This window comes from Sturnira hondurensis, unplaced genomic scaffold, assembly GCF_014824575.4.
Source record: "Sturnira hondurensis isolate 20B ecotype Veracruz unplaced genomic scaffold, ASM1482457v3 Scaffold0014384, whole genome shotgun sequence".
NCBI classification, from domain to species: Eukaryota; Metazoa; Chordata; class Mammalia; order Chiroptera; family Phyllostomidae; genus Sturnira; species Sturnira hondurensis.
This window is the reverse complement of record NW_028087015.1, coordinates 41,775,114-42,063,471: the sequence shown is the minus strand read 5'-3', so window position 1 is coordinate 42,063,471 and position 288,358 is coordinate 41,775,114. Positions and strand designations below refer to the sequence as shown.

Sequence of the window (288,358 nt, the reverse complement as noted above, 5' to 3'; positions counted from 1 at the left end):
AAAAAATTAAAAAGTTTTTGCACAGCAAAGAAAACCATCAACAAAATGAAAAGACAACCCACTAAATGGGAGAACATACTCACCAATGATGTATCTCATAAGGGATTACTATCCAAAATTTATAAAGAACTTATAAAACTTAACACCAAAAAAAAAAAACAGTTTAAAAATAGGCAAAGGACCTGCAGAAACACTCTTCAAAGAGGACATACAGGTGACCAATACACATATGAAAAGATGCTCAGTGGTACTAATCAGATAAATGCAAATTAAAACCACAGTGAGATATCATTTTACATCATCAGAATGGCCATCATCAATAAATCAACAAACAAGTGCTGGCAAAGATGTGGTAAAAAGGGAAGACTAGTGCACTGTTGGTGGGAATGCAGACTGGTGCAGCCACTGTGGAAAGCAGTATGGAGTTTCCTCAAAAACATTAAAAATAGAACTGCATCATAACCCAGCAATTCCACTTCTGGGACCCAATCCCCCAAAACTCAAAACTGATTTGAAAGATTCTATGCCCCTCCATATTCATTTCTGCATTATTCACTATAGCCAAAATCTGAAAGCAGCCCAGTGTCCATCCGTAGATGAGTAGATAAAAAAAAGCTGTGGTACATTTACACAATGGAATATTACTCAGCTGTAAAAAAGAAGAAAATCTTACCTTTTGTGCCAGCATGGGTGGACCTGGAGAACATTACGCTAAGTGAAATAAGCCTGTCAGAAAAAGACAAATGCCATATGTTTTCACTAATATGTAGAATCTAATGAACAAAATAAACAACAAGCAAAATAGGAACAGATACATAGATATAGAGAACAAGCTGAGCTATCAGAGGGGAAGGGAATTGGGGATGCTGAGTGAAAAAGGTTAAGGGATTAAGAGGAAAAAAACCTCTTAGACACAGACAACAGTATAGTGATGACCAATGGGAAAGGGCAGTGGGGAGAAGAGGGTAAAGGGGAGATAAATGGTGATGGAAAGAGACTTGACTTTGGCTGGTGAACAGAGAAGACAATATATAGATGATGTATTGTAGAACTGAACTCCTGACATCAAAATCATTTTATTAACTAATGTTACCCCCAATAAAGTCAATAAAATTTAAAACAAAAAATGAAATAAAAACAGTAGACTCCTGGCCTTAATATGCCCAAAAGTCATTTTGTAAGCTGAATTAAGTCACAAAATCCAATTATTTTTATATATTTACAGTATTAAATGATTTATTTAGTTGCTTTTTACTCTTTAACTGGCTGTTCACATACTATAACTTTATAGTTTTTCATGAACTATTTCCTGGGGATTTTTACCATTTATTGGAGATATATTCCACTTTAAACCAAACCAAGATTTAGTTCAGAGCAACTAGAGATTTTCTATTTGATTTAGAAAGGATTGGTCAGAATTTTTATCTAAATACTAATTCTGAATACCATTCATTCTTATTCTGAATATTACTTGGTTAATATTTGACTTATATGCAATTTTCAGGTATGCATCTACTACATAAAATAGCCACTGTTAAGAGGCTTTCAAATTTTTCTTGGCAACTACCAACCAGGCTTCACATTTTCAAATTCACATGGACTCTGACCTCTAAGCTCACTGACAGCTACAAAGCTGTTACTGGGACTTCTCTTAAATGACATCTGTCTGGAAACCCAAATCTGATTCTGCCTGGTTAGCGTTCTCTCAGCCTCTGAAGCGAGGGGAATGCTGTGCCTCGTTTGGGATGGAATTACTCACTTATCGCGCCCTGGTATTCTGCTCTCAGGATCTAATAGTGCCAAGGAAACCAATGAATAAAGTGTTAAAATTAAAATGGGGGAAAAGTCTGAAGGAGGAGAGTTTGTTTAAAAGAGCCTTTCAAATTCTCAGCCCAGCTTGGAAAAGAGCTTCTTTATGAAGCTCTGAAGCTATGCAGTTCTACTTACTGGTTGATTTACATCCTCTAATTGCATTGCCAAGGCCCGGCATACACTTGGGTGCTGTGTGGTGTGCAGAGTGAAAATGCACACTTAATCAAAGAGAGATAAAATCCTTTTCGAAATGGTGGCTTCTTTAAAGTTATGAAATATTGGAAGACCTGTACTACCATTTTAAAAGTTCTTTACATTCAAGAATTTCCATTTTGTTGTTTAACCAGAAAAGAATTAGCTAGAGTCTTTAGTAAAGGAAGTTCCTTCCAATATTTGACTGAAAGAGAAAATGACCAATCAGAAGAAATGAAGCCAATAGCCAGAAACTGGCTGAAATAATGCTTCAGTTTTTGTCCTTCAGTCAGTTGTCATTTGCGTCATCACCTCGCATCTCTCCACCTACACGGTCGTCCGATGTGAATAATCCAGAAGCCATTCCGGATTTCAGATTAGCAAAGGAAAACTTACATGTAAAATTAGTTTCTTTCCTGAGAATGTAAAGTGAAGCAATATGCCTTAGAAGAATTTATAATAAATGTTAAGCACCATGTCTTATCACACTTACCTTTATAAAGAAGGCATAGGTCTTATCTACAACCATCACCAACAAGCCTACTTATAATTTCTACCTTCGAAACCAATTCCAAGTCTGACCACTTCTCCCCACCTCCATACCCTCCACCCCAGACAAAGGGTGACAGTCAGGATGTACAGGCACTGCTGTGCTGGTCATTAAAACACTGCACCGCTTCCACCCTGGCCAGTGTGGCTAAGTTGGTGGGAGCATCCTCCCAGTTACACTGAAAGGTCATGAACTTGATTCCTAGTTGGGCACATACATGCCTGGGTTGTGGGTTCGGTGCTGGGTCAGGGCACCTAGAGGAGGCAACTCATCGATGTTTTTCTCCCTCCCTGCCTTCCCCTCTCTCTAAAAATCAATAAGCATGTCCTTAGGTGAGGATCAAAGCAAACCAACAAAAAAACATGGCACTGCTTCTGACTGCCACGGCCTCTTAGCTGCTGCACTGAGCATTGTACGGAGCTGGCCGAGGGCCCCTCCTGCCACTCCGAGCCCTCCTTGGAGCCCGTCAGCCCTCCTGCGACAGCCCTGGATGTGGAGACCAAATGGTTAGCACCATCACAGCAGGGACTCTACCAGGTATGATCCTCGTGACCGGCCAGTGCCTGTGACATGAGGAAGCTGGATGGACGCAGCCCCGCCTCTTGGAGCCGTCTCCTCCCTACCATTCTTTCCCCCTGCTGTTGGCTCCACCCAAGGGCAAGGTGGTTTTTACCAGGATTACTAATGAAAGGTCACATGCCTTTGCTCTTCAAATCTTCCGCAGTTTCCCGTTACACTCAGAATACAATCCGCACTCCTACCTAAGGCTCCCCTGGCGCTGGAGAATCCAGATCCCGCCTCCCTCACTAACCTCACCTCTGACCTCACTTCTCCTCTGCTGTGTCCCTGACCACAGGTATTCCTGCTTTCCTCCTGTCAAACCTTTCACACTTGCTCTTCCCTCTAACTGCAAAGTCCAGTGCTTCCACTTCCATCCCTTCAGGTCTTTTCTCACATGTCACCTCCCCAGAGAGGCTGAAGTGCTGGCTACCTTATGGAAAACTTCCACCTCCGCCCAGCTGGACGTGTCCCCAGTCGTCATCCTACTCATCACTCTGCTGTCTTTACATCACACCCCTCATTCTATGGACATGTTTAGCTGTCCTCTTGCTTATTTCTGGCCTTTGCTTCTGAGAGGTTAATCTCGCCGAGAGGGTTGCTCACGTCTGGATCGTGACCCTGTCTGTTCCCGATCTCCCGTGCAGTAACTGTCCCACTAATTCCTTCCCCGCGCCCGCTCTGCCTTTCCCTCTGTGGCAAACGCACCTCCTCCCAGTGCTACCTGTCCCAAACCAGCTTGTCCAATAGTGACGAGTCCTGTCTACCGCCATCCCACCCTGAACACACCTGCTTTCGTCCAGTAATGACAAGTTTAAATGGATCTCCTTAGGACCTTCTTTGATGGTCCCATAGTAGGTAATTTCTTCTTCTCGAAGCATAGCTGCCAATATTCCCCTATTTTCTCTTAAGACCTTAACTGTTCCATTTTTGTTATTTCTGAGTTGCCTTCTCTCATTGAACTATAAACACTTGGAAAGATAAATTTTTACCCCGGGTAAGAGCCTTCATTTCAGTCACCAGGGAGTTCTCATCTAGAATGAACTTGCCTTTCTATTTATTAGCTGACTTCTTTCTTTAGGCTAAACCTTCATTTTAGGTCATGGGACAAAGAGAGTCTTCATGAATTTGCAGGTCATGGGGAGTTAACTTTGGCTGATGGGGAAGGGAGCTGACAATTCCCCTCAGGACACACAGCTGCTTGCTTAAGAAAACTTAAATATAGTTTATGAACTTGAAGGAAAATAAGGTAGAACAACTCCCCGAAGAGATTCTTTCCAGGTGTTTTTAAAGTAAAGCTAAATCCTTATAATCACTCAATGTTCACTAGTCTCCTTGCTCAAGAGTTCATCCAACTCACAAGTCCTGTTTCTTTTCTAATAAAAACACGTTGAAGCCAATGAAAGTATTTGCTCGCATTGGTTCACCTCTATGAGGAGTGAACATTTTTTAATATTTTTAAGTAGAAGATGATCTAACTGCAGACCTAAATTGTTTGTAATTCTTGTAAATTCTATCTTTTATCATCAAACACTTATTTATGGAATGAGAGCATTTTAATGCCAAAGGGTGCCTTAGCATGGGGACGATCACGGCATGTGCCTGGTACAGTTTTAAGTGCTTTCTGGGTGACAATTCGCTTCATCACGACAGTCACCCTCTGGAGCAGACGTTACTAATACCATCACCCTCATTTAGAGGTGGAGACACTGAGCCACAGAGAGGCTCAGTAACCTGCCCAGCATGACAACGCTAATCAGTGACAAAGTGAGCATCTGATCCCCGCCGAGTCGAGCTCGGATCTGCGCGGCAGCCGTCCACTGGAGCCAACCCCCTTCTTTCTCGGCTTTCATTAGTATAGAGGGTCAGCGTGAAGTATTTGAACCTTCAGCTTTCCTGATGTGTAGACGTGGCCATGTAACCCTTCTCTGGTCAATAAGAGCAGCCAAGAGTTCTTGGAAAACATTTCCCTTCCTGAGTTAAAAGGAAAGCTTTATAAAGAAAGGTATTTGTCTCTTTGTCTTATTAACAATGTTGCTTTCATATCTTAGTTAACCTCTGATTATTACTAATTTTTGAACAAAAGTTAGTCTTTCTATTCAAAATGGTGTTAGGGAGAATGGTAGAGTGAGACAGGAGACCAGGAAGCTTAAACTGGGGTAAATTGCTCAACCCCACCCCCCCTCCTCCGGTGTTGTTCAGGACTGGCCGGGACACCGCTGCACTCTGTGTCCCCAGCAGTCAACATGAGATGCGCGGACTCACGTGCCCCTTCAGGGTGGGCCGGAGGTTTGGTCGGCTTACCATGGAGGCCTGTATGTCACAGAATTTTCTTTTTATTTCTTTGGGGAAGAAGGGCCGTTGTAGCGACGTAACTTACTTATTTCACTTCAGCTGACTGTTGTCAGGCTGAGCATATCCCTGTCTCCTCTCCGTCATGCCCTTGGCACCCTGCCTGTCTGGACACCGAGTTGTTTGCATGGCTTCTCTGTCTGGCCACCTGTGTCCAACTACGGTGTGGAGACCAGCCCAGGGGCTCCAACGCAGCCCTGCCCAGCCACAGACTCTAGTGTCCCGAACAGGAGCTATGGGGTTCAGCTCTTTGAAGCTGGACACCCCACTTTCCCCTTGCAGGTACCATAGGATCGGAAGAGGAATGGTCTGTGATCCGGGCCCTCCCGCCCTCAGTTTCAGCTCAGGTTCTTCAACGGTCTGGACTCGGAGTTGCTTTAAGCCCCAGTTTCACTCACAGTGAGGAGTCTTTTCTCCCCATTGGTCCATCCTCATGTCATGTCACTGCTTGTAAGGGATAAAATGTGTTTAAAACACTTTCCTCCCCCATCTCCAAATCTTAGCAGAAGAAGGTTCTAAGGTTCCAAAGTCACATAAGTAATGTGCTCAGGGATTTGATGTGTCTCGTTACTTTCGGACCAGTTCTTTTTCTGGTTTACTTTGATTAGCTTCTAGGAAGTGCCCACGTGTACTACGATAGTAAACTTTCTTGCCAGCCAAGTATGCTTCGACCACATGGCACCCGTGATACCATAAACAAAAATCCCAGCTACGGAGGGCGCAGGAATGGCTGCAGTCCCCGGAGACAAGTGGGCTTACTTTTGCCTCTAAGACGCTGAGACTTGAGAGCTCACTGGGCAAGGCTGACAGAACCACACCTGCGGAGGTAAGCCAGGTTGCTCACCTTCCCTGCTGAAGATACTTGGAGACAATGACTCTTTGGTGTGAGGAATGTCTGTGCACGGTAGGGAGTGTGGCAGTGGCTTCAGAAAGAAGTGACACGTGGCACAGTTAGAACAGAGGTCTCGTTGAATCCTTGGGGAGCTCTGGAGCTGCAGCAGCCCCCACAGAATCGCTCCACTTGAGGCCTTTGTAGCTCTGCTTTGATGAATCGGTGGACACTTCCAGGAAGGGGACACGACTTTGGGCGAGGCACCTCCCCTCAGCCAGCCTGACAGGGAATCAGCAATAACCCGTCAGCAGCCAACAACCCTGCAGCTGGGGGAATGGGTGCCTCAGTCCCAGGTGGGAGCTTGGTGGCCCACAGTGGCGTCCTCTGCACCCCTCGGGCAGGATTCCTAGGCTTGCAGAATACTTTTTGAATGTAAAATAGCTGGGAAGGTGTTGATCTGGGATCTGACTTTCAAAATAAAGTGAGGGTTAAATAAAATAGTGTATGCATGGCTTCTGGCATATGTGGTATGCTAATTAACTTGTAGCCATAATTACTTTGTTCATATGTGTCATTTCCTAGGCATCATTAAAAGAAACTCAAGCAGGTTTATACCATATTCTTCAGGTCACCTAATCAGTTTCTTTGGTTGCTTAGCAATAAAGGACAAAGGAACAAAGCTACCAGTGTGACCAAATACCTAATTTACATGATTGGAATTTTAGCCCCAAGAAGTCTTTCAACGGTGGACATTGTCCTGATGTGAAAATGACAATAAACACTCCACATCTGAACTTGCACTCGTATTGAAATATATTCCCAGACATAAAGCTACACTTCTCTCTTGCAGTGATAATTTACATTTGAAAAACATTTCCATTGAGTAAGAGTTTTGCTTATTATTTAATAAATTCAGATTTTGACCTGCCATGAAACAACAAAAGCAACAGAATAACACATTAGCTTAATTATCTCGGCTCAGTGGGTAAAGAACAGAGGCAAACTTCCTGTATTAATGAGTATTTAACAAGTGAAATGACAAATGGAAAAACAATGTTTTCAGAGTATTCCAAACAGGGATGAGCAGAATGCAGCAAGAAGCAGCGGCACCGAGTGTCAGAACAGCACACAGTAGGACAAGCAAGCTCCACCGAAAGGGGCCGACCTCGCCACAGTCAACCCCACATGCACGGACTGGGCGTGGATACACTGCGCCGACTCTTTGTAGGCGCCCACTCACAACATTCCTTAGCAGTGAGTGTAGCAGTCAGAATATGAAGGATATTTTGTTAGTAGATTGTTAAACCTCTTCAGTGTGATAATTTTGAGCACAACCATTGAATTCACTGATTCATTAAAATAATCTAACAGCAGTTTAAAAAGTTTAGTTTTTAAAAAATATCAAGGGTGTAAATAACAATGACTAAGACAATGTTTCACCACAAGCGAAATGTAAGTAGTCACGTTAACTGTGAGTAAAATAGAATATGTCCAAGCACATTTTTACACCATCAAACTCAATTTTAGAAATTAATTAAAACATCCTTTGGTGGATTGAGCGCGGGCCTGCGAACCAGACGATCGCGGTTCAATTCCCAGTCAGGGCACATGCCTGGGTTGCAGGGCAGTTCCCGGCAGGGGACACACCAGAGGCAACCATACATTGATATTTATCTCCCTCTCCCCTTCCCTTCCCCTCTAAAGATAAATAAATAAAATATTTAAAAAAAAACAAAAAAACAAAAAACATCCTTTGTCACATCCAATGAATTTGGGTATTTTTTGGTGTTTCCTGTGGTAAATTTGGGTATTTTGGCAAAGACTTTTAGTAAAAATACATGTAAACTTAATGAGAACATAGAATATGATTATTTCTTGCATCTTAATGAACTCACAGAGAACCTTACAAATTTGTCTGGAATTTAAAAAAAAATTTTATTAAAGTATGGCGTGCTATAAATTTGCTTTGATTTTAAGCAGCAAAAGAACTATAACCATAGTAATTTATTATAAATTTTCAACATGTACTTTAGTCCTATTAACAGTTAAAATAATTCAAAAGTTCCTCAAGAATAATTTCCTTAAAAAGTTTATATCTCACTCAACTTTCAGAATTTGAGAATACTGTCAATTTGAGAATTTTAAGAAATTAAGTTGTGATGGAAGCCAGTGCTGATTCCTGCATCAAACTTCGTGCTTGTCTTCCTGACAAACTGCTCGTAAGTTCAAGGCTTCGTTAAAAACCACCGCCTCCGTGAAACTTTTCCTGCGCTCTGTACCAGCACAGGGAGCGACGGGCGAGCTAACTACTCCCTCCACAAATGGCTTCACAACTCTTCGTGCAGTCTCCCGTCCTCCGTCCCCTCCTGGTCTCTCTCCCCAGAGAGTGAGGTTCTTGAGGACACGTCTGGAATCCATTCATCAGTGAAACCGCACTTCCAGGCTCGGTGCCTGGCAGGTGGAAAGCATCCCATAAACATCTAGCGATCAAACGGACTAATCAATTATTTAATTAATGAATGGAGAGGCTGAAGCCGTTGCTCTCATCAATGACACAGCCGAAAAGTCTGCAACGTGCAATCCCCTTCCCGAAGGCCAGTGCTGCGCCGTTGCAGAGGGGTGCGCGGCAGCCAGCCAGGTCTCTGCCGGCTGCCGCAGGGAAGCGAGGGAGCCCACTGAGGCCTCGGAGACGGTGTCCTTCAGTCCCCAGGCCGCCTTCTCAACCTCTCCTCTAGTGGGGGCGGCTTTTTAGGGTGAGCGAGAGGAGCGTATCAGAGCACAGTGCTGAACGAAGAACCAGTGCCGGAATATCACTGGGCTTTCAGTACAGTGGTTGCCGTCCAGGCACCTGCTGTCTGCTTAGGAACGATATGAAAAGCAACAGGAGAGATAGAGACCTCTTTGTGGGTTGTCGGTAGGCCCAAGACCACATCTGAGGCTTTTATCAGCCAGGAACGCAAGTGCCATTCCTACCCAAGTTTGCCTTCTCCCCCTGGGAATCTGTCAGCACAGACTGTTACGCTTCAATAACAAAGAACCAAATTCCAGCAGCTTTAAACAACAAAGGTTTCTTTCTTTCTCACAGGAATGTCCACCAGCCGCTGGTTTTGCTCGGCATCATCCTCGCTCAAGACCCTGGTTAGTGAAGCGTTGTCTGCCTGGGACGTGCCACCACCCTGGCAACAGGAGTGAGAAAGTTCTACAGCGTCAGGCAGGAGCAACCAAGGGTCCAGTGACCCGCAGCTCCTGACAACTCGTCCCAAGTTCCCATTCAATTCCCACAGAGGCATGAAAAAAATTGTAAAGGCCAATTATCTATTTTACAGTTAGGGAAGGATTTTTATGGATAGTGCTAAACTGAAAAAACCGGAAACTCAGAGGCTCCTAACCACATACAGATCATCCCTCTTGACCTAGAAGGAAAGAAGACTCCCTGCTCACACCTGCCAGTGACCCAGAGCCCTTTCCCAGTGAGAAAACGGGGACTTCCCCTCCTCCCAAGGCAGGGGGGGTTTTCTGGGGCCAGCAGAGTGCCATTCTAACGCTGCATAGAATAAAGAGGGAAAATGGCATGCCATTTCCACACACAACACAAATTTCCCCAAACTAGTGGGTGGTCTCCCCCAAACTACAAGGCTGCGGGCAGCACCCTCCTACCCTGAGCCCAGAAGCAGGGAGTGGGCTGCACAAAGTATCACGTCCTCTGGGAGTGAGGCCTGGACGGATGAGCAGTGTGGTCAAGGGCATGATCTTCCTTCAATTGGGAAAGAAAAGGCAGCAGCAGTAGCAACCAGGAAACCTTGGTTTTCAATCTTTTCTCATGTTAATTTATTAGCTTTGTGCTTGCCTTTAGAGAGATGAACTGCCCTGTGTACAGCCAGTAGGTAGGGGAAAAAGAAAGACACAAAGACAGCATAGTCCATGATCACTTTAAAAAATCAAGGGCAAATACACCGAGTCAATGGCTATAGAATGGAGAGAGGTGGTTGCCTACAGGTGCGATGCTGACTGGGAAGCAAGCCTTTGAGGAGCCACGGAAGCTCTTTCTCCGCACACGAGCGCTCACATGGAAAAGTTGGTCAAGCTACACCGTGAAGGCCGTGCCTTTAAATGTGTTACACCTGAAAAAACCCCAGATTCCCATGTGCAGAAATCGGGCCTTAACAGAAGCTGGGGAGAAATGAAAGATTCACGCAAATCCATCTCTTACCTAACACACTGTTGTTGTTGTTATTTTAAACTGCCCTTGTTACTCAAATAACAAAATTATTCACCCAGCACTCATGAGAAAGTGAAAACTGGAACACTTGGGATGTTCCCAGAAATTCTATAAGCAAGTCGTTTCTTAAGCAACTTCCAATCATCCCTATCTTCAACGCGAAGCTGTGTGTAGCTAACACGTTCAGTCTGCTGTGGACGGGTAGTCTGACGTAGCAGAAAACGGGGTGCTTCCTGGGAAGGCTGATGCTAACGGGCAGCTTGTCAGGAAGCCCCGTCAACAGACAGGAAGTTTTCAACAAAACTATTGATTCACAGGCAGAACTGAAAAGCACGTGCTTGGGGGAAATAATGTAATATGGTTCTGCTTTTTCACTAATGAGTGGAAATTATGTCTAATAAATGTTTATTGTTGTAGCAACCTTTATTCCATATAATGCTATTTAATAAGGTCCTTGAGAATCTCAAGTTTCATCATGAGTGGTCTTTGAATTTATTTAATAAAATAAATATCATGTTTGGACATTAAATCCTCTTGGTGAAATTCAATTTATTGTACAATAACTTTTTAAAAAATGTATGTTGTTTTAAATTAAGTTTATTGTGCATGTAGACAAAAAGCCTAGCCATTTCGACACCATGAATAAAACTAGCTGTTTTCTTCAGAGTGTTTAATAATTTACAAACGACAATCCATTTGAATGGTTCTCAAATTTGCTCAAATGGTCGAGGTCTCATGGGGATCCTTTCAGAATGCTATTCTTTGTGCCACACTTTGAAATCTCGATATTTAACTCCTTCACACAAATCATACACTATTGGGTTGGCCAGAAAATCTGTTTAGTTTTTTCCATAAACTAAAAGAAACATTTTTCATTTCACCAATAACTTTCTTGATTTGGATATTTTGAATATGTCAGCTATCTCCCACTATTGGCTTCTAGTGGGTAGAGGCCAGGGCTGTTGCTAAACATCTTCTGATGCATAAGACAGCCCCACCGCAAAGAATTATTTGGCCAAAATGTCAATAGTACCAAGAAACTCCACAAACCACTTTTGACACGTTCAATCACTCTCAGCACCTTCTCCATACACTGTACAAATCTTTGTGTTTCAGATGTGTTTTTACCTTTCTTGAAGTTATTACTTCAAGGTGCTGAGAGTGATTGCCCCTTTGTGTCTTTCTTGAAGTTATTACTTCAAGAAAGGTAAAAACACATCTGAAACACAAAGATTTGTGTTTAGCATAATGCACCAAATATGTATATCTTCTTCTACCTTCAATATTAAAAGGGCTACACAAAAATCACCAATTTTGATGTTTTTTTTAAATGCACACTGATATGACAGCTGTCACAACACAATCTAACAAAATTGTTTTGAATGAAGTTAAAACCAATTAAGCACTACTAAAGCCATCCTATGGAAAAAAACTAAACGAACTTTTTGGCCAACCCAATAAATACTTTCAGAGCCACACACACAAGCACACACATGTACACACATGTACACTTAATATAAAGTCACAAACATTAGTGCACAAACTTTGAAAAGAAAATGAATTATCGAATCAAATATAATCAACTGTTTTCAAGGTTTTCTATTTTCATTTGCTACTTTGAACTCAGTAATAATAAACAAATAATAAGTAACATTTACATTTATTATAATATAATAAATAATGCTAAATCAGGCAATTCAATAGCTAAAAGTCACAAATAGACAAGAACTAGCTATCTCTGAAGCTTTTAACAAAATTTTAGGAGGCCAACTCAACACCAAACAACACCAAAACCCAAACAATCCAACTGAAAAATAGGCAGAGGACCTAGACCCTTCTCCAGTGAGGACATGCAGATGGCCAACAGACATATGAAAAGATGCGAATCACTAATCATCAGAGAGATGCAAATTAAAATCACAATGAAATGTCATCTCATACCTGTCAGAATGGGTATTACCAATGAACGAGCAAACAAATGTTGGAGAGGATGAGGATGTGTTGGAAGGAAACTCTCATCTACTGATGCTGGGAATGCAGACTGGTGCAGCCACTATAGAGAACTTGGAGTTTCATCCAAAAATTTAAAAAGTAGGGGACTGCCTTGCCCTAGTGGGTATGGCTCAGTGGATTGAGCACTGGCCTGTGAACTAAAAGGTCCCTGGTTTGATTCCTGGCCAGGGCACAGGCCTAGGCTGCTGGCCACGTCCCCAGCTGGGAGCTTGTGAGAGGCAACTGATCCATGTTCCTCTCACGCATCAGTGTTCCTTTCCATCTCTTTCTCTCTCCCTTTCCCTCTCTCTAAAAATAAATAAATAAAACCTTTTATTTATTTTTTTAAAGATTTTATTTATTTATCTTTAGAAAGGAAAGGAAGGAGAGAAGGAGAGAAACATCAATGTATGGTTGCCTCTCGTGAGTCCCCTGCTGGGAAGTGGCCCGCAACCCAGGCATGTGCCCTGCCTGGGAATCGAACCGCAGTCATGTGGTTCACAGGCCCGTGGTTAATCCACTGAGCTACACCAGCCAGGGCTAAATAAAACCTTTTAAAAAAGGAAAAAATAAAATAAATAAAAACCGAAACTGCCTTATCACCCAGCTATTTCACTTCTGAAGAAACCCAAAACACTAATTTAGAAAAACAATTGTGTGCACTGCTGTGTTCATTGCGGTGTTCTTTACAATAGCCAAGACTGGGAAGCACCCCAAGTGCCCATCAACAGACATGAGTAGATTTAAAAATTGTAACATACAGTGATCTACACACACACACACAATGGAATACTACTTGGCATAAAAAAAGAATGAAATCTTACCACTTGTGATGACATGGGTGGATCTAGAGGGTATTATGCTAAGTGAAGTAAGTCAGACAAAGACAAATGCCATATAATTTCAGTTATATGTGGAATCTAAAGAAAATAAAGAAACAAAACAGAAACAGACTCACAGAAACAGACAAAAGACTGATGGTTGTCAGAGGGAGGGGCCTGGGAGGCTGGGAAGCTCCAGTTGGTGGGTACAGAATGGTAAACAGGGATGTGAAGTCCAGCATGGCAGACGTAGTTCATAAAACTGTCATAGCTACGTGTGGTGCCCAGGTGGGCGCTGGAAATATCGGGAGGGTCCCCATAGAGCATGAGATTGTCTAACAACTATGCTATATACCTGAAACCAATAAAATAATATCAAACATCAACTGTAATTGAGAAATAAAACTAACAAATAGAAGAGCTTATCTAGGTTTAAAAATTAAAAAATAAAATTTTCGGAGGGGAGAATTAAAAATAGAAAGCATTTATTATATTTTTTTCTAAAAAGTGAGGAAATAGATCTCACTCAGTTTTAGCCTTAGAACATTATATTTCAACCTAAAGAAGTGCTGGGGTTTCAGTGCGTATAGCCCGCTTGACTTCATTGTCAATGATAAAAAATGAAAATCCTTCTTGGTTTTCTTATAACTCCTGGCATCTTCCTTAAGATTTCATTTTACTTCAGCCTCTTTACTGCGACAGAGCCAGGAGAAAACTAGAACGTGTTCACGTAGGAGAGCTGAGGGGAGAACTACCCCAGAACAACGCCCTCCGCTGGTTTTCTTTACTGTTCTACCACTGGGAAGAATTTGGGCAAACTGTGCACCTTTTTGCACATTTCTGACAACAACTATAATTTTTCATCATAAGCTTAAATCATTGCAAACAGTATAATTTCTGTTATATTTAAAAATTGGCATATACATAAAACTCATATCTTTCTTCTAAATATATCCAAAACAAACAAGCAAGCAAAACATAACCAAAGACACTGAAATACAGAACAGGCAGACAGGGACCAGAGGGGAGAGGGGAGGGAATTTCAGGGGAAAAGGGGAAGGGTTTACAGGAACTAGTATAAAGGACACATGGACAAAAAATTAAGGGGGGGGGATGGGAGGGAGGTGGGGAGCACTGGGGGCGGGTGGGCTGGGATGGGAGTAAAAGACAGAAAACTGTACTTGAACGAGAATTAAATAAAAAATATATATATCCAAAAGGAATAACCATCATTGTCCATTTTAATTAAATATTTGTATTAGCTCTTGTTTAAAAGTCAGAATGTTTACATTGCTTCCTTTTCTGCTTGAATTTTACCCGAGTCCAGAGTGTTTTTATATCTGAAATCCCTTTGTTAATCAATCACTCACTTCTCCGGCACAAAAAAATCTATATATAAATTAAAATGCCATTTCTACATTTATTGAAACCATAAAGCTGTGTTAAAATATTTCTTCTAGTTCCAATTATCATTTCAATTATTAGCAAACAATTAATATGATATACATTTTATGACTATTGATAATCAATTATTAGACATAAAAAAGAAATTTTATTTGAAAACTGAGTTAATGGGTATGAAATCTTTGCAGTTGGTTCACTTCAAATAAATATTACTTACTTCTAGGATGAGACAGGGTCTAGTGGATATTTCATTCCTATTATTCATTTTGTGTAAATATAATTGTTGAGAAATTATACCAACAGAATTGGAAGGAGTTCTGTCTACTGATGTCATTCAATTCTTTGACCTCCTTCCAAGTTTTATGATAAAAACCACACATGGATATATGCATAAACCATTATACTGATCAATCATCAAAAATTATTTCCAATGCTTACTCTGCCATCTGACAACTCAGTATGTGCCCCTTCAGTATGGCCAAAAGAGAAGAACTGACTTGCACAGGAATGCACTGTGCGGTCATGGAGCCGTGTATTTTCCCAGCTTCTGGGGGTACATCTGGATGGACTTACCAAGACTCCAATGTGACTGTAATTATATCTTCTATTCTGCCTAGAAGCAGTTTATTCAAACTGATACACTCAAAAGGAGTTAGAAAAAATTCAAAATATTGCTGACCTCAATATGCCTTAGCCAATATACTGTTTATGTCATTTATTTTTTATCATGTGTTTGACATACATTTTTTTTCAAAACATTTATACCACAGGTTGAACTCAAGCTATGGAAAACATCTGTCATGTAACCTAATCAGCACAGCCACCCGCTGCCTGTTTCCTCAACTGTTCAAAGTTTTTATAATTTTTTTATAATTTTCTATCAACACGTGTCCTCTTTGATGAACAAGTATAGGGATGGAGTGTGAGAGGAAGAGAAAAATTTATGGAACCGTTACTGTGCTGAGAGTTTGAGCTAGTCCTTAGATCTCAGCTCCGCCACCTCCTTCTGGTTCACTGTGTTCCCACTTCCAAGTCCTCTTTACTGCCCCTCGCATATGCCGGGCAGACAACCCCCTTCCTGTGACGCTCCCTCCCTGGATCAAGATGTCTGCTCGGAGAGACCTTATCCGATGGAGTACCCTACCACTCAGTGTCTCCTTACTCTGCTTTACTTTTTTCTTTGCATTTAGGTCCACTTGCTATCTCCTGGATTTGTTTGTTTATAGCTTGGCTCCACCCTCACCAGCATGACGACCCAGGAGATCAGATTCTTCTGTCATTCCCTGTCATCTCACCAGCACCTGGGCCAGTGCTGGACGCCCATGGGATTCAGTTACTGGTGCACAAGTAAGTGAATGAGTGGGAGTCTCTCTAACCTCAATGGCCAGGGAAATATCCAAAGAAATAAAGTCCAATTAGCATAGAATTAATAGAAGCTGCTTATTTTGACAAGTATGGACACTTTAAAATCTCCTGCCCAGGAGTAACTCATTTTCTAAAACAAAGGAACCTTTAACACCAAAACCCATTAAGAATCCATCACCTGGGAAAGAATGAGTATATTACACTGTTCTAGAAATTCACTGTACTTTTCTTATTTTCTTATTTTATATGAGTGAAAACTTCAGTAAGGAAATCAACAGTGTGGTGATTGGGGCGGTATAAGAGGACTAAATGGTAATGGAAAAAATTACAATAAAAATGTTTTGCAAAATAGGAAATCACTGCTTTAAATACTGTCTGTCAGCACTTGCCTGGGCCATGCCAGGATGCTATCTTGTGTTCCCCACTTCACCTTGACAAATGACCTGATAAACTGCCTCAGCCTGGGCACTGGTAGGGGGTCAAAACATATGAAAGCAAAGAAAAAGTTGGATGGACGATTTAAGGTGAAATTGGAAAGTGTTAAAGGCTTTTTACGTTAACCTAAAGGGAAACGGGAGCATATGTTGGTGGAACTTGGGGGTTTAGAAACTGAACAGCGAGAAGAAAATTATTTTTCAGAGCATCCTTCAAATGACCTTTACAGAAGAATACGCGCACACAAATGACTGAAGAAACCTGTGCTATTTCACGGATGCAGTACCTGAGATTTGGGGCCACCCTGAAGCAGGATTTGCCTCTTCCCCGTTCTCCCTCACGGGAGGTCCCTGCTGCCGTGCAGTATCACAGACATGCCACTTCATGTTTGCCTGCTTGCTGTTTGTCTGTTTGTTTGTTTGTTTTCAGTCATTTGATATACGGTCCATATATTTGTTGATATGTTTTAGCTCTAGTAACTTGAAAGATACATATGCTGTTTTTCCTGGAAGTCTTAAAATCAAACCACTGGTAATCAATATCAAGAGGGAAATAGTCATTATTTGCTCCTTCAATAAGATGAAATAATTAGCACATTTGTACCTTCATCAGCACACATATCCTCCCTTCAGGGTTGTTTTGCTTTTTGGTTATAACCTGAAATGTTTGTTATTATAATCTAAGATTATTTTAAGTGCATTCCCCCTTTAAAAATTGTTTCATTTTATAAACACACAGCAGTTGTTTATACTTTGTGTAAAGGGTGTCGGGACTCAACGTTGCTCCTTCCCATCGAGTCGTAGAGGACGCTTTTCAATGTCCGTGCACCTCTTTGGCTCTGTTTGTTCTCAAGGGACGCTCATGTTTAGGGACTCCTGGAGGAAGGGGCCCTGTCTTGCCCCTGCTCATCGTGGCCACCAGCTAACTCTAACCTGTCCAGATCAGGTGCTCTTAACCAGGTGGGCCAGCATTTCCTTATTTCCTGCAAAGGCTGTTAACACCTCACTACTTCCTTAACAAATGCAGGAGTCTTTGGTGTTTCCTTCAATCTGGCCTTATCTGTGCTCTACCTGCTAGAAAGTAATTGATTTTATATATGCATCATATCACTGTTAATACTTCCTATTCATTACTCCTCATCATTTCATTTGGAACTCCTTGTGTATAGAGTAATGTTGACACTCAAAGAAGAAAGACCCTTCATGCCCCCATCCGGCCCACCTAAATTCTGTGCCTGTCTCACCCACCTCACCCTCGTCTTTGCCCTGCTCCCGTGTAGAGATAAAACAGAGCAAGACTCTGTCCTTATGCTGGTTGAGTCAGAGTCCAAAATTAAACCATCACTTATTTTACTTACTTTATTTTGGTTTCGGTAGTGTTTTTAGTACTAAAAGTGTAAATAAAAAAAATCAACTCAGAGCAAGAAAACACATCAACAGCAGCCAAACATGGAAACTGGTAAAGTAAACAAACACAGGATGCTGTCTTTGCATTTTGACAAATAATGAGAGAACTCGCATCATAAGCAAGGCCATCCATATACAAGCCAACCAACACCTTGGAAAAAATTTACCAGTGCTTTGAGCTATGGATGTTACTTCTCAAACGTTAACAAACACGGAGAACTATCCAAGGCAACCAAGAATATCATTCATCAGCAATCAGGAATCTCTCAGCCACTCTTCCGTCATTCATGCCTGTTTGGCTATGTTGACTGCCAGGTCAAATATTTTTCTAACTCTAAAGCCAAATGAAGAACGCTCTTTTTTATAGTTTATTTTTAATTCTCCTCTGGATGTTGCTTATTACACAGTCTTATGAGTTCCTGTGACAGTTATACATAGAATAATTGTTAAAACTAAGGTGAATTTCTCAAAACGCAGTACCGTGTTTGATGAGGCCAGCTTCCCCGCTCTGCGCTAGGTCTTCTTTCAGCCCAACCCAAATTGCGGTCCACCTCTAGGTGCATTAGATCATGAAACGCTTCACAGCAAACATAGGAAATGCGCTTATTTGGACTAACGAAGTAGAGTAAAAGGGTTGGCTTTAAAGTACCTTGAGATATTTGCCATAGATTTTTTAGAATATGTATTAGAATTGTTCTATACAAAAAAAAAATCTGTTTGATTGAAGGAATCTGTGGGCTCCTTAAAATGTGGACAAATACATGAAAAAACCTGACATAATATTTCCTCTTTTGAACAAATGGTAAATTAAGATAATTTTTATTATTTAGTTTACGCTAATCATTTAAAATAGCTCTTCTTAGAAGGGAGTTGAATGCTTCTATCTGTAATTAATCTGAGCTTTTGATACTTGGTGCAATAAAATAATTAGATGTCTACTTACACACACCTCATCCCTTTTCACGTCAAGGGCAAGTAAATACAAAGCATTAACCACTTGTGCCAATAGCTGAAAGTAAATTATCATGAATTTTATGTGCACATTTCTGTCCATCCTAAAAGAGGTGGTCAGCCTTCAGGCCTGGCTATTTTACCACAGTCACTAAGTGACAGATGCCTTTTTGCATCAGTTTGAGAATTCAAAAAATAAATTAGCCACCAGAGCCCTGTTATTACTAAAAGTATAAGAATCGGATTGCCACTTTAAAAATAATAAAAATGGGTCTTTTGGATAAAAAGCTCTGTTGACAATATCCCTAGCATTATAATAAACAGTATTTTAAATGCCTAGGTGTGTTTAAGACATGTTCTTTCTTTGGTCAAAGCTTATGTTTCATTGGCCAGAACTGAGTAGCAGGGCCTCCCTCAGCTTAAAGGCAGCTGAGAAATAAAGTCTTTATCTTCCCAACACCTACCTGGGAAAGAAAGGGGCGAAGAGGCTGGACTGGGTTAGCCAGGGTCGCTCCTTCGGGAAGTCACATTCAAACCAAAACCTCAAGGACGGGCGGGAGGAAGCCACACAGAAACCAGGAAGCTGGCATTCCAGGCAGAACGGGAGAATTGCAAACAGAGGAGCGATAGGACCTGACATTTTAAATACTTATTTGCCTGCCGTATAGGAAACTGGATTGAAATGGACAAGGCTTGAAGCAAAGGGACCAGTTAATACCGTTAAGAAACAATGGTAGCTTGAAGCAGGAGAATCAGAGACGTATAGAAGGGGAAAGATTCAAAATATATTTTGGTCAGAGAGCATGGTGTCGGGAAAATTGGACAGATGCATACAAAAGAAGTGAAATGACCACCTTCTTACATCGCATACAAGAATAAACTCAAAATGGATTGAAGGTTTAAGTATAAGACTTGATGCCAAAAATTCCTGGAATAAAAACAGGCAGTAAAATATCAGACAGTTCTCTCAGAAATATTGTCAGTGATATATCTCCTCAGGCTTGGAAAACAAAAGAAAAAATAAACAAATGGGACGACATTAAACTAAATGTTTTTGTACAGCAAAGGAAACCATCAGCAAAATGAAATCACAACCCACTGAATGGGAGAACATATTTGTCAGTGATATATCTGGGAAGGGGTTAATATCCAAAATTTATACAGACCTCAAACTACTCGATACCCAAAAAAACAAGCAATCCAATTTTAAAAATAGGCAAAATGCCTGAATAGGCACTTCTTCAATAGACATATAAAAAGATGCTTGATGTTATTAATCACCAGAGAAATGCAAATTAATACCACAGTGAGATATCACCTCACACCTGTCAGGCTGGCTACCATCCATAAATCAACTGACAAATGTTGGTGAAGATGTGGAGAAAAAGGGATTCTTGTGCACTCTTAGTGGGAAGGCAGACTGGTGCAGCCACTGCGGAAAGCAGTATGGAGGTTTCTCGGAAAATTAAATGTGGAACTGCCTTATGACCCAGGGATTCTACTTCTGGGTATATATCCAAAGAAATGAAAACACTAACTCAAAAGAACACATGTACCCCTATATTCATAACAGCATCATTTACAAAAGCCAAGCTATGGAAGCAACCCAAGTACCTATAAATAGAAGAGTGGATTTTAAAAAGTGGTAGATCTATATAATAGAATATTACTCAGCCATAAAAAGAACAAAATCTAATCATTTGTACAGCATGAATGGACCTAGAGGGTATTATGGCAAGTGAAATAAACCAGTCAGAAAAACACAAACACCGTGTGTTCACTGACATGTGGAACCTAAAGAACGATATAAACGCACAAACAAAACTGAAACGGACTCACAGGTGCAGAGAACAGGTTGCCAGAGGGGAGGGAGGATGGGGTTGGGTGGTAAAGGGGGAGGGACAGAGGACGATGGGCAGTTACAGAAAAAATCACGGGGACGTAAAACACAGGGTAAGAAATGCAGTCAATACTATCACAGTAACAGCGTATGGTGTCAGGTCCTGGAAATACCAGGGGAGCACCGTGTGAAGTATATGATTATCTGACCACCACGCTGTACACCTGAAACTAATACAAAATAATACTGAATGCCAACTGTAATTGAAAAAACATGACATTTTTTATGAAAGACTTTTATTTCCACAAGAGAAAGGTTGGATAAATAAAGAAAAAATTTGCAGCACTGGGGGACAGAATTAATAAATGAGTATCATGACATAGTAACCAGAGCCAAGCACACATATCTCCAATTGTTAACTGTTTCAAATACAACAGCCATTACAACAAAATATTTAAGTGATCTGACTGTACAACCAGATCATTAAATTTTGTACCATAAAATGCTTAAAAAGAATTTCAAAGAAATTGCACATTCGATTTTCACTTCCTAACATATTATGTATTAAAGGCTCTTTAACATACTAGTGAGGACATAAGGTTTGTGTATCACTAACAAATAACCACTAATAAAATAAACATACTGTTTATTTGCATGATAAAAACAGAAGTCCCTGCACAGGCGACTGTGAGGTTGGTCTGTGGTTTGATTACGCCAGGAAGGATCCAGGCGTTTGTAGTTCTCCACTCTGCTACCCTCAGGGATTCCGCTCTGTCTCATCTCACGGTTGCAGAACTGTTGAAGTTTCAAGCATCGTGAAATCCTACAAAGCACCCCAGGGAGAAAAGACAAAGAGGGGGAAATAGAGCTTCTCCCCTGGATCTCTCCCCTCTCAGCAGAGGGAATTATCTTCTGCAGAATTCCCGACAGATTTCTCTTTGTATGTCGTTGCTCAGGACCGGGGTATGTGCCGCCACCTGCTGAGACGGAGGTCGAGAACACGGGTGTCTCTTTTTCAGCCTCTGTAGCTGCAGGTGGGCATGGAGAGGGGTGCTGGGAAGGGCTACGACATGGGGGACCGACACTTCCTTAGCTCACTGCTCTGTTTTTCTTTCAATTAATATATTTGCCTGTTCAATCTTTCCTTTGTGCACACCCAAGTTGAGAACGAAGGATCCGTTCTGCCTTCACGGGACATAGCATATCTACCCCAACACACTTGCAGGGTTTTTTCCCAACTCACTGCCTGCCTCTAAGTGATTCCCTTTTAGTTTACTTGGCCTCTTTCATGCTGTCGCTTTGAGGGCAAGTTTCAGTCTCTGTTTCTAATATAAACACTAGGTGGTCACCACATTCCAAATGGTTTATCACACTTGAGATGTTTTCAGTCACTTGCTTCAAAACAGAATCTCATGAGATCAGACTCTCCATTTTCCTGTTATTTCCAAAAACACACTTTAGTGCTCATGTTTCCATGGCACACTTTCCCCCCTGGCAATATCGGACTAATCCCATTCCCTCTGACCATTCCCCCGGCAGACCAGAAAGAGTAGCGTGATCCAAGGACCAAATCTTCTTTCCAGCCTCTGACTGCAGAAGAATTGACATTGGGACAGTATCCCGTTAGCACATCCCTGCTTAGATATAAAGGAGTCTTCTAGAATCTGAGGCTGGAGAAATGGGGAATATCATCAGCCTAAAGGAACGGGCTGGTGTGAGCGTGGCGAGGGAGGCAGGGGCTACCCCATTACAAAATCACTCTCAAAATGCACGGTTGTCACATTGTCTGTCTGTGCCAAGGGCCAGCTCTGCTCTGAATTAACTTCCACGTAGAACAATTTTTAAGAAGAAAAAGTACTAAAAATATGCCAGTCTGAAGTCCACACACACACACACACACACACACACACAATCAATGTCCACAGTATTCTCAACAATTGTTTAGAATTCAGGCCAACAAATGACTTTTTCAGAGAGGACTGTTTATTGCTGACTTCGGGACATTGTTTCATGTTGCTTTGCTTGTTGACAATAAAAATAAGACCACAGTCCATCGGTTTTACTCCTATTTCTCAATTCTCTCCAGATAACGCCCCACCACTGCTGCTCCCTAAAGCACACCATGCCTGCTGCCCCGTCCTTGGCCTGCCGCTGTGGAAAACTAAGACTTTTTGTATGTTCCGATATATCTCAGAGGCGTGTATTTTTATCCCTGATTTGTTGTTTTAAAAAAAACTAAGACTGACAAAACTTAAACAAAGTTTGGGAGGAAGTCAGAGAAATCCAGCATTAAGCTCGGACCCATCGGGTCCCCGATCCCAGGATTTCTCGCGTCCACACACCAGCTTCTGAGGAGCCATGAGAGCTGGATTCTAGTCCCAGGTCTCCAGTTCCTGGTCTGGGAAGGAGCAGGCGGGGGTACACCGATACCTAAGATCCTTTTTAGCTAAAAAATTGAGCTTTCTTTTTTGGGTACTATGTATGGGCCAAGCCTCGAGTTAAGCTTTTGCATATATTATTTGTTTAAAAACAAACCCAGAAAACTCTAGTGGAGCAGCGGTACAAACAGAGATGCAGAGGAGCTCAACCACGTGCTGAAGGAACTCGAGCTGGAAAACGGAAAAGCTGGAATTTAAATTCAGACGTGTCTGGCTCAGGAAGGCAAATACTTAACCCAAAATTCTTATATGCTTTAATGAAATTGATCTCTGTCAGCTATGCCTGTTAGAATATGCAAAGTCAAACAGTGGACTTTTCAAAAGCATAAACAATTCTAAACAAATACACTTGTTTTATAGGACAAATTGATACATGATTCTCAACTGTTATACCCACAGACAGACGAGGGGAACATCCATGTGTGTAGCCAGAAGCTGGAGACAGACAAGTTTAATTCTCTAGAATTTTGGAAAATCACAATGAACAAATCCAAAGCTCCAGGCCCTCGCCGCAAGAGGAGAGGGTGCAGAAGCAGGGTGGGCTGTTGGCGGGAAACCTCTGCACAAAATGGCCCCTGGGGACAGAAGCCACGCTTGCCTCCACTAAGTCAGTCAACCCTCTTGGTCAGTCTTTCTAAAGATATAGGTGGTCTCAAGGTTCTGGCAGTTCTTCTCATTCCAGTGGTTATCCTCTCAAATGTAGGGCACAGCAGGGTACCTGCATGCCCTGTCTGCATAGAGTCCCCGGTTTGCAGGCAGGCTTGGAAACCAACCTGACATTCTGGCCCTCTGTCTGCAGCTGAGAGGGAAGGCGTTGGCCAGCAGTGAATTCACAGAGAACTTCCCTGCTCGTGTGCAGTTCTGGGCAGGAGCCGCGCCAGCTCCTTTCACCTCTGGGAAAGGCTGGCACAGAGCGAGGTGCCGAAGGCAAACTTCACCTCCTCCGAGTCTGCCAAGGTACAGCCCTGTTTGCTTCCAACTCAACACAAGCTCGTAAAACCTATTTCTGTCCTGTGCCACTTGAGCATATGCAGCTTATTGGAAACCTGTCTGAACTAGCTGGACAAGTAAAGATGAGAATGGAGAGGAAAGGGTGGATTCAAGAATGATTATAAAGGAAAAACTGAGTGTTTGGTGACTGATTGCATGGGGATGCTAAGAAAGGAAAAGGACTCGAAGGAGGAAGCTGATTTTTCAGCCGGTGGAGCATGGGTGTGGTCTTCACTTGGTAGAAATATCAGCCAAAGAGAAAGTTTAAAGAGAAGCACTTTGGATAAACTGATAAGGATAACTACATGTAAATATGAAAAGAAATATGTTCGATTTCACCAAAGTAGACTACAAAGTGGCATTTACCCTCCTCTTAGTATTTAAATGGAGTGACTACTACGTCCTCTCTCCCTGACAGTCTTGAATCTCATAACAACCACTAAGCCTTGGATGTGATTCTAGACATCCATGTAGAAAAGTGAAAATATAATCAATTCCCTCTAATGTTTCCGTTCTTCACTTCCACCTGACAGTCCCCAGCACCGCTCTGTAACAGGCCCCTCTGTGGGCCTTTCACCTGTGTTAGTGTGTCCAGCTTCCCCCCAGACCTATGAGAGTGACCTACCACTGTACTTGATTTACTCCTGAGGACCCTAAAGCCAGGAGCCAGGAGTTGCACACAGGTTTAGAGATCTTGTCCTTCCACACCCCTTGCACCCTGCTGACTCTGTCCTCATGGGCAACTCTGGCACCTGGTGACTCTTCTGGGAACAAGCAGTGCAGCGGCCTGATGCAATCCTTGTTCCTTCTGGAAGTTCACTGGAGACCTGACACCTGCCTGCCTGTCAACACAGCACTATAGAAACGCAACACAGCCCTGGCTTGCCACCAACGTCTGGGTACCCGACGCCTATGTGAGTCCCAAATCACTGGAGACAACATCTGATAACAGATACCCCTCTCCACTCTCACTGGAAAAGCACAGGTTTCTCAGGGTATGTCTCTGCATCAAGACTGGACATCCCATGTGACAGCTCTGTAGTAGCACTGATCTTTCAGCACATGCACACACACACACACACACACTACACATATATACACATACTGTCTGTAAAAATTCCAGCATTGTTAATATAAGGAGAATGATTTGCATGAAATTGCTGTAACCTGGCAGCCGAGGACAGTGGGCTGGAATGCACATTCACGAACAGTGACGACTTCACTGTACTCGTCAGTAAGGGCAGTGAGTGCCGTTGAGTGAGCATGTGTATCACGTGGTGCACATTCAAAAGGACTAGTAAATAGAGCAATGAATCGACATTAACTTTTGCATTAAGCTTTAACATTCCTCCACAGAAATTATTCGGATGATTCAGAAGGCTTTCAGGGATGATGCCATGAGTTCAGCGAAAATAAGTGTGATGCAAACACTTTGAAGACAGCTGAGAATCTCCTGAAAGTGACCCACATTCTGGAAGGCCTGCAACAAGCAGAACACCTAGGCACATTGAACGTGTGTGGACTGCAATCAACAGAGATTGGCAACAGACAGTGTAAGAACCGGAAACTGATCTGGGGATTCCAAACACTACTGTGTCTGAGATTTTGACACAGGATCTTGGCGTGAAACATGTCATTGCAAAATTCATAGAGTGGCTTCTGCTACCAGAGCAGAACAAACATCGTGCTGCAGTTGCTAACGACTTGATTCGAACCGTACCAATGAGCCACATTTTCTCAAGAAGGTTGTAGCCAGAGATGAATGGTGGGTCTATGGCTGTGATCCGGAAATGAAGGCCCACTCATCTCAGTGGAAGTCACCTGCTTCTCCATACCCGAAGAAGGCACAACAAATCGCAGCAAGATCAAGACCGTGTTAACTGTGCTTTTCGATCGAGAAGGCCTTGTCCATCACAAGTATGCCCCTCCAGGCCAAACAATTAATAAGGAGCACAAACTAGCTCAATGTTCTTTGTTGGCTGAGAGATAGAAGACAACGAAAATGGACAGCGTCTCTGAGAGGTGCACATCCCTGCCCCGAAGCACTGCCTTACGTGTCCTTCTCATCCACAGGAGACAGCAGCTTAGGGACTGAGAGTGGAGCTGGGGTGATGCCTGTGCACTTTCAAAGCTCCCTCAACCCCCACTCACCACCCTGTAGAGAATAATCTCCTCTCACTGGCTTAGGACCCATCCATCTCCCTGGACAAGAAGGCAGGCCCTGGGCCGCTGGCAGCGGCGTGGGAGGACAGCAAGCTCCTGCCTGGGCCAGGACTGGACCAGTAGGAGCTGCTCAAACTCTCCTGTGCACCGGGCAGTGCTGGAACAGAGGTCTGCTTCGTTCTAAAGCCATTCTGATAACGTAACTAGTAATCAGAGGGGCTAAAAGCAAAAAGTCTGTATCACATTAGAAATCTGAATAGAAATTCCGTGGAGAATATTTTAGAAAAGATGTTTAAATAATAGAATCCATGCCATGGCTTCTTCGAACAAGGGGACTAAGAGAGACTCCGTACAGCACAGCGGCATCAGCAGGGCCACGCCGTGCCTCCTATGAGACTTGCACTCGGTTAGACATGTCTGTAGAGACAAAGCACAAAGGCCCAGGCCACAGAGGAATGGGAGTCACAGGCAGAAGCATGGAGGGGCTGGGAGAGATTCGGACATGTTACGGGACCCAGAGTCTGGAAGGGGATCCAGCCCTGACCATGCTGCATATCAAAACTAATCCCCAGAAAAGATTTTCGATCAGTCTGCCCACATTTATCTTAGTAGCTCTGGTTACACACTCGCCTCTTCTGAGATCAGGAGGGAAAACAGGAAGAAATCGAGCTGGTGTGTCTAATCCCTAAAAACTCCAAACAACGGTCAGTCTTCCATGCACCCTTGAGAGGCCTATGTTAATACTTCGCTCTTCATCAAAAAGTCAGCTGAAACTCCCGTGACCTAATGACTTTGTTGCATTGTTTACTGACATTATCCCTAAGCCAATGTGTGACCAATTTCTTTCCTATTATTCAAACATTACCCAATAGATTCCAGCTTCTTAGAATTCTAAATCTCTTAGCAATAACTTGACAGTAACCACAATGTCTCATTGTTCTGCGGTGAGAGGCATCGCCACATGATTCTTCCGAGGTCCATTATTCATTCTTTTCCGTTCCTCTGGCTGTTCTTTCCTTCTCAATGGCTACTCCAAATTATTCCGTTTCTCACGGTACCAAATTCAGGCCAATGTCTAGAAACAAACAACTGTCTTACATGGATCTTGTTTTTATGTGTAAATATTCACCAAAGAGCACCCCTATTACCATCCCATTCTCAAAATACTTGAAATCAGTCCACTGTGTGTTGAGTCCACTCAACTAATGAACTGGACTTGCTGTTTACATGTAAAAAGATATCAAGTTTTGCAATAATGTGTAAGTTGATTATTAAGTATACTTGTAAGTCTATTAATGTCTAATCAATTAGACCACCCAAGAATCATGTTCTTTAAGTCTAGGTGAAATGAATGTTGCAATAAAACGAACTGCGTTGCCCACCTATGAAAGCTTGATGGATAAAGCTTTTGTCCATGGACTCACTGCAGGCATGCTCTCAATACAGAAGTTGTGTCTCAGGTGTAGCACATGTACATGGATGACAGTTAGTAAACAGTTATTAAATGCTACATCTGAAAAATAAAAGAATAAATGTAAAATAATTTCTGTCCCTGAGGAATTTGCAAATTTATAATCTTGGAGCGGGGATAATCCTTTTTAAGTAATATTAACACAAGTCAGTTACAGCTCTTCACAGCTCACAAGATATTAAAATTTTTAAGTCAATCCCTAGGCAGTAAAAAAAAGTGTAATCAAAATATACCTGAAAAATTTCTCAAATTATCTGTTAGGTACAATGGACATAATTTAAATTATAGTGCTTTTAAATGTATAATGTAATTATTAAGATATGGAATATAGTAAAACAACCACAAATAAAGCCCTTTTATAACAATTTCCTATAAAAATTTTTACTGTAAAACCATTGTTAAGCTATGCCCATTGCTTCATTTTTGTACATTAAATGAAATAATGCTACTCCAGAAAATGAGTGTCATAAATAGGTACAAGATATAGTAATTCATAGGAAAAAGGACTTGCCCTCAAATCATATCTTAGTGTTTTCCTGGTAAAATATCTGTTAATTTTTTTAATTTATTTTATTGATTATACTATTACAGTTGGCCCATTTTTTTCTCCCCTTTACTCCCCTCTGCCTTCTACCCTACCTCCCACCAGCATTCCCCCACCTTAGTTCATGTCCATGGGTAACTTCTTTGGCCTCTCAGTTTCTGATACTGTTCTTAACCTCCCCCTGTCTATTTTGTACCTATAATTTATGCTTCTTATTTCCTGTACCTTTTTCCCCATTCTACCCCCTGTACCTCCCCACTGATAACCCTCCCTGTAATCTCCATTTCTGTGATTCTGTTCCTGTTCTATTTGCTCAGTTTTTGTTTTTTAGCTTCAGTTGTTGATAGTTGTGAGTTTGTTGTCATTTTACTGTCCATAGTTTTTGATCATCTTCTGTTCCTTAGATAAGTCCCTTTATCATTTCATTTAATAAAGGCTTGGTGACCATGAACTCCTTTAACTTGACCTTATCTGGGAATCACTTTATCTGCCCTTCCATTCTAAAGGATAGCTTTGCTGGACAGAGGAATCTTGCTGGACACCTTGCCTTTCATGACTTGGAATACTTCTTTCCAGCCCCTTCTTGCCTGTAAGGTTTCTTTTGAGAAATCAGCTGATAGTCTTATGGGAACTCCTTTGTAGGTGACTGTTCCCTTTTCTCTTGCTGCTTTTAAGATTCTCTCCTATTCTTTCATCTCGGGTAATGTAATTACAATGTGCCCTGGTGGGTGCTTCCTTGTGTCCAACTTCTTTGGGACTCTCTGAGTTTCCTAGAAGTCTATTTCCTTTGCCAGATTAGGGAAGTTCTCCTTCATTAAGTTTTCAATTTCTTGCTCTTCCCTTTCTCCTTCTGGCACCCCTATGATTTGGATGTTGGAGCACTTAAAGTTGTTCTGGAGGTTCCTAAGCCTCTATTCATTTTTTTTTTGAATTCTTGTTTTTTCATTCTATTCTGGTTGAATGTTTAGTTCTTCCATCTGCTGCAAACCATTGATTGATTTGAGTCCTGGTTTCCTTTCTGTCACTGTTGGTTCCCTGTACATTTTCCTTTATTTCACTTTTCATAGCCTTCACTTTTTCCTTTATTTTGTGACAATACTCAACCATTTCTGTGAGCATCCTGATTACCAGTGTTTTGAACTGTGCATCTGATAGGTTGGCTATCTCTCCATTGCTTAGCTGTATTTTTTTGAGCTTCGATCTCTTTTATTTGGGCCATATTTTTTGTCTTGTCATGCCTGTTACATGGTAAGGGCTGGAGCCTTAGGTATTCACCAGGGTGGGGCAACCCACATCACTGTACTGTCTTACTTTTTAAGACTAAATGGAATAGTCAGGGTTCTCCAGAGACACAGAACCAACAAAACCTGAGGGGCAGGCCAGCAGACTGGAGACCCAAGGAAGAGTTAGAGTTCAAGTGCGAAGGCTGTCTGCTGGCAGAACTCCCTCTTCCTCAGGAGAGGTCAGCCTGTTTTTGCTCAGGCCTTCTGCTGATTGGATGCGGCCCACCCACATTATGGAAGCAAACCCACGTCAGTCAAAGTCTGCTGATTTCGGTGCAGTGTCATCTAGAAAATCCTTTCCCAGAACAGCTCGAATAATATTTGTCCAAACACCTGGGGACCATGGCCTAGCCAAGTTGACACAGAAGATTAACCAACACACCAAACTTCACAGAAGGTTTTTATAAAAGGCAGTCAAACGAGAGCCCGCAGGCCAAATTCAGCCTGTCATATGTTTTTGTATGACTCACAAGTGAAAAATGGTTTTTACATTTTTAAATAAATGGGGGAAAATTAAAAGAACACATAAAAAGTATATAAAATTCAAATTTCAGAGTCCATAAATAAAGATCTATAGGAACCCATTGATTTATGTGGCGGCTGTGGCTGCCTTCGAACTAGAATGGCGGTGGTGAGTCGCTGCATTGAAGACCTTACGACCACAGAGCCTAACATATGTATTATCCAGCCCTTTGTGGGGCCAGTTTGCCAACTTCTGTTACTGTTTTTATAAGAGAAAGTTTACTCAGAAAGTCACCGAGGTAGAAGAAGTGAGCTGTAGAAGACATGGGCCGAGGAAACCAGTTACAGAGGCAGAAGGAGGGCCCCTGGAGCTTGGGAGAAAGAGAGAGGCGAGGAAAACGTGCCTGGGGAAGGGTTGGGGAAAGGCGTGGACGTGCTCCCAAGAGAGAGCCACTGACAACTTCTAAAAAATATATGTATGTTTATACAGAAAAAAATTATATTTACATCCCCAAAACTCAGTAGTACATTTTCAGCAAAAGAGTATGCAGAACAAATCTCAAGGACGTGGAAGTACAGCAGTTAGGGAATCAGAATCATGTTTACATAAGGTGCCCAAGAGACACCACTGCGCCACATTTGATGTTACAAGATGATAAGAAGCCTTTCTATTCTAGACTCACCTGAAGTCTCTTAGAGCACTGTGTGAGTTTTCCAGAGGTATTATGCTAAAAACTGTGTGGTTTAAACAACAGGAGTGTACTGTCTTACAATTATGAAGGCTAGAAGTCCAAGGTCAAGTTACACCAGGGTTTTGTCCTTCTGATGGCTGTAAGAGAGGGATCCGCTACAGTCCTGTCTCCTTGGCTTGCAGACAGCTGTCTCTTCCCTGTGTCTCTTCACATCATCTTGCCTTTATGCATTATTTTGTTGTGTGTGCAAATTTTCCCTTTTATGAGGACACCAGTCTTGCTGGATTAGGGCCCATCCTCATGACCTCACTCTAACTTGAGTACCTCTGCAAAGATGCTATCTCCAAATAAGGTCACATCTGAGAAGAGGTACTGAGGGTTTAGAGTTCAGCATACGCATGAGGAGGGAAATATTTTAACTCACAACACACCGAACAAATGATTGACAGGAACTGCAAGAGTGTAAGCAAAGCTCCACTTTGTAAATGTTTTACCAAAAAGTCTTGGCCAGTTTCTCTGCGTATTTACCAAAGCATTCCTTTGTGTATCTCCAGCAAAACTAAGGTAAGAGGCAGTCAATTCACTTTTCTGAGATGGATGGTGTCTGAAAATTTTCCATCGTTGCCCAATATGTCAGCACTCACCCTCACAACCAGGGCCGAGGGGTTGCTGGTACAAGCCTTCTTTTTCCTTCTCTATTTTCTTCACGCTTTGCATTTATACATCCTTGGTGAACATTAATTCACACAGGAAGTTGAGTTTTTGTGCATTTTTTGTCTATATTTTTATAAGAAATTATTTATTGCTGTATGCTATTTGCCACTCCACATTGTAAAGGTGTTCAGCACATAGGATGTTACACAGGTTATTTCTTATAAAGTAACTGCTATTTGATTTAAGTTCTTCATACCCTAGTATAGTTTCTTGCTTAGACAGAGGAATTGCTATTATAACAACATTTTAGAAACTTGATTGGGGGTTTTGGGCATGATAGAAAACATGTTATAATTTTTCTCCTTTAACATGATGGGAAATAAATGCCCGATTAGCATTTTAATACACAGCTTCTGAATTTTAGGAACTGTTTACTGACATTAATTACAGATGCCAGGATTTCTCAGTGGAGAGAGGATAGAAAGGTAGCAATTGAGCTGTGATTTCTTGAACTTGACTTTGTGAATGCTAAAGCAGAGTTTGGGGGCTAAAGTAAAAGACGTTGAGGTGCGAAAACACGAAAGGGCCGAACGTTCCAAACCCTGGTTACATGATAGCACTTGACATGCACACAAAGGCAGAGAAGCAGGGCTTCACCAGGAAATGTTGGGCCACGGGGTCTTTGGGTCTGGGCTAGGGGGTTGGGAATTTAACAATAGGCAACTAGATACAACTTGGCCAATGAGGTTTCTTTGGAATCAAAACGGATGAAAAAGCTTGGTTAAAATCCTCAGGTGCCCCCTACTGGTGAGGGGGAGAAGACAGTGCAGAGAGCTCTGGATCAATTTCCATGCGGCTGGAACGACCATGAAGGGAATACCCTGCCTTAGGATGAGATCATAGCGAAAATCTCCTAAAGCAAACTCTCCAACAGTTGGGAGCATTACTTTCTGAAAAGTAGCCCATAATCCATATAAATTCTGACGGAGCGCTGAGGGCAAGAGGAAAGATTTCTTTCGTGGTGTTTGCAGAATGTCAGCCCAGAGATCCAGTCACTTGTGAAGAGAGGAAAAGTAGAACGCTTCATTTCACACAAGTGCGAAGGTCTGAAAACGGCTTGGAAATGGATTTATAGTCTATCTCGCCAATCAGCTCTCAAGGTAAGCCAAACTGAAAGCCCTAGAGGACAGTGTGGCTCAGCATATCTCCAAAGAGCTGTTTATCTAGTACCATCAGAAAGTATACTTAGGAGACAAACAAAGTTATAATTTGACTCTTAGACAAGGGAGCAAGATAAGATGGTTGCAGTTCCTTGGAAGGCCTCTCCCTGTGATGTCACGCCAGAGGACCAGCCCCGCCCTGCCCCCCCTGCGCACTCCCGCCGGGTCCTTTCTCAGCCACGTTACCCTCCTCCTTTGCACTCCGTGTCTTGGCCCTACAAGCGGTAAGGGACATAAATGGTCAGACCTATAGGGCAGGAGAGGTAACAAAGAAGAATTTTTCGCTCCCCTTTTGCTTCAAGTTTTCATCGGTTGTTTGTCGCAGTTTTTCTGAACAGCTTTGAAAATGACCATCTATGTGAGGGAGAACCCCTCAAAACCAGATTATCTTCTGGAGGACCAACCCCTTGTAATACAAGCTTCCCCCACCTGGTGAGTGTTCTAAGAACCCATCTGGCCCCGGCTGGTGTAGCTCAGTGGATGGAGCACGGGCCTGCGAACCACACGATCGCGGTTCGAATTCCAGTCAGGGCACATGCCTGGGTTGCAGGCCAGTTCCCCGCAGGGGAACTCACGAGAGGCAACCATACATTGATATTTGTCTCCTTCTCTCCTTCCCTTCCCCTCTAAAGATAAATAAATAAAATCTTTTAAAAAAGGAACACATCTGCATCAGTGTACCAGCTGGCGTTGTTGTTAGAGGCTGCATTCTGCTTCAGTGAATTTTTTTTGAAGACTCTTTCAATGCATTTGCCCATTTCATGATGTGTGATTTACGAGCACGTCTGCCCACACCTCACTGAGTGTTCAGTAGTTTTTGACCAAAAAAACAATATGATCCCCAAGGCCCCACCCTTGCTATTCACCCAATCTTGCCCCAAGTAATTTTTCTTGTTTCCCCAAATGAAAAGTCCGTAAAGGGGAACATTTTTCCAATGTAGAAGAGGTGAAACAAAAAACTGCAGAAGCACTAAATGGCATTAAAATCAGTGAGGTCAAAAACTGTTTCAAGCAGTGGTGAAAAAGTCTCGGTATATTGGCCTATTGCATCAAATGGAGAGTACTTTGAAGGTGACTGAAGTTTACACATGTAAGAATAAACACACAAAATACACATTTTTAAATAAATAAATTCCTTTTGGGGCCCCCCTCATATGCTCACTCAGATAAATCAATTCATGCTTCTGTGTCTCAATTTCTACACCTATAAGATAAAGAAAATGAACAGGCAGTCTTTACACCCTTCCCACTGTAACTTCAAAAGCACTATTCAGACTGTGAGGTCAGAGAGAGCTGACTCCGCCCCACCCTGCCCATGTGAAGCCCAGATACCTTCCACAGTTTTTCAAGGAGTCAGAACTTGAACTTGAATCTGGACTTCAGACTGCTCCTCTTCTACTCCATTTACACTCCATCCTAATTTCTTCTTATTTGAGGGAGAAAAGGCAGCCTACATTCTGGAGAAATGGATGGGACTTTGAACCCACACAAGTGACCAGTATCACAAAACTAAATAATTTTTTGTTCCAAATAATTTTTAGATGTATATGTGTGATTTGTATGGTCATGTATATCCGAGCATTTCTGCTATTTTTATATACAATCCAGTATTACACATATTATTTTAGAATGTTTAGCTCTCTTGAACAAACTTGGAATCCTCTTTGTCTCTCAAAGATCCCGCCCCTGTTCTTCCACAGCAGTTTCCTTTAAAAACGTACCCATTTGCACTCACATGCCCTATTTTGTGTGTTTGTTTCTTCACTGAAAAACAGGAAATTTTGCTCTCTATCTGTGAGTCTGTCTCTGTTTTGCTTTTAGTTCAGTTTGTTCATTAGGTTCCACATATTGGTGAAATCATATGGTATTTGACTTTCTCTGACTGGCTCATTTCACTTAGCATAATGTCCTCCAGGCCCATCCGTGCTGTGGCAAATGGTAAAGTTTTCTTCTCTTTTTTATAGCTGAGTAGTTTTCTTTTGTGAATATGGACAATGGTGAAGGGATGGAGCAGAAAGGAAAAAGACTCATGGACATGGGCAACCGTGTGGCAATTGTGGGGGATAAGGAGGTAGAGGGAGATAAATGGTCATTTAAAAAGCACAAAAAAATTAAAAAAGAAAAACAACAAACTTACTGGTTGAGAAATTTAAATTTGCCAAAGATATTAAAATAAAACTTTTAAGTTAAAGAAAAGGCTTCAGCAACACTGACCACCCCAATCTATAAGATGTTCCGTAGGGTGTGGGTGTGGTCTGCCAGGGCATTGGAGGAGAGGAACTGGTCATCGGACAACTGGGAACCGGTCATTTTACAAACAGGTGTTTAGAGAAATGCAGAAAATCGAACCACAAGCAAGACGGGTAAAACGCTGGGTTCATGGCACAGTGCTCAGGCGTTGTTTGGTCCAACCCAGCATTCAGTCCGTCTTCTGAAAAGAGTGCAGTGTTTTCATTTGAAGAACTCTCTCTCTCCTTCACTCCGTCCCCACAGTTGGAAATCTCCTTGGCCGTCCTCTGTGGCAGATCTGACCAAACGCAACACTGCCTCCTTCAGGCCACAAAGGTTGGTGTTGGGAATGTCACCCAAGACGAGGTGAAGCGTTACATCTCTACGCTTGTCTCAACTCCACAACTAGTCTGTCTACTTCTATGATTGTTCAGGTTCCTTTAAGTTCTGCAATCCTTGTCTTTTCCTTTGTGCCTGTCTGATCTACCTCATAAAATGGTTCTGAGGACAAAATGAGGTAATAAAAAACTTATGGAAATGTTTCTAAGTGAGATGCACTACAAATGCAAATGCAGTTATGACATGTGTAACTAGAACATGAAATCTGTGTTTTCCATATATGATGTTATTGTAAAAATGGCATAAATGTGCTTTGGAGAGCAAAATGCAATATGTAAACAAAAGATGATGGTGATCACGGCCAGTTTGCTGCTAAGCATCAGGGCATAATCTCCCCGAAACAGGAGATGTACTCACATTATCTGTGCCCACTCATTCATTAGTTCTTCAAGGATTTATTGAATATCACTATGGGCCAGGCACATTCAAGGGGGTACACAGGAATGCTACACTGAAGATTTTACACATACGTAGTATTTATTTATTTATTATATATAAATCGTGTGTCAAGGAAGATCTATTTTTTTATCTTTATATATTTTTAAAGATTTTATTTATTTACCTTTAGAGGGGAAGGAAAGAAGAGAAGGAGAGAAATAACAATGTATGGTTGCTTCTTGTGCATCTCCTGCTAGGAACTGGCCTGCAACCCACGCATCTGCCCCGAGTGGGAATTGAACCACAATTCTTTGGTTCTCAGGCCTGTGCTCAATCCACTGAGCTATACCAGCCAGGGCTTATCTTTATATCTTTAAGAAGGATTTAGACCTGGCTGGTGTGGCTCAGTGGATTGAGTGCCGGCCTGTGAAGCAAAGGGTCCCTGGTTCAATTTCCAGTCAGGGCACATGCCTGGGTTGTGGGCCAGGTCCTCAGTTGGGGTTGTGAGAGAGGCAACCCACCAATATATCTCCTGCATATTGATGTTTCTCTCCCTCCCTCTTTCCCTCCATCCCTTTTCTCTAAAAATAAATAAATATTTTTTTAAGGAGAAGGATTTAATAAATACTGGCTAGGTAGCTGTTGGTTAGAGCATAATCCTGGTATGCCAAGGTTGAGGGTTTGATCCTTGGTCAGGGCACACGCAAGAAGCAATCAATGAATACATCAGTAAGCAGAACAACAAACCAATGTCCCTCTCTCTTTCTCAAACCAATGAATAATTTTTTTATTTTTAAAAAATGCATACATACTCACATCATATGTACAAAAAAAGCGAACAATATCCTTAAGACTGTTTCTGCCTCCTACAGGAATTAATTGTATCAGGGAAAGAAATCCTTGAGTAAAAATCTGATCTGGGCCATCATAAAAGGCAATGTTTGTCCTTCACGGTTTCTATCCGTGTTTTCTGTCACTTCCAGGGCCTCGAGGGAGGGCTCTTCGATGGTCAGCAGGCTTTACTGGGTTTGCAGACAGGACAAGCAGGGCCACGGTTTCGGTTAGGGTCAGGGTCACCACAGTGAGGGCTGCTGTGAAACAGCGCCGCCACGCGGCAGGCTCTGCTCTAAGCCCCGGGCTGTAGTGACTCACGGATGCGCACACCCATGACCCCACGGAGGAGTTACTCCTACCACCCCACCAGGAGCCTCGGCGTCACACAGCTTCAGAGTGACAAACCCAGCCTCCAGCACCCTTGCTCTGAACCCTGGCAAGCCTGCTTTGGAGCTGAGGAAGTGAAATCCTTCCACATAATCAAGTCAGAAGGGCTGGCTGTTTGAGAGACGGCAGAGAGCGAGGGGAAGAGAAGAAGAAAAGCGTTAATACGGCCAGACAGCTGAGCCCCACGCGAAAAGATGTCCAGCGAGCAGCCTTTGGTGGCTGGTTGACTAATGGGCTTTTTAAAAAACAGCTTTATTGAGATTTAATTTATGTATCATTCAGTGCATCCTCTTAAAGTGGCGATGCAGCGGTTTTGTGACATTGACGGAGCTGCCCGGCGAGGACCGAGGCCGGGAGAAGCCCTTTCCGAGTGACGAGTGACGGGATTGCAGCCAAGCACCTGAGCTCCTTCCCCAGTTCTAGGTCGTGGAGAAGCACAGGGCATGAGCCTCCGTAAGGAACACAGTCGAATTTTATATTTGTAATTTGCTTCACACTGTAAAATATGTTCATGTGTATGACTTCATTTGGCCCATCTGATGCAAATCTGTACTGTAACCAGGGGAATATTGTTTATATTTTCTAAGTGGGAAAACTAAAATTCAGACGTATTAAAGGAGGGCATTGTTGCATCGCAGAGGGGAGACTAAAATGCAGGTCTCCTGATTCCGAACCCCATAAATCCCTCATTTTTAACTGAACATGTTGGGGTAACACTGGTTAATGATATGATGTCGTTTTCAGCTGTGTGCTCCCCACCCATCAGCCAGTTTCCTCCCATTACCCTGCATTTGACCCCTTTACCCACTCCGCCCTCCCCCACCCCCTTCCCCTCTGGGGAACACCATTCCGTGTCTGTACGTATGAGTTTGGTTTTCTTCGCTTTGTTAGTTCCTCTGTTATTTTGTGTTTTATATTCCATATATGAGTGAAGTCATATGGCTTTGCCCTTTTCCATCTGACTTATTTCACTTAGCATGATTCTCTCAAACCCATCCATGTTCCTGTGTCATTTTTATTACACAAAATTTTACGGATTGTAGATAAGCCAAAGCATCCCCTTCTCTGAAATCCAGTGACTTCACCAACATTTCCATGGCTCAAAAAGCAGTCATTTCGACATGTTTTTATCCGAGCCCTCTGTTATTTTTGATCACCACTAACCACCAAGACGTCACTGTACAAATGAAAAACTTTTTCAGCACTTTGCCACTTATTAAGTGTCATTTTAAAAGTCTGGTGTTTGTGATTGTTACCATGGCAACGAAGTGCAATATCAAACTATTCATACATCATCCCTGAGTAAATCAAACAAGAGAATACAACTAGATAAACACTAAGAGTTTCTTCCATTTAAAATGGAACCTTCGTTTAAGAATGATAACATGTGAAAAAAAATTAAATCCAACATTTCTTGCGTGGCTACAATGTACCAGGCCTTGTACCAGTTTTTGGTGATAGAAAACCAAAAAATATATACCAGTTTTTAAACACTGACACAAATTGCTCTCTCAGCAGTTTGCTCTTCCAGCTGAGGCTACGGTTGGGTTCACCACTGTCGTGTTGTGATGTATAAGCCAGAAAACTAAAGCCACAGGCTCCAACCACACAGTCCTTCATTTGATAGGAGCCAAGAAATAAAGCGTGTTTGCTTTAATTAACAAAGCAACAAAAGGTAACTCTAAGTGATAACAACCAGGGGTAAGAATTTGAGAAGACCTGGCTCTTCTAGAAAGAGATGGGAAATCAATGTAAAGCTACCTTTACAACAGCTACTGCTCAGATCTGCTCCTTTCACTTCCAAAGAACGTAGCTTCATGAAATAACCGTGATACGCACAAAGCTACAACTAAAGAATGTTCAGTGAAACATGAAACAAATAATTTATAATAACAAATATAGAGTCTCATAGAGCACAAAGAGGTGACAGATTAAGACAGCTGTAATACAGCTGTATAAAGACATCTCATGTTAGCTTCGTGAAGACGAGAAGTTTCATCTGTTTCGTTCACTGCCTTATTGCCATTAACTGACACAGCGGCTGTTTGATAGATGTCTTTGAATGAATTCATGAAGAAGGAGAGGTATTAGTGTGGCTATTAAAAATGATGCTATTAATGGCCCAAGTCTGGACATGAGGAAAGACTGGATGGACCCAAGATGAAGAACATGCTACAAAATGAAAGGCCAGGGGATCTGTCACAGAAGAGAGCTGTCCCAGGTTGAAGAGGACTGAAGAGACATGCCTACTAAATGCAGCATGTCAGCCTGGGTTGGATCTGGGATCAGGAAAGAGGCGAGACGTTGTTGGGACGGTCAGCAGACTTTGCAGGGAACTTAAAGACAGCATTGTCATTGTTGATGGCCTGAAGGAGGTGGGGAGACAGGAGAGCAGCCTTGTCTTTTGAGAAACACAAACAGGAGGATTATGAGTGACAGAATGTCAGGTCTCCAACTTCCTCTCCGACGGTTCAAAACCAGATTCATGGGGATGGATGGGGAGCAATGAGGCAACTGTGGTGAAGTGTCAAGAATTGGAACATCTCGGCGAGGAGGATATGGGAGTTCTTTACACTGCTGTTCTGGCAACTTCTCCCTAAATTTGAAAAAAGTGAAGGGTGTTCACACATGTGAGCATGCTTTCATTTTTTTTTTCAGGGAGAGGAGAAGGGGAGAGAAAGAGAAACATCAATGCGTCGATGCTTCTCATGCGCCCCCTACTGGGGACCTGTCCTGCAACCCAAGCATATGTCCTGACTGGGAATCAAACCAGCGACCCTCTATTTTGTAGCCCACACTCAATCCACTGAGCTACACCAGCCAGGGCACATGCTTGCACTTTTAATATCTGCTGGGTATTTTTTAAAGTGTTTCTTTAAAAATATTGTTAAAATGATGTCATTGCTCCACTTAGACTAATCATAAAGAAGAGAAAAGTATTCACATGCTCATTCAAAATAATGATAACAAAGACTGAGATCACAGGAGTTTTAAGGAATTGGTGCTGTTCCTGGAGAACCAGTCAAGTGTCGAGGGGGTTCCCTGGTTAGCTGCTACTTTTCGGATCTCAGGTCAAACATCCTTGTCTCAGAGGAGCCTCTTCTGAACTTCCAGTGCCAGGACGTCATCATAGGAGCCATCAGTGTGCCCGCACGTCTGTCTGGACTGTGGTCATTACCCCCNAGCATTATGAGTGACAGAATGTCAGGTCTCCAACTTCCTCTCTGACGGTTCAAAACCAGATTCATGGGGACGGATGGGGAGCAATGAGGCAACTGTGGTGAAGTGTCAAGAATTGGAACATCTCGGCGAGGAGGATACGGGAGTTCTTTACACTGCTGTTCTGGCAATTTCTCCCTAAGTTTGAAAAAAGTGAAGGGTGTTCACACATGTGAGCATGCTTTCATTTTTTTTTTCAGGGAGAGGAGAAGGGGAGAGAAAGAGAAACATCAATGTGTCGATGCCTCTCATGCGCCCCCTACTGGGGACCTGTCCTGCAACCCAAGCATATGTCCTGACTGGGAATCAAACCAGCGACCCTCTGTTTTGTAGCCCACACTCAATCCACTGAGCTACACCAGCCAGGGCGCATGTTTGCACTTTTAATATCTGCTGGGTATTTTTTAAAGTGTTTCTTTAAAAATATTGTTAAAATGATGTCATTGCTCCATTTAGACTAATCATAAAGAAGAGAAAACTATTCACATGCTCATTCAAAATAATGATAACAAAAACTGCGATCACAGGAGTTTTAAGGAATTGGTGCTGTTCCTGGAGAACCAGTCAAGTGTTGAGGGGGTTCCCTGGTTAGCTGCTACTTTTCGGATCTCAGGTCAAACATCCTTGTCTCAGAGGAGCCTCTTCTGAACTTCCAGTGCCAGGACGTCATCATAGGAGCCATCAGTGTGCCTGCACGTCTGTCTGGACTGTGGTCATTACCCCTCGTGCCATACAGGCAGTTCTGTAAAGCAGAGATTTTTTAATTCTTTCTTTTATGTATCCCCAAGGTCTGTCAAATTACCCACCACGCTGAAATATTTTGGAGGAATTGATGAATGGCGCACGTCTAGTTCCCTTGGACCCTAAAACAAGCATGATGATTCCAAAGTTATCACATTGGGATTTGGACACAGAGTCTAAAATATGCAAAAATAGAAGGAGTGCAAAGATTAAGAGAAGATCATTGCCATCGGCCACTAACTGCCTAGTATTTAAAACTATTTAGTGATACTGTGAACGTACAGATGCCTTTTTATGATAATGACATTATGGCCCCAAGGGAAGGAGGGAATCAAGATGCCAACCCAGGTCGAAATCCCACAGGACACGTAACTGCTATCGCCTCCGGGTCCCTCTGGAGCCAGCGCGCAGCCCCCTGGAGGCCACATTCTGTCCCTGCCACATTCCCCCTCCCCAGTCTCGGAGAGATAAATGCTAGAGCCTCGGTTGACGGGATCCAGGAGTCACAGAGCTACCAGATATGTCCCTGGGTACGAGCATCTGAGTAGGAATCTACGGCCTGGATCGAAGGTGGAACGGTAAAGCTGGGAGGGATGAAGACGGGGTGCTGAAGCAGGAGGCGGGGGGAGGTACTTTGGAAGGATGCTTCTCCCATTAAACCATCCCCCCAGCAGGCATCTCTGACTCGAGCAATTCAACAAAAACAATAAAGAAACTGCGCAGGGCACATAGAGCACCTTATTCCTGCTGCTCTTTCAATTGGCTGTGCAGTTTCGCTTTCAAATTGTTTAACTGAGACAGGTTGTAATTAGACCCCAAGGTAAATATATTTTAACATACTCAAAGAGAGCTTTAAAGAAAGTTATCTAAATTACAGTAATCGCTTAGTAACCTAATGCCTTTCTACCTGTCTCAACAACAACTTGCTAAGATCTTAAGGGAATTTTGGCAATTAAGTTCTGAGCTAAGTTCTGGATTAATAGTTATTTTGGCTTTAAAATATCTCTCCAAACTTAATTACATCATTCACATCTAATGTATTTATTTACACAGAAATCAGTTGGCCTCTTGACCTATTTCCTGGCTGCTGACTTTGGAATCCAGTCTCTCATAAGCATTTCTTACTGAGGGTCGTCAAAGATGGCACCTAAGTAAGTCACGGACCCCCTGCTGATGCAAACTGAAAATTCTTTAGCACGAATGAAATCCATCAGGTTTACGGGTATTCTGCTCAGTGTTGGCACCACAGATGTGACTTCATTTTCCTCTTTCTTAAATTGTTTCCCTTAATTCCACAGTGGTCAGAGCACACACTCTGAAAGACTTCAATTCTTGGAAATTCTGTTCACCTTTCTCTGGGACCCGTCCTGCAGCCCGTTGTGTTAAATACCCGTGCGCCTTAGGAGAAAGGGAAATCCCTTCACTGGTGGTTCCACACACCTTGGTTACGTCAAGCTGTGAACTTTGTTTTTCAGACCTTTGATATCTTTTCTTGGTCTTGTGTAGAAACATATTTTTAAAACAGCCCACTGACTTCTAAAAAAATCAGGAGAGTGTGAAAAGAGAGTATTCAAGGTTGTCTCCAAGACTTTTGGCCCGAGCAACAGGAAGCATAAGCCCTAATTAAACGAGAGGGGGAAGACGGAAGGAAAAGGGGCACTTGCCCCCTCCCCCACACCTGTGGTCACTGTCCCTCTATCCCCCCTCCCCACACTCACACCGGAAGGACCAGGTGCCCAATGAGCGTGTGGAGACAACATTTAGCTGTATTACGTGATAAGCTAACACACAAAACCTTCCCTCATTTTCCTTCTCCCCTTCTTGCTGTGTTTTCCCACGACACAGCCTATGGAAGGGCTGGTCTTCCGTCAGCCCAGGACAGGTGAGGAGGAGCTGAATGAAGACTCACGAAGATCCTGACGGAAACGTGATCCATCTTACGACATGGAGATGGTAGGATCGCACATAGCAAATCTTTCATTGGTTTATGTGGACACTGCATAACCCTGTCATATACCAACCTTTCGATCCACACATGCCTTACAGTGAAACGTCACTCAGGCTCACAAATGTCAGAGAGCTTCCAAGTTGTCTCTCTCCAATAACAGCCCTCAGAAAGGGCTTACTCGCACCATGCAAAGTTTCTCGTCTCTATAGTATTACAGTGTCCAAACTAAACTCGGAAATGGGAGGCCCCTTCGACAGAAAACATGAACGTACAGGGGATGGCAAAAGTAGGTTTACAATCGTTCATAGGGAAAACACAACAATTAATAAACGATAATACAAAAAGAAACTGTGTCTCACATACTCACAACTGTAAATCTACTCTTGCCAACCCCTGTATGTAAGCCTTCATGGACAGATATTTGATAAAATCCTTTGAAGAAACCATCCAACTGCCCAGCTGTGGAGAGGTCAGGTCGGCATCGGTAATTCAGAGAATCTGTGATGAGCCAGCATGCGGAGAAGTGCGGTGGGGAGCAGCGACAATGCTTTATTTTAAAATGGAGCTAACACTTATGATTTACCTATTCTTTTACAAAATGGTTTCTAACCTAACATGATGTACTAATTTCTAATAAAAACAAGTCGAAGTGCCTCCTATTCAAACTGCAATACAAGAGTCGGGTTTTTCTATAAAAATATTGCTCATTCTTAGCTTGCAGTGTATTCATAAACAATCTCCTGTAGGTCATTTGTTGCAACACTTTTCCAGTTAGAGAGAAGGGGGCATTTCCTTTCATGACACTGAACTTGAGCATGAAAGCTGAGTGGCATTACGCGGGAGGACGTTTTGTTCTTTCTAAACAGCAGGAAGACTGTAGCACCCCCATATTAAGCAAAGGGAAGTAAAAATAAAAAACAAATCACAACTCCAATACATGTTAGAATTGTATTGTTTCGTCTATCCAAAAGCTGTGTTATTTTCTTGCATGACAAAAATCAGTAACAAAACTCACAAACTTGGCCTTGTATTTAGAACAGATTTGCATTTTTGTGGTCTGTGCCTTCTGAGAGCTAACGATAACATTACAATTTGGGATCTGTGGGCTAGCTTGCCCAGGGTTAGTGTCTGAATAAAAAAATATAAAGTTCAAAATCCACACAAACATCCTCCCCCGAAACCACAGTTCTGAGAAAGGGGCCACGCTCCTGCAGTGCCTGCTCGCTCAACACGTGAGGGCGGACGGGAGCATCACAACCTGTTTCCCGGGCTTAAGTTCATCAAAGTTCAATTTTGTTTTGGAAAGGAAGAAAATAAATAGTAGGCTATGTTTGTCCTGCTATAACTCCAGTAAATTCTGTGAAAGTGACTCAGTCCTTCCTTGTGTCTCTGTCTTCCTTCCCTGTCCCCTGTCCCCTGTGCCAGGCACGTCCCCTCCAATGGAAGCCATCTCACAGGCTGTAGCATTTCTTCTGCTTTTAGTCAAAAACAGAGTAAAGCCTGCTTTGGGTGCCTATGCCAGACAATGAAGCCAGCAGGTAAGAGAAATAGGGAATAGAAAACAGAGGCAAGAAAATCATTTCAACTTAGACAAGGGCCTTCATATCACAATTTAACCTGAACAGGCTCTAAAATCCTCTCTAAAATATCTCAGGTTCGGGGACTGCTCTCATCCAATCTTATGCAATACTTTGAAAATTTACAAAAAAAATTAGTTACCGCCTCAAGGATCATTTCTACCATGACCGAATGCTGAGTTTGAAATATATGTTGTGAGTCAAGTGTGTAGCCTTTTACTCTTAAAGGACAGAAGACAAGAGCCCAAATTTTAAATAGAATATTCGAAATAACTGAGTGTGGGATGGGGGACAAAAACAGTTCTACCTTTTAAAATAAGAATCAGGTGGCAACATTATTTTTCTTATTTGTATTTTAAAGTTGGATGTTTCCTCTAAACTAGGAAGCAACTAATGGCTTATGTCATCTCACTCTGATACCAAGTTAGCAAAAGGTTATTTTCTCTTTTGAACAAATAAGGTTAATAAGAATAACAGCTAAGTTTTATAGAATGCCTACTACGTCAAGATCCTTACTTGAATCGATTAATCAATTAAAGAACTTGTTGAGTTCCTTCAACAAGCTTGTAAGGAGTACGTACACTAGTGCTACTCGTTTGGCCAAAGAAGCCCAGTCTCAGGGAAGTCAGGCAACTCTCCCGTTAGGGAGCAGACAAGCCAGGGCTGCAGCCCAGGCTGCCTCCCTCTGGAGCGCCCCCCCCACACACACAGCCCATAGCATCTGCCCCAAGACTTTCCTTCACACTGCCCACCAGGCCTGGGATTCTCCTCTTGCAATTTTTCAAACTTTATTTTAAATGTGCATCATCCTGCAGGAATCACAAAAATTCCAGTAACTAAATTGGAGAATAGTTCCTTGTGGGGGCAACTTTGCCCTCAAGTCCCCCTGTCCACCATGGATGAAAGTAACACTACCAAGACATGATCTTCTCGGGGAGGAGAGGTCGCCAGTTTCTCAGAGGAAAAAGGCCAGGAGCCCCTTTCTCCAGGGGCTTCTATTGGGTTGTAATACACAGGAATACAGGTGGTAAGGATCAAACAGTAGATAACATTTCAAAGAAATCTGAGGGCTTAGTCTGAGTCAGAGTCTGTCAGGAAGGGGGTTTTGCAGAAATTTTAGGCGACATACGCATTTCCTGCTCGGACCCTTAACATATGAATGAAAGCACTCATAGCAAAGCAGGTTTCACAGGACATTTAGGAATTCTTTCTTATGCCAGATTTCCCAGGATCCGCTCTAGCAAAGCAAGGAGCTCCCCATCAGGCACTCAGGCTTAAGGGGATTAGAGCCAGGAAACACTTCTCCCAGAGGACATGGGGACTCAGGCTATGTCACATAGCCAGGGGACAAGGGTCTATTGCTTGCTCTTTGTTGCAGCCCCCCGCCCGAGTCCTTCCATGATAGCCTCCCAAGTGATCAAGTCTGGCTTAGGTTGCCCCTTGCTGTGAGGAGTCTTACCCGTCTCTGACTTCCGATCATGCTTTGGGGGCAGGGAGAGGAAACTGAGGCAGTGTTTGCTACCAAAGACAAGCTTTCATCTCCTGTGGCTCGCATTCTGGGGGTGGCTCGCTGAGTCTTAGCCATGCAGGGGAGTTACAATTCCTGAAACCAGGCAGAGCGGTCCCCAACTGTTCCTGATGTTGCTGCTTTCCTATCGCTTGCTTTGCCTGCCTTTGCTTCCCAGTATTATTTCTTTCAATGGTGCACCAACCCTCATCATTGGCCACAACTAGAGACTTACTCCTACTGTTTGAAAATGTTCATGTAGGAAATACAGTGTTCTAGGCTCTGTAGAGTAAGTGAATAGATAAATAAAGAGATGGGTGAGTACTAGACTGTGAGAGAATCGAGTCTTGCTAAACTATCTCTTCAAAGGCAATGGAAATCATTTAGAACACTTAGGTGGGTAAAATCATACTCTGATTCGATGATAAAAATTATCAGAAGGGTTTGTGAACAAGTTTGAAGAAGTGTGAGACTGGATGCAGAGAAACTAGTTAAAAGGATTTTGTTGTCCAGTCTAAGCAAGAAATGATAAAGGTTGGATGTGCAGCATGGTCAAAGGAATTGGAAAGTAGGGTCGCTAGAAAATATACTTAAGAGAACCCAACTTGGAGAGACTCAGACTGAGACAGTAGTGAAAATGAAGAGAAAAGATGCAAAACACATCTCAAGAACAGAAGTCATTTCACCCAGCTCAGGGTCTCACAACAGTCGGGAACATGGGGTTTTTGTGCTTGGGGGAGAAGGTTGGGCGAGAAAGATGAGCATAGTCACCCAGAGCTAACTCGTCCTCCCTTGAACAGACTGGAAGAGCAGAGTGAAAACAAGGGGCACTGAGTCACCTGTACTTCAGCTTCTGAGTCACCTGTACTTCAGCTTCTGAGTCACCTGTGCTTCAGCTTCTCAGCACAGGTTTCACGTACCTTCACACGGCCCCTGGCCAGGCAAGGACTAGGAGCTCCTGCTCTACAGCAGAGGAAGAACAGGGGGAGAAAAACCTGGATGGGGATAACTGTCTCTGTCCTTCAGGAAGTTCCCGTGACACCCCCCCAGAAAAGATGGTCCCAGGGCCAAGAGAGTAACACCTGATGTCCTCCTAATGCAGGATGAAGCACCTGTCCACCTACTGCAAATGACCACAAGCCTCGCTCAGCTACCCCGCAAATCTTGCAACATTTAACACATTCTGTGAGCACTAGAGAGCTCATTTAAAGCAATTGAGGTGATTAATTTATTCTGCGTAACAATTAATTTAAAAAGTTCCACTTTTTGTCTGCATGACATTATCAGTCTGCCTAAATCATTTTAAATTTTAAAACATGTCTTCCTTCTTCCAAGTAAAATGCTTACAAAAACACAAAAATATAAAATCATAACAACACTGAAAACTAAAATTGGTGGGCTATTCATTGTTAAAACCCCATGGATAACATTTGAGAATCACAATGGGTGGCAATCCCATGTTATCCATCTTTTGTTTGTTTACTATCGCTTTTCTGCTAGGCTACGGTATGAAAGTAATATATTAAATTATACTAACAATAATAGAGAGAGGCTTAATAGTGAAAAAGTAAAGAAAGTGTGTAAGTTATAGAACTTAAATCAGGGAGACTCAACTGTTTAAATATTGAGTCTGATAATTAGTTACAAATTAAAACATTTTAATTTAAATACAATACTAGTAAAACTTTAAAGTAAGGCATTCACCCTCTGTAATACTAGAAAATCTTATGAAATTTAAAAAGACATAAAAATAGAAATATCAAAGAATTAACAAAAGAATCAGAGAAATACAACAGAACAGATATACCAATTATAACAATAAACCTAAATGGCTTAAATTCTGCAACATAAAAACAGACTAGCTAAAGAAAGTTAAACAAAGTGGCAGAAATAAGTTAAAAAGGAAAATTATAGGCCAAGATATATAGAAAAGGGAAAACATAAAGAAAGAAAGCTGATAATAATAAAATAGGACAAAGGAAAAATCAAGGTAAATAATTAAAGTATATAAGAAGGACCATTTTATAAAAACAAATATTTTAAGTCATAATAAAATGTAGGTGTCATTAAGATGATTCCTGTACTGGACAATGTTCTCATAATATCAAATGTGAAGCATAGAATACACTAGAGAAATTGAAAGAAATGGTACTGTTAGACATCTCTAATGCTCTCTCCTTTGGATTTTGGCAAATTAATTGACAAAAATCAAGTTACAGGGGTTATTAATTATATATTAATTTAGGATAATGCGTGATACAGACAATACAAAAGTATGTTGTTTACTAAAAGTATCACTCTTTTAAAAATAAAATACATAATTGCTAAATCAATAAATTTGACTATATATAACAAACAAAATGAATTAGAAAATTAGAATAATGTTTGGCATGAATAATATAAAAATGGAATTAAATTTTTAAATAAATAAATTATTAAGAAATCCACTAGCAGGAAAATAGGAAAATTTTCCATTAATAGGAAAATGAGAGAAGGACCAATTACACACAAAAGTAATACAATTTATCTTTACAAATGTTGAATATAAAGACTATACTTTCAGGGATCATTTTTATAGTTTGTTAAAAATACTAAATAAATACAATTTTGAATTACTAAGCCAAGTGAAGACACCCCAGGCTGAGCCACCTTAAACATTCCTGGGGTAAAGCTTTAAAGGATATCGCTAAAAAATTGGAGATGTAATAATTCTGACATATCTTTTTTATTTTGTAAAGGGTACCTTCATGGAAAGGCCACACAAAAGATATAAACACATGCGTGCTCATTGCAATATTATTAATGAAAACAAAAAATATCTAAAACACATCCATAATCTCTGATCTGAAACCCCTGGACGGGAATTTTTTGAGTTCATCATTTTGGGGGCTGTAGAATGCAGAGCCTAGACCGAGGGTTTGGGAGAACACCCTACAATCCGTCAACACTGGTAAAGTTTATGAAGCAACCTCGTGATGGGCTGCGACTCAGCAAGCAATGACTAGAGAGCCCAAATGTTTACAGGACAGGAAGAGACTTTTCTGTGTACACGGTAGCAGTGTTAGCACTGGGAACTGTATGTGCAGGATAATTCCAACTTTAAAAAATGTTTATATCATGAAAAGATGCAGAAAATACTATGAATGTTGACAGTACTTCTCTCTGAGTGGTGGAGTCATGATTAATTTTTCTTTTCTATTTAGGTCTTACTAAATTTTCTAATTTTATTTAACCATCTCAACCATCTTTAAATGTACAGTTTAGTGGTATTAAATACATTTCTAATACATGCCACCACCCACCTCCACAACCCTTTTGCTTGTAAAACTGAAGCTCTATGGCCATTCAACACTGACTGCCCAGTGCCTCTGCCCCTGGCACCCACCATTCTACTTCTGTCTCTGTGAACATTTTCACTGCTCTAGACACAGCTGTCATCTTTTTGTGACTGTTTTTTAAAATGAGTATCTAGTTCCTTTTATCTCTAAAAAAATACATGGCTTAAAAGAAATAAAATGGGAAGTAACTAGTGTAGCTTACAATGGTTCTTCCATATTTAAGGTGTTGTTATTAGGATAAATCTAAGTAAGTATGCTTTAACTTGAAGAAAAAGAAAAGTGTAGACTTCCGCCAAGATGGAGGCATAGGTGGAAACACTGTGTCTTCTCCCACAACCAAGTTTGGATACAACAAAAGTTTTGGAGAACTAAGACACACCCAGAGACCAGAAAACCGAATTATACAGAAGTCCGACAGCTACGAACCGTTCAACGGGGACGGTAAGAGAGGCAGAGCAAGCAGCGGAGCAGGGTCGGGAAGGACAGACCTAGGAGCGCAGGCAGCCCGGACCTAGTCGGGGTGCGGGGCAGACTGACCAAGGTCGCACATTCACGTGCAGTGAGACAGACCACGCAGGCCCCAGGGGGTGAACCCAGTGGTGGAGGGCTGACAGCGGTGGCACACTCGCGTGCAGTGGAGCGGGGCCCGTGGCCCTGGTGACGGTGGTGGCTGCGGTGCTGGTGGAGGTCGTGGCTACGGGCACCGGAGGGAAGCCATTGCCCCTCTTTGACCCTGCCCCCACATACAACGTCACAACCCAACAAATGAGTTGCCCTTCGGCACCGGTGAGGGCCGGGGTGGCAGGCGGCAGACGGAACGCCAGAGTCCCTCCTTGACCCCGCCCCCACATACAGTGTCACAACCCAGCGACTTAGTTGCCCTGTTCTAGTGAACACTTTAGGGCTCTGATCCTGCTATGAAACAGGCACGAACAACCCAAAAGATGGCGCAAGAAGAACTCAAAGTCCCAGAGCCAATAACTCTAAGCGACCAAGAAATTGCCAGCCTCTCAGAAGCACAATTCAAGACACTATTTATCAGGATGCTCACAGAACTGGTAGATTATAGTCACAAATTAGAGGAACAAAGTCACAAATTAGAGGAACATATGAAGGCTAAACTAATTGAAATGAAGGGAGATGCACAGGAAACCAATAGTGATGGAAAGGAAACTGGGACTCAAATCAATGGAATGGACCAGAAGGAAGAACAAAACATCCCACCAGAAAGGAATGAAGAAATGAGAATTCAAAAAAATGAGGAGAGGCTTAGGAACCTCCAGGACATCTTTAAACGTTCCAACATCCGAATTATAGGGGTACCAGAAGGGGGAAAGAAACAGCCACGAGTGGAAAACATATTTGAACAAATAATAAAGGAGAACTTCCCCAGTCTGGCAAAGGAAATAGACTTCCAGGAAATCCAGGAAGCTCAGAGAGTGCCAAAGAAGTTGGACCCAAGAAGGAACACACCAAGGCACATCATAATTACATTAGCCAAGACCAAAATGAAGGAGAGAATCCTAGAAGCATCAAGGGATAAGGGGACAGTCACCTACAAAGGAATACCCATCAGACTGTCAGCGGATTTCTCAAAAGAGACCTTACAGGCAAGAAGGGGCTGGAAAGAAGTATTCCAAGTTATGAAATCCAAAGACCTACAGCCAAGATTGCTTTATCCAGCAAAACTTTCATTTAGAATGGAAGGACAGATAAAGTGCTTCTCAGATAAGGTCAAGTTCAAGGAGTTCATCATCACCAAGCCCTTATATGAAATGCTAAAGGGACTTATATAAGAAAGAGATGATGAAAAATATCAACAGTGAAAGGACAGCAAACACACAGTTATTAACAACCACGCCTAAAACAAAAGCAAACCAAGAGGACAGCTAGATCAGGAGTGGAACCATAGAAATGAAGAATACATGGAGGGTTAGAAACAGGGGGGTGGGAGGAGGAGAAGGGGGGAGAAGGCACAGAAAATAGCATAAACAGTAGGTAGAAAATAGGGGGGAGGGCGAGAATAGCGGGGGAAATATAGAATCTAAAGAAGTTGAGACACGTGGATATAAACTAAGGGGGGAGAAGGGTGGGGGAGGGAGTGTGTGGGTGGAGGGGAATGAAGGGGGGAATAGAACAACTGTAATGGTATAATCAATAAAATATATTTTTTAAAAAAGTGTATATTAAGGGGAGAAAAAAGGCCTGAATTTCTTAGCTATAAAGGTGATTAATAGTGACATTAGTTCACTAAGGAGTGTTTTGGAATCGCCATCCGTACGGAAATTTAAGTGATTTACAACTCCAGCTTACATACTTTTATTTATCATAAAGATGTGTTTTATGGTCCAATTCCCCTCTAGAAGAATGCTGATAAATTGGTGGCAGTGTGCTAGACGAAGACTTTAAAAAAGGGAGTAAGGAATGAGAAATGAGCTCTAAGAGCCTTTCAATTCCCTTTTTACTGTCTTCATCCTCGAATGTGGAGAAAAGATAACACCAGAAAGTACTAACCTATGTGTTTGCTCAGTCAAGGTTACCATTATTCAAAATGTTATCGTCAATGTACACTGTAGCCTCTTTAGAGCCCTTCCTTGTCACAACATGCGCGTCCTCAGTCCTGAGAGCGGAGCGTTGGCTTCTGTAATTTTTCTATTCCACACACACCTCACAAAAAATTCCTGTCGAAGTCATGGAGAAGTTACCATGAGTGACTCGACCTCTCCATCCCACAGAGAGAAATCGGAATTGAACTACTCTTCGTCGCTGTCTCAAAACAGAGTCTTCCAGAAAGTACTGCGTGTTCCGTGTTGTTCTCTTTCCCCAGTCCCGTTGTAAATAACAGCTCAGGATCTCATCCTGGGAGGCCACAGTCACCACTTGGCCCACACTGGGGCCGCTGGTGACTGTTTGGAAGTGAGCAGCAACAAGGCAGCTATTTTTAGATCCTTCAAACACAGACCTCTGGCTAACCTACACCCACCCAGTGATTCACGTTCTCCTGGTAAGAAAACATGCACGAGCTGCTCTCTAATCCCCACAGATTGTTTCCCCAAACTGAATCTGCTCTAAGCCCCAAGGGCAGGGCAGCCAGCTCCTGCTGGCTGTCACCAAGAACTTCAAAATGCAGAACTGGTACACGTCCTTGCGGTGTGTTGTCCAGCATGGCTCCAGGCACAGTTCACACAAAGTGCTGTGTGAGAGCCTCTAGCGATATTTTTTGAAGGCGGAAAGAGATCCTAGGAAGAGTCTATGCTCATTTTTAATGACTTTGAAGTCTTTAGCAGTAAGAGAAGATAACTTTGCAAAGGGGTGAGCCATGGAGTTGCAGACCCCTTGGATACTGGAAAGCTTGAGAATTAAAAGCTATAGGTCCCAGAAATATAAACAGTGCCCAAAAACCAAAGACAGATCTTATCGACACTAGGGGGCAGTCTGGGCGGGACAAGCGCACTCACACCATGGAGATTGTCAAATGCACTAATAAGGGCTCTCCCTCCTCCCCACCCTGCCCTATTAGGCAGTTGTTAAGGATTTGCTAGACACAGTCCAAGGTTATAGGGTTCAGAATTTTAAATAATGTAACTAGTGGTAGATATGATGGTACCCTCTTTTAAAGTCGGTGCTATATCATGAAAAGACAAATTCTACACATGAAGTGAATAGTATTTGAATATATACCCAGATTAACTGAAAATATACATTGTAAACCCCAAGGCAATACTAAAAATTTTTAAAGAAATATAAATAATAAGTTAGTAGCAAGGATAAAATGCCAGCATAAGGAAAATGCTCAATTAACCAAACAGAAGACAGAAAAGAAGTGAACAGATGGAACAAATAGCAAGATGGTAGATTTTTTTAGTGTTTTTATTTTTTTAATCCTTACTTGAGGATATTTTTTAAAAAAATATTGACTTGAGAGAGAGAAAGAGAAACATTGATGTGAGAGAGAAACATCAATCACTTGCCTCCAGTATGCTCCCCAACCAGTGATAGAACCTGAAAGTTAAGTATGTGCCCTGACCAGGAATCGAACCCACAACCTTTTGGTGTACACGAGGATGCTCCAACCAACTGAGCCACCCAGCCAGGGAAAGACTACAGATTTTAATACAACCATATCAATAATGACAAAACGTGAATGATCCAAACATACCAATACAAACAGATTCTCAGGTTGGATTTTTAAAAAATGCTATCTATCTATAATACGTCCCCTTAATATAAAAGCATATATAGGTTAAAAGTAAAATGACAAGTAAAGATATACCATGCAAACATCAATGAAAGAAAGCTGGAGTGGCTATAATAGTATCACACAAACTTACTTCAGAACAAGAATTCGATCAGTGTTTAAGAGGGAAATTAGATATTAACAACAATAAGAATAATAATGGGTCAGCTCTCCAATGTGCACATCCCTAACTGCAAACCTCAACATACACAAAGCAAGAACTGATCGTTCTGGAAGGACAAACAGATAAATCCACAAGCACCATCTGACACTTCAACACTCCTCTCAGTAACCGCTACAACAAGTGGGCAGATCATCAGTAAAGACGGAGGGACATAAGCAACCCTGTCGACCAATCTGCCCATATAACACCGCTCCATTACAGGGCGCTCCATCTAACATCTGAATAAGCATTTCTTTCCAGTACAAATGCAACGTTCAACAAGGTTGGCTGTACTCGGGGCCATGAAACAGACTTTGTCCAGTTTAAAAGAATACAAATCGTACGAAGTATGTCTTCAGACCATAACAAAATTAAACTAGAAATCAGTAAGAGAAATACGTCTGGAAAATCCTCCACAATTTAGAAATTAAAGCAGTAATGATAGCCTCATACATTCATCATTGCAACTGAGTTCTGTAATGTTACTAAACATGTGAATTTTAAAAACAGGATGACCGACTACAGGGCAAGTGAATTTCTGTCGGCCCAGCCAGTCTTTTGTGTTGTGACCTGACTATTCTCCCATGGGACTGATTAAACCACTTCTACAGATGATTCTCGGCAGAGTCGCTGACCTCAGTTTGAAATAAAATTCAAGAACTTCTTTGGCCTCACCCCAGACATCCCTGTGTTCACATGACAACCTCCTGATCTTCCTTTTAGACTTAGCTCGAGCATCCCTGAGAAGCCTTCCCCGACAATGGTCTGTGGCTGCCCCTCCTCATTGTCCCCCCCAAATTGGACTTTTCCCTCGATGTTCCCAGAGCACACACCTCCAATAACACAGCCGGCTCCTCTGCCTGCTTAACTCCATCTCCATCTTCAGCTCCTGGTTCCCAGCAAGGGTTCCATGACCCCGGCCCATACTCACCTCCAGTGGGTTAGACACCCGCCTTAGATAAACCCAACTGCACTCAACAATTAGCATACGTTTTCTCAGCAGCAGGACTATGGAACGGTCTACGAGGGACTAGTAAACAGAAAAACAGACTAACACCATCAGCATCCTTAATAGTACTGACTGAGTGGGTCTCCTATGGCACGTATTCTGCCCCTTGGAGGGCCATTGGCATTGTCTGGAGGCTCTTTTGATTGTCACGGCTGAGGTGTGTGTGCCACTGGTTCTGCTAAACACCTTGCGATGCATGGGATAGCTCTGCACAGCAGAGAGTTGTCGGGTCACGGCTGTCAGTAGGCTGCTGTCCACGTGTTCGGTTGACTCACGCACCAAAATTATCTGATCCTCGACTTGTGATTAAATCAACCAGCAATAGAGCTTCTGATGGGGACATGCAAGAAAACTGACTGTTTATACTCCAGGCTTTCAAGGTACAGGATGGGAAAGAAGAGGTGCATGTTTTTGAAAATACATATAAATAAAATGAAGTGACTGGAGCATAAAAACTATTCATAATTATAGATTGCCATCAATACACAAACTCTTCACAATTTATCTTGATCAATTTATTTCTGCTTTAATAAACTGAATATAACAGAAATAAAACTAGGGGACCAACACTACAAAATGTTAGAAGAATAAAGAAAAACACGGTCAACCCATTATAGGAACTATATTAAAATACACGCAATCAAGATGGAAGAAAACTCTAGATTAACTGTGGTCCTCTGTAGTGGTTTTCTTAATATCAATCAAGGTAACAATTATTTCCAATGAGATTATCTATTATATGATAGTCACGCATGAATTATTATTTGGCAGAAAATAGTTGTCTTTTATACCTTAATTTTTATCAGAAAATATACTCCATTAAAAATTAATCAATTATAGAAACCGGTCCATGAATTTTTTATCTAGTGTGTGATCTTTAAGAATCATTACAAAAGTAGCACATGCACATTGTGGAAAATCATAAAAATGTAACTAATTCAATCCCTCACCAGAGCCTCCACAACCGATGACCCTAAGACCTGCATTTCCAGGTCTTAATACTATGTTCAAAATTCCCCACTTCATCAAAAAAATATCCTTACAGCTGTTTGTCCCCCTAAATATCAAATATAGGATCAAACTTATATCTGGATTTTATGTCCCTCAAGTTTATTCTAAGCAATCACAACCTCTTTTTTACAATGATGACTTTTATTTTATTTTATTTTTATTTTAATTGTTCAAGTACAGTTTTCTGATGACTTTGAAAAAAAACCCAGCCCAGTGGTCTCCTGCAGAATAGCCAGGACTTGCCTGGTTTCTTTTCTTTTTTTTTTTAAGATTTTATTTAATTATCTTTAGAGGGGAAGGAAAGGAGAGAAAGAGAGAAATATCAATGTATGGTTGTCTCTGGTTCATCCCCTGCCGGGAACTGGCCTATAACCCAGGTATGTTCCCTGACTGGGAATCGAACCGCGATCCTTTGGTTCTCAGGCCCGTGTGCGTGGTTTCTTTGCTACACTGCGATTGAACTTCTTAGTCTGCCCTGTATTTCTTATAAATTGTACATTATATTATAATGTCAGCCTTAATAAATCTAATTTAAATATCTTTGCCTATAATAAATCGTAGGCAATGACATTTACGTTATATATCACTGTGGCATTGTATACCAAAAGGCACATAATACCTGATTAACAGCCACAGTGACGTGACAATTGGTTGACCTTAGACTAAGTGATTCTCTTTTCCCTCCCATGTGCAGGTGAGCGTGTCCCCTTGTGATTAAAGAATAATGCATGAGGTTTCCCTTTAGCAATGAACCAAAGGCCAGTTCCCCATCCACCATTCACTTCAGGATTTTGACACCATTTTAAAATCCCTCCCTTAATCTATTATCATTCAGATCTGTGAAATGATTTCTTCCCCATTCTACAATCCTTCTATGTTCTGTAACTGGCATTTTCTTTTGAAAGTACACTTTTCCTCAAAAGTTGGGATATTTGGTTCCCCCTGTCAGTGAGGATGCTGGCAACAGAATTCCCAGAGACGCCTGGTGGGACCAGTGTACCACACCTTTGGAAATCAAGCTGGCACTAGCTAGCCAAGTCTAGAATACCCACAGTCTGCTACCCGGCATTTCCATTTTAGGTATAGCATTGTCCACATTACATATTCTCCACTTAAAAACAGAAATCTATTTGTGAAATTAGACATTTTAAAGATAAATGCTAATTTACAGCATATTGCTCAATATTTTAAATAAGAAAAATTATATTGTTTTATATATCAACTCACAGCCTCAACCAACTTCCTAAAACTTAACTAATTCACATCAAAGTGCCTATATATACAAGTAATGAGCTGTTATATTAAGATGTAAAATGACTGAAATGTTCTTTAAATGATTAATATGGTTCTTTCAAACAGTTGCTTCATATAGCAGAAACATTCTCTATTAGTCTGGCTTTTCCAGAGAAACAGCCACATAGATATATATAAAATATCCAATTGTTCTACTATGTATTATAATATATGATTTATTGCATGGGACTGACTTACGTGATTAAGGAGACTGAGTAGTCCAAAAATCTGTAGTCAAGACCCAGGAATTTGCTGCAGACCTAGGGAAGCCAATGGCATAGTTCCAGCCCAAGTCCAAGTCCGAAGGCCGTAGAAGACCAGGCTCTATCTGGAAGAGAGACAGAGAGAGCAAATCTCTTTTGCTCAGCCTGTTGCTTGGTGCAGGCTCCAGTGAAGTGGGTGAGGCTCACGCACAGTGGAGAAGGCGACCTATTTAACACAGTCTATCTAGTCACCTGTGACTCTCATCCAGAATCATCCTCACTGATATACCCAGAATGATGTCTAACCAAGCATCAGGACACCCTCAGTCAAGCTGACACAGGTAATTAACCATCACACGTGCCCCTTGTGGATTCTGGCTGCACCTTTCAAAGCATTAATATTTACCAATTCTATTTGGGATATAATTCAAGACTTCCTCTCACCTGTCTCCCCCAAGCCCCAACACACTGTCTTGCTTAAAATCTAGTGTTGAGGTTGGGGACAGGAATACAAATTTTTCACATAAAATGTCAGCTGATAAGTGTGTTGCACAGACACCTACATTCTAAAGTTTGAGTATCTCAATTCAAGAGGTGTTTCGCTAAAGAGATGTTCAAGTATGCCAGTACCAACTTGAAACCATGTAAAGACATGCACCAGTGTACACGTGTAAGAATCCTTGTAGCAGCATTATTTATAGTAACCCAAAACTGCAAACAACCTGAACATCCACTCACAGGAGAACCACTGAGTTGTGAAGTGTTTAGACAATGAGCAGTGTAGCATATCACTACCAAAAGGACAGAGCCAAATGCTGTATGGTATAGATGACATCACAAACACAATAGTGAACAGAGGAAGATAGATACAAATCATTGCAACAGAGTAATTCCATTCATGTGAAGTTCAAAGCAGGCATACCAGACCATTGTCTTGGGATACATGCATAGGTTATAAAAACATAAAGAAAAAGGTATGATTCTCGTTTTGACAAAAGCATCTGTAGAGGAGCCTGCACCTAGAAAATGCTCAAAATTATTACAAAGTTAGACCTGGGGATACTCTAGGTGAAGGGATAGGATTACAATGGGGAGGAAGCCACAAACTAGGTGAGCGTTCTTGGATGCTGCCAAAGTTCTATTTTTTCTTTTTGAATGGGGTTACACAAGTGTTTGTTTTGTAAGTATTCATTAAATAGTACAGGTATATTTTATAGACAGTTCTGTAAGTACACATATATTCATGATAAGAAAAGGCAAAGAAGTAAACGGCATTAGCATAGGAGCTATGACTGTGGGGGGCTGCTGTCGGGCACCCACCTCCGTGTGCTGAGTCTGATGGAGGGACACACACGCAGACACACACGCAGGCACCACTGAGCTGCAGGGGGCCAAGAAGGGCAGCTGAGCTCAGCCGGGGACCAGAGTTTGCAAAGGGGCTTGCACTTAGAAAATGCTAAAAAATACTACATTTGTTGGGTCTGAGCTGCACAGATGAAAAAAAAAAGGTTTAAAATGAATAATAAACTAAAAAAAAAAAAACAGTCTAGGAAGGTAACACCCAAAAGCCTTAATGGGGACATAACAGGCATCCCAAGTATCAGGAAATGTAAGAACACTCTAACAGGGATTGGTGCAATAAGTCCTGAAATTTTCAAAACGTGAGGCTCTTTCGAGAACATTTAAAAGAAGTTGTTTTCAACAATTTAAAGAAATTGCATCTTACACAGAAGGCAGAAACTGTGCAGTATGTCATTATTATTACATATCCTTACATTTTGGGATGCTACCACTTAGTCAAGATACTCAGCCTCAAAAGAAACTATTGCATCATTTCATAACTGTGTAAGGTTCAGTGAAAAGAAATGTTTCTCACTTTAGCCAGGCCCTGGCACGTGAGGCAGGCGTTCAGAAGCCTCCTCCCAGGGCCCTCCGATTTCCCACACAGTGCTGCCCTCTGCTGGGGGAGCTGGGCCACATCCGATTCCGTAAAGAGCACTTTTCCGAGGCACTGGATTTTTTGCAAAAATTTCTACTTTCATTTTCGTGAATGAAACGTATCTCTCTGTCTCCTCAAGGATTTCATTGGAAACAAGGTGAGAATGACTATGGTACATTTTCAAATATACTAAGAAAAAAGTCAGTCTACTTTTACATTTACAAAAAAACACAAACCCACGAAGTGGCAGATTACATAGTACATTATTTATCTGCAAGCACTAAAATCTGAAATATTTTCGAGTAATTTTAAAGCCAGGTGTTCAAGGCTAGAATGTGAGTAGTAACATGTTCCATGTTACTACTCACATTTGCATGTTGCTCTGGATTGGGTTTAGATGCCCAGCCTGTGATTGGGCAGCCACCACCGGACGCATCTTTCTTGTCTCGGTGATGCCGCCATCACCCACAACCAGTGTGAAGCGGTTGTATGAAACTGCCTTTAAAAGATGCTTCAAAGAAGTATAAGAAAAGCAGCCCAATTATTTTATAATTAATTTTTTTCTAAAAATGTTTCTGAATTGCATCATCAGCATTATTCATAAACTTAATTTTAAATGTTATTCTTATTTTAAAGCAGATAGGATTTTTAGAAGAAGACTTTCTACCACTGAGAGTATGCAAAATAATATGATGAATGGTTTTAAGAATTCTGAAAGAGGAACTCCAAAAGAGTGTTTTTGTCAATAACTATAACTTTTGCCCATAATTATATTTTGATAAAAATAACTTTGTCAAAAACTATAACTTTCGTCAATAGTTTTTATCAATAACTGTAACTATTGCCAATAACATTATATATATATATATATATATATATATATATATATATATATAAAAATGTTGGAAGGGAAAGTAAACATTCATATCTAAACAGTCAGGTGACAGTTTCTGCTTAAAATGCAGAAAGTTACAAGAGAATGTCATTCCTACCGTAACAGTAACAAGCCAGATAACCCATTAATCATGGTTTATTAAAAATTCATCAGAGAGCCAATAAGAAGGAAACGTCTAGTGAATTCAAACCCAGAATGCTACAAACCTCTCTCCGGAGTGAAGAAGCCTCAGCATTTCTTTCTTCCCGTTTGGTAGAGCAGTGAGAAACGAGAAAACTGTCAGGTAAGCGGGTAAGAAGAAAACTGAACTTGTTTCTTCTGTAGACCGAGTATGGGCTGGCCTGACAGTGCAGGATCCTTAGAGCGCCAGCCTGCCCCCTACCAGCGTGCCCCTACCAGCGTGCCCCCTACCAGCGTGCCCCCCACCAGCACCTTCACAGAGGCCCTGAGGTGCGGTGGGCCCGGCTCAGCTGCAGAAGGAAACCTGCCAGTACCAACTGCGTTTTATTTACAAGGCAGCGGGCACCCTCCTGGGGTGCAGCGGGGCAGGAGTGCTGAGAGCATGCGCTCCACCAAGGCACGATGTGCAGGGAGGGCCTTACGAACTCTGAGGGCCGAAAAGGAAAACTGAGGCAAGGTCTGTAGGTTCTCTGGGCCACACGCGAGTGGAGAGCCGTGGGGGCCTATGACCGGAGGAGGGGCAGGGAGCTGAGAAAGACCACACCCTGGGTGTAAGCACAGGGTGCCCGCAGTTTGAAGGCAGCACAGAGGTAAACGGCATCCATGGGGTACCTGCGGTTCCCGGTGGGTAAAACCAGCGGCCGGCTTTGGCTGGGGCAGAAGCAAGAGAGATGAAAACTGTGCCTCTGAGATGCAGACAAGCAGACCTGCGGGAGGCCGACCGCAGCGCAGGGGAATGGAAACCAGCCCTACAGGGACCCGAGTCTGGCCAAAAAGACCTTTCTGGTCCCTTGCACAAAGTGTGTGAAGCCTGAGGTGAAATGAATTTATCTAAAGAAACAGCCAGCCTGTTCCCTGATGAACTAGAACTCGTGAACTAGGTGGCTCAGCTCTTCACATTAGTGGCCAGACAGTAGGTACATCCCTGTTTCTGGGGATAAATATTATTTGCCTTTGTTTCTGTTGTTCTATTATCGGTATCGGACTGCCAGTCAAAAATACAAGACATGGGAAAAAAATATCTGACTTATTCTCAGGAGAGGAACCCATTTGATCCGAATATTCCAAGTGTCAACAAAGAAGACTTAATCATAACAATAAGAAATATGTGAAAGAATCTCACGGAAGAGGTGGATGGCATGTGTGAACAGAGGGGAAGTTTTAGCATAAAGATAAAAGCTATCGGCATAAAAAGGTATCAGATGGCAACCCTAAAAATGAAAATTAAAAGATAAAAAATTATTATGATGAACTCATCAGATGAAAGACTCTGTGAATTGAAATTATCCAAATTAGAACATTAAGAGAAAACCTTTTTAAAGATGAGAAGGATCAGACCATCCACTAAGCGAAACAGTATCTGTGCAGCTGGAGTCCCTGAACAAGGGCAAAGATCAGAGCAGAAGAGATATCGGAAGAGATAATAACTGACAATTTTTCAAAACGGGTGAAAGAAAGATAGCAACCCAGAGACCTGAGAAGTCCAGGGAAACCCAAGGAGAGGAAATACAAAGAAAACCACACTTGCGCATATCATAGTTATAGAGCTGAAATCTAAAGAGTAAAGATAAAATCTTTAAACCAAAGAAAGAAGAAATATTACATACCACGTACAACAATAGGAAAAATGGCTGATTTCTTCTCAGAAAAATAATGAATGGGGCGAGCAATGGAATAGCATCTTTAAAGTACTTACAAAAAAACTATTAACCTAGAATTCTATAACCAGGAAAAATAACCTTTAAAAATAAAGTCAAAGTAAAGACATTTGGAAGCAGGCAAAACCTGAAAGGATTCATCGCCTCTCCAGTAAGTCTGTACTATGAAGAAACATTGAGTACTCGCTGGTTCTCTTGGGATTGTTTTTAGTTATCTTTTTCTCTGTGATTCGGTTTCTACAGTGTTGATTGCTATGTAGTAAAGTTAGTTCAACAACCATTCATTCTGAAATGTCTAATCTATCATCAGTCCCACCCAGTATATTTTTCACTTCACACATTGTAGTTTTCAGTCTAATTCAGATCTTTTTAAACATCTGTCTTTATTTACTCCAGCTGCTTTTTATTTGCAGATAAAAGCATTTTTATTGTTGTTCAGTTACAGCGGTCCCCTCCCCCCCATTACTCTCCCCTGCCCTACCCATGCCCCACCTCCCACATTCAGTCCTCCTCCTGTTGTCCTTGACCATGGGTCCTTTACACATGTCCCTTGACTTGACCCTTCCCCTTCTTTCCCCCGTTACTTGAACATAGGTAATATAGTTATATTAATTGTTTATTGTTTTGGTTTACTTATTCTATCTTGTGTCCCATTTGGATTAATTTGAACTAATTGATCATTTTTTCCTCCTAATGGATCATAGTACCTTGCTCCTTTGTGTGCTGATAAATTTCCATCGAATGCTAGACTTTGTGGATTTTATCTTGTTGGATGCTGTATATTTTTGCAGCCCTATAAATATCTTGAACTTTATTCTGGGATGCTGTTGAGTTACTACAGAATAGTTTGATCCACTCTGGTCTCACTTCCCGGCGTTAGGGGGACCCAGAAGAGCATTTAGTTTAGGGTTGATTTCACTACCAGTGAGGCAAAACGTCTCTGCATCCTCTACCCGACATGCCCCTCCCCCGTCGGCTGGCGCCTTCTGAAAGCCACATTCTTCCTCCAGCCTCAAGTAGTTTCCCCCCCGCCCCCCCCCCCCCCGAGTATGCACTGATCAGCACTCTTCATGGAGGACACTGCAAGTCTCCAGAGCCCTCCCTGCCCCCCCGCCCCCCCTCCCCCCCGCCACAGCTCTCTCCTCCAGGATATGCTCTGCCCTGTGAATGTCCACTCCCTTGGCCTCCCCGGAGCCCCAGGTTTATCTTCTCAACTCAGGGAGACCCCCACGTTTTATCTGGGTTCCCTCCCTTGCGGACTGGGAAATCCACAGGCAATAAGCCGGGGCAACTGTAGGTTTCATCCTATTTGTTCACATAGTGAAGAAAACCACTACCCTTTACTGCCCAATATTCAAGTCTCTGGTTCAAACTGTGGTTTTGTGTATTTTATTCATTTTTGTTGTTGTTGTTTAGATAGGAGAGTGAATCTCGTCCCTCTGAATCGACCTTCCATCTTGGCTAGGAACATAAATCTTTGCATCATGGTGTTTTTTTTTTACTATTCTCAATCCATGTGGTCTGTACATTACGAATAAAACGCTGATTTTTCCTTTCAGAACCATTCGAGTAGGAACCCTTTTATGCCCCGCCTAACATCAAATTTAGAACACAATATAAACGGTAAGCGTGGACTTCTGAGTGAGCAAAACCATCCGTAAGCAGAGCACGCGCGCAAAGAAAAGGCGTAGCGAAGGACTCTGACCCTGCAAGACGCACCCTTTCACCTGCTGTTTTAAATTCTTCCCCGACACCCCGCCTTCCAGACCAGACGCGCTGTGTCCCTGCGATGACCGGCTACTCTGGCAGGGCGGAGCACAGCGGGCCCCAAGGGCCTCCCAGGCGCCGAGCGTTTGCTAGTGTGCGAACTCTTTCTTGTCGAAACAATGTAGCCTCTCCTGTTTTCTCTAGAATTTCTAGAATTTCTCTAGAAGAGAAGAAACACAAACACACACCTGCACATATCTATCCATTTCTTACTCAGTTAATGTCTATGTCTTAGCTTTCAGCTGGAAATGTAATTAAGAATTTAGTTAGCTAAAACTAATCTCTGATGCCTCTCTTTTGGACATCCCTCCTTCACTCCTGACAAAAATATTCATCACAACCCATGATGATGGAGTGATTAAAGTAAAGGTAACAGCCTGTCTTTTTAAGTGCACAGAAAAAGGGCAACATGAGTAGTTTGCAAATGTTTCTATTATTTGCAGTATTGCCAACAGGCCACCAGCTGGCTTTCAAATAACCAATCCTTCACTGGAAGTTCAGGGTGGAGGGGCTGACTAGAGGTGAAGGGTGCATTGATGACACGAGTCAGTGCTGGGCTCAGGACCTGGGGTTCAAGGAGAGTAGGTGGACAGCGCCAATGACTGAGCATCTTAATTTAAAATTCATATATATATTGCATGTCAACGAAATAGAAAAAGGTGTTCTACGATATCCACAATAGACTATTTCTCCATTGTTTCCACTTGTCATATTAAAAATAGATTAATAGCATTTCATGAAGATTTACTCTCCAAAATATTTCTAAATTCACTATTCTAAAGTAAAAATAACTAACATTTTAAGGACTTAAATACAAGATCCAGCACAAATAATGTTTTTTTTTATTACACAATCTTTTATTACAAAATCGTAAGCATATAACATAGAAATGTCACACTCAAGCATACCATAATGATGTTTTAGGTGAAATGTTCAAATGGACACTATAAATTATCACACCCATATTATGACCCTACCAACCACACTCAAGCAGGCATTACTCCTGCTAGACCCATCTATTTGAAAAGTCAAGCGGTTTAATTTTGTCTCCCTCAACTATATTTGACTCTATTAAAGCAAAACAAAGTTTAAAAATGAGAAGCTTATTTGGACCAAGCCAGGCAACTCTTTCCCCTGTAGCATTTGAAGAAAAAAAAAAAAAAACAGGAATCCAATAATCTCTGAAGAACTCGAGTGAATGTTGGAACTCTGGAACCCTCCACTCACTCCCTTCGGCCACGCTCCGTAACTGACCTCTGCAGTGGGGGNAGCTGGGGGTGTTGGAGCGCGGCCTGGCCCGTTGGCAAAGTGCCAGGCTGGAATTTAGGGCCCTTGGGCCTGGAATGCGAGTTTGCGAGTTCAGAGGCTTCCGCTTTTGGGCAGCATTGACACTGGAAGGCTGAGGCCCCCGTGCCGACAGGAGGCCCTGGCCTCACCCAGACGCGCCTTCCGTGACTCCACTTCTCTTTATGGAAATGCTGGGAGGCAAGTGAAATAAAGTGACTCTATTGTGGGACTGAGTTTCAATCTTATCAACTATGTTTTGGAGTAAACTGTCATCTGGTGGGAAGTGACCTGACATACAGTGGTCTCCACGTGCGCGCTCCACCAGGCAGGCGCTCCCAGAGGCCAACAAGGGAGCTCACAGACCAAGTCGAGAGCATCGAGTTATATGGTTATTGGAATCAACTAAAAAAACACAGCACGAGATTAATACCTAGGAAGTCAAGCAGGATGGAGGTACCATGTTCCCTGAATCCTGTGTCACGTAGTGTTGATGTTTTCTCCTTCTCTCCTTCTTCTCCTTTCCCCATGCTCCCTCTCCCGAATCCTCTCTCTCCCTGCAACGGCAGTCTTCTCTACTTACACTGTCGTTATAACGGCCAGAGTTCAGGGTGGGAAACAGTGCTCAGCAGATGGAAGGCACCCGGAGCCAGCACACACTTGCTCTATTAGAGAGATGCTGGAGCAAGAGGGCCTGGTCAGTAGTTTGCCAACAACCTCCAGGGCAGTCCCAGCAAAGGGCCCATGGCCAGAGTGGATGTCAACAATGGGTAGTCAACTTAAGGACATCGTAACTGTCTTGACTATTTCATGCCTTACGAATGGCGAACCCGGCCTTCTTCCTTCCTTCCCTGGCCATGTGCATTCAGCACCCATTCACACTACTTACTGTATCTGTGCCTAACATGTCCCACAAGCTACACACTTACTGCGTGTTATCTAAGAAAGACTATATATAATGCAGCAAACACATAATGTCATTTGCAAAATAACTATAATTATTATAATTATTAAATGATCCAATGGATCATTCTTGTACTTAAAAAATGTTAATTGATCACCGATCCTGTACCACAGACTCTCCTGGGTGTTGGAGATTTGCCAGTGAAAAAAAGAAAACCGCATCCTTCCACCTTCAGAGGTTACATTTCAGTGGGAGCAGCATGGTTAAGGGATACTCCTTCAGCTTGCATGTGCATGGCAGTGCATACCTGCACCTGTGTTCACACATGTGCACCTGTGGGTGGCTGCACATGTGGGTTTCTGTGTGTTTGTGTCTGTGGCACATACTTAAATTTCTGATTCCCCTCATTCAGCTCCTGCAAGGCTGCAGTCTGAAGTCTAGGAGTATTTGAGTACAGAGACTAACGAACTGCACTGCATTTCCCGGCGTGCCGAGTCACCGGCCCCGTCACGTGCCGTCTGGATGTCTATGGGCAAGTCACTTAATCTGGGTCAGTCTCACTAGTATGTAGTTTCTCTAAAAACCTAAGGAGATAATAGGAGGAATGGGGTAGAAAAGCTAGAAAAGTATGCCAATATATTAGGAAGTTTTCACATTATCATCCCAATTTTGTCATTATTTTGTTCCCAGAGTCCCAACCTGGTACGTTAGTCAACGTTTCTTTTGTTGCTTATACTTTATCCCCCAGGCTTCACTTTGTATTTCCTTCTGTACCCGAATCCTCTGCCCCTTCACAAAGGGATGAGGTCACATGGAGGTCGAGCTGGGGAGCCGCATGAGGAAAATGCGTCATCTCGCTTCTGCCTTCAGTCCCTTTTTGGTTTTCATCCACGGCCACCACCACGGTCGGTGAGTCTTCCCAGTCACGTGCTCGCTCTACCTTCTCACCTTCACTGCCCCATCCAATTCCCCCACAGTCTTCTACCATCATCCCAGTCGAATCACCGAAGCATGCTGTGCTTTGTGTTGAAATTCTCTGGCAACCCTAGGGTTTGCCTGCATCGTTACATAAAAAGACACAACTCTGGCAGTGCCACAGAAACGAGAACCATCGAGGCAGGACTCTGTTAAATCACTAGCGACCACGCTGCAGCACTAGGCTCTTAATCAGGAAAGTCAGAAGGAATCACGCTTATTCAGGCTACTCTACATTTCATTTGCTACATTTGGTTAGAGACATTTAGACACATCAACTGTTCTCCCAGTCAGAACACCTGCTCTGTTTGTGGATAAGCCCAACTGGCGACTGTCCTTTGCTGAAAGCAAAACATAAAAACATGCACTGTTCCCATTTCCAGTTTTATTTTATTTCTTTCCGTAAGTCATTGTATTTGAACAAAGGAAAGTACGATTACTTTCATACTTTTCGTTGTAAGAGTGAACTTTTGAATTACTATTGTTAGCTCTTCCAGTAGTAACGAGGTCAGGATACATTGGGAAATACAGCACAGAAACCTATGAGGCTGCTTAGTTAGCATCTTTGATAAAGAGCGATCAGATGGAGGGAGGGGTGACTTGAAGCTCTACCCCCTGAGCAATGGTTGAAGGACGACTAAATGATTATTCCAGAGAAATGACTGTATGTGTGGGGGAAAGCTTTTGTTAGAACACAGAAATCTGATGTACTCTATGTTGTCGCAGAAGACACAACTAGGATTGATGTGTAGAAATTATAAGGAAGAAAGTTGTAGATCAAAAGAGAAAGATCTGCCCTGGCTGGTGTGGCTCAGTTTGTTGGGCATTGTTTCCCAAAGCAAAAGGTCACTGGTTCGATTCCTGGTCAGGGAGCATGCCTGGGTTGTGGGTTAGGTCCCCAATCAGGGTAAGTATGAGAGGCAACCAATCAATGTTTCTCTCCCTCTCTTTCTCCTTCTCTTCCCCTTTCTCTCCAAATAAGTAAAATCTTTTCAAGAGAGAGAAGAGAGAAAGATCTACTTAATGCTTATATATTTTTTCAAAAATAAAATGATCTGATTTGGGCATCTCACAAAATAATGGGGCCACCTAAACTAGAATCTCCGTGTGTCTTCTGAATACCATACAGATCAGAGAAACTGAATAAAACCACCGAATGGCCTACGCCAACAGCATGGCTAGAGCAGAATGGTACTTCAGTTTGCGTGTGACCGGGACAGTAACACTCAGAGACCAGCAGAGCCACCTCTGGAACCTGCTGCAGAGCGGCCAGTGGGCCCTTGAGGTGTGGAACACAAATGCAATCATTTCCCAAAGACTGGGTCCCACTCTGAAGGCAGAAAGGCGGAGAACAAGTCTTCTCTCTGGCTGTTCAGAGCTCTGTCTGGGCAGTTGGGAGGGAGGGCCTTGAAGGTGTCTGCAGTCAGCGATGTGCCTCGTACGCCTTCTCTGGGAATGTGATCCCTTTTTGGGAAAGGGAATGGTTCAAAGAGGGATTCCCATGGGCTTGGAGGTGAGAAAGAAGAAGAACAAAGGGGTAGAAATTACAGGTTCTATAGACACAAAAGGAGATGGAAACATCGTAGGTCAGTACTATCCTCTCTCTCTGCACTCCCAAACAATGCGGACACCATTTAAAGAGCCTGCCCTTTACCGTTCCAATGGAAGAGGCCACTTGGGAGCTAAGAAATCTAACAAGCCATCCAACATCTTTTCTACATACAGCTGTTATTGCTGGCCTAGGAATATATAAGATATTCCAAAATTAACAGAAAATAAAATGTAACATTCACACTAAAGGTACTGTAATATAAAACAAAAAGTGAAAAGCAAAACATTTCCAATGATGAAAATTATTCCCAAAAAACAACCACAAGGCAGAGAAAAACTGTTAATAAAATATGCCAATCTAAATTAAATAAACTTAATTAAATTAAATGTCTAAATTAAATACCCCCCCCCCTTCTTTACTATACTGAACGGTGGCTTTATATGACTTAAAATTATCCTGACCCTCAGCGGTGTCACAGTCTCTGACTCTACGGGACCTCAAGGTCAGCGTCACTGTATCATTGAAAATGCAGTTGACATTCCAAGGGGACTTATGTCTAAACACTTCTACCTTCATGTTAGTGGGGCAAACCACATACAATGGTGTTAAAGGCAAAGATTCAACACACCATTCTAAACTAAAAAAGTGAGCACATGAAATGCCATGCACAGTATACACCTTCCTTTTTTTTACATATTTATAATTTTATATACTTACTTATCAGTATATCTTCTACCTTTACAATTATAAAATTATTTAAAACCATACAATAGCAGCACCAAAACAAGCATTTTCAGGTATGTCTGAAAAAATCTCAAAGAATATATTTAAAAACTCAAAATAAAAATGAACATAAAAACAGGGAGATATAAAATGAGAGTTGACTGAACTCAGGAACAAAACTGAAGAAGCAGAACAAATAATCTTTCAAATAAGGACTAAATTTGATGACATCCAAGGACTAAGAGCTTAGACATCCAAGGGATAACGGCTTAGAATACAATAAGGCACATATACAAAAGTTCAAACTGACAAACTAATGAAAATGAAATAGAGAGAGAGGTAAACGTGAGCAGCAAGAAAGAGACAGAGAAGGTAAAATCTTCTTACTTAAAGATGGGCATCAATAAAGATATCAGCACAAATATAACAACATGCACAAAAATGTAAACAGAAACCATAACACATACATTTGATATTAATATGTATTAAGTATGTATAATGAATATTCAAATATGAAGATAGAGAATATATAAAATGTAAACAGGCAACATAAAAGGAAATTCAATATATAATACGTAGGAAAATTTAAAATGATATGTAATAATCATATCAATAAATAAAAGAGACTTAACTAAAACCCATTAAATAAAAAACATTTTCAAACTGGCTCGTGTAGTAAAACCCAACTGCCCACCCAACCCAACCGTTCAGTGACCAGACCCACTTACACTGGTTCAGAAAAGCTGTGCAGGGAAATGCAAGTAACTACCAAGTCCTGATATGCCACAGGGGAGACTTTAGGCTTCAAACATTAAATGAGACAAAGAGTTTACTTCATAAGGCTAAAAGAGCCACCTCATGGTGAAGAAGTACAGCTATGAATATACATTCATCAAATAATGCAGTAGCTTCCTTAATACAGCGTAAATTACCAAAAAATGCAAGGAGAAATAAAAATACAGTAATAACAGGGGACTTTAATACTTTCATTCAGAAACAAATTTAAAAAACAAAAAAAGATGCCTAAATAATGTAAACAATAAGGTATATATTATGGACACATATAAGAAAGAACGTACTTTTCTGTACAAGAAACATTCAATAAATTTGACCATTTATGTGGTCACCACAAAACTGTAGTGAAGTTTCATAAAGTAAAATTAGTAAAACATTCTGATTATAAAAACAATAACAAAAATTCATTAAAAACAGAAAACAAAAAGACCCTTCAATGAAAAATTGAAAACCTTCTATTAGACAATTCTTTGGGAAAAAAGGAACGAAAATTTCAGAATTTCTAGAGAAATATGATTTAAAAACCCACTATATGAAGGAATCCATGGAGTACAATAAAAGCAGAGATCAGAAGAAAATTCATAGCCTTAAATAATACTTATATGAGTAAAATGAGAGAATGAAAACAAATTCCCAACAGAGAAAATTACAGAAAGTACAATAAAACAAACCTAAATAAAATGGAAGAACAAAGGCAGCTTCCAGTCAAGAGGGCGGCGTGGGTGAATGCGGCCATCATATCCTCCCACAACCACATCAAAATCACAACTAAGCCGCAGGACAGCCGTCATCAGAACACCTGAAACCCAGCTGAGTGGCAGGCCTGCAGCTAGGGGTTATGAAGAAGCCACATGGAGACTGGGAGGAGGAAAGGAGACTCGAAACCAGCTGGTCCCCCACACAAACGTGGTGGTCAAAAATCAGGAAGGATATCCAGGCTGCAGAGGTTCCACCTAAGGAGTCAGGGGTCCCAGCCCGAGACCAGCCCTCTTGTCCCCCACCAAGAGTTCTAGTGCCAAGAAGAGAAGCCCCCAAACTTCTGGCTGTAAAGACCAGTGGAGACTGTGGCTGAGACGGAGGGCCACTGGAGTCCCAGGCAGCTCCTCTTAAAGGGTCTGTACACAGACTTACTCAGACTCACTGCCTCTGACATCCAGTGTAGGCGCAGCAATTGCAGAAGGCACCAGGCACGTGGGAAGGACCTGGATTATCTGGCTTCAGGATGAAGGCCAAAGGGGCCGCTTTTACTCAGGGAGAAGTGCTAGCCAACACGGTTGTTCCTTTGCAGGCTCCCCTGCCCCTGATCGCTCTGCTCTGCAGGCACAGGTGTGAGCCATATCTGAGTCTCATCAACCTGGCTCACTCCGTTCCTCGTGATTCCCTGAAACCTGACCCCATCCAACTTGCAGGCCCACCCAAGAGATTACCAGTGGCTTTTCCATACAAACCACCTGTCTTGTCTCGTGCTACAGACTTCCTAACACCTCTCAAAGATTCACAAACTGCAAATAAGCAGCATCTGGCTTGGGCATGCTCTGCAACTCTTGCTAAGTGGCCCCAAACCAGGACTGGCTGCAGCTGGCCTTGGTTCATAACTTGGCCTCTCCTGGGCACCTCCACACCCAGCACAAATAGTAGTCATCTACAGATCACTCTGTAGCTCATAATGGGTGGCCCCTGGCAGGGGACAGGTGGCAGCTGATCTTGGCCTGCACCTCCTGAGAGGCCCCAGAGTCAGCATGCCAGGTGGAAGGCTTCAGACTGTGCCAAAGCACCAGCCAACCACCTCCACAATCAGCACACTCAGGGAGCGGACTCAGCAGGCACCAGAGCCCCACTGAAGTGAGTCCTGCTCTGTAGGGTCGGCCTCTGCACAGCAGATCTTCTGCTGTGATCGCTGCCATTCCTCACGGATGACTGGCCCAGGGGCAATTCTCTTTCACTGACAGCAATCGAGCCTCAACTAACACAGGAGGGCACACGGTCCGCTGGGTTGGGGAGGGTGGACCTGGAGCACCTAGCTCAGGTGATCTGGGAGGCTGTGCCACTGGATGACAAGGGACATTTACTACATAAGACAGAAGCTGTACCTAATACATAGAAACAAACACAGGGAGGCAGCCAAAATGAAGAGGCAAAGAAACATGTCTCAAATAAAAGGACAGAACAAAACTCCAAAAAAGAAATGAACAAAATGGAGACAAGCAATCTACCAGATGCAAAGTCCAAAACACTAGTTATAAGGATGTTCAGTAATCTCAGTGAGAATGTAAATCATGAGACAGGAAACAAAAATGGAGATAGAAAACATAAAAAAGCAGCATGTACAAATGAAAAATAAGCTAATAGAAATTAAGAAAACATTATAGGGAATCAGCAGTTGAGTAAATGAAGTAGAGATCAAACAAGCAATTTGGAAAATAAGGATGCAGAAATTGCCCAATCAGAATAGCAAATAATAATCATTTAAAAACGAGGGTAGTTTAAGGAGCCTCTGGGACAACGGCAAGCATAGTAACATTGGCATCATGGGGATGTCAGAAGGAGAAGAGGGCACGCGACTGAAAGCAATGTGAAAAATAATGACAGAAAACTTCTCTAACCTGTGAAGGAAATAGATATACAAGTTTAGGAAGCACAGAGAGCCCTAAACAAAATGAACCCAAAGAGGCCCACACCAAGACACATCATAGTTCAAATGCAAAAGATAAAGACAAAGAGAAAACATTAAAAGCAGCAAGAGAAAAGCAGTTAGTTACCTGCAGGGGAGGTCTGTAAGACTGTCAGCTGATTTCTCAACAGAAACTTTTCATGCCAGGATAAAAGATGTCTGCAGAATGGCTGGAAGTTCCATGAACTTGCTCCCCTTACTCCCAGACCCAGACTGGTCTTGGAGCTAAACCACAGAGCAATCAACTCGAAAACTCATCAGGGAGTGAGAGCATGTGTGAGTGTGTATGCAGACAAAAGTGTGGAGACTGTGTGAGCGGGCAAGAGCCTGCCTCCTGCACGGCACTAGTGAGCTGGCGGTCCAGGCTCTCCTAGCAGAGCAACGCCTGCCACCACTGCCCAACCCGACACTTCCGGATGTGCAGATTTGAAGCAGCTGTGGTTGGCTCAGGAGCCATGAACTCCAGGGGCAGAAATAGAAGGGCGGGGAGGTGCTGGCTGCAGAAACAGTGCAGCAGGAACATACCTGCCCAAGGCTGAGAATCACTGGAAGGAGCAGCGAGAGCACCATGCCACTGCCCTGGGTCACAGTATCACTGTGGACTCTTCCCAGTGCCATCTGGGAGAGATTCAGAGAGAAATTTTATCTAAAACTGTCGGAGGTTGTGACAGGCTATAGCCAGCCATAACCGAGAGAGGCTTTGTGATTTTAGGGGAGGAAGAGAACGAGGTGCTGCAGTGTGGGGGCCACACAGAAACTCTTTTAAAAGAGGACCTGAGGTGACACTCAAGACTTAGCAGAGACCTGGTACTGGCTTGTGTGTGCTCATGCATACAGTGGTTCTGACAACAAAGAACTCAGAGGGATAGTCATGCTGAAGGGAGTGTGGGACCCAACCCAGCACAGCTGGCATGCAGGGGAGTAGACAGAGTGGGGAGTTCAGGCCCAAGTACCCTGTGAGAGGGCAGCAGGCTGGGGACTGGACAGCCAGGAGCTGAATGCCTGAGATTTGCTGCAGCCACGCAGGTCCCCTCACAGACAGGTGAGCCCAACCCCCACGTGTGGGATTACAGGCTCTGCAGATCAATGAAGCCAGGCTCAGGAACCCTCAGCTGGGCGCATTTCCCCAGGGGAAGAACAAAAAAGTTCCAAAAGGGCCCTTTTTACCAGATACTATGAGCTACACCAGTCCTCAGGCCCTTATCACTGCAACCAGCACAGCTGGAGAGAGATTAGAGACAGTTGCAACAAGGGGCATTTGCGGTCCTGCACAGCCTGGGCACTTAGACAGAGCTGCTCTCTGTGCCAACTGGGAAAGAGCAGCCCCCTTTACATAGACTGTCCCCTCACAGGAAATGGACAGCTAATTCACCAGAAACCACACATTATGGGAAAGAATGTGGGACAGACCAAGATGAGTTGCCAGAGGGGAAACACTCCCACCATTTTCCCTGAAGATGGAGCTGTGTTCCCCAGGCATGACCCAGAAGTCCACTCTGGAGGCAGGTAGAGAAGGTACTGGCAGTCCTCTCAGGTAATTAAATGAACCACACCTGGGCCCTGGGCTGATCCAGGAGGGCAGAACAGTGGGGAACAGCCAAATCTGAAGAAGTCAGCCACAGATTGTGGATCAATTATAGTCTGGAAGAGGTGACCTAGGGCCAGACTAAAACACCATCTGATATTACCAGAGGCAGATCAAGAAAGAGAAGGCAACGGTAAACACTGGATTCTACTGAGACGAATTCCACCATCGTCTTCTTCGCTATTTTTGTTATTTTCTCTCCTGTATAGCTTTTTAACATTCTTCTCCCTCAAGTTTGTGCCTATTATTTCACTAATTTTTATATCTTGATTTATTTCGTCTCGTACTTTGCTCCTCCTTTCTCTTCATTTTACCTTCTTCCTTCCTCTTCTTATGTTCATTACGGTTTTTTTCTCTTGCTACTTGTCTCCATTCTGCACTCACCTTCTCCCCCACCCAGCCTCTCAAAACTGTTGTTCTTGTCACTAGTGATCTCACGTCCTTTTCCCACTCTTAAAATACCGTTATTCTCTCTCCATCTTTACCAGCCTCTGCTCATTGGTTGTTGCTACGGCAGTTGTTGCATGTCTTCCATTTTATTTCCGTATCTTTACTACTTTTGTGTTTCAAAGCTCAGATTTTCCTGTTCCCTCCATTTCCCCTTCCTCCTACCCTTTCATTTTAAATGAATTTTTACATCTTAGCCTCGTTTTCACTCCTCACTCTTAATATTTCATCTCCCTCTGTCCTTGCAGAATGACTTTTCTTTCCTCCATACATCTCTTAAGCTTTTCTCTTTTTTCCCTTATTCCCATTCTGCCTATATTAGTCTTTGCTCATTGGACACTGATATTGCAGTGGTGGATCTTTTTCTCCAACTTGGTTCCTATTTTTTTCACTGTATTTTTTAAATTTTAAACCTCATACTATACACTTCCCTTTCCTTATTCCACATTGCCTTCTTCCCTCCCTTTTTTAGTTATGATGTAAATTTTTTTCTTTCTTATCACCTTGTTTCTATTCCATACTCTTATTTCTCCTCCCTCTACCCTCTCAAAATCATTTTTGTGAGTCATCTCATATATATTTTTACTTTCTTATAATAATCGTAACCTCTTTACACCTTTATTGATATTTGCTCATTTGCTGTTGATAGTGAGGGTGGGTGTTATTTTTGTGGGTGTGGGTTTGTTTCCTGGGTTGTTCTTCTGCTGGCAGCACCTCTACAACAGCCTGCAAGATGTGGTGGGTGGAGTGACTCTCAGCCAGCCACATCTCAGCCAGAGGAACGTGTGCACCAAAGAATGTCCCAACAACAACCAAAACCCAATTCAACTAGAGAGCCCACATAAACGCCATAAAGGTCATTCTAATAGCAGCTGGCTCCAGAAATCAAGGAGAATGCACCACTGAGTCCCACAGGTCTCCTACCATAGAAGGTCACACCATGAAGACTGGGAGTCAAAGCAGATCAATCTAAGAAGCAGAAACAAACATGAAGAGTAACTAAAATGGGGAGACAAAGAAACAACCTCAATCTAAAGGAAAGGGAGAAACCCCAGAAAGATTGCTAAATGAAATGGAAGCAAGCAAACCATCAGACATTGAATTCAAAATAATGGTTATAAGGATGCTCAATGAGCTCAGTGAGAACTACATAGAACTCCAAGGAAGCTACAAGGAACTTACTGTGAACTACACTGGCAAGAAACAGGACATAGATACTATCAATAAGAGCCAGGAGAAAGCGAAGAACACAGTAGAAGAAATTAAAAGCAGGCTAGATAAAGTAGAGGATCAAATCAGTGAGCTGGATGACAAGGTAGAAAAAAAATTCCCAGATGGAGCAACAAAATGAAAAAAGACTCAAAAAGAACAAAGACGGTTTAAGGGAGCTGCAGGACAACATGCAATGTAATAATATCCATATCATAGGAACACAAGAAAGAGAAGAGGAGGAGCAAAGGATAGAAAAACCTGTTTGAAAAGTAGTAACAGAAAGCTTAATTTGATGAGGGAAAAAGTCATGCAAGTCCAGGAAGAACAGAGGGTCCCTACAAGGTGAACCCAAAGAGGCCAACCCCAAGACACATGATAATTAAAATGGCAAAACTTAAAGACAAAGAAAGCATCTTAAAGGCAGCAATGGAGAAACAGCTAGTAACATACAAGGGAGCCCCAATAAGGCTACCAGCTAATTTCTCAACAGAAATATTATACGGAGAAGGGAATGGCAAGAAGTATTCGAAGTAATGAAAAACAAAGGCCTGAAATCAAGACTACACTACCCTGCAAGGCTCCCATTTTAAATGGAAGGTGAAATAAGGACTTCACAGACAAAAGAAGGCTAAAAGAATACATCTCCAGCAAACCAGCACTGCAAGAGATGCTAAAGGGTCTGCTTTAAGAAGATGAAGAAAAAGAGAAAGACAGGAACACAAGTACAAAAGGAAAAGATGACAATAAATAAGTACCAATCAATAATAAATCAATGTCAATGTAAATGGATTAAATGCTACAATCAAAAGACATAGGGTAGCTGAATGGATAAGAAACCATGACCCGTATATATGCTGTCTACAACAGACCCACCACAGAACAAAAGATCTACACAGACTGAAAGTGAAAGGATGGGAAAAAAAATGTTCCGAGCAAACAGACATGCAAAAACAAACAAACAAAAAAACTAGGATAGAAATACTTATGTCAGACAAAATAGATTTCAAAATGAAGGCTATAAAAAGAGACAAAGAAGAATACTATGTAATACTTAAGGAAATAATCCATCAAGAAGATATAGCCCTTATAAACATATATGAGCACCTAAATATAGAAGGAAACACTTGGAGGATTTCAAGAAACAACCTACAACAACCTACTGACAGCAACCTACTCTCTGGAGAAGATTTTAACACCCCATTGTCAACAACAGATTTATCTTCCAAGCAAACAATCAACCAGAATATTGTGGCACTGAACAACGCTCTAGATCATATGGAATTAGTTGATATATACAGAACCTTTCCATTCCAAAGAAGCAAAATATATATTCTTTTCAATAGTACATTTTCAAAGAGTGACCACATAGTAGGACACAAAACAAGCCTTAACAAATCAAGAAAACTTAAATCATATCAATCTTCTCAGATCACAGCAGCTTGAAATTAGAAACCAACCTCAAGGAAAAAACTGAAAACGTTCAAATACATGGAGACTGAATAACATGCTATTAAATAATGAATGGGTTAACAATGAGATCAAGCAAGAAATCAAAAATTTTCTGAAAACAAATGAAAATGAACACAAAACAGCCCCAAATGTATGAGACACAGCGAAGGCAGTCCTGAGAAGGAAGTTCAAAGCAATACAGGCCTACCTAAAGAAGACAGAAAAATCTCAAACAAATGACCTAATCCTCCATCTACAAGAAATGGAGGAACAACAACAAACAAAGCTCAGAGTGAGTAAAAGTAAGGAAATAATCAAAATCCCAGCAGAATTAAATGACATAGAGACAAAAAAATTCAAAGGATCAGTAAATGCAGAAGCTGGTTCCTTGAACACATAAACGATATTGACAAGCCTTTAACCAGACTCATCAAGAAAAAACAGAAAGGACCCAGATAAATAAAATCAGAAATAAAAGAGAAGTTACAACTAAAACCACAGAAATACAAAGGATTTTAAGGAATTACTGCAACCAACTCTATGCCTAGAAACTAGACAACCTGGGTGAATTGGACAAATTTCTAGAAACATACAATCTTACCAAAATGATCAAGAAGAAAAAGAAAGCCTGAGTAGACCGATAACAACTAGCAAGCCTGAAGCAGTAATCAAACAACTCACAGCACATGAAGTGCCGGACCAGATGGCTTCACAAGCAAATTTTACCAAACATTTAAAGAGCTAGCTCCTGTCCTTCTTAAACTATTCCAAAAAATTCAAAAAGAGGGAAGATTTCCACACTCTTTTTACAAGGCCAGTATTATCCTAAGTCCAAAGCAAGGTAAAGACACAACAAAGAAAAGAAAACTACAGGCCTGGTAGCTCAGTGGGTTGAGCGCAGGCCTGCGAACCAGACGATCGCGGTTCGATTCCCAGTCAGGGCACATGCCTGAGTTGCAGGCCAGTTCCCAGCAGGGGACTCACAAGAGGCAACCATACATTGATATTTCTCTCCCTCTCTCCTTCCCTTCCCATCTAAGATAAATAAATAAAATATTTTAAAAAAAGAAAGAAAACTACAGGCCCTAAAATCCTCAACAAAATATTGGCAAAGTAGATCTAGCAATACATTAAGTAGATCATACATCATGATCAGGTGGGATTCATCCTGGGGATGCAAGGATGGCACCATGTTTGCAAATGGAGAGACATAATACACCACATAAACAAAATGAAAGACAAAAATCACGTGATAATATCAATAGATGCTGAAAAAGAATTTGATAAAGTCCAGCACCCATTTATGATAAAATACTCAGCAAAGTGGGAATACAGGGTTCATACCTCAACATAATGGAGACCATATACAAGAAACCTACAGCCAACAGCATACTCAAAGGGCAAAAACTAAAATGGAATACTACGCAGCAGAAAGAAGGAATTCCTACCCTTCACGACAGCATGGCTGGAACTGGAAAGTATTATGCTAAGTAAAATAAACAAGGCGGTGAAAGACAAATAAGTGTAACACCTATAAGCAGAACCTAATTAACAAAAGAAAATGAGTAAAATGCCTTCAGAGGCATGGAAACAAGGAACACACTGACAGCAACCAGAGGGAGAGAGGGGAATAAAGGTGGACAGAAGGGGATGGGACTAGCCAAGGAACATGTACAAATCACCAAGTACACTGGCGAGAGGGTGGGGATTGACCATGGGAACAGGGGGTGGGGTGGGCGGAGAAGGAGAGCAAAGGGGGAAAATTGGGACAACTGTAATCGAACTACAATAAGATATTTAATAAAAAAAGAATGTATCTGGCTGGTGTAGCTCAGTGGATTGAGAGTGGGCCTGTGAACCAGAGTATCACGGTTCAATTCCCAGTCAGAGCACATACCTGGGTTGCAGGCCATGTCCCCAGTAGGGGACGCACGAGAGGCAACCATACATTGATATTTCTCTCCTTCTCTCCTTCCCCTCCCCTCTAAAGAAAAATAAATAAAAATAAAAATTATTTTTAAAAAACATGTAAGAATACAGGATTTTTAAAAAAGAAAGTAAAACTATTTAAAGGAGAAAAAATAAAATAAAAAATAAAAAGAAACTTTTCAGGCCAGCAAGGACTGGCATAAAATATTCAGTGATGAGAAGGATCTACAACCAAGATTACTCTACCCAGCAAAGCTATCATTTAGAATTGAAGGACAGATAAAGAGCTTCCCAAACAAGAAAAAGCTAAAGGAATTCATCATGGCCAAACCAGTACGACGTGAAATGTTAAAGGGTCTTCTTTAAGAAGAAAAGATCAAAAATAGAAATAATAAAATAGCAATACATACCTATCATTCATATGTTCATTGCAGAATTATTTACAATAGCCAAGCTACAGAAGTAATCTAAGCATCCGTTAATGGATAAGGAAGTGGTACATATGTACAATAGAATACGAAATAGCCATAAAAAAATGAATGCCATCTGCAACAACATGGGTGGACATAGAGGGTGCTGTGCTAAGTGAAATAAGTCAGACAGAAGGAGAAATACCATGTGATTTCACTTCAATATGGAACCTAAAACACAAGATAAATGAACTGGCATCATAGAAACAGAGATACAGAGAATATTTTGGAGGTTGCTAGATGGGGAGATTGGGGGATGGGTAAAAAAATTAGGGGATTAAGTACAGATTGGTAGTATCAAAATATTCATGGGGAAGTAATGTACAGCAAAGAGAATACAGTCAATATTATTTTTATTTATTTATTAATTTTTAGATTGAGGGGAAGGGAAGGAGAGAGGGAAATATCAATGTGTGGTTGCCTTTCACACACCCCCTACTGGGGATCTAGCCTGCAACCCAGGTATGTGCTCCGACTGGGAATTGAACCAGCGACTCTTTGGTTCCCAGACCACATTCAATCCACTGAGCTACACTAGCCAGGGCACCATCAATATTATTGTAATAATTATGTATGGTGTCAGATAGGTACTAGATTTATCAGGGCGATCACCTAAAACTAGTATAATATTATACATCAACTATAATTGAAAAATTAAAAATTATTAAAAACAGAAAAATAACAGCAGACATTAAGAGGTATAAAAAAGCAAAATACTAACTAAATAAAACAAGTTATAAAAAATATGCAATAATATAGTCAAAGCACTAGCTAACCTGGTGAAGAGGGAAAAAAGGAGAAAACATACAAATGCAAAGTAAGACATGATAAAGAGGAATTTATCATTCATTGAAAAAGTATATGATAGTCACGATAGTAATTATAAATATCTACGCAAGTAAACTATAAAACCTAAATTAAGTCATTTCTTTCTTAGGATTATATATATCCTTAAATATAATATGTGAAAAGGGGATTAAGTATTAAATAAGTAAAATAAGTATAAGAAGTACCCCACAGTAAATGAATCTTTAATTCATGTTACATCAGCATATTGAAGGTTCTGAGAAGTCCTGTGATATTGACTCAGTTATGAATTAATACCTAAAAATTACAAACTACCTTGACCTAAAGATGGCTATAAAATATTCAACCTAATGACTACAGGACATAAACTCTTTCCAAATGTATGTGGTACATTCACCAGAACAGAGTATAAATTGGTCCATAAAGAAAGTCTCAATAAATTTAAAAAGACTAAAATTTCAGAGTATGTTCTCAGATAAATAGAGAATAGAATTAGGTATCAGTAACAATAAAATATCTAGGAAATAAAGATTAAAAAGCACCAAAATAATAATATTATACTACATAATCCATGGGTTGAAAAAGTAATCACAAGAGATTATAAAATATTTTAACTGAATAATAATAAATATACAATACATCAAAATGTGTGGATGCAGCTAAAGAGGGCTTAGGGAAAATGTACAGCTTTAAATGCCTGTGTTTTTAAAAAAGCACAAGGATCAATGACCTAAATTTCTGCCTTAATAAACTAGAAAAGAATGAAATAATTTTTAATCTAAAATATAGATATATAACCAATGATACTGAATAGAACATAAACCAATGATATCAAATATAGAATAAATCATTAAACCCAAAGCTGGTTCTTTTCAAATGCATTAAAAAGAAAGGGATCCACTTTGGCATAACAGCCTGAGGAGTTCCATGGAATGGCTCCCTTGAAAACAGAAAATTATTAAAAAAAAAAAAAACAGTCCCTGTAAATAGTACTAAGAACATATAGCAAATAAAGGAAATTTTTTTAAAAATGTACTAAAACAGTAAGAACAGCAAGTGTCTGTGGGATCTGAACTGACACTCACGCCCTTCCTTCTTCCAACTCAGTAGATGGGTGTCCGACCTTGACTGTGGCAGTCAAGGGCACAGTCTCCCTCTCCCAGTCTTCCCAGGGGAAGCAGGGCCACCCACATTTCTCATCCTGCCCCCAGCTACGGGCTGCTGCTCAAGCTGAGTCATGAGTGGGTGTGCCTGGGATGTAGGGCTCCCTTCTTAGGAGGCTAATCTGGGTGCAGCACCACTAAGAACGCTAGGCTCTTTTTATTATAATCTTAAAAATCCTCACTTCCAACGAGATAGGAGGGCCAGAACACTTCCTCTGCAAAGTGCAAGCAATTTGTGAGGAGGAGGTCACATGCTCACATGAACCTTTATGACTAGGAAATAAAATTTGGCTTTAGTACCTTAGTACTTTTCAAAGTTATTTGACAATACCAAGAACTTCCAGGAACAGTTACATTTACTAAATTAGTATACATATGATATAATTTCCACTGTTTCAGAAAAGAAGTTGTATGGCTATAATATTAAGTGCAATTCCAGAACATTCCAGACTTTAAGCAGCATATTCATACTCATTAAATATAGACAAAAACTTCTTTTCTGATAACCCAATTGAAAAGAACCTATGGTGAACTTAGCAAATTTGCTATTTCCCACTACGGCTAACTTTAAATTGAAAAGAACAGAAACCACAAGGAATGAGTTAGGCACAAACTTGTTTTTTCCAGAATTTATTATTTTTTAAAAGACATAAAATATAAAAATTATTTTAAAAATCTTAAAATGTTCATTATTAGGCTAAAAATGCTTGCATTGAAACTTTTACTTGTATTTGTTAAGGTACAAAACAAAATTTATATTAAGAACTCAGCAGCTACAATATAAAGCCTACTGCAACCCAGCTACAACAGCGATGTGGTACTAGCTACAATATAAAGCTGTCCTGCAAAAAGGCAGGACAAAATGAGCTGACTGAGCAAACACTGACATCATGCCCTTAGCGTCAACTGGTTTCAGTTCTCAAGGTCCAAAAGGAGCATCACCTTGCATGCTTAGATTCAACTTCTTCAAGAATCCACTGAATGCCATTCAAAAAACCCGTTAGAGTTTCAGCTTCCGTATCCTGCACCTATGAACAGGTAAGAGAGACCATTATCAGTAAGAAATTGAGTCTAAAATATTATGATTATGAGGGGCATTTTTCAAGAAGACCAAAAAAACCTCAAAAGAGACTAAAAAAAATCCCATGAGTCACTCAAGTTTTATATTCTAGAGAGCTGAGATAAAACCATGATTGGGTATGGCTCAGCTGGTTGGAGCACCATCCTGCAGACCAAAGGGCTATGGGTTCCTTTCCCTGGTCAGGGCACATACCCAGATTGTGGGTTCAATTCCCACTCAGTGCCCATACAAGAAAGCAACCAAGTCAATGTTCCTCTCTCTCCCCCCCACCCTTCTCTAAAAGCAATGGAAAAATGTCCTCAAGTGAGGATTAATAAATATATTTGTATATGATCTCCTATCCTATAACTATTACCAACATGAGGTTTATTACTTATCCTTGGGGATGGAAAAATTTACCATCTCCATGACTTGTTTGTATATATTCGAAAAAAATTCCTCCAAAAGGTACACTTTGAAAACTAAACACTTTTTAAATTAACTCAGCTAGTCAACTGGTAACTGTGACATCCTGCTGAAAAAAATGTGTCTTTAAGACTGCCATTCCTGATGGATGACAAACTAAAATTCCCACGTCTCAGGAAGGTACACCTTTACTTGTAGCTTTCAAATTGTTGTCCAGTTTCCAGGGCTCCTTGGAAGATATAAGGAGAGAAAGGAAGAAACTCCTCTTTTTCAGCAAAAGCATTTCCAATATTAATTTTCATGTATTTCACTTAGGGGCTTTCATGTAAGGCTTTTTCTGATGAAAAGATTCCATAATTAAAATAAACTCTGGAAAGCAAGAAACTGTAAGATAGAATCTACACTTTTGATGGTCCTTAAAGCACAATACATTAATGCTGAAAAAAAACTATGACAATGGCATCTAAAAAAAATTCCATTACTTTATCACCGTATCCACTACAGGATCAGCAAGAAGGGAGCAAACGGTCAGCTGAGACTTACTGACATTGACCAAGTGTCCCCCATCAGTTAAGCTACTGTAAGTGACTTTAGAATACTGCTCTGCTTCATTGAGGAGAAAGGGTAGGAAAGAATAAAATCAAATAAAAACAGTGAAGAATAAAATAAGATTTTTCTCACCAAAAAAGAGAGGACCTTACCATCCATGGGTGGTTTAGATGATTCAGACGGAGTTCATGCGCCAAATAAAAACAGGGCATTCTTTTTACATTTGCTTGAGAAATACAAGCTAAAACCAGCATCGGCCTTCCTGAAGATCCAAAAGCGGGGTCTGTCATTGCCATAATACGAGAATATTCATCTTGCCATTCATGTCCTAAGGAATGTAGTCAAAACTCTTAATTTGCATTACTTGCAAAGACTTCTAAAATAATAAAATTAAATTAAAAACTAACAAAACAGTCCTGGTTGGTGTGGCTCAGTGGACTTAGCATCGGCCTGTGAACCAAAGGGTCACCGGTTAGATTTCCAGTTGGGGCACATGCCTGGGTTGCGGGCCAGGTCCCCAGTAGGGGGTGCATGAGAAGCAACCACACATTGATGTTTCACTTCCTCTCTTTCTCCCTCCTTACCCCTTGGTCTAAAAATAAGTAAATGAAATCTTTAAAAAATAAGCCAACAAAACAAGGAAACCAAAAAATTACCAGAATCCAAACATAACAAACCTCTTCTATTGCTTTGTTCATTTATTAATATGTTGTAAGATGACATCAAGTGGCCTTGCAAGGACAGGTATTTAGGCGAAATCAGGGAGGGGGGGATCATTTTATCATTCAGATGTCTCTATAGTTAAAAAAATACTTTGATACAGATATTTTCCTCTCACAAATTCTGTAACTAGCACTACCTTTTCTTTCATAGCCCTTAATTTTAAAAACTTAAACATATAGTTTGGTACAGGTTTTTTATACAAACTGACAATTTCTGCCTCTTGCCCGAGTGTATAAATCACTGACATTTTGTGGCAGGCAGAATTCTAGAGTGACCCCCAATGACTTGGATCCTTGTATTATCCCTTCCCCTTTGAGTGTGGGGGGGGACCTGCAAATATGATAGGGTATCGCTACCATCATTAGGCTGCACTGTCCTATTAGGGATACTGTCCTCAGTGAGCTGACCTAACCAGGTAAGCCCTTAAAAGGGATGAGGTTCTTCCTGGTAAGATAGGTGCTCCACTGCTGGATCTGAAGACGGACGGAGTCACGCAGCAAGGAAGGAAGACGGCCTCTAGAGGCTAAGAGCAGCCTCCAGCTGACAGCCAGCAAGGAAACCGGTCCTCGGTTCTGCAACGCGGATCTGAATTCAGTCAGTAACTTGAGCTAAAAAGCACATTTCCCCCCAAGACCTTCTCCATTTTAACTTCACCACTGGCTTATTTAATAGTTAAGTATACATGCCTCTGTTACACATTTCTTAGAGGTTGCTCAAAGATTTACAATGCATATTTTTAGCTTATAACAGTCTACCTTTACATAGTATACAATTTCACATATGCAATTATATCACACCAGTATATTTCCATTTCCTACTTTCTGTGCTGTGTTGTATTGTTATCATATATTTTACTTAAAAATAACATATACCCACAAAATATTGTTACTATTTTCCTTTACATAATTACAATGAAATTAAAATTAGAAAGAATAGTTACATATAGCTTTACTGTTTCTCTGCAGGGCTCTTGATTTCTTTTCGTAGATACTGTTTTCCACCAGGTATATTTTCCTACCTAAAGCGATTCCTTTAATATTTCTTCTTGTGCAAATCTGCTGATAATGGATTTTCTCAGGTTTTGTTTGTTTGAAAAAGTCTTGATTTTGCCTTCCTTCACTTTTAAAAGATTTCCTTGCTAGATTTAAGGTCCCCACCCACCCTCGCAACACCGTACACATCTGCCTTCACTGCCTTCCAGCTGACAGCGGTGCACACGGCGTCTCTGTCCTTCCCTTCAGCCCTGTGTGCAGCTTTCCTTTTGCTCTGGATGCCTTTGAGATGCTCTGGTTACCTTTGATTTTCATCAATTTGGCTATGATGTATCTAGATGTATTTTCCATTCGTCCGATTTGGAGTTCTCTGAGAATCTTAGATCTGTGTCTTGCTATCTTTCTCAGTAATTTTGAATTAATTTAGGCCACTATGTTCAAAATTTTCTTTTTCCCTATTCTTACTCCCTTCATATTTTTGGATTCCAATAATGCACACAAGTTAGATCAGGGGTTGACATGTGACATTCTATCTTTATAAATACAACTTTTTGGAAAACAGCCATGTGTATTAATTTACAAATTGTCCATGGCAACTTCTGCACTAAGAGTAGAGATGAGTAACTGAGATCATCATATGGTTCATGCGCCTAAAATATTTAATATCTGGCCTTTCAAGAAAATTTAGGTCTTCCCGAGTTAGATCACTTGATGGATATCCTCATCTCTTAAATGCTCTGTTCTTCACTCTTACTCTTTTTCCTCTTTGTGTGTTTTTTTTGTAAGTAGATAATTTCAACTGAGTTATCTTCAGTTCACTGAAAGTTTCCTTTGCTGGTCAGTCCACTGAAGGAACTATTTGCCTGTTATCGTATTTTCCCTATTTAGTATTCCAATTTTACTCTTTCATGGCTTCCTTCTGTCTGCTGAAAATCCTTTTCTGCTCACACAAATTGTCCACCTTTTCTATGAAATGTTTTAACATATTAATCATAGTTCTTTAAATGTCCTTTCTAGACTGCCATCACCCAGGCGATCTCTGGCCTGATTCCACGGACTGCTTTTCTCTTGACAGTGGATCATGTCATTTTGATTTTTGTGTGTGTGTTTTATACATTTTTAATTTAAGGCTGGATGTTTTATGTAAAACAATACAGACTGAGGTACGGAGGACTGACTCCTGGAAACGGGATGCTTCTCCTGCCAGGCCATTAATACACTAGGTCAAGTCCAACTAGTCAGTAGTTAAGCAAGATTTGGCTTTACGATCACAGTTAACCTTGGTGTACCATGGACTTTAAACCCTTTCCCCACTGGGCTGCTACCTTGTTCTAAGTGAGAACAATATATTACATATTTATGCCCTAGCTTGTTTATAGTGATTTGAGGAAGAAATGACAACACTGGCTTTGGCCCAAAAAGGTTCTGATTTCATGCCTATATATTACTATGAATGGCATTTGTTCAGAACATATGGAGAGTGTTCTTAACTAACCTACTTAATTAAAGTAAACACTTCACCCCACACATCTGTTTGGGTAATCAAAACAAAGGTAAACATTTTCGGTTATCTGCATAAATTATTTGAATAGGGCCCAAAGCAGACAAAACAGCAATAACAAGAAGTGCAGAAGTATACAACAAAATAGTATCACATAGTTACAGTGTCAAATTTTAGTATGCATCAAAGTTCTGTAGGTGCTTGTTTAAAAAGCCAAGTTAAAAACTTGTACTGTGATGCCTAAGACACAATCCAAATCTATGAATCACAATGTATCTGAGAAGGAATCAGCCGTTGTTTTTAACAAGCTCCCCGGTGATCCTAACGCATGTCAAGGTTTGAGACCCACTATTAACTAACGGTAATAGAATCACATTGATAGAATTAAACATCGCATTCTCAAGAAGCCCAGTAAAGCCTTAAAAATATTTTGTATTTGTTCTGCGAAGCAAGTGCTTTTAAAAAGAAAATAAGATAATGCTTACTTTTCTGAGCTTCAGCATTTGCAACGTAGATGAACCCATCAACAACTTCACACACCTTCTGAATCTGTGGGATGACACTGTATCGGCTCCCTGGTTGATCATCCCCTTCAGTCTGTAGACTGAACATCTTGTTAACTGCACTGGTATGCTCTTCTCTTGCTCTATCTCTTTCCTTTCTACATAAGAAAAATGTACACATAAAGCACAAACAGACACTAAACAGGTGGCATCCCCCTAAAATATTCCAGTTGTAATGTCTCAGGTAAGTTACCAAGAAGGCAGGCTTACCTGGTAGTTGAATATAATATCAGAATGTTGAATTTATGTTGGTTGTTCAGCTGAAAATTGACTCCTGACCCAATACCTAAAGGAGAGGATTACAGCGATCAAGAAGTCATTGATACAGACAGCAAAAGATCAGACTGAAAAGATCACCCAGAATTTAAAAAATTCTATGACAAGTTATATATAGCTTTGAATTAAAATGAAATGTCTGTGTTGAAAATAAGATGCTGTTTGCAATTTTCATTCACATAATGATAAAAATATAGATACAGAACAAAGAACTCCCAGGCTTATGACGTTCCTTGTCCTATCACCGTCACTGTCTTCATTAACTTTCCTGTCATATCAGTCTCGGCTGCATTACAACAGCTACAACTCCTCTTCCTTAAGACTAAGATCCATTTTCACATTTTGATGTTTCCCATTTGTCTTACACTCCATGTACACATTCAATAAATTTATGAAGAGTTACCAATGGCAACTTAGAAAATTGAAAAAAAATGTGGCTGACACTGACATCTGGAATTATACTTAGAATCTTTCAGTCTTTTAGACAAAGTCCACCATGATCTGTTTCCATCAGTTTAACTTACAGAGATTACCCCCTTAGCACATTACCCTCAGCCCAACTCGATCTCCAGGCTGTCCTGGGCCACCTTGCCAATGACACACCCTCCATTCTTCCCTGATCTTGTGGGAAGGGTTTGAGGCACAATTAGATTCGCTTCTCAAACAATCACTCCTGCAACTCTCTGGAGAATCAAACTGCCATTTGATACTGAGCAAATTTACCCACATCCCCAAATTCTCTTTGAAGAGTTCCTTCCACCCTGTGGCTTTACCTGAAACCATCCTGCCTCTAGGTGCTGCTTCTCTTGCAGTGAACCTTCGGGTCACCCGGTTGCTTCTTCTCACATCTCAGGGTAAAGAGGGGGGATCAGTATTCCCTTACTGCCCAGTGCCATGTCTTAACCATGACTCACCAAACCTCGTGAAAAACTCCATCTCTTTGAGAGACAGCTTTCAGCTCTAGTACCACCTCTCCTTCCTTGACCTTGCCATTCATAGAGTTCCTTTTGATAATCCCTTCCTCCATTCACTGAAGATTTCAGCACCTGGTTCACAATCTTCCTCTCCATCCTCAGAGACTGTAGAGTCCACGTGGACTCCATGACTCCCATATCTTGATTTCTAGCCCAGAATTTGCTCCTGAGATCTGGATGCATAAAGTAATCCATAAAGCCATGTTTTCATTCATGCATCAAATATATACTGAGTGCCTTCTATGTGCCTGGCACTTTGAATCCAGCTAAGAATAAAGCTGACAAGATTCCTGCCCTAATGGAGCTTCCGTTCAAGTAGATTGCTTATAGCAGGCGCTTATCTACACATTCAGTCAATTCTGCATCCTTCGTTTTTTATCACAGTATTATTGTGGTTCCTGTGTCTTTATCGTGCCTTCTAATCAAGTCTCCACTTAGGAACCAGACTGATCTCTCTACGTGCAATCTTGACCATCTCACTCCTCTGCTTGAAACCCTCTAACGGCTTCCCAATGTTCAAGTAGGCATACAAGTGTCTTCCCCCCGCCGCCCCCCCCCCCCGGCCCCAGCGTTCATACACAGAGCTACTGCAAATGTGCCATGCACACCCCGAGTTCTGTGCCTTTAGAAATGTAGTTCTCACCGCTTAGAATACTTTCACCCTGTCTTTATTTGATTGCCTACTTCTACTCATCTTGATGACTCACATGAGACATCCTGTTTGACCCTTAACTTTCTACCCAGGAAGTACCCACAGCACGTTCAAATCACCTGTCTCTGCCCTCATCACCTAGATGAGGTATCTTCAGGAGAAAGGTTTTTGATGTTTGGTTTAAATCTCTANTTCTATGTGCCTGGCACTTTGAATCCAGCTAAGAATAAAGCTGACAAGATTCCTGCCCTAATGGAGCTTCCGTTCAAGTAGATTGCTTATAGCAGGCGCTTATCTACACATTCAGTCAATTCTGCATCCTTTGTTTTTTATCACAGTATTATTGTGGTTCCTGTGTCTTTATCGTGCCTTCTAATCAAGTCTCCACTTAGGAGCCAGAGTGATCTCTCTACGTGCAATCTTGACCATCTCACTCCTCTGCTTGAAACCCTCCAACGGCTTCCCAGTGTTCAAGTAGGCATACAAGTGTCTTCCCCCCACCCGGCCCCAGCGTTCATACACAGAGCTACTGCAAATGTGCCATGCACACCCCAAGTTCTGTGCCTTTAGAAATGTAGTTCTCACCGCTTAGAATACTTTCACCCTGTCTTTATTTGATTGCCTACTTCTACTCACCTTGATGACTCACATGAGACGTCCTGTTTGACCCTTAACTTTCTACCCAGGAAGTACCCACAGCACGTTCAAATCACCTGTCTCTGCCCTCATCACCTAGATGAGGTATCTTCAGGAGAAAGGTTTTTGATGTTTGGTTTAAATCTCTGCATCTCCAGCATCTTATAGGTGCTAGATTATACTCTCATTTATATTTATTATATATTCTGTTTACCAACTAACTTCATGGTTGTTGTTGGATAGTTTTTCATAGAAAGAAGCGGAAGGTGATAATTAAGTTTTTTTGAAATTTCAATACACAGTATGTGAAAGTACTTTGCACATTGTAGATGCTAGAAAGTTTTTGCTGCTAATATTCTTTTTTTTTTTATAACTGATTATAGAGAGAAAGGAGAAAGAAAGCGGGGAGAGAGGAAGTGTTGATTAGCTGTTCCACTCATTTGTGCACTCGTTGGTTGATTCGTGTGCCCTGACCAGGAATCAAACCCACAACCCTGGCGGATAGGAACAATGCTCCAACCAAAGGAGCTACCCAGCCAGGACCAACATTCTTTTAAAATGTGGTAAATATTGCACAAATGCAAAAACTGGGGAAAATAATTTACTTTTACATAAGCTTATATTTTGGATTACACAAACTTGAGAATATAAGAGGAAGCTACTATCTCACAAAAAAGTATATTAATTCTTTCAATCCACTGGCACCCAGGGGCCCCTATTGACAAATTACTACATTTCATTACATCATTGTAATTAAAAATAATTTTTCTATTTACTATAAGTGTCAATCTTATGTTAAATTATTATGTATTATACATTAACATGACAATTACCATCAATTTGCCTCTGAGGCAAACCAGCTGTTGGGCAAAGTTCCTCAGAAGACATTAAGCTCAACACCAAAGATGTATTCAGTTCCTCCAAGCCTGGTCCAAACATAGCAAATCGTGGTTCATTCTGAATGATCAGTGAGTGTAAAAATGAGGTCACTGCTCCATACATAGGGCGGCTAGACTTCGAGGATCTTCTTGTATGTGGACAGCACATTTTATAGCTGTATAAAATTGTCACAATTAGAAACTCAGCACAGAAAAAGTTAATTCATTGTTATTATTACACGTAACAATGTGTAATATATTGAGAATTGCTAGATACAAGGGATACAATGACTATATCGTCCCAAGTCCCATGGAGGGCAGCGGAAGAGAGACACAATTATAGTACGTGTGCCAAGCACCACGACGGGAGGATGCACGAGGGACTTCGGGAGCACTAGCGGTCCAGAAAGTGAAAAAGTCCGCCCCAGGGATTGGTTACCTACTCTCTGACCTTTCACATAGATTCCCTCTCAGAACAGCTGGTCTAACATTTGTTTCAATGGTTAAAATCACTACAATGGTTAAAACAAGAGCAGTGAAGCTCAGTCGGGGACATTCTGCTCCTCAACTCCATGCTCCAGGGAGCACATGGCAATGTCTGGAGACATTTCTGTCATCACAACAGGGCTGTAAGGATCAGAAATAATTTTATTTGACCACAAAAGGTAGTTACCATGAGTATCACTACCCCTGGGAAAATCTGCTTTCACAGCACCAGATACACTTAATGCTATGGTTGATCGCAGGACAGTGTAAAGACAGCCCCCAGCAAGTGAGAGTCTAGCAGCACTGGTTGAAATTATATGCAATCACATATCATGTGCATTTTAATAATTTTTAATCCTCACCCAAGGATGTGTTTATTAACTTTAGAAAGAAAGGAAGGGAAAGAGAAAGAGAAACACTGATGTGAGAAGCATCGATTGGTTGTTCCTGTAACCACCCTGACCAGAATCGAACCTGCAACCTTCTGGTGTACAGGATGACACTCCAATCAACTGAGCCATCTACTCAGGACCATGATGTGTGTTTTAATCAAGCTGTCTCACAAGGTGAGGTAATGGCATCTGCATTAGAATAAGATTCTGAATAATTTAAATAAAATATGGGGGGGATCCTCTTTGTAGCTAGTAAATCTAGCACAGCAAAAACAATTCTTAACTACAGCACAAGTGTATATGCATATATAAATCCTCACCCAAGGATACATTTATTGGTTTTAGAAAGAGAGGGAGGGGGAAGGAGAGAGGGAGAGAGGGACAAAACATCAACTGGTTGCCTCCTGTACACACCCCAACAGGACTGAACCCACAATGTAGGTAGGTATGTGCCCTGACCGGGAATCGAACCTGCACCCTTTTGGTGCATGGAACAACGTTCCAACCAACTGAGCCACCTGCCCAGGGCCAAACACATTCTTCTATTTTTATTTACAATGCCTTAAAGTCGGGGCTCTCAGTAAAGCGGGTTGTATCCAGTTCCAATGGCGTATCTACTGTTACAGCAGCATGATGGGGCTCCTATCTGAACGGTCCCCCAGGAGCTGTACGACCTCAGGCCAGTCTATAACCACGCTGAACCTCGGTTCCAGCTCCACAACACAGGGTCAACACTTTCTCATTGGGCGAGGATTAAATAGGTAAATACACACAAAGCAGCCCTCATCAATCCAGTTGCTCACCAACAGCAATTCCCTCACCTACATTATATTTGGCAATACCAATGCTTTTGGGTAGTAAGAACATCTCATTTCCCAGAACCGTCAGAAAGGATTTCTCCCTGCCAAAGAACCGCTCCCTGCTCTCCGGACACTGCTTTTCTGACTATGAAAGTATTTACTATTTAACAAAATGACAACTATTCTAAAGATAATAAAAATTTCAAGAAGAGTTTTACTTTTTGCCATATGAACTGTGTATATTTATTCAAATGCTCTGGTCCAGCATCACAGGGAAATAACAAAACGAAGGCAGTCATTTCACTTAATCCCCCATTTTCACAAATGGACACTCTGACCCAAAATTCAGCAAGGGCTACGGAGTGTACATGGTCAAACTCTGTATCTTCTCTTTAACTCATAAAACTACATACTTACACTGCCATGTAGTCAAAATATGCGCCGCCACTGACTTCAGCGACAGGCTTTTTTAGGATTTCTAGATCTGGAAGAGACTTCCAATCCACAGAAGACCAGGAAGGAAGATCGCGCAACAGAAAATACCGCCACAGCAGCGGGTCCCGCACGGTTTCATTCCAGTAGTGACTCGTACTTCCCAACTGACACAGATCNTCAAATGCTCTGGTCCAGCATCACAGGGAAATAACAAAACGAAGGCAGTCATTTCACTTAATCCCCCATTTTCACAAATGGACACTGACCCAAAATTCAGCAAGGGCTACGGAGTGTACATAGTCAAACTCTGTATCTTCTCTTTAACTCATAAAACTACATACTTACACTGCCATGTAGTCAAAATATGCGCCGCCACTGACTTCAGCGACAGGCTTTTTTAGGATTTCTAGATCTGGAAGAGACTTCCAATCCACAGAAGACCAGGAAGGAAGATCGCGCAACAGAAAATACCGCCACAGCAGCGGGTCCCGCACGGTTTCATTCCAGTAGTGACTCGTACTTCCCAACTGACACAGATCGTGCGGTGAAAGGAACGACAAGACATAGAGCTGTACGTCAACCTGAAACACAGGGAAGCAGCACGCAGGTAAGAGGAGCGGGTAACTGATTTCGGAAAATTGTCTTCTGATAATAAATTATTTTAAAAAGGATTATGCCAGGAAACCAAAGGTCAACGGAAGTGTCTTAATGAAATCTTAACATGAAAAATTACAACATAGACAACGAACTGTGACACTCGTTAACCGAAGATCAACCGATCAGTCCATACTTTCCATTAAATCCATCAGTCCGAGGCTGCTTTCCTGCCATGGAGAAAGAATCAGAGCTGAACACCTAATTTTGGGCACACTGAAACATTCCTGAAACAGCCATCCACTCCTGTGTTATTTTTCAAGCAAAAGAACCAGATTCTTCGATTTCTATTCATGGCTATCTTGCCACATCGTCTGAGTGAATTGCGTAAGGAAACAATTTGTTCTTCAAAATGAACTCTTATCGAGTAAACTTCTTATTTCATCCTTAGAAGTAATCAAAAAGTAAATCTGTCACCTGAGTCCCCCTACAAAATCTGAATTATTTCAAAGGGGGAGAGAGAGCCGGGGAGGCGCTCCGAGCCTGCAGGTCCTCATTTCTGACTGAGCGAGGGTCAACAGCCCGAGTGAGAGCAGAATTTCAATAATTTCTAACCATTTCTCCGCTCTCCACTGTCCCATCTACCTGACACCTTCGCCAGTAAGCGCTGGGTACGGTTCTGCATCCCCGGGTTTGGGGGACGCCCCCACGTTCCGGACAGTCCGCCGGGGTGCGGGTGCCGAGAACACAGAAGGATGCTGGGCGCTGTCCCAAGCTGACCGGACAGTCTGCAATGGTCTCCTTCTCCCCTCGGCCTGGCGTTCAGGGTGCCCTAGTCCCAGGACCTGTCTGGGGCAGAAAATCGGAGGACGCCCCCGGGGCGCGGGGAGGTGCCCGAGCTCCAGAGCGACCGGCAGCAACGCTCACCGGCAGCCGCGTCAGGGGGCTGGGCTCCTCCTCCGCCTCCTCTCGGGAGGCGCTCCGCGCTGCGCGCTCCTTGCCCACCGACTGCCAGAAATTCCTCCAGCCGCTGAGGATGGCCGCCTCCCAGCGGCCCCAGTCGCTGTAGTGCGGCAGTGGAGAGCCCCCTCCGCGCGGCTCGCTTCCTGCCATTTCCGCCGGCGCCCATGTGACGTGCCAGAAACACTCCGATGCCCCGCCCCCCGACGCACCGCTCCCAGAGGCACCGCCCCTCGCCCCCCTCCCCCTGTTCCCGCCTCCAGTGGAGCGAAGGAAGGCGAGAGGGTGGCGGGGTGGACTATGTCTGAGCCTCGCTGAAACCTCACTGCCGTGCTCTTCAGGCCTCGGCCTTGGCCACAGCCACTGCGACTTCCCCCGTGGACGTAACATCTCTGGCCCCTTTATAACGTTGTTACTCGACCCAGGACGTTCCCTCCATTTCCACTCTGTTCTTTCTTAAACGCTACCACATACCGACTCCACCTTTTCAGTTAAGACCAACCCATGGCATTGCAAATTTTCCTCTTTGCTTTTTACAGCTGTGTACTACTCGTATGGATTTACCGTGCTTTAGAGTAACCTATTTTTGAATAGGGTATATGTAATATTTAGATGACTAACATTTCATTAAATACCTCTGACTTGTGAGTTAAGTGTGAGACCAAGGTACCAGAAACAAAATCAGGCTGACTGATAAACGCAGAGTTGGTAACGGTTTATACGCTGTGTATTTATATTTATGTATAAATATATACGTGTGTGTGTGTATATTTGGAGGCTGGGGCTGAAATTTTCTGAAACTTGAAGGTTTTCTCCTGGTGACACCCATGTAAAAGGCATTTGAGATGCTTACCTAGCCCATGCGCTCTCCCCCGAAACCTGCTTTCCCGTTTAGAATGGCCAGCACCACTTGAGGACAGAGCGAGTGCCTGCTCCCGGCCAGAAGAGTTCGTCACTCGGTCATTCTGGCTGATGAGTCTTCTAGTTTTCAGTATAATGAAAAGGTGTTCCCATACACAGGACAGGAAAGGGAACTGTAGTAGTAGTAACTCTTCTGAGCTCTTGCCACGTGCTGACACTCATCATTTAATCTTCAATAGCCTGTGAGGCAGATACTATTGTTATTCCTGTTTTAAGTAAGATATTAAGGCACAGAAAGGTTAAGTAATTTATGTCGAGTCACACAGCTAGGAAGCTGGGGCTGGGATTTCACCTCAGCACTCTGGCTCCGCAGCCTATATTCTAGTCCGAAAGTTGGGGCCAGAAGTAGCATCCAGACCTCAACAGTACGAGGTCTGGGATGACGGAACATTTCCTTCTCACACAACACCCAGACATAAAACAAACGAGATACAAATGTGGGAACAACGTTTTATTTTAAAAATTTTATATGCTCCACAACATTTTACTTGGAAATTTTCATAGAAGTAGGAAAACAAACAGCAAAGAATACAGCATGAGTACATAACACATACTTTAATTGTAGATACATTAAATGTATTCGAATGTAATAATACTTTTATAATATGATCTCACATTGTGTTAAAAAATACAAGGGAGCGCCCTTCTAGTTGCTAGATGGTAGCCCCATTCATGGATCCATTAATAAAGCCAATTAGATCTTCAAAACAATACAAGACAGTGATGCTAGAGAACTACAGAATCCTGGATTCTATGGCAGCTGGGGCTGCTTCTGTGAGCCACAAAAAGGAACGCTCAAAAGGGAAGAGAGAAATTAAGCAACTTAAAACTAGTATGTCAGCTGGTATGGGTTATAAAAATGCCATTAAGATAAATCTGAGAATGCATCAAACACATCTCCCACTTTAATGAACCCGAGAGAAGTCACGGTGGGACTGTAAAGGTAGGAAAGTAACTTTATTGTGGGATTTTAGCCATGACTCAGCATACAAAGGAATAAAAATCTTCAGTCTTTTTACTTTAGAGATTTACTTTTAGAGAGAGGGGAAGGGAGAAGGAGGAGAGGAACATCAATGACATGCAAGAGAAATATGGATCTCTGGCCTTTCCCACACCCCCAACTGGGGCCCTGGCCTACAACTCAGGCAGATGCCCTGACTGGGAATTGAACCAGCGACCCTTCGGTTTGCAGGCCAGCATTCAGCATGAAACAATTTGCAGTAGCCAGAAACCCTATAAATGCAGCAAAGTGGGAAGGACTTTAAGTCTCAAAGCCTACCTGACATGAAAATTCATACAGGGAGAGAACCAGACAAATTTAAGGATTTATGAAAACTCTGTTAACAGAGTTTAAGTTTTAATAACTATGAGAGAACCCCAAAGGAGAAACCCTTAGTATATTAAATGCATCAAGACCCTAAGACTCACCCATTAGTAAAGCCCACACTGGAGAACAACCCTATAAATGTAATAAAATTGACAAGGTCTTACGCAGTGACTCACTTCTCATGCAGTATCATAAGAAAGAGAAACTATACATGTACTGAATATTCAAGGCATTTAACCAGAGGGGTAGAATTTGAAGATAGAAAACTGGTGCCTGGAGGTGCTTTCCCAACCGCCCTGAAAATAGCGCTCCTCTCCAGAGTCACACTAGTGCCTTAACCTGCTTTATTCTTCTTAGCACTGACCACTTAACATGCTGTGTATTCTTAAAATGTGTTCACTTCCTCCATAAGGCAAACTCTGAAAGAGGGTGTTTTACAAAGCTATACATCCTCAGTGCCTAGGACAAAACCTGGCATGTAGTAGGCACATAAAAATTGATGAGTGAATTCTAGTTACCTTCCTTATGTGGTAGCTAGAAGTGACTTTATTCTACATGAAACAGAATTTACTTGGCAGGCTTTAATATACAAAATACGTTCACTGGTTCGTAATACCCTAGAGTAAAAAGCATTGTACCATTGCTGTTATGGCACACAAATTATTCTCCAACTGTGTCGGGGTGGGCAAGTTGTACAAAAAGCACCGGAGTGCCCTCGCAACTACCAAGCAGTGAGGCCCAAGGGGGCTCACATGGGGCGTGAAGGCAAAACGGAAGTTCCAGGCTTTTAAAGAGAAAGTTCTCATTTCCTCAGGCCCAGCTCTCGTGGCACTTCACTCCTCAGCGGTGCTTCCCGTCTGCCTTGTCAACCACCTGTGCAGAGGGTGCGGCGGTGCGGGACGCAGTACAACCACCCTTTTGTGCAGAGCTCGGCACTTACAATCGCGTCACTTATTAACTCAAAAACTTGACCCGTGGTTTACCACTGATTAAGCGTTATGTGTAAAGGCAGGTTTTAAAAACCCAGTGCTCACCATCACAAGGAAGACAATAAAGCAATGCAATCCCTGTGATGACACGGGAGGGCAAGAGCAAAGAGCATCCAAGTCTCACTGGAAGGGCTGAGCAAAGCCGTACGGATACAGCACCACTGGAGCGAGTGGAGTCCTAAAGGATAAGCAGGTATCGCTGGGCCACACGGCAGGGCAAAGCGCTCTAGGTGGAAGTGATGCGGTCTGCAAGGGTGGCCAGGAACACACATGGTGCCTGGGAAGAACTGGAAGTCCTGTACTTGATCGAGATGCTCCAAAACCGGGGGTGGGGGCAGTGTCTGGGTCTAAACACTGTATTTAAAATGACTTAAATCTTTATACTTAGAAAGCATAAGGTATTTTCACTGTAAAACTTGGCGAACCACTAAGTTAAATAAAAACCTTCTTAGCTATATAAGAATAAGCAAAGAGATGGGGGCAGAAACAAGGAGAGATCCCACTGTCCCAAGAGGCCCTATGGGAAGGTTTATGCTTATCAAAAGGCTCCTGGGTTTTGCTGTGTGAGGAACGCTGGTCTAGAACATGATTGCACGGGGTGGTCTGCAGAGATGAGGGGGGAAGGTAGGCAGAAACTGGGTTACGGCATTCTGCAGTGCTCTGTTAATGAACAGGAAAAGATTTTACATGAAAGAGGATTAGTGGTTTGGACATCTTGAACTTAAAACCACAATGGGATATCTAAGCGAAGATACTTAATAGGCAGCTAGAAATCAGGTTTAGAGAGCAGGAAGGAAGCTGGGATTCAAGCACAGGTCTGGGAGTCAGTCTAACATTAAAGGTGGTGGAAGCAGCCATGGCTATGAATGACATTGTACACAAGAGTATTTAGTAGCAGTAAAAAGAAAGGAGGAAGAAGGAAAAAACGGGGAAAAAGGAAAAGGACCAACTCTAGGGAAGATCAATACCTCAGGGAAGGCAGAGAAAGAGAAGCCCCAGGGGAAAGAAAGAGGACAGCAGACAGGCAAGGCGGAGACTGTTCTTCAGAAGAAGCAGGCTAGCTCTCTCCTTCTAAAGAGAGGGGGTGGGGGGGGGGCGGAGACAGCGAGGAGGGCAAAGCTAGTAAACAGAAACTGAGCTCCTAATAACCTGTTTTCTCTAGGATAGGACCAATGGCCACGTGTTGGAGGAGGGACAAAGGGCCCGAGGAATGTTAGTGGTTTGGATCTGCCATCATGGGAAAGGGAGAGGGGCCCCGCCAGTAAAAACAAAAGGCTCACACTGAGGACACCCCTGAAGTTGAAGGTGAGGGCTGCATGTACTTCATGCGGAACTCAGCATCCAGGAAACGCGAATGATAGAATTAATTAAAGGGTGAGGGCTTGCAGAACGATGAGGCTGAAGGACAAGGGGGAGGCAGATTTGGGGGCCGTAAAGAGCACTTCACTCGGTTCCCCTCAGCTTGAGGCTGGACAAGAAGCGGGAACAATGACAGGGGCGGATGGTCTAGGAGAAAGGGCAGCCGTCAGGAGGAGGAGGCTACAAAGAAGTGCAAACGAGTAAAGCAGAAGCATCATCAATGAAAATGAAGAGGTAAAAGGGCTAGGCAGGTAAGAATTATCATCGGTTACTAAAATTTCCGACTTCAGAAGGAAACTCAGGCTGGTGACATCCAAGTGTGGCCATGGGAGTACGGCCTGGAAACGTGACGGGGCCATCGGGTGGAGGGGACAGAAGCCTGCGATCAGGAGAGCAGCTAGGGCCCCTGGCCTTTTTCACTCATCGCTACTCATAAAGACAAAAACATGTAAACATTTTAATACATATGAAAAGATGTGCCTTAAAGGCATATGAGCTAACAGTGGACTAATCTAACTGGGTTTTTATCTTTATTACTCATTTGATAAACCATGCATATTCTTTTAAACAAGATAGAAAAATTATTTAAAATTTTGATAAAATACCTAATAGGACAGATAAAAAATTTAAATGCCATTAGTAATACATGGTAAAATAATTAAGCAACCATTTTTTATGAAGTCTTTCATTATTTTTTTCAATATTTTATTTATTTGTTTTTAGAGAGGGGGGAAGCAAGGGAGAAAGAGAGGGATAGAAATATCAATGTGCAGTTGCCTCTCGAGTGTCCCCTACTGGGGACCTGGTCTGCAACCCAGGCATGTGCCCTGAGTGGGCATTGAACCAGTGACCCTTTGGTTCACAGGCTGGCGTTCAAGCCACTGAGCCACACCAGCCAGGGCAAGTCTTTCATTATTTACCTTATTCTGGAAATGGAATCAGAATATTTGTCATGGTTTTGCCAATTTTTGTGTCTGTAGCATATATCTAAATTAATGAGGTTACTTGATTTTAACCCTATGAAGCATAGCAGGCTTCATGGTACAGAGATAGAAAAATAATCTAAAGATAGTAAAAATGGTCAATTTTGTTGTATTTTACCACAATAAAAAAACTGAAGTAACAGAAAAAAGCCTTTGCAAAGGTGAATTGGATTCCTCCTTCGTATTAGTTACAGGACATCCGCAGTCTAGGCTGAGTAAAAATAACATACACGCCCTTTTAGAAATGAAAGAACTGTTCCTTCATAGTTTTATGAATACATAAGGAAGCGTGGTGGTGGCACTTCAAAAAGGGGAAGCACACTGGACATCTTTATGTAGTGCGACATTCTTAAGTTCAGGGTCAATGCATCTTCTTTTCTGGAACGTTTCCATTTCATGGGTCTTTCTGATTTTGTTTGAACAAGACTAGGTCAACTTACTAGTTAGAGCGATGCTGAAAGAAGTTTAAAATTTGTTTTGCATTTGTTGTATTCCATTCTTGTTCCTTCAGGGGTCCTTCACACACAGATACATACTTCTTCAAAATTTTTTCTCCTACTTCTCGGAAATCCAAGGGTTCCTTGTGTGTCGTGTGGCTTGCTCCCGAAACGCCAGTACCCACTGCCTGGCCTCCTGGCTGTGGGTCCTCACAGTGCTTCAACCCCCAGTAACACATTTCTCCACTGTACATCATAGCCAGCAGGTGGATGTCACTGAATACGCCTGGGAAAGTCGTTTCAGGGAAGAGATTAGAATGCAAAACTTCAAAAAGAAACTCTGGCTATTAAAACTAATAAATTCCTTTAATGTCATCAATCATTTTTCCTTCTCATTTAATAGTTACACTTAGAAAAGCCAAGTATCATTTGTGTAGAATCCTCATTGAATTGACACCTCTACCTTTTAAGACTTTATTTATTTATTTTTAGACAAGAGAGGAAGGGAGAGAAACATCAATGCGTGACTGCCTCTTAAACGTCCCCCACTAGGGACCTGGCCCCCCACCCAGGCACGTGCCCTGACTGGGAATCAAACCGGCAGCCCTTTAGTCCACAGGCTGCCGCTCAACCCACTGAGCCGCACCAGCCAGGGCCGACACACCTGTCCTCATTTTATCTGTAAAGAGAAACATTTCTTCTCTCACCCTCCAAAAAAAAGAGTATTGTCAGAGAAGTTTTTCAAAAGGTCAGTTAGGCCAGTGTGTTCTTACCCTTTTTGGGATTCTCTTTAAGGACTCTGTAAGAATCAAATCTAATCAATGGGACCTCTCCTAGGACACATCCCTAATTCTGCACACAATCTCAGAGCACTGAGTGCCTCCTGCAGGCAGGCCGCCATGAACACAACCTTTAACTCAGGGTGCACTCCAGAGCCGAGATCCCAGTTCCTGTCAAGTGCCCTTCAGCCCCTACAGTTCTGCAAGAGCCTGCAGAAAACATCATGCACAAACAGGGCCCTGAGAGGCCATTAAATTTTGAATTGTCAAAGTGGTTAAATTATATCTAAGATGTTTTATGTTCCCAGGAGAAGGAATACATGCAGAATATTCAAAAGTTAAAGCATCCTTATCATGGAAGAAGGCAATTATATAACTAAACATTTGTGGCATATATCAATTTGGTAGAAAGACAAACATACCTAGAATCAAGAACACCTGGGTATAAATTATTGACTACAATATAAACTAGGTAACTAGTTCACTTCTTAAGCCACTAAAATACAAATATGTTATTTACTCTAATGTACAGGTACTTGTGTAACTAGAAAAGTTCACCTCAAACAAAGGAGAGTCATAATCTCAGCTGCTCACCTTACACAGCTAATCAGAAACGACTATGACGGTACTAGACACACACAAATAGAAGAAAAATTCAACTTTCGAAACTGTTCCAGTGTCTGTCCTCTTGACTCTCTGCAAGCTTTCATATTTTAAAATTTGCCCCTTCACTTCACCTCAAATTCAGCTCAGAAACAGTAGCAAGAGAAGGAACAGGCTTAGAAGAGCTGACTCATAAACTGTTATACCAATAAAAGGAATAATCACTTAAGAGCAGAATCTGAGGCTTGTATTCATGAAAATATGATAGGCTGCACTCTCTGAATTATGCTTTCTATGTATAAAATGTATTCACTTAATAAGTATAATACATATTACATGTAATTATTTCTTTTTACCTTATTTTTTCATACTTAAAATATCAGACCACTCAGGAAAAAGCTGAATGGAGCTTCAGATTTCAGAATTATGTTAGATTCAGCATTTCCCTGCATGCATATCCTTTTTATTTCTGTGAACCTACACCCTGCTTAATTATTCCTAAAGAGACTGGAGGAGAGGAGAGGAGATGGCAGCAGAAATGGAGAGAAGGCTGGACTTTTAAGCAGGCTACCCCTTTGGGAGGAGCTGAAGTATACCCCACAAAGTGAAGCCACTTGGGAAGGGTGGGAACGCTTGCCTAAGCGAGGCCTGGGATGTGATTTATGCCCAACTCCAAATTAAGTCTCATTCCTTATTACTATTTTATCTTTCCCCTGACTCTGCTTTAAAACATCCTGACTTTCTGTTCCATATGGGAGGAGAGGGGCACATAGAGCCCAGTCCGAGAGGGTGACTCTGGTTAAGGCCCTGGCCTTGCTGCACAGACCAGGCTGGGGAGGTGTGAGGAGGCACCGTGGCCCACTGAGAGGTCCTCGGCTGGGCTGGCCTGACCTGAGTTGGACAGTAAGCTGCCTCATTTCACTACCAGAAGGTGACTGTGCCCTCTGGCTTTTTCTTTGAAGATGCTGGCCAGGTGGGAGGCAAAAAAAGGAATGTAGTGTGCGGTCAAGGTAGGTGAAACAAGATTTTGGCCTGGGGCTGTTGGCAGAGCTCAAATTTCTCCTTCCCAAAAGTTCCATGTGGGAGGATTTCAGCACCTGGGTCTCCTCGACCTAACACTAGGTAAGGAGAGGTTGCGTGGCCTAGTCTACAAAGTTCTCTCCCCTGCAAGGGAACACCTTCACCACTGTTCCAAGGAGAAGGTTTTCAGAAACACTGCTGCCTTCCCAGGTATGCGTACCATCCAGGTTTAACTGCATAGATAGGGATGGCTCAGGGATGGCTCTGAACTCCCTCCATAACCGCCCAATTGCCAAACTTGGAATTCTAGAAGTTCCCAGAGGGACACACCAAAGTGAAAGGTAACAGTAAGTTATAAAACGAGTTTGTCTTTCTCAGATACCCCTTGTCCTCATCCGGGTGCCCCTGAATGCAGTCTCAGCATGTCTTCAGCACCTGCTACACATGGCGGCATGGGTTGGTGGCGGCAGTCTTCCAGGGCACCAGGCTGGCTTGAAAAGAGCTAGACTCAGCCTTCCGTGCTTCCTGCAGAAGTGGGTGCAGGGGACAGCCGCTGGTCAGCAGACCCACGGGCTGCGGTCATGGTGGTGCCACTGCCCATGTAGGAAAGATGTTCTAAGCACACGTCTTGGGCCTGCTCACGCAAGTACTTGCTAAGCACCCCGTACTTTCACATGTTGGTGGCATAAGGTGCACAGCTGTGTGTGGAAGGGCCGCAGCTTCAGCAGCCCCCATATATCAGGCTGACAAGTTGCTAAGGACACAGGAGAACAGGCACAGGTGGCTGGCGGGGTACAGCCCCCTCCACACCAAAGCTGTTGGCATTCAAGATGAAGATCACCTCAAAGCGGGCACCCTAACTTGGCCACACACCGCAATAGGTCACTCGTGCCCGATGACAGGATGATGGCCTCATTGCCCACATGCAGGTCCCGCGGCTGCATGCCCTGGTACTTGAACAGTGCACGCACTCCTTGTAAAAGCCCCCATGGTAGGTGGCACACAGGCCCTTAGGCAGCTGCTGGCCCAGCACAAGGTGCACCATCCACATGGAGTCCTTGCCGTTTTTGTAGTCTCCTCCAGGGGGAAGGTCAGGAGGAAGTGCGGTGGGCTCTAGCCAGGCACCGGAGGCCAGAAACTGCAAACACTAACCCACTGTGGGCACATCACCCTGAGCACACCAGCAGGGGTTCTGTTGGTGTCCAGCCCTGTCCTGAGCTCCGCCAGCAGTCTGGTCCCGAATGATCAAGTTTTGTGTCATCCAAGAGTTCCTCAAACATGAGGAGCAGCGGCCCCAGACGTCTGTCCCAGCTGAGTTTGGAGTGTAGAGTGAGGAGAGGTGCCAGCTGAGGTATTTGGGCATAGGACAGAACCAGGGCTGCTTGCGGGAATTGGAGGGGACACAGGGTGTTAGCCACCCTGAGATTTCTGGCCTCCGACTCATGAGTCCCTCGGGTCCCAAGGGGCCCTGGATAATGCATCCCCATAGCCTCATTCTTTGTATTAACGAGAAGAAGTGACTGCTGGACAAAGTGCATAGATATCCTAAGGGAAGATTTTTACCAGGGAAAGAATGAATGGCTGGCTGTATAATAAAGAATGATCCTCAAACTTCAGCCTGCTTTAGAATTACCAGGAGCATGGGCTGACTGCTGGGCCCCGACCTCCAGAATGACAGGTTCCAGTATAGGGTTGGGTCTATGGATTTGCACTTTTAACAAAGCCCTAGAACCTAGGGTGATGCTGATGCTACTGGTCCACAGACTACACTAAACCACTGCATTAAACTATCTTGCATTAAAAGGATGAATAATATAAAAATTAGGTACTTTCTCCCTCTCTACTTCCTCAAGGAATCTACTATTCTGTAGCTATAGTCCTTTTGCTGCTACAAGTTTCACATACTTTTTTCTTTTTTGGTTAATGCTCAGCACGGTTTTTGATAAACTACTGAACTTTGCCCCGCTCATGTCCCAGAACACATGTGGTGGTGGGGAATGCAGAGAGGGGGAATAAGTGAGAGGGGCGCAGAAGGGTGACTTTCACATCAAAACGGTGGGCAGACTGGCATCCCTAGGAGCAGTGAGGCCTCTCAGTCTGACTGCATCATAAGTGTGTGGGCTTATTAAAATTAGCTCCCTGCACTCCACGGACTCAATCAGAGCCTGCAGGTGGGCACACAGAAATGTGTGTTTTTAACAAGCGCCCCAGGCCATTGGCAATGCCAGTTCAGAGCGGCTGCTTTAGAGGGTCTGAACTGGCATTAGCCCAGTTTCTGGGTTAAGCAGGAAGAAGGGCAACCAGAAGAAGGTGGTCCTCAGTGCTACACAAAGGGCGTAAACCAAGGGTGTGCGAAGCTCAACACTATTTGATTTAACCTGTTAACTCAGGGTTATTATGACAAGGCTATTTTTATAAAACGCACAGAGGAATGAGACTCAGAGACGAGGTAAAAAGGTTTACTAAATACATTACTTGGTGATTTTTAAAAGCTAAAAATGGAATGAAATATAGGTAATATTCAAAGGATGATCCCAGTATCTTACCTTAGAAAAAGAAATCTTACTAAGTATATACCACTTTGAGTTTTACCTAAAATTAATATTAAGATCTGCCCACAAAATATTTTTGATGACTCATATAGAGCTTTCCTCCCTAATGAGCACTGAGGATTTTCTGGAATCATATTTTATACCGGCTAACAAAAAAATGAGAAAGTTGAATGTCTCTAGCGGGGTCTCAGGAACAACTGAGCTCAGGAAAGCAGCACAGCTGGTCTCTGACGACCTGACACAGGAGCCCACAGCTTTAGATGAGAGCAAGAGAAAAAGAACGCATCACTGGGATGACACCACTACGGACACAACCCAGTTTTCTGTTTCTGGAGAACAGCGACCCTCCCTGCCTTTTGATTCCCTTGTTAGAGAAGCAATATGAGCTAGGGTGAGTGCAAGTTATGACCGAAGAGAAGGTATCAGTATCACATGCATTTTGGTGAAAAAGTTTCACGCCATGAGAATACCTTACCTTATGACTAGAAATGGGAGAAAGGAAACTCGTGAACTGTGCCACTTTCTTTGGTTCTAAATCAACTTTTGTGCCTACCCCTGCTTTTTCTTCTAAAGTAATCCACGCAGTTAAGGACATTTTAGAAAAGCCATTTTTAATCCAGCTAGTCAGTTCACTAGTTATCTCATAACTAAAACACCCATAAATGGGCCATACTTCCCATAAATAAAACACCCCAGGTTTGTCAAAGTGTCATGCCTCCTGAAAGAGCACTTTGTATTCACAATAAAACTTCTATAGGACAAGCTATTTGTCCAAATTAACTGAAAGTAAAAACTTTTGTATATCGCTAGCCATACACACTTATATCATGCTTTTCCCCCCTATGCAATGTTTTTAATAAGAAAGTCCACAGAAGCTACCAAAGGAGAATTAAAATATACAATAAAACAAGACAGAGTTTTCCCTAAGAAGTTTTCTCCTTTTCCCATTTTTGATCTCCCCCATCAGAACCTCAGATGAGGGGTAACAGAAAATGTACACACAGGATCATGTACCTCGTCTGCCAGGTACGTGGCTGTCAATACGTGCAGCCGTTTCCCAGGACCTGTCCCTCCACTTGTAAAGAGTGCAAACAGGCGGTTCTTCCCTCCCGCACCGCAGGCTAAAACCCAGACGATCGACCACATCCAGTTCTTAACATTTTTAACTGCAAAGATGTTTGTGGCAGAAACTAACAGTTGCCACCCAGTATTTATTCTTCCTTTCTTTCTTAATATACAGACTTAATTCTATTTGGGATGGCAGTTCATCAGGTAAAGGACTGTACTTTCCAGGTTCCCCTGTAGTTACATGAATCCACGTGATCCAACTCTGGCCAGTGAAATGTAGATGAGTGTCCTGCCTGCTGTGAGAAGCTCCCGAGAAGGCTGCGGCAAAGGAGCAGACTTGGGTGAGAGAAAACACCCCCTGCCACTCCTGCACACTGAAAGGTGAGATGGAAGGAGCTCTAGGAGCTGGATACTGAGGATGAAGGCAGAATCCACAGAGGGATGCACCCTGCACAGCTCTGGGATGTCCCGCCCACACAGTAATCCACAGAAAGTGCTAACTTTGTCATCTATCTCAAGGGCTCTGGCTCTAAAGGCACGGAGGAAAAAGACAGGACCTGATGACACCACAGATCAACAGAACCAGCTCTGATCTTCTTTACCTGCAAGAGCAGTAAAGTTGTATCTTATTTTAAAGTTACTTCTAGTTTCTGCTACAAATGGTAGAACCTGGGACCTGATGGAGACTACAGGGGATGCAAAATTAAGTACATATTTGTAAGTACGTACATGAAATACAACACTCCCAAAATTACAAAACAGAGGTCAGCAGCATTTTTCTATATTACATGAGAAGATCTTTGAATTTTTAGAAGTTGTTTTATTATTTTGTCTATGATGTAACTTAAATGTACTTAAATCAGTGTGAAATATAATAAACTTCTTAAAATTTTACAAGGATTTAAAAACAAACTTCAAAAAGAGATCACATTACCTTCACTCAGTAACTTAGCTGTGTCTAGGTCTTGGAAAGAAACTTCTTCATTTAATTGAGTAGGACACCGATAATTCAGCATCTGTAGCAAGTAACTGATTCCATCAACAAGGTACTGAATGAAAATCAAAGCCAAAGAATTGAAAGTATTACATGCAGAGCTATAGAAACTTCAAGTGTTATTCCCCCTGCCACCCCATTCTTTGCTCAAGAGAGAGTGGGCTAACACACAGATGTGTCTTATGACTATTACATTTCAGTGGTTGAAGGATCTACCACCCCCAAAATTTTTAATATATATTATAAAGTGTAATCCACCAAATGCCCCAGTTGTAAGAGTATAAAAAAAAATCCTTAGCCAAGAACACATGATTCAGTAACATACTTGTCGAAAATGGGATCAGAGGAAGAAAAGGATAAAGATAATAAGGACGTGTTCAACAATTTATTATGTATGTACTAGAATCTGGAAATATGCTCAAACTTTTACATGTGAAAGTGTGACCTCTCACTTCCAGGCCCACATAAACTACGTGTACCCAACCAACCCAGGTTAGAACCCTTAGTGATAGCACGCAATACTAAGACGGTGTTTACATTTACTGATTTGGTCAGAAGAGTCAAACCAAATCAGAGCCACAATTTTCCAGGAGCAGCAGGAGTGATCTGCTGACAGAGAGAGGCTCACAGCCACATTTGTTTTCTTCAGGCCAAAAAATATGCTTAAAAATGAATACAGATCATCTACCTTACAGTGTATTTAAAAAATAAAAGTCCCGAGCTTATAGAACTTTCCAGTATATAAGGGCTTTCAAATGTTACTTTATTCAACCTTCACAACAATTCCAATTCATTTATGATTACACAGCCAGTAAGCGAAAGACCTGAAATGCAGACTCTTTGGTTCCAATAGTCTTAATACGAACCAAGGACAGCTTTTGGAAACCTATAAAATGCCGATGATGGAAAGTACATGAGAAACGCCATCTTACCTCTTTAAGCAAGCCAGACTTTCTTGTGAGCCACTCTCTCCTTTTGGTCAGAGAATGACAGTACATGTAAAGCAGGGCTCCTCGTCGCCACGAGAGACATTCCCGGAGCTCGTCCCCCAGCAGGGGACAGTGCTGAAACACAACAAAGGCGCAGCTGAGAAGGGAAGCCTGAGGTCTGGAAAACCAAAGTTCAAGTTCAAAATACTGAGGAATTAAAAACACGCTCATTTCACAAAATTTGCTCTTCATTTATGTATTTACACAGGAATGTATCACTTAGAAATGCAGAAATCTATTACTATATGAAAATTAAAATACTGCATTTATAAATATTTATAGAAAATATTGCTTAAATATTTTAGTAGCAAATTCTAATATATCTGAAATATAAATATTCCATAATTTGATTAAAAAGATAACTTTTCAGAAATACATGTTACTTAAAACAAGATCTATTTCTACTATTGCTAGAATAAAATAAAAATATATACACAAAAACAATTTTAATCAAACTTTTACTGTGTTGTATCATTTAAAATGTGAGATGATGTGTTTCCAGTTAGCATTCCCCTCACAAACATATACAACACTAAAGATACCCAGGGGGAGAGAGGCAGCAGTCAAAGATGAGAAATTATGCACTTGAATGAGTAGCCATGCTAGAGATAAAATCTTGAAATCACCCAAATAGAAACGGCAGTGAAGAGTATACGAACAGGCTGTAACGCAAAGACAGAAGAGGGACTGTCAGGGGAGTAAGGAGATATCCTTGGGTGTGCCTGTTCCCAGAATGGGAGAAAGGGGAGACGCTGGGGAAAGAGCAAGACTTCTCAGAGATGAAGAGGAGAAGCACGCAGGGCTGGAGGGTTAGGCTGATCCATGGGAAGAAAGGCAGCAAATGTCGAGAAGGATGAGGACTGTAAAAAGGACAAGAGGTGTGGCTAATGAAGTTACTAGGGACCCTCAAGAAGATAGAGTATCTGCAAAAGTAAAGAGAGCAGAAATAGCAAATACCTGTGCTTAGAAAATGATCAGGCACTGTAATTAAAATACAATTCCAGCACGCAAATATTCTGAAACATCTCTAGTAAAATATAACAACTTTCATCGTGAAGTGTTAAACTCTCATAAATCCCTCCTTTGATCTTAATTTATGTATTTACTTAAATTTTATTTATTTTTAGAGAGAGGGTAAGGGAGGAAGAAAGAGGAAGGGAAACACTGGCCTGCAAGCCAGGCCTGCACCCTGACCGGGAAATGAACCCAGGATCTTTCAGTTTGCAGGCCAGCGCTTCACTGAGCCACATCAGCCAGGGCTCTCAATCTTAATTTAAAACAGAGACAAAGATATATTCAACAAGAAAAAATCACAGACTCTAAAGAGCGGTCCTAACAGTAAGAATTAGCAGCTGTACCATCATTCATGAGTGTAAAACTTACTTTGGGGTTCGTGTTATTTTCTTTAACTAAAATTTCTGGTTCTGAAAGAAAAGTGATCAGCTCTTTTACTTTCTGTGAAGAGTCTTCAGGGAAATCTTCATCTACTAGCTTGTTCTCCTCAAAGTATGTCATGTCCAAAATAGCCTGATGTGTAAGAGAAAACAAGTATCTGTAAATGATTTAAACCTGAGGGAATAACTCTCAACAGCTTAACTTTGCATATATATATATATGTTTTATTAGACAGTTAAGTTTTCTAGCACAATATTTAAATCTGAGGCCCTGGCAGGATAGCTCAGTTGGTTATAGCGTTGTTCCAATGCATCAAGGTTGTGGGTTCAATCCCAGGTCAGGTCACCTATGAGAATCAACCAATGAATACATATATAAGGGGAACAATAAACAAATGTTTCTTTCTCTAAAATCAGTAAGTAGAAAAAAATTTAAATTTGAAAAGTAGGCAGAATGTCTAGCTATAAATATAACCTGATGTGAACTTTACGGAAAACTTCATACCTATTTTACTGAAATATTAAATTAGTTCTATCTTCCTTCCCTTACAAAATAAAGTGGAATTCTATGTTTTAATTAAGTTAATCATATGCAATATTAACTATGAAAAGTATAATTATTATAGCCTTTGCTATTTATACATATATACTCTGAACATTTTCTAAATGGCTGCTGTATCAAGTTAAGATCACCACCTCTAGTTTTGTAAACTGAATCTTCAAAGGATTTGTTTTCCCAAATGCAGATTCAACATCTGGGGGGTATGTATCCTGCCACCAACACAGACAGCAGAGCACCAATATCATGCACCTGAAATGCAAAGACCCCCAGCTTTCCTAGTTGAATGCAAGGCACTCGATCCAAGTACCTTCGAACTCCCCAATCCCCCTTTTAATCTGTTGGACTAAAACCAACATAACTGTGCCCTAGTGTTAGTTCTACCGTTAACCACGTGACTAAGGAAAGGACAGGTCAACTTTATGTTTCTGAACCTCCATTTCTTCATTGGTAAAATGAACTGGACTAAATGACTTTTCAAGTTCTTTGCTTGAGGATAAAATGAATTTACTTACAATATTACCCGCACACTACTTAAGTGCTAAATGAAGTCCACTTTAGAACACATAAAACTCCACTTTATTTTGTGAGGGAAGGAAGATTAGACTAATATTTCAGTTTTCTATAAAGTTCATGTCAGATTATATTTACAGCTAGACATTTTGCCTACTTTTCGAATTTATTTTTTTCCTATTTATTCTTTTGCAGAGGGCTTAAGCCACGAAGGCCGAGACCATCATCCTACGACAAATGGCCTGTTGATTCAGAACCGTAAGTGGGACGCAAGGGGGTTCTGGGGAATATAAGTCTACACCTCTAGGGGTGTTTGCCTTATTCATGCAAATAAATTAAGATGTTCAGAACTCTCTCACGTGAAAGAAATGAGACAAGCAGGAAGCCTCCTGGAAAAAAAAGAAAACCAGGCCAAGTTCTGCCCAATTACAACAGCTCCTGGGGTTTTGTGAGTAGCTGTTACCGGCTCATCTGACGCTGGCGGCTGACCCTGGCACAGAAGCCATCTTCTGTGCCTCCCGACAGAAAGCACAGCGCCAGGCATCCAAATGCTGTGAAGTGCATTTGGAAGTGCACTGAAGTTCACTCTACTTTCTTTTCAGTTTTTATTATGTATTGGTTTCGGGTGCAGAGCTTAGTGGTTAGACGATCATAATCTTTCCACGTTATTCCCCCGGTGTTTCCAGTCCCCCAACTGGCACCATATATAGTTATCGAAATACTATTGACTATATTTCCTATGTTTGAGGTACTTCCCCATGACTACTTTTAGCTACCAAATAGTTCCTTCGTATATAACCACCTCATCCTCACCATCCCTGAGCTGTCAAGTAAGGGCGTATGAAGCCCTCTATCAACTGTAACCTGCTATGTGAATGTTAGTTACTGTAATGAGACAATGTTTAACGTGCATTTGCCTTGGCAGTGTTTTAGAAAAAACAAGAAAACACATCTTATATCTTGTCCATACAGAGGCCTGATTTTGAAAGCAAAGAAAAACAAGAAAAGGGAGAACAGAACAAATGTATACCTTGGATAACAACAGCAGGAGGAGTCATGTTGAGAGTCCTAAGGAAATGGGAATTTCAGGGAAAAATAATTGGGGCTTTTACAGAATCCTCCATTTCCTCAGAATAACCTTTATGACCCTGGAAATAGGATTAGTCCTGTTTTGCTTACTTATGTATAATGGGAAGAGATTCTGTTATCTGCAAGACTTAATCCTGATTTTTCTTATCAACACACATGTGCTATTCTTTGCATATTGCCAGTGTCAAGTCTATATGCTTTATACATACAGTTTCTGAACAAAATTGAACACTTTAGGTAGTGTTCACTTAAAGTAGAGAATAAACTGATTTCATCACACTTATTGGAATCAACCATCTAATTAAGCAATCTGACCTCATAACATGTCAGAAACCACAGCTGTCTCAGTACCTGTGTGTAAAGTTCGAGAAGGTTTGATGGATTTGAACAGTCTTTGTCTTCACACAAGAGTTTCAATTTTTCTAGAGCTGCAGAGGCCCGAATTAAAAAGTGATCTGTAAGAGATGAAAACATGGCGATTAGCCCTGGCCAGGTACCTCAGTCGTTTAGAGCCTGGTTCCTATACACCAAGGTTGCAGGTTGGATCCCAGGTCTGGGGACATATAAGAATCAACCAGTGAGTACAGATGTAAGTGGAACAACAAATTAAATTGATTAAGTGATGTTTTTCTCTCCCTCTCCCCCCTCTTCCTTTCTCTCTCTAAAAATCAATAATTTTTTTTTAAAAAAGGCCCCCGCCTTGGCTGATGTGGTTCAGGGGTTCAGTGCCAGCCTGTGAATCAAAGGGTCATCAGTTAGATTCCCAGCCAGGGCACATGCCTGGGTTATATGCCAGGTCCCCAGAAGGGGGCGTGAGAGAGGCAACCACACATCAATGTTTCTCTCCCTCCCTTTACCTCTCTAAATCCAAATAAACAAAATCTTAACAAACAAACATGGTGATTATGTCACATAATTTCAGCCTGTTATTTAAACTAAAATATTAAGCATCTGAAAACACTGAATAAAATTATGTTTATGGCATTAGAGAAGCAGCATGATAGTAACGGCTTATGTGAAACAAATACAACATGACACCTAATCCTAACTAAGCTAACGAAATGGAAATTTCTTCTGGAAAGCTAGACTGAAAACTTTCTAGGTTCAGTTGTCATTTCTCAAATGCAGTGTGTAGTTTCATATTGCTTCTTTTATGACGTTGAAGCACTAAAAATGTTGAAGTAGTAAGTCTAAAACTTTTACTGCAATAATTCAAACATGTAATCAATCTACAGAAAGGGCTTCCATTGAAAACTTAAAATTTCATAAATGTATTTTCCAAAGGAGCCCGACTGATTAACTCAAACGTTTCATAAAATGTTGACAACTCAAGAGCATTTATAACTTCATCAGCGTGTGTTTACATGTTTATGTATGTAAAATAGCAATTAGAATTAAAATTATATAATGCATCTGCTTCTTTTATTTCTTTTAAAAACCTAGATATGGAACAAACTACTTCATCCTTTCACAACATGGAAGAGCTGGAACTAGACTTCGGATATGCCTGCCTCCCCCTCCGTTGTCTTCCAATTCCTTCCCTTTCCTCAACATCGGATTTCCCTTGCTTCTACGGTTTCACCTTTCCTCATGAACTTTTCTTCCCTAACTACAAACTATCCACACCAAGGTGCTTTCCAGCTTTCTGTATTATCCCATGGAAACAAATTTAGATATGCCCAGCATCCCCACATTCAAGTCCCTGAGTTTGCCCCTCTGTACTTCCTTCCTGAAATGTATGTATATATGTATGTGTGTGTACATATATATATGTGTGTGTGTGTGTGTACATGCGCACACACACACACACACTCCAACCCCCCTTTCCTCCTCGCTGGCCAATGGACAGAAAACCCAGCACTGGGTGCAGGCCCAGCTGATCCGGCCTCAGCACTGGCTCAGGCAGAGCAGCTGTTCAGTGTGGGAGTGAAAGCAACACCAGGTCAAGTCACGCCTGCTGGCGATCACGTGATGACCTTGTTTTCCCAGGTGAGGCCTCACCTGTACCCAGAGCAGACACACTATTCACCTGCAGTGAGACACACTATTCACCTGGCCTGATTCTTCTTTAGCACTGCCCTCCTGTCTCTCCTGAGCCCAGGAGAGTTGAGACATGTAAAAAAAAATTTTTTTTTTAAACCCACAAAAAAGATTCTACCATGGAGTTATGTGGAGCATGGCAATGCTCCTGTTTCTTTAGAGACTGCACTAACATTTTCTTCTTAACGTGCAGGATTATTTTAGATGTAAGACTGGCACTGAATTCGCTGAAGGTGTATCTCACATGAATTTATGACGTAATTACTGAGGGTGAAGAGGTAATAGATCGAATTTTAGAAAATTTTATAAACTGCAATATTTTTACTAGAACAATCCAGTCAAAATGATGATAGGCAAGACAAAAGTGATTCTTACATATTTCTGGAAAAAGCCCCTCTCATGGCATAATTCCACGTGGCAAAATACAGTGTGTCTGTACAATAAGAAATAAGTTAACAAAACTGAACAAAGACAAAATGCAGAACATTCCTCAATGAAGAAGACAGTAGGAACTATCACTTCCTATAACCAAATATAATTATACATTGTTACATTACAGGACAAATTTTAAATGTATATTAATTTTGTTGTGTAGGAAAAGAATGTCAACTTTAATTCAAATACATGCAACCACATCTTTATTAAACTTCTTAAAATAAGAAAATCGTGCTAGTAATACTAATAACTCATAATATGCACCTGTATCATTTTAACTTTGGTAAATTTGCAGAACTATAAATATAAAGCCTCCAAACATGAATTTCTATCACATGACTTATTTACAGCCTTCTTTTAGACTGGATTAAATAACTCTTCCACGGAAAAATGAGAATGGCTTTTGGGTTCAATGACAAGTGAATAAAAAAACCTTCTTTGATCTGTTTAAATGGGTTCAGGTGGAGCGGGAGATCACTGCCCAGCTTAGTTAGAAGTAACTTAGATGCACTCGAAGGTGCTGGCCACTACTGTCCATGAACCAACCATTCCTGTGAATCCTGGGATTCACTTACCACAAACCGAAAAAGAGGTCAGCTTCTGGGCATTCCGTGGGTTTTGAAGAACATGCTTCTAAGAAAAAATAGACCCTACTCACAGACCCTATTCAATAAGTTCACCAACTATTCACTCAATCAGTTGGGTACATAAATGTCCCGATACTATCTTCCTGTAAGTGTGACAATGAGTTCACAAGATTTTAAAATCCGATCTGTATTGTAGTAAAGGCTCCAAAGCCAAAGAAAAATCATGTCAAATCTATAGGCAGCTGAGAAGGAATGAAACAGACCTGGACTTAAAATCATAAGTCGAGAAAATTCTCGACTTTTTTTTTCTTACGGAAACTGCTTGGACTTTTCCAAACGAAGTTTTCTAGTCCCGACAAACCCTGTGAGAAGTAGGACCAGGTATGTGAAAGAATCGTGCACACTATAGCCATGTTAAAGCTCTTCTGCATAAACTTGTTCACAGCTGGGCAGTTTACAATCCCAAACCAGACAGAAATTTACAGCGTAAATTCGCAAACCGCGACCATCACACTCGACTAGCTCCTTCCAGCACCCCAAACCACCACTGCCCGCGCGCTGTCATTCAGCTTCAACCACTCGTGTAAACTTTCGTGTGCAGTTATCCGAATTCCGCCCTTTTCGCCAGTCGCTACCGAGATAATGAAAGGCAAGCAGGGCGGACCAGTCTGAGCTGCAAACGATTTTTCCCTAGATTAGGAGAAACGCGGCGCAGACTCCGCGCCTCGGCTTCAGGGCACGCGAGCTCCGCGGAGGGGACCACAGACGTCGCGCGGGACACGCAGGCCGCAGCCCCAGCCCCCACGGCCGCGGAGAGCGAGTTCCGCACATGCTTCACCCGCCCGCTCGCCGCCCTCCGCTCCGCTCCCTCACCGTCTTCGCCGGCCGCCTCGCTGAGCTGCTGTATGTGGGCCTGAGCCAGGTCTCCGAGCTGTTCCACTCGCCTCACCACACTGGAGCCTGCGGCCGCCATGGCCACAACGGGAAGGCGCGCCCCAGCCACGTGACGCGCCAGCCCGTGGTCACCTGATCCGTCCACACCCGCGCCGCGTGGGGGCGGAGCTCGAGTGGTTGGTGGGAGGGGACCCCGGCTCCGTGGGACTGCAGACCCAGGCCTGGAAAGGCCCTTCCACGATCTTTTCTGCTCCAGGAACTGCCCCTCCTTCCCACAATTCTGAGCAGCAAGGCGGTTTTAGGGGCGGTGTGCCGTCGGGAAACGCCTCATCCCCGCCCCTTCTTTAAGCCAATCGGAGACGTTCATCCCGCGCCGACCCAATGAGAAGGCAGCCTTCTCCGTTGGTGGGAAGAAATTGGTGGGCGAATGGGTGCGCAGTTCCTCGCCCTCGAACTTGGAAGTCCGGACTGGGAAGTCCGGAAACAGGACTGTGGGTTTTGGTCTCCTGGTCAGAAATGGACAGCCTGATGATGGCGGTCCCCTTGTAGCTCATCCAAGTCTCCGATAAATAATTGGCTGAAGAGCTCCAAACACTAGTGGGAGTTACCAGGCAACGTGGTTAAGTGTCACTTTTCTAAATCTCGATTTTAGTAGCTGGGTTTATTTCTGATCTGCCTTGGCTAGCTCTCGTTTAACGTACTTTAACCGTCCTGCGTCCAATAGTACCAACATTTTTGCATTTGGAAAAATGTTTATTGTTCCACATCTGGCGACCCTCCCTGAAAGCGCTCGCTGTGTGTAAAGTTCATCCTCTTGACTGTGAATTTCAAAGCCCTGAGTCAACGAGTCTTAACTTCCACTTCGCATTCCGTTTTTAAACGTGTGGTCAAACAAATCTTTAACTCAGTTTTGTTCATACAGTACATCTTGAATAATCTCCAGTCTATCTTAGTTTTTATGGAAGGTAGCCTTTTTTATTTATGTATACTAAAAATAAGGAAATGGTGTATTGTGAAGCATAAGTGATTGACCACGTTTTTCTAACTGATCTTGTGACACTAGTTTCTTTCTCCAATTCACCCGAAACCAAAAGGGACAGGAATCACGTATTAATTCTGTGTCCTCAGTGCCTGGCATATAATTTTATCAAAGTGTTTATTAATTGAAGAAAAACTCCGTGTTATCTTGTTAATATATTATTCTGTAATCAGAAAGCTGAAGGCCAGGAAAGTTGCATGATATGATCCACATGGGCTAAAGAGCTGAAACTCATAAGCCTTTGACACCTGAAAATGCCAAACCTCACTGTATATTTTAATAAAATTTACAATCCCACTGATTCATTAACAACCATGGACTTGCAGCAGGAAACACTCTCGACACTGGGAATTACCGTTCAACTGATGCCAAGTGTGCGCACACCTTCCGAGAGTTGGAAAGGATCTGAGAGCATAGGACAGCCCTTCACTTCCATTGGATGAAACTGGACAGAATGTGACTGTTAACCACTCCAAAGCCTAGAATACATGATTCGGTGGTTTGTCCAAGACCATGCCAAAGCAACCATCTACCTTTAGAAGCTGGTCTCACCATGGACACGACAGACAACGTCAGCCCTCACCCACGCGCACTAAAGGAAGTGCGTAAAGCCAGACGCCCTGTCCTAGAAAAGGAGAAACATGAGTACTTGTCTCCGATTTTGTAGTTATTTTTACTTCAGGAAACTTACATAAATAGATAAAGAAAGTATTTTTATGGCAGAAAATATGCTACACTTCAAAAACTTCTGACAGAAATTAATAACTTATGAATCTACCAAAAATATCTTCTAAAATAAATAACTGATCTCATTTGTCCCATTTTCCTCATGTGTATATAATAGATAAAATCCAATTGTCTAAGAAGAAATTAAATTTCTCAGGATGTTTATAAAACAACATACAATCTTTTTAAAGATAAAATTCTTGATTGCCTCTGAATTACTAGTATTTACAATTTATGTCATTTTGGAAACTTCCCTTTCCTGCTTTGTATTTGTGTGTATATGGGGGGGGTCTTATTTTCTCATACAACTTTGCCAACCCCCTGTGAACAGGAATTGAGTTCTATTTTTTTTCATTGCCACCAGCCACTTGCATACAATAGGACCTCATTAAACATTTACTCCCCTTTTCATTTAATGACCCATTGTTGGCCCAGGCATTATGATAGGCACTGGGACTATAGCAGTAAATAAACGTGATCACTATCCTCCTAGAACTTATTATCGGGGTGGGGGGGGGGGGAGACAAAGGCATAATATCACATGAGTGAATGCATGATTTTTAAAATGTGGAAGATGCTATGAATAAAAAGGAAATGGATATGGTTTAAGACATCAGAGAAGGCTTCTATGAGGAAATGATATCAACACCTGAAGAATGAGTAAAATTAGTCAGGTGAAGAGTGGGGGTGTGTATCAGCCTGAGGATCCAATCAGGACAGAGAAGGTACGTCGTAATTTGAACAAGGACAATTTGATACGAAGAATTAGTAATTACAAGGGGGGGATGGGAGTCACAACAGGTCAGCCAGGAAGACTAGAGGAAGAGCAGGGATAAGGAACACCCCTGGGACAGAGATCCAGACCCTGGGGCTCATGGCTATGGGTAGTTGTGTCTACACCAGTGGGACTGGCAGGAAAGCCACCTTCGGGCACTTGCCAGAAATTTACTACATCTGCAGGGCGCTGTATAAAGCTGCACCCGGTGAGGAGGCACTCTGCTGCAAAACTGCCCCGGGCCTGGGGCGGGGGGGGGGGGGGGNGGGCAGGACGCTGCGTGTGAGGCAGGAGTCTGCCAAGGAGGAAAATGGGAGCCAGGCAGCACTTTTGCCTCCTCGGTGTCTCTCTAGTTCCCTCTACTGACAAAGTTTAATATTGTATCGGCTGACAAAGGAAAAATATATTTAAAGAACCCAGATAGATATATTTTCACAGAACAAGTGAAAAAGGTAAATTGTGAGCTGAGAGACAATAAATCTATAACCAGCACCGTGGAGAAGAAGAACATATTGGGTACCATGAACAGCATCCACAAAGACTCTGAGTTTGGGAAGAGCTTGGCAATTTGCAGGAATGAAAGGAGGCCAAAGGCTGCTGGCGAGGGAGAAAGCAGTGCATGGTGAGGCTGAAGTGTGCAGGTTATCATCCTGAGCTGAACACCTCACTCACAACCATGGAAATGAATCCCAAACCCCAGAGTGAGCCCCCACTGGCTATGTCCATATTGAGTGACCCTGTCTTCTGGCCACGGCCAATTCATTTATTCAATTAGGTGGTCACTAGTTCAATATTTAGCGGACACTTACATTATGCCAGGCACAGGTTATACGGTAATAAAGGAGGCAGACATGCCTTTGTGGAGACAGATCCAAGGGTAGGTAATAGATGGATCCAGGGGCAAAAATCTGGCAGAATCCAAGCCAATCAGATTCTTTCTCCTGGTAATTGGAAACACCAAAAAGAGGAGCACAGAAACAAGACTTAATCACATTACATGTCAGCACTCCTGAGAGGCAACCCCACCAGCTCTGCTGAGGTTCCAGGGAAGGACCTCCCTTCTTCACCCACCTAGGTCTTGGTTGCTCAGTCTTTCCTTGCTATTTGACAGCCTCCTGTATCTTTATCCTGAAACTAACTAGAGTCAGTTTCTGTTGCTTGCAACCTAAAGAACACAATACAGCATGAGGCTGGTTGGTAGGGGCAGATCCACCAGGGCCTCAGTGCCATGTTACTGATGGTGGTCTTTATCTTAAGTGGAACAAGAAGTTATTGGTATATCGTAAGAAAGGGAGTGATGTAATCCAAGAGCATTTTAACAACATCCCTCTACTACTATTGTTACCACACTCAAATGGTAGGCGTGGTCCTACTGCTTGCCACCTACCAGGCAAATCTCCAAAGACAGAGATCGGTGGAAAAGAAAGGAATCTTTTATTTAATGGCAAGTTTCTGCCTAAAATATCTAAGTAATAAAATTAAGGGGTAGTAAAATCAGAGTATGACACCAAAATAATCTCATTACATCTACTGCATAGGTTCAAGAACTGAAAATAACATAAGAAAAAAGTCTGTTCACAGTACTATTATCATCAAGGTCTTTGGAAACAATCATATGTTTCTGCCTCAAAGCCCATTCCCTTTAAGACACCCAAAGAAAAATCACCTTGTTTCCCTCTGCCAGCTCAGTTCAAGGTTGTGCCAGGAGTCTCTTTTCCCACCTGAAAGTATCATAAACATAGGTGGCTTGGCTTGTCTCTAGTCGCTGTCCAGCTTCAGGAATCTTTTGCAGTCTGTGACACCAAGCCTCTGCTCACAGGCCGGCACTGGCCACCACGGGCAGAACTGTTAGTGACTGTTGACATGCACCCTCCCCCCACCACCACCAGGGGAGGGGAAAGAACCAACTGCCTTTGGCAGGCTCTGTTTCAAAAGTTCTTTCCCAGAATTCCGTGCATGGCACCGAAAGCCAGTGGTAGTGTCCAACCTTCCAATCAATGAGGGCCATTGTCAGCCATGTTTGCCTTTGCCCTTCTGTGTTTAGGGGCACAGCCTCTAGTCGCCCCTGTGCAGCTCAAACTCCTCCCCCCTTTCTGTATAGCCCCCATCACAGGATGAGGAAATGGAATGGAGGAAGTGTGAAAGAAAAGTGAGTAGTTCAGTTGGGAGACTATTTAATTCTCTCGATGAGCAATAGAGTAATTCATACTGGAATGCGGACAGTGAAAATGGAGAGACGTGAATCAACTTGATACACTATATGGGTAGAACCGGTAGCGCTTGGGGACAGCATTAGATGTGAGCAGTGGAAGAGAAAGAAGTGGCAAGGATGACTTCCAGGTTTCTGTCAAGACTCCTTGGCAGTGACGTTTACTGACTCCCATGAATCTGGAGGAGGAACAGACTGGTGAGGGAAACGAAATTCAGTCTTATTGACTTCTAGAGGTCTTGATGGAAACCCAAGCTGAATAAAGCTTTTATTTAACGTGACTTTTTACATTCATTTGAAAAACCAATTAGCAATTCAATTTTTGAATTTTACATTTCAAGAGAGAGAGAAGGAAGACTGTCCCCAGTAGGCAGGATGGCAATTAAAAGATGGTCTGTCTGAAAAGGGCTTGAAACATTTAAAAGGCATGGTAATGAGAGGGGTCTTGAATAGTGAGGACTTAACCATATAATTTAAGCTCTAGAATAAATTCAGGAGCAGAACAGAAAGACTGTTATGTCATGTAGGTTTTCTAGGTCTCATTTTATCTCATAAGAAACTACTTGTTCTGCTGCTCTACACCCCAAGGCAATTCATCGTTTTCCCTACTCCATGGGCAACCTGTTTTACTACTTTCTTTAGTATTTTAAATAATATCCGTATTACCTGCAAGATGTATCTGCCAAATAAACTAATGCTAATCAGCATACACTACTGCTGCAGTATCAGCTAATTTCCACATTCTGGGCTTTGTTAAGGACATGACATTTAAGATAGAGTACATTATTAGAAGTTCGCTGGAATCTTACAAATCTCAATAATTCTAATGCAAATTAACAGAACACTTTGAAAACATTACAAATAATCGCTACTTGACGTTCAAAGATTCCATTAAGAGCTCCCCTTTGTTTTATACTATTTTTAAATCCCTAGCTAACATTCTAAAACCATACCCACGCAAAACATGAACTTCAACAGATCAGCTACACTCACTCCTTAATATCCAAAAGAACTTATCTTAGGGAAAAGCTTTGCATTCGGTGGAGTAATTTTGGCTGCAACTTAAATTTGGGCTGTTGTCAGAAAACTACAGCTTACACAACGAGGAAGAACGTGTTTTGGAAAGGGGATCCTAGAGGCGGGGCAGGCTTCAGGGCTGGCGCGGAGCACAGTCCCGCGGCACTTCTCTGCAAGTCTCTCGGCTCTGCCTTCTTTCCCCGCGCCTTCGCTCTGAGCCTGACAGTGACAGGAAATGACTGCCACAGGAACAGAGAGGCAGTTGTTACTGGAAGCTGTCCTAGAATTATAAGAACTTCTCCAGAATTTCAGATCAAATGTTGGTTTAATGTGGGTCACACACCCGATTAAAAACAATGATTGACTCAGGGTCAAAATTGGCCTCATAATGATCAAACCTGCCCCAGGCAAGATTATCCAGAGAAATGGAACCAATGGAGTGATTTTACACACACACACACACACACAATAGGGTTTGATTAGATTATAATACCATAGCCTACCCAATCTGACACGTAGAAGTAGCCAAAACAAGTTCTATTTCCATACTTGTGTGAAGAAGGGTAGAAATGGAAATCTTTATAAAATTGGGGTTCTGTTAGGAGGTGGAGGAGTGGATGCCAAGTAGGCAAGCAAAAACACTCACTATTACCATGTGTCATACATAAATCTCATTACCTGTTATTTCTACTGTTAACCCCCAAATCAGTGGCATATTTATAACAGAGTATTTCTGCATGTTGAAATTGGGACCCTATTAGAGAACTGAATTTTGAAACTAAATGATAGCAGGTGTGATGTTTTGAGAGGCAAACACATGAAAAGGGTTTCTTTCAATTAAACAGTGATGAGTGAATGGGATTAGATTAAACTGTGAGTAACAGAAAGAAAAAGAAAAACCTGAGGCTTAAACAAAATGGATGTTCATTGTTCTCTCAGTTTCAAGAAGTCTGGAGGCAGTCAGTCCAGAGTTGTACGGTATGCTGGGGTGCCAGAGCCAGATTCACCCCCAAGTGGTTCCATTCCCGATTCCTCTTGATCTCAGATGCCTGGGGGAAGCCTGGTGTCACCTTCCCCGATGGAAGGGAAGAAAAGGAGATCCCTTTTTCTCCTTTTCTGGAGGTTTCCTGGAAGCTGCACTGACCATTTTCACTTACATTCCACTAGTCAGAACTTAATCACAAGGCCACCCCAGGTTATGTATGGAAAATGTAGGCTTTAGTCCAGGCAGCTCACATGCCTCCTGGGTGACCAAATGTCCCGGTTTGCCCAGAACTACGGGCTTTCATAACACATAGGACTTCAGTGCTGAACAGTTGGTTGCCATAGTTTGTTACTGTGAGGGAACAAGAATGGATATTGGCCATCTCTGCCATAATCCACAGGGATTCTTTTGTTGCAACCGACAGGGAATCAGACCTAAAATAACCTTAAACTTGGCTGATGTAACTGTAAAACCGAGACCAAAATAAAGTTCTGTGAACAAGGTTTCTCAGAACTGCCTTTCCCCCTGCCTCTGGGTTCCTTTGTTCTCGAACAGGCTCCAACATGACCCGAGGGTGATGAAGGGCAGGCTCCCAACCTCACAGTTGGAAACAGTCAGAAAAGAAGAGCCTTTTCTTTAGCAACCAGGTCAAATCAACGAGCCTGACTGCCTCTCACCTGCAGTTGATCACTTGCTGATCCCTGAGCCCATCACTGTCCCCAAGGCAAGGCTAAGGTCATCCACCACTTTCGGAGGAGGGGAGTCCCTCCTACCCAAACTGTTACACTTGAAAGAAAGGAAAGGAAGGTGGCATTTAAGAAACTGTGGGTACTATGGTCAGGAATAGGGCGATTGGAGGCTGCCCAGGATCGAAACCACAAATGTCCACTGCGGGCGGTATGTGCATAGTCCCCGATCCCTGGCTGAAACCAGCGGTTCAGGTCACTGCCGCGGAGAACCTTGGGCCGTTCCATAACCAGCACAGGGAGAGAGGGCAAGATGAGGGCAGGAAGCGGTTTTCAACAGGCCCGGCCCCCTGGCTTCCCTTCCTCATTACCCTTCCATGCAGTCTTCATGGTCTTTCTTAGTCTACTTTTATTCCCAGTTTTAACCACTTCTCCTAAGTGGATACATAAGATGGGAACTTCAGATTCTTAAAGTCCTGCAGAGGAAATTATCCAAAAGGCCAACGCACACTTGTCTGCTTAATCTGACCACATTTTATGATTTAACATTCGTGATCTGGTGCAGTCTCTACTGTTTTTCTCAATCTTACCATCTCTCACACATATATCTATGCACGCCTACAATATATCTTCTATGATTCTGCATGTATGTTAACCTATTTATTCTACTTTTTTGTAATTCAAATTTTAGAAGGCAAAAACAATTTTTGTTCGTAGAGCATGACTTATAGCTCATGTAGTAAGTCAGAGTGGTAGTGGTATTAGAAATGAATTATTTTATTATTCAAATAAGTTATATTTGTATAGCACTTTTAATGTGCCAGAGAATGTCTGCATCTTATCTCTAAACCCTCTCAACTCCTTGAAGTAGGTAGATATATTATTCTCCACATTTTACAGGCAAAACCCTGAGGCTCAGAGAACTTATGTGACTTGCTTAAGTTAGCACAAGCAGCTGGCGGCAGAGAACAGACCGTGACCTCCCTTCTCTCGCCCCTAGACCTCTGACCTTCCACCCGTGTGCTGCTGGCAACCGCACTGTGTGCCCCGTCCTTCCACTTTTCCCAAACCTCCCCTGCCCGGCCACTGGCTCCTGGGGCCTCTCCGCCATGCTAACTACGGACAGGGGCTTCAGACTGTGAGTCACCCGGGTTCAAATACCATCTCTGTTCTTTCACACTTGCCCTAGGTCAGGGAAACAATTAATTAAAACTCCCGGGCTTCAATTTCTTCCTTGGACAAACAGTGATCGCCGTCTACCTGTTGGGCTGTGTTGGGCCTTAAATGTAATGATCTGTGTGCCACGTCGGTGTATAGTCAATAGTAAACAAGAATGAATAAATGGTAACTAACCATCGGTCAAAAGCCCAACCTTAATCCGTCCGATCATCTGCTTCTCCGGTCACGCGCTGAGGCTGCTGAGTGCTGCTGTGTAAAAGGCACACACCAGAGAAGACGGATTTGATGCAGACCAACGGCTCCCACCCTTGGCCGAGTTGGCGGTCCCCTCCACGCCTGCACTCAGTTCCTTCCCCCACTTCCCACCAGCGCATTTTAAAACCTCATCACTTGTGTCTGCACCAAGGACTCAGGGGTAAACAGAGATGACTCAACGCACATGACAGTGCGGATGAAGCTTGAGGGAACCGTGGCGCGGGTAAAATACCAACCCGAAAAATCGAGTATGGCAGGATTCCACTTACGCAACATTCCTGAACCGGCAGGTTACAGACACCGAGCGACTGTGGCGGCTTCTGGGCCACTGGAGGTGGGGGGCGGGGCAGTGCGGGGGGTGGGGCGGGGGGTGGTTCCTGCCGTGGAAGAGCGACGCAGCGCGTGCTAGAACCGCCTTTGTCGTAACTGTGGTGGTGGACACGAAACCTTCGAGACACAATTCCATGGCACTAACCACACGCACACACCGCGCGAGCACGTGTAAGCCCGGAGAAATCTGCAAAAGCCCGCGGTTATCTCCGTGACAGTTTCCGGGGCGTGGCCTCACTCTGCAGCCTCCGGAGGCTCCTCGCTGGGACACCGGGGGCAGGGCACGGGGGGGTGGGGTGGCGGGGGGCTCTTGGCGCTGTTCCTTACACCCGCGTGTGAATCGACGCCTAAAAATAAAACGTTTAGTTTTAAAAACGTAACTTCGCGCCACTCTCATGACGGATGCATCACTTGAAGGGGAGCAGTGGGCAGCAGCAGCTGGGCCCGGGCTCACCCCTGAACCGGTCTCCAAGGCCGCCTTCCCTCTGACTCGCCTGTGTGCTGACAGCAGCCCCCGCTGGGCCCACTTCTTTGCGGTAACGTTTCCAGAAAGTCGAAGCAGAGCCTCACCTGGGCTCTCCTGTGGCTCCTTCTATCCTAAGCCCTTCCTCGTTTCACTGACCCCAGCTTTAATAAACATATTCCCAAAATTTAAAAAAATGATGTCCACCAAATAAAGAATCCTAATAAAAAGAAAAAAGTTACTTTTTAAAGCCAAATAAAAATTCTGGAGCTGAAAAAAACAATAACTGAAAAGGACAATGTTCATATATTGACATTAAATTTACTGATATTTATCAACTGATAAACACAGTAAGGTGTAACCACGCCTGGGACTAGTTCTCAGCTGTAAAGAATAAACAAAGAACTGACACCTGCTGGAACATGAATAAACCTTGAAACATTCTGCTGCGTGAAAGAAGCCAGTCACAAAAAGACCACATAGTACAGTATTCCATTCTTTAAAAGATGCTCAAGATGTGCACACCCCTAGAGACAGGGAACTGAGTAATGGTTACTTAGGGGTGGGGTGGACGGGGGACCTGGGGTGACAGCTAAAGGACACGGGTTTCTTTTTGAGCTGATACCGGTGTCCTAAAATTGATTGTGGTGATGGTTGCATATACTAAAAACCATGAAAACATACAGCTTAAATGAATGAATGACATGGTATGTGAATCGTATTTCAATAAAGCTCCTTTAAAAATGTCTTATATTGAGCCTCCAAAGCTTAGTCCACAGAAATTCTTACCCACACACTGAAAGGCCGAGGCACTGATGTAACCTGACAGAATTCTTACCATGGCACAGCAAGGTAAATACCTTGTAATTTTTAGAAAACGGAGGGTTCTTTTTTAAAAACTAGAATGTACTGTATTCTTGGACTTGATCAGATGGGAGCCCAAGGTAGTGCTGAACGACAAAGGAAGCGGGAGACCTTGGCAGGGACACAGGGTGGAGCCCTGGAATGTCATGGGAAGGACTTTCAGCCGTCTGCTGCTTTGGACAATCAGAGACTCGGAACAGTCTCCAGCAGGGTGAGGGCAGGGTTAGAGTTCTGAAGGGCGCAGTAAGGAGGAGGGGCTTGGGAGCTGTAAGTCTGGAGGGAGGAAGCCCAGCGGGAGGCTGTTACAGTAGCCCAGGCGAGAGAAAGAGGGGGGAGGGAGTTGGCCTAAACAGGGTTTTAGTTTGGGTGGGGAAGAGAGAGAGGCGTGATGAGGCAAATATTTAAAAGGTAAAATCAGCAAGATCTGGTTATTCATTTAGCACAAAGTTAAAGTCCAAGAACATTACTTTGTGCATGCTAATAAGAAAAATCCACTATTTAATTTCTAAATACCTAATCTATGAAAGTAAATATTACCTCTACCCCATTGTATAATGTTTATATTAAATTTGGAGATGAAAAATGATTTTAATGTACTATGGCTGGGCACATGTTTTAAGCAGCTTTAGCTTTTCTCCTCAACTTATCAATACAAAATAATAGACAATAAAATGCAATGTCTAAGAATTTAATACACTTCCATTTCTTCTCTACACTGAAGCATCTCTCTAGGGTGGTCTTAATCTTGGCCCTGACCCTTTCTCTACTCAGTGCCCAGCTATTCGATTCTGAAACAAATCTGGATTCTAGGCTCCAGTGTTAATTTCTAAAGGAGGCTTTTCTTGGTGGCATAACCTGGGTAAGGTTTGGGGTTGAATGCTTTGATAAGGATTTTCAATTGATCTATGAATCTGCTGAGGCTTCATCTTCGATTTCATTGCTATTGTCTTGTTCGGACTGTCATCTTGGGCCACGTCGGCAGAGAGTCCTGAATTCTCAGCCTTCAACTAGGAGATCTACATTTCCATTTCCTCTACTTAGTCCAGAAGTTTCCCTCCCTTTGACTTAATTGGCTGTAACAGTGAATTGGCTCTGACAAATGCAGTTTACACTTCCAAGCTCACAGCAACTTAAGTCATTTGAGGTCAGTCACTTCCAACTGTATTTCTTAGCCCTGTGGTCCCCAGGGCCAAGAAGTCCCACAGTCTCCAATGTACTTTTTTTAAAAAAAATTTATTTATGTATTTTTAGAGATAGGAGAAGGGAGTGAGAAAGAGAAGGAGAGAAACATCAATGTGTGGTTGTCTTTCGCACGCCCCCATAAGGGACCTGATCCACAACCCAGGCATGTGCCCTGATTGGGAATGAAACTGGCGATCCTTTGGTTAGCAGGCTGACAGTCCACAGAGCCATACCAGCTGGGCCTCCAGTCTACTTTGATGCCCTCATCTCCTTGCTGTTCTGGACTTCCTCTCCCAAGATTTTTCCTAACAATCAGCTTCTTCCCACTTTTTTCACTATGTACCTTAAACCCCCTGTTCCTATGTTAATAAATAACTTCATCTCCTCAAAATTTCCATCTCCTTGTGTCTGTGGATTGACTATTAATACTTGGTTCGTTTGTTTGAAGTCAAGCGTCCCGACCAAAGCTCTCTTCCTCCCTGCTTACCTCCAGTACATTCAGTGCAGACACCAAGTCTTGGTTTACATCGTTTTCTTGCACCTGGAACCTGCCATAATCCCAACGAAGCCCAGTGGGTGTCCTCGCAGACCAGCAAGCAGGTCTGTGGACCTCAGAAGGCTCAAACTCGGAAACTCATTCTCTGATTTTATCTCATCCGTCCCTCACAGTTCCCTCCATGTCTCAAAGGATTATAGACCTTTGATCTAGAAAAACCTTTTGGTGACATTTTCTCTCAGTCCGTTAGCTTCCTCCTGGACTCTTTCTTCCCCACTGCACAGCCTGGGTCACAGGACCGATGACCTGAACGAGTACTCTCAGTTCCCTCTCTCTCACACCACAAAACCCAGCCAATGTTTAATGACTGTTCCTTTGCCCTGGGTTGTATTCTATATACACCCTGAGACACAGAGATCTACTATCTTTGTGTTACAACGTGTTGTAAATTCAGGAAAAAAGATAGTGAATAACCAAAATGTGAATAACCTCTTTCACGGCAGGTGGCCGCTAGAACAAACAGTACATTCTTCTGATTCTCCTTTTTCTGGACAGGAGCTCCAGAAGGGGCTGGGTCATCCCAGGGACCTGCCTGGGTGCAGGAGTTTGGTCTTTGCAATTCTGGCCAGTACGAATCGTCATGCGCAACACTGACATTCATTTGATAGGAAATGCGTCTTTAGCAAGCGATTGTCTGGTGCTTAAGTGACATCTTTTCACAGGGGAAGATCTTTTGCTACCGCAGATGACTTCATGGTTTTTGTCACACACACAGAAGATATCAGACAGCGGGGAGAATGATGGAGAGGGTTTAAGCAGAAGTAACACGATCAGATTGTCATGTGTGTGAGATCACTAAGGTGTGTTTATGATTTCAACACAATTTTTGCTTTCATTCCAGGAGCTGAGCCTTCTCCAACCATTTCATGAATTTATTTCTTTTTGTGTGTGTGTGAGAAAACTACACTGAAATTCATATTTTATCCACTGAGCAAATATTAAGAAAACAGTGGTCAATGAAAGGCACAGCTTCCCATAACCTGTGAAAACAACAAGCTTAAAAATAGGTAAATTAGAAGATGATTTGCATTCTAAAATATTGAAATGTACAAATACATGTCAAATGTCAAATTTATGTCTTTCAAATCCCCTAGAGAAAAATTATTTGTCTGAAAAAACTTCCTTTCCATATGTTAAAGGACCATTGTATGAAGTGAAGCATTCTTACTTTTTTATATCGACGCAAATGACCTTGTTAAAAACTCTCACTGCTACTTAAGCCCGTCAAACAACTTTTGAAAAACAAGTCTCCAGTCTCCCTATCAACCTGGAGGAAAACTCCATCACCTGCAGGGGGCAGGGTGTCTTCCCCTTTTGTCGGTTTTCCCCACACGTCCTATGTTTCAATAATGAGAGACGATGCTAATGCATCGTATTTTGGAAGAATTTAAATAAATGGTGATTTATACAATCTTACCAACTCTGATGCATTGTCTGTATTCATTTGCTAGAAAAGGATATATATAGTGTATATATTTAAATGTATTATAGATATATACTATATATATACATACACGATAAATACATATCATGTGGAAAATAATGTATACATAATGTATACATATTTTATATATAAACTAATACAAAATGGAATTTTCTCATTTTTTGTATGGAATCAGACCCTTTTGTTCAAAAGCTTTGAACTCAATTCAATTTTCCTAATTTCTAAGAACGTGGAAGCTCTACAATAATGACATAAGGAACAGTTTCCAGAATATAATTGCCGTTAATTACCCTCCAAAGCAAGGAGGGACCTATTTTTTACTAGTTCAGAAAAATTTATATATTTTTGAAAAGGTTTTTACAGGTTAAAACTGAAATGGCTTTGTGGAACCAAAAGGGAAATCTGTGTAGAAGAGCTTTCCTATAATTTGTTCAAGTTGAAGATACTCCTACTTTACTTAAAAAATACAAAACAAAGGCATAAAGTCATAAAAAAATAGTACAGTCTAGCCCTGGCCCGGTGGCTCAGGTGGTCAGAGCACTGCCCCATACACCAAAAGGCTGCGGGTTTGGTTCTCAGTCAGGGCATGTACTCAGTTTGCCAGTTCGATTCCTGCTCAAGCACATAGGGGAGGTGACTGGTTGACTTTTCTCTCTCATGTGGATATTTTCCCCTTTCTCTCTCTCTTCCTTCCTCTCTCTCTCCAATCAATGAACATATCCTCTGGTGAGGATTAAAGAAAAAAAATTAGTGCTGCACGTTTTGACAATAGAGTAAAGAGGCCAATTTTCTTTTTTTATGATTAGTCACACAGCTTGGAGCACCAGAGTAAGACCAGCTGAGAGAGTGACTCATATGACCACGGCTGGACAGAGTTGCCGATGCTGTTTTCCATCTCATGTGCCCTCTGGAAGGGTAGACCCGGCGGTGATTGTTAGCTTTTTTGCATTCAGTAAACTATACAATAACTGCTATATGCTGTATTAGGACTAGCCATGGGCCTTTGGTTCTCACACCCGAATTTCCCCTCTATGCAACTTCTTAAAATGTGTTGAAAATATAGGACATTGCTAAGTTAATTTCTGCCCATGTAATTGGATAGTCTAACTTAGTATTCTGTTCCCTTAAATATAATATGTTTAGCTCTGGCAGGGTGGCTCAGTTGGCTGTGGGTTCAATCCCCGGTCAGGGCAAGTGCAAGAGGCAACTGCTGGATGTTTCTCTCACATTGCTGTTTCTCCCTCTCCCGTCCTCTATTCTAAAATCAGTAAACATATCCTTGGGTGAGGACTATATATATATATATATATATATATATATATATATATTCACTCTCAAGGGGAAAAAGGAGCTCAGAGTTAAAAAAGATACCACGAAAGGGAACACGCTTTTATGGACACTTTAAACTGAAGTGGTCTTAGTTTGCTTGCTAAGGAAGCTAAGGTCTCATTTAATTGTCTTATTTTGCTTTGGTTCAAAAATAACAGCCATATTTCCAGGACTTAGTCAGTCCTTCAGTAAAACATTTCTTGAATTTCCCCTTGGTCCTTCCACTCTTAAGAAATCCGTCTTGGCTCAGGTCCTCGAGGAGTTGGTGGAGAGAAGGCTTCGAAAGAATGCATGCAATGCCAGTTCACCACCGCAACCTGAATAAACTTAGAATAATGTCTAACATTTGTATATTGAGTATTTATAACGCGGCCAGAAGCTTTGCATGAGTTACTTTACGTGTGCCTTAATGACAGTTCTGAGTATAATGGCAATGCTGATTGGGCTTAGGAAAGTTCCGAAACTAAGGTCAAACGAACCTACACCGTTATGTTCGCACCTGCTGAGTAAGCTCCGGGTTTCCCGAGACTTCTGCATCAAAGATCCAAAAAATTGCAAGCTCGCATGGTGGGGGAGAAGGGGAAGGAGATGGGCTGAGTTCAGGTCCCGAGTCCTAATCTTGTCCCTCTTGACCTGGGACAGTCTTGACTGGCTCACACTCACGGCAGATGGCTCTTGGCAGGTTCTCAGAGCAAACTGACGACAAAACCAGGGGCAACTGTGGGGAGAGGTGACGACTGAGGAGTGGAAGACACGATCACATTGTCCAGGTATGCAAAGAGAAAGTGGGGGGTCCGCAGACATGCCAGGCACTGACTTGGAAAAGCAACGAGAGGCAGTCTTGCGCCATCCGAAGGCCAGATCAAGACTTGACCCTGACCTTGGGGAAAGCTGACACGGTGCCCCCTCCAAAGCTAAATTGTTGACAAAGGGGCTAGGGCAGCAGGTGCACGCCTACAAAGCTACCCGGAAAAACACGGAGCCGGGCCCCACCCCGCCGCGCGAGAGGACCCAAGGACGTCACAGATGCGCGGCCGAGCCTCCAACCCGTCCCCGCGCGCACCTTTTCTTCCCTCTTTCCTGGGACGCCGCGGCTGCCCCCCACCCTCCCGGACGCTCCCGCCCGCCCCCGCCACGAGCTCCCGCTGCGGGGCCCCAACATGGCGCTTTTCGGGCTGCTCCGTTTCTGGCCACGGCTCTGCGCCTCCGCGCGCGGCGTCACCGGTCCCCTGTCCAAGGTAAAGTGCGCGTGAGGACGACTTGCAGTCGCGCCGCGTTTGCTCTTTTGCGGCCACCCGCCCTCTCCGGCCTGGGAGTGGCGCCCTGGCGCCGTTCCTGGGCACCGGGATGCTCCGACGCCTTCCTGGCCTCGCCGCTCCTTTCGGATCCTTGCGGTGGCTTGGTTCTGCCTCTCTAAGGAGCGGTGACCCGAGGCCAGGAAGCGCGAAGTAGGCTGGGAAGGATCGAGAGGGCGCGGGGTGCGCGTCTCCCGGGCGCCGGCCGCCGCCGGGGTGGGCGTGGAGCGCGGACGGGAAGGGTGCCGCGGGCGGCGGGGAGGTCTGTGCCTGGCTCTGGGGATCTCGGGGCACGGAGCCCAAGGCCGACCTGGCTGCGGTTGGCGGGACCGGCAGCCCCGGGTGGGGGGGGGGGGGGATGCTGGACGCGGAGTGAGCTGCAGTGCTGAGCTGTCCTTCCTGCCGTGCTTGGCTGTGCCACCGGAGTGGTAGGAAGGGGAACCCGGATTGCTGGGCATTCCTTCTGATTCCCCAAAGGGATCCTGAGAAGAGAATTTCTGTCTTCGAAGTCCTTTATAATCCTTGTTGCTCCCATACCGCCAACTCTCCTCCGAGTGGTGTCCCGACGCGTCCTCGCCGAGATTGTTTTTTGTGGGGTTTAGCTGCAAGCTCTGACACGGCCTGGAAGCCCGCCTCGTCGGGTGGCGTTCCCGTCCGGAGTCCGAGGCGAGAACTGGATCCGGGCACTGGGTCCAGGAAGGTGGCTTACCTCCGCTACGTTTTAACGGTGGAAGCCTCATTTTAGGAAGGGAAACGAAGAGTGATGTTTTTTACTTAATAGCTCCTACGATAATAGTTCTGAGCTTGAAAGCGCGCCTTGCACACGGTGCTTAGGAACTGAGAACTCCTGGCCCGGCCCATGGCTCTTCTCTTTCCTGAATCCAGTTATCTGAGGATAACTGAAGAGGGGCCCCTTAGGTACGCGCCAGGGAATGAATTCGATTTGGAACACTTTACTCCTAAGTGCTTCTTAGGAAACATTTTGATCATAGCAGATAGCTTTGGCTACGTAAAGCATTATTAAAAGGGAACTTGACCTACAGGCAAATTGCTGCGGGTGCTGCCACTAATGCAAACCCTTAGGCCAAGGTCAATAACATTCTCTCTTTTGGCAGTTACCTATGTAATTTAAGTAAGTGTAATTTACCCATTTTCTCACCTTCAGGTGTATCATTAAGCTACAAATCACGGGTTTCTGTGGTATGACATTGAAAGTTTCTATCACATTCAAACTCTCAGAACTTTAGGTTTGATGGTCATATTCTAACCTAACTCCTCCTTTCCAGGGTTCCCCCAGTGCTAGGCACTTAGCAAAATCCTTACCTCCTACTTAAGTTAAACTGTAACACTCATGTGTTCGATTAACTTCAAATATGTACAAGTGTGTTCTGAACCAGATGTAAGTTTCATCTTGTCAAGGACCCCATTGTCCACCTTATTCCCCTTGTCTCATCAACATCGCGCACAACCCCGCACAGACTGGAAACTCAACACACGTTTACTACATTGATCGTAGTACCCTGTGAGCAGACTTAAGTAGCCACCTTGAGAATGTTTCTGCTAAGCCCAAGCAGGAGGTAAAACAAGATAGTGTGTGTGTGTGCGCGTGCGTGCGTGTGTTTTAATGGCAGACAAGTCTCTCAGACTTGAGCATGCATTAGAATGACTTGCAGGCTTTATCCAACAGCCCACCCCACAGCTTCTGACGTCCTGGCTCCTGAGTGGGGCCCCACAGTTTGCATCCCCACAGTTTGCATTACTAAAGTTCCCAGGTGAGGAACTGGTCTGAGGGCTGCACTTTCAGAACCACCTGTATGAGCTTAGATTAGAGAAGACGATCTGAAGGCATCTTCCTTCCTCCATTTCTGCTTCAGAGGGAGCATATAGTGCTTTCCCACTCATTACAGGAAATTATTCCTGGAAAAAAATGCCATTAACTCTTTAGCTGCTTCTCTTCTGTGAACCTTTTCCCAGATATCTCTCCAGCCCCAGACTCCTGACTTGCAGTCTTTCTAGTACAGTTTACTGGTCCACTCCGTGTGGGTGTCAGTCGGCTCTACGAACTCTTTCTGACTCAGAAAGAACCAGTCATAACATGGTTTTCCCCTCTCTTGTCTGGTTTTCATTGTGGTTAACAGACGAGAACCCACTCAGTGTGAGCGCCTGGAAGTATTCTCTCTTCCTTCTCTACCTCCAGCGGACCACTTGTGCCACATGTAATAATTGTGTAATTATTTACTATTAGCCTTACTAGTTTGTAAGTTTCATCAGAGCAGGGACTATGCTTGTATGTTTATTTTCTTGTACTATCCCCAGGATTTACTGTATTTGCTAAAGACAGATATTTTGAATAAGTGAATGGATGAATGAAACAGTGAGTTCCCCTGCCACTTTCCTGATGCAGACTTTCATATGAGGGTTGTGACATCTCTCTGTTTCTAAACCTTCCCTGTTCCTTCCTCATTGAGATGTAAAGCTGAAACTCTTGAATGTGGTCTTTAAGGCCTTGTACAACCTGCCTCAGTTCCCCTCTCCAGCCTCTCTTCCTGAGCCTCTCTCCATGGGACCTGGTTTTTGCATGTTTCTGAACACACTGAGCCTTCCACCTCTCTGTCCCTTTACTCATGCAGCTGCCCCTTGCTGGAGTCCCCATCTCATTAGTAGTTCAGGTGTTGGAGAACCCCGCAAGCTCTCTAATGTACCAGGCAAAATGCATCTCTTCATCTGCGTGCTCTCAGAGGGTCTGTCCAGCATGGCACCAGCCTTGGAGTAGAAGAACATGGATGTCCCTCAGCAGAAAGCTTGCCAGGGCTCGGGAGACTTGCCTGGGGGCAGTAACTCCCTGGGAGCCCCTTGTGATTCATTCATGTCATTAGTGCCTCATTAGTAGTGTTTAGTTTACAATGAACATTTCACCTGGAGCACGCTCGTTCCATGCTGGACAGCTGAGGGGAAGGACAGTTTGCCCCAGAAAATATGCCTTGTTGGGATATTGATTGATTATTTTTGTCTGGTACTTTCAAGAAAGGACTCAGGGGAAGACTTTGACCTTCCCCCTAACTGCCTGGAAGAATTTAGATAGAGGGCCTGCTCTAGAAAGGGAGGTACCATCATCACACATAGCTGTAATACACCTAGCCTGTGACAGGCAGGAACCTGGCCAGACCAGCTTGGCCAAAGTCCTCTGTGTCTCATTGTTTACAGGAAGGAATTGCCTTCCTTCTCTTTGAAGACTCAAACCACAACTGCCCGCCCCTCCCCGCCCCACACCCCTTCTCTTCAGCTCAGGTTAGCATGTAAGTCTCAACTGCCTCTGCTTCTCATGGAACCCCCATGTGGATAGCATGAATTTGGTCATTTTCTGCCATCATTCTGTCTCACGTCAATGTCATTGTCAGACCGGCAGCCAGAAGAACTTAAAAGCGCAGAAGGAAAATTACTTTTCTCCCCTGCATAGTGACAGCGGTTCAGCACGCATCAGCTCTTCCCCGGGGCAGTGGCCCTGCTTGTCCTCGCAGGCCTGTGAATGTGTGTGGCTGCCCCCCCCCCCCGTCACTGTCTGTTCCCTCTGACACAGTTCGCCTCACCTCTCCATGTGGCCGCTGCTCCCCACTGGTGTTTGTCGGACTTTTGATACTTGAATGGGCAGTGTCAAACTTCCACATGTCCTGATGTATTTAAGGTGACAAGGTAAACACCACCTGGGTGTACACTTCCATATCATGAAGACAAAATGTACTTAACAATGAAAAAGCAGCATGCTTTTTGGGTTTTCCCTGAAGGATCTTTGAGACGAAGTACATTTTCATCAAGTTCTGGAGTACTGAATGGCAGGAACAAGCGAAATTTAGGTGCAAGAAACAGTGGTAGAGAGGAAGGGGGTTCTGCGTTGGGAGGTCACGTGGAATCGGATCTCAAAGGTTAAGTGTAAGAATTTGAAGAAGAGGGTATTTGTAGACAAAGTTTAACTTATGGAAATGACTTTACGAGGAGAAAGAGATGAAACAGAAAAAATCTCGCACTGCAAGAATTTTGATTCTTTCTACCTCTTTGGTACTGAACCATCGTAACTCTGCTCCCAAATATTAATAGCAGACATAGTGGTAGTAATGAAACGGAAATTTGCAGAAGCAAGAGAGTGGAGAAACAAAACAAAACACATCTGAACATAAAGGAAGACCTTGGTGGGAAAAAAAAAGTCATTGCCAGAATAAATAGATGTCGAAGCTGAACAGTTCATTTGCCTTCATTCTTTCAGGTGACCCCTGCAGAGTTGAAGGTTATTTGTTTATTTAGCAGATGGTGTGTGGATCTTTTCACATCATTGTTTCAGTATTTAAAATATGTTAGAGAGCAGAGGTCAGTGTGAGAGAAGTTTACAGATCCTCTTTGAATTCAGTTCTCTAAGGGAAAAAGGTAGGTAGATACTATTAGAGACACAGTCCCCCACCGTAATCTTAGAAGGTATTGGCCTTGACTCCAGAGCAGGGAGTGTGGCCCATCATGCTACACTGCGGGTTTCTCAGTCAACAGGTGTCAGATGTCAGTAAAACTCCTACATAATGTCCACAAGGACTGCCAACTGAATGTATGGACACTGAGGGAAAAAAACAAAGTTGATGAAAAAAACAAGGTGATGAAGAATTGAGTGCCTGTCAATGGATAGGCAAATTCACTGGCAACATGAGTCCACTTTTATTGCTTTGTGACGCCTGCACTGGCTCACAGTGCCCACGGCGTCAGGGAAGAGACAGGAGACAGATTCACACGGACTACCGAGTCCTGAGGAGGAAAAGGGACAGCACTGCTACTCCCTCAAGGAGAGAGAGCTTCAGAGTGGCCTGGCAACTCTCTCAAAAGGAGAGAGAACGCACTGACCCTTGCCCAGACAGGCTTTTATTGTTTTTTGTTTTTTGGGGGTTTTTTTGCACAGAGTTCAGGTACAACTTATTAATCATTGCCAGGCAGTAAACAGTAGATAGTATACAAAGAACCATTAGGGTTTCTTCTAAGTCAGGGTCTATTAGCTAAAGGGCTACAAGACTTTGGGAAAACAAACTCTTTTTCTGCTCGGGCCTTTATCGTTTAACTAAAGGCATTCTTAGCAAAGCAGGCTTCACAGGATGTTAGGAATTCTTTCTTATGCCAGATCACCCTGGATCCCACTCTAGCTGGCAAGGGGCTGCACCGCCTCCCCCATCACAGGTTTTCAGGCTTAAGTGGATTAGAGCCAGGAAGCGCTTCTCCCAGAGGACATGGGGCCTGGACTGTGTCAGAATAGCTGGGCGGGTGAGGGTCCATCACTCCCTCTTTGCTGCAGACCTCCTCAGTCCTTCCTTAATGGCCTCCGAGTGATTGTGTCTGGGGTAGGTTGCCCCTCCTCTGGGGGGTCATACCTGTCATTGACTAACTGGCCAAACATTGGGGGCAGTGTTTGCTACGAGAGACAAGCTTTGTTTCCTCTGTGGGTGGCTTGCATTCCAGAGCCATGGGGGGTAGTTACAACTCCTGAAACCAGGCAGAGCGGTTCCCAGCAGCTTTACACTTTTGAAGTACTTTTGGGGGGGGGCACGGGCAGTGGGGCAAGCTGCTCAACAATTTCTGACTGTACTGAAAGCGCTGATTATCCGCTGAAAGAGCACAGGATCCTCTGCCTCGTCTGTGTTGTGTGCTTTTGCTCATCCTCACGAATCTGAAAAGCTCTCTGTGTCTCTAGGGAAGTGAGTTTTCTGCTGACTTCCTCTGTACAGGACACACGGGTTCTCCGTCTGTGGGTAAATAGGTCAGGGCGACAGTCACCCCCCAGAGGACTCAGCGGTAGACGGATTCTTTCATTCCCTTCCTCCAGTGCTGCTAAGGCCCCGCCTCTTCATCCATAACTGGAGATTAACAGCAGGCCGCTGCATGAGAAAATAGGACGCTCTTAAAGAGTGTGTGTAAATAATGAAATGAAAGTAGAAGAGTGAGAACTTCTAAAAAACCACAGCGAGGCGTATGTTGTGGTGGAAGACCCCTGAGATGGGAGGCCTCAACCTGGGGTCTGGTCTTGCTCTGAAAGTGTTGGGTAAATTACAAGAGCTTCCTAAACTTCGAAACTTGGCCTGTAAAATGAGTTGGTGGGATTAGATCTCTGTATTTTTCTTTCTTTTTTTTTTTGGATGTCTATGTATTTTTCTTTTCCTGTTTCTAGAAGATATCCTCAACTTTATTTTACTCCCTATTGACTTATCTATTCAGGCTCCAAACTTTTAATTTCCAAGATTAAAAGTACCTTTGTGTATATGTGTGTATTTAAAACAGAATCAAATAAATCCTTGCAAGATAAGAAAGAGAAGAAAGCCGTCTCCTTTCTGTCTCTGCTTCCACTTACTTCCCCGTGTTTGGGCAGGGTGCCAGGTCTACCGCCTTCCTTACCCGACCTTGACCAAGGTTGAAATTTAAATGGACAAAGTTGTTTGTGTGACCTCTGCCTCTGCCCGTCTCACTGACTTTCAGTGAAGTGCCCTTAAATAGCTTCTGTATTGATTGGCACTTTTGCTAAATGGAGGAAGAATGGTAGGAATGCTTTTATGCGATTAACTTTGACCCCTGTGTGAGAGGCTGATGGGAATGGACTGCTAAGGGGGCAGCATATCAGGACTCGGGTTATTCTCTCTGCTCCTTCTTTTTAGGTTGACTCTATGATAGGAATAAAGGGGAGGTTATACATGTGTATGTGTGTATATACGCACACACTGGTAGAGGTAGAGGTTACACACACATATATATGTGTGTGTGTGTGTATATATATATATATATATATATATATAAAGAAATGTTAAGTATGATTAATTGCTTACAACATAATGACTTTCTAATTTTTCCTGTCCATTTTCTGGGTGAAGTATAAAGATGGAAGCAGTTTAAAACTCTTTGTGAAAGCTCCCTAGGTCATAGTAATTCTGGCTATGCCTCCCTTGCAGGTAATACTGGGTTCATTTGTTTACCTTCTGTAAGATGGCTCTAGTAGCGCTTCGTTGTCTTGAACTTCATTTGAAACAGTGTTGTTAGATTGTATTGTGACAGTTGTCATATCAGTGGGCATTTCAAAGGAACTTATTGTTGCACCCACCAACCGCGAGAACAAATGTCAGAGACTTTCAGGGTTTCAAAGATGTTACTTTATTGGCCAAGTTTAACCTGCGCAGGGGCGAACTCTCAAGGTGTCCGAAGACACCGAAGACACGGTGCCCGCAGGGGCTGCAAACGAGAGTCGCGCCCAGCGCTTACAGCTAAGTCCTTATATAGAGGCAAGCAAGCAAGCGTTGCACAGAAGCAGATGTGGCAGTTAGCTATTGGCTTACAGAGCCCGCGTGCTCAGGAACAGGGTGGGGTCTGACTCAACTGAAAGGAAAATTTTGAAACTAAACAGATGGCAATCAACTTACAGGATGTTTGCTAGGGACGCAGGCTCCTTGGGGCTGAGACTATTTTTCTTGTTCCCAACACTTATCAGAATTGGTGGATTTTTGTATTGCTATTTTAATATTGAAGATGGAAGAAAAGAAGCAACATTTTTGGCATATTACCCTTTATTATTTCAAGAAAGGTAAAAGTGCCATTGAAATGCAAAAAAAGATTTCTGCAGTGTGTGGAGGAGGTGCCGTGGCTGATGGAACGTGTCAGAAGTGGTTTGTGAAGTTTCACGCTGGAGATTTCTCGCTGGACGATGCTCCGTGGTCGGGTAGACCAGTTGAAGTTGATAGCCATCAAATCAACACATTAATTGAGAACAATGGGCATTATGCCGTGTGGGAGATAACTGACTTTCTCAAAATATCCAGATCAATACAGTTATTGGTGAAAATGCAAGGTGTGTCTTCTTTTACAGAAAAAAACTAAACCAACTTTCTGGCCAGTGTGGTAGTTTGCTACTTTTCATCAGCATCCAGAAACTCCAAGCTCTGCAGGCGGATGAGTCATTTTGCATGCTGTTCTGTGCTTGTTCTTTTAGGAGGCGTTCTGTTGCCCGAGACTGGGTCAGACACAATCTTGTAGTATTTGTACTGGTCATGCTGTACTCAATTTCCCTGAGAGCAGAAATCTTGTCTTAATACTTACTAGACTGGAGTAAATCACACAATAGTTGGCATGTACTATGTTCTCAGTAATAATTAATTGTTGACTAAATAGAGGGTTAGATTACTATCAGAAGTTGATGCTCAATGTTGCCATTATTCATTTTTTGGATCATCACCTGAGGATGTGTGAATATATTTCATTGATGTTTTTATGGATGGGGAAAAGAGAGAGGAGAGAGAAACATTGATGTGAGAGACGTATCTATCAGTTGCCTCCTGAATATGCCCCAACTGGGGATTGAACCCACAACTTTGTGGTGCATGGGACGACCCTCCAACCAACTGAGCCACCCAGCCAGGGCATGATGGCGCCATTGTTGGGAATTTGAGTGCTAGGATATGAGCAGTCCACTTGTGGGTGGCCCCAGATGGAATTTTCCCATATATAATAGAAGACGCAGACCAGTAGGGGTCCCGGTTCTGATCTGTGGATAGAGTATATCCATTTCACTCTTAAGGGGAACTACTTCCATCCCTGCTCCTTCAAAGTGGACATAATGACGTTGTCCTTGTGTGTGTAAGAACTGAATAAATTACTGTATGTGTAAAGGAAGGACGTAGCTCCAAATGATAATTCACTAGAAAATGTTTTCTGATGTTTCAGGGATGGGTTTGCTGCTTTTCCACCAGCACGCGTCACCATACCAAATTTTACACAGATCCAGTGGAAGCTGTGAAAGATATACCTGACGGCGCCAGGATCCTGGTTGGTGGTGAGTAATACTATTGTTTTCTCTTTTTATGGTAACATCCTCATGTTTTTAGCAAAGCCGGGAAAGCACAGTAGCAAAGTTATGGAGATTGGAAATGCCATCAGAGAAAGACAAGTACCATATTTTACTAGTGTGTGGAGCCTAATGAACTGAACTAACAAGCAAAACAGAGACAGACTCACAGACAGAGAGCAGGATGGCGGCTGGTGGGAGAGGTTAGGGGCTGGAGGGTTTGAGCAGAAATGAAAAAGGACTCGTGGACATGGACAGTGGTGTGGTGCTTACGGTGCCGGGGCATGTATAATGGGGCTAAATGATAATGTACAGAATACAATAAAAGGATGCCAATTATTTTATTAGTTATTATTTGTTCACTTTATTTTATTCACTTTTTATCTGTTATAGTACCTATTATTTTTATTAATGTCCCCTTCCTGAAACTTCAGCAAGGTTTATAACTTTGTATTTTTCTTTTTCATTCCTTTTGTGCTTCTTTTTTATTACTTTGAAAACCTGAAGCTTCAGATGGGGATGTCTTACTAATAGCTTTTTAAAAAGCCCTAGGTGTTGGGGAATTCCATTTTATTTAGAATGTTGTGTTGATCTCCTTGGCCCATGTCTGGCCTCTCCTTTTGTTCTGACTCATTTTATGAGTGAGAGAGCACTAAGCATCTGTTATTGAGCCCCCAAGTTCAAGGGCTTCTTTTGCTTGGAATGTCATTTAGAAGCACTGTCTTATTAAATTTGCTGCCTGACTCTTACAGATTTCTTTGGGTTTCTAGGCTTTGGCCACAGGAATCAAGGCTTATTTTTAGAGCTTGCCTGCCTGCCTTCCTTCCTTCCTTCCCCTTGCTTTCCCTCCCCTCCCGTCCCCTCCCCTTCCCTCCCTCCCATCAGTCATTGAGTGTCCATTTAATCACAATACTATTTGAAAAGTGTGGAAAATGTAAAGAAATGAAACTCATTAGCCTTGGCTTCCAATTCTGCAAAATATACTGAGGCGTATAAAACAAACAGGCTTGAGAAATAGTGGCTGTACTGGTGTTAAATACAAAGCCAGGCAGTAATCAGTATGTAGTTCAGTGCAAGAAGGATGTGTAGCCCTGTTAACACATTGCACTTGGCTTTATGCTTCTGAATCAAGGACTTGAGAGTGGCGTCTGGTCCTGCATATTGGTGTCCAACGTTTAGGTACAGCTTTATTGCCATTTACCGAGTTGCTGAGCTATATCTGCATTTTGCTTGGTAGGTCTGATAATGCGCCTGATACATTTTCTTTTTTACTCCAAGAGGATAACACACACATTTCCCTGCAACAGCATTGCTCTCTTCTTCACACGCTGTTTATTTTTTGGCTTATTCAGGTTTCGGGTTATGTGGAATTCCAGAGAATCTGATCAGAGCTCTGCTGAAGACTGGGGTCCGAGGGCTCACGGCGATCAGCAACAATGCAGGGTCAGTTCATTTCAGCGCACACGGTTGGGAAGAAACGGGAATTCTCTGGGATAGTTAAACAAAGTCTTCCAGTGAAATGGAAATCTTCCCTGTTATGAGCAATGCGCTCGCTCCTCGAAAGATAGTGTTTGCCAAGCTCAGGATTGGTTACAATTTATTCAGATACTTTCGGTGCCATACTTCATAATCGTAAGTAGAGGAGACTTGCATGATTTTATATCTTAATCTGACATGCTTTTATTTTAACTTCAAATATATCATTAAAGTTAAAATATCTATGTTTTAAGTGGAATCCTGTAGTTAAAAATTTAGAGATGCTCCTTTATGTTGTATGTTCTTATATGGATCATTATATGTAAAGAAAGGTGGACTCCTATTTGAAATCTAAGTCTTTCTGTTGACTGTACTGTCACTCTGGGTGGTGTGTAGGGAACACCACTCATCATTGAAAAGGTTGCTGGTCTTGGTAGAAAGAAAACGGGCATCTAGCACTAGAGACGGTAGGGTCTCATCAACAATGTCCACAATATACGATGACATTTTAATCATGAATGACATGTGCATTAAGCTATGTTTAGGTAGGGAAAAGCTATTTTTGTACACAGTGACAAATCATCAACTCTCTGTCCATAGTGAAAGACTAAAGACGTCAAAAATTTTTTCAAAATTAACTGGCATTTTAGCCTATTGTCAAAAATGCGACTTAGAATAAACAGCACAGGTTACCTAGGATACAAAACTGGTCCTACCTTTTTGCTCATTTTCCTTTGCTGGGTTTATTTATGCCATGATTTTTATCTGGAAGTTTCTCCTACCTCTTCTCTTTGTATCCACATCTTTCCCAGTTTTTTCAGAATTCAACTCAAGTTACGTATCTTCAAAGAAGCCTTGTCCAAGTGTAGACTTTCTCAAGCCTTCATTGGTCTTGCCCCTTTGTGAATTGCCTTGGAGACTCTTAGCCTTTCTTGTGTCCTGAATTGTATTTATTCTCTCCGCTGCGTGTTACAGGCTGCCCCTGTCACTTACAGTAGCTTTCTGTTCCCTGCTTATTAGCCTGTGAGTCTCAGAGTCACTGTACATTGGAGCTGGACGGGATGGCAGAGGTCAGCTCTTCCTGTCCCTGCAGTTCATGGGAGGAAACTTGTCTGTCTACAGAGAAGTGACTTATCCAGGGTCACTTAATGTTTCTTCAACCCATCCAGTGCTCTCTGAGCTGACTTTATATTTATTAAAAGTACTTTTGATGATCAGTACTTTCCGGGTTTTCCAAATAGCTCGCTGCTTACAAGGGTGGGTGTAATATATAAACTCCTCACGCAGAGCCGGCACCGCTAACCTGTGCTGATCGGTGGAACACAGAGAGGCGCTTTGCACACCTGCATGGGCAGCTGGTTCTCTTAGTGAGGGGTTGACTCCCCGGGGTCAGCAGGAATGGGTAGTGAGTCAGGTGAATGAGGACAACGCAGCATTGCTTAGCTGGAGAACCAGTGACCTGGTCGGAAATGTTGGGTGAATGGAGAGAACTCGGAAGTAGAAGTAATAATGATTTTTTCCATGTAGAAAAAGGCTCTTCTTATGGAAAGATCTTCCTGATATGGACGTCTTTACAAAGCTCAGGACTCCTGATTGTTCTGCTTCGCTGGTGTGTGGTAATGATCAGAAAGACCGGCGGCCGGGAGAAGCCACCAGCTGGGTGTGGAGTGGTAGCCATTCATCCAGATCCGATAGACCCTCCCCAGCGTCGCTCAGAGGAGTCAGTTCCTCGATGGGGATTGATTAGGAAGAATCAGGCATGTGTCTTTCATTGACTTTTGGAAGACTGTAACGTATGAATTGTATCTGTGAACCAAAATTTCTCAACAAACTGGATATTAGGCAATGGAATCACAGAGCCAAGAAAAGAATGGCTGTGTTATGTTAGTCGTGCTCCTTGCCTCACGACAAGAGTGTTGTGAGATTCCAGTTCTCAAAGGTGGGGATTTAGGCAACTCCAGGGCAGCCCCACTCACATGTGGGAAATTAGGAAACACTATGTGGCAGTGTAGGAGGCCTGTCCAGAAAGTATCCAGCCACGTACTCTGGCAAAGAGAGGCATATGTTGGAGAAGAAACAAGATGTGAGAAACATGCATTGCGCATAGGACAATGACACCTCAGTCCCCTTCAGAGTAGGCACCTTGAGACCTTACCTGATTCTCCCAAATGCCAGCCACTGCCCCGTCGTATTTTCCTGAATCTCATTGATGGTCTGAAATCTCTTCCCTTTCAAAGGCGATTTTAGTTTGGGGAAAAGCCAGAAGTCACACCCAGGGCACCAAATCTGGGCTGTAGGGGGCTGAGTCACCTGGGTGATTGGATGTTTCACTAAAAAACTCTGCACCAGACATGATGCAAAAGTGAGCATGTTGTCATGATGAAGCTGCCAATGACCAGTTGCCCGTAGCTGCAGCCTTCTGAATCATCCAAATAGTTTCCACGGAGGAACGTTCAGGTTTAATGCAAAATTTGATGTAGAGTCATTGCTTTACTTGCTCAGTCATTTGTGCTTTACTTGCTCAGCCATTTTGAATGCATGAGCACGCAGTGCACATGCTCACTCAACGGCATCTACCACCCCCACTGACTAGTACGGTGAAGTTGTCACTGTTCACACATGCACATTCCGGTCCACTCTCCTTGGCTGCCAGGCTACATGATGCCGCGCAAACTGTTGTCATTATGTTAACAATGGTTGGACTTTTCCCAGACAGACTTGATTTGACCTGTACTTGTGATTAGCGTACTATTCCCTGGGTGTAGAACTATCCTAATCAGCTACAGGCATTCTGTGAGGGCCCACCCTGAATAAAATTTCTGGTTTTGCACCAATGGCTTTGGAGCAGGAGATAAAGACAAGGAGGTGGTCCCTTCACTGTTCCCATTTCTCCTTCATTGAGGTGACCTCGTCTCTGGAGGGCTCTGTGGACAGATCTAGGTCACCTGGGCTGACTGGAAGCATCTCCCAAGACTTGGTTATTTTGTCTGGGAGGAGGTGCCACTTCCTGGAGCACGCGCTTGGATTTGTCTGCTTAGCTCCTACAAGGTTCCACTTGTTCCATATAACTATGTCATAAATTAACTATTTTTTTAATCTTTAGAGGGGAAGGGAAGGAGAGAGGAAGAGAAATATTAGTGTATGGTTGCTGGTTGCCTCTTGTGCGTCCCCTGCTGGGAACTGGCCTGCAACCCAGGCATGTGCCCTGACTGGGAATTGAACCGTGATCCTTTGGTTCGCAGGCCCACGCTCAATCCACAGAGCTACACCAGCCAGGGCTTAACTGTATGTCTTAATACAGCACTTTTTTTCTCTTAATACTCTTTAACATTATCAGAGTAAATATACATCGTGTAGTTGAGATTTATGTATGTCTAAAATAAGAGTAAACAAGGAATGCAGTTTGGTAAATGGTTTCAACTTTATTCTTATTAGACTCCTTTTGACCAGAATAGCTAATTAATGAGATTTCAGAATATGAAAATGAGTTTCATAAATATTTGCAGAACATTGATATCTTCCATGAAGTACTTTTTGCCTGACATTAATGTATCTCTTTAATTAAGTCTCAGGTTTAGACTTCTGTAACCACTGAAATGTGTGAAACCTGAGTTTGTTGTGCTGCAGGAAAAATGTTAAATCTTCCTGTGATTAGATATCCAGGCAAAATGTTGGTTACTCCCAGCAAGCCAGGCAATCGCTTTGAAAGTTCATCAGAATTAGCGTTGTCCTCAAAGCTGCAAAATGCTTTAACACATGTTTCTCCATGAAAACTATGATGTTCCTCATCTGCAAAAGAGCACATACATCTGTCTGCTCTCTCACAGTGTAAAGACCTGGCCTTTTCCTTTTTGTATCATTGTAGGCAAGAGAGACCCTTATTAGCTGCTGCCCAGCATCTTTGAGGCCTGCACACTAGCTGTGTACCGGACCAGGCTGTAACCCGGGCTGGGTGTCTTATATATAGTGCTCAGTTGGTGTGCCAGGTTCTAGTCCAGGAACAAAGTAAAGAAAAAAAGAAGAACCCCCCAAAACAAATACACGTCATTACCAGAACCAAGATCAACAAATACAGAGAGGTCATTTCCAAACAGAGCCAAGTTCAAGTGCGTAATAGGTTGAAAAGCCAGAGAGACCCATGACAAAGCAGTTAGAGAGTTTCCCAGGTCAGTGAATGATGTGGAATTGTGTGCCTGGAGGGAGTTTCAGATGTTTAACACCGCAGAAGGCAGGCAGGTAGACCGTAGCCACCGTCCTGGGCGATTGCACTGTCAGGGTGTGACTCCGACAGGACTCCAGAGGATGTGCTGGTACTCTCATACTGGGTCACTGAGGGAAGCTTACCAGTTTGAAGGAATGGTCAGGACATTCCTTCAAAGCAGCGTGAGTTCTCAGCCTAGGAGTTAGTAACAGGACCCCCAGCCCTAACCTGGTAGAGTGACGGAGGGAACTGTCAGCGCCCGGAAGACAGCCTTGGAGATGGGGCTGTCCTGTGTGCTGAGCTTGCCGGGGAACGAGCCAGGAATGTGCATCCTGACATTCTTCTTCTCTCACCCCTGAGCCTCCGGGTGGTGCCTCCCACAGACCGGCACCAGCCTGAAGGCACAGGGCGAGGGGGCCCATGGTTCAGTCCATGCAGGTCAGTGCAGCCTAGCCATCCCGGGCGTGGGGCAGGCGGGACGAGTGTGGGGGGCTGGGGACAGAGAATATTCCACGTGAAGATGCGATGATTTTCATTTTTACCTGAGAGGAGCCAGTGAGGAGGGGCAACTGCAGTCGCGCAGTGAACGCATTTGTCCTGAGCACGTGTTTTCTAGTGCCCCCTGTACCTGTGTGTGTCCAGGTGCTCCGGTGCCACAGTGAACCAAACGGGGCAAGTTCTCTGCCTCTGTGGGCCTCGCATCCCAACGGGCAGAGGCGGGCAGTAAGTAGGGTGTGACTTACTAAACGAAACACAGTAAGTAAATTGCAGTACCTTAGAAGGTTATAGTGATGTGCAAAAAAGACCTAGAGCAGAGGGGGCTGGGAGCACGAAGGTGGGGGGCAGCTTCGGTATAAGTGGGGGTGACCAAGGTGGGGCTTGTGGAGGAGGCGCAGCTGACCAGAGACCTGCAGCAAGTGAGGGGATGAGCCATGCGGAGATTTCAGGGAAGAGTTTGGAGACACAGAAAGGCCAGTCTGGAGTCCCCCAGGCAGGATGCTTGGCGTGTTTTTTTTTAAACAGTTTTTTAAAATTGAATTTATTGGGGTGACTGGTTAATAAAATCATCTAGGTTTCAGGGGTACAGTTCTATAATGCAACATAATGGTACATTGTACTGTGTGTTCACCACCCAAGTCACGCCTCCTCCCATTCTACCACCCTGCCCCCTCCCCTTATCCACCCTGCCCCCCTCCCCTTATGCCCCATTTGCAGGAGGCCAGCAGAGGTGGCTCGAAAAGCAAGTGGGAGGAGTGAGGTTGGAGGAGGCTTAACTAGACTACCCAGCACATGGGGCCTCGCAGGCCACCCAGGGACCTGTGTTCTGACTCTGAACACGTGAATATCATCGCAGGGTTTGAGCAGAGCATTTCATTTTAGACCTGTAGCTTTGGCTGTCATCTGTGAGCAGGTCCTAGGGGCCAGGAGTAGCAGCCTGGAAGGTTACTGCAGTGCCCAGGTAAGAGATGGCCCAGGGCACAAAGGAGGGGGAGAAGAAGGCTCAGCTTCTGAGTAGATTTTGAGGGTAGAGTCTGGATGTCCCGATAGTGTGTGAAAGAGAGGTCCAAGATCACCCCTTTAGTTTTGTGTCGAAGACCTCTAAGGACGGGGTTGCCATCAGGTGAGATGGGGCAGGCGGCAGGTGGAACTGCATTTAAGGGAAGAGGGTTGTTAGAGTGGAGAACTGAGCGAGTACTTAGGTGTTAATTAGGGGGAGGCAAAAAACGAGCACCAGAAACAGGCACGGATGTGTATGGAAGTGCAGGGGGAAGCACCTGGTCCAGGAGACACAGTCATTAGTGTTTGGAGCCCTCTAGTGGACGAGTGTATGATTAATTTTCAGGGGATTCACCCCATATTGCACAAGTACACTGGAAAATACTTATTTAGGCTCTAGATTTCTATTGACACAGGTGAGAATAGCTCATGTGGTCGTTTTTCGTACCCACAGGGTGGGGGTGGGAATGTTACTAGGTTTGGTGTTGGAAGGCCAGGAGTATGAAGCAAGTCCAGAAGGAAGTTGATGGTTGCCGGTTCCCTGGGTTACTCGGAAGCATTCGGGGGTCAGGTCGGGACTGCTGGGGGAGGTTAGGGGCTGGGAAATGCTGTGCCCCAGGAACCAGCAAAGGACCAGTGGAGCAGGCAGGGCCTCCTGTTTGTGAGGCCTGTGAAGGTGGCACAAAAGCTTGCCAGGATAACCTCTGGCTGGTCATACTGGGCACCGTCCTCAGCACCTTTCCAGTCAAGCACATGGCTGTCTTTGGTGGTCACTAGGCTTATGTTCTTCCACCTTTTTCCAGGGCCAACGCCGGAATTCTGGAGTGGGTCTTCACCTATGTCTGGGCCGGGGGGGGGGGGCAGGGATTCTTAGGAATGACTTCCCTCGAATTGCCCCTTCTGCCCTCTTCCCATCATTGCTGTGTAGGTCGGACCCTCCTCATTGTTCATTGGGGCCCTTCTAAGCCTCTCACCTCATGTCCTTGCCTTACCCGGATATTTTCTGCTTAGTTATTCACAGGGTCTCCCCTTTGGGGCAAAACCCTCACTGCTTAGTGAGGCTTCAGGCGGGAGCACAGCCCAGCCCGCCTGTCACGCGGTCACCACCCTGCCCCTCTGCCTCTTTCCCTCATGCCTGCCATGCCTCTGCTGTGATCTCAAAGACTTTTCCCCTAAAAGTCCCCTGGTGTCATTCCTCCAACCCCCATGAGCCTTTTCCTGTCTCTTTCCCTCCTGGGCTTCTCGGTCTTCAGCATTCTCATTGCATCTCACACAGACCCCTCCCAGCACAGCCCTCGGTCTGTTGCTATCGCGGGTTTGCCTGTCTTTCTCTGCAATAAGCTCAGAGTGGCCCCCTGGCCCTGGGGTGCAGGAGGAGCTTGGTAGACCACCGGGGGATGGGTGAGTGGCATAGAGGGCACAGACTTCCCGGGGGTGGGGCCACCACACACTGAAGGAATTAGGAGAGAGAGTTCATGATTGAAGACTGTATTTCTAGGATGGACCCCGGCCTTCATCACTCTGGCATTTCTATCTTTCAAAAAACCTTACTGAAACATAGAGGAACGGAAGAGTGGGCATATCGTAGGTGTGCAGGTCGGTGGGTGTTGACAGGCTGCACACCCATGTAACCAACATGCAGGTAAAGAAACGCATTGTGGCCCAAGCCCCGCAAAGGGCCCCTTCTAGTCCCTATTCTCTCCACTCCCATGGTTACCTGTTACTTTCGTCTGACTTTGAACTTAGTATACAAGGAATAATTCAGTATGGATTGTGCTGTGTTTCTTTTGCTCCACATTTTGTCTGCCAGTCATCCATTGTTGCTAGGGGTTGTAGATAATTCATTCTCATTGTGGTATAACATTCCACTTTGTGGCTGCACCACGATTTATTTATCCATCTTGCGGCTGATGGACATTCGGGAGGCTTCAGTTTGGGGCCACAGTGAGTAGTGCTGCTATGAATATTCTTGGACGTGTCCTTTGGTGAACGTTGGTATGGGTTCCTCTTGGGTGCAGACCACCGAGCGGAGTCACTGACTCACAGCACATGAAATGCACAACAGTAGTGCTAATGGTTTGCTCAAGGTGTTTGTATCGATTGTCATTCCCATCAGTGCCTATGAGAGTTCTGGTTGTCCCACATCCTCGTCAACACTTGGTATTATCTTCTTTTTCACTTAGCCATTGTGTTTGTACTTGTAGCAATGTCTCACTGTGGTTTTCACTATTTTTCTTTTTAAAATATTTGATAGTTTTATAGCTTCAGTTCAAGCATTCCTTATTATCTCAAAAATGTTTTCTTTATCTAGTTGGTTAAAGTACGTTTGAAACTCTTGAGTAGTACAGATGGGTAAGGTGACTAAAAATGGAAAAGTACTCTGTCAGTTGTTAATTTGTCTGGTCACATGGACTTCACTTGAAATTTGAGGTGCATTTTGCTTTGAAAAGAAAGGCGCAAACTTAGAGACCTTCACCTAATGCAAAAAGCCGACACTACCTGCACCGTTTTTAGAGAATCACTTGAACTTCAACATCAATAGACATACCAAACCACAGCAGATATAACTTAACATATACAGCATTATTTTTGCTACCTGTATCTTTTCACTGGTCTGTGATGAATTCCCTATTTTTTTGTTGTTGTTGTTGTTAAAAATGTTTAAGTGTTTCAGTCTTTAGCAGAGTATCTGTGTCATGGGGAAAATATTCCTAGTTATTCATTAGTAGGTCCATATTTCGAGAGTCTGCTGTTTGCTCTTTTAAGTGAGAGAATGCCCCTGGCCCCATCCTTGGACAGAAAGGGGTTCTCCATCCACACCTGCCTTTGGGGTCCGGGCAGGGGGGGACCGAGGCGTTGCCCCTGCAGCACAGGGCACGACTGGACCATCTCTTTGCTCATCTAACCCGGGGTCACTCTGGAGCAGCGGGAAGAACGAGAGGGGTGAGGGACGATCACAGGAAGGGTGTGGGTTTGAGTACCACTGGCTGTGTCACTCCCCACGTTGCTGGGGGAAAAGCCACTTGGATATTTTGAGTTTCAGCTTCCTGAGCTGTAAAATAAGAAAAGAATAGTCACCTTGCAGCGCCCCGTGGGTGGTGGGGGACTGCAGGGAATGTGGGCGCAGTGCCTTGTAGGTGGGGTCCCTTTAAGTGAGTGCCTCGTAGGTAGGGTCCCTTTAAGTCAGTGACTCGTAGGTGGGGTCCCTTTAAGTGAGCACAGTGTTGTGGCTTTGAATGGAGGTGGTGTTCGTGTTCTGCCAGATGTGCCTTTAACTGGAAGCTGTTTGCCTTTCCCTCCAGGGTGGACAACTTTGGCCTGGGCCTCCTGCTTCAAACCAAGCAGATAAAACGCATGATCTCCTCGTACGTGGGAGAAAATGCAGAGTTTGAGCGGCAGTACTTGTCTGGTGAATTAGAAGTAGAGCTGACACCTCAGGTAAGAAAATTCTTTGCTTTTCTTTTACAGTACTCACTTAGTTTGAAATTTATCTTCTCCCTAGAAGTATCTTTGTGCAAGACAGGGAAGGCAGAAAGAATGCTATTTTGTAGGTCACACCTGTCCTCTACCAGACTCTAGCTAATATTTTCTGTTGCTACGCAACAGAAAAAGGAGGTATTTCTAATAAAAATACCTAAGCTATGGGATATGTTTTAAAGTATAATGTAAATTATATTTTCATGTCAGTTGTGCTGGAAGCATACAAAAGGACTTGCTGAAGTGTGTGAGGTTATCCTCAAAGTCAGTCGTAGGCACCATAGAATTAGTAATTCGTGTGGAACCTGGCCTTGCTAAGACACGTCGGGAGAGGGGGTCCCCAAGTGTGGGACTGACTGCATCAGAGCCAGCAGGGTCTCTGGCCCAGTCTCCAGGGAGGTGGCCCTGCGAAGCAGGCAGTTGCCACGATTCACCTGGCAGGTTCCCCGATTCCCACGATTCCAACACCGTCTCTGTGAGCGTCCTGCACCTGTCTTTGGGCAGGGACCCTGCACCTGTCTTTGGGTGAGCATCGCACGGAAGCATCTGCAACAGAGGGGAGCCCGCTGTCTGCAGGTGTTTGTGTAAAATGAGGGTCTGCAGGTTGCATCTTCCATTTTGACCTGGGTCCTGAAAACAAGCCCCCCACTCCGTGTTAGTTTTGTCAACATAAAACATTATCACTCCTGACTTCACCAACTTGGTGACAACGTGACGTAGCAGAATTTCGTAAAGAAAAAGTTCCCAGAAGTCCAGTCACAGCGCAGGCTTGACTAGAGAGAGCCTGCGTGGGGGCCGCTCTTTCTCCCTGGGGCTGCCCCGTGGCCCTGACAGCCCCACTCGGCCGCACGGCAGCGGTGGCGCCCGTGCCTGTCACAGCATCACACCGCGCTTGGTGTATATCCTGTTGGCATTTGAAGTGCGTGTCTGTGTTTTTTTTAATTAGCAAAAACATGCTGTCTTCGTCTGCTTGTGGCGCTACGGTAAAGTCCCACAGACTGTGGGGTTTTAAGGATAGAAATTGTTTCTCGTTGTTCTGGTGGGGAGGTGTCAGCGGGTGTGGTTCTTGGTGGGGGGCAGTGGGGGATGCGGGGTGGAGAGGAGCAGAGAGAGGGGAGGGTCGTGCAGGTGAGCACTCTGAGATCTCTTCTTGCAGGAACCCTAATCCCGTTGGATCAGGGCTCCACTGTGAAGACACTGTTTATCCTTAGTGACTCCGTAAAGGCCTTATCTCCAAGCACAGTCATTAACTGGGGGTTAGGGCTTTAATAATCTTGGGGGGGGCATAATTCAGTATATACCCTATACTTTTCCTGTTCACACTATATGCTGAGATACCTTATCCTTCATTTTTTGGAGCTGTTGAAAGTTAACCTTTTAGATCTTTTGCATCCTTCCTTATTTTGTCAGAGGGCACACATGTGGGGAAGGAAAAGAAATATTCCTCGATGTTTCTTTTATGGTCTTTCTTTGAGCTGACGGGGGCCAGGCCTCCCTCCTCAGTTTGGTGGCACCTAAATAAACATTGGCTCTGGCGACTTGAGAGTCTGGAAGGCGTGTTGATGAGGTGCCAGGGATCAGGACTCCCTTTGGGGCTTGGAGCTGGGGGCCTTGGGGACGCCTACACAGGTCCCCTCTACAGGGAGGCTGTTTTCAGGCCCTCGCCCAGCTGAACACAGAGAAGGAAGGAGTCACGAGATTGAGGGAAGGTGGACGTGAAAAACATGTTAAACTAGAGGTGGTATTAAGTTGTTCGAGGACTGAATTTTTGAGAACGTTGTAAACTTAAAATTCCCAGAACACAAAGTAGAGTCATCTCCATCCGTCGGGTGGAGTAGAAAAGCACTTACCTGCAAGATTTTCAGTTAGGCCACGAGGCCCTCCTTCCCTGGAATACCCCCCGGAATACCCCCGTTTCTGAACGACTCAGTGTTTGCAATGCCCATTATCAGTCCTGTCTCTGAGTTTAGCATCTGAAGGCCCTGGTTAGAGCAGAAAGTTGTTTTCAGGTTGAGGCCGCATGGACACCTTGTTATTAATGGCTAATCTAGTTCTTACGACAGATTTGCCATTTTGTTCTCTAGTATGACCTCGAGGTAGCTGGACCAGAAGAGCAGTTTGGGGTAGGGAGGGTGTTGGGGATGTTTTGGGCCCGTGTGTATTCATTCCCCTGTGGGCTCACTGGGTGGAAAGGCAGGTGGGGGTAGGAGAGCGCTAGGAGGTTAGGTCTGAAAGGACCAGGACCTGGGCGGGGTGAAGAGGGTCATTGGAAGGTGCAAAGAGGCTTTGCCTGCAGCTGTTTCTTCTAGGAACAAAACTTGGAGTCGTCTTGGCTTTTAAAACCCAGTTAACCGATATGTTGTCCAGTTGCCTTAACTTTGGATTTTTCTTAGAAAACATTGTAGATAAAGTACTAATGAGAACAGTTTAGAATTCTAAGTACATTTGAAGAGTTTATGTTATTATTCTCTAAAACCCACTTACTCTCACTAATGATAAGATTCAGGCCATAGCCACATATAACACACAGTACAACGCAAACTTTAATTTTATGTTTTTAAGTGTATATAGTTGAAGTAACAGTCCAGATTTGAAAATGTGATAAACAGACTGATGGGAAGAAACCAGCAGGAGGGGTGGAAACCACCAGTATATTATGTGCATACACGGTTGCCTTTTGAGCGTTCGGAAGAGAGGTGTTGTCTGGGGAGGCAGCGACTGTTTTTAAATTAACCTTCCAGCACAGGAAGTGAGAGAAACGCACCGATTTACCTGCTAGGTTCTGTTCAGAGCAGTAACCGTCTGCAGTGTGGGTGCGGTGCTCAAATGCTTCTGTGTCCTGGTGAGAAGTGTGCTTACTGCCCTGTCCATGGGCCTCGCTTGCTCCCCTGCAGGGCACGCTTGCGGAGAGGATTCGCGCCGGCGGGGCCGGGGTGCCTGNGGCCACAAGGCCCTCCTTCCCCAGAATACCCCCTGGAATACCCCCCTGGATAACCCCCCCCCCCCCCGTTTCTGAACGTCTCAGTGTTTGCAATGCCCATTATCAGTCCCGTCTCTGAGTTTAGCATCTGAAGGCCCTGGTTAGAGCAGAAAGTTGTTTTCAGGTTGAGGCCGCATGGACACCTTGTTATTAATGGCTAACCTAGTTCTTACGACAGATTTGCCATTTTGTTCTCTGGTATGACCTCGAGGTGGCTGGACCAGAAGAGCAGTTTGGGGTAGGGAGGGTGTTGAGGATGTTCTGGGCCCGTGTGTATTCATTCCCCTGTGGGCTCACTGGGTGGAAAGGCAGGTGGGGGTAGGAGGGCGCTAGGAGGATAAGTCTGAAAGGACCAGGACCTGGGCGGGGTGAAGAGGGTCATTGGAAGGTGCAAAGAGGCTTTGCCTGCAGCTGTTTCTTCTAGGAACAAAACTTGGAGTCGTCTTGGCTTTTATTTATTTTTTAAAAAAATATTTTATTTATTTATCTTTAGGGGGGAAGGGAAGGAGAGAAGGAGAGAAATATCAATGTATGGTTGCCTTTTGTGCATCCCCTGCTGGGAGTTGGCCTGCAGGGAACTGGCCTGCAACCCAGGCATATGCCCTGACTGGGAATCAAACCGCGATCGTGTGGTTCGCAGGCCCGCACTCAATCCACTGAGCTACACCAGCCAGGGCTTCGTCTTGGCTTTTAAAACCCAGTTAACCGATATGTTGTCCAGTTGCCTTAACTTTGGATTTTTCTTAGAAAACATTGTAGATAAAGTACTTATGAGAACAGTTTAGAATTCTAAGCACATTTGAAGAGCTTATGTTATTATTCTCTAAAACCCACTTACTCTCACTAATGATAAGATTCAGGCCATAGCCACATATAACACACAGTACAACGCAAACTTTAATTTTATGTTTTTAAGTGTATATAGTTGAAGTAACAGTCCAGATTTGAAAATGTGATAAACAGACTGATGGGAAGAAACCAGCAGGAGGGGTGGAAACCACCAGTATATTATGTGCATACACGGTTGCCTTTTGAGCGTTCGGAAGAGAGGTGTTGTCTGGGGAGGCAGCGACTGTTTTTAAATTAACCTTCCAGCACAGGAAGTGAGAGAAACGCACCGATTTACCTGCTAGGTTCTGTTCAGAGCAGTAACCGTCTGCAGTGTGGGTGCGGTGCTCAAATGCTTCTGTGTCCTGGTGAGAAGTGTGCTTACTGCCCTGTCCATGGGCCTCGCTTGCTCCCCTGCAGGGCACGCTTGCGGAGAGGATTCGCGCCGGCGGGGCCGGGGTGCCTGCGTTTTACACCAGCACCGGCTACGGGACCCTGGTGCAGGAAGGAGGGGCACCGATCAAGTACCACAAGGACGGCAGCGTCGCCATCGTCAGCAAGCCCAGGGAGGTAAGGGCGCCGTCATCCGGGCGCAGCCGCCCGCTTGGGGTTCCGGTGTCTCGTTGGGGAAATAAGCGTGGACTCACCTTGGTGTGAGAACGAACACGGCCATCCGTGAAAATCACTGTCAGGTAAAATTTCCAGCCAAAGCTGAGCATCTGCTAGTAACTGAAATCTCATGGAGAAACCAGTAAATGATAAGAAACTGGAACCCGCGTGAGATGTGCGAGTTAAGATTAGTCGTCGGAACTAATTCGGGGGTGGATTTTTACAAATGGAGGAGCCTTTGTAATTGCTGATTATGCTTAGGTGGAACGTAGAGTAGCTGTGTGATAGATACATGATGTTATTCGTGCTCAGAACTCTCTTGTGACTGAAGGACAAAAAGAAAAAAGGCCACGGAAATTGCAAGGCTGTGCAATGTGAAAAACAGGAGACACTTACAACTGTGTAGTGGCATGAATGGAGGGTCCACATGACCTCCTTCCTTCTGTGCGCTGGACACGCGTGAGCTGCCTTTATGCTTGGTAACTTCACGCACATGTTACGAAAGAACAGAACTCTAGAACTCTAGATATTTGCAGTAAAGTCCAGTTTGAGCCAGTTTTTAAACTTACTCAGGCCAGTCTGTCGTTACTGTGGTCTTGGGCTCTCCCCCTTCTCCCTGCCCACAAGTTAACGGGCAGCAGGAATGCCCAGCCCATCTCTAGGGAGGAGGGGACTCAGGGTGTGTGTGTGTGGGGGTCTTTACCACCTTTCTGCTCAGAGAGGGGTCAGCGCTGCACCTCTTCTTGAGGGGAGGTGAAAGGTCACTGAACAGGGCCCCTGCTGTCCGTGAGCCGAGCCCGTCCTCTGGAGCTTTGCCTTTCTGCTCACGGTGACCCAGATGGACTCAGCTTTCACTAACGTTTCTGATGTTCTGTCTCACTTCTGTCTTTACTGCCTCATTAAGTTCCAAAAGTTCTTGACCAAGTAAATGACAGGAGTCTCATTATCAAAACGGATCTTAGCAATACAGATAAAGATGCCCAGAAAAATTGGGCTCAGATTTTGAGAGCTCATGGGTGTTAACTCACCCTGGGAAAACAGGATGGACTGGACTCTAGCCTGGGTTCATTTGTTTCTGGAGGCAGGTGCATGTGTTTACTAGTTTTGTATTTTTGTCTGGATCCCCTGGGAATATGACAAGTAATTTCTTAAAGCAGCTCTTGTTAGAGACTCTTTATTTCCCTTGCTTATCATAGGAAGTGCGTGAATTCCTTCACTCGGTGATATTTATCGAGGTCCTGCTCCTTCCCAGGCACTGGTCTCAGTGTGGTGGAAAAGGGTGGTCTGGAGACCCAGCCCCTGAAGTGAAGGAGCTGACGAGGGAGTGGAGAGACACGAACATTCTGAAATTGCCGTGAAGAGAAGCCAAGCAGGGTTGGGCAGAGAGAGTGACCAGTGGCCAGGGAGGCGGTGTTTCGGGTTGGGTTCCGGGAAAGCTCGTCCTGAACCGTGGAGGTGACACTTGGCAGAGACCTGAATAAAACAGGAGAATGAGCTGGGCAGAGTTAGTAGGGTTGTGACCTACTGGGAAGGAAGAAGGACCAGGTCCTGAGGCTGGCTTGTCTTGTGTGTGGAACAGCAGGGTGGTGAGACTGGAACAGAGTGGGTGAGGCGGAGAGCAGTAGGATCGGAGGTTGAAGAGAGGCAGGAGCCAGACCACAGGAGTTTGGATTTTACAGAGATTAGTGAGCAGGGGGCAGAAAGTTGGAGGGAGTGATGTGGCCCAAGCTACATGTAGTTGAAGCTGTTAGGAGGTAAGGGTTTTTCCTCTCCCCCCACCCCCCAGGGGCCAAGAGCAGCAGCAGTGAAAGAAGTGAAGAGGCTGTTGCGTTAGTCCAGGTGGGAACGTAAAGTGGTACCAGTGGGACTGGTGAGGAGTGGTTGGGACTGGGATCTGCACTGGTGGTGGCTGTAAGGGAAGGCGAGGTGCCGCTCATTGAGACGGGTGAGCTTGGGGCAGTCACAGGGCTCGGTAGAGACTTGGTGCATTTAGGCGTCAGTTAGTCTCCAAGAGGGGTGCTCAGCGGGCTCCAACTCGGGGAGCATTCAGAGCTGGGGTGGGAACTTCAGAGGCAGAAGCCTTAGTGTTTAAGTCTCTGGGGCTAGGAGTGGCTAGGGCAAGGGTGTCAAACTCACTTTCACTGGGGGCCCTATCAGCCTCGAGGTTGCCTTCAAAGGTCCGAAGGTAATTTTAGGACTGTATAAACCTAACTGCTCCTTAACGTGGGGCAAGGAGCTCAGCACCAGGTGAAAACAGGGTGCCAGGCCGGATAAAACAAGGTGGAAGGCTGATTCAGCCTGGGCGCCCTGTGTTTGCTACCTGTGGGCTGGGGGGAACGCAGATGGAGAGCACCTGTTTTGCATCTCCAAAGGCAAGGAAGAGGCCCTGAAGGAGCAGGAGCGAAGAATGGAAATGTGTCTAGTGAGTGAAACGGAAACCCGGGGTGTCTGGTGATGGGAAAACCAGGAAAGTTTACACGGGAGGGTGTGGTGTGCTCGAAGGTGTGCTAAGCTTGGTGTGGAGTCCTCGGAAGTGACCGTCGGGTTCGGAAGCATAGAGGTCTTTGGTAAGTTCAAGAATGATTTTCCTAGAGTGGGGGATTTTTCGGGAGTGGCGAAAAGTTGTTTGGCGTGAGTTCGAGGAAGGACTGGCAGAGGAAGCTGAGACAGTGCGGTGCACGGCTCTGTCCGGGGAGTGTGGTCGGTAGTTCGACAAAACCAGTTCCTTCATGTTTTAAAGTTTAGAATCACAGCTAAAACCAACCTTGAGTGTGTGTATCTGCCAGGAAATTATGTAGTTCGAATTTTAAAATAACATTTTTGTATTTTTTACTTTTCCTTGGGTTAGTGGGTATTTAGATCTCTATGTAGCTTTCTAGATCTGTATGTAAAATGCTCCAGATGTGAACATTACCACTGATGTTCACAGTGACGACTCGTAAACGTAAGGTTCTTCAAAAAACTATGTATTGATGGGCAGCTTATGCATATCTTTTATATAATTTGTCTTAGTTCATATTAATAACATTCTCATGCATCAGTGGCTCCATAAATTAATTTTTTTTAGCAGGAAGGTGGGATAATGTCTTTAAGGATGCTGCTGTGTCAGAAAGGATTTCAGTTTTAAACCGAGGTTGAAGTTAGTGTACCCAAACTTTCTCCTGACGCTTCCCATAAGCGCACGCAGTTCGCCCACTAGGGGGTGCAGTGGGAACGGGAACGGAGCTCTGCCTTTCTGCCGCTCCTGTCCTGCGCAGTGAGGGGTGGGACCCACTTGGATGCTGTTTCAGGGACACAGTATGGTTTTGCTGTATGCTTCTCTGCTCCACCTCTCCCCTTCACTCATAGTAGGACCACAGGCAGTAGACGTGCACAAATCAGTAGCTTTCCATTAGACCAGAAATGACAGAAGAGAAGAAGTAAAATATGATGTTCATAGTAGCATCAGAAACCATGACATACCTATGACTAAACCTAAAAAATATACCCAAAGCTTTTGGGGTGAAAGTTACAAAACTATTGAGAGAGGTAACAGAAGACTTCAAAAATATACTTATATTAAGAAGTATTGTGGTTATATTAAAAATAAATGGTTATATTTTTAATATAAGCTTAATATATGGTTATATGTGGGTGGGAAGATACAGCATGTCAGTTCTCTCCAAATTCATCCGCAGATCCTAGGAATTCAATGAAAATCTCAGCAGGTGATTAAAGGTTAATTAGGAGAGATGAATGGACTTTTATAACTATTTCATATGTTAAACAACACATTGGTGACTTCACGAAAATATATTGTTTTTTCTGGGGAACAGGGAAAGAGGGGCTGTCTGTAAACTGTGCATCTGAGTGATAACATGAATACAAGCAAACACCGCCTACACCTCAGTTCCTCGGACCGACCAAGCTCTCGCTTGTCACTGGGCCTTTGCACATGCTGTTCCCTGGTTCTCCTTCCAGCACTTCGGCACAGTCCCGGTCGCCCCCCACAGCTCATCCTGGAGGTCTCTGTTTGGACTCTGCTCTCTGAGAACCCTGTCCTGACTAAGCTGTCGCCCCACGTAGCCCCCTTTGTCAGGGTGCCCGTCACAGTCAGACAGGAGCTGCTCAAATACTTGACTGTGTCCTCTCCATCTCCCGCAGGTGAGAGAGTTCAATGGTCAGCACTACATTTTGGAGGAGGCAATCACAGGGGACTTTGCCTTGGTGAAAGCCTGGAAGGCGGACCGTGCAGGAAACGTAATCTTCAGGTAGTGGGGCGGGCTGAAAAAATGTTAATGGGATGCATTTCAGCCGCTTGGTGGCTCCTGAATTATACGTGGTATCTTCATGTGTTTGGTATTTAAAACTTTATTTTAAAATGGCTTAAAGTCAAACATACCCATGTGCGTGTGAACAGTGGCTCTCTGGTTTGGAGTACTTTGGGAGTCTCTTTTGATTGGTTGATGCTGGCATTGTTCTTCCGCTTGTTAACTATTTGAATCTATTTACTGTTGCATTTATTCACATATAAATTATGTTTTCCCCTGTAAATTTTAGTCATCAAGACCAGTTATAATATTGACATGCTTTGAAAACCTGAGGAAAGTACACAGTTATATTTAATTTTGATCTTGCAATTGGGTTGGCCAAATAGTCCATTTGGTTTTTTCCATAAGATGGTTCAAGTAGTGCTTCGTTGTCTTGAACTTCATTCAAAACAATTTTGTTAGATTGTATTGTGACAGCTGTTATGTCAGCGTGCATTAAAAAACCCCCAACAAAATTGGTGAATTTTTGTGTAGCCATCTTAACATTGAAGATGGAAGAAAATAAGCCACATTTCTGGCATATTGTGCTTTATTATTTCAAGAAAGGTAGAGATGCAACTGAAACACACACAGAAATTTGTGCAAGGTATGGAGAAGGCGCTATGACTGATAGAATGTGTCGAAAGTGGTTTGTGAAGTTTCATGCTGGAGATTTGCCACTGGGTGATGCTGCGCGGTCAGGCAGACAATGTGAAGGTGATAGTAATTGACTTGAGACAGAGAGCAGTCAGCTTGTATCGTGTGGAAGAGAGACGAGACTCTCAAAACAGCCTACACCTCAGCGTCGTGCACCGCACTGTCTCAGCTTCCTCTGCCAGTCCTTCCTCGAACCCACGCCAATAGTTACTGGTGAAAATGAAAAACGTGTCTTTTATTTTACAGAAAAAACTAAACGGACTTTTTTGAGTAACCCAATATTTACACGTACTGTCTTAAAATGTGTAAGTTACTTTAATATTTGGGAAAAGTATTGCTAATACTTACTTAAGTCAGGTCTTTTCCAGTCTGATTGGAGACTACCAGGAAATGCTTATAAAGGTTTTCTCTGCAAAGCTGTTTAACCTTAATAATCCTGACTTTTCTTTCTCATTCATTGGGTAGCTAAAGATACTAATCCACAGGCTTAATAGGTTTTAAGACCTTTGATCACCCTAACCTTTCTTAATGCCAAGTATTTAATATTTTGGATTTATAAATTGTATAGTTGTTTTTTAAATTTATACCATAATTTAAAATACACATAAAGTTTTTGAAATAAGACTTTCAAAATATTTATTAGAAACGTCACCTGTGAGGTTACAGAAATTATTTTTTCTCGCTCTACTGTCATTAACTACTTTTAGTTGGCAGATTTTTACCTCTACCAAATGCATTTTTGTGCAAACACAATTCAAGTCCCGGGGGTCATTCTCATGTTGTTTTTGTTCATTTCTGAAGAACTTAATATTAATCCTATATTTCGTTTCTTGAATTCAACTAGTTTTTGAAATGACAGCTAATTTGGGTGGCTACAGAGGACATTTTGCTTCATGTCTCTTGTACTTGGCACTTTGGTGTAATATTTGTGAAGCTGGGTTGCTGTTTAAAAAAAAGAATAATGAGCCCTGGCTGGCATAGCTCAGTGGATTGAGCACAGGCTGTGAACCAAAGGGTTGCCAGTTCGATTCCTAGTCAGGGCACACGCCTGGATTATGGACTAGGTCCCCAGTAGGGGGCGTGTGAGAGGCAACCACACATTAGTATTTCTCTCCCTCTCTTTCTTCCTCCCTTCTACTCTCTAAAAATAAATAAATAAAATCTTTAAAAAAAGAATAATGAAATTGTGTAGTAGCAAAGGTAAATGCGTTATTTGAAGTGTTTCCACCAGTCTACCCTGTACTCTGTTGCCTGGCTCTGGTGTCCGAAGACTGCACGGGGGCTGCTACTGTAAGCACGGACTTGGTGCCTGTGGTTCAAATAGACATTGAGCTTTGGTGGGAAGTGAGTGTGTTTACCACCAGTGGTCAAGTAACCTAGATTCTTGAGACGCCGATAGGAGGACCTTCACGTTCAGCGGGACAACCGGTGCAGAGGTGTGCGCGGGCCGCAGTTCCCTGGGAGAGCCCTGCCAGCCCTGCCCCTGGCGGCTCTGCCCGGGAGCTCTTGATGCTGGACCTCAGGCGGAATCCAGCAGGAACATGTGAAAACCCCAGAGGGCTCCTCTCTCTACACGCCTGTCCTCGCACTTGTCCTCAGATCTGAGTGAAGAAGTAAACATTGGCAGCTTAAAAGTGCTGGAAACTTATTTCCCCTCACTGAGGAAATTTTGCCCTTAATTTGTACTCTCAGAAACAAAAATGTATTTAAATTTTTATGATTAGAGACAGTGCATCAATTTAGAAACTTGGAAACGCGAAAGCGTCAGCAAAATTGGCACCTTCTTGAAATTTTTATACCTCAGGGTCTTATGGAGGCGTTAGACTTTCGAAAATGTCATTAGAAATTGGTTCTCCGGAGGGATCTTTATCGGTGACTCACGAGTCACCAGTGAATGTTTCATTTCGTTCTAGCAATAGGCTTCTCTTTAATAGGGAATATAATTGCTATACCTTCTCACATGAAATACTTGCTTCTTTTCCTCCATGTTTTAATAGGAGCAAGTTTCGTGAACCATTGAACTATAGAAACAAAGTGGCACCCCAGTTAAAAGATTTAATGGATTCAGTTTCAAATACATGTATTCATAGCCATCTTATTTATCTGTGTAAAATCTGTGTATTGAACATTAAAAATAGTTCCTCTTTTCTTCATCCCCGTAGAAAACTCTATAATTGAATGAAGTGGGTATTATATTGTTTTTATTTATAAAATATTTATAAAACTGTAATTGAAGGTAAACTAATTGAAAAATTAAAATGTTGAAAAAAGAAAAAACTTTACCAACAAAAGGTATGATATACTCTTGAAAAGATTCACGGAATCTTAGCCTATGGAAGTTCTTTTAGTCTGTAATTAAAGCTGAAGGAGGCACTTCTGATTGTTGTCTTGTGTTCCCCCCCCCCCCGGCCCCATGCAGGAAAAGCGCACGGAATTTCAACTCACCCATGTGCAAGGCTGCGCAGACCACCGTGGTAGAGGTGAGAGCAGAGGTTCTCTCTCTTTTTCTCCTGCTAATTTTTAACTTGATGTTGTCTATTACTAGTTCAAGAAAATGTACAACAGTTCATTTGTTTTCTGGAGGACAAGCGATGAGAGCTTTTCTGTTTAGAAATGGAAGGGTTCTATTTAAATACGTGGCTGTTGAAATTTTGCTGCGATGGTAGCCTTCCGGTTGCTGGAGTCTCTCTGTGGGAAGCACGTCATGATGGGACTTGAGTAAAACAGATCTTCTTGGGTGAAGCCCCAAGATGGGTTTTTTGTGTACAGATCCCCAGGAAAATAGTTATTTGGATCAGAAGTGCATTCTTAAGATTCTTGGAATTCCTTAAGGAAGAAGGAGAACAATACAAGTGAGTGTTTGGTTCAATTCAGAGCAGTTGAATTAAGGCAGTAACCAGCTCCCCTTCGGGCATCTCAGAATTTGGGAGAGACGTGCAGAATTCTAGATCTTTCCTGGGTTAAAGCTCTGTGGCAGAAAAAGGGGCTTGTCTTAAAACCCTACCATTTTGGTTATACACATTTGAACCCCAAAGGAGACTTCGAAATTACTCTTTTTTTTAAGTTACGAGAGAAAGTTATTTAGGAAGTTACAGAGGAAGCAGGCGGGAACCAGCTGGGCTGTGTAGGCTCAGGAAATAAGTTAGGAGGTAGAAGGAGGGCCTTGGAGCCCAGGAGAGGGAGAGGGGCAAAGGTAACTTGCGGGGGCAGGGAGGGAAGGGCACCAGAGAGCACCCAAAATTACTCTTAAATCAAGGCTCTGATTTAAGATAAATTTTCATGGTAGTTTGGGACAGTTTTCCCTCGAGAAGGATTTGTAGGAACCCACCTTGAGATCTGGAAACGAGGATGTGTGTTCCTGAATTTTCTCACGACGGAGGCGGGCGTTGTACGTGACGTTCTTTGCTTCTGCCACTCAGGGCCGAGGCCGTTTCACGGAAGCAGCACAGCGGTGTTTTTGGAGCAATCCTGTGTTGCAGTCCTATTTCTCCCTTAGAAAATGGGGTCTGTTATCTCTCAAGTGCCAGGGGATGTGGTACTTTCCACCCAGGCCCAGTGGTTTCTTTTGTGATGGTTTGAGTGTATTTTCTTCACTTAAAATGGAAAATGTGGTTTACTCTCTCTGTGTAATCTGTTTTTTAAAAAAAAATCATTTACTGAATCATTTTAATGACCTCACATACCTGTAACATTACTGCAGCAAGGCCTATAACACAGCTTAAAATAATGGATAATTTAACACTCCATTGATTTTACATGCTTTTATAAAACTTCCAGAATTCAATATTTATTCTCTGAGTACCAAGGGACATTATGTGTTATCCTGGGTAAAGTTCTTTTTTTTTTTTTTCCTTTTGTAATCTGGTTCTTTCACACCGATCTTGTTTCTCCTAAGAGCAGAAAATGACCCTTAAGTATCTGAGACTCACTGAGGATGCTAGAGAGAGGTTCTCTTTCAGTGAAGGGAACAGGGGAATTGTGCCCTTGAGCTGAGCCTGCAGACAGGAGTCAGCCTTGTCCCTCCCTGCACACACACCCCTGACCCATCCCAGCGCTCCTTCCTGTCCAGACCAGCCTTCTAATTCAGTGCTACTGACTGCCCTGTCCACCCTGGTAGTCGCTAGCCACAGGTGACTTACATTTTCAGTTAATGAAAATTAAATGAAGTAAAAACTGAACCACGGTTTCAGTTCAGCAGCCACACGTGGCCCCTGACGCCTGTGCCAAGGAGCCCAGGTGCAGACAGTGTTGCTGGAGCTTCGTCAGACGGATCAGGGTGAAGTCCCATGTGTCCTTCCAGCTGAGGAACATGAGCCACCCAGCTCCCTAGACAAGAACTTACTGGAAACCCAGCCCTTGAGTCCACTTGTGTGCTAAAAAATAGGGACTAATTTGGAATCGGGGAAAAGGAGAGGATTGGGTGTTTTCCGACACGAAAAGGCTATTTTGACTTTGTGACTTTGGGTAATTTTGAGTACCGACTGTCCTGGACCTCTGCTCCTGCTCTTTCCTGTGCGTCGTGCACTCCATCACCCGCCCTGGCCTCAGGGATGTCACACGGTCCCTTCCTCCAGCCCTGCCCTGTGCGGCAGGGGGCCCGGTGTGACGGACGGTTGTGGAGTGGAGTATGGACGAGGAGTCTCCGGAGATGACAAATTGCACACTTACTCTTCTGCCTGTTGCATATTAACAATGGTAACAGCTACCATTAAGCAAGTATTTACAATAACAGGGTCTGGCATGAATAACACCCTTCTCTAGGACAAAATCTTTCACTACAGAATCATAAGCGTGTCATTCTGTAACGTAACAACGTCACACTCAAGCACACCGTAGGATGTTTCAGGTGAAATGTTCAGATTAACACTGTGAGTCGTCACACCCATATTACAGCCCTGCCACCACACTCTGTAAGAGTAGGGTCCAGCCTTACTTCTGCTGGGCCCCGTATGCTAGGTACCACTGCATTCTCGTGTCCGTCGTTATTATTTTAATCCTCGCACTAGTCCTGTGAGGTGGGAACCATGATTCGCATCTTGCAGATGAGGACTTTAAAATGCAGGAAGGTTAAGTTCCGTGCCCGATGTCACGCCGCTGGATGGAGCTCGGCCAGCACCACAGAAAGACTGACCCCAGGACGTCTGCTTCTCCCGTTATTTGAGGACGCACTCTCCCATCATCATGAAGGCGTCACATTTCAAATCTCTGAAAGATATCGAACACCCAGAGGTGGCCCAGTCAGCGCTCACTGTTAGACTCAAGCAGATAGGGAGTTTTCCAGCACGATATCCATCTATCCCCGGCCGTCATTTGCCAGGTATTCCAGTTACGGTCTTTTCCTTCCGGTACCCTTGACCTTGGAGACGGCCTTCAGAAAAGCACCGCCCTGTGGTCCCCAGCCCTGTGGCTTCATTCAGTCTTCTCTGGACTCTGTTTGTTCTGCTCTGGGGCCTCTGTGGACTTCGCGGCTTTTCTCAGCTTTTCCTAAACGTGGTGACCGACTGTCATTTCTGGGGCTGAGGCACCTGCAGTGGTGGGACCTGTCGCAGTGAGGACACCCTGCGTCTCAGACAGACTGCTGCAGAACCCGGAGCTCGCCTCCTCTCTCTGACGGATGAGGACACGGAGCCCTTTCTGGTACGGAGTCTGAGTTAGAACTTGTGTCCCGAAGCCACTGGCCACTGTCCCCAGGAGTCTTCGCAGCGTTTGGCCCTGGTTACAGCCTGTCACTTGATGTTTAAGGAGGTTGGGACTATAAATATCTAACACATTAATGATGGTGCCTTTAGACATCCTAAAATTTTTTGGACTTAGAAGTAGGGTGGCAGAGGAACATATAAGCTGTCTGTTGCTTCTTTATGTAAAGAGGGAAGCCAGTAATTTTATCTTGAGTTAAAGAAAATACCGAATCTGCCCTGGACATTCGTGAATTACTTCTAGTTTCTGTAAAGAGGGGCCTTACTCCTTTTCAGAAAAGTTTCCCCTATCAGATGTGTTGGAAACAAACTCACGAGTCGTGTGAAAGCGGAGACGCGATCCATTATGTCTGTTTTCCCCCTGAGCAAAACCCATGTGAACATGGAGTTTGTGTTCCTAAAAACCATCTGCCCGTGTCACGACAAAGCCGTGACGGAGTGAGTGCTGCTGCGTCACTTGTCCCACCTGCAGGGACCCGGTAGTCCCTTGGGAGGGATGAGGACACGCGGCCGCACGTTCCGGCTCTCCCGCCAGCGAGATGTCCCTCTTTTTAGAGCCGACAGAGTTAAATCTGGCCCCCCCTCTGTGTGAGTGGGCGGCGTCTTTCCTGTTCCACTTCACACGTTCAAGTGCAGCAGCGGCAGGGACGGGCTGTTGGCAAGTGTTGTTCCGGGCGTCTAACGAGGAGCAGCCGGACTAGCCGGTCTTCTCAGGGGGATTCGTCTGGCTCCCGGGGGGTCTTGTTAACGAGCCCTCCACTTCCTGTGAGTCCTGGTGGTCTCCTGGGGGCATACTCCTCCGTGCTGATCTTCTCGGAGAAGTGATCTGTCTCTGTATATATGTTTAAAGCAACTTACAACAGAGAACCTCCAGGGAGGGACGGGGGCGCTTCACTCGGGAGACTGTTGGCACTTTGTCTCTCGCAAGCAACCTGCCATGCCTTCAGTGTCGTGTGACCCAGCCACCTGAAGCTGCTGAGGCCGATGCCTCCGGCTTGTGCCTTGGCTGCTGTTGTAAGACAGCAAGGTTCACCCTAGGCCTTTTCAACTCCTCAGCTAATTTCAGCTCTCAGTTAAAGTAAGTATATTCATTATCACAGCTTCAGTAAAGTTCTTTTATTTACACTATGGTATATTTGTATACTTGTTTGTGAAAGAATTATTTCTCTTATATATAATACACATACACGAGGTATTTGACACACAGAGATTTGATGTACCCATAGTCTTTGTGAGTTATGAAACAGCCTAATAAACAGAATACTGTGCGCCTACCTAACGTAAGAATCAGAGGGCTGTCCATACTCATTTTCATCTGCCTGGCTCCCCTGCAGAGTTAACCACTGTCTCTGTGCCCAGCAATCCCTTGCTTTAAAAAATTTCTAAGTCACAAGGTATGGGCATGTGGAAAATTACTTCCCACATGGATATCTTAAGATTTTTTTTTTGTTACAAGAGCCAAGCTTCAGGAACTGTGACTTCTGTGTTCTGTGCCAATGCCTGTCACATGCCGTCTCTCCTTGGATGAGTAGCTCGGGGACAGGATCAGGGGACATCTGGCGTCCTGCTAAGCAGAGACATGTTGTTCCTGACTGACAAAAGGTGAAGACTGCAGTGGGAATGATATTAGACATTTTTCTCCTTAATGTTTGTTAGGGAAGATGGTGGACATGCACAGTGGTGAACAGGAGTGCAGTGAACCCCTCTGAGCCTGCGACCCTGCCCCAGTGTCCGGCCAGTCCGTGGGCACTGCTGCCCGTCCACCCCCCACCCCGCCTCACACTTTCTCCTCATCTATTATTGTTTAACAAGCACCAGGTGTTATAACTCTATTTCGAGGAAAGATGAAAAATTCTAGTACGCCCAGCACTATTCTAGGTTCTGGAGACGCGGCCGCGAACAAAGCCAAATTCCTGCCTCGTGGAGGTGGTTCTGGTGGTCAAGGCGGCCGTTAGACACAACGAATGAGTGAAACATGCAGCACATCAGGGGTTGATGGGCGTTAAGGAGGGAAAGCAAAGCAGGGACGTGCCACGTCAGGAGAAGAAACTGAACGTTTAGATGGGGCAGTCAGTAACAGGCCTCCCTGAGATGGCTCGAGTACAGACATCTCCCCCCGCACCCCACCCGCCCCGCGGCACCTGCTCAGTGTCTGACAGCGACGGTCTGGCAGCAGAAGGACCGGACGGACGGGCTGGCGGGTGTGAAGACCCCGAGGCAGGAGCGTCCCTGGGTTTGAGCCATAGGGCCAACACCCTCTGCTTTCTGGAGTGCACGGTGGTGGGCTGCAGATTCTCCCAGGAGGGTGATTTTCTTGAGAGTAATGGTAATATCGTCCCCCGAGGCTATGTGAAATATAATCTGTATTTTTAGTTCATTTTGCAGTAGTTCCCAAGAGGTGATTAGACCTAGACCTGGCTTGAAAACATGGAGCGTGTGAAGACGTGACTTGGAGATTGGAGCCGCCTGGGCGTTGTGGCTCTCTGGTTCTGTGCGGTGAACTTCGCGTTGTTGACTCCTCGTGGATTATTTTAGCAGAACGATCAAAGGGGCTGTTATTGCCGTTTACAGTAGAAGGTGGGAACACGCTGGATTTTAACCACATGATTCAACCACTTCAGTGGATCCTGTGAACATTTAATTTCCAGCAAGCAGGCCAGTTAATGTTCCAGGGTTTTAGAGATTTTGCTTAGCTTCCTTCCTGTGTTGGAGAAAAGGAAAATGCTGGAAGGTAAACATAACTCCTTCCCTCCCAAACTTCTTTCATTCCTAATCTTTAGATTGCTAATGCCTCTGATACTACAGTTTCAAAAGCAGTGAAATTCACAGTTTGTCCAGGAGACATTACAGGGAATAAAAGTATAAATGGGAAAAAAATTAAAGCTCCTATCCACTTAAATACTTCTAACCATGTTGAGAAATTTCATTAGATTCAGTTTCAAACACACACATCCACACATAAGCAACCACTGCTCGTGCCTGTGTGGCATTTATTCACATGCAGAATTCTCTGATTGACATGTGGAGACATGGTATTTATGAGACTTTGGCCAAAATGTCGAATTTGACATTCACAGGGTAAAGCGTGACACGTCGAATGCCCTTCACTGCACTCTAGTATTTGCCTGGTGAAGCTCACTGTTTGGGTTAGCTAGCGGGGTGGAGACAGTCACCAGGAAGCTGTTTAGCTCAGCTCTCTGCCGCGTCCACACGGGCTGGTTGAGTCAAATACTCAGCAGTTTTCTTTGTTGTTGCATAGAGGGTAGGAGAGCCGTTGGATACAGTACAAAAAGGAGGCACATCTTCCCACCAACCCCCCGTGAACCTGGGAAGCCTTCATCCTAAAACAATGCAGACCCCTTCCCAGGGTTACATTTTGGGGTACGTGTGCTGAGTGATGGGTATCATTCATATTGACTCATTTTTAGGTGTGTTAAGTTATGCAATATCTTTAATTTACATTTCTTGTGTTGTTTTCTATATAAGATTTTATTCGTGCTTTTGGATTCCATTCTTTTTAAAAGATTTTTATTTATTTATAGAGAGGGGAAGGGAACGAGAGAATCATCTATGTGTGGTTGCCTTTCACATGGCCCCCACTGGGGACCTGGCCTGCAACCCAGGCCTGGGCCCTGACTGGGAATCAAACCTGGGACCCTTTGGTTCATAGGCCTGTGCTCAATCCACTGAGCTATACCAGCCAGGCTCATTTTTTTAGTTAATTACTGAATCACGCCAAAAGAGCTGCCCATACTTTCTTATGCTACAGATTGAGCCAGAGAGAGAATGCTTTGGCAGATAAGGTGATAATAACCTCGTACAACTAAACTAAATGAAGTGATTGACTTCGCTTGTTTCAAGTACCGAGGTATTTGAAGACAATTTATTCCCTTGAATTTCCATCAAATGCAACATTGGTTTAAAAATAGGTACTGAATGGTAATGAAGGCACATAAGAGTTGAGTATTTTGGCAAAATAACCGTATCAGTCATAATATTACTGTTGTGTTGATATTGGCCGTTTCTACCGAAGAAGCAGGAAACCTGAAAAACACGGACTGGGCGCATGTCCAGTGTTAACTTCACTGCACTTTTGATAGACTCTTGTAGATGACTAAATGTAAGTCTAATCATCATTTACATCCAGACTAGCAGCAGAATAGAAGTATGATTTATTGATGATAAAAATATATTAAGCCGAGTACTAATCCTGACATTTTCTTTCTTGTTGCTTGGTAACGATGCAGCGACTGCGTGAGAGAGTGACAGGATCTCATAGACGATGGGCTGCAGGGCGTCAGGGAGCAGAAATCCCCGTGGCAGTGGGTCGTTTGTGTACCCTTCCCCTCCCTGAGTCTCGGTGCCGTTTTCCATGGTCAGTGCAGAGATCCCAAAAGAAAGTCATCTTCATACCATACGTCCCCCTTTTTGATGGATTATTGAGTTTGATTCTTACTATTTTTGGCTTTTTGTCTTTGTGTCTATTTATAAGTGTCGAGGCTTCACAAATTTGTGTTACATTAACCTGCATTGTGTTAATCTAAATTCCATTATAAGTGTGACATTATTTAAGTGATGCTTCATTATTTCATAGTGAACATCTTTTACCCGTGACCACCCAGTGTTGGGGGAGGAAAATATCTGGGCAGAATTTTTTGCCTCGTGAAAAATAGGGCATCGTCTCCAGCCTTCTCTGCCATAGGCATTTCTAGTTTTAGTACCTGTTTCAGGAAAAGGAAGCTTGTTGAACCAGTGTGCTTTAATTAATTAATCAATTGATTGATTGATTTCTAGCCCTCACCTGAGGATATGTTTATTGATTTGAGAGAGAGAGAGAGAAACATGGATCCAGTGACTGGGGGAACCGACCTTTTAGTGTAGGGGGCGACCCCCTAACCGAGTGAGCCTCCCAGCCCGGGCCAGCGTGATTTATTTTAAATGAAAGGCCGAGTTCATATTGTATGTAACTATGGACGTCCTGTATAAACCATTAGTTCACAGTTATTATTTACAAAAATGTTGCTAAGCTACAGCCCATGGCCTCCTTCTGTGCTGCTTAAGAGCTACAACTGTTTCTATATATTGAAGGGTTGTTGGGGGGAAAAAAAGAATAACGGACAAAGACGGCTTGTAGCCCAGAGAGTGTAAAATGTTACCTGACCCTCCACAGAAAAATTTGCAGATCCTTAGTTTTCATTTCTGTAGTCTGAATATATTAAATGTCAACTCTGTTATTTCTTTAAAAAACCAATAGACTTAAGTAGAGCTAAAATAAAATAAGTTATCTGAAGAGAACCAATGAATGTGCAATAGAATAACACGAATTTGAGTAACAGTAGTGAGATGACTACACAGTGTGGTAGGCCTCTCAGGGGGCGACCTTGAAGAAAGGAAGGTCATACGCAGCAAGCCGTTCATGCAGCACAGTTGGTATACTTTCTTCAAAGTCTCCGCACCTTTGTCAGTAAATCCGACTTCAGTGTCATTGCCTGTTGGTGGGCTCCCTTCATCAGAAGCACATTGCTTTTACTTACCCATTGGGCTGATCTCGTACTTGAGAGCCAGCCAGTCTTTCGTGTACACAGATGCACAGCCAGGTGAGCCAGGTGGGTGCTGGTGCTTGGGATGATGGTGCGAGGGCCTTGTCACCCCGCCAGTGCCCAGCATGGGGGTGGCAGCTCCTGCTGGCTGGCAGAGTTTCCAGAAGCCACGGAGTGGCCCAGGGTTGGAGTCATCCTGCACTCTGCAATATGGAAGGGCCTGACAGCCCCGGGTTTTCGTTTCCTCTGGAGCTTACCCTCCGCATCCTGGAAAGAGGGAGGAAGAAGAGGCGTGGGGAGACTGGCTCTGGTGAAGCTGATTTCTCAGCCTTCCAAACTGTGGCTTTTAGCTTCTTGTTTCCTTTTTAGTCGGAAACACATTTATAAGATTTTACGAGGTTGTTGTTTAACCTGTTGGCAAGGTGAAACCTGAGATTGGGGAGTGAACCAGGGTTGCCAGCCCCGTACTTTCTTGTCCAGCTGCCGTCCTCTTAAGCATTAGGAAGGGCTTAAGCCAGCCAAATGGGATGAGAGACGTAAGTGGATTATTTTCGCTAGATCCATTCAACTCCTCTTGTAAAGGAAGGCTCAGGAAACTCCGTGCTTGAGCACCGTTTCTGCGGTGGCGTGCGTTTCATGTGACTTTGTTTGAATCATGTTTTTTGAAGCCTTTTTTATACCGTCTCATTTGATCCTCTTACCCATAAGATGCGATTATGCGCACAAGCAGTTTTATTACAATGTAACAAAAGGGAAAACCGAGAGCTGGGTACGTTTCTGGGAGCAGACCACTGGGAGGTTGAGCGGTTTCATGACAAGGACACCTGGGAGACTTGGGTGACGCCCGGACTCCGCCTGCCACTGCCTTGTCAGGACAAGGCCAGGGCTTTGTGTCTGCGACGCCTCATCAGGAGGGAGAATGGTAAAGCTCTGAGTGTGTAGGGAGACAGCTGTGAGGGCTCTGGTAGAAGAAGCTTGGACTTCTTAAGTGCAAACGGAAGGGTCAGGGTTTTAGGTGAGGGTCAGGTTTTAGGATCTCAGGGGAGGTGAGGTGGCCGGGGTGGGAGGGTGGGACTGAGCTGTGCAGTGTTCTGGAAGAGGCATCTGTCAGACTTGCCAATGCCTTGATTGTGGATGTGGGGGTGGAGGAAGGGCAGCGAGTAGAATGAGCACCGGGCCTGACTGGAGCCCTGGTGTGTCCCTCACTGAGACGAGGAGACTGGGGGGAATTGTATTTGTAGGAGGAGCTCTTGGGCCTTGCGAGGGGGGTATGTCACAGGCCTGGGTGGGCATGTGTGTGCAGTGGGTGGGCGGGGGGAGAAGTCTGGGAGGGAGGCACGTGTGTGTGGTGAGTCTGAGTCAGGGAGTGGAAAAGACCACGTCAGGGAAGAAGTCCTCTGTCTTTTTTTCTTTTTTGTAAACAGACTGTGAGATTAATAATCACATTCTTGCCTCTCACTAGCATTGTGACCTTGGACTAATTACTTCATGTTAGAATCCCAGCTGCCTTACTGAGTCTTGTTCTTGCTGCATCACCCAGTGTGATGCCCACAGCACGAGGTAACGGTTGCACCTCGCAAGGCACACACTCCCCACCCGAGCCTGGCCTACAGAGTTCTCGAGCCCCAAAAGAAGGACAATTCCGTGACACTTTTAGTTTCTGAGATCTTAGTGCATTACCTAAAAACCGACCGAGGTTGTGTTTGACTATGTAGTGCTTCATCAATAACTTACCTACTATGTAAAGCCCATCAACACCGACCTAAATTATGTCGAACCCGTACATTATGCAAAAACTATGATGACTTTTAAGAGAAGCATTAGGGACATCCCGAAGAAAGGAAGGTTCATAAAAATCTGTCATTTTATTAAGTCGAGTTGCATGAAGTTGCTTCCTCTTATGTCATAGGTATTTTCTTTTTTAAAATATATTTTATTGATTATGCCATTACAGTTGTCCCATTCCCCCTTTCATTCCCCTCCACCCTGCACACCCCCTCCCACCCACATTCCCCCCCCTTTAGTTCATGTCCATGGGTCATAAGTTCTTTAGCTTCTACATTTCCCACACTACTCTTGCCCTCCCCCTGTCTAATTTTTCCCCACCGTCTATGCTACTTATTCTCTGTACCTTCTCTCCCCTTCTCCTCCTCCCACTCCCCTGTTACTAACCCTCCATGTGATCTCCATTTCTATGGTTCCACTCCTGATCTAGCTGTCTGCTTATTTTGCTTCTGTTTTAGGTGTGGTTGTTAATAACTGTGAGTTTGCTGTCCTTTCACTGCTGTTCTTTCATATAATAAGGGCTTGCTGATGATGAACTCCTTGAACTTGACCTATCTGAGAAGCACTTTATCTGCCCTTCCATTCTAAATGAAAGCTTTGCTGGATAGAGCAATCTTGGATGTAGGTCCTTGCATTTTATGACTTGGAATACTTCTTTCTATCCCCTTCTTGCCTGTAAGGTCTCTTTTGAGAAATCTGCTGACAGTCTGATGGGAACTCCTTTGTAGGTGACTGTCCCCTTATCTCTTGTGTAGGTGACTGTCCCCTTATCTCTTGCTGCTTCTAGAATTCTTTCCTTCATTTTAATCTTGGGTAATGTAATTATGATGTGCCTTGGTGTGTTCCTCCTCGGGTCCACCTTCTTTGGGACTCTCGGAGCTTTCTGGACTTCCTGGAAGTCTATTTCCTTTGCCAGATTGGGGAAATTTTCCTTTATTATTTGTTCAAGTAAGTTTTCCACTTGTTGCTCTTGCTCTTCCCCTTCTGGTACAATTCGGTGCTGGAACATTTAAAGATGTCCTGGAGGTTCCTAAGCCTCTCCTCACTTTTTTTTTTTTTAATTCTTGTTTCTTCATTCTTTTCTGTTTGCTTGTTTCTTTCTTCCTTCTGGTCCACTCCATTGATTTGAATTACAGTTTCCTATTGGTTCCCTGTGCATCACTATTGGTTCCAATCGGAACCAATCACTATTGGTTCCCTGTGCATTTTTCTTGATTTCACTTAGTGTAACCTTCATTTTTTCATCTAATTTGCGACCAAGATCAACCAGTTCAGTGAGCATCCTGATCACCAGTGCTTTGAACTGTGCATCTGATAGGTTGGCTATCTCTTGGTCGCTTAAAAGTATTGGCTCTGGGGCTTTGATTTGTTCTTTCGTTTGAGCCATGATTTTTTGGTGTGGTCACTCCTGTTATGTATGAGGTGGGGCTTAGGTGTTCACCAGGGCAGGGCAACCCAGTGGCTGGATTGTGACGCTGTATGTGGGGGTGGGGTCAGAGAGGGAGCAATGGTGCTTACTTTGCTCTCTCTTGGATTTCAGTCCCCTCTGCACTTCCCACAAGCAAATTGGGTGCTTTTGGTGCTGGTTCCCAGGTGGATGGGCTTGTGTACGTTCTAGGACCCTCTGGGTCTCTCCAACGAACCCTCCTGTGAGGTTGGGAGTCTCTCTCAGCACCTTTTCAAATGGTGCTTTTAGGCTTTATTTCTTGGCCCTGGGGCCTGGGTTGTGAGGTCTGTCTCACGGCCAGTTTTTGCCTAGCTTATCTGTGCACAAATGTGTGACCAAGGTCAGCCAACCACCTGTGCACTCTGCTAGTTTCTGCCCTGCACCGGGGTCTGCTAGCCCCCAGCGCTCTGTGTCCGGGTCTGGCAGCCAACGCCTTTTCCTGCTGCGACCCCTCTCCACCGGCTGCCGACTCCACCCCTCTTACCGGTCTGGTTGAATGGTGTGGGACTTCGTATAGTTCAATTTTGTCTGCTCTCATTGTGTTTTTGTTTCTAAATCTTTGTTGTCCTTACTTTTGGTTGTGCGAGAAAGCACAGTGTTTCCACCTACACCTCCATCTTGGCTGTGTAATGTGTACTTTCTTATAGGCATACCTATGATAAAGTTTAATTTATAAGTTAGGCATAGTAAGAGATTAACAATGATAAGTAATATAATTAAGTAGAACATTATAACACATGCTGTAATAAAAGTTATGTGACTGTGATATTATTAAGTAAGACAAGCGTGATTGAACCCAAGCCGCGCGATGCTGTGGCAGTCGATCTGATCACCAGTCCCACTACTAAGTGACCTACATGCAGGGACCGTCTACAGTGTGGGGACGCTCCCATCCTGGGCAGGACAGAGCCGGGTGGTGTGAGATTTTATCACGCTACTCAGATGGGCACACAGTTTAAAACTTATGAGTTGCTTATTTCTGGAATTTTTCGTGTAATAGTTTCAGACCACAGTTCAATGCAGGGAACCAAAATCATGGAAGGGGAAACGGCCCTGGGGGGCCCACTGACCTCCCTCTGCCATCGTGTTTTAAATGGAGCATCGGTCAGTTGCTGATCTTTTATTTTTCCCGGTTTGTCCTCCCATGAAACCTGCTTCTGCTGAATATTCATCTTGACCTCTTTTTAATGAAAGTAACTTTTGTTGTTCATTTGGGAGCCAGAGGAACGACATGAATAAAGGGGTCTCAGCTGTTGGATGATGATTGCTATTTAGCTGTGGGCACACCATGGTTATTTTGGGACTAAAGGATTCAAAAATAGATCTTTTTTCATATTTCCTTAAGACAAAAGCACAGTTCCATGTAAATACAATTAGTCTGCAGGTGTTTGGACTCCTTCCTCGTGACAGATTTGCCTTATTAAATTTTCAGACTCAAGAAAAAGTACGTTTTGCTTGTTTTCGGATGTAATAATGTGAAACATTTGGTTAATTTGGGGGAAATCAATAAAAGGTTATAAGCCGAGAATGACTTAACTGATAGAAAGTCATAGGTTTTTACTCTGTGGTTCATTCCATGAAGAAAACAAAACCCTTCATGTTCAAGGTCACCTCTCCGATTTGGCTTCTGAAATGTAACATTAATGCACAGTGTTTCTGTTACTGAATGACTAAGTCCACATTCAGTTACTTCAAAGAGAATTTTAAATCCAAAACCCATAGGTGGGAAATTAAACAGAAATGTGAAGAAATTTAGCTCCTTTTCTGTGCTTTATGTGAAAAGGACACGGGTCATTCGTTTAAAGAAGCTATTTTAGTTTCTTTAACAATTGGGGAAGAGGATTCCAGTTTTGCCTTGCACTGTGAAAAAGTTCTTTTCAGTTTAGAGTTTCATTTTAAATTTTGGAAAAGCTGTCCTGGCACAGACGAAACTCAGGGAAGAAAAACTCATCATTACTGAACTCAGATGGATCCAGGTTGACTACAGAGAGCTACTGGATTGCCCTGGCCGGGTGGCTCAGGTAGTTGGAGCATCATTCCATACACCGGAAGTTGTAGGTTCAGCCTGGGTTGCAGGTTCCATCCCCGGTTGTGGTGCATATGAGAGGCAACCAATTGATACTTCTCTTATAAATCAATGTTTTTCTGTCTCTGTCTCTCTCTCTGTCCCTCTCCCTTCCTCTTTGAATCTAAGGGAAAAAAAATAAGCTACAGGGTTAAGGCTGTTGAGTTTGAAATTTCTGAGGGATTTACAAAGGTTCATTTTGAGAATTGTGTAAAAAGATTTTAGCTGCTGTTTTATTTATATTTTTTCTTGATGCTTTTGGCAATATGTTTGAACCTAAAAGTGTTCATTTACTTTTCCTCTTTGTTGGTTCCTATTTTTAATGTACAAAGCATTGTATATGTGGATTGATGAGGACTGGAGATAGAAAAACTTTTCATGAAATTAATTCCTGGGAAACGGGCAGTACGATGCTCCACGAATGATCGAACAATCCAAACACTACAGGACCCCCCACACCAGCACAGGAGATGCTGCACCGAAACACTGGCAGTGGGGGTGTCAGAGTTACTGTCCCTGATAACAGAAACAGCAACAGCGCTAAGTACTATTCGTGCTGTGCACTGGTCCAAAGTATTTTAAGTCACCAGTTACAGCAGTGCAGTGAGGTAGGCTGTAGCATCTTCGTGGAGGGAGGGACCGAGAACAACTTTGTGTTAGCGAAGGGGGACAGTTAAGATCTAAACCCGTTTCTTTCTGCCCGGTTTTAGCCACAGGTGAATGACGGTGGGCACCTTGTGCTTCACACTTTTCAGCACTAACATTTTTAACAGAATTTACTGTCTCTTTCCTGGCACGGTCTTAGACATTTAGCGAATTGGATTTTTCAGTCAGCTAAGTGTGGCTCTGGGGCAATGTTCATTCCTCCACGAATGATGCAAAGTTAAAAGTCATTCAGGAATGTTAACCTCTTAAAACTTACACAGTCATCTCCTGGAAGCTATAAAATGAGAGTCTTCCCATGTGGAACCAAGGCCTTGAGGCAAAAAATGGAATTGAATGTCTCTTGTCTTGATTTCTTTAATTTCTGTTCATATATATGTTAGTTTTTATAAAGTTAGGACCATAATATATGTATTTGTTCATTACATAGGACATTAAGGATGTTTTTGCAGGTCACTAAATATTCTCCCCAAGGGACATTTTGGTAGTTATGCTCAGATTTATATTATTGGCTCTCTATTGTTGGACAGTTGTGGTGTCTTTCATCTTTTGCTGTTACTAATAATGCTTCAGTGAGAATCCTTATTTCTGTGCATGTCTGTTTTCTGTGACAGCATTTCTAGAAGTGGATTTTGGGGTGTGTTCATCAACATTTTACAGACTTTCAATAAATATTGCTAAATTGTTCTTTAAGAAGATAATTTCAATTATAACCCTGTCGTAATACCTTTTGGAACTATTCTCTACAAGATGAATATTATACTTAATTTTTTTCACAGTTTGTTAGGTGAAAATGTACAATTTTAAAAACATGTTTATTGATTCTAGAGAGAGAGGGAAGGGGGCGGGGGGAGAGAGAGAGAGAGAAACATTGATGTGAGAGAGAAACATCCATTGGTTGCCTCCCTTACATGCCCTGACCGGGATTGAACCTGCAATCTAGGGATATTCTCTGACCAGGAATTGAACCCACTACCTTTTGGTCCATAGGACGATGCTCTAACCAACTGAGCCACACCAGCCAGGGCCTGTCCTGTGGCTTTAGTTTGCATATCTCCAATGACCAGGGAAGTTCAATATTTATTGGCTATTAGTATTTCTTTTGTGATTTTATACGTTGCTGTAAATATTGCTATCGTTATTTTAAGTCTCACTGTAGTTATTACCAGTATTTCATTCCTGCTTAGCTGAGGGGCTGTGTGAGGGGGATGAGGAGGATTGTGGGCATGTGTGCTCTGGAGCCAGGCTCTCTGGGTTCAAACCCAGCTTTGTGGGGTGGGGGGTGCATGGTTTTCCTTCCTGGGCATGAACTTGACTGGCTGCAGCTAGCCAACTAGGAAGGGAAGAGCACCTTGAACCTGCCTGCAGCAGTAAGCCAGCCACGGAAGTGACAGTGGATCAGGCCGTCAGAGAGAACGCCACAGTGACTGGCATCACCGCCTGCAGAGCCTCTTCCTAAAATAAGCAGTGAGTCAGGTGCTTGTCTGGTTCGCTGCTGTGAGACAACTCTCTAAAACTTACGGTCACGATTCCCCACAAAACCGTCTCACTGCACAAGGGGACTTAGATTCTGTTGGAAAAGAGGAGGAGGAAAGGGCCAGAGGGTATTTCTGCCGTCATCCAGTGGTCTTTGGGTTCCTACCTACGAAATTCTCTTCTGAAAAGTTCTTGAATAATGAGGCACAGTGTGACTGATGTAACAAAATTGTCTTGTTGCAAATAAAGAAAAAAGATTCCATTTACTAATTTAGCTTTCTCCTTTAGTTTAACTGCCAACTTTTAACCTACTTATTGATTTATTCCATGTTGGTGTTAAGAATTTAGCTTGTGCTTTTAAAATCACTTCTTCTAAAATAATTGTGGCTTTCCTCACTCCTTTCAGATACCTTGTCAAAAAGTGTTATTTTTTCCACCTCAAATATATATAGATCTAGTCTACAAATACTGAAGTGGTAATTAGGGCTTATGTAAGATTGTTTTATTTTAAAAACTGGCTGCTGTTTTTTTTTTTCTTTTTTTTTTCAGGAGGTACTCTCTAACCCTTTCTGGTTCAAGAACAACTCTGAAACAAAGAAGGCATTTTCAAGTCACGGGCCACATGCACGGTTTAGGAAGGAACGTGTGAGGGGAGGCATGATAAACATGACTCGCCGGCCTCTTTCGTGTTACCGGCTACATTTCTCATACACACATTTCTGTAGGTCGATCCCATCGCACACGGCAGCCTCTTAAAATTAGAACGTATTCAGGTTTTTCAGGGGCTTTTCACTAGGCCCCTCGAAGACCCAGGTGTCTAACCAAAAATTAATAAGAGTGAGAGGCTTTCATCGTGTTTGAAATGTGCTTTCTGGAGAGAGGCTGCGGTAATCCAAAGAAACTGCCGGCCGCAGCGTTGGCTAGGTGGCCCCGCTCGGGGGTGTTCTGAAGAATGAAGGAGATTGCGTTTCTCTTCTCTTCGGGGTCGCTCTGGCTATTTCTGAGACCGTTTCCACAATGAGGCTCCTCGTTCCATAAGATGAAAATGTCTAACTTCTTCTGCCCCTCCTGTTCCTGTGCACCCTAACCCTCTGGCGGCCACCATCTCCTCCTGTTGCCCGAGGGTCACACCCTTCCTGACCCAGCTCCGGCGCACCTGCCCTGCCCACTGCCCGGATGCCCACCCCCCCGCTTCTTTTCTGGGCTCATTTTCTGCTTCTCAGTGCTGCTGCCTTGCTGTAGCATTTATTACCGCATTGTACAGGAGGGACCAAAAATCCCCGGAATTTATCTATAAAAACTTGTGTATTTATTCTTACACATTTCGCCGTCAGTCACCTTCAGTGTACTCTGCATGTGATGCAGAGTAAGGCGAGAGAGGACGTGAGAGACTGTACCTCGAGACTGTTTTCCACCACTCAGAACAGTTTTTGAGCTTGTTAGTTTGGATGCCTCTTAGTGCTTCTGCCGTTTTTTTGTTTCAGGTCTCCCCCACCTTTCCCTTTGAGGACTTTGTCATCTGGGGAAATAAAAAAGAGTTGCTTGGGGTGAGATCTGGTAAATAGGGAGGGTGGGGCATGAGGGTCAGGCCCTTTTGGGTCGAAATCCCGGGAACAGTCAGTGCGGTGTGGGCAGGTGCACTCATGAATCACCCATCATGGAGATGGGCAAAGCGTTGAAAGAGTCTTCAAAAATAAAAATGAAAATAAAAAAAATAACTGAGGCCCAACCCAGCCTCTCATAACAATGCCAGCTGGAACCCTGGTACAATGGGCTCCTGGAACATACACCTAGCTGGGGAGGCCTGTATCACAATGGGCCCCACCCTCCAGAAGGGAATTCTGGGTTTTGGGGGGGTCCTTTCTCATATTGCGATTAGCTGTTTGACTATCTCCTCCGTTCGACTAAACACCTTGTGGGACCTTGTTCTACTCCATTTTGTATTCCCAGACCCTGGCACCATGCCTGGGATGCTCAGTAAATGATGCTGGAGTCACTGAGTGAGGAGTTTGAAACTATAAGCATCACTCTTCAGACTTATAAGTGTTCTGCCCATTCTAGCTGATGGACATCATTAGCCTGCTGTGGTCTGCGAAAGCAGGAGCACCCCGTGGTCAGGGGTTGTTCCTGACGGCTTTCTATTGGAGGCCTTTGTGGGGCCCCACCTTGAGAGACTCAATGATCTGCCACCAGCTGTTCGGTAATTCCCTTCCGTATTACTGTGTCCTCTGATGTCTCCAGGACCATTTATCTCCAGGTGTGCCTCTGAGTGCTGGCTGAAATGGGCAGTGTGTCTCATTTAGGAGGCTTTTATTACTCAGCTAACGCAGAACAAGTCATGTGGGAGTTCACTAGATAATGCGGAACATGATAAGTGGGTGGCCAATAAACTGGCCCAGGAAATGCAACAGCCTGGCTGGCCAGGACAGTGTTGGCATAGCACAAACCCAAGTCCCGAGGGTCAGCAAAGATACACTCTGGCATAGAATTAAAGCCATGTTTCATTTGCCGAAGGACACCCAGGAAGAGGGAATTGATCCAGCATGCAACAACCTGGAATAATTAGGAAGATATGTTAATGTGTGTGCTTCGAAGGTCTTGTTATAAAACATTCAGGCATTAATATAGATTTATAACATGCAAATATTACCAAACTCAAGTCCGTGTGCCTGATGCTGTGAAGGTAAAGACTCGAAACGGCAGAGTTTGGAATAAGGGAAGGTTTATTGAGTGAGAAGGCGCCAGCCGAGAAGATGAGACGCCTAATGGTGCTTCAGATCCCCCTCCCTTGCTGGACAAGGCCAAGGGTTTTAAAAGGGTGGGGGGGCAGGTTTTAGTTGGGGGACCTTGGAGCTGGGTGCTTATAGTAAAGAGATGTCAACACCAGGTCTTCCCGGACAACTGACCCTTGGCTTCTGAACGGTTCTGGTGTTTAAGTTCTGGTTCTGTCCTGGTTCTGTCCCGGTTCTTTGGTTCCATTGGAGGGGATGGCAAGTTTTTGTTTCTGGGTACAAGTGTAGGTCAGATTCTCTCCTCTGCACATGTTTTGGCTCAGTGACCAGCAGTTTTGGTCTGTTGTCTCTGAAAAGCTACTACATACCTTACTAAACAGGACAGGACTATTGTGAGCTGTTATACAAGGGCTGGAAAGAATCTTAGGCATCATTTAAAGTTGAACTTGCACCCTTTGGAGATGAAAGGAATCACGGAGTGATTCACATAAGTGTAGGAGAAATGAGTGAACTACATAGCATGAGAATCGTAAGGACAAAAATTGCTCCCTCACGAAGGATGGGCCTCAGTGAATCAGTCACCCTTTTCTGTCAACCGAAGCTGCCCTTCTTTAATGGAAAATGCTCTGAAAGATCAGGGTGCTGCTTCTAATCGTCATTCTTAAATTTTTTAATATGGCATCGAGTCTGGGGGGTGAGGTGCGTCAGGTAAGAAGACGTTTAGATTCCGGACCTGAATCAACTGTGGATGGCAGCTTCTGGGTTGGAGCCGGCCCTGTCTTCAAAGTGATGGCTAGCAGCCAGAACTCAGTTTGTTGGAAAAAATGAGAACCACGTGATGCTAGCCTAACTGATTGAGTGTCTGTTATTGGCATGAAGGGAAGGGCCATTTTATCTCAAGGCCGGAATCACAACTGAGAATGTGACATTAGCTTTGAATTTCTTTGGACTTAAAGGGCTGGTTTGGGAAATGAAAGCACAGAGAGAGGAAAGCAGATATTTCATTTTGAAGCTGAGTTTGGCATTTTTTTGCATACTATTCTTACACCAAATCAGGGAAAACCAACATGGCATTTAAATTTTTAAATGAAATAGATAGGATTAGGATTTCGCTTTGCTCTCTACTTCAGAGAAATGAAAGTGTGTGGACAGCATTTAAATGACGAAATGAAAAAGAAGTTATTATTCTGTTGCACATGCTAAACGATTTTAAATTTAGGAATTACTAAGTCATTCATGAGCTGAATTTGAGTCAATTTCTGTTAGATTAAGCAACCATTATTTGTGTTCTGGAGATGTTAGAGTTTAAAACCCAATTCTTTGAAGTTTATGTGTCAATACCATGTTTTTGTGTAATAAAAAGCTCCAAGAATAATTAACAGCCCAAAATGGGATGAAATAAGCCTTAAAAAGTGGTAACCTTTTAAGATTTCACTTGATATTACTAGTAGGCAGATTTTTTTATGGCTGTAAAACCCAATACAAATTTCTTTTTCTCCCTGTTTCTTCCTAACTCTTCATTGAGAAATGTTCCTAGTTTAATTCTATTAATTATATCATGTCTCGCCGCTTTCCTGAGGGTATGTGATAATGGTGTCATTTTTCCCTGTACTATTATGGATAAGACTGGTGCTTTGAATGAACATGTTAGAAGAATTTTAATTCATTTGAGTTAGATGTATTAATTTTAATTACTTCTCTGAATTTGCTACAGTTCTAATAAAGTTTCCCTTTAGAAAAAGATATGACACATACAATCGTATCTTTATAATACTGCCTGAATGTTATTAAATCACATACTTAGTGAAGATTGGCATTTTTTGGTCAAAGAAAAAGTGTTTAGCAAAATACCTGCAGGGACTGAGCTGTTGGATGTTGTATTAGAGTCAGCAGAGATGAAAATAATACTTAAAATGAGCTGCTTTTAAATTTGTCAAGAGAACAGTTCTCCCACAGGATGAGAACCGTTAGGAGAGCCTGTGAAGTAAGGGATGTGTTTACTTTGGGGGGGATCAGTGTGTCCTTCTTATGTCATAGCTGGTCATAGTTTTCATAAAACTTCTTTTAGGCAGGGCTTTTCTTCTGAAGAGTTCAAACTGCTTCCCCCGTTTATCTTATTATTCCATGTTGTTACACGAGACATTGTAGGGCAGAAGGCCTCTTTCATCAATATTGTGTGAGAAGGGACATGAGTGGAAGATTATTATCATCTACTCTGAGGTTGGACAGCAAGTGGACAAAGGAAGATTCTTTTGGTTTTGGGGGTATCCCTGTCATATTAGAGTCTTCCAGCTGGTGGTTAGCTAAATGCTTTTATTTCCTTTTCAAAAACATCAATGGGCCAGTATTGTACCCAACAGTGACTTTAATCCCCAGTGAATTTCACTGAGGTGATATTGGTGGATTTTCCCAACCAGCAGAAGCTGTTTCCTGTCTTCGTGGTAGCTGCTGTTCTTTCTGGCCTGTCTGGCCAGACCGTTCTCCAGTTTGACAGACGTACAGTTTAATCTTTTGTTCCATGGAGGATGTGAAATAGCTTACAAGACTCAACAAATATATAAGATGATATTAATTAAAAGTAGGGCTATCAAAACATTAAGGGAGAAGCTCCCAGAAACTTGGTTCTTCTCACCAACGCAGTGTAGCATTATAGGCCAGCGAGCCTGCTAGCGTGCAAGCAAAGTTTATTAATGCTGACTTCTCACGGGAAAGCAAGGAAGGGTGGTTAGAGCAGGGTGGCAAAAGTGGGGTGGCCAGGGGCCAGGTGGCCAAAAGGGGTGGCCAGGGCCCCTTCACCAGGTCAAAGGCTGACTGGCCAGGGGTCCCTTGTGTGGCCAGAGAGCCACCAGGACAAGAGAGGAGGGCAAGTCCTTTGTTCTGAGGACTTACATAGTTGGTGAGGTCGGGGCGAAGAAGGTACATTTCGATTGGCGGGTACAGGTGGTGCAGCTTCCCCTGGGAGACGTGAGACCCAAATGTAGGTATATGGGTGGGGGTCCGTTACCCCGAATCCTTTTCTTGCTCTAGACTCTATTTGTTCATTTTGTACAGGTGATAGGAGGCAGGCAGTTAACCAGAGTTGCTTTATGGGTTTTTTCTTTGGGCAGTGTGGACCCCCTCCCCTTCTCCCTTCCAGGCCTCGGGGTGAATACACAGTCTCAAGGTTTTCCTGTTCTGGGCTAGTGGGGGTGATACACACTGACTTTCAAGGGCTGTCCCCTCTACCTACACTGTCATGGTTTCACTTGTTGTTCAGAGGGCCTGGCAGTCTTATGGGACCAGGCTCAAGGTTACTGGGTCACAAGGTGAGACAAGTCTTCCTTCGCTTTTAGCCTCCTGTGTGAAGTTCTTTGTTAGACTGCAGTGGCGAGGGCCCTGCCTGTGTTTCCCCTCTGACCGCTCTTTCCACCGTAACAAGAAGAAAGANGGGGCGAAGAAGGTACATTTTGATTGGCGGGTACAAGTGGTGCAGCTTCCCCTGGGAGACGTGAGACCCAAATGTAGGTATATGGGTGGGGCTCCGTTACCCCGAATCCTTTTCTTGCTCTAGACCCTATTTGTTCATTTTGTACAGGTGACAGGAGGCAGGCAGTTAACCAGAGTTGCTTTATGGGTTTTTTCTTTGGGCGGTGTGGACCCCCTCCCCTTCTCCCTTCCCCCTTCCAGGCCTCGGGGTGAATACACAGTCTCAAGGTTTTCCTGTTCTGGGCTAGTGGGGGTGATACACACTGACTTTCAAGGGCTGTCCCCTCTACCTACACTGTCATGGTTTCACTTGTTGTTCAGAGGGCCTGGCAGTCTTATGGGACCAGGCTCAAGGTTACTGGGTCACAAGGTGAGACAAGTCTTCCTTCGCTTTTAGCCTCCTGTGTGAAGTTCTTTGTTAGACTGCAGTGGCGAGGGCCCTGCCTGTGTTTCCCCTCTGACCGCTCTTTCCACCGTAACAAGAAGAAAGACAAGCAATGGTACAGCTGTAAAATAGAGCTAGGGTGGGACTAAAAAGTTACGCTCTGAACACAGGCAGTGAGCCATGAGAGGCCAAATAAAAACTAAAGTACACGTGTGGATTCGATGGTGCATACAGTTTAGAGGAAATTGGTGATCAGGCGAAGTGCGAGTATTCATGCTGTTAAAAAAACAGTGAGGATTCGCCTTGGCGACCCTGTTTTAACTGCAAGAAAGGACTCACTCAGTGGCAAGAAAGAGGAGCTGACTGTAACTGTGCCATAGAGACACTGGTTTGCTCCAGGGATACGTGCTGCTCTTGGAGCCTTAAAGTGATGGTTGGGATCCCTGAACCCTGTTTTTCTAACCCAAATGCTTGGTGAGCACCTGAGGGTCCTGGGCCCAAGGTCGTCTTTGACGGACTGGACTGCAGTTGTTCCGGTTGCCTGTTGCACCCAGACCCTTGCTCCCGAACCCTGATGTCTCAAAAGGCATTCATTTCCTGGCATCATCTAAGGCCTTGATGTTGAACAGGATGGAACTGAAGACCTCCAACCCTTAAAACCAGCTTCTCTTCTCACTGGGGCCTGAGGCAGGTGGGGGGTGGTGGTGGGGGGCATGTATTTGCACCAATCTCCTGAAATCTCACGGAGGACTTTATAGGTAATGTATGTGTGTGTGTGTGTATGAATAGTCTTTGTAGTCTTCATCATGCTTTTTTAAAATTATCACTATTTTATTTTTTAGTCACCGTGGACATTCAAAATTTGCATTGGTTTCGGGCGGGCAGCCTTGGGCTTTGACAGTGACAGACCTCCTGAAGCGGTCAGCCCAGTGTTCCCAGCACCCGCCTGGCACCACACGTGGCGGTGACAGGGTTACTGACTCCATCCCCTGCTGTGCTCTGCATCCCCGTGACTGTTCTCTAACTGCCAGTCTGTGCTGCTCCCTCCCTCCCCTGCTGGCGTTATGCTAAGTGAAATCAGCCAGTCAGAGCACAAACACCCTATGATTTCACTTGTATGTGGAATCTAAAGGGCAAAATAAGTGAACAGACAAAATTGAGACAGACTTACAGATATGGAGAACGTCAGATTCTGAAAGAAGAGTTCCCCAAAAGTTAGAAACTGCAGCCTTGGAGACTTGAAGGTTTGGTCAAACCCTCGCGGTACTTTCCATGGTTCTTCAGGTAGTTATCTTCCTGTCTGGGCCTCAGGGAAGGCTCCCTGCTGTTTGATCGTTGCTCAGTGTAGTGGGTGCTTAGTTTGTCTTTGTACAGTGAGGCAATCCAGGTCGCATGTTCCCACTGTGTCCGTAAGAGGGACTTGGTCCGGTGGGCTTTTCCCGGCCTGCCCACGGTCAGCCTGGTCTGCAGATGAGTCACCTTCCCTGGGCGTGGCCAGGCCTGGGGGAGCGGGCACTGGTGTCTGAGGTCATTCTTCTCTCAGTACAGCTGATCTGTTTAATGACCGTTTTACGATGCCCTTGGGAGTGAAGCGCCGTTCAATCTCCCTCCATCTGCTGCCATCTCTTCCGTTTCTTATTCGACTGTAATGTTGTGGCCAAATCTTCAGGCTCTTTAAGGATCCTGGGGTATCGTTTCTGTGGGTCTGCAGCCTGGACTCAGTTCAGAGAATCTGGGGTTTTGTTCTTGGAATTCAGTTCCTCCTTACTGTGTGCATTCTGCCCTTTCCCTCTCCCTGCAGGGCGGTCAGGAGCAAAGTGGGACTGAGTGCTGTGCTTTCGCTCGGCCCTCCTTTGCCGGGAGCGGTGATCATCGTCTCCACCCGCAGAAACAGCCCCATCACCCCCAAACCACTTTTTCATCATCTGTAGCATTTTGGAACCCGTGCATCTCATTCCAGTTTTGTGCCTTTGACATACCTCTTAAGGTTTCTTGTGATGCCCAGTCGTCCTCGGTCAGAGGTGTCTCTTTCATACGAGCCCTTTCAGAATACAAGGGAACACGTGTAACTGTGGAGTACTTTACCCATTTGTTGGAATATATCCTTCTCTTCATCACCAAGGTGATCTGCTTTCCTGTTGGGGGTTTTGAGAGCCTGACAAGCCCATTTGTCACTTGAACCTGATTATTTTTTCCGTCAACTCTGAAATCCTGTTTCCTCCAAGACCATGATCTATGTCTGTGTGGACTGAGACTGCTGAGGCTGCAGTGCCTGGCCCGTTACAAATTTCAATTTCTCCTTGTTACTTTCTCTCAGGGTTTCCATCATTTCCACTTTACCAAGCAGTTTACCCATTGGTTGGAAGTCCAGAATCATGGCGTCTCTCACTGTTTCATTCGGGAAGATAAGAGCTTGTCAGAAGGCAATATATATAGAATGGACCAGCCGGCTACGATGACCAGATGTTCAAACAATTGGTGTCTCTCATGATCGCACTGTCTTATTTCTGAGCTGATTTTGTTGTCCTATAAAAATATGACACCTACATCCTTAGTTTGGTGAGCACTCTGAGTATATGGCCATTAGCATATGATATTCTTCCTTCTTTTAAATCACTTTGAATATACTGGCGTACAACCTAGCGCCAAGCCTGTGGCTTCCAGACATGGGCACGTTTTCTTGACCCAGGATGTCCTTGGGTCAGTACTCACTCATCACACCTGCTGGGTGTCGCCCGCACTGGATCCGGTCAGCTGGGCTTCCATAGTGACTGTGCGGTCATCATGCCACCGTTTTAAGGCTGAGATTCTGTAATAGTCTCTCCCCTGTTCAGTTCTCACTCCTTCCTGCAGCAACACCCAAGACTGTCTGCATTTGTTCCAAGCCCTTTTGCTTTGTGCCGTCTTCTCCTGTACTTTTGTCCTAGTCATCTCATCCCTTAGCACGAAGGTTGAGAAGACAGGCACCTTCTTGCTCCTTTGGATTCATGAAAACAATCTTTTTTCTCTGTTGGCTTCTGGGGAAGGATGCCCTGTGTGCTGACCTTCCTGTTCTCCCCGTGTTTTCTTCATCGTACCTGTTTGTGGGTTAAGTGGACACCCAGAGCATCTCTGCCTCCGCCTGTGACTTTTTCTGCTATTGCTCATTGCCTTCCTCTTCCATTTTTCTAGTCCTCAGCTTTGGCTAATTTGGGTTTCTTAATGTTTCTCGTGATTCCAGACATTATTGCTGGTTGTTTGCTGTTTTTGTTCTTAGCAAACGATGCATGTTCATTCTAAACCTCTCTGAAAGTTAAAATGACTCAGGGAAAACAACTGCAGTGTGATGCCTCCCCCCATAGCCCCCGCTTCACATCAGGCTCTCCCGTGCACAGCCCTTTCCCTAACCACCGTCAGGGGCCAGCCCACGTCCGTGGCTCCAACCGATTGAGGTTGTCACTAAAAATAAAACAAATAAGCAAGTCACTGCTTGGCCGCTCTTGTGTTCCCTCACCTGAGGCCTAAGTAATGTTTGCCAGGTGAAAACAAAAGCATTGCCACCACAGGATGAATTCTCACCCTTTTCCGGGCTTTATAATAAAACTTTTCAGAATTGTAAAGTAGGAAGAGTGCAAGGCAGAGACGGCACCCTTTGAAAACAAAGTTCAAATCGACAACAATTACCATTTCCTAGCCTCTATTTTTCTGCTAATGACTGAAGACAAGTACTAATTAGAGAAGCCTCAAGTGTCTGGATTTTTTAGATGCGCCAGATGGTGCTGCGTCAGATCTGCGCAGAGTGCGGGCTCCGCGCTACCTGTCCTCCAGTTTGATCTTGGCTGAGATCGCCGGCACACGCCACTGCTCTGCAGTGCTGCTTCCCCTCGTCCTTTGCTCTCTGGCTACCCCACTGGTGGTTTTAGGAGGTGCATGTCTGCCATTATGCAGACACGTGCGTGTCTTACACACTTTAGTTTTACTTTTTTGAAAGCAAGCACATTTTATTCTTTTTCTTTTCAGATTTCTTTGACTCTGAGGTTGTTGCCTGGTCCCACCAGACTCTTGCCCCCACACCCCCACGTTGGTTCTTTCTTACTGTTCCTTCTCCTTGATCACACAAAGCCAGCACAGGAGGCTCAGTCCCTTCAGGAGCCAGGATCGAAATGGTTCTGCCTGTTCAGTTTTGTTTTTTAAAACTCTTTTCACAGACTGTCTGAAAACGTTTTCTCCTTTTGGTTTATACTTCAGATTTTTTTCTATTTTCCCATTTTATTTTATGATTATGCTAGCACCGTTGTCCCAGTTTTCCGCCTTTGTCCCTCTCCACCCTGCATCCCCCTCTCCCTCAGACAGTGCCCCCACCGTTGCTCATGTCCCTGGGTCATACCTGTAGGTTCTTGGGCTGCTCTGTTTCCTATACTGCACTTTACGTCCCCGTGACTACTCTGTAACCACCAGTCAGTGTTTCTTAATCCCCTCACTTCTTCGCCCTTCCCTCCCACACCCATCCCGTCTGGCAGCCATCAAAACGCTCTTGATGTCCATGATTCTGTCTCTGTTCTTCTTGTTTGCTTAGTTTGTTTTTCAGATTAATTGCTGATAGGTAGGTATTTATTGCCATGTTATGTTCATAGTTTTGATCTTCTTTTCCTTAAATAAGGCCCTTTAACTTTTCACCATATAATAATGATTTGGTGATGAAGAACTCCTTTAGTTTTTTTCTTGTCTGGGAAGCTCCTTATCTGCCCTTCAGATAAATGGTAAATGGCAGCTTTGCTGGGTCGAGCAGTCTTGGCTGTAGGTCCCTGCTTTTCATGACTTTGAATATTTTTTGCCAATCCCTTCTTGTCTGCAAAGTTACTTTTGAAAAATCAGCTGACAGTCTTGTGGGAACTCCCCTATAGTGACTACTTTTCTCTTGCTGCTTTTAAGATTCTCTCTTTATCTTTAACCTTTGGCCTTTTAATTTTGATGTGTCTTGGAGTGGGCCTCTTGGCATCAGTCTTGTTTGGGACTCTCTGTACTTCCTGGACTTGGCTGTCTATTTTCTTCACCAAATTCAGGAAGTTTTCTTTCATTACTTTTTTTCAAATAGATTTCCCATTTCTTGCTCTTTCTTTTCTCCTCCTGGCACCCCTATGATGTGAATGCTGGAATGTTTAAAGTTGTCCCAGAGGCTCCTATGCCATCCTGGTTTTTCTGGATTTTCTTCTTGTTGTTCTGATTGGTTTTTTCACTTCCTCATGTTCCAAATCATTGATTTGATTCTTGGCTTCATCCACTCTATGGCTGCTCCTCCGTAAGTTGTTCTTTATTTCAGTTAGTGGGTCCTAATGTAAAGGCAGGGGGACTAATGATGTAGCTGCTATAATCATTCAGGCAAGAGATGGAGGTCCTGAGCTTTTGGAATAGCCTTGGACACGGAGAAAAATTCACATTATTACCTCAAAAAATGTAGGCAAAAGGGCTTTCTTAATTTATTTCATAATGTTGTAAGTGCTTTCTGTGTTTAGAAGCCACCACTTTCCTTAGTGGTACCTGTCTTAACTAATTAAGGAATTTATCAGATTCCCTACTTATATATTTTCTGGTTTAGGAAGCTATTTACTTGGTGTCTATTGGATCTTTAAAAAAACAAAACATTGTAGGTTTCTTTGATTCTAAAAGTAGAAGGGAAGCACAAATAACTTGTACTATTACCTGGAGACAATAATTATTAGTAGTTCTGTGTAGTTTTGGTAGGTATAAGTAATTTACATAGAGGATGAAAGAGTCTACATGTAGCAATATAAAATCTTGCCTTTTTAGGAAATATTAAATTATGAGGTATCATTAAATATTATGAGAACATAATAATGATTCATTGTGTGAGTATATATTTTATGTTTATCCTGTCATTAACCATTTAGGTTGTTTCTTTTTTTTCCTTTTTAAAAAAATACATTTTATTGATTATACCATTACAGTTGTTCTATTCCCCCCTTTCATTCCCCTCCACCCTGCACACCCCTCCCCCACCCTTCCCCCCTTTAGTTTATAACCAGTGTCTCAACTTCTTTAGATTCTATATTTCCCCCACTATTCTTGCCCTCCCCCCTATCTATTTTCTACCTACTGTCTATGTTATTTTCTGTACCTTCTCCCCGCTCTCCTCCTCCCACTCCCCTGTTGCTAACCCTCCATGTGTTCTTCATTTCTATGGTTCTGTTCCTGATCTAGCTGTCCTCTTGGTTTGCTTTTATTTTAGGTGTGGTTGTTAGTAACTGTGAGTTTGCTGTCCTTTCACTGTTCCTATTTTTTATCTTCTTTTTCTTAGATAAGCCCCTTTAGCATTTCATATAATAAGGGCTTGGTGATGATGAACTCCTTGAATTTGATCTTATCTGAGAAGCACTTCATCTGCCCTTCCATTCTAAATGAAAGCTTTGCTGGATAGAGCAATCTTGGATGTAGTTTCTTGGCTTTCATGATTTGGAATACTTCTTTCTAGCCCCTTCTTGCCTGTAAAGTCTCTTTTGAGAAATCCGCTGACAGTCTGATGGGTACTCCTTTGTAGGTGACTGTCCCCTTATGTCTTGCTGCTTCTAGGATTCTTTCCTTCATTTTAATCTTGGCTAATGTAATGATGATGTGCCTTGGTGTGTTTCTTCTTGGGTCCAACATCTTTGGGACTCTCTGAGCTTTCTGGATTTTCTGGAAGTCTATTTCCTTTGCCAGACTGGGGAAGTTCTCCTTTATTATTTGTTCAAATAAGTTTTCCACTCGTGGCTGCTTCTTTTCCCTTTCTGGTACCCCTATAATTGGGATGTTGGAACATTTAAAGATGTCCTGGAGGTTCCTAAGCCTCTCCTCATTTTTTTGAATTCTTGTTTCTTCATTCTTTTCTGGTTGGATGTTTCGTTCTTCCTTCTGGTCCACTCCCTTGATTTCAGTCCCAGTTTCCTTTCCATCACTATTGGTTTCCTGTGCATTTCCCTTCATTTCAATTAGTTTAGCCTTCATATGTTCCTCTAATTTGTGGGTAAAATCAACCAGTTCTGTGAGCCTCTTGATCACCAGTGTCTTGAATTGTGCGTCTGAGAGGTTCACTATTTCCTGGTCGCTTAAGTTATTGGCCCTGGGGCTTTGAGTTCTTCTTGAGCCATATTTTGGACTGTTCATGCCTGTTACATATGAGGAGCAGAGCCCTAGGTGTTCACCAGGGCCGGGTAACCCAGGTCGCTGGGTTGTGACGCTGTATGTGGGGGCGGGGCCAAAGGAAAGCAACGGCAGTCTTCTCTGCTGCCTCTCGCCAGCACCGCAGGCCACGCAGTCTGTCCCACTGCGCCCGAATGTGCAGCCTCGGTCAGCTCGCCTCTGGGTTCACCTGCTGGGGCCTGGGCGGTCGTTTCACTGCTCATTCCTTTGCTGGTTTATCTGCGCACGGTCATATGTGACCCCGGTCAGCCCGCCACCCCGAGCCTTCACTGGATCAGCCTGCCATGGAGCTGCCTGGGTGCCTGGGTTGGGGGATCCTTCCTGCCTGACCCTGCTCCGCTGCTGGCTCCACCCCTCTTACCAGTCCAGTTGAACGGTTCCTTGTCGGACTTCCGTATAGTTCAATTTTTCTGTTCTTTGGCTGTGTCTTTGTTCTCCAAACCTTTGTTGTATTCAAACTTGGTTGTGGGAGAAGGCACAGTGTTTCCACCTATGCCTCCATCTTGGCGGAGTCTTTCTAGGTTGTTTCCAACTCCTTAATATTTTAACAGGTGCTGTGGTAAATATTTTCACGAAAAGTAAGTCTTCATATTTATCCTCAGGATAATGGATTTAATGCATACATGAATTTTTAAAGTCACGAACATCTTTGAAGGGTTGAATTACATAAGTGTAAAGATGGGCATGAGCCCTGATGGCTGGAAGTCCCATTGGCTGAACAGGTGGCAGGATGCTCTCAGCTGCTCTGCATGTCATGCCTCCACCTCCTCTCACCTGGTCACTGTCTTGGGGAGGGGACACCAGAGCACGGACAGGTCCGGAAGGAAAGGTGCAGAGTACGGTGATGGGAAGTCCCCTTGCCGCCTCATTACTCATTCTCAGAGGGAGGTCGGCACACAGCTCTACACCCTATCTCAGTTTAGATGGCCCCTGTTTCCTGACTCTTCCTTGAGTTCTCGTTCGATTTGGGTCAAGACCCTTCTGTTTATCAGAGAAGAGAGCTCTTATCCACCAGGTCCTATTCCTTTTTGGCTATTTAGGAGCAGTGCACACTGACTAAAACTGCTCTTGTAGTTCCTGCGTTTCTTTCATTGTTCGAGGGGTGTGGTGTAAGGGCTGCTTCACCTGAAACACTCCTGAGAGTCCAGTAGTTAGTTTAGGGGACCAGTTTGGCACAATTCTCCACGTGCAAGAGCTGTTTGCTTTTGTACGCGGAGAATTGTGCCAAACTGGTACTTGTCTTTAAGGTACCATTTTTTCTTGGCACCTGAAAAGTAGTTCTTTGACCAGAACAACATTGACCTTGGTTTTTCTTGATCCTTCTTGTTCTGATTTTTTTTAGGTTGATGTAAAAAAACCATATTTTCCTTTTTGAATTCTAAAATAGCTGGCTTACTTGGGGCATTGCACATTGCTATAAAATGTCCCTTTACTCTGTGAATCAGTTCTAATTGCATTGGGTATTTCTAGTTATTAGTTAATATTTGCTTTTTGAAATTTCCACGTTGAAATTAATAATTGGTCTTTAAGTAAAATTATTTCAGCAGTTGCATTTTGTTCACGATTCTAGGAAGCCAATAGGAACAATGAAAAACTGTTAGAAATAGCACTTGTATCTATATTTAAAAGCTCTTCAATGGACCAAGCAGATGTTGTTACAGATTTTTGGTTTTGGTATGATCAATTTCCCATTAATTTTGAAAATGGTCTTAAGGGATGTTCTTTCAAGGGAGCATAGTTGAACTGCAATTAGTGAAAGTTCAAGCAGCTGTCCTTGACAAATTTGTAACTGAAGCTGTTTTGGGCAAAGACGAAGTTCTGAAGCTTTGTGCTCAGTATTTTACATTTAGACACATGTAGTTGAATTTCTTCTTTTTTTGCTGGTCCAGAAGGCGTGATCTAAATCATACACACACACACACATACTCCTACCTATTCTTTCTTATATACAAGGTTGGCAAAAGTAAGTTTACAGTTTATATGGAAAATAAGACAACAATTAATAAATAATAATACAAGGATAAACTCCTTTGCATACTTACACTGTAACCCTACTTTCGCCTACCCACCAACTGGTGTGTATGTGTACAACTCTGTGTGTATATGTACATCTGTATGTGTGTATGTGTACATCTGTGTATGTGTATGTGTACATCTGTGTGTGTGTGTATGTACAACTGTGTACACAACCTAAGTTGGACGTGAAGATGCTTCTACTTCATTTCTTAAATAAAAAGTGTTGGGTTTAAGCTTTCACTATGTAATTATTGTTTTCTCTGTGTACAGGTCGAAGAAATTGTGGATGTTGGATCGTTTGCACCAGAAGACATCCATGTTCCTAAGATCTATGTCCATCGCCTTATAAAGGGAGAAAACTATGAGAAGAGAATTGAGGTAGTTGACTTAGATCCGCTGTCACTGTTTACGGGTCTGCTTATCAGAGATGTGTGCCCCTGGGGTCGTTCTGGGTGACAGGGAGTCCGCGCTGAGCGGGAGGCCTTGCTCTGGATCTTACTTCATAGGAGCTTCTCCTGTGTCCATTGAGAGGGGACGCGATCCTCTGTGGACCGTCCCACTCAGCAGTGACTTATGGTTGCAGGCTGTGTTCTCCATGCCCGGTAACTGCCCTGGGGTAGGATGTGCAGGTTTGCATTTACCTTGTCTGGTAAGGTAGGGAAGGGTAGTCTGTCTCTGCCGACTTGCCCCCCTGCTGGGCTCGTAATGTTGGACTGTGCAGAAATGCCTGTGCACCCGGAAGGTGTTTGGCACTTGATAGAGTCCACAGTGAACATCGCCTCCCATTAGCGTTAGGCTTTAGGTTCTAGGCAGCTGGCGGGGAGATTGTGGCAAGGCGTGGCTTCCAGAAGCATTGGAGGTATTTCAGGTAACTCGGAGCTTGCCAGAATGACCATGTGGGCCAGAATTAATGCCAAGATTCAGAAGTATCTAGGCATCAGCAACAAAACAGATATGCAGGGGGGGAATCCCCGGGAATCAGAGATGCCTTCTACCCTGTGGACATCAAATAGAATGGCATTCTGCAATTCTGTTTGTCAAAACTCATGTCAGTGGGCTAGGGAGGAATGATGGGACAAATAAAGACCTGAGTCTGTGTTAAGGAGATTTCGTGTTGGAAATACTCTCCTGGCTGGTTTCTGGATATTTCTGTGATCTCTCTGTGATGCACCTGTGGCCAAAACCAGTCTAGACTCTGCAGGTGGAAGCAGGCAATTGAGAGCAGCGACACCAGCCAAACACATTCTGCCAGGCCTGCGGAAACGGAGTCCGAGGTCTGTTCCTTTTGTGTCTGTGCTGCCTCTGTCCTGAGCCCCCGAGGAGAGCGCAGTCGCAGGAGTCCTGGGGGGCAGTGGGAGCAGCAGCCAGTGAGCAGGAGCAGAGGCGTTACTCACTTCAAAGACTCAGAGCGAGTGTATCTTCCTCTTCAAAGGAATCTGACCTCTTTCCCCTTCATCCTTCCTGAAGGTTATGCTTTCATGTCACATTCTTTTTTTAAAAACGCTGTTACTTTATAGATTTGCATCATAGCAGTAGTGGGACAGAGTTAATTTTTTTTTCTAGTGAAACTTTGACCGTCCACAGTGATAAAAATCCAAGGATATGCCTCACGTGCAAATAACTTGTTTCTGTTCATTTTAAAGCGAATGTCGATCCGGAAAGAGGGAGAGGTAAAAGCCAAGTCTGGAAAGCCGGGAGATAATGTGCGGGAACGCATCATCAAGCGGGCAGCCCTTGAATTTGAGGATGGCATGTATGGTATCCTCCGTCCTTGGGGGCCTGCGTGCAGGCGTGGCCCTCGCCTCTCGCAGTGTGTCAGGCTGCTAGGCCGGATGCACAGGGTTTTATTTATAGTCCTGGTAGCTGTTAAAGCAGTTGATCAGTTTTGTTTGTTCCAAAATGTGGCTTATAACCTAAAGATATCAAGATGTGTGATATTGGAGTTATAGTCCATTTGTCTTCTTAGAACAGAATGGTGACTGAAGATTTGCTTAGCCATTGGCTCATACACAGTGGATTTTAGTGCAGTTTGGCGTTTGACTAAATGTTATTAGGACTAGAGATTACCCAAGATGAGGGTTTCAAATCTCAGAAGTACCAGTTATAACCAGTGCCATTTATTTTCTCCATATTCTGGCATTTGCATACTCATTGAAACATACAAGATCCAACTTTTTAAAAATTTTATTTTTCAATACAATTTACATTCAGTATTATTTTGTATTAGTTTCAGGTGTACAGCATAGTGGTTAGATAATCATATACTTTACAGAGTCTTTGCTCCAATATTTTCAGTACCCACCTGGCACCATATATAGTTATTACAATATTATTGACTATATTATTTATGCTGTATTTTATATGCCCATGACTCTTTTGTGACTACCAATGTGTACTTCTTAATTCCTTCATCTTTATCTCTCAGTCTTCCAACCCCCAACCCCCCTCCCCTCTGGTACCATTCACCTGTTCTCTGTGTCTGCGAGTCTGTTTCTGTTTTGTGTGTTTGTTTATTTTGTTCTTTAGATTCCACATATGAGTGAAAACGTACGGTATTTGTCTTTTTCTGTAAGACCCAACTTCTTAACAACCCCTGTTTCTTTGGCAAAGATCCCCTGAGTGTATACTCTTTTATTTCTAGTGTTTTAAATATTAGAACATTAGAAATAATGTTTTGTAAGGGTGTTCAGTAAATGATTCAAGTTCTTCTTCAAATACTTTCTCAAAAAAGAGATAGGAAGAGGTAATTTAGTAAATGACCGTTTGGACTTCGACTTCATTTAAATCCCCGTGAGGGTTTGCCATTCTGCAGGGCTAGTGGACAATACAGTCAGAAGTTCTAGGCAGCGTGTCCCTCTTTTTAAAAATTAAACTTATTGAGGTGCCATTGGCTGATAAAATCATCGAGGTTGCACGTGTACAGTTCTGTGCTACGTCAACTGTGTGCATTGCATTCACCACCCAAAGTCAGATCTCCTTCCGTCACCGTGTATTTGACCCCTTCACTCTTCCTACCCCAGACCCCTTGCCTCTGGTGAAAACCACCACACTGTCGCTGTGTCTACCAGTTTCTGTTCGAGTATCTCCGATCCATCCCATCTGGATACAAATCAAGTTAGACCCTATTTTGATGTCCAAGGAAGAAGATTCAACACCCTCCGTTAGCCCTTCAATGTGCCTTTTTATAGGGTCTCAGTTGTATTCCCTGAGACTCACTCCCCCAGCTCATGTTTTAGGGAAGACTCGGAAGACTGAGCTCCAGTGAATGCTGCCGGGGTCCAAAGGCAGCACTTGTGGATCACTTCAATGCAGACATTCTGGTGTTGTCCCAGAACTTTTTTTAAATCTAAGAATGGTAGCCCTTTTTAAGTATGATAGATTGTCTTTATTTTTAGTTGGAGTTTTGAAAAGTCAGAATGGCTTTTAAACAAAGGTCAGGCCATGTTTAATAATATATCAGTCATAAGTCATAATGCATCAGTCCAATGTGTTTGCTGAGCACATTAAGGAAAATAAAATATGTCTTACAATGTAAATGACCTCCTGGCTTGTCTTCCAAAGCCACCACTTTCATATATTTATGGGAAGCGTATTAATGCTGTTGACAAAGCTGTGATTAATTAGTGATTTTTAAAAAAATTACAAAGTAGTGCCTAGAGGTGACTGGAGAATGTCCAGTGATTACATTCAGAATGATTGCCTTTAAAGAAGGCCTCTCTTCAGATTTATATACGTAGAAGATTTATGGCATAATCTCTCGACCTTTTCTGCCTTCTACCTTAACATCTTTTTTTCAGCTAATTTGGGCATAGGAATCCCACTTCTGGCCAGCAACTTCATCAGCCCAAACATGACTGTTCATCTGCAAAGCGAAAATGGAATCCTGGGTTTGGTAAGATAGAAATTAAAGTTTTATGTATATGATCCAGTTGACGAGACATTCTGTGTAGTGAAATCGTATGACTGAGAGTTATCAGCTTAAAGTTTCCAAACTTACCTTTCTTTTTTTTTTTTAAAGATTTTATTTATTTAATTATTTTTAGAGGGGAAGGAGAGAGGGAGAGAAACATCAATGTATGGCTGCCTTTTGTGCATCCCCTGCTGGTAGTTAGCCTGCAAGGAACCGGCTTGCAACCCAGGCATGTGCCCTGACTGGGAATCGAACCGCGATCGTCTGGTTCGCAGGCCCACGTTCAATCCACTGAGCTACGCCACCCAGGGCTCCAAACTTACCTGTTTGTCTGTCATCACAATAACATATTTCACTTTCCCACTGATTGGTGGGAGTTGTGAGTCTGTAAGGTTGTATTTTCCATAGTAGATGGCAGTGTCCTGGGCGTGTGGCTGCTCTTGCTTTGTCAGACTGTGGGCTCCTGTCTCCCCTGGATGCCGGCTTCGGAGAGGCCTCACGGGCTCCTGCTCAGTTCACTCTTTGTAACTCTCTTGTGCTTGGACAAGAGTGAAGGTCATCAGCAATTCTCTGTGAAGTAAAATTCAGTAAGGCACTGATGAAAACCGCAGAGTAAGGTATCTATTTAGGGCAGGGACCTTTTTTGACAGTTGATTGATTCAAAAAGTCTTAGAAATTCTTCTCATCTAATTACTGTGTTAAGGTCCTGTTGTCCAAAAGGGTAGAAGTTTCTTTTCCTCGCAATTAATCTTCCAGATGAGCTCAGCATTCTCATAGAATTTGGCTACAATTTTTATTCAATATTGTAATGAAAGTGAGAAGCAGTTTTGCTTCCTGGATGATATTTTTAATTTAATTATTAGCTGTGGCAGAGATTACTTATAGTTTGCCAATTTATAATATTCCTAATCTTTGTTATTCCTCAGTGAATCACAACCACTCATGCAATAAAAATGGTACATAGAGCAACTGTGTATCAGTATTTGAAATACTGGTAGTGATCACCGGCATAGCATCAATAGCGATTCATGGAGGTAATAATCATGACCATTTTCAAAGACAAAAAAGATGTGTGTCTGAATAAAAACAGATTCGCATTGAAGTCAAAGACTTACTATTCATGTACCTTAGAGATTTCTGGAGTGCCAATTCCCTCCCTTTGGAGATAGGGAAGTAAGACTATGTGAATTACCCATGGTCAGTGTTTAAAGGAAAATGTACATTAGTCTAAACATTAGTTATCACTTCAGTTTCTTTAAAGAATAAATATTGGGTCCCTTAGAAAAAGTCTGTTGAAGTTTTACAGCTAGTATATTCCCATTCTTGGGCCTGTCATGCCTTTTTCATTTCTCTTTTTCCCTTTTCTCTCTTCTTTGATCCATGTATGTTATGTTACAAAACCCCCTTTCCCCATTCAAATAACTAGGGATGCCTTATAAAAAGAAGGGGTGCTGTGCAAAAGAAAACTTATTGAGAATAAGTAGGCAAAGAGAGAAAACAAAGTTTGCAAAACTTAGATGTTATGAGACAAGTTTAGAACCCTACATTATAAAATCTTCAGCTTCTGCATACCAAAAAGTGGAAACTTTGCCTCTCTGGGTGCTTCTAGCCAAATAATGCACTCATTTAGTTTATATTTATTGATCCTAAGAGGAAGGTTTATAAATAATGTTAGATGCATTGGTAGTAAATAGTTCCTTTTTGTTTTATGACATGGATTTCTAATAACATCATTTCCAAACTTTGGTAAGTTGTAGAAAATATTTTTTATTAACCCAGTCACAAAGTTATGAGTGTCGAAAAGACCAATCAATATGAGAAACAGAGCCAGGCAAACGACGGAGTTACTTTTTGAAATTCACCTGAAGTCTTCTGATGCCAGTTTCCTAGGGATTTTGGAGAAGTTGCTTGTGTTGCAGTGTTAGGTGTGCGGTTCTCTGAGAAGCTTCTTTTGCCAGTTGACATTGATAATTTGCTTTGTTCAACAGGGCCCATACCCATTACAAAATGAAGTTGATGCAGATCTAATCAATGCAGGTAAACTTGCTAAATTACGTGTTTTTCCAGCGTTTTCCTTGGTTCTTGATTCAGTTCTGTGCCAAATGCTAGTAAGGAGCTGAGCTTGATTCTTTGTCTTTTGCTGGAGCTTGTTCAGTCTATTGTTCCTCGAGTGGGGGAGATAAGCCTTCCAAGTCCCATCTTTGCCTGGCTTCTTGTCAGAGGTCTGCTTTTATTTAGGGCAGAGAGAGTTAAAGGCACAATTGCAGGTGGCACTGCATGGAATGGCCAGAGCGTTGGTGGCTCAGTCAGTCAGGGTCCTGGCTGTAAGTGGGAGAGTGAAAGGGAGGGACAGCTGACAGGGATGTGGGCAAGATCAGGGCAACCAGGAAAGGAGGGCGAGGTACCCCAGGGAGCTGCCAGGAGCCCTGGGCAGGCCTTGGCGGGTGGCTGTCAGAGAGGGTCAGTCACCTGCCAGGGAGAAGAACGCAGCTGTCTCGCTGCAGCCTGGGTGGGGATGAGGGCATGGTCTGCCCCACTGGGTCTCCTGCCAGAACCTCCCCTTGGACCTTCCCAGGATGCAATAGACCCGCCTTCTCTTGATGAGAAGGGTGGGGGCGTGGATCCACAGTGGCAAAAGAAAAGGCCTGGGGCCCGGGGCTTTGTTATAGGAGCTGTTTACTGTCCGCCAGTCATCCTCAGGGTCCGAGAGCGTCCCTCAAAGGTTCCAGGTGCCTAAGGGGGATTATATTGCCGTGAAGTAGGACCCAGTGATAGGAGTAATAAATAGTTTCTTTGAATTGGGGACTCCACCCTTGTCATGTCCTTGTCTCCACACTCAGATGCTTTTCCTTCCATTATTAGTTATTCGGTTGGCTGGAACCTAGGGTGGCGTGTGTAAGCAGCTTGGGGGAGGAGAGCAGGTGAGACCCCCTGGCTGTCGTCGCTGCCCAGGCTCGAGGCCCCGCGGCCACTCCGCTAGGCCTGAAGGTGATGCTTGGGAGGCGGCTGCCCGTCAGGAGCTAATTTTTGTTAGCTCTTAGTTACGCCGTTCTAGCCTGGGTTTCGGTTGCCCCTGCTTCGCTCCCGTTCACTGTGCCCGTGAAAGAGCGTTCGCGCCGCTCTGCCTCCGGCAGCGGTAATGTGGCTCCGGAGAGACGAGGTGGGCGCAAAGGCCAGCTGCCAGGGAGAATCGTGTTTCATACTCAGGGTTCCCGGACGTGGAACAGCTTCTGGTTGAATAGCTGAATTAGTTAACACAGCTCGACTCTGAAAGGCCCACTGAGGTAAAGCAGTGACATTTAACCAAGGCTGTAATTTAATTGTGCTGCGCCTTTTAGCAATAGCTCATTGATCTGTGAAAATATTTGCTGCTCGGTTTAATGAACTTGTGATGTTAGTAGGTTATTCGCAAAACGAATAACTCGATTTTCTAAATGTCAGGCTTGAGCTCATGGAACCTCCTTTCCTTGGAAAAAAGAGTTAATTTTTTTCAGTGACATTGTTGGATGGTAGGCACATCTGAGGTTTAAAAGTGTCTCCATCCCGCCGATGTGTGTTCCAGCTTCTGAACCGTGATGTAGAACCTGAAACTGCTGTGTGAAGTGGTAGTTCACGGCTTTTGGGAAGCCACGTGGCAAATCAGCCTGATAATTTTGTTATTCTTTCGTCAAAGTCCTCTGTGGGATCGGTGATGTTTTTGATTTTGGAGTTGTCCAAATCAGGGTGGAAATACTTTGAGTTAGAGGATGCAGGATATAAACAGGCAGTTTTCTCAACTCCTCAAATTGGAAATTACCTGAGAGATCAGGCCTTTTTGTGTGTGTATGTGTGTTAATTTGAAAGGCTATTTTTATTCATGTCCCTTGAAATAACTATAGGATTATATTTCTGGGTCAGACCAGTGTATTAAGTTTTAAAATGATAACAGAACGGTTTCTATGGATTGTTATTTCTAAATAATAATGTCATATGGTTATGTAAAAATCACTACCCTCAGAGTGCTCAGGAGTTTATAGCATCCTCTTCACATGTGTATAGTGTTTGAGCCTCAAGTGAAACCCCGTTGTACAGGCTGGGGAAGTGCATCCGGAGATGTGAATTGATGTGCCCGTTGTACAGGCTGGGGAAGTGCATCCGGAGATGTGAATTGATGTGCCCATTGTACAGGCTGGGGAAGTGCATCCGGAGATGTGAACTGATGTGCCCGTTGTACAGGCTGGGGAACGGCATCCGGAGATGTGAATTGATGTGCTCAGACCACCTGGCTGGGGACTGGACGAACCCAGTCTTCTCCTTCTGCCTTCAGGACTTTTCTCCCCATACACTCCGACACGCTCTCTGGAAAGCTGGGCTTTGTGAAGGTGCAGAAGGCAGCGATTAGAAATTTCGGAGATCTTGGGGAGATCTGCAGTCCCCCAGTGTAATTAGAAGTTTTCTAAATGCCCCATGTATGTTTTAGCTTTCATGTTAAGAGCATTTTGCATTCTTTTCTATTTCTTTCTATTGTTTTCCGATTTTAATGTACAGGTAATGTAGACATTGCTTGCCTTTGATGCAGACTGCTGTAGAAAAACCCATCATGTGGATCTCATGACTGTATACAGCCCTGGCCTCTGCCTCGTGTCTCTAGAGCTGTAGTTCTCAATGGGCAAGAAGAGGTGACAGCCGGGGCATTTGACCGTGTCTGGGGACATTTTTGATTGACATGCCTTATTAGGATCTAGTGTGATTAGTATGTGGTGAATAGAGGGCAGGGAGGCTGCGGCCATCTGCGGTAACCAGAACAGCCCTCCGAGGAGTTCTCCCCTCCAGAATGTCAGTCGTGCCGCGCAGGAGAAACCCCGCTCTGTGGGTGTACGCACCACATCCGGAGTCCCACAGGCCTGCAGACACGGGCATGCGCAGCACAGCATCCTGGGTCTCTGACGGGGTGCAGCTGACCGTTCCAGCTTGGTCTTCTAGGGGGCCCCGCAAGGGTGCGAGGCCCCCACATGGCCCTCCAGGGTCCCCTTTGGTTGTGGCTGGCGGGCTCCTGCTTTCCTTCCTCCACTCCTTGGCTCTTCCTGTGCCAGTCACCAGGGTTTTTTTTTTGGTTTTGCTCTGTCTCCCTACTCTTTCTTGCCCAGCTCCTTATTGGTAATTTATTTTCCTCTCCAAATCCTTTGGTGGCTTATTTGTGTACATGTCTCTCTTGCTGGACAATATGCCTCTTTGCTAAGGGCCGTGGTTCCCAGGTGGAGGCCCAAGACCCTCAGCATCAGCACCACCGTCCCTTTGGACTTGTTAGAAATAGGAAATGCTGAGGGCTCCCCCCCCCCACCACAAGCCTCCAGAATTATAAACTCTGGGAGCTGAGCTCAGCAGGCAGCGTTTTCACTAGCCCTCCATGTGATTCCGGTGGGGTCACAGTTGAGAACCATTAGTTGAGGGCATCTGTGTTTTGTTTGTAACGTTTTTCAAGGCCCATAGTGGGCATTGGCTTGATGTTCAGTGAATGACTTGTTAAATCCTGAGCTAAAGGACTTGTATAACTCATGATATTCAGAAACTCTTTTGCATAAATGTCATGAAAGGATCTAGATTTGTATTTATTTATTTAAATATTTTATTGTTTTTTAGAGAGAGGGAAGGGGAGGGAGAAAGAGAGGGAGAGAAACACTGATGTGAGAGAGAAACATCAATCAGTTACCTCTCGTGTACGCTCCAACTAGGACCAAACCTGCAACCCAGGCGTGTGCCCTGACTGGGAATTGAACCGGTGACCTTGTGGTCTGCGGAACAATGTGCAATGCACTGAGCCACACAAGTCAGGGCAGTATCTAGACTTTTACACACAGAGAAGGAGGAGGAGACAGGAATCAATCAGGAAAGACCAAATAAGAAAGCCCTTTGTCTTCAAGGTACTAGTTACAGCTATTTCTTGACCACATTTGGACACTGTGTTTGAAAAGCGTGGATTCCACCTGAGGATATCTATTTTTGTTTAGCTGTTGGATGTTTAAAGTGCTGAAAATTAACTTTGCTTCCAAAGGATGTAATTTGTTAAGACACCAGAATGCATTATCGGGGGCCTGACAGCTCTCTTCAAGAGAGCCGTTTTCTGAGCCATTTAATAAAACTGTGCGTCATGAGTCACGTCGGCAGGGGGCAGGGGGAGCTCTCGGCGTGGATCTCGGGGTCTCCTGCACAGTGGCACACGATGCCTGCCATGTCCTATCAGCCAGTGGAAGATTGCTATTTGGAGGTCAGTGTGATTTAAGACAGAGAACAAAGGGATTGAGGGTTTTCTATTTCTCTGCTTTATTCTCTTATGAAATATTCCTCCTTGCCTCTCCAGCTCACAGGATTGGTGAGGCGCTGAATTGGCTGGACATAGAACTTGGGTTGGGATAAGGCGTCGTTGTATTACGCCTGCCCTGAAGCCCGGAGTTCACAGGCAGGCTGCATGACCCCACCGTGGAAGTCAGCTGCGTGGGCCTGGAGCCTTTATTCCTCGAGGCGCAGCAGCACTGGTTTGGCGGGAGGGATCATGAACGCTAATGGCTGCGGAGCCGTTCTCTGGGCCGGGCACAGACGAAGGGCTTTACGTGCCTTACCTCATTTCATCCTTCAGATCTTATGTCTAAAAGCTCCTACTAACCACACCAGAAAGTATTTTCTAAAGCTCTTCAGCTTTGTGGTACTTTGAACGATGTGCAAACGTTTCCCTTACTTAGCATCAAACTCCTTCGGGGGATAAATATTTCAGCATGATAGAAATAGTCACACTCTTCCTCCATATCCGAGCTCAAATGGAGAGGGGTACAGATCTCCATCTGTAGCTTCGGAGAAGACTTGAGAGGCTGCGTACAGCTGTGTTGCCCAGCTGGGCATGGTCAGACCACCCTGGTCTCCTTGTGCCCAGGAGTCTTTCTCTAGTCCAGTCTTGGAATTACAACTTTTCTTCCCTTTCCTTTCATCTGTCCCGTTCCCCGGGGGGGTAGTGCACCGGTGTTCTCGTACAGCTGGCCTACCTTTGGCACAGTGGCCTGTGAACACTTTCTCTTGGGTGCCTGATGCCCCTGAACAGGCAGGACATAGGTCACAAGAAGAAAGGAACTTAGGTATGAGTCAGGCGATAGCATTAGTTGCGTGGGGACTGGATGACTTTGAAGATCTTGCCCAGTTGTGAACTTTTATTATGAGAGAGGTCCTCTCCTCTTGGAAGTTAACATTCAAGGTATTTGCCAGTATTAGGGTGCTATTCCCCAGTTTCATCCAAGTCCTAGGGTTTTACTAGAAACTTGGAGGGGCGAGAGAGGAAGGATGAAGGGGGAGAGAGAGAGAGCAACACGGAGAGAGAGAGATTGAGGTTGAAAGAGAAGATTCGGGCCTGATGATGTTAAGGAATTAGGTGGGTCCTCTCTTTCTGTTCACTGGTTTTTAAGAAATAACGGAACATCTCTGGTAATCTTCCCTTCAGAACTGCATTTCTTCAGGGTTACTCCACAACCTGTTTTCCCCCACGACCATAGTAGCATTGGACTGTGACAGGTGCCTCCCAGGGGCAGGGCTGGTGTCGGGGGCGGGGCTGGTGGGAATCCCGGAAGGGGATAGTCAACAGGGGTTGCATTGTGTAGACAATTTCAAAACAATAATGAAATTAAAAGTTGGTCTGTTCTTCAGGGGTACAGTGACCAGAGGGGAGAGGGGAGGGAATTTCAGGGGAAAAATGGGAAGGATTTATAGGAACTAGTATAAAGGACACAAGGACAACAACTAAGGAGGTGGAAATGGGAGGGAGGTGGGGAGCACTGGGGGGGTGGGCTAGGATGGGAGTAAAAGACAGAGAACTATACTTGAACAATAATTTTTAAAAAGTTGGTCTGTTCTTCATTATCAGCGTGCAAGGGCAAATGCGAGCAATGTTACTGACAAAGTGTTTCTCCCCACAGAGTGGACAGTTTCCACTGTGTCCCCCACACCCCAAATTGCCCCTGCATTTCGGTAAAGGGAGCCTTAGTTCCTTAGGAAACAGGAAATGCCGACCCCTCTCTCCACCAAGATACTCTTAGATCTAATAGTCTTTCTTTTTTTTCCTTTTGCACGCATGCGTGCCTGTGTGTAGGCAAGGAAACAGTTACTGTTCTTCCAGGAGCCTCTTATTTCTCCAGCGATGAGTCATTTGCGATGATTAGAGGGTATGTAATAGCGGCCGCTCTCACTTCACTCGGTGGCCCGGGCTGAGTCATGGGCTGTTTGAGCAAGGCTCTGAGACACAGACACATCTCCCAGCCAGAAAACCATCTTGGGCTTGTTCAGCTGCACCAAGATGTGAAATTATTCACTTCGAATGTTGGGAGTTGGAACATTCAGGCTGCTGGTATTAAAAGAGCCCCCCCAATGGAATATATATCTGTGTGCCAGCTCTCGTGAAGTAAACAGTTTTACATGTTTTTTTTCTTGGGGATCCTAGCGTTTTCTGCAAACTGTGTTCATTTTCTAGTTAGTGTTTGCTTTCAAATCAAGCCACATTCTCCCTCACCGAAGGAAACAAGCTCACTGTGTACACCTGTTTTTAATTTGTTTTGGGAAACAGTATAAACTTACCATTTTTTTTAAAGAACTCTTACTGGTTGTTTCTCCACTTCAGCTTGAGCTGATGTATTTGGAAATCAGGTGTTGGGTGGGAAAAAGCAAATGTATTGGGGGGAATGTAGAATTCTTTATTTTAATCACTGGCGATTGCAAGCGAAGGGGGCGTAGAGTTTGTGGGGTTTGCCTTTCATCTCCTCTTTCCCCTCCTTAGAGGGCACGTCAACCTGACCATGCTCGGAGCCATGCAGGTGTCCAAGTACGGTGACCTGGCCAACTGGATGATCCCCGTGAGTAGATGCTTTCTCATGTGAGTGATGCTTGGGCCAGAACCCTGACTTCTGAAACACTAAGAAAAAATCACATCAAGTTGCTCTGAGAGTAAAGTATAACTCTTCTAAAAATAAGAAAGATTTTAATGTCTTCTTCTTATTTGAATGAAATTTTAATTAAGCAAACACTGAGAAACATTCAGCTTTTCCAGTTTATGATGTAGCTGGGAGTATAAATAAGCAAGATTGGCCAAAGCAGAATTTTCCATAAAGAAACAGATGTAAGGAAGATTTTTAAAAATGGCGTAATTTTATTCTGATAAAAGTAAGTAATACAAATATTTATCATAACTAGTTTTTTTATAACTAACAAGAACAGTGAACAAATTTATAAACTTTATGTTAATTCTATTATTTCCTTATTCACAGTGAGTGGTTAAAATTCTCTCTTGATTGGTCATGTGACCCATAAGTAATCAATCACACTGTCTTCCATTATGGAAAACAAAACTTGGGATGTTCAAACTTGCTTGTGATATGCAGATGGTTTTCATTTACTAATGATCGAAGTCAAGGAAGAATCTATTAGAATCAATTTTGGAGACAGGACTATAGTGAGTTAGTTTGGGAGTGTGGTTCATTCTCTGCAGTTGTTGCTTTCAGACATGTGTGTGGAAACCGTAGTGAGCACGGGCCCATGACTGTGGGCTCATTTTGGCTGGAAACTCACATTACCCTACTGACGTGTATGTTTTATGTATTCCTGTGTGTTTCTCTGTAGCACCAGCTAAAAAGACTGTAGCTCACACTGAGGATCGTGGTCTGTGATTTGAGAGGTTTTTTTTGAAATGTTAGATTTTTTCCTAATGATTTTCTGAGGAAAGTGGGTTAGTGTAGTTGATAAAAATGTTAGAAATTGTGTTAGCTCAGCTCTTTTGATCTACCTCCTGAAATAGTAATTTTAAGTTTCAATAATTTTCAGAGCTCTGAGTCCCACTCTTGGCTCTATGTTTGAATCACCTGGGAGTTTTAAAAAATATTGACACCTGTGAGCCACCCCAAGAGTTTCCCAATTATTTAATCTGGGATGTAGCCTGGCACTGGGTGTTTTAAAAGCAACCATGGTGATTACAATGTGTAACCAGGTTTGAGGGACAAGGTATTGACTTCCAGTCAGGATGGCAGCATAGGTAGACATGGCTCACCTCCTCACACAACCACATCAAAATTACAACTAAAATACAGAACAATCATCACTCAGAAGCATCAGAAATCAAGTTGAATGGAAGTGTGACAACTATGGAATTAAAGAAACGACATCCTTCCAGACCGGCAGGAGGGGCACAGATGAGGAATGGGCTGGTCCCACATCCGCACACGGTATATAAAAATTCGAGAGGGATATCTTGGGAACAAGGAGTCCCAGCCCCACGTTAGGCTGCCCAGCCCAGGGTTCCAGTGCTAGGAAGGTAAGTCCCCATGACTTCTGGCTGTGAAAATGAACAGGGATTGAGTCAGTAGAAGAAGCTNAGAAATCAAGTTGAATGGAAGTGTGACAACTATGGAATTAAAGAAATGACATCCTTCCAGACTGGCAGGAGGGGCACAGATGAGGAATGGGCTGGTCCCACATCCGCACACGGTATATAAAAATTCGAGAGGGATATCTTGGGAACAAGGAGTCCCAGCCCCACGTTAGGCTGCCCAGCCCAGGGTTCCAGTGCTAGGAAGGTAAGTCCCCATGACTTCTGGCTGTGAAAATGAACAGGGATTGAGTCAGTAGAAGAAGCTTCTGCAGTCCCAAGCAGTTCCTCTTAAGGAACCCACACACAGACTTACTCAGACTCATTCCCTCTGAGCTCCAGCATTGAGTTAGCAGCTTGAAAGACACCAGTGACATATGGGGAGGAGCTAAAGTATCTGGCATTAAGGCGAGAGCTGGGGGACAGCTTTTTCCCAGACAGAAAGGTAGGTAGAGGTCATTGTCCCTTTTCTGAATCCTCCCCCACAGAGCCAGAGAGCTGGGAGGCTGATGCCATATCTGAGACTCCATCAAACTGGCTAACACTGTTTGCCCCACCCTGGAGATCTATAGCCACTCCTTTCCACCCAACTTATGGGCCTACCCAAGCTGCTTTTTCATATGAATGGCTGGTTTTGGCTCATGCTTCACAACTTCTAAAATTCTCTCAAACAAGCAACAGCCAGCCTCAGTGTGTCTCCAGCCCCTGACACCTTGCTAAGTCGCCTCAGGCCCGGCACTAGCAGCAGCCAACCTAGCACAGCTTGGCTTTGCCCAGGATTCTCCAAGCACAGCACAGGTAGCAACCATTTTGGATTGCTTTATAGTTTAGTCAGGGTGGCCCCAGGCAAAACAGGTAGGTGGTGACCTTGGCCTGCATGACCCAGGAAACCCCAGAACTTGCACACCCAGTAGACAGCTATAGACCACAGTGGAGCACTCCCATTCTGCCTTTGCACAGCTGATCCTCCATGGAGAGCAGAGGTTGGTGGTCAGTGGTCACAGCCAGTCCTTGAAACTGACAGGTCTGGGTAAATCCCTCTCGTTGACCTGTCAACAGCAATCAAGGCTCAACTACAAGAGGAGGGTGTACTCAACTCCCACAAAGAGCACACCTCAAGTACCCAGCTTGGGTGATAGAGGAGGCTGTGCCACCAAACTATAGGGTACCTCCTACATTAGGCCACACTGCCAAGACAGGAAGACACAGCAGCTCTACCTGATACGTAGAAACCAGCACAGGGGGGGCTGCCAAAAATGAGGAGACAAAGAAACATGGTCCAAGTGAAAGGACAGATCAAGTCCAGTAAAAGAACTAAATAAAAATGGAGAGAAACAATCTATCAGATGCAGAGTTCAAACCACTGGTTATAAGGATGTTCAAGGAAGCTAGTAAGGTCCTCAACAGAATAAAACATATCCAGTCAGAAACAAATGATACACTAATTGAAATAAAGAGCAAGTTACAGGGAAACAACAATAGCGTGGACGAAGCTGAGGATTAAATCAATGATTTAGAACATGAGGAAGCAAAAAACAACCAGTCAGAACAACAAGAAGAAAAATGGTCCAACAGACCAGGATAGCATAAGGACCCTCTGGGACAACATCAGACATTCCCACATTCGCATCATAGGGGTGCCAGGAGGAGGAGAGAAAGAGGGAAAAGTTGGAAATCTATTTGAAAAAGTAATGAAAGAAAACTTCCCTAATTTGGTGAAGGAAATAGACATGCAAGTCCAGAAAGGACAGAGTCCCAAACAAGATGGATGCAAAGAGGCCCACTCCAATACATGTCAAAATTGAAATGCCAAAGGTTAAAGATAAAGACAGAATCTTAAAACAGCAAGAGAAAAGCAATTAGTTACCTACAGGGGAGTTCCCATAAGACTGTCAGCTGATTTCTCAAAAGAAACTTTGCAGGCAAAAAGGAATTGGCAAGAAATTTTCAAAATCATGAAAAGCGGGGACCTACAGCCAAGATTGCTCTAGCCCGCAAAGATAATCATTTAGAATCAAATGGCAGATAGTTTCCCAGACAAGGAAAAACTAAAGGAGTTCATTATCACTAAACCATTATATGAAATGTCAAAAGAACTTATTTAAGATAAAGAAGATCAAAACTGTGAACAATAAAATGGCAATAAATACATGTCCATGAACAATTGAATCTGAAAAACAAACTAAGCAAACAAGAAGAACAGAGACAGAATCATGGATATAGAGAGCGTATTGATGGTTGCCAGGTGGAGGGGTGTGGGGGAATGGGTGAAGAGTTGAGGGGATTAATAAGTACAAAGAGGTAGTTACAGAGCCTCCATGGGGATGTAGAGTACCGTGTAGGAAATGGAGTCGTCAGAGAACTTACACACATGATCCAAGGACATGAACAAAGGTGTGGGATGGCTTGAGGGAGTCGGGGGTGCTGGGTGGAGGGGGGAGAAGGGGGGAAATTGGGACAACTGTAAAAGCATAATCAATAAAATACAATTTAAAGAAAAAATAGTATATTAAAGAATGATCATAATTCATATTTAAAATTTAAAGGAAAATATGATTGACCCATTAATAGCATTCATCATTTAGCAGTTGAGAGCAAGAGCCCTGTTGTGAGACAGACCTGAGTTAAAGTCTCATTTTTGTCACTTGTTATCTCTGTAACTTGAAGCAGTGGCCTATGTTTCCTCATCTGTAATGTGGGGATGATATAATAGTACCTACGTATAGGACTATGTTAAGGAATAAATGGTATAATACATGCAAAGTACATGTCAGAGAGCTCGAACATGGTACATGCTACTAAGTAAGACAGTGGTTATTCCTTGATAAATTCAGAGGAAGGGTTGGGGGTCCCTGGCAGAGGGAACAATAGCAGAAGTAGTAGCGATTTAAATATCTGTTTTATTGGACTGTTACTGAGATTTGAAATCAGTTCATACAGTGGCCTGGGTATGTGGCAAAAACATATTTAATACGTTGTTGCCTTCAGGGAACTTAAGCATCTTTTAAAAAGTCAGTGTACAGTTGGTTTATGAGATGGTTCAGCAGGCGGCGAGGCTGGAAGCTCTCACAGTAACAGTGTGCATCACGTACGTGTCGTTTGTAGAGAAGATTTTACAACGTGTATCGCAATTTTCATATCCTGTTGGGATTCCTGAGCATGATGAAAACATCTGTGTTTATTACTTTTTGCTTTGCTTAGTGCGGTCTTGCACTAACAAGCTTCCAAAGAACGGGCCAGTCAGGTGCCAATCAGGATCACTGGAGGTCTGCCGGACCCGGAAAAGCTAGGCATCAATAGTGCTTGTGTTGGTTCTGTTCTTTTGGGATTGGAAGCTGGTAGGGTCTTGTGATGAGCATTTCTTTTGTTCCTTTGGCAGCTGGTAATTATTTCTTGGCTTCTTTGTATGTGATGCACTATGTGTATGTTTAAGTCTTTTGGATGCAAGATAGCTTAGGAATCCAAGACCACGATCTTCAGTTTGGAAGGAATTTGATTTGGATTTTGGCTCTACCGCTTACGAATGGCACAACCTGAAGTATACGTTTCTGTTAGGGTTAAGTGGGCGAACAACGAAAAGTGAACACTGAAAACTTTATTATTTTCACCTTCAATGCACTTTTGCTTAACGTTAAAGAGGGAATATTCCCCTTAAAATACATTTGAGGCAGGAGATAGTCAGGAGGAAACACCAGAGGTGCCCCAGGGGTAAGATGAAGAACATCCATACAAGACAGAGACCCTCTAAGACCAGTTGTTCCCACTTTTTGGAAAAGCACCGAATCATGGTGACTCAAATATGCACCTGCGCAGAAGGTGCTACACGACCCCTGCTTCATTATAATAGCATTACAATAAATTAACATTGTAGGACCTCCTTCTCCAGTAGCCAATCATGAAAAACCATGGGAGACCACATGCACAGTAGCTTTGAAATGCAACTACTTGTACATGTGCAGTAGAAGCCCGCCAAAAACTAGCCAGGAAGCTTCTGCCCTATGGGAATAGAATTCCTCCAGCCCAGGAGATCAATCTCTTCTCAGAGTTGGCCTGTTCCCAGGTTCTGTGGAGCGTACAACCCCTTAATAAATCTTCTCTTTCTTTATGCTATAAACTGTGTGTTCAGTTCTGTTCTTTCTTCTCAATCAGGAAGAACCTGGTTACCTGTGCCCACCTGTGACACATTCACATACCAAGACTATAAGTAGGTGCGCTAGTGCACCTGCTTATCCTAAGTTCGTGTTCAAGCACCCAAATTTAAACTCTTTGAGGATAGGTTTCTCATTCTTTATTGGTTGTGGATAAGGTGCAGTTTTAGCATCCTTATATAGTTTCACTGAATAGCCTATTCCTAGTTGTCCTAAAGATTTATGTTGATTTATAAAATTTAGGTATGTTTTTATTGCAAAATCTGGCAGTGGAGAAGCTGCAGAGTTCAGCTTTATTGCATCACTTTTCATTTACTTTTATCTTTTTACTGGGTTTAATAACCTTGTGATGGTTTGTAAAGCCTTGAGTTTTTCTGCATCGTGGCATTCCCATTAATCATTACAATGCTAGATCATAATAAACATAAAGTTTTAAGACAGGCAAATGGTGTGGTTGCTGTTTGTCTTGTTCTTGAGTCGCTTCTTAGTATTCAGCATGTGTCCCATGCACGCAGATTTTTAAACGTTTTGCCCTGAGCATCTGAAGAGAGAAAACTTAACAAAACAGCACTTGGCTCCTTCGAGTTCCCTGATTACCATGTTGATGGTAAAACCCAGGCAAGATACGAAGATGTAGAAAGATGTGGAGTTGTAGAATCTACGCTCAGATCTGCTCTGGCTTCCCCCATGCCTGTTTTTGAAAAACAGCTGCCACGCATGGTGGATGTGTAAAGGGACGCGAGTGTGTGTGATCAGCAATGGGAGCTGGTTATTGACAGAGGCCACCACGGCCCCCTGGACAGAGCTGCTGTGCATGAAGCCTGCAGCAGTGGGGCGGGGGGGGTGGTCGCTGCTTCTATGTGGGGGGAGCTGAAATGAGGGACTCTTACGACAAAGAGAAGAGGATGTTTTGGTGCCTTTTTCCCTGACGTTTTTCATCTCTTTGTGCACGTTAAGGGTGAATACAAATTCATGTCATAGTCATGCCTGCTGCCTGTGTGAGCACACAGCATCGACTTGGCCTTCTCGTTATGCTGTCTGTTTTGAAGAAGCGAGCTCCCTAGTCTTCTCCCTTGTACAGTGGAGACNGAGCTGCTGTGCATGAAGCCTGCAGCAGTGGGGCGGGGGGGGTGGTCGCTGCTTCTATGTGGGGGGAGCTGAAATGAGGGACTCTTACGACAAAGAGAAGAGGATGTTTTGGTGCCTTTTTCCCTGACGTTTTTCATCTCTTTGTGCACGTTAAGGGTGAATACAAATTCATATCATAGTCATGCCTGCTGCCTGTGTGAGCGCACAGCATCGACTTGGCCTTCTCGTTATGCTGTCTGTTTTGAAGAAGCGAGCTCCCTAGTCTTCTCCCTTGTACAGTGGAGATGGTGTGTGTCCGAGGTTCAATCCAGTGGCTTCATTGCATCAACTGTAGTCTAAATATTAAATCCACAGATACAGACAGTGTGTATAGATTACACTATAAAGATACAGACATTCATATATATAGTGTTTTAACATTAGTGGTACCTTGTTCATTGAGTACTAATTCTCAGGAACCTGCAAACCGTGGCTAAGGAGAAAGGACAGGCAGAGAATATGTGTTTGATGGTATGATGCTTTTACACTTCTTCAGCGATGCTTTTGCCTTATGGGTGTAATGTAGGGGAAAGTGCACAGAACTTTGGCATCAGACTTGTGCTCAAATGCTGGTTCTGTTACTTATGGGTTGTGTGGCAAGTTATTTCATCTTAGTATACTCATTTGTAAAATGGTAATATTTAATTCCTATGCTTGTTGTGTGGATTAAATTAGATTGTTCATTCAATAAATACTTGTTAGGCATATATTAAAGGCCATGAGCTGTTTTCAAACCTCTTGAAGATGCAGCAGTTAACAAAGCAGATTGCATTCTCCACATTTATGAAGCTGATATTTTAGCAGGGGTCTGCAGGTAATGGCTTGTGTGCCAGATCTGGCCCACTGCCTGTTTTCGTAGATAAAGTTGTATTGGAACACAGCCACATTTACATATTACCCATGCTGTCGAGTTGCACAGTTGCAAGAGACCAAATGATCTTAAAATATTTACCATTTAGCTCTTTACAGACAAGTTTGCCAACTTCTGCCTTAGATCACTGATTTGAAATCTTTTTTTATTTTCTAATATAAGCTTGTACTGCTGTGAATTTCTCTGTAAGCCCATATTAGTGACATCCCACAAATTTTTATAGGTTGTGTTTTCATTTTCATGCACCTCGAAAATATTTTTAAAGTTCCCTTGTGGTTTTTTATGACCTATTTGTTATTTAGAAGTGCGCCATGTAATTCCCAAATATTTGGGGATTTCCCACAACACTCTGTGTTAGTTTTTAGTTTAATTCTCTTGAGGTCAGAGGATATACTTTATGTGGTTTTCATTTTTTTAAACTTGAGATTTATTTATGGGTCAGAATAGAGCCTAGCTCAGTGACCGTTCCATCTGTACCGGAAAGGAGCGTGTTCTCAGAGTGTTCTACAATGTCAGTCTGGTCACGTAGGCAGACAGGGCTGTGTAAGTGTCTTGTCCAGTCAGATACTGAGACGGGAGTATTGGATCTTCAGCCGTAATTATGCACTGTCTGCTTCTCCTTTCAACTGCATCACATTTTCCTTCTCATGGACTTGAGTTCCATTACTAGTTGCATTCGTACATGTTTAAGATTATGTTCTATGAACAAATTGACTCTTTTTCCTTATATACCTCTATCTCTGGTAATATTTCTTATCCTGAGTGTACTGTCTGATATTAATATAGTCACTCTGCATGGTATGTTTTTTCTGTTTTTCAACTGCAGCCCATCCACAGCTTTATATTTGAGTTTTGCAGGTAACATGAAGTTAGGTTTTGCTCTTTTATCCAGTTTTGTAATCTCTGACCTTTGACTGCAGGCCTAGGCCATCCGCACTTAATGTAACGATCAACATGATTAGGTTTAATTCTGTCAACAAATAATTTCCCCCCCCGGTTGCTCATCTGTCCGTTTTATTTAATTTTTTTTCTAGATCAGTTAACTATTTATTATGACTCCATTTTATCTTCACTATTGACTTATTTTTTTACTCAGTGGTTCCTCCAGGGTTTGTAATAAATACATTTTATTTATCATGGTCTACTTCAAGTAGTATTATATCACTTTACATATAATGTAGGAACCATACAAGTATAAACTTCTGTTCTCTGTCCCTATCTTATTTGCTATTTTTGGTTATATATGTTATTTCTCATGTGTTATAAACCCCACGATACTCTGTTATTTTTGCTCAGTTGTCTTTGAAAGATACTAAAAATGGGGAAAATTATGTATTTGGTATACTTGCATTATATACTGTAATGTGTAGTACATTTCGTATCGTTTCCCAACAATTTTGCTCTTTCCTGCACTTCTCCTTTACATCCGGCCAGATCACCACCTGATGTGACTGTCCGTGTGCTCGAAGGACGTGCTTTGGAGTTTCTTGCAGTGCAGGTCTGTAGAGGTCACGCAGGCTGATTCTTTCTTTCAGTCTTTTCTGTTAAGCTTGGTTAAGGTGAGCTGAGGACAGCCTTGAGTTTCAGTCTAATCAGCACCAGTACGAAGGCGGTGTCTTCCGAGGACTCCACCTGGTGCCCTCGGGGTGTGCGGCCTCTCCCCCACGGACTAATGAAGAACGTGAGTTGTTCTCAGACCTGGGTGAGTTCTGGGTATTGATTGCCTCCTACTTCTTCATTCCAGGCCTTGGGTAATTTCTTCTCATGTGTTCACACATCAGTCCTCTGCCAAAGACTTGAGGTGAACCCTTTGTAAATCTTGCCAGTGCTCGCTGCCCGCCCCCTCTTCTCTGTAGCAACCTCCTGTCTGTCATTGTGGTCTTGCTGAACCCAACGAGACGGCTATGTTTAGGCTGTGTTTGGTTCCCTGCCTGCACTGCAGCCTGCAGGCTTTCTACAGGGAGAAGGCCGGGGCAGCTGCGGGCCCACCCGCTCGGCTTCCCATCGCTCACACATCACAGTCCTGCTCTGCCTGTTGTCTGATGTCAGAAAGCGACTTTTTCTTGTATTTTCCTTGTATTTTGGTGTTTTAATTGTTTAATATCATTAATAATATTTTTGAAATTATGTCACTATATATTTCTTGGATGGTTTTTTTTGGTGTCTAAATCCCTAGAAGTAGAATATCTAGGTAAATTTTTTAGAGTTTGATATGCGCATTGAATTATTGCCTGGAAAAATTACCTTCATTCACACACAGTTTGCACTCTGTTACCAACACTAGCCTCAGCTTTCCTTTAGTCTGTTAGAGCAGGTCCTTGAACAATGTTTTGTTACAATGGTGATGAGATGCTTTAGGAACTTAACTACTAGTTTTATATTTGTTTATACTCATTAGCCTATGATAAAATTGGTTTCATCTTATGTTATTTTGCTTACAGTTGCAAAGCCGACAATGTTAAGTGAGGATTTACTTTAGTCTCTTCTGCTATTTTGCATATCTGGAGAAGCCACCATCTGCACCTGTTTAAGGAGCCCAGGCAGAGCTCCCTCTTCTGGAGGGGCACTTTGTCCTCTCCCGGTCTGTCGTGCGGAGGACAGACCTTTTGGCTGTTAGTGGTTACTGCTTGTCAAACGTCACTCCGGTGCTGCTGTCTTTGGTCAGTTTAAAAGGCGTGCTGAGGGTGCCTTTTCTTCGTGTCAGTGAAGGTGTCTTAATAGACCAGCTATGAAAAGCATGTGGGTGATGTGTTTTCTGCATCCAACGTATTGAACAAGCTCTACATGGGGGATGGAATCAAAACCCAGCTATTTTTATCTCATGCGGTGCCTTTAACTTTGTGCAGTCAGGGAAGCTTTCCCTCTGCCTGACATTTCAGCTCCTTAGATCAGAAACTACCATTGGGCCGCTAATTCACAAACTCCATCCTCAGTCAAGAACTAGAGAGCCCAGTCCGAAGGTGAGCATGCTTTAATGTACATTCAAAAGCAGTGGTCTCCTCACTCTCATGCTCTCCAGCGAGGGCTGGGGCAGGCCGCCCACATCAGGGGAAGGTTGTTGGAGTTCTTTTACTTTTTCTGTTCACTCACTGCCTCCCCTCGCTGTTTAGCACCCACGAGGGACAAAATTCAGGAGAATGGGGAGGTGAGGCCATAGGGCAGGAAAGTTCTCACGTGGCTGGTGACTAGTCGTGCTCTGAGCTGGCTCCATGCTCTGGGTCCTTTCAGGTGTTTAAAGCCGATCTCTTTCTTGGTGTGTGTGTGTGTGGGGGTCTTCAGAGACCCCCTTCTCGTCCTCTTCTGCAACACCTGCCCTGATGGACAGTGGCTGGGTGCTTCCCCATCAGCTCCTGGTTTTCCTGTGCTGCCCTTGGAATGTAGATTCCCTCCGACGAGGCCCTCTCTTCTTTCTGGGGCACCACCCTGTTGAGAAAATATTAAAGCGTACTTGGTCTGGTCCTCTCCCGCACAGTCCACCTCTGGGAAGCACGCACAAGTTTCTTAGCCCGCCTTCCGTGGTAGTATGGTAACTTTCTTAAAACAGTCGCAGCAGGGTTCTCAGAAGGAGTCAGACACGCCTTTCCCCAGTCACGTCCTGGCTCTTCTCCAGTGAGCAGGGTGCCCTGGCGTGGTTGCTCAGGCTCTGGGGGCTGTCGGGCGAGTGAGGAGCAGGGGTGTACTTGCCCCTCTCCTGGTTGTTGGGGCCGGGGGTGGTAGCATCACAGGATCCTTTTCATCAGCGTCCTTCACACAAAACCCCCTGCTATTGCCCACACCTGCAGCCCTGGATCTTACTGAGGGTCCTAAGCCTCTTAGAACTTGTTTTTGACCATTATTTTTCCCTGTAAACTCTGGATCTGAGCATAGATACTGGTATCTCACAGCTGTCATGTCTGAACATCAGTCCAAACTGAAATGAAAAACATTTCCAATTTAACGTGTAGTTGCTGCCACGTTTGCTCGTGGGCCTTGCTGTTTCTGCACCCCTTGTGGTTCTCCCCAGGAGCTCATATTCAGCTAAGCCTTCGTGCATGGTGAAGTGTCATTTGTGTGTGGCCCCTGTACAGCCCCCCCCCCCCACAGCCACCTGGGACAGAAGGGGGGCCATGGAAGAACCTAGCCAAGCCCAGACGGCTCTTCGCTGCCTGTGCCAACTAGAGACACACTTAGTGTTTGCAAAATGTCCAAGAGCAAAGAACCATTCCTCCTTTCACAGCAATTTAACAATAGGAATATATGTTTTTTAAAAAGGGCAACTTAGGGAAATGGATGGATTTAGTGTTATTGTTCTTTACTTGGATACTGTGTTTGGCTATCCCCAAACAATTTTATTGATCATTATCTGGAAAACATATTGGAAACTAATCCTTAGTTTTATGATTTACATCCACTATTTTTCAGACTAAAAGAATACTTATAGATTAACATATCTGATATATTAATTTCATAATGAAAATTTCTCTTGGAGGATTCTGTTGATGATTAAAAGCTATGAATGAGATTTAAAAGCTACAGGTAAATAATAAATGTAATACTGTTTTAAGGAGGAAACTCACAACTATTAAGCACATGCCACTGGCCTGTTATTGTGCTATTTAACTGTGTATTTATTGTCCTTTAATCCTATAGAACACTGTGAGTTAAATATAACCATCCTGTTAGTACAGAGGGAGAGAGTCAGGCCACGGGAGTTTGGTGTTCAAGTTCACCACATAGCGAGTTGGGAAATGCAGACTTGATCACAGTCTCTTTCGCTTTTATGCACTTTGCATTCTGTCACAAGGCTCCTTTTGGGGGGTGTTTAACTCTGCCTTTCATGAGGAAGCAAAACTACCTGCGTAATAAATAAAAATCTGCACAGCATTTCTTTCAGCTGGATAAACAACCCTTCCATTGTGTGGGACCTAGCCTCCTGCAGTTGTGGGGCACACGGGGCGCTGAAAGGCGCTGGAGTGACCGTTCGCCCGTTTGGCGTTTTATCATCTTTTAAGCTCTCACTCAGATTCTAAAGTCTCCACTGCCTTACCAGCTATAATGAACATAACCTCCTATATGAAATGTTTTAACCATTTTATTCTTTTGGGGTTTTATAACCTTCCAATAGGAGAGTTCTTAGGAAGAGTTCAAGCCCTGTATGAGAATCTTTATATAATTAGCTTTCAATACTTCTTAAATGAAATACATTGAAATGTAACTGTGGAAATGTGGGAATCATTACAAAGGGGAATGCTAAATAGAAGTTAAAAAAAGATTAAAATTGAGATCAGAAAGAAACAATAGCAAATTCATTAGCAAGTCAGCTCACTCATGCTAGGTTCCCACAAATGTTCATCTTTTAGGTAAGCAAAGGGGTGTGAGGATGTGAAATAGACTGTTCCTTCCAGCATATCTCAATTCTCAGCCATCTTAAAGAGGCTTTTGTCTTTTGCTTGTTATCTGAGTCTGTTTGTGCTCTGGAGGAGAGGAAATATTTTTCTCCTTGCTATGTTTCATGTGATGTGCTCATGAGGAACTGCTTAACTCTATGAACTGTATTCACTGGAACTCCGATGTGTCAGAATTAGAGACCAGAAAGGCAGGTGACCTCCCACCTGGCTGAGTCTAAGCCAAAGGGGTACATTGCCTCCCATCAGCTCCAGTAAATAATTTGATCCCTTACTCTCTGTCTCCTCTGGTGTTAGAACAGACTTCTATACAAAGAATGGGTGTTTGGTCGTCTCTCTCTTTTTTAATCAATCAATCAATCAGTCAGTCAGTCTGTTTATTTTCTCTTCCCTTCCTTTCCCAACATCCCTCCTCTTTCTTCTTTTCCCCTTTACAGAAAGAAGGAGCGCTGACTGCCTTGGATATTTTCAGTAAATATCCCTTTGAGTAATGATGTGTTCGTGTGGCTATCACAGCCCCTTCTCATTGAACAGCCCTCTTAAAAGGAGGGGTGGAAACACTAACAATGATAGATGAGATCTCCTAGAAATCCATTATTAGCAATTTCATACACACTGGTGCTGCCNTTCTCCTTGCTGTGTTTCATATGATGGGCTCATGAGGAACTGCTTAACTCTATGAACTGTATTCACTGGAACTCCGATGTGTCAGAATTAGAGACCAGAAAGGCAGGTGACCTCCCACCTGGCTGAGTCCAAGCCAAGGGATACATTGCCTCCCATCAGCTCCAGTAAATAATTTGATCCCGTACTCTCTGTCTCCTCTGGTGTTAGAACAGACTTCTATACAAAGAATGGGTGTTTGGTCGTCTCTCTCTTTTTCAATCAGTCAATCAATCAATCAGTCAGTCAGTCTGTTTATTTTCTCTTCCCTTCCTTTCCCAACATCCCTCCTCTTTCTTCTCTTCCCCTTTACAGAAAGAAGGAGCGCTGACTGCCTTGGATATTTTCAGTAAATATCCCTTTGAGTAATGATGTGTTCGTGTGGCTATCACAGCCCCTTCTCATTGAACAGCCCTCTTAAAAGGAGGGGTGGAAACACTAACAATGATAGATGAGATCTCCTAGAAATCCATTATTAGCAATTTCATACACACTGGTGCTGCCGAGAGGACTCGGCAGGGGGGAGCTGAGTGCTGAGGACACCGCGACCCTTCGCCTGGGGGCTAATGACTCCCGAAGACCCAGTATTATTAAATGACTCAGTCTGGCATTTCCACTTGATGAAATCCTCACTTCTTTATTCCTTTCGTTTAGAGATCATTTTTCATCATCACTTTTACTGACCAAAAAAAAAAAACTTTATTGGGGAAAGTGCTAAATAAATACAAAAATAGAATGGTAAAATGCATATGTCTAGCTTAGTTATCCCTTCACGCCCAGTTTACCTTGTCTGTGCTACTAGTCACTTGCCCTCCCTCCAGATTATTTTGAAGCAAATCCCATACATCGTATCATTCTATTCATAAATATTTTACCATTGTCTCTGAAAGATAAGGATTTCTTTTGTAAGCCACAATTCTGTTATCTCATTAATGGTAAGGAATCGAGACTATAATTCCATAATGTCATCCAGCCAGACAGCAACCCACTTTTACCGATGGAAAACCTGAATTCAGAGAAATGAAGCGACTTGACCTTGGTCCCCAAAGTAGTTAGTAGCTAAGCCAGTACTGGGACTTACCTCCTGTCAGTGGTCTCAGAGGGGGGCTGTTTTCACTGTAGGAGGAAAAGTTTGCTTCTGAAATATAATGTCCCAGTGGAAGGACCTTCCGTTTCTCTTTCAAGTACACCCAGAAAGCACACTCAGAAAGTACACTCAAAAAGCACACTCAGAAAGTACACTCAGAAGCAGCTCTGTGTCTCTGTGAAGCGATGTGACCTTCCTAGGTCTCAGTTCTGCAGTTTATAAAATGTGATGAGTGGGACAGGTTTTATTTAACACAGTTCATTAGGAGGTTTCTTTTTCTCCTGTCCCATGTTAAGTGTTGCATTAAGCACCACGGGTCGAGTGGTGGCAAACCTAGTATAGCCGTCCTCCTTAGGAAGGATCTTATTTCTGTGGTGGGTATGACAGAACAGGGGTGAGAGGTGCTGGACATAAAATGTTACAGGTTGATTTACGAAGAACTGATGGGTTTGTAACTCGTCCAGTTATGTGGTGTATTGTGCATTTAGTTCAGTTTCATTCTTATTACCTTCATTATAGTCCTAGTTATTTTATAGTTTTTGGTCAATATTTTGAGCTGGATATTTTATTTTATTTTCTAAGTGGTCATTGCTGATATAAATAAAAACCATTAATTTCTGTATATCTACTTTATATCTATGTACTTTATTAAATTCTCTGATTAGGTGTAATAATTTTTAAAAAACTCTTTTATATAGTCTATAAAATTCTTTTATCTGTAAATAATAATTTTTTCCTCCTAAAGATCCATGCCACTTAGTTTATTTTCTTTACTTAACATAATATTTAAAACAATGTGAGTAAATCGTAGTGATTGAGGATTTTCTTGATTTGATGAGAATTCATTTAGGATTTTAACTTTTAATATTGTGCTTCCTGTTTGTATTTCTAATAAATGTCCTTTATACTGCTCTAAAAGTTTCCTTTTGTTTATTGTTTTTAAACTGAATGGCTATATTGAATTCATTGTGTTTTTATATATTGTGATTCAATCACACAGCTTACCTTTAATTTGTAAATGTCATTATTTAAACTGGTAGATGTTAATCATTATTACTCTTCTAATGTGAGTATCAGTTTTTAACAATCTCTAAGATACTTTTATGCTTATTGGTTCAGGTCAAATTTTGTGACCTTTCTCATGGCAATTTTGTTAATTTGTATTGTACCAGAAAGCATTATTCTTTTGAATTTTCAGATGTATTGGTCTCAAACAACATATAATATTCATATATATTTTTTAATATCCTCAAAAACAGTTATATCAACATTTTATTTTTAATTCTGTAGATTTTTATTTTCTCTCTTCTTCTTAAATTAGACTTATAAGAAACTTGTCTACTTTTAAATTAATCAAGTCTATGCGAAGAAATATATAAGTTAGGCCCTGGCTGGTGGATTGAGTGGATTGAATGCAGTTCAGTGGATTGAGTGCAGGACTGCAAACCAAAGGGTCACTGGTTCGATTCCCAGTCAGGACACATGCCTGGGTTTTAGGCCAGGTCCCCAGTGGGGGGCATATGAGAGACAACCACGTGAGAGACAAACACACTGATGTTTCTCTCCCTCTCTTTCTCCCTCCCTTTCCCTCTCTAGAAAGAAATTAATAAAATCTTTAAATATATATATATATATATTAATTTCATTCTTTTACTTTATACTAGTTTTAGATTTATAAATTGAAGGCTTACTTGATTTTCAATCTTACTCTTATAATTAAAAAATTTAGTACTTTCTGTTTTTAGTATAATTTTGATTGTATTCTATAAACTGACAAAGTTTTTATTTTTAGCAATTTCTAGGTAGTTTATAATTTCTCTTTTGCTTCTTTTTGTATTCAGTATTTTTAATTTTTATTTTTAATTCTATTTTATTGATTATACTATTACAGTTGTCCTGATTTTTTCCCCCTTTGCCTCCCTCCTCTCAGCACCTCCCCACTCCCTCAGGCAATCATCCCGCCCTTGTTCATGTCCACAGGTCATGTGTTTAAGTTCTTTGACTACTCCATTTTCTGTGCTGTACTTTACATCCCCATGGCTATTCTGTAACTACTATTTGTACTTCTTAATCCCCTCACCTCTTCACCCATTCTCCCGCACCCATCTGCCCATGTGTTTAACCTTGGCGTTTTAATTATGATATGTCTTGGGGTAGGCCTTTTTGCATCTGTCTTGTTTGGGACTCTCTGTGTTTCCTGGACTTGCAAATATGTTTCTTTCACCAAATTAGGGAAGTTTTCTTTCGTTATTTTTTCAAATAGATTTCCAATTTCTTGTTCTTTTTCTGGCACCCCTATGAAGTGAATGTTGGATTGCTTAAAGTTGTCCTACAGGCTGCTTACACTGTCCTCCTTTTTTTTGGATTATCTTTTCTTCTTGTTGTTCTAATTGGTTGTTTTTTGCTTCCTTATGTTCTGAATCATTGATCTGATACTCGACTTTGTCCACTCTTATTTCCCTTGCTGTTCTTTATTTCAATTAGTGTATGCTTTGTTTCTGACTGGATCTTTTCTATGCTGCTGAAGTCCTCACTAAGTTCCTTGATCATCCTCATAACGAGTGACTTGACCTCTGCATCTGATAGATTGCTTATCTCCATTTCATTTAGCTCTTTTTCTGGAGTTTTGATCTGTCCTTTTATTTGGGCCATGTTGCTTTGTCTCCTCATTTTGGCAGCCTCCTTGTGTTTGTGTCTATGTATCAGGTAGAGCTGCTTTGACTCCATGTCTTGGCAGTGTGGCCTAGTGTAGGAGGTGTCCTATAGAGTCTGGTGGCACAGCTTCCCCTGTCACCCAACCTGGGTTCTCGAAGTGCATCCTTTGTGGGGGCTGATTATACCCTCCTCTTGTAGTTGAGCCTTGATTGCTGTTGGGAGGGACTTACCCAGGCCAGTCAGCTGCAAGGATTGGCTGTGACCACTGACCATGTGCTTAGAGATTGCCAGAGGAAGCCAAGCTGTGAATATAGCTCTGGGCCTGAGGCTCATCCAAGCTAGCTGCTGATTGTTTGAAAGGATTTGGGAAGTTGTGAAGTGTGAGCCAAAACCATTCATACGGAAAAGAAGCTTGGGTTGGGGGGGAATCTCAGGGGATCTCTGAGGTGGGTGAAGCCTGTTAGCCAGGTTGATGGAGCCCCAGAGAAGGCCCCAGGCTGCTGGCTGTTTGGATGGTTGTGGTTTCTTTCATTCTCTAATTATCAGACTTCCATGATTTCTGTCGGTTCTGAGTGATGTTTTATGTTTTAATTGCAGTTTTGTGGTGGTTTAGTGAAGAGGTGAGCCATGTCTGCCTACACTGCCATCTAGACTGGAAGTTCCTGGTTCAATATTTTGTGGAAGAAAATTTTTTTATTTTCTTTAATTTTTTTGCATCCACCTTGTTTGGGACTCTCTGTGTTTCCTAGTTTGGGGGAGTTGTCCCGTATATTGCTTCTTGGAATTTATTAGGCTTCCTAGGTGGCCAAGTATATGATCGAGTTATCTAAGCTTTATATGGAAATCAGATAATTTTACGTTAGATTCAACTTGTTGCTTGTTATGTTACATTCTTTAACTTTCCCTATTTATTAGTTCTTAGGAACAGTATGGCTTTGTGGAAAGCAAATAAGAGTAGAATTTAAAAGACCTAATCCTAGTTTTAGCGTTGCTGCCAACAAATAATACAAGTGGTGTCATAGAAGTTACTCTTTTTCCTTTGGTCTAACCAGTTCTGTCCAAAATAAGTTGCAGTGATGATGGAAACAGCACTGGCCCCATGTGGCTTTGGATTGCCTGAAATGTGGCGAGTGTGACCGACTGAATGTTTAAACCTACTTCACTCAAGTATATGCAGCGACATGTGGCTGATTGACCTTACTGGACAGTACAGGTCTAATCTATTAAATATTAAGTCTTGTCCTCAATAAGTCCTAAAGAACTCACGTCTAAAATATTGTTTTAACTTTCAAGCTGTGGATGTTTACATTTCTGAGGATACTATGAAGTAATGGGAAATGTGAGTACTTAGAAAAAGGAATAGTTGAGAAGGTGGTAAAAGCTTTAAAGTTCTGTACCCAGTGCAAGCTTTGAACAGTTGAGACCGAGAAATCATCTTTAGTGGATAGCTGAGCTTCTGTAACCCAAAGGTCTTTGAAATGCAAAGAGTTATTTTACGGAGGGCGAGCTTCTAAAATCAGCCCTAAGGTGAGAATCATATTATTCAAATTACACTTAAAAGTGTGTTTTATTTCATTGTTGAAGGTTGGGAAACCCATAAAATCAGTCACACATTCTTTCCTCATAGGACACTGAATCTAAAAAGATATCAAACCCGAAATTGCAAATTACCTAGAAATTAATGAAAATAACTTATGTGAAAGCTTGCGGCATACGATTAAACTGATACTAAGAGAAAATGGAGAGCTGTGAAAGCTTTTATTGTTTGCAGAATCCATGCATGCATTGGTGCTTCTGGCTCGCTTGCATTTTTCACCAGGGTGGTGATACAGGTGGTGAGGCAGGGCTGACCAACCCGCAGAACCTACTAGAGCACGCGGCTTCCATTTAGGGGTTATATGGTACAGTCACTTCCCTTTTTACATTATGAACGAGAGTCATATTGGTCACATCATGAAACTGAACATATGCAGCGGAGCTGCGTGAACATCGGTTTCCCATTCCCCATCTCATCCTTTTTCCAGACCTTTGCTGACTGAGGTGCCAGGAAAGATCACCAGCATTTTACACTGAGGTTTTTGGTCCTTTCTTTCCCTCCCCTGCCAGTAGAGTGGACTTTTTCTAATTACAAGGCAGGTAGAATTTTGACCTTGATTGTACCAAAATTCACCATTGCCCATTTTATCACTTGGTGACTCAGATAGGTAATTGGAGCGTTCGTAATACTACTGCATTCATAGGGAATTATTAGAGAATAAGATATTCCTCATGTGTGTTTTCTTTCCTGATTATCCACATTCAGCTATGTAAGTGCCAACTTCTAAGCAGAATTTTGGGTGGAAAACCCATACTGTCCACCTTGTTACAATTGTGAATAAAAACAGTAAGTACCTTTTGCCTGGGGTCCTCACACAGGTTCCTTGAGGGAGGCTCGTGAGCTTTCATTCAAGTAGAAGAGACGGGACATGGTTTAGCCCCTCGATCTGGTTTGCATATTTCTGGATTATAGATTTAGCCTCAGACATATATAGTGCTAGATAAGGGGATTTCTGCTTGGGCAGTCATTACTGTGATTTGGGTGTTATGTCCTGTGTTTGGGACGGTCGCCTTCGGGTGTAGATCATGTACTTGCTAACCAATTATAAAGGGCCTACCATATGTACTAGAATGAAGATAAATAAACAGTTCACCCAAGTAATCAGACCCTGAAAACCCAATCCACAAATAATATAGAAATAGCTTTCATTAAAAAAAAATACATTATTCTTACTGTCAGGACTTCAAGAAAAATAAATCTATTACTCCAGTACTTGGAAGCATTATCAGCTAACATATTTCTATTCTGAATGGAATTTCTGCTCATAACCTCCTGGTTTTTAGGAAATTTTTATTTATCTATTTATTTATTTATCATTGATAATTTATCTTTATTTTTAATAATTTTTTAATTTAATTCTTGTTCAAGTACAGCTTTCTGTCTTATATTCCCAACCCTGCCCGCCCCCCGCCCCATGCTCCCCACCTCCCTCCCATTTCCACCCCCCACCTTAATTATTGTCCATGTGTCCTTTATACTTGTTCATGTGAGTCCATCCCCTTTTCCCCTATGATTCTCTCCCCTCTCCCCTGGACCCTGACATCCTGTTCCATATTTGAGTGTCATTGGTCATATTTTGCTTGCTTGTTTGTTTTGTTTAGATTCCTGTTAACGGTGATATCATATGGTATTTGTCTTTCACCACCTGGCTTATTTCGCTCAGCATAATGCTTTCCAGTTCCATCCATGATGTTGCAAAGGGTAGGAGCTCCTTCTTCCTTTCTGCAGCATAGAATTCCATTGTGTAAATGTACCATAGTTTTTTGATCCAGTCATTTACCGATGGGCATCTAGGTTGCTTCCAACTCTTGGCTATCGTAAATTGTGCTGCTATGAACATCGGGGTGCATAGGTTCTTTTGGATTGGTGTTTCAGGGTTCTTAGGATATACTCCTAAGAGTGGAATTGCTGGGTCAAAAGGCACGTTCATTTTTAGTTTTCTTAGAAAATTCCATACTGTTTTCCATAGTGGTTGTACCAGTCTGCAATCCCACCAACAGTGAACTAGAGTCCCCTTTTCCCCACAACCTCTCCAGCACTTGTTGTTTGTTTCTTTGTTTATGATAGCCATTCTGACTGGTGTTAAGTGGTATCTCATTGTGGTTTTAATTTGCATCTCTCTGATAGCTAGCGATATCGAGCATCTTTTCATGTGTCTCTGGATCCTCTGTATGTCCTCCTTGGAGAAATGTCTGTTCAAGTCCTCTGCCCATTTTTTAATTGGGTTGCTTGTCTTCTTTGAGTGGAGTCGAGTGAGTTCTTTGTATATTTTGGAGATTAAACCTTTGTCTGAGGTATCATTGGCAAATATGTTTTCCCAAACAGTTGCTTCTCTTTTTATCTTGATACTGTTTTCCTTAGCCATGCAGAAGCTTTTAATTTTGATGAGATCCCATTTGTTTATTCTTTCCTTTATGTCCCTTGCTCTAGGGGACGTATCAGTAAAAATATTGCTGCGTGGAATATCTGAGATTTTCTTGCCAAGGCTCTCCTCTAGGGTTTTAATGGTTTCACGGCTTATATTTAAGTCTTTTATCCACCTTGAATTTATTTTGGTGTATGGTGTAAGTTGGTGCTCAAGTTTCATTTTTTTGCATGTAGCTGTCCAGTTCTCCCAACACCATTTGTTGAAAAGGCTGTCTTTACTCCATTTTATGTTATTGCCCCCTTTGTCGAATATTAATTGACTGTAGAGAGTTGGGTTTATTTCTGGGCTCTCTGTTCTATTCCATTGGTCTATGTGCCTGTTTTTGTGCCAGTACCAGGCTGTTTTGATTACAGTGGCCTTGTAATACAGTTTGATATCAGGTATTGTGATCCCTCCTACTTTGTTCTTCTTTCTCAAAATTGCAGCAGCTATTCGGGGTCTTTTCTGGTTCCATATAAATTTTTGAAGTGTTTGTTCTATGTCTGTGAAATACGCCATTGGTACTTTAATAGGTATTGCATTGAATCTGTAAATTGCTTTGGGTAGTATGGACATTTTGATGATGTTAATTCTTCCAATCCATGAACACGGTATATGTTTCCATTTATTTGTGTCTTCCTTGATTTCTTTCTTCAGTGTTGTGTAGTTTTCTGCATACAGGTCTTTTACCTCCTTGGTTAGGTTTATTCCCAGATATTTTATTTTTGTTTTTGCTATATCGAATGGGATTTTTTTTCCTGATTTCTGCTTCTGCTGCTTCATTGTTGGTATGGTTTTTAGGAAATTTAATTTTCTCAAATCATGGCTTTCAGGTTGGTGAAAGATGCATGATTTGTGTATAAGCACATTTGGGAAGTTTTATAATTTCAGTCATAATGGATCCAACTGCAGTTTTGCAAGTTGTCTGAATTAAAGCCACGTAAGATTATCTGCAGGCTTGCTGTCTGCCTCCCAGTGAAATCAGCATCATCCAGCGGATTAGGAGCAATAATAAGAAAAGTGGTGCGACAAGTTCAACGTCATGGGCACTTTAGAACAGGAAGGTGCATCGTCTGTGGGGAGTCAGTTACCTCTTCCTGGGTACTAGTGACAGGCTTCTTCCACTTCCTTTTCTGACATGTTGTATAACCTCAGGTAAATTATTTAACTTGTTGTCTTTTCATTTTTTTGTAAAGAAGAGCTTATTATTATATGTATTTCCTCTCCGCAAGTACTGTTTAGGTAATGAGGAATTTCCTTCATAAAGTGGAGTTTATTAAAAAAGTGTGATGTGGGCAGAGCCAACTGTAATAAGACAAATGAAGTGACAGCAGAAGCAAATGGAAATGGTGCATGTGTGTCGTAGAACAGAGGCCCGGGGCGCAGTCCTCGCCTTTCAGACTTGTGACAATATGCTTGCAGAACAACGTTTCCGGAGGTTCTCATTAGCATGTGTGATTTCTTTTATTAAGCACTCTATCAGAAATCTAAGCTGTCTAGCATCAGGGCAGGTTTATAAACATAATAATGATTTGGATGGTAAAGTTTATCGGTAAAAATAAAACAAACAAAGAAAAACTGGCACTTGCTGTTCTCAGAATTATCTTTCTTATTCTTTGTTGAAGAGCTAACTTGTGACTTTGCTTGTGTACTTCGTATGGTAAGTGTTGAGTCTGCAAAGGAATAACGTTCACTTACTATAAGAAAAGAGAGCACAGCAGAAAGCAAATGTATTTTATTTAAATATATGGGTTTGCACATTCATTTGGCTGTCATTAATTTACTGTGTTTGGAGAGTCAGATTTTACCAACAGTGTTAGCAACAGGCTTAGAGCGTCATTAAGGAGAGGTCCACACAGAACCGGTCCGTTTGTTTCCGCTTTGATAAGAAAACAAAAATCACACACACAAGTCTCATACTGAATTTCAAAAATAATAAACTTCGTGCTTTGAACTACTTTTAGATGTACAGAGATCCTACAAAGCGGGGTGTCCAACCACAGTCCAATGCAAAATCGTAAATTCACTTAACACCTTTTTTTGTTCGTAAGTTTTCATTAGTGTTTGTGTATGTAATGTGTGGCCCAAGACAACTCTTCTTCTTCCACTGTGGCCCAGAGATGCTAAAAGTTTGGACACCCCTGAAAGAGTTTTCCTGAGCCCCCCCACCCAACTTCCCTCATTGCTAAAGTCTTACATTATAGTGGTACATCTGTTAAAACTAAGAAAAACTCATTGACACATCACTATCCATCAGGAAGGAGGCTTAATTTTCTTTATTTAAAATGGTAGTAGGAACACTTGACATGAGATCTACCTGCTTAACAAAAATTTTTAGCTGTTCAGCACAGTATTGTTAACTATTTACACTATGAGGGGGGCCTCCAAAAACCCAGAATTTATTCATAAAAATTATTCATGTGTTCTTACATGTTTAAACTTCAGTCACCTTCAAAGTACTCTCCATTTGAATGCAGTACGCCTATCAAGACATTATTTTCACTGCATAAAAGTTTTTGAACTCGTAGATTTTGATGCCTTTTAGTGCTTCAGCCATTTTTTCTTTCACCTCTTCCACATCTACAAAACGTTTTCTTCTGAGGATTTTTTTCTTCCAAGGAAACAAAAAAAAGTCGCTAGGGCTGAGATCAGGTGAATAAGGAGGGTGGGGCACGGGGTCAGGCTGTTTTTGGTCAATAGCTGCTGAACACTCAAGTCGGTGTGGGCAGGTGTGCTCGTAACTCACCTGTCATGAGATGGGCAAACATGCTGAAAGAGCCCTCAAAAAATATTCACTGAAGCTGAACACAGCCTCTCACAACAACGCCAGCTGGTGCACTGACACAGACGTGTTCCTAGAACATTCCCTAGTTGGGGAAGCCTGTACTACAAGGGGCCCACCCTCCAGGAGATAATTCCAGTTTGCGGGGGGTCCCCCCTAGTATATCGTACAGCAGATTTCTGGAACTTATTTATTTTGCGTAGCTGAAACTTTATACCCAGTGAACAGAAAGTCCCCATTTCCCTATGCCCCAACCCCTGGCAGCTACAATTCTACTCTGCTTCGTTTTTCTGAGATGGCTATGTCACTTAATGTCATTTCCTCGAGGTTCACCCATGCTGTTGCATATGACAGGGTTTCCTCTTTTAAAGGGCTGAGCAATATGCATCTACCACATTTTCTTTCTTCATTCTTCCCGGTGGACATTTAGGTTGTTTATACCCCTTGGCCACTGTGAACAGTGCTGTGATGAACATGCAAGTGCTAATACCTTTTGGAAACCCTGATTTCCATTCTGTACAGTATATGTGTATCCAAGAGTGGGACTGCCGGATCCTGTGGTCATTCTTTTTCTTCCTTTTTATTGAATTTAGTGGGGTGGCACTGCTTAACGAAAGTATACAGGTTTCAGGTGCACAGTGGATGGCATGTCGTCTGTACCCTGTGTTGTGTGTTCACCACCCCAAGTCCAGTCTCTGTCCGTCACCATGTATCCCCCTCCTCAATCTCCCCCCACCTCCTCACTCCAGGAGTCACCGTACTGTTGTCTGTGTCCATGAGTTTTCTCTTTTATTCTTTTTTGTTCAATCATACCACCCCCTCACTCAGCCTCCTGACCCCCAACAGCTATTGCTGGCTCTCTGTGAGTGTCTCTATTCTGCTTGTAGTTCATTTTGTCCATTATCAATAGATTTCACATATGAGTGAAATCATACAGATTTGTCTTTCTCTGACTGGCTTAGCTCACTTAGCATAATGTTCTCCAGGTCCATCTATGCTGTTGCAAAGGGTGAGATTTCATCCCTTTTTTTATATCTGAGTAGTATTCCATTGTGTAAATGTACCATAGTTTTTTTATCCACTCATTTACTGATGGATACTTGAGTTGCCTTCAGATCGTGGCTGTTGTAAATACAGAACAAATATTCCAAAAGTTTATATTGACACAAATAACTCTGAAAGCAACAGCAATCTTGAGGAAGAAGAACAAAGTTAGAGGAATCATGCTACCTAAAATCAAATTGTATTATAAGGACATAGTAATCAAAACAGCATGGTACTGGCATAAAAACAGACATTTAGATGAATGGAACAGAATAGAGAACACAGAAATAAACCCACACCTTTATATGTCAAATTAATATTTGACAGAGGAGGCAAAAACATACAATGAAGTAAAGATAGTCTATTCAATAAATAAGTAGTGTTGGAAATATTGGGCAGATACATGCAAAAAATGAAACCAGACCACTTTTTTATACTATACACAAGAATAAACTCAAAACAGATTAAAGACTTAAATGTTAGGCTGAAAACCATAAAAATCCTAGAAGAAAACAGGCAGTAAAATTGCGGACATTTTTTATAGCAGTATTTTTCTGACATGTCTTTGGACAAGGGAAACAAAAGAAAAAATAAACAAATGGGACTACATCAAACTACAAAGTCTTTGCATAGCAAAGGAATCCATCAACAAAAGGAAAAGACCACCCACTAAATGAGAATATATTCCCTAATGATACATCAGATATGGGTTAATATCCAAAATTTATAAAGAGGTTAGAAAACTCAACACCAAAAAAATTCCAATTGAAAAATGAGCAAAGACCCTTGTCCAAAGAAGTCATACAGATGGCCAGTAGACATTAAAAGATGCTCGATGTCACTAGTCATCAGAGAAATGCAAATTTATCAATTGCATCAGAGAAATGCAAGTCAAAACCACAATGAGCTATCACTTCACACTTGTCAGAATGGCCCTCACTAGTAAATCAACAAACAACAAGTGCTGGTGAGGATGTGGAGAAAGGGGAACCCTTGTGCCCTGTTGGTGGCAATGCAGACTGGTGCAGCCACTGTGGAAAGTAGTATGGAGTTTCCTCAAAACATTAAAAATAGAACTGCCTTATGACCCAAGAATTCCACTTCTGGGAATTTATCCAAAGAAACACAAAACACTAATTTGAAACAATATACGCAGCTGTATGGTCATTCTGTTTTTGATTTTTATACTGGTTTTCATAGTAGATGCATCATTTTACATTCCTCCCAAGAGTGTACAGGGTTTCCAATTTACTCATATCCTTGTCAACACTTGTTATCTTTCATTTTTATGATGACAGCTGCCCAAACAGGTGTGAGGAGATATTTCATTGTGGTTTTGATTTGCATTTCCGTATTGATTAGTGATGTTCAGAATCTTTTCATATATATGTTGTCCATTTGTATGTCTTTTGAGAAATAGCTGTTCAAGTCCTCTGCTCATTTTTAGTTGGGTTATTTGATATTTTTGTTACTGAGCTGCAGGAGTTCTTATGTACACTTTGGGTGTGAACCCCCTATTTGATGTGTGGTTTGCAGGGGTTTTTACCCCCATTCCTCAGGTTGCTTTTTCATTTTGTTACTTATTTCCTTTGCTGTGCAGAAGCGTTTTAGTTTGATATAGTTTCTATGTTTGTTTTTCTTTTTTGCCTGCACTTTTGGTGCCCTATTCAGGAAATCATTGCCAAGAACCATGTGCAGAAGCTTTTCCCTTGTTTTCTTCCAAGGGAAGACATGGGTTTTTTTCTGATTTTTTACATTTTTAGGCCTGTGTATAAATTTTTAATCCATTTTGAGTTCATTTTTGTGTATAGTGTTAAGATACGGGTTTAATTTATTCTTTTGTATGTGGATATCCAGTTTTCCCAGCACCATTTGTTGAAGACGCTGGCTTTTCCCTGTTGTGTATTCTTGGCATCCTGTTGTGTTGAAGATCAGTTGACTGTATTAAGCGTGGATTTATTTCTGGGCTGTCTGTTGTGTTTCATTGGTCTGTATGTCTGTTTTTATGCCTGTATCATACTGTTTTAATTACTGTAGTTTTGTAATATGTTTTGTAATCAGGAAGTGTGATGCATCCCGTTCTTTCTCAAGATGGATTTGAATATTCAGGGTCTTTTGTGGTTCCATACAAATTTCAGGATTATTTTTTCTATTTCTGTTAAAAAATGTCATTGAGATTTTAATAGGCATTACTTTGAATCTGTAGATCACTTTGGGTGCTATGGACATGTTATACTAATATTGAGTCTTCTAATCCATGAACATGGGATATTTTTTCATTTATTAAAGATACCATATTGGTATCTTTAATTTGTTCCATCAACATTTTGTAGTTTTGAGTGCACAGGTCTTTTAGCTACATTACCATTAATTAACCCCTTGGCTCTGTTTGGAGTTTTTCCGGTTTTCCATTAATGCTCTCTTTCTTCCCTAGCATCTGGTTCCTAGTATCTGTAGCATTCAGTTGTCACATGTCTGGTCTTCTCTGGTGTCTTAGTTTTTCCTTATTTTCATGACTTTGAAAGTCTTGAGAAGTACTGTGGCGTGTCTCCCCGTGTGGGTCTGGCCTCTGTTTTCCTCATGGTTAGGCTAGGGTTCTGGGTTTCTGGAAAGAGTACTACAGAGGTCAAGTGAACTTTGTTTCACACGCTACTAGGGAGTGTAGGCTATCTGCATGACATCACTGTTGACATTAACCTTTATCACTTGATGCAGGTAGTGTTTACCTTCACTATACAGTTGCTATTTCCTTCCCCTAGTTTATTCCTTAGAAACAAGTCAGTATATTCAGTCCACTCTCAAAAGGTTCTTGTCAAAGGGGTATTATTTACTATCTACAGTTCATCCAGAGAAGATTTGCCTGCCATTTACTTACTTACTTGCTTATTTATGTATCTGTTCAATTATTTATTTACAGGAGTGTGAACTCATGGCTATTTTAACGTTTAGTTACAATCCAATACTATGTTACTTATTTTCATGCTCCAGTGGTTCCAGCTACAGACATTGGGAGCTGTCTCAATTCGACTCCCATACTTTTCCATTTTTTAATTTTTTGTTGAGTACTTCTTACTTTCTCTTATTAAAAGATGCTCCTCTTACATGTCTTTGCCCCCTGGAAATCAGCTGTTTCTCCAAGGAGGCCTGTTTCCTTGTATTTGAGAGTGGTATTTGAAACCAAGACTGGGTCTTATATCTGCTTCTTGCTTCGTCTGTGTTATTACTCCTAGGCCTGTTCATGGACAGAGCACACCCATACCAACCCACATTTTATTCTTAAGTGACAGTTTACAACCAATATTATATTAGGTTCAGGTGTACAACATAATGATGGGATATTTATGTAACTTGGGAAGCAGCCACCCACTCAGCCCAACACCCATCTGACAACAGACCTGGTTATTGCGATGCCACTGACCGCATTCCCCATGCTGGACTCTACATCCCACGTCATTCAGTTTTGAATAATAAAAACAAACAACTTTTTGTTTTAGATCTGCTCACTGAGGCTAGGGGGAAAAGGAATTCCTTTCTGAATATTTGTCTCAAGGTGATTATGAAGAGAATGCATTTCCTTCTAAATATTGCCCCTAAAAAAAGGCGTTCTTGGGAATTAAAACAGTGTTTAGCAAATGTACGCAGCTTGAAGTGTGTGCCAGCCTTCACTTTCAGAAGCCTATGGATGAAGTCTCCTATCTGCTGCCGGGTGTGCCTCCGTGTAAAGTGTATCCGAAATAATCAAGTTTCTTTTCTTTTTCTCAGACATTTATTTTTATTACTGTTTGCCATGTATGTAACATCCATCTCTGGTTATAGACATTTAAAGTAATTGAAAACATCAAGCTCAGGAGCTTTAAAGCTTATAAAATTTAGGGAGTTAAAACACAACATACCAAGAAATGAATTAAAGTTTATATTTTCTACCTCTTCTGATCTTTCTTTGTGTTTTACTTCAAAATAATATCTTTCGGGTCTTTTAAAATTCTATTCTTAGTATTTTGATTTCTGCAATATTACCAAGAACTTCACCAAAAGTTTTTTTGGGGGGGTGCTTGTTACTTTTCTATGAAGACACGTCATTTTTCATCTTTATTCACAACATCATCACTATTCTTTCTTTTTTTTCCCCCTCTGGCAGAACTGTCTTGAAAAACATAGGAGGATAAAAATTAATGCCTTCAGCTTTCCTTGTTATGTATCTTTCAAAAATATTATCTTCATAACAAATTCTCCAAAATACTTCTTTTAACCTGTTAACAGTTATTTGAAAGGGTTCGTCGCTACCAGCTCATTCTCCCCAGTTTGTGGAGGGGCTGTTTCCCTTCAGCGCACTTTCAGTTTCAGGGTTTACGGAGGAGAAATTGCGGTTTTGGTTTTTAAACCATCTGGTACCTGCAACGTTAGGAGCCCCTCCCCCACAGTGACGCTGCCCCCTTAGCGTTCCCGTGGTTCCCAGAGGTGGGCCTCCCTCTTGGGGTGCAGACCTCCGGCCAGTCTGGATCCCAATCTCTGCGGAAGGACAGCGCCCACGGCTCTCTTAGCTCTTACACACCCAGACCTGCGTCCACACGGGAGACGTGCCGGGTCTGCATTCTGCAGAGTAGGACTTGCAGGGGAGAAACAAAGTCACCTTTTCCAACAGTGACCAAAGTGTTATGGATTCGTCATTCATGCGCGTAGCTCTTCGTTAGCTCCCGGTAAGTAGGTAGTTAGCAGTCATTAAACTACATCATTAGCTGACTCTAGAGCAGGGGTGTGAAAGTCATTTTCACAGGGGGCCACATCAGCCTCAAGGTTGCCTTCAAAGGGCTGAATGTAATTTTAGGACTGTATAATAAATGTAACTACTCCTTAACCAGGGGCGAGGAGCTCTGTGCTGCCATGGGGCAGAAACAAGGTGCTGGGGCGGGGGGTGATAAAACCAGGTGGAGGGTGGGATTCGGCCGGCGGGGCTTGTGTTTGCCTCCTGTGATCTAGAGGATGGCTTGGGAATAAGCACAGTGCTTGTTAACTCAGTGTAGAGTCAAAATCCTCGTCCCTAAGCCTCCGGTACTTGCTCAGTAGGGCCCTCTGATGGTAGACTTGGCATTCATTCTTCCGCAGTTGTTAAGTGAGGTTTTTTACTTTTATCTTCTACATCATCTTTTGTTCTCCTGCACTGTGGGTAAAAACACTAGTAATGATTTCAGTGTATTCCTTGATAATGTTCTTTCAGGCACTGCGTCTCTCTCTGAAAAGGCAATCCAGCTGTCAGAGAGGGCTGTGTACATAATAATTCTATAATTTGCTCTTTAGAGCTTTGCAGATTCCGGGGGGGGGGGGTGCATGCCTTCCTGCCTGGGGTTCCAGTTCTCACATCCTCCCCTCCATCCCCACCAACCCAACCCCCCGTGAGGAATCAGAGAGTGAAATTCCCGACAATGACTATTTCCTGTTTCCACAAAAAACAGTCATAATTTCGCATTCCATGTGAGTGAGTTGTGGAGAGGGTTGATATATGTTTGTGGATAGAGACATGTAAAAATAATTGTTACCTTTCCATTTGTATTCAGCTGTCATTTGTTGTGGTTACCTGGGGATCTCCTAAAAATAATATAAGCCTTAAAAAATTCTTTGTGATAATGAGGTCTGTTGTCGCACCGTGAGGACATTGGTTTGAACCAGCAGTGTGAAGTCCCTGTGTGCTAGGTCATACATGCACGGTCACATGTGGGCGGTGCCTCTAGTTCCAGTGCGTGTCCCTCGGTGACTCAGGAAGGGTGAGGTTACTGATGCAGAAAATAACTTACCCTTGGATTTTAAAATATTGTACTTACTCTGTTCCTGGATAATGTGCAGGGCCAGAAGTTTTAGTGCTTAGTCCTATTTAATGAATTCAGTTAAATAACTTGTTTATTGTATGATAATACTTAATCATTTTAAGTTAAAAAAAATTGTTGGTGTCCTGGAGTGCTTGCTCAACGTCTCGGAGCCGATATTCTGGGGGAGGCCGTAAGCACGGTGAGCCCACAGAGCCGGTTGTTCGGTCTGCGATTTCACCTCTGCGGAATGATGGATGGTCTCTGTGGAAGCCGAAGCTGTAGTTTCAGAACAGAGCTAAGGATTGCACAGAGTTTTTCTCCTGCCAGCCATTTTATTAATGCAGCAAATTGAGAATCGGGTTGTTAGTTTGACCCTCTACAAAGAAGTTAACCTCTCCAAAGTGCCTCATTTACACACACAAAGAAACTCAGTCACACACTGATTGTACCTTAGCAAAAGGAAATGTGAAAGCTTCATGTTTCTAACCACTAACTTCATAAATGGTCATTACTTTCCTTTACAAAGGTAGAGGTAATGACCTGTAATCAGTGTTCTGCACACTGGGATTTTTTCTTTACTTGGAGTGATGTGGATTCATACGTCCACCAGCGAGACAGTATTGAGTGGCATTTATACTTTGACAAAGGCGAGAATCAGCAGTCATAGCCAGGAGCAGAACTCACTTTTTCTATCTGAAGTTCATTGCTCTCTTCAGTGCCCAGGTACTGGCAAGTCAGATGGATGCGATCAGTCAGAGCAGATGTTGGCCACAGCAGGACAGGGTCTTGGGGGCCGCCGGCCGAGTTTTCAGCCTCTGGATGATGGCAGTGGGGGCAGATTGGTTAGGGAGGGGACAGGGGCCTCTCAGGAGGAGGAATGTCAGTTAAAACCACTGTGTGGCCTTTCCAACCCCTGCCGTAGTCCATCAGCCCTGATCTTAATGGAGGTCATGGGGTACATTCCAAAGTGTTGATAAGCAAAAATGCCACGTGAGTAGCCGGAAGAAGTCGCTCACCTCATCTTGTTGGTGGGATGGGACAGAAGCACACGGACTTTCTCCGGAAACATGATCTGATTCCCAAAGCACAGGCTGGAATGCACTTGCTGGCAGGAGGGTGGGTGGCGCTTCACCACGGAGCGAGTGACAAGTGGCTGTGTCCCAGCCACTCACTGCTCTGGCACAGAAACGGGAGGCCTGGAGAGTCAGGGTTGAGGCCAGGCTCTCTCGAGCCTGAGTGCCAGGCTAAGGGGCTTGGACTTTCCCCTGAAACACGGGGGAACAGGGAAAGGTTTTAAGCAGAGGAGTGAGGGCAGATGTTCATTTTACAGACACTGTTTTCACGGCTGTGGGTTGGAAGGATTTGGACGGACAAGGCTGGACAGAGGTTCCCTGGTAGGGATGTTGGGACGGCCCTCTGGGGAGAAATCATAAGGCTCTTAGCTAGAGTGAGAAAAGGTCAGGTTCAAGAAAGTTGGGAAGACTGGAGTTCTTTGTCATTGAATGGCTGATTGCACATAGACAGCAACAGAGAGGCAGGAGACAAGACAAGGAAGCTTCTGATTTGGAACTTGGAGTGGGTGGTTCGCCACCAAGTGAGACAGGAAATCAGTGAATAGGTGAGATTTGCCTTTAAAAAGATGCCTAAGTTGGTTTGGACCCCACTGAGCTGAGCCATGCAATGATGAGCATAATATAATAGAAGTTTTTATTTCTCAGTGACATGGAACTGAATGAGTATCCTGTGGGGCCGGCAGTTCTCCTTTGGGTAGTAATTTGGTGATCGAGCCTCCTTTCATTCCATGGCTCCACCTTTTTCAGCATGGGGTTGGCAGAAAAGGGAGGGACATGGGGCACTGTTCTTGGAGAGTTTCATGGCCCAGCTCTATTCTATATCACGTTCACTCACCTCCCATCATCCAGAACTTATTCCTGTGGCTAACCCCAACTTCAAGGAAGGCTGGAAAACGTAGCCTGACTATGTGCCCACAAACAGGAAGGTCTGATTTTTGGGAAGCAGCTAACAGACCGTGCCGCAGGGGTGACTGGGAAACTTTTGGGTATTGATATCTGAAACTTGGAGCAAAGATCTGATTTGGGAATGTGGCTTTAGGCATCATGAGAGACAGGGCAAGTTTATGTCCTGAGAGCAGTTATGCTCTGAGAACAAGTAGAGGCAAGAGCAGGAGGCCAAGGGCAGAGCTTTTAAAAGTTGATTGCATAGGAAGGCGGCTGGAAAACGGATGCTAGGGAGGCACTGAGAGTCTCAATGTAGGGCCCCTGTGCCATGGAAGCTCAGGAGCCCACACCCTCAAGGAGTCAGCCAAGTGTCGTAGGACTCCCACAGTGACTGCCGAGTCTGCTGATTGAATATGAGAGACCTGGGTGAGTAGTCCTCACTGCCAGGGCTCGGGCAGGGTGGGCAGCGATTTCAGTGCTTTGAGAACTGACCAGAGAAGCTAAGAGGTGGGTAAGATGGAGACCCCAAGCGAGCGTGTCATTGACAAAGCAAGGGGCCCCAGAGAACAAGGACAAAACAGAATTTAAATAAAATTCTGAGTTTATCCAAGTACTACTTTTTTGACACCTTTTAGCCCTCGTTGTGATTGATAACTGATATTCGTTATAAGCAATTTTGTTGACTTACCTACCAGTAGACTGTAATTATGCTTCCAGTTCCAGATTAGTTAGTTTACATGATCAGGTCACGTCTCCTGGGAAATACACTGACTCTTTGAAAGTAAAGTTGCAATTTTCTTGGTTATGCATACAAAAAGTAGAGAGGGCATAGAAAAAAGAAATAGGCAGCTGTAACTTTGCTAAACTAAGGTGAATTGTGCATCTTTTATTTTTGCTAATGAAGGGAGTTATAACTTGACTCTTTGTGTTTAAACAACTGTTACTGTGTTCCTTCGTCTCCCTCTCCTGCACTGTAGCCGGGAACCTACGTAGAGGCCCTTTTCTTCCCTGGAGCCTCTTTAATAATGGGGAAGTGAGACGGGACTCAGGAGGCGTGCATTCGGATTGAGATGGGCGTTAAATACTCTGCTGCGTGATGTTGAGCAAGCCCTGTTTTGTTTTGTTTTTTAAGATTTTATTTATTTATTTATCTTTAGAGGGGAAGGAGAGAGGGAGAGAAACATCAATGTATGGTTGCCTTTTGTGCGTCCCCTGCTGGTAGTTAGCCTGCAAGGAACCAGCCTGCAACCCAGGCATGTGCCCTGACTGGGAATCGAACCGAGATTGTCTGGTTCGCAGGCCCGCGCTCAATCCACTGAGCTACGCCAGCCAGGGCAAGCCCTGTTTTTATTAACAGATCACTGCATAGCTGTCCTTCCCTTTCCCTTCCCTTGCATTGATTCACATTTCGAGTGAGGTGCCTAATATTAGTTTTAAATGCTTTAAAAATTGTTTCTGTATATTGTAAGTTGTTTCTCCCTTAAGACCAGAATATTTAGAAGTAAAAAGAAAACTTCATTTAAGGCATTATAATGTATATGCCAATGATAAAGGTGATGGCAAGAATAATTTTTTGTATGTTTTATATTTTATTTTGAACAGCACGTCCCAGAACTGTTCAGATGTATCAAAACCTTAAAATAGCACCAAAAGTCATATTCAGAATTTAAATTGCTGTTTCTTTGGGAGTGCAATTTAATATTCATACTTTGATGCTTTGAGGTTTTTTAATGTTACTGCACTGTCAACAGAGTTTTTTTTTCTTTAAAATTCTTATGTTAGTAAATAGGATCAAATTAGGTAGCATATATCTAAAATAATGATCTAAGTTTCTGTTTTCTAGAAAAATGTAGATAATCATATTCATCTTATCTTGGTACCTGGTTTATAATAAACCCTGAATAAATATTTATGAGTTGAGGATAATACTTGAGTTAATATTTTTTCTTTTTAGAAAAGATGTGTAACTATTATAATAGAGCTAGCAGCGTTCCTAGCTCCTCTGGGTTTTTTTTTTGCAGTGTTCTTTCCATACTTGATAATCGGGGTCAGTCCTTAACTGCAAAAAGATGAGCTGGCTATGAAATGAGTATCCAGCAATCATCTCTCCATTATTCTAGGCAGAACACATTTCAGAGTGGAAGCTGCACCATTCAAGTAATGTGTGTTTGCTGATGAGATTTTAAAGAAAACCACACTTTGTCTCACTCTGTCCAGAGCTTCAGTCATGCCCCAAATCTTTTCATTATAGGCCTATTTTTCTCCAAGTATCACTTTTCCTCCTATAATTTATTTTTAGGTATGCTTTTAGCTCCGTCACCTCTCTGTTTTGTCAGCTTTTTGTTTTGTGTGTTGAAATAGGAAGTCGGATTCGAGGAGGGGAAATGAAGGTGGAGGTGAGGTAGGGTTCTCACCTGTGTAAGTGCCAAGCAGTGCACTTGGGCATTTGGGGGAGGAGAGGCGCAGCGGCCCGGTGTCTGGTGGGTATCCACCTGTAGAGGCCTGCTCAGGGCCCCGTTCTGTTGTGTAGAGGTAGCATTTGGTTTTGATTCCACACCAAATTCTCACCCTGGGTCCACAGAACTCACTTGGGAACCACATCATCTCACGTGGCTGCTGTAACAAATAAGGCGCTCAGTTTTGTTGGTTCAGCACACTGTTCGTTTTTTCCCCGTCCATATTGAACAGTGCCCTGTGGTTCTGAGTAAGTGAGCTCTGCTACATGCTCACTCAAGGACCGAGACTGAGGGAAGCTCACCTGCTTTCCAAGATGATGTGTCCAGATTGCAGAAAGCAGGAAAGAACGAGGATTGCCTGAGAGAAGATTTTATGGGCTAGGTCCTAGAAATCACAGGTATCGCCTTGTTTTCCTCCATTGCCTAGCCTGCAGGTGCATGGCCACCCCTACCTGCAATAGGTAACTGGGAATGCAAATACTTGGGACCATGATCAATATCCCTCTTGTATTGGAGAGTTTGTTTTTTTTATTAAAAAAATTTTGTGTTTTTAATTATAATTTATATTTAATATTATATTATATTACTTCAGGTGTACCGCATAGTGGTTAGACAATCATATACTTTACAGAGTGTTCCCCTGATATTTCAAGTGCCCAATTGTCACCACACATAGTTATTACAATATTATTGACTGTATTCCCTATGCCGTATTTTATACCTTCATAACTATGTTGTAACTACCGATCTGTACTTCTCAATCCCTTCACCTTTGCAGTGCATGAGGATTCCTTTTCTCCACATCATTGCTAACACTTGTTTGTGGGTTTATTGATGGTGGCCATTCTGATAGGTGGGAGGTGATATCTCATTGTGGTTTAAATTTGCATTTCTCTGATGATTAGTGATGTTGAACATCTTCTCATATGTCTATTGGTCATCTCTATGTCCTCTTGGAGAATTGTCTATTTAGGTCCTTTGCTCATTTTCTAATTGGGTTTTTGTATGTTAAGTTGTATAAGTTCTTATTAGGATGTTAGCTCCTTATTAGATGTGTCATTGGCAAATATGTTCTCCCATTCAGTGCATTGTCTTTTCATTTTGTTGATGGATTCCTTTGCTATGCAAAGACATTTTATTTTAATGTAGGCCTATTCGTTTATTTTTTCTTTTGTTTCCCTTGTTTGAGAAGATATATCACAAAAATATTGCTACAGGAAATGTCTGAGATTTTACTGCCTATGTTTTCTTATAAAATTTTTATGGTAGTGAGTCTTACAATTAAGTCTTTAATCAGTTTTGAGTCTATTCTTGTATATGCTATAAGGAGATGGTCTGGTCTAGTTTCATTTTTTTGCAAGTATCTGTCCAGTTTTTCCAGCGCCATTTATTGGCTTTATCCCATTGTATGTTCTTGCCTCCTTTGTCAAATATTAATTGACTATAAAGGTGTGGGTTTATTTCTGGGCCCTCTATTCTGTTCTATTGATCTATATGCCTGTTTTTATGCCACTACCATGCTGTTTTGTTTACTATGGCTTTGTAGTATAGTTTGATATCATGATTCCTCTTTGTTCTTCTTACTCAAGATTGCAGTGGCTATTCACAGTCTTTTGTGGTTCCATACAAATTTTTGGTTTATTTATTCTAGTTCTGTAAAATTTGTCATTGGTGGTTTGATAGGGACTATGTTGGATCTATAGATTGCTTTGGGTGACATGGACATTTTAACAATGTTAATTCTTCCTACGCATAAGCATGGTATATGCTTCCATTTACTTGTATCTTCTTCAGTTTCTGTTTTTGTTATCTTGTAATTTTTTGATTATAGGCCTTTTATCTCCTTGGTTAAATTTTTTCCTAGGTATTTTTTAATGCAATTGTAAATAAGATTGTTTTCTTAGTTTCTCTTTCTGATAGTTCATTATTGGTGTATAAAATTGCAGCTGATTCCTGGATATTTATTTTGTGTGCTGCTAATTTACTGACTTTATTTATAAGTTCTGGTAGTTTTTTAGTGAAATCTTTAGGGTTCTTTATATACAGTATCATGTCACCTGCAAATGATGACAGTTTTACCTCTTCTTTTCTAGTTTTGATGCCTTTTCTTTCTTCTTCTTGTCTGATTGCTGTGGCTACTACTTGTAGTACTATGTTGAATAAAAGTGGTGAAGGTAGACGTCCCTGTCTTATTCCTAATATTAAGGGAAATGGTTTTAGTTTTCCCCCATTGAGTATAATGTTGAGTATGGGTTTGTCATCTATGGCTTTTATTATGGGATAAATATGTTGAGATATGTTCCCTCTTATTTCCATTTTTGCTGAGAGGTTTTATCAATAAATCATTGTTGGATTTTGTCAAAAGCTTCTTCTGCATCTATTGATGTGATCATGTGATTTTCATCCTTCCTTTTGTGTAGGCAGTGCATCATGTGAATTGATTTGCAGATATTGTACCATCCTTGCATCCCAGGAATAAAACCCCCTAGGTCACGGTGTATAATCTTTTCAGTGTGTTGCTGGATTTGGTTTGCTTATATTTTATTGATGATTTTAACATCCATGTTCACTAAGGGATATTGGCTTATAATTTTTTAAATTTTATAGTCTCTTTATTTGGCTTTGGAATCAGGATAATGCTGGGCTTGTAAAATGAACTTGAGAATCTTCCCTCCTCTTGAATTTTTTGGAATAGTTTGGGAAGGAGAAGGGTTAGTTCTTTGGAATGTTTGGTAAAATTCACCTGTGAAGCCATCTGGTCTGGGACTTCTGTTTGTTGGAAGTTTTTTGATTATTGCTTCAATTTCATTAGTTGTACTTGGTCCGTTTAGGTTTTTTCCCATCTTGATTCTATTTTGAAAGATCTTATGTTTCTAGGAATTTATCCATTTTTTTCCTGATTGTCCAATTTGTTGGCATATAGTTGTTCATACAGAGAGTATGTTATAATCACATTTTTCCCCTGCTGGTATAGAATGAATTGTTTCCCTTTAGTCATTGATTCTCTTTCAGAAATCTTTTGGGAATCAAAACAGAGGGAGGTGTTTTATTTTCTTTTTCTAATCAATGAACATTCTGAAAATAATAGAAAAACCAAATATTTGAATGCCTCCCTGGTAATTTGCTAGAAATGCTCTCCATGAGCAGACACTGCCGTTCTCTTTCCCATCTGTAGACCTCTTTGGTGAAACACCCGCTCTGGGAAGTCCTCCAGGCCTTTCTTCTGTACTTCCTGTTCTCTGTCAGAGAACTTGAACGTTCCTATGTCAGTTCAGTCTGTTTGTCCACTCACGTATCCAAGTACTTGTAATGAAAGGAAAGGAAGGAAGGAAGGGAGGGAGAAAAGGGAAGGAAAAGAAAAAAAGGAAGGAAGGGAGGGAGGGAGGGCAAAAAGGGAGGGAGGGAGGGAAGGGAAGGAAAAGAAAAGAAAAAAATTGAAATTCACCATAGTAGAATAGCATACTGAACAGCAAAAGGACCCAGGGAAAAGGCACTTAGCTCTCTCTACCTTGGGGGTGAGGGAGAGGTGGGGAATGCTTTTTTAGAGGAAGGACATTTGATCTAAGTTTCTTGAATTTCTTTGCCTCTGTCAGACAATAAGGGAGGCAAAGAAGCCTAGTTTGATAATCTCAGACTCCAGCACCTGGTACGGGGAGAGGTTCATCCTAGGTATTTAGTAAACTAAGTCAACTGACAAAGACTTTGGTCAACAAATTTATAAACTTTATTTACACACAGTTTTCTGTACATTACCTTGTGTACCCCTCATAATAGCTCTATGACAGGGCAGATATTCCTGGGGTCTAGGCAGTGAACTCAAATTCGGAGAGATTCGATGTTTTGCCGACATTACCCAATGGGTTAGTAGAATAGACTTTAGGTGTTCTGCGTCTAATCTTGTATATTTTTCATTCCTGGAAATAAGTATTTAAGAATGGAAATAGTGTTTTGAAATTTGTAGCACGTGCTTTGAGGGCGAGACATCAGACCACCTGAATGTCTCTGAGTAAGGAAGGCTGTTCTTTTAGTGAGTCAAGCAGCGATGTTCTTCTGAACAGAAACGAAAGGTGGGCTCTTCCACCACATTTTAGAGCTCTCTGTGCTCCTGCCAGCACAGTGCTTTGTACCCAGTAGGCGCTCTGTAGGTGTTTCTTGGATTGACAGTGGCTGATAACGTATAATTCAGAGTCGCCTAAGTTGGACAGAGTCTGAGCTTCTGTCATATGCTTTTACCTCTCATCGTGTGTCATAGGGGACAAAGCGTGCCTATGGTATGGTGGTATTCAAGGGTTGCTCGTTTCTTTATTCAAGGCCTTTGAACACACTGGCTCAGTTATCAGGGGGGGTTGGCTGCTTCATTGTCCTTGCACTTGCACCCTTCCAGCCTGTCCTGGAGCCTGTCCGTGGATGCTCTTACTGCAGCACATCGAGACACCTTCCAATGGACCTGCTTTTGTGTCTTGTGATGCTTAAAAAATCTCAAACTTCCTCAGTGTAGAGTTTATGCTAGACATTTATTGCTTCATTTCTAACTTACTCAGATTTCATACCCTAAGATATCAGTATTGTCCACAGTAATGTTATGACCTGGTGCCTAACTTAGTAAGACTGCCGCTGACCGGGGTGAAGGCAAGGTGAACAGAAGTGTGAAATTACCCATTTGCACATAGATATTCTGCCTCGCTTCGCACTCACACCCTGAAGACAGGCTCATTTTGTACCGCCCACTCCTATCCTGCGCCCGCCACCCATGCCTTGCCAGAGGCTGCCCGTCTCGGGCAGCGGCAGGCTCCAGACCACAGACACACTCTGAGTTCTTGCTTGGTCTCCTCTGTCCTGCACGTCTAATTCGTGTTCCTGCTGAGTTGCACTGACCTCTGAAATGTTTCTGAACTCAGGAGATTAGACACTGTGTCTTAAACCCAGGCGGGAGCGCTTTGCCAAATCTCCATGTTTAGCTATGAAATCATGAGAAAAGAGCGGAGGGCCCTGTCAGAGTTTACTGCCAAATCTACACGAGGACTTGCATTAAAAAATAAAACTTGAAGGAGGTTTCGGCGTTAGGAGACATTCCCCTCTGTATACTTGAGTAAGAATTTCTTTCGTCATCTCTGGAAACACTTGCTTTTTCAAAACTCTGTCCCCAAGCAGTGGCACAGACCGTGGGAATTCTTCCGCATGTAGCACGTGCAGGTGGTGGCGCCTATTTGGTGAGCGAGGACAATGGTGGCTGAGCAAAGGTAGAGTGGGCCTGGTGAGAGGGTCCGGACCCTGCTCCTGCCTTCTGGTTTTGCGGAACAGGAAGCTGTTTTTCATTTTGTTTGGGTTTGTTTTTCTAAAAGCGAGATAAATGCCAAGTCTTAGAATCCACCTTTAATATTAATCATTACTAGGGAAACACCATCCCATTTGTGCCTCGGGCTACTGCCGAAAGGCGTTGTATTCTGCAGACAATCCGAGGGAGTGCTGTAGAGAGGGTGTGTAATTGAAGGCTCAGGGGTGCCGATTATGTGTTGATTGTGTGTTTAAAATGACAGAAATGGATGTCAGGGGCATGTGGATTTCAATCTCATGTTCTTATAGTAATACTAATGTTCAGAATTCTGTAAAGGTTCTTAAGACTTATCTGCTGATTGATTGTCTTATGCTAATGTTAGCCACACTTAGTAAAAATGACGTCATAATATTTATCCTCAACTTATCCTTTACCCACAGAAAAATAGAGTAGCAGCATATTAAGGCTGTAAACCCTCAAGTACTAAGCAACGAAGGCCAGTGATTTTTTTTCTCAGTGAAGGCAATGATGATTCTAGTGGCTTATTCTTGCAAGGTAATTTTGTTCTCTGCCACATACTAAAAAAGTGAAAGCCAGAGAATTACTTCTTATTTTCTGGTTCCATCCTGCAGGGGAAGATGGTGAAAGGAATGGGAGGTGCCATGGATCTGGTGTCCAGCGCCAGAACCAGAGTGGTGGTCACCATGGAGCACTCCGCGAAGGTAACGTGTTCTGCTTCTGGAAATCCACAGTCCACGGAATCCTGCACACCGGGCCCTGTGGCCATGGGTTGTCTTCGGCGTGTTCACGTTGATAGCGTTTATATTTTGAGAAAAAGATTACAGGTAAAGGCAGTTATTTATTATCCGTTAGTTACACGGTTGTTTAACTTTGAATGAAGCGCAAATACCAGGGCATTCTTTGTTTGGCTTGCCTACACATTAAAAGTACAAGTTGTAATGTCTTCAAAAGCAGCGAAAAGATATCAAGGCAGATGTGTTGATTCAGTTTTTAAAATGATTATAGGGATTGCTGTCTGTGTGAATAATGAAAAACAACAGAATTTGGATTTTCTTTTAACAACAGTTATTTTTAGACGAACAACTCGGCCTCTTGCCGAGGCTATAAGATGCCGTTTTGAGAAGGGGTTGGGAAATTGTGGACTTGGTGATAGCAATGGTCCTGATTGTGAAAAGTATGATGCTTTTATTTGAACAAAAATTTATTGAGTGCCTGTTAACAGCCAGGCACTGCTAGGGTTTAGTGACCAAAAATAAATGAAATCATTGACCTGGTGGAGCTGACATTTGATGGTGATGGTGATGGTGATGGTGATGGTGATGGTGGTGGCTTCCGTTTCCTGAGCTTCCTGGGTGCCAGCAGCACACTAAGCACTTGTGTTTGTGGGTCACAAGCACATGAACTTGACTGTAGGTGTCTTTCCTGGTTCCAGAAACAGCTTCTGACAAGCTGCACAGCTTGCCTGAGGTCACGTGCCTAGCGGAACCTCGGTTAGACCTGGGGCCTCAGACTGTGCAGAGCCTGCTGCCTGCAGGCTCCCGGTGCGACTTTCTTCCTGGTTCCCTGCTCAGGGTCTTCGCACCAGCTGGGCTCAGCCACCTTCCCGACCCGATCCATGGGCTTCTGATGGTTTCAGAAGTTGATATTGGCAACTTTTTCTTCATTTTCTATGCGCTTTGTCCATCCTCTGTTGTAATTCATAGTTTTAAAGCAAAATCTACCTGTTCCCCACCTTGAGATCTGCTATTCTGAGTAGAAGCGGTAGTTGTTGGCCCTGTTTTCACATAGCGAGCGATGCAGCCCAGTGGGGGATCACGGAGCTGGGAGATTAGCATCTGACGTGCTTCCCCCCGGGGAGTTCTGCTACAGAGGGCTGTGTGCAGTGACTCGGTTCTGTTGCAAAAACTGTAATTAACATGGAATTATGGTGCATTGTTAGTAAACAGTGGAGAGTGAGCAGTGGAACACAAATATGAAACGTTGGAAATGAAACCAACAGAGGTTGGTTTCTGAGAGATGCCTGACAAAAAAGCATGCAGAGTGGTTCATTTCAGAGGCAAAAGGATGCCAAGTATGCAAATGAAAGCGAGCCCTTTTCTGCAACATTATGTCTGTTTGGGCACACTCTTTCTGACTTTCCTTCTGCTGTTACTTTAATGTTGCTGCATGGGCCCTGAGGTTCAGCTCATTTCAGGTTATTTTTGTGCATTCGTTTTCAAAACATTAGGCCTGCATTTAGCAAATTCTTTCTCTTTTTGTTTCCAATTTTTTCCCCCTCAGCTGGAATTTTTGGTAGAGGAAAAGAAATGGTGCTTCAGATGTCTGATTAGAAATCCCTTATCAAAGCTTTCACAGAAGCAACGCATTTCTCCCCCCGCCCCCCCACCGTTTCTTCTTTTTCTTCTCACAGTGAGGCATTGAGTTTTAGACCAGAATTAAAGTTAGGTATATATTTTTCTCACAGTGAGGCATTGAGTTTTAGACCAGAATTAAAGTTAGGTATATATTTTTCCGTAGACACTTCCACTTGAATGAACTAACAAAAATATATTTGTGGTTAAAATAATACTAGCGATTTGTTCACACGTACTACTTTGAAGAGTAAGCAAGAGGAGTTTCTCTTCAGGCTGCTCCACTTTTCGCCTGCAACGCTAGTGCGTTTTGTTCGCCTGTGCTCGCTGTTGCTGGCCCAGCACGAGGCGCGTGGAGACTCGCCCGCATCATCTTCCCCACGCCAGAGAGGCTGCGAAGCAGAGAGAGAAGAGGCAGGTGTTTCCCTCCAGGTAGCCGCGCCAGGAAACGATCTGTTCTGTTAGACGTGCCAGGTAACTTATGCCTAGTGATTAAGTGAACAGCCTAGAGGACAAGTCCCTGGAGTTGTATAAGACACCAGAGCGAACAGTTTTGCAGTGAAGGATTAAAACCTGAGCAAAGAAATATCTGAAGCTGCTGATTTTTTTTTTAGTAACGGGGTGGAGCTGTCGGCCAGTTTTCAGGTACAACCTTCTTTTTACTCTATCTCAGGGAAACAGATGCAGGCTGCTTATGAATATTACTTGAACTTTAAAGTCATGCTTTTTGTTCTTGTTTTAATCAAAGAATGTGTTTTAATCACTCCCTCCTTGTAAGCCTGTGCAAGCAGCCCCCGGCTGCTGGTATTGGAATCTCAGCTGCTCTGGAGTGACCCCCAGAGGGTTCCCTGCCGTCCAGCTGCCTCTGCAGACCAGACAGCTGGCCCTGGGGCCGCCCTGGCACTGCAGTCCCGTTGTCCTTTGCACTTGGACATCAGAGTTGTGGGGGAAGTGGCAAAGCAAGCAAAGGTTTCGATATCCAGGCACCTTCTTTCTTGAGCTTCTCTTCAGCTCTTGGCATGTCCTTTTTCTGCCCTCTAAAACTGGGAAGAAAACAAACGAAATGAGTGCCAGTTTGAGTCCTTACTCGATTCCAGATCCTGTACTTGCCATCGCACTTCCTGAATCTCATTAGCCTCTCGGTGACCCTGTGAAGTTGGGACGGAGGCAGGTGAGAAACCTGCCTGCGTATGTGGCAGAGGTAGGGGTGTCCCTCAGTGTGGTCCAGCCTGTGCCCATTACCTCGCGTTTGCGGCATCTGCACCAGCATCCCGCCCACACCTGCCCTTTACTAGAAGCTTTAGGTTTCAGAATTACCGCTTTTTCTCTTTCCATTTTCCTGCCCAAAGCTCTCCTTGCTTTGTGAGGTAGCCATCAGCCTGGTGCTTAACCCAGTCTGCCCATCTGATTGTGTTTGTTAGTATCCAGCCCCCCGTCTTCCTCTCCGTGTTAGAATCCTCCACGTCTTGCTTGGGCACATGTGTACTAGCCCAGTGACAGACTACAGCTCCCAGGCTCCCTGCAGGTGCATCCACGAGACCAAGCTTGGGCCAGTGGCATTTGAGCCTTTGCAAGTGTGTCAGTTTCGAGCCAGGGCCTTAAAGATAAAGCCGACTTCGTTGGCCTTCCCTTGCCCCCCGCCCCCCACCCCTCCGCAGCTCTCCGCAGCAGCGTCGGGCCCAGCCTTGTAAACCCCATTCCTAGACTCGCAGAGCTGCCCTCCACCCCGGACTCTCTGCTCCTCTCACCCTCTGCACCTCCTTGGCCGCTGTCAAAGTTTTGGGCCCCCACCATTATTTGTCACTCTGGAATCCTTATTTTCACAGTGCAGTTCCGTAGTGGAATTCTCTGATGTGCCGTAGAACTGGATGTGTTTCTCCTTATTAGACGACTTCCCAACTGCACCTGGTTGCTCCACACCCATCTCTCTGAGAGCGCGCGTGCGCGCACGCGCACACACACACACACACACACACACACACACACACACGGGAAATCATTATCATTTCCCCCCTGAAGCCTCCTTCCTTCTGCTTGGCCCAGCCACGACGGGGCAGTCTCCCAGCCCCCACACTGGGCACTGAGTACCACGTCCACAGCCCTCCTGTAATCTGCGCCCCCGTGTATTTCTGCTCTCCGTGTTTAGGTCCTTTTCCCATCTGCACGGATCCCGGTTGCCGCGTCCCAAAGGTCCCCATGCTGTCAGACCCACCCTCCTCCTCAGCCATCAGGTGCCAGAGTGAGCAGCCACACACGGGAGCTGCCTGGAGGCCACACCACAGTTCATGCTGGGCTGCTGGCCTTTCGTCCGCAGCTCCCCAGCAGGCCACCTGTGCCCCAATTCCAGGGCCTCGGCTGGGCCACCACCCCCACAAGTGCATTGTGCTGTCTCCTGTGCTCGGGTCCCTTTCCCTCAAGAACTGGCTCACTTCTGCCTCAACCTAATCACACCTGAGCGAGCCAGCATCTTCTGATGGTTGGCTCAGTGCCTTCCATCTCTAGATATTACAAGTGACCAAAGGAATATGCTTTGATGCGTTGTCTTGAAATTTGGTAGGATTGCCGTCTGTGAGCATGTCCATTTGCTTGTTTATGGAGGAGTCAGGTCTTTATTGAAGACCCAGCAGCAGGCATCATAATGGGGTCTGAGAAAATAAAAACTGGAAAGACCTGGGCCTTCCTTGCGGCAGCTCAGAGTCTCACGGGCACAGTCATCGAGATCAATACTTAGAACAGAAGAGTGTGGAAAGCAGCACGAAGAGCTGAGCGCCCATTTCCTTTAGACGGGAGCTCTGCGTGGGAGGTGACGTTTGCGTGGAGATCCAAAGGCTGGGCCGGCGTTGGGTCCCAGGGTGCTGCGGGTCAGGGAATGGGCCCCGGGGTGCAGGCAGACACGCGTGTGGCGGGACATACAATGAGGTCCCTGTTGTTATAGAGCAAACAGAAGAATTGGTGGGAAACACAGGCACACACACAGTCTAGATTCCATACAGTTGGTCAGAGTGATTTTTAAAAAAATATAAGTCAGCCCTGGCTGGTGTAGCTCAGTGGATTGAGCACAGGCCTGTGAACCAGACGATTGCGGTTCGATTCCCAGTCAGGGCACATGCCTAGGTTGCAGGCCGTTCCCAGCAGGGCACACATGAGAGGCAACCACACATTGATATTTCTCTCCCTCTCTCCTTCCCTTCCCCTCTAAAGATAAATAAATAAAATCTTTTAAAAAAAGTATAAGTCAATCACATCACTTCTTCCTCATCTCAGAAACTCTCCATGGCTTTCCATTTCACTTAAATTCAAGTTCAGAGTCCTTACTGTTGTCTCTAAGGTCCTCCATGGTCTGTTGAATGCAACCCAACTATCTGATTCTGTCCACTACCATTCTCCCTCTCATCCTCTCAGCTCCAGCCAGACTCTTTTCGTATGAGCTTCTGGAACATTCTTCTCTCCCCCAAGGCCTTTGCACTTGTTCCCCTCTGTGCCCGGGGTGCTCCTCCTCAGACTGCGTCTCAGGAGACATGGCTGCGTCTCAGTTCATGCAGGTCTCTGCTCAGAACCCCGGAGGAGCTTTCCTGGCTGTCCTGTGATACAAACAGGAGCTGCCCACTTCTGGTGACCACCTCCCTTCTGCACTGGGATGTGGGTTCCACAGGGGCAGGGGCTCTGTCTGTCCCGACAGCCGAGGAGAATCGTGCGTGATGCACGTGAGGACCCATCGGCTCTCCGAACAATATCAGTGCTCAGAACATAGAGGCCCTTTTCGCTTTTTCCCAGTAGTTACGTGTTTGCTGCCTTTGTTTTATCATTACAGCACTCGTGTGAGATAGGTCTAATTGTTTCCCTTTCAAAGACAAACACCGAATTCCGTAGATGGTGAAAGTCAAGTGCACAAGTAAGTGTAAACAAGCTGAGAATCCATGCGTTCTGCCTCTCGGCCTCCTTTTCCCACTGCCAAACTTCTCAGTCAGGCAAGTACCATCCCCACTAACAATATAAAGGAAAGTGCTTTGTTCTTGGAATTGCAGGCTGGAAACGCATCCCTGAGGGGTGCGACTTTCACAGCGCAGAAGCAGAGATTCAGTCATAGTTGTCATTTATTGGAAACAAGCGAAGCTCGAGAATCTATTTTAAAGAACATAAATGAGAGCTCTATTTCTAAAACAGGTTTAGATTTTATTTTTTATTACAGTGGGAGGTCTGGATGCTGAAGGGATAAAAAGGATCATAATTATATTGTCATGAAAAGTTGAGAATAAACCTTCGTGAGTAATATTTCTGTTAAGTTCAGTCTGTGTCTGACAGAATGTGAGTCACGTGGGGATCTGGGGTGCTGTTCTACCTTGTCTTCCCCTTTGGGGGACAGGAGTTATAAGAAGTAAATGAGGTTTATTAGTCTTATTTATTTAGGACCAAAGATATTACCAAAAGCCAATAAATATGAAAGATTTTTTAAAAACCTTTTTCTGGGAAACATTTTTGAGATACTTTTCAGGAACCTTGAAAAGTATCCCCAATAAATGAAGTACTCCTTTATTAGGATAACTGATAATTAACATAGTTTCGGCTGATTTAATTTTTTTCCATTCATGAAAGCTTGTCCATATTTTATCATTTTTAAATACTTCATGGCTGGATCTCTTTGGAAAAAAAATTCACCTTTACAAAACACAAATACCTTGTTTTTTCTCCTTTCATGATGGAAATACCTGCAAAATCATGTTATGGTAGGGGGAAAAAGCCAAACACAGTCCAAGAACCAATAAGCCCTTTTAAAATGTCTTATAGAATTTAAGTAAACTAAAAGCTGTACATTCTAAGACTGCACGTGCACAGTTCTTAAAAGGAAAACCGATACTAAGGGAAGCTCTCGAGGTTGCCACGACAGTTCGTGAATAGAGAAAGTAATTCCTGTTAGTTCCCGGGCCCCGTCTTCCCCAGGATGGAGAATGGAGATCGCCCCTTGCGGGCTGGGCTGTAGGGGGAAGACAAGGCCACAGCACAGGGTTGTATTGCACAGGAGAGACCTGTTCTATTGGAAGATGGCAAAGCCCCAAAGCCTTTTCAGGGAGATGGCCTGCTGTGTTTGTCTTCTTGTTCAGTGAGTCTTCCCCTTGGGACTGTGCCGGAACCACAAGTTGTTGTTACATCCACATTACAAAAGCCCTTTATAATGGCAACTGTTCCCCCGTTGGGACCTGGCTGAGTCTTCCCCATGAAGTCCTAAGCAGGGTTTTGGAATCCCCGTCAAACAGGGGTAAAGGCCCACAGGGGTAGACTCAGTGTGAGTAACAGTGCTCTCTCGTCCTTTGATTCTGTGGACCTTCAGTTTCTTTACTTCACACATTTCATTGTTCTTTGCTGTGTGCCACGTCAGTCACCACACCAGTGACCTGACAGTCGTGTGCCTAGTAGCACAGTGTCCCCGATACTTTATGCCTGGGGGGGGGGGGGGGGGGGAGAAGCGCTTTCACAGGGTTTCAGCCTCAATGCCATGGGAAGCAGAGGACTCGGGGCAGTAACATGAGGCCTTCTCCCATGGGATTTTGGCAATGGCCAAGGGAGACCTATGGTAGGTTTTGTTTTGCCACCAGACAAAGCCCTGGATATTCTGTTGCCAAGTTCAGCCTTAGTAGCCCTCTTTTCAGCAAATAAAGGCAAAAGCCTTGAAGCTTTGGGAGGGAGCCGCACGAGCGGCAGATGACCATCACTCACTGTCTCTCTCTTCACTTGGAGATTGACATCTTTCAGACCGCAGTCTGGAGAGGCCTTTGCCCCTCCATTTGGTCAGGCCTTTCTCTGTCTCTGCAAAGCCTTGTAAGCCCCGCCGAGCACTCACTTCTCTCTCCCTGTGCTTCTCCTAGCCAGGTCAGCTGCGAGGCATGCACAGGCAGGACCTCAGGGCGAGAAGGCAGCCTCTGGTGGTCCCTAGACTCAGTCACGTGGTATTTCACCGCTCCAATCCTCTGGTTCCTCGAATCAAAATTGTAACGTTCAGACAGCCCTTTGGACCACTGTGCTGGTTTGCACAGTGCTACACGCACTGATTGCAGTCGATGCTGACATGACTGGTCTCAGCCGTCCGTGAGCCCAGAGTCTAGCAGGGAAGGGGGTGAAGGAAGGTGAACAGTCACAGCATGTGTGGGGTGAAGGGAGCACTGGGGTGTCCCTGGGACACTGGCGAGGGGATGTTGGAGACAGTGTCTCCGGGGAAGACGAACCTGAGCCAAGTCCTGAAGAAGAGGCAGTGTTTTGCCCTTTGAATATGGGACAATGGGGTACCTGGTGAATTCATGAACAAAGGCTTAGAGACTCGGTCTCTTAAGGAGCAACCCACTTCTAGAACTTGCCTTCTCTCTAGTTCAGCATTGGGGCATTCCCACAGAAGGCGCCTCAAGGGGAAATACATTGCAGCCGCCTCTAAGAAGCACCTACTAGGCAAGATGGGCACAGAGTGGGGTTCCCGTGAAGCAGCGTCTGAGGGGCGAGCTGTGCTGCCGAAGTGAGTGACGCGCCCAGCAGGGGCACTGTCCTGTCCTGATGGAGAGAGCGCGCTCTCGGGGCTAAGTTTTATGAGAGCAGGAAGCTTGTAGTGATAACAAGGGCGTTCGTTATCATTGAACCACAGTTGTCGTTTTCTGAAGAATTTAGGCCCTGGGCTTCACGCAGAATATCTGAAGAATAAAATGGGGGTCAGCATGAAACAAATAGTAGAGAGTCCTAAGGCCCCAAGTCACGCACACACGAGAGGCTGAATTTTTAGGGCTGGTATCAGGCGTGTCAGCCCTGAAGGGGGCGGAGGAGGAAAGAGCTGGGGGAGCAGGTGGAAGGAAGAGATGTAGCTCCTCACCGAGGTTATGGCGAAGCTCGCAGACCGGGACCCCTGAAGTCAGGACGGTCGGCAGCTGTAACCTGGGCTTCACAGACACTCCTCTGCCTCCTCAGACATTTCTCTGCGGGCAGAGCAGCCCGGTGATAATATGAGCAAGAACCACTCACCCCGGGGATTTGCCTGTGGCTCCATCCCTTCCTTGTGTACGGTGCCGCCCCAACTGTTCATTCCATTCCTCTGGGGCCCTGAGTCAGGAAGACAAGGCCGTTGAAGAGAGAACTATGGCACAAAGAATTTAAGGGACCAAATGACTATGAAGTAGCAGAGTTAAGCAAAACTGGGTCTTTGAACTTCTCGTATATGGTGTTCTTTGCTACCACACTACACTGTGTCTCTTTTTTAGGATTTATTTTTAAATGCTAAGATATCAGCATTTATCCCTCCTTTGTGAATCATTAATCTGTGCAGCCGCCCGGCCACATGCAGGGCTCCGCTCGGCATGGTCGGAAGAGCGTGCCGGAGTGGGGTGGGTCATCCCCCAGCTTCATGGCTAAGTGTTGTTCAATATTGAGGCCATGGCATTCTGAAGTCTTTCTGCATTTCATTTTCTCTTTCTCCTTGGGCTCTGTATGTCTTGGAGCCAAATGTGAGTGAGGTCATCTACCTACATTGTTCTCACCGCAAGATTACATGCAGTGCCAGTTCGTAGCCTGCCTTGTGGTCTGCCCACGTGAGAGATGCCTTTTCATTGGTTTTGTGGGTCTCAAGAATTGCATTCAGGCCACCTTTATGCAGGAACTTAAGAGCTGGTAGATTGTAGATCTGTTCGACGTAAGTTGTAGAAACAGCCCAAGCGTACCTAACATTTATTGAGCACCTACTGAGTACTGCACACGTGCATTTGTCTCGTTGAGCCTCCCAAGAACCCGGTGCCTCCCACAGCTCGCGTGGGGCAGAGTCGGGCTTTGCTTGTGGGTCCTTTGGCTGCAGCCTGCACTGTGGACCAGAGGCTCTGCCGTTTACATGGAAAGGGGTCTTCAAAGGCCTCTGTTGGTGGGGCCCAGTTAATTCTGTCCGCTGACATCCATGATTCCTCCAAAAGCCAAGTTGGTTTGCTTGTTAAAATCCAAGGGGCTGCTTTCACACTAGATGTAGATCTTGCTCAAATAATGAGAAGAAAAGTAAGAGCTCACTGCAGAGAACGCCCTTCCGAGGCTCACAGATTGTTCACTCTGTTCTCAGACAGACAGGGAATTCGTCGCAATGGGTCTTATTTCGGTTACATTAAATGTAAGGAGACCTGGCAACTGTAGAAGTTCGAATAGTCATCATTAATTTCAGCTCTTTAATTAAGCTTCTGTGACACGTGCACACTTCCTTTGAAATCTGGAAAGGAAAAGAGATAATTAAAAATGAAGTGAAAATGAGGTTTTATTTCTACAGCTATAAATTTTCTTATACAGCAGGATCCAGAAGCATATAACTTGTTATTAAAGGTATAATGTTTAACCACTTAATATATATTTAGCACTAGTTTTGAATAATTAAAGTAATAGAGTTTATCTTTTTTTTGAAATCCACCCATGATTCCCAGTAGACTTCCCTTTTCCATCTCGTTCATTCAGAAAATAGTGAATTCCTTCAGTGCCATGCCCTGGGTTTGGTGCACGAAAACCTTTGAATCACTGGTGTGTTGGTGAGTTGGCAGGTTAGCACAAGGAGTAAAATCCTCTCCGTTAGGCCCAGTTATCCAAAATCCTTTGCTTCTGGGTGACATGTACTTGGTCTGAGCGGTTTTGAGAGCGACGTGAGCCAGGTGGCAGGTGTGTGTCGTAGCCAGTGAACACCGAGAAGGCTCAAGATGATGATGACATCATGTATGATGCTTTTAGACCCAGAAAGGAAGCAGTCAGAGCATTTTGCCATTTTTAGTAGAACATCTAGAGTGTGGTAGGTCAGCCATCAGCCTCAAGGGAAATACTAATTTGGGTTCCTGGTGCTTTGCTACTTAGAAAGGAGCTTATTGCCATCAGGCGACGATGGTCTGGAGATCAGATCCTCAGAGCCCGTGTCTCCACTGCACGTGGGGCGTGGGGGCAGGGGGTTGATGGCCCAGAGCCTGCTTTCTACACTCTCTCTCTCTTATTTTATGGCTGAAGAAAGGGCACTGTGGCTAAAGGAAATTTGGGAGCATGTGGATTTGGGCCAGTGAACAAAAGCTTCAGACTCGAGGGAAAGCCCAGAGCTGTCTGAGAAAGTGACTCCAGTCGTGGTTCACTGCGCTGCCTGGCCTGGCTGTGAACAGCCGTTGTGGGCATTTCATGGGCGGGGTGGGAGTTCTGACCATGGAGGTGCGTGTGTGCTGTGGCAGCTGCAGAACCGGAGGTGCTGGAGGCAGGCCACGGGGGGTCAAGTCCGCGTGGCCCCCGTGAGAAATTAGCTGGTGATGTCTGCAACTGATCACCCACGACCAATCCGCATGGCTGGCCAACTCCGTATTTTAAAATACAGAGGGGGGAAGGAAATGTATGAAGGTATACTGATATATAAAAGAAAACGCAAATTAAAATTGATTCCTATTGAGAGCAGGTCTAAGGGTACTGAGGGGGGTAAGGACTGCTGGATTCTGTAGATGTATTAGTTTTTAATGAATAAATTTTTAAAGGGATATACTGCATTTGTATTTCATATGTGCTTCCTTCCCACTTTGGGTAAATAATAATTCATGTCTGTCGAGAAGCCCGTTCCCTGGAAGAGAAAAATAAGGGAGATACAAAAAGTGAAACTTCTCATTCCATGATGCAAGGAACGAGGCTTGAGAAACCAAGTTGACAGCAGGGTGTTTCCCACGTACATCAGTTACGCCCTTGGCTATTCGCATGGTGTCCTCCCGAAACCATTTGAGGGACCGAAGCTGCCTCCAGAGACAGTACAAGCATGAGTGTGCAAAGCCTCCGAACCAGCCTGGACGTGTGAGACAGTTTCTCTGGTAGTTCCTGTCTGTCTGTAGTTATATCAGGCCTAAGCGAAAATTGGTCCCTAACCTCTCTTTTTAATGTTTCTTGTTTAAAACAGGGAAATGCACATAAAATAATGGAGAAGTGCACATTGCCCTTAACTGGAAAACAGTGTGTCAACCGCGTCATCACTGAAAAGGTAGAGTGCCTTTGTCTCTCTCTGTATTTCCTCTGTCTGCCACCACCTTCTGGTTTATAAGCTTTATTAGGATTCTTTTTTGTTACCTCCCGAAAAATGTATTATTCCATTGGTAGTCGTAGGATTAGTTTAATAGTAAGATCCATGGGAAGACTGAATAGGAAAATTCATCACTTTAATGTTTAGAAATGTAGAATGCATAATGTGCAACTCCCTGGAAATATGCATCGCCACGCAGAATTGAATTAGTGTCCTTAGTCATTTTGACAGTGTGACACAGTCAAGGTTTATTGGTCATTATGCTCGGACTGTAAATACACAAAGGCAACCACACACTTATTATTTCCACCTTTCTTCTTTGTTTTCCCAAATCACAAGTACCGATTGTTGGATTTTAGCCCAGGAGACTCAGAAAAAGTCAGGCTTTACTCGCGTGGGTGCAAACTGCGGGGCAGAGCCCACGGTGAACCAGGGACTGTCCTCTGTGGTTCTCGCCTGTCCCCAGCCCTCCTGCGCAGAGAGGACTTCAGAGCCTCTCCGCATCGATTTCTTCTCAGGCGGAAGTGGCTCAATAGGAAGCTGCTCCGATCGGAGAGAAGCCCCAGGCAGCTGTCTGCCACCTTCTTTCTGGCCCGCAGTTGACGTGAGGGTGTAGGAAAGACGTCGTTCTCCTAAGTGAGCAAGGAGGGTGTCAGCTTCTTGATTCAGCATTTTAATGAAATCACCAAACAGTATTCTCTGTATCAGGCTGTGTTGGCTGGTTGGTTTTTCTGTTAGTGATGCTGCTCCTTCGCCGAGAGCCCAGCAGAGTGTCTTTGCATTAGTCTGGTCGCTCACTCTCATGGAAGTGGTAACCAGCGCCCCGAAGCAGCCCCCGGAAGTAGCCTAGGAGCTCATCATACTCTGCAGAAGCCACATTTTTAAGGGCTGTTATATTCTAAATGCTGCCTTTCCCCATGGCTTTCTATGTGGAATTCCACAAAGAACCTCAGTGAGAAGAGCAAATAGGTAAAATGGCAGGATGTGTGATCTCAGGATTGCTTCCCTGAGTCTCACTGTGCCTGGAACCACTCCCAAACTGCGGGCAGCACTGGTTCTCAGGGACCCATTACAGTCGACCCTCGGCTGGTGCGGGTTCGAACTGTGTGGGTCCATTCATGCGCAGGTTTTGTCAATAAATACTGTAAATGTACTTTCTCTTCCTTGTGATTTTAACATTTTTCTCCAGCTTACTGTATTACAAGAATATGGTACATAATACATATAACATACAAAATATGTAGTCATTGACTGTTTCTGCTCTTGGTAAGCTTCTGGTCAACAATAGGCTATTAAGTTTTGGGGAGTCAAAAGTCACATGCAAATTTTCAGGGCCTCAAACTCCTGTATTGTTCAAGGGTGAGCTATACTTTGAAAATAGAGAGAAAGCTGTCCTTGTTCCTGTCTCTTTAATAGCGTAGTCTGGTAGAGCTTTACCGATAAGTCCAGCCACACTGTCCCCCATCCTCCTCTTCTCCCGATAGGCCCTCTCCCTGCTCCCTGTCCACGCGTGCCCTGCCCCTGTTCTCCTCAGTTCAGGGCTCCTGCCTGCAGTACCTCCCACTGCCCTCCGCCTCCCCCAGCCCTCCCCTCCCTTTAAGCCCAGTGCAGTTTCCAGCTTGATCACGAAGAGATTTCTGACCATCTCAGCTCTCATCATTTCATCCCCAGAGTGATCCAAACATTCATTCTGGCACTTACCGAATAACCTATGTTTTCTTGTGACATGACTTGTTGTTATTTAACATTCGTTCCATTTAAAAAACTGTTTTATCCTCTTTCTCCATCCACACCGTTGTTTTATTTATTCCTTCATTACTGAGCATTTTGTGAGAACCTTCTCTGAACTAGACCATTCCCAATGGCAGCCCCGCCCCCGAGGAGCACGTTCGGGAGGGGCAGACGGCGAGCATCCAGTGGCAGCCGTTACAGGAACAGACAAGACAAAGGCCAGGGGAGCCATGTGAGCTGATGCCGAGTGAGGAAGGAGCAGGAACCTGGGGGGAGGCTGCCTGACAGCCTGGGGAGCGTGGTGGAGAAAGCTCGGTGCTCTCAGAGAGCAGCGTTTCGTGGGTCTTGCAAGGCATTTTACAGTGGGTACCCTTTCTCCTCCAGTTTTAGTTTCTCACTTCCTGCCGTAACACGGCCCCACTTCAGACACACTGAGTGCCCCCACCACGGTCTTCTTTGCACTCCCTGTCTCGCTTCTCAGAATGCTCTCCGCACCCCATCCATCTGGCCGGTTGTTGCTCATCGTGATGTCTCAGCTGTAAATTTCTTTCTCCCGCCAGTCTTCCCTGCCCCCCGCAACCCCAAGTCTTCTGGGTGCTTTGCCGAACCCCAGGACACACTGTAACTTGGCACAGACCTCTGAGCTCTGCTGCGAGAGGACTCTGTCCATTCAACACTCCGTGTGGCACTTGCCTGCCCATGGCTGGTACCTGCTGGAGGCATGTGCTGGGCTTTTCCTGATGAGGACGGGCAGATTGACTGATGGGTCTCCAAAGATAAGTAGGAGTTTTACAAGTGAGAATAAGACCAAAGAAGCTCTTCCAGGCAGAGGGGAAACAAAGCAGGTGGAGTCATGCAGGTGTTAAAGGAACAGAACACACTTGGGGACACGTGAGTAGAACAGCAGGGAGGGAAGGCTGACACTGAGGGCACTTGAAAAGACACCCTACTAGGATGGAATGTGAATGCCTTGCTGGGAAATTTGGATTGTATCTGGGAGCCTTTCCATGATTCTTAGTGGCTGGGGACACAGTTAATTAGATCTGTGATCTAGAAAGAGCACTGTAGCTTTCATGTAGAGTGAGAGGAGAAGAGACGAGACAGAGTCCAGCGACAAGGCCCCTTCTGTGACCTGGGCCAGAAAGGTCAAGGTCCAGAAGCCTGGGACAGAAATAGCGTCAAGGGGGATTTACAACGAACCCCACCTAACTCAATGAGGAATGGGACATGGATGTGACCACAGAGTGATTTCTGCGTTTTCTGGCTGGAGGCATGGCGGCCTGCCGTGTCTGTAGGGCAGTAGGAGGAGGAAGGTGGAACCCGACGGGGCAGGAAGGAGGAGGCTCCGTTCGGACAGTCTCAAGTGGCTGTTCCTGAATGACCTCACGTCCTGCGCCTCCGGGCAGATAGGCCTGGCCAAGAGTTGCAGATGTGCATCGGGAGCTCAGAAGAAAAATCGCTTTCAGAACAAAGTTGGGGGGCTCATCAGCACGTGGGGTAAGCAGAGCCTTAACTGTAGATGCCGTTGTAGCGAAACTGAGTCCCGTGGAAGGCAGGCACATTCCCCCTGTGCTCGCTGCAGCAGGCACTGGATGAATGCTTGCTGAGGGAAGTAAGTGACAGCGCATTGCCACTAAGACAGTGAATGGGGACAGTCCTGTCACCGCGGATGTGGGACTGGAATTCCAATGTTCAGTCTCAAGGAACATTCCATCAGTTTGCAGTTTGAAGGAGGCTCTGCAGATGATCTGACCCTGACGTCCAAGTGCCCTGTTGCTAGGCTGAGGTGGGGAAGGGGCCTTCTCCACCAGCCCCCAGGCCGTGGTTAACCACTGTGTTGCCTTTTATGGTGCTAATAAAACAATGCATTCATTTGCAAAATGGATAGAGCAGTTGCAATACTATCCTTGGTAGTTGAACAATTTATTGTATAAATTCTAGGTTTTCATTTCCATTTTAATCGGGCTTTGCTGCCACTTTGTACCACTAGATAAGAATCTTCCTAAATATTTCAGAAGTAAATAACAGATGCTTGGCCCCATGACATCCAGTACATGGCCTTGAGAGCTAGTTAGGCTTGGATAAAGATTTTAATAAAAGTTTCTTTAAGAGCAGTGATTCAGTTCACCATAAAGTTCATCTCCCTCATCACTGAAGCCGTATGTTCGCAATGCCAGCGTCATCTCCACCCCGAATCTCTCCCCTGCCTGTTCGAAATAACCCAGTCTGGGGGCTTTATTTCTCTGATTCGTTCCATTTTGATAAATTTACAGTTGTTTATGGCACAGAGAAAAGCGTATCAGTGTGAACAACGCTCCAAACACTTTTCCTGCAAAGAAAAAGGAGTCCTTTAAACAAAATTTTAGTTGTCCATTTGGAATTAAATAACCTAATGCAGCCTGCAGACATTCCTAAGTGATCATTTTTCCTTCTCCAAATAAATATTTCTGCTGATAAAAAGGCTTTGTTAGAAACATAAAAATGTGTAAACAAAGAGCAAGTTTGTGGGAATATTTCCTCCTAATTTAAACCATCTTTTCTAGGAAAATTAACTAAGTTATCTGTGAATTCATCAAATAGAGAATGTAAGTGTGTCACTGGGGAGAAATAGCAATTAATCGGAGACAGATAAGCATCCGGGGGCTTTGCTCGGGGATCACACGCAGGTGACAATAAGTTAAGCCATTCAGGAGGAAGAGCATTCCTGGAAGGGGCCCCTGCTCTGTCCCAGGCAGATGCCAGGTGCAGGGAATATGGCTGTCATTATATTTGTCCTGGGTAATGACCTTGGGAAGCAGAGGGAGTTTTCTTTGTTTATTTATTTATTTTATTTTATATCCTTCTTCAGATGAGAAGATATCTTCACCAGATAGCAAAGCTCTAAGCCAGGGTTCTTCCCTCTGTAAGTGTGTGTTCCTGTCAGCCTCCTAACCAGGAGCATGTTTAAAAACGACAGTTGAGGGTTTGACTTCCAAGCTAGCTGAAATAAAGATTTTAAGCCCGAAATGGTATTGTTGTTGCATGCAAGGTCAGTCGTCTCCTGCAGGAGAGGGACGATCTGGGCAGACTCACCTTACCGTCTGAAGAGGCAGAAACTAACCCTGAGAACCGAGAGAGGAAGTGCCTGCTAAACGGGGTTGGGGTCAGGGGCCAGCATTCAGGGTCCCAGGGCAGCAGTCTGGGCTCCGACGAGTGGAGCTTCCTTCCCATCAGCAGTCTGCCTTGGGGCAGGGAAGCCTCCTGCCTCCGGAAGTTTCTAAGCAGAGCCCCAGCGACCATTTCAGACGAAAGTGTTGAAGACTTCTTAGGTGGGAAGTTACACTGAGTGGCTTTGCCGGTCTCTTCTACTCCCGTTGTCACATAACTAGGTGTGATAGCATGTGCTCCAAACCAGGCACGACAGCCTGAGTCCACCTGCAGGGGTCAGGCCGGACCAACTGGCACTACCGCCACCTTGCGATGCCAGCCAGCGTGTAGTGAGGGCATGTGGAGGGGAGGCTAGCCTCCTGCCCCGCTCGGACGGAGGCACCTTCATTGATGTGCATTCTACAGGGAGTTCCCCTGGCCCTGCTACCCTCTCCAACCTATGTGTTTTTACAGGACTCGGGGGGAACGTTTTCATATTTACAGTGTGCCCGGGGGAGGGGTCCCTCAGGGCCAGGACAGCCCTTTGTTACTCGGAGGCACCTCAGAGCACCTGCTGCTGTTCCCTGGACCACTTTCCCCAGCAGCACTGACCAGCCCTCCCCAGTCACCCTCGTGCTTTCACCTTCCACGTGTCTCCCCTCTCCTTTCCTTTATTCTTTCCTCCCTTCCAATCACCTGTTAATCATCAAATTGAAGTGCTGACCAGAGCTATTAGACCTAACCAGAATAAAATAATGTTTAAAAAAAACTGGTTAGTCCTGCCCCATGTGGCTTGGTTGGAGCATCATCCACAAACTGAAAGGTCACCAGCTAGATTCCTAGTTGAGGCACGTGCTTGGGTTCCGGGTTCAGTCCCCAGTCGGGGCACGTACGAGAGCCAACCAGTTGATGTGTTTCTTACATATTGGTATTCCTCTGCCTTCCCCTCAAACCCTTAACAAAAATGAAAAAATGCTTATAACAGTAGCGCGTGCCGCGCAGAGCTGCCACTTGTCACTCTCTGTCATCAGCAGTGTCCCCAGCCAATGGCCAGTGATGTCGCTGCCATTTGTTCCCCCACCCAAATGGAATAGTTATGGTTGGCATTTCTTTCATGGCTGATTTTCAGAGTCTTTTGTGCTGGGTCTGATCCTTCCTTTAAGAACTTGAGGGCCTGTTTCTGTTTCATGCTATACAGTGTTGACTCTGTTGGCAATTGTCATGGTCATGTTCTTGACTCCGACAGGCCGTGTTTGACGTGGACAACAAGAAAGGGCTGACTCTGATCGAACTCTGGGAAGGCCTGACGGTGGATGACATAAAAAAGAGCACAGGGTGTGATTTTGCGGTAAGTGCTTCTGTGAACAAATCCAGCCGCTTGTCCGGCATCACCAGCGTGATGAACGGGTGTTCGCAGGATGCGAAGCGTTCCTTTGGTGTCGTTCTCGGAGTTGACCTCTGCGGAGACCAGTGCAAGGGAGAGGCCTCCAGATGAGAGCAGGCGGGAGCAGGGACAGGCTCACACTCACGGGCCAGGGTTCGGCTCAGGCGTCAGGAGGAGGAGCGGGCAGAACCACAGGAGGGGCTGGAAATGGAAGGTCAAGTGAACTTGAACTCAAAGCTGCTCTCTGTCAAGCCCCTTGCAACGCTCTGTCTTGGGTCACACGTCAGCCGTAGGTACCCTTGATGAACTGTAAGATGTGAGCTGCACACAAAGACTTGACACTTCCTTATTTTTAAACCTGCCTGTGGCTTACGAATTCCTCTTTGGTTAGCTCCTATGCCTAATTGTCCCATCTGTTGATGTTATTAGAATGTTGGGCTTCTGACACCACCAGATGACAGTCACAAAGTAGGCATAGCCGACATCTAAGAAAAGCCTAGTGCATAGAAACTCTGACTTAACAAAAGTAGATAACTGTATCCATTTAAGAAATCTCCAAATCCCTTTTTAAAACAGAGAGAATAATACTGTGATATACAGGGTCTGTCAGGTAACACCCGCTTGGTTGGTAGGGTAATAATATGGTTGTAGTAATTTATAGTTTTAATTTGAACCTTTCACCTAAAATGTCCTATGGTGTGCTCGAGTGCGATATTGTTATGTCACAGAATTACAGGCTCGTGATTCTGTAATAAAAGAGTTTGTAATAAAAAGGGGTGTTATTTGTGCTGGAATTGCCTAGCTATCACCCACCCATCACCTACTTAATGGGGGTCGAGAGGATGGCTAGTCCAAAGTTAATCCAAAGTAAAGGTGAAATGTCCCCGAGGAAAGTGAAGGACAAGCATTTGCTTCTCACATACCTTTTTAAGAACAGGTCTACCAGTTAACACGAAATATGTGTACAATACTGGGAACCGTTGCAGCCCACATCCTGGAGAAGCTAATTTAACCAAACCCACTGGATAGAGCGTGTATTTCATACATTGCTTCCTTCGGTGCTGCGTCCTTGGCCGGTACCTATCAGTGCATGACAAATTTCTGTAAAGACAATTTTGCTGCCTAATTAATTATCCACATACAGCTGCTTCTGGTACTGTATGGAGGTCTTTGTCTATTAACCTTTTCTGAATTTCTCTTCAGAGAAAAGAAGTCCGCCAGCAACACCTCACACAAAGCGCACATCTTTAATTACTTTTTCCATAACGTCAGGGAGTCAGACCGGATTTGTCTCCACTTTAACTATTTAGAATTCCTTACTCTTGTGATAACAGAAAACAGTTCTTACTTACTCAGCTTTTCTTCATTTCCCCCCCTGGATTGGGTGAGCTAACCTCCTCTTCCACAGGCAGCACATTGAAGATCCACGGAGTGCTCAGTTTTCCGCCACCAAAGGGCGTATGCAAAGGAAGACCCTCACTGTTCTCTGTGCCTTTTTCAGTCGCGTTGGTGAATCAAGAATGAAAAAGATAGAGTTTTACTGTTTTGCTTTGTCGTCATTTTTACATGCCCATTTCCATGTTTCGATACATTGAAAACTATCTGGAGGGTCCCTCCCATTACAGTGTCACCTCCCCTGGCCTGGCGTGGACATGTAATGTCGTTTTCTGCAGACGTGGCCATTGAGGTGAGATGTTGATCTGTACATCAGTGTTGTCCTGGCAATGAAAAGGTGTAGTGCTGGTCAAACCACGATCCTCAGAAGAACTAGCTTCGGAGGGTCCAACGGTCAGGGCATCTGTTTGGACCCTGGCCGCCGGCATCACTGCTGCAGCGGGTGGTTCTCTGTGAGGCGGGGACTGGAGCGCTCTAGCTAATGCAGTGTTCTGCTCCATCGCTGGGTTAGCAGTGAGATGCATTTCATATGAAAAGTGTGTTGAGCACGGCATTTCTTTATCTGATATTTTGGAAGGTGTTCTGTGTTATATTCACAAGCTACTCTGTGATTGTGACAGTATAGGTAGCGTTTATTCCATGTGTGACTACTATTGCAAAGTTACTCAGGACTTCTGCTTGAGAAAAAGCCTGCTTAGCCTTCACCATATAACTGAAAGTGAATGTTCTAGAAGGGAATACCCAGGTTGTTGTGTAATAAAGAAAAAAGGTAAAAACCTAGGTCAAAGCAGTTGTGAAAACGTGTTGATAAAAGTCCCTTACACCTGTGCATATGGGCAAGTGAATGGCCACACGTATAGAATGTGGCTATAAGCTGATGGAGAAAATACTGAGAATTTCAAAGAAAAATAAAAATACGACAGCATCAGATGATAGGACATGACAAAACTGGTTTCCGGGTATTAAAAAATAATCGTTATAATGAACTCTTTGGACATTTAACAAAAAAGAGTGTACCACAGTGCAGTCAGCAGCCACAGAAAATGTGGGAGGCAGATGCGACCTTTACTTGTCACTGGAAACAGCTTCTTAAAAAATTTGTTAAAGATGAAGGTGCAGTGAGTCATATTTATGATGTGCCAGTTGAAAGGGAGATTTTTTTTTCCATTGGTAGGAAAGTCTCTCAAGGGCCATATACTGAGTATATCTGGAACTCCAAAGGAGGCTGTGGAAATTTTGTCATAGAAATGCAAATAGTGGCTATATTTCTGGAACCTTCCCCACACTCCCAAAATACTATTCTGGGCAAGAGTAGTTTACAGCGAGAGAAGCCAGCTTACAATGGACAGAGAGCTCCTTCCACATGGTCACTCTCCTTCAAAATGCAGTTGTTACAAAGAAAGGGACCTTCCTCTGTGCTTCTTGGTGGTTGCGTTCTGAGTCTATCAAGAGAGGTGAGGGAAGAGCGGGGCCGGGAGAGGTAAAAATATCACCGGTGTGATGAAGGCTGAGATGTAGGGTGTGGCTTCGGTGGACAGCCGCAGCAGGCTCTCCAGGTGCGTGTGGGCGAGACCCGAGCCCTTAGTTCTGGGCAGCCCTGGAAAGCCTCAGGCTTTCTATGCAGCAGTGAGCCTCTGCCTCTGAGCTGCTTCCCTGTGGCTGAGAGCAAAACAGCCCATGCTCCCTGTGGAAGGCCACGGAAGGTCAATAAAACAGAACAGATTGGCACAGCTACAACTCCCAAGGGTCTCGGTCCTATTCTCCAGGCAGAAATACACCTGAAACCACCCGTGGCAAAACATTAAGAACACTACTTATTTTTATGTTTGCAATGGAATCTGAAAGAAGCCAGCTGCAGACATTCTTTGCCAAGTTGAATAAATTTATACTCTCAATAAGTATTTAGGAACTGGCCTTATACCAGAATTAAATAGTATGCTCTTGGGATTTCAGTGGATGATGGGGAAGACAAATCATTGGCTCACCTTCTACAATAAATCCCATAGTCTTATGCTTAGCCTGTAGATCACCTTGGCAGGGTAACCTGCTTCAGCTTGCGTGAGTTCTCAATGTTGATGAGGCTATAAGAAAGAGAACAGAATGAAAAATGGTGGTTTAGTAGATGTTTTTCATTAAAAAACACAGGGGCCAATTCAGTCTTATGTCAAGCTTCATCTTCTGATGAAACTCAGTTTCCACATTGAGGATATAAATGATATTAAGAGCTCAAAAGGATCAGATGTTTAATTTAGGAAACAACAGTGTTGTTTCCTTTTACATTTTCTTTCTTTTTTATAAAAAGATTTTATTTATTTACTTTTAGAGAGAGGGAACCGGAGAGGGAGAGAGAGACATTGATTGATTGCNTCTTATGTCAAGCTTCATCTTCTGATGAAACTCAGTTTCCACATTGAGGATATAAATGATATTAAGAGCTCAAAATAGGGCCAACAGGACAAAAAAAAGGATCAGATGTTTAATTTAGGAAACAACAGTGTTGTTTCCTTTTACATTTTCTTTCTTTTTTATAAAAAGATTTTATTTATTTACTTTTAGAGAGAGGGAACCGGAGAGGGAGAGAGAGACATTGATTGATTGCCTCTCATGCGCCCCCTACTGGGAACCTGACCTGCACCCCAGGCATGTGCCCTGACTGGGAATCCAACCCGGGAACTGACCTTCCGGGTCACAGGCAGGTGCTCAGTCCACTGAGCCACACCAGCCAGGCCAGGTGTCATTTCCTTTTAAAGGAAATTTTATAAAGACTCCATTAGAAATTATCTGTTTTCAAAAAAGCAAAGTTTTATTTCATTAAATGATTTCCACAGATGCTCTGTTGTTTAAAAAAGAAAATGGATTGTTTATGAGACACACTTTCTAAATACTGAGTCCATATGTCTTTTATTCTTTTTGAGAGAGTTGAAGTTCTGAGCTGAGACTTTTGTCTATTTATTGTACGCCAACTATTTTGTCTGTTATTCTACATCTATTCTTGGCACTAGCAAGTCTGAATGAGCTCTCATCTATTTTCAGCTCTACACCAAGGCACACTGGTCCTTTTTATCTGGCCATGTCATTCTTTTAGCAGGAACACAGAAAAGGGGTATTAACCCTTGACATTGTGAAGTGTTAATACAGAAAAGATTTATAAATGACCGAAAAATATTTTTAACACTGGCCACCTCTGTTAGAAACCTTTCTTCTAGTTCTTTGAAGCCTATCTGACCCACTTCATCATTCATTCATTCATTCATTCATTTATTCATTTGTTTAACAAACTATTAACTGTTTATTCTGGAAGGTAAAATGCTAGTGTCAGTCGATGGTTGGTGGTTGTTGGCCCCAATTCGACAGCAACGGGAATCCCCAAGTGAGGGTGTGGTGAAGAAGGAAACTATTTGGTGCAAAATATCTCAGCTGTGATACTGCAGGGCGCTGAGGCAGCCCTGGAGCCAGACCCCTCCCCAGCTGGACATCTTTGCTTTGCTATTCTCCTTGCTGGTCTGCTTTGTGTTGTGCTGGTCTGCTCCATTCTGTACCGTCTGCTCTGGCCTGTGCTGGTCTCTTCCACTCTGCTGTGGCAAGACATCTCCAGTGCTTCAATTCTGTCTTCAAACCCAGTCTTCAGTGGAAAGGGAAAGTGCTCTCCCAGAGCCAGAGGGGAGCCAGCTTATGTGGACAGAAGACCCTATTCCTGGTCCCTGACTCATCTGTCCTCATTCAAATGAAGACTCCAGATCTTCATTTTGCAGTTTCATTGGTCCAAAAGACATCGTCCTGATTGACCAGAATAGAGTCACTCTGGTTGGTTGAAGTTGCACAGCTCGGATTGGGTGGAGAAAGCCTCAGTCCTGCTGGTTGAAATAGGGCTTGAGGAACTCCTTTAGAAAGGGTGTCTCAGATGGCAGACACGCAGAGCGGGCAGGCAGTTCAGTGCAGGCTTTGCCCTGAAGTGCAGTTTGTGAGAGAGGCTCCGGTAGAGAAATGGCTGCTAGGCTCTGGGCAGCAGGGGGCAGAGGGGAGCATTGTTTGGCCGTTTTTGTTTTTGTTTTTGTTTTGAGCCCAGTGGGCCACCAGGAGCCCTTCTTGGGAGGCATCTTCTTTCTCAGGTCTACACTACCTCGGCCCACTTGAATTGCCACATCTTTGAAGGGTTCAAAAAGTCACCTAAATTTAAATATTGTTTACTATGCATTCGATGGGGACTGTTACTTAGTAGGACTTGGTGGGTATTTGCCAAATTGAATGAAGAAATCTGTATCTGACATTACACCTCGAAAGGTCTGTGAAGAGGAAGACAGCCCACTTACATGTAGGTTTCTTCTTCCACCACTAACTTAGGCCTGTGCTTGTATTTCTTGCTTCAAGACTCCTAGGAATGCATTTGCTGGTCCATGCATTGAACATACATATAGTCAACATTTAATATTGAGACATGCACCTTGTCTGTCTTGAGTGAGGTCTCAGAGGCATTCATCTCAGAGCTCGGTGATCCGTTCATCAGAGAGCTTGGTTATGTGGCCCCTTTGTCTCCCTCTGCTCCCCCTCCCCCTCCTTGTTTCCATCTTAATGATCCGTAATTTAGGAGCAGTCATGGAAGAACGTAAGAACCCCTAAATAGAGGAAATGTAAGCAGAAAAGGAGTTCTCCATCTCAGTACAGATGGAAGAAAACGAGAAAGTGCCGGCTGATGTCCATGGGAAGGCTGCTTGTTGCCTGTGTCCTTCATGTTTGGAAATTGAAAGGAAAGAGGTTTTTGCCATGAGGTTTTTTATAATTTGGATATTTTTTTTCTTTTACCAGGTTTCGCCAAAGCTCAAGCCAATGCAGCAGATCACAGCCTGAAGTGGGGAGTAAACATTTGTCCCAAGCTGTGTGCTTTTCATTTTAACCAAATAGGATTTCATGGAAAGGTCATCAATAATCATATTTTTATATGGAACAAACAGTTTTTGACTAGATTTTTTAGCATTTTACACCTTATGTGGCCTGTTCTCTCAAGCGTGCTAACACATTTTACTGAAAAACAAAAAGAAAAAATATGATTATCTTATTTGTTTTATAAGTGCTGAGAAAGAAGGATGTCTTCACAGTTGGTGCTCACGTTGGGTTTTTCTCAACTTCTGTGGCACCTACACTGAGTCGCGTGCAATTGGTATCGAGATGGGCCTGTAGGAAGAGTTTCATTGACATCGTTTCCCTCCAAACAAAGTGGTGAAGAAAAGAATGAAGAGAAAAGTTGCTCCCCCCAGGGATTCGCGGGGCAGCACCGGGCTAGTCCTGGGGACAACTGCATGGGAACTTTGATTAGGAGAAGTACTGTTTTTCTTTCGGCCTCCTCTGACTTTTCTTTGGGAGCCTCTGGTTGTCTGATTGCATCGCTGTCCTGGGGTGCCTCTCTTCCTCCCACCCTGCCTGTCCCTAAATAGATGCCTACGAAGAAAAGTGGGATCATCGCGGTGTGGGAGAAGGTAGCTTGTTCGTGGGAAAGACTGGCAGTGCGGGCCCGTTGGTGCTGATGTCCTACCAAAGGTTGCCTTTACTGCCCAGCCCACCGCCCACCAGCCATCTGTGCTTTGCCGAGTCCTCTCAGACCTGGCCAGTGTCCTCATTCTGAATCAGTGCAGTGTTCGTGTGTACCCAGACAGTCCTTCGGAGTCTTTCTCTGCGTTACTGAGGGCCGGTGGGCTACTGGAACAATACCTGCTCTTAAGCCAAGAGGGCTGTGGGATAATATATCATGAATCCATAGTCACAGTGACCACACAAGGGGTTTTCTTTCTTTCTTGGTTTAAAATTCTCTTCAAGCTCCTTATTGGTGGTCAGAAAAGTTTCTAGATATTGAACGCCTTTCTCTACAGAACAGTGTCCTTTGTTCTGACCAGCCTGCTTCCTTGAACAAAGCACTTTTAATTTAATTTGACTCTGCCCAAATATGGTACCGAAGGATGAGCAAACCCAGGATTCGAAGGGCGGCGAGCGCATTTTCATAGGTAGGAGAGAAACTCTGTGGATTCGGTTTTGTAAGAGACTTCTTCTCAGAGGTACCCTCCGTACCCGACATTTCCCGGGGGTCACTGAGCATCCCAGCTACCAAACGGGCAAAAGGCCTGTCCCCGGGCGTGGCAGGCCCGGCAGAGGGCAGCGTCGCCCGGCACCCGGTGCAGGAACACGTGCACGTTTCCCGGTTGTCATTGCAACTCACCTTCTCTTCAGATACAGCCACCGTGTGTCCTGCAAGGTACTAGAGGGAGGGGAGAGGCTTTTTTTTTCTTTTTTGAGCAGCACACACCAGTACACAATAGTCTTCCAATGGATTCATGGTTGAAATCATACTCTTCCCAGTCCGGTAAAGTGGGCTCTTTTTGGACTTTGTGGGGTCTAGAGAATGATATATATCTGTGCTAGAGTTATAATTGGGAAAAACGCATGTCACTGAAAGTTGCTATATTTGTAGACTTAGTTGCTTATTATTCCAGCGTGTTGCTTTAAGACAATGTGTTTCTAAAGATGTTCGCAGCTTTGGCAAAACCTCAGTAGGTGTCTTTGTGTTCTTGATTAAAGAGTGCCATGGCTGAGTAGGAAATGCAATAAACATTCCAGATTGTGGTAGGTCGGTGTGATCATCCTTTTCCTCATCAGGCGTGGTGTGACTGCACGTGGGGACAGTGCCACGAAATCAGTGGCCCCCTTGGCAGACAGCAAAGTCAGCACTCTTTCCTGCTGCTACTCAGGTTGCTGCTTTTCTTCAAAAAAAAAAAAAAAAGATACTGTCCTTCATGAAAATCAAATGAAATGTTTATCTAAGTCAGTTCTGCACTTCACTCTTTATCAAAGCCAGCCATTTGTCTATAAAAATTGATTATCCCCGGCTTCAGGTGTTAATGTATTTTTTGCTTTTCTCTAACATTTCTTCGGGGTGCACATCCAAGTTTGTTTCCTGGTGGTGTGTTGAGTTTGCTTGCATTTGGAGCTGGCTCTGGTGCTAGTCTGCTCAGCATCCGGTTTACCCCTCTGGTAAGAGACTCTCCCCGGCCGAGGATTGCGTGTGCCCAGGATGTGCCATTTTGGGTAGCGCCCCTCTGTCCACAGTGCTTATCCCCATGGGTCTATGCCCCGGGATGTGCTGGTCAGGTGGTTTCTCCCAGGTATAGAAACTGAAAATGAGAGAGAAGCTCATTTTCCTATTCCTCTCTGGTCCTAAGCCATAAGCCTGTGACTCTGATCCCGACACCCCTGCCCCCATTTCCAGCACACACTCTGCCAGCTGAACTCCAGTGCCAGGGAAAGAGGCTGAAACACAAAGTCCGTGAGCTGCGGGGAGGGAGCATCCTGGTTCTGGACGTGCCTGCAACCCACCTCCCTCCGGCTGGGCTGTACATGAGCCCGCACACGTACCCAAGCTGGCTTTGTCCCTTACCACCAGAGTGTGAACCCAACTTTCCCAATTCTCAAGTCCCAGGGAGGATCTGATCTCTCATAGAAGTCAGGCAGAATATGAGCAAAGCTGCTTATACCTGGGTCCACAGAACACAGTCAGACTGTGGGTGGGTAGTAAGGTTGCAGGTAGAGGATTTTTTCCAGTGTCAGTGTAGTAAGTGCAACTCTGAAAATCATCCCCGTGGGAGTAAAGGCAGAGATTTCTTCAGTGGGTGGATTTCTTTCCACTCACCCCCTTTCCTAACAGGATATGGTTTTGAGTTTCTTACATTTATTTTCAGAATCTCCACCTTTAAAATGGGGAGTGTATACTGTTTTCTACAGTGATTTTCTAAGATGTAGTTCATACACGTGGTTACAAAATACGGGTAGATCTTTTTAAAGATGCTGTACCACAGTATTGCCTTGGGCCAGAATTGTCCATTGTTCCTGTCTTTTTATTTTGCAGTGTCTCCACTGCCTTCCCGCCTTAGACTATACTGAGTATCAAAGTGAGTTTGAGCCTGAATAAAGGTAAATGTGATGTACTCTGAATTCACGTCTGTGTGACATATACCTGAAGTCTCCTGGTTCCATAAATGTCATCTGCATCTGACTAGAGAAATTCGAAGAAGCCGCCCTCTGTGGGCCACACAGCAAGTCCTGTGAGAGTGGGAACTACACTGACCCAGGGAACTGATTCATAAAACAATTCCCTTCCTCAAAGCCACAGTCAAACACAAAAGATACTTGGTTGTGGAAGTTAAATATGCGCGATGATCGTGGTCGTTATTACCTTTGATGGGTGCCACTCCGGACTGTTTACCTGGAAACCACTGCAGGCAACTGTCCTGACTCTTCTGGAGCATGACCCACAGGGCGTCCGTAGGGACCACTTTTCTTTCCAGGGACACGTGGGGCGCCAGCTGCCCAACGCAGTCATTTCTGTGCACTTTGCTTGTTTGTAGGCGTTCCGTTTCTTACCCTTAACATTTTCAAAAGGAAATTTGGGAATGGGGGATAGCATCTTCCACTCCGCCTTCTTGGAGTTAAAGTGCCAAGGAGCTCTCTTTACCTCTCAGAAATTCTCCTTTCCTGTTTTTTATCATTATTTTTGTACTCTTTCCTTCATTGTTGACACTGTTACAGATGTGCCCACTGTCCCCTTCACTCCGCTCCGCCCCTGCCCCCGCCCCTACCCCCGCCCTTTGGCCTGCACCACGTTCCTTTCATCCCTGTTCCTTTAATCCCAGCACGGCTGTGTGTTCAGTGCATGATTTCAGGAGTTGTCTAACTCATTCTCAACCCGATATTTCAGAAGGTATGCAGGGTGGCCTCACTGTAGAATGTAGGGTACAGTGTATGTATGTTGTAGCGTCTTGTATTAGTATAACAGCCCCACGATTTGCTCATGGTAGGTTTCCAGATACGTGTGTTGAGTGAGCTTACTAGTTGGGACATGCTTCTGGCTGGGCCTGAGGGTTTCCCTCAGCCGCACAAGGAGGTAAGGCCTCCGAGGAGGAGTGAGGAAAGCAAAGGGAAAGAAGCAAGAGAAGGAGTCTGGAGGCTGCAGCGAAGGAGTAAGGCGATCCGCACTGATTGTTGAGCCTTTCCTGGTCTACAAGGCGTCCGAAATGTGCCGGCTATCTCACTCCTTTCTCACAACAACCTGCCAGGGAGACATTATTATCGCCATTAAAATTAGCTTCATTAGTCTGAAAGAGGTAATGACCATCAATTCTGGAATCAAAGTAGCCTTTCAGGGGTAACGTTGGATTTTGCCAGGGCCGCTGAGAATAGCACTGGATTGCTGCTCTCTGATGAGCTATCATACAGAGGCCAAAACCTGTACAACGTAATGGGACAAGTCTCGAAGTTTGGTTCCTGTCCACGTAGCTCTTGTGCACAACCTAGTTTGTAAGGACACAGGTATTTGTCAAAAAGGCTGATAGTGCCCACCAGGTAAAATGCACCTGTGGAAGACGTGCAGTTACCGGCTTTGCTCAGGTGCAAGGCCCGTGGCACGGACCACAGGGAAGCCCGCTCAACTGACCAGCAGGAGAGGCTGAGGGACACTGTGCCGTCTTTGTGAACGAACGCCTGTCTGCAGTTGGTTTCATTGGCATAAACTTTATCTCTGTTCAAAGTCAGAGTTGGGGCTCAGACTCATTCTTTTGACCCTGGAGATAAGGTTGGTACTGACAACCTACAGATGCATGTTCTTGGTGACATGAGAGAGTCCTGCTCAGTGAGGTCTAGTGCCATCCCTTCGCCAGAGAACACTGGGTCCGAGGAAAGAAGAAAACTGGCCACAGGGTTGGAGCTTGTGGGGGTTGGTGTAGGGGTGGGAGCTTGGCATTATGGCCATCACGTAACCGATGAGGACATTTAGCTGTTACTTTTATATTTCTTTGTGTATAAGACCACCGATATTAATTTATTTATTATGCTAAGAACATTTTAAATGAGATTTATGCTGTTAATAAGTGCAGTATTGTGACCTGTAGGTGCAATGTAATATAGCATATTTCTACAACCTACTCTTGTATAATTGGAACTTTTGTCCTGTGGAACAGCAAGTCCTTGTTTCCCTTCCCCCCAGCCCCTAGGAACCGCCATTTGACTCTGTCTCCGTGAGTTTGGCTGTTTTCAGTAGCTCCAGTCAGTGGGCCCATGCTGTATGTGTCCTTCTGTGACAGGCTTCTTTCACTTAGAAGAATGTCCTCTGGGTCCATCCTGTTGGCACATGTGGCAGGATTCCCTTCTCTTTTATGGCTGAAAGTGTGCTCGTGTGTGTGTACCAATTTTTTTATCCATTTATCCATCGATAGACATTTAGGTTGTGTCCATAGATTGGATATTGTGAATATTATTTCTTTTCAGTGGGGTCTGCACCATTTTACATTCCCACCAACAGTGTACAAGGGTGTGAATTTATTCCCATCCTTGTCAACAATTATTATTTTTTAAAGATTTTACTTATTTCTAAATAAGGGAAGGGAGGGAGAAGGAGGGGGAGGGAAACATGAATGTCTGGTTGCCTCTCACGTGAGCCCAACTGGGGACCTACCTGCAGCCCAGGCATGTGCCCTGACTGGGAATAGAACTGGAAACCCTTTGGTTCATAAGCCAGCATTCAACTCACTGAGCTGCATCAGCTAGGGGTTATTTTTTTTAATAATATCTATCCTAATAGGTGTAAGGTGATAATTCATTGTGGATTTGATTTGCATTTTCTTGATGGTTAGTGATGATGAACACCGTTTCATATACTTCTTGGCCATTCGTATGTCTTCTTCAGGGAACTGTTCAAATTCTTTGCTTACTTTTAAATTGGGTTATTTAAGTTTTTGCTGTTGAGTTGTAGGAGTTCCACGTACATATATAAATTGGCTTTTGTTGCCTGTACTTTTGGTGTCATATCCAAAAAGTTATTGTCTAGAAGACCAATGTTCAGAAACTTTTCTTCTTTATTTTCTTCCAGGATTTTATAGATGTAGGCTGCATGTTTAGGTCATTAATCCATTTGCATTATTTTTATGTGTGGTGTGAAATAAGGATATCGTTTCATTGTTTGGCATGCAGACACCCAGTTTTCCTGTCATTTGTTGAACAGACTTTTCTCTCTCTGTTGCTTATTCTTGGCATCCCGGTTGAAGATCCCTTGACCACATATGTGTGGGTTTATTTCTGGGCTATTTCACTGGTCGGTATGTCTGAAAACACCATCAATTTTAAAATGCACTTCGCTTTTTTATCACTTACAAAATCATCAATAATGTTTTATCCTGCTGAAAGACATCAAAAGCAGTTAATAGGCCAAGGAAAGCTACCTGTCTTAAAGTTGGTGCGTTTACAATCCAGGGGCTTCCCAATGACAAAGGATTCACGCTGTCCAGGGGACAGGTTGTGGGCGAGGGGCCAGGTCAGGTGAGTGGGCAGAAGGAGGTGCCCACCTCCCCAGGAGCGGCAGGTCGGCCAGAGTGGGAGGAGCCAAGGCCATTGTTTGGGGGCTGCAGGCTCCTTCAGAGCTGAGGAAATGGGGGAAATTGTTCACTGTAGAATCAATGAACAGGAGAAGGTCCTCCAAGGCCTCTCTGAATTAGCACAATGTCTGAATGAAGGATGTTCTACAGAAACACATTGTTATAAATTTCAACTATGTACAGAAATGGTTGCGTAGAAAAAGACCCTTAGGACCCTGCTGTGTGGATAGGACCGACCCAGTTGATCGTTATATCAGTGTGTATGTAAACTGTTCTCTAAAACCATTTGTCCAAGTGCTTGCTACATAATCTTTCCGTCAACATTCACCTTCCAGTGCTGTCTCGACATCCTATCTTTCTCCCCCTAACTCCCATCCTCTGTATATACACAATTTATATCCTTGGTATACACAAGTTTACCTTAAAGGTGAAAATTTACATAATTTTTTAGAAGACCAAAGGATTTGCAAAGGCATTTCTATTATGTTAGTAGTGTTGAACTTAACATGCGATCGACGGAGAGAGAGCAATGCCGTTTAGGATGGACGTTGCTCTGGAGTCAGTGTTTGTACCCCTCCCACAATTGTTGAAAACAAAATCCCTCTTGCCATGGAATTTAGAGGCGGGGCTTTTTTTGGATGCAGCCAGGAGGGTGGAGCTGCCCTGGTGAAGTTAGTACCGGTATAGGAGCCTTCTCTCTCTCTGCCATGTGAGGATATAGCAAGAAGGAGGCCATCTACAAATGGAGGAAGGGACCTTCGCCAGATGCTGAATTTGTCTGCACCTTGATCTTGGACTTTCCAGCCTCTAGAACTGTGAGAAATAAATGTTTCGTATTTAAGCTACCCAGTCTTGTTATATTTGTTACAGCAGCTCAAACTGTCTCGGGCAAATGTGACCAACTTGGAGAAAGCCCAAGAAGACAAAAAACAAAAAGAATAAAACTATGGGGAAAGAATAAAATACATGGAATGTAATATTTACAGGGGAAAAGTTGAAGAAATTATTTAATAAGAACTTAAAAAACTGCTATATACAAAGGTCTGTCCGTAAAGTATTCAGCCATGTAATATGAAAAGTAGAGACATTTGTTTGAAGAAGATACAAGAAACATTGCACACAGGACAATGACACCTCAGCCCCCTTTAAAGTAGTGCCCTGGGGCTCCACACAGTTCTCCTGTGATTCATCTCTGGTTATGACCTTGCTGAGGAAATCTGGTTCATTGGTAGTAGTTTGAATCAAGTCATTAGCAAGAGCAGCCCAGTGCTCCTTCTGCTCTGGTGGAGAAGCCACGGAACTCGTTTTGCCATGACACACTTCAAGCCATCCTGTATTGAAATCTGGGACACGGGAGATTTGGGATACCTGGGTCAGCCTCTAGTTCTCACACTGCCAGTTCCCAGTCTTGGTTGGCTGCAGCCTGCACACCTTCCACACTCAGGTGTTCTGCTTGTCACAGGCCTTCCAGAACGTGGGTCACTTCCAACAGATTCTCGACCGTCTTTGAAGTGTTTACACCACACTTGTATTTGCACTGCACTCATTGCACCGTCCCCAAAAGACTTTTGGATCACCTGAATAGTTTTCGTGGAGGAAGGTTCAAGCTTAACAGAAAATTTGATGCAGGTTCATTTTCCTACTTGCTCAGTCATTTGAACGTGACGGCCACACAGCACATGTGCTCACTCAATGGTGTCTACCGCCCCCACCGACTAGTACAGTGAAGTGACTAGTACAGTGAAGTCGTACTCCAACTGCACCCTCCAGTCCACCCTCTGGGTTGGCTTCCGGGTTACACCAGTGTCACGCAAACCGTTCTCATTATATTAACAATAGCGGGACTGTTTCTGGACAGGCCTTGCATATCTAATAAAGAGCGCCTTAGGTTTAAAAGCAAAGAAGAAAATGAGGGTAAGATATCATAATTTAGGCAGCATTAACTGCAAATGAGATTGTAAAGAACAGGAATTGACCTGCCCACCTATTCATTTCATTCATTGGTAGGAGTTGAGGGATGGAGAGGGACAGAAGTATTGTGTAATTGATTTTCGGGCACTCTTGAAGTCTAGTGTTCCTGAAAGCTAGTATTCCGTAAATTCAAGGAAATTGACTGACTTGATCATCTGCATTCTCTGCAGATGTATCAACTTTCTCATTATCCTAAGAAGTCTATTAGCATGTGCTTGGTAAACTAGTTGCTCAATAATTTTTTAGTAAAGGAGTGAATGAATTAAAGTGTAGATGAATTAATGAACTGCAATGCAGTGGCTCAAGACCATATTCATATAAAATTCAGTTTTTCCTTTCAAATGTGTAGCTACAAATGATAACATCAAATACAAAACCCGTTTGGTGATATCCCAGTAATCATTCAGGTTCTTTCTTTAATCAGGGTCCAATTAGGAGACAGAAACTAGAGAGAAGTCAAACTAGAAAAACTTGATATAAAAAATTACTATAATGGGGTTGGGGTGATGAGGAATTGGAAAGTGAGAAAACAAGAACACTTGAAATAACAAATGGGTAGTGGATACGAGGACCAGCCATACCCTTAGTGCAGAGACAGAGCATCTAAGGAAGAGACCCCCAAGCCTGGGACGCAGACCGTGTGGGGAGCAAGCACCCAGCTGGGGCTTTGCCAGATCTCAGGGAAGTCACTGTGGTGCCATGCCAGCAAAACTTGCTGAAAATCCGCCTCTGAGGTGCCAGAGGACGCTCTCCCCAGGGGGAAGAGCCATGGTTCAGTAGTTGTTACAAAGCCACCTGAAAAGTAGCCAGGGAGGCCCTCACAGGGCGCTGTCTCAGGTGCAGTGTGCACCGCTGGGCCATCCGAGGGAAGGCTGGGCAGGGGGTGGGGGGCGCTGCTGGCACTGGGCCCCCAGCCACCATCACACACTGCGGGAGCCAGGACCTGCAGAAGCCGATTCTGCCATGGTTTCTGGAAGCTGTGGAAGCCATGGGTGCTGCAGGGGCCAGATGGTGGGGAGGGCTGCAGCATTCTTACCAGAGAGCAACACCAGACCAGGAGGAGAAAATTCCTCCTCCACTGTCTCCAGCACCTTCTGACAAAGCTTAGCATCCTGCCAGGGGGCCACTGCCTATTTGCAGGGCCCATCTCTGTTATAACGGAGCAGGCAGGGAAGTGTGAACTTGGAGCCGAAAGGACATGAGCACCTGCTGTGCGCCATCTTCAGGCTCAGTGCTGAGGAGGTACAGTGGAGACAATAACTCTTAATCAAATGACACACTTAAAAGTAAACTCATAATCATGCCGAGATTTTTTACGTGAAGGAACGTATGTACCGTGAGGGACTGTTCAGAGGTTCTTTATGTTAGATATCATAAAATAGACCACAGGTTGTTCAATAAAAATGGGTAACATTGGAAAAAAGAGGCTTAAGTGACTCAACAATCAAAAACCAACAAAAAAGCAAAACACAAAACAATGGGAAATCAAGTAATTTATGATTTATAATGATCTGTACAAAATCAAAAGGAATTCTGCTGTAAACAATGCCGTATACCTCCGGGTGGAGGACGAAAATCAACCATCTCTTGGGCTTGGTTTGAGACAACCCGAAGTGTCGGTGAGATTGAGTTATTGCAGGATGTGGAGCAGAGCAGTCCTGGTCGGGAGCCGGGGCAAACCACTCAGGGGCTGCGGCCCTTCGGTCACGGACGTCTCACGGTGGAAAGGTGTTGCACGAGGCACCCAGTCCCGAAGGGGTTGGTGGAAATACTGGGGTGACTCAGGACACACAACAGGGGGACTTGCTGACCCTGCAGCTGTGTTTTGAGAAAAAGGAGCCCTTGTGACACGACCTCCTTGTCATCTGCAGGGTCATAGAGAAGCAGAATGGCCTCAAGGACATCTGAGCTGACGGCGACACTGGATGTGTTCACGAACGTTGACTCAGGCATAGACGGCAAAGCCATTTCTTATGGTGGAGTCAGAAAAACAACCGTCCCATGGAGTCGATCCAAATGTTTATCTCATACGACTTTTTTTTAAGTCATGGAATATTGCTCGTTTTATCGAGACCATAACACTAAAAGGTCATTCTGTCCATAGGTACAGTGGCATCTAGACCAGAAAAAGGGTAATTCTGTTAAAAATAATTCAGTAGACATTCTAAGAAGTACACCTGCCTAATCGACAATGTTCTGCAAGCACTGATTTTTTCAATAATGTAAAAAGAAGCATTTTTGAACCTTTATTCCACAATCAATTTATGTCTTCTGGCTTAGACAATTTCACGACTTGACCTTGTCAAAAAAGGTATTAATTCCACCCTGGCTGGTGTGGCTCAGTGGATTGAGGGCCTGCCTGTGAACAAAGGGTCACCAGTTCGATTCCCAGTCAGGGCACATGCCTGGGTTGCTGGCCAGGTCCCCAGTTGGGGCACATGAGAGGCAACCACCCGTTGATGTTTCTCTCCCTCTTTTTTTCCCTGCCTCCCCCTCTCTAAAAACAAATAAATAAAAAATCTTTAAAAACAGGTATTCATTCATGGGTAGAGTTATATGGTATAGAGATTTCTTTAAAATACTCTAGCTAATAATAACAAAAGTTGAGAAAGATCGATGAACATTTTGGCGAAACTTTGGTAATCGTTGAAGCTGAGGGCAGTGGGTACGGGAAAATTCACTACACTATTCACTTTAGTGTGTGTTTGACATTTCCGTATTAAAAAGTTGTCAGAGGAAGTTTATAAATGCAATATTCATTTCAGCATCCTTACAATAACACAGTTCTGAGTAAGGAGATTTAGTGACGGTCTGCTAGATTTTGGATGAGAAATTTAGTCAAGAAGAACCGGAGTCTCAAAGGACGAGAGAATATGAGGACAGACTTCAAAAATCAAGTTGTCTTTTTTAATTCTTCCGTTCAATAACAATGTAAATCTCAGTGCTAAATAGAATTAAAACAAGGGCAAAAAGTATGAAAAAACAAGCTGTGTCATCAGCCACAAGGGAAATGCAAATGAAAACTGCAATGAAACATTGCCACACACCGACCTGAGGGACTGCAACAAAATGCAGCAAGGACACCAAGCGCTGGGCGTGGGGACAAATGCTAAGGGGACCCTTCATTGCTGCCGGGAGTGGAAAACAGTAGAGCCACTCTGGGGAACAGTTGGGCAGTTTTGTTTTATTTTTAAAAAGTAAACATGCAGTTAACCATATGGTCTAGCAAATACACTATTGGGCATATATCCCAGAAAAATTAAAACTTGTATTTATACAAAACCTGTACACAAATGTCTGTGTGTGTTCTATTAAAGAAGCCAAAACCTGGAAGCCTCAGCGTTCTTCAGTGGGTGAATGGTAAACCAAACTGATACGTCCAAGACATGGGAGACTACTCAGCATTAGGAAGGAATGAACTGTTGTTACATAGGACAGCTAAGATGAATCTCTAGGAAATTATACTGAGTGAGAAAAGCCAATACCAAGAGATTATACACTATATGGTTTCACTTGTGTCAGTTTGGAAATGAGAAAATCTGAGGGCTGGAGAATGGACTAGTGGTTACCAGGGGTTGGGGACCTGGGAGGGAGAGTGGAACGCACATGGGTGTGGTCATAACAGAATCCCACGTGGGACCTTTGGGGTGCTGGGACCCTCTGTGCCTTTGCTGGTGGTTGTGGGTACATGTACTCACATGTGCGATAAAAGTGTATAGTACTAAATATACATGCACACACGCAAAGGAGTACAAGTAAAGCTGGAGGAACATGAACAAGATTGGTTGACTGAATGGAGACCATTAACCTGGTTGGGATGTGCTACAGTTTAAAATGTTTTCTATGTTTCAGTTACAGTTGGCACACAAGATTGCATCAGTTTCAGGTGTACAACATAGCTTGTGAAGTGACCACTTGGCTAAGTCTAGCACCCATCGGACAAGTTACACTGTGAGAGAGTTTTGCAAGATGATACCGTTGGAGGGAAACAGGTCCTGGGAAATCAGACATCTCACTGTCATAGATTTGCTTCTTCTGACTGAATGAGAACATAAAATTATCTCAATAAAAATGGTGGTGAAAATAATACATGCAAAAATAACTGAACGTTCAAAGACTGACCTTTTATCTTCTCCAGACCATGGTGGGTATTCTTGGTGACTTCTTTTTTTCACCTGCAATTTAAAAAGAAAGTTGTAATCTGTCCATTAATAATAGGACATGGTCGTTTGCTTTGTTTTACCTTGAAGTGCCACCCACCAGTTGGCTGTCTCTGAACATGTTCCTTAGTCACAGCAGCTCTGTTCTCCGATAGGTAAAGGGGTATAGTATCTCCCTCACAGGGCTGTCATTCTATTAAAAATACATCTTAAGTGCCTGATGCACAGTGCCACTTACAGAGTCTCCTTCACATTGGAGACAGTTTTTCATTTGTAGATGTTTTAGAATCCTTGCCTTTACACTTTTGCTCTCTCTCTCATGTTTGAGACTTTGCTTGTGTGTTTGGGTGTCCCCTTGAACATAAAAAAATATGTATGTAGAGTAAGATCTCTGGTTAAAAAAATAACAATTCAGAGAGAAAGGTTAAAACTAGTGGCCAAAAAGAGGTATTGGATTATTTGTGGTTTCCAAGGATCTATCCTCTTCCTGGCCTAGTGCAGCACATGAGATCAGGAATTACTGGCATTGAAATTAATAGCAGTTTTAAAATGCTGAGCAATCAGGCCATTAAAGATAAATATAAATTCTCCTCTCCTGGTGGTCTTTCATCCATTCTCATTCCTCCCCAAGGACACCTGTTGATTTAAAAATGTGAAGTACTCACTGAGAGCTTGTTTGAGCCTCGTGATGAGAAATTTTGCTAAACCAGCATTGTGCCATCAGCAATTATGTGCATTTCCAGATCCATCTACTTCTATGAAGCAGACAATGAGTGTTTTTAAGGTAAAAGGAGAACAATTACTCTTAAAACGCAAGTAGGGAATTTTCTGCTTCCAGTAATGGTGGCGTAGGCTGCTAAAGATAAAACTGGCCACAGGAAGCAACCAGGAAAACTAGATTAAAAACCCGCTCCACCCCACCTCCACCTCCACCACACACACAAAAATTGTCCTTGTCTGTGTGGTTGTTTTTATCATCCTCCTCCTAATTGTGCTCTTTGTCTCTGGGTGTCATCCCCTAAGTGACGCAAGGAGCCCCTCCCACCCTGCCTTCCCCTTCTTGGCATCCCTCTATGGGGGGCATCAAGAGGGGCTCTCTTTCCTATCGAACTCCTCAGGGAATGCTGCTCAGTCCTCTGGCCCCTCACTCTGAGGCCCCTCTGGCACACTGTCTGCCCCAGGAAGGACCTTGGTCCCCCACAGGGAGAGATCTGGAGCGTGGCTGCAGTTCATACGTCCTCAGAGTTGGGTGGAGAGACCCAGAGAGCCGAGCATGTGGCTGGGACACCGATGGAGGCTGGTGGGCAATAAGACCCTCCAGTAGCCCTACAGAGAAAAAACAAAATAAAACAAAAAAACTTTTGGAGGCAAAAAGAAAGAAAAAGGTTCATCTTGTATTCTTAAGCTTGACAGTCCATGGCAGTTTTCCCCTTGAGGTATTTGCTAATTTATAATATTTGTGGAGGCAAAACACTGGGAGAATAAATATAAAGTGACAGCTGAGAGTCTGAGAGGCTTAGAAGAGCTTTCACTGCCATACGAATTGAGAGACACAAAATAGAAATCAGGGCTTGCTGAAGAAGAAGAGTCCTAGTAAACACCCTAGAAATCCTAGTCCGTTCCCCAGAAGGGCTATACTTGAGAAGTAAGGGTGGACCAGAAA

At 43.6% G+C, this 288,358-nt stretch overlaps 3 protein-coding genes and 1 pseudogene across 4 annotated transcripts; 1 reads left to right on the top strand and 3 right to left on the bottom strand.

Annotated features, from left to right (window-relative positions):
* Positions 1 to 82,152: 82,152 nt before the first annotated feature.
* FBXO4 (F-box protein 4) lies at positions 82,153 to 94,581 on the bottom strand. Of its 2 annotated transcripts, XM_037063238.1 has the most exons (8): positions 94,389 to 94,581; positions 93,395 to 93,448; positions 92,850 to 93,031; positions 90,710 to 90,930; positions 87,549 to 87,624; positions 87,261 to 87,436; positions 83,712 to 83,887; positions 82,154 to 82,552 (listed from the first exon to the last, which is right to left on the bottom strand). In XM_037063238.1, exons 1-8 carry the CDS (start codon positions 94,572 to 94,574, stop codon positions 82,463 to 82,465), a joined length of 1,161 nt encoding a protein of 386 aa, XP_036919133.1. In that variant the 5' UTR covers positions 94,575 to 94,581; the 3' UTR covers positions 82,154 to 82,462. The 2 variants fall into 2 exon arrangements, with proteins under 2 accessions (XP_036919132.1, XP_036919133.1); XM_037063237.1 differs by lacking the exon at positions 92,850 to 93,031 and having other exon boundaries at positions 82,153 to 82,552; positions 93,213 to 93,448.
* Positions 94,582 to 99,992: 5,411 nt separating this feature from the next.
* Positions 99,993 to 116,231, bottom strand: RIMOC1 (RAB7A interacting MON1-CCZ1 complex subunit 1). Its single transcript, XM_037063236.1, has 6 exons — positions 115,933 to 116,231; positions 112,349 to 112,452; positions 109,826 to 109,969; positions 108,386 to 108,517; positions 107,394 to 107,508; positions 99,993 to 100,723 (listed from the first exon to the last, which is right to left on the bottom strand). The coding sequence occupies exons 1-6, from the start codon at positions 116,030 to 116,032 to the stop codon at positions 100,440 to 100,442; spliced, it is 879 nt and encodes a 292-aa protein (XP_036919131.1). The 5' UTR covers positions 116,033 to 116,231; the 3' UTR covers positions 99,993 to 100,439.
* LOC118998812 (phosphoethanolamine/phosphocholine phosphatase-like) lies at positions 101,003 to 107,383 on the bottom strand (annotated as a pseudogene).
* A 15,835-nt stretch (positions 116,232 to 132,066) lies between the features above and the next one.
* Positions 132,067 to 275,908, top strand: OXCT1 (3-oxoacid CoA-transferase 1). Its single transcript, XM_037063235.1, has 17 exons — positions 132,067 to 132,230; positions 141,012 to 141,120; positions 142,485 to 142,575; positions 151,609 to 151,744; positions 156,012 to 156,161; positions 160,344 to 160,450; positions 163,566 to 163,626; positions 195,863 to 195,970; positions 197,236 to 197,350; positions 199,390 to 199,484; positions 201,491 to 201,539; positions 207,610 to 207,682; positions 208,291 to 208,366; positions 249,760 to 249,849; positions 261,404 to 261,484; positions 267,627 to 267,728; positions 273,963 to 275,908. Exons 1-17 carry the CDS (start codon positions 132,153 to 132,155, stop codon positions 274,002 to 274,004), a joined length of 1,563 nt encoding a protein of 520 aa, XP_036919130.1. The 5' UTR covers positions 132,067 to 132,152; the 3' UTR covers positions 274,005 to 275,908.
* The last annotated feature ends 12,450 nt before the right edge of the window (positions 275,909 to 288,358 follow it).

What these genes read in the sequence shown, in the direction of transcription:
- OXCT1 (XM_037063235.1), top strand. Translation starts at nt 132,153, where the DNA reads ATGGCGCTTTTCGGGCTGCTCCGTTTCTGGCCACGGCTCTGCGCCTCC. An exon ending in CGCAGACCACCGTGGTAGAG is followed by an intron (nt 163,627 to 195,862) that starts GTGAGAGCAGAG and finishes CTCTGTGTACAG; the next exon opens with GTCGAAGAAATTGTGGATGT. An exon ending in CCATGGAGCACTCCGCGAAG is followed by an intron (nt 249,850 to 261,403) that starts GTAACGTGTTCT and finishes TGTTTAAAACAG; the next exon opens with GGAAATGCACATAAAATAAT.
- FBXO4 (XM_037063237.1), bottom strand. Translation starts at nt 94,574, where the DNA reads ATGGCAGGAAGCGAGCCGCGCGGAGGGGGCTCTCCACTGCCGCACTAC. An exon ending in GCCTCAGAGGCAAATTGATG is followed by an intron (nt 87,625 to 90,709) that starts GTAATTGTCATG and finishes CCTCTCCTTTAG; the next exon opens with GTATTGGGTCAGGAGTCAAT. An exon ending in AAATGCTGAAGCTCAGAAAA is followed by an intron (nt 83,888 to 87,260) that starts GTAAGCATTATC and finishes TACATTCCTTAG; the next exon opens with GACATGAATGGCAAGATGAA.
- RIMOC1 (XM_037063236.1), bottom strand. Translation starts at nt 116,032, where the DNA reads ATGGCGGCCGCAGGCTCCAGTGTGGTGAGGCGAGTGGAACAGCTCGGA. An exon ending in TTCTCGAACTTTACACACAG is followed by an intron (nt 109,970 to 112,348) that starts GTACTGAGACAG and finishes CTTACACATCAG; the next exon opens with GCTATTTTGGACATGACATA. An exon ending in AAAATAACACGAACCCCAAA is followed by an intron (nt 108,518 to 109,825) that starts GTAAGTTTTACA and finishes GTTGTGTTTCAG; the next exon opens with CACTGTCCCCTGCTGGGGGA.